Genomic DNA, 285,993 nt, shown 5'->3' with positions numbered 1-285,993 from the left:
GAGGACAGCTCCAGCAACAGCAGTAACAACAGCAGCAGCAGCAGCAGAGAGAATGGGCTGTCGCTGCAGACGAATAGACTGACACTGCAGGCGCCAGCTGCCCTGTCTGCGAGTCCCGTTGCGGTTTTGTCGCACGCGCTCAGCTGCACCCTGCTGCCTCGCACGACCTGCAAGGCATGCTTGACGCAGCAGTCAAACCCTCGCCACCACCAGCACCATCACCACGATCAGCGGCGACGTCAACAGCCGCAACCTCGCTTCGACTTTGCCAATCTGGCAGCGGCTGCGACGCGGGCGGACCCAGCTCCTTCACCACCTCTCACTCTTCCACCTCCTCCTCCTCCACATCATCATCATCATCCACCTGTGGACGTGCAGAAGCTGCAGCCCAGCATGGCGACACCGCCACTGGGCCCGCCGCTGAGGCCGGGCGGCTGCGGCGGCGGCGAGCGGCGGTGGCTCGGCGGGGCGGCCGCGGGGCCCCTCCCCTCGGCGCCTCCTGCCGCGGGGGCCGCTGGTGGTGGCCGCGCGGCCCCGGTGCCGGGGGGCCCTGCGAGCGCGTTCGGGCTGCTCAGCGCCTCCGTGTGCTGTTCCGCGTCGGCGATGTCGGCGTCGTCGTTGATGATGGCCCGGTCGGGGTCGGGGTCGGGGTCAACGGCCCACGCGGCGCGCGCCAAGAAGGAGTTCGTGTGCAAGTTCTGCGGCCGGAGGTTCACCAAGTCCTACAACCTGCTCATCCACGAGCGCACGCACACGGACGAGCGTCCCTACGTTTGCGAGGTGTGCCACAAGGCGTTCCGCCGCCAGGACCACCTGAGGGACCACAGGTGAGGGACGCAGCGAGCGAGCCAGCGGGCCCGCCCGCCCGCCCGCCAAATCACTTCTCTTCTTATCGCGTGCTTATTTCTCTGTTCGTTTATTGAGCGCGATTGATCGAGGAGTATCAAGACGATGGAAACATAAGAACAGGCCTTAGCCCATCCTGGCAAGAGAACAGGAGATTCATCTTCTTGGTTCTTTCGGTAAAGTCACGTAGACTTTACCGAAAGAACCAAGAAGATGAATCCCTGCAGTCACGAAAGCTTTAAATCGAAATAAAACAGGAGATGTTAAGATGTTAAAACACCAAACAGATACCGATCGCATGGCATAAAGTCTGCATCAGCCACACAATTATACATAAGAACAGGCTTTAGCCTGTTTAACGTATGTCATTAACAAAACACGGTATAATTGTGTGGCTGATGCAGTCTTGATGCCATGCGATCGGTATCTGTTTGGTGTTTTAACATCTTAACATTTCCTGTTCTATCGCCAGGATGGGCTAAAGCCTTTTCTTATGTTTTCATCGTCTTGATACTGGCAAAAAAAAGTCCCCATAGCTATAAATGGTTTAGACGGCTTGGGCGTGCAGGAGATGGTGGTTCCGGAAATTGTAAGATAATTTTTGTTTTAAATAGTACTCTGCATTAAGAATATTAATGGCACAGACGCGTACAAACATTATTTTTCTATATGGCATAATACGATTGTGTCAAACTAATTTGATATCTATTTTGTAGAAGAATATCGGTCGTGTTTGGTTAGTTGACGTTCCCCCTGCCCTGGCACCTCCGATTAGCACGGTTGGACTACGTACGGTGCGATAGAAGTTCAACAAACGTACACATACACAATGTGGATCAGCAACAACAAGAAACAAATGAGGTAATAATGGGTGCGGCTTTCCCCGGGTAAATAATTATTATAATAATTAATACATTTCCAAAATCAAAAACCTCACAAAGCGCTGAACAATGCAACGGGTCGTCTTTAATTGGTGACTATAACAAAGACAGCACGTAAAGAGATCGCGATCAGCTCATTGAAACACTCCTCACAGCCGCCAAGTTAAACATTTTCCTAACAGCCATGTGTGGAACAAATGTGCTCCTATTAAAAATAAAACTACGAATTCAAGTATTTTCTATATTACCATGTAAGGCTCACTGAGCTACAGAGTTCTTTATCAGAAGCGACCTGGTCACAAAACGAGAGCTCGACGAAGTTGGCTTATCACGTGGCAATTCATAGCAGCCAAATACTCTTACACGCACGCTGATTCTTAATGTGCGGGGGAAAACCCGGAGTACCCGGAGAAAAATCCCACGTGACCACGGGGAGAGAGACACCGCAAACTCCAAATAAAAACAATACACAGGAGGTGTCAGGGTTGGGATTGAACCCATGACCTCCCCTTTACCAGGCGTGGGAGTTTTCATCTCGCCACCGTGGCACCCTCAGCGACACGTGCTGTGTTTTGAAATTGCTGTCCAACAACAACACTCCCGGTGGTGTTGCTGAAGCAGTTTATATATTTTGACACGTGACACTTTTTGCTTTATTCATTGGCTGTGTCGGGTGGAGGAGGGGTTCATGACACAACCTTTTTTTTTACACGACGACCTATTTATTTAACTACTAAAACTATTTTATTTGTATTTTGCCAGGTAAGGCCCACTGAGCTATACGGCTCTATTTTTTCGGAAGCGACCTGGCCACAAATGATAGCTCAGTAAAGTGGCTAATTATTATTTGGTTCTTTCGGTTAAGTCACGTCTAAAGATAAAATAAAAAATTAAATTAAATAATAGAATACGACGTTTCGATTGCAACACAAGCAATCATCATCAGGTATAATGAAATAGCGACATAAAATCTAACCAGAAAACTATAGACAGACATATTAGCAGACAGATATCATCAAGATACATAGCGAGAGCAACACAGGTAACAGAGAGGGGTGATCGTCTCTGTGGGGTGGCCTTAAATAGACAGAGGGGGGGCGGAGGCAGAGAGAGGGAGGGGGGTTAGAGAAAAAATTAGCATATCAATGAGTGGTCAACAGACGTGGTGCTGCAAGTACGATGACACGGCAAGCAAGCCTGAAAATCAGGAGAAAGACACACTAAAATTAAATAACCTAGTAAAATATCGAAATGTAATGTAATACAACACAGAGGGTCGGTCAACACACAATTAACGCATAGCCTGGTTGATTACGTATTTCAAAGATTGCTAAGTTAGAATTTAAGTGTGAACATTCTAAAGAGGACACAGGCAGAGAAAACAAGTCGCCAGAGAGAGAGAAAAAAGATAAGCTTAAAACTTCCCCGTAGAAGTGGTTCAATCTTAATTTATTTTATCTTTAGACGTGACATAACCGAAAGAACCAAATAATAATTCCTGCAGTCACGAAAGTTCTAAAATTAAAAGTGGCTCATCACGTGGATATTTGTAGCAGCCAAATACTCTAAACGCAAGTTTCTAACCCCCCCCCTCCCCAAAAAACCGACGATGCATCAGACTCACTGCTCGTGTCTTGAGTTCTCAGCTGGGAAAACAAAATGAACTTGAGCCTTGAGAACGCGTCTCTTGTTGTTGTTGTTGTTGTCGTCGTCGTTGTTGTTGTTGTCGTTGTTGTGCTGACGGCTCCCACTACCCGGCAGGTACATCCACTCCAAGGAGAAGCCCTTCAAGTGCCAGGAGTGCGGCAAGGGCTTCTGCCAGTCGCGCACGCTCGCCGTGCACCGAACTCTCCACCTGCAGGTTCGCTCCGCACACCACCCGGATTGATCGATCCGTTCGGCAGACTTCAATTCATAATTGTTTTATATTTTTATATATATGTGTGTGTGTATTTGGTATACGTCCTATAATAGTAATAGGTTTTTACCCTTTCAACTGGTACAAAAACTGACACCTTTATACAAGGCATCATGTTTACAATAACCACAACACAAGCAGTCAAAATGCAAACAAAAAAGAAACAACTCTGATGATGATAATGATATGCACTGTCCTTGAAGTTGATTGGTCCACACCCGAGACAGCATTTCTTAGAGCCTAGTCTCCACTGGTGTTGGACCAGATGATGCCAAAAGGCGTACAACTCAAAGACAGCGCACTATCAGAGTATTGAGAGCTCGGGGTAAGCATTTACACTATGAGACCTCCTATACCAGTGGCAAAAATATAGTAATAGGTTTTTACCCTTTAAACTGGTACAAAAACTGACACCTTTATAATCTTTGTTGTCTTTTTTTATTTGTCGGTTTGTTGTCGATTGGGCGCCACCGTAACGAGATGTTAACAACCTCGCCTGGTATACAGGAGGTTCGTGGGTTCGATCCCGACCCTGACGCCTGCGGTATATTTAGAGTTTGCATGTTCTCCCCGTGGTCGCGTGGATTTTTCTCCGGGTCCTCCGATATTTCCCTTCACATTTAGAATCAACATCACCCGTTTGTAGTGTTTTGCTGCCTTACATTTCCACGCGATAAGCCACTTTGTTGAGCTATCATTTGAGGCCAGGACTGCTTGTGAAAAACAGCTGTATAGCTCAGTGGGCCCTACTTGGTGAAATAAAAATAGTTTAATTAATAGTTTTACCGTGATGTTGACCTTGCCATGTAGAGCTTGACCACGGATATGGTTGATTATTTTACTTTTTTTTATTTGTTGTCGTGACCATGTTTCTGTTACCACGTCCCCGTCGAAAATAAGCATGTATTGCCCAATGGTTTTTACCCTTGTCAGAACAAACCTGAACCTAAGCTCATGCACAGCACACATGCCGATGATGATGAGTATGATGACGGTAACGACGGCGATGATGATGACGATCCTGATGGTGATGCTAAAGAAGCTTCATTATGATGCGTATGATGATAGTCGTGATAATGATGCTGATGGCCATGCCAAAGATCCTAATGATATTGCTCATCGCGATGTCAATGATGATGATGTTAATGATTCTGATGATGTTGGTGATGATGGTGAACATAATACTCTTTGGTTCTTTCGGTAAAGTCACGTAGGTAGAATAATGAAAGAGTATGGATTCCTGCAGTCACGAAAGCTTCAAATCAAGATTGGTGAACATAATAGTCATGACTGTACCTATAATAACGCTGATGAAGATTCTCAGGATGATAATGAACGATACTTACGATGCGTAAGATGCTAATTGACGACGCTAGAGAAGGCAGTGATAATGCTGATCTTGATAGAAAAATATTCTGACGAAGATGCTCACGAGGCTAATGTTGAAAATGCTGATGATATTGATGATGATGGTGGGTCTCCGAACCTGACCCAAATCCCTTGCCCCTTCTCTCCCTGTCTGCGATGCCGCAGCCCTGACAACCCGGTGCCAGGCTAGGTGGCGCGGTGGCACGCGGGGGGGATGAGGGCTGACGGGGCTGCGAGGCTCGACGAGTCTGGGCATCGTGGAGCCACGTGGCTCCGAGCTGAGCAGAGCTACAAACTCCTCGCCGGGGTTTTCACTCTTAGTTGAGGCGTGCGGTTGGACTCCTTGATGACTGCAGTGCAGCGACATTGATGATGATGATGAAGAAAAAATAGTGCTATGCACCACCAGACCAGTTCCTCTGGGAAGAAGAACCAGTGCTATGCACCACCAGACCAGTCCCTCTGGGAAGAAGAACCAGTGCTATGCACCACCAGACCAGTCTCTCTGGGAAGAAGAACCAGTGCTATGCACCACCAGACCAGTCCCTCTGGAAAGAATAACCAGTGCTATGCACCACCAGACCAGTTCTCACGGGAAAGCTACGTGAGCTGCGTGAGCTCTTGCCACCTTGAAGCTAAAACAAAAAAATTCCAACTCGTGTCTTGGAAAAAAGAAGAGAGTATCTCTCAAGGCCGGAGGAGGGGAGAACTACTTGTAAATGCATCGTCTTGAGTGCTGTGGTGGTGATGTTGTTGTTATTGTTGATATTACGATGTGACTGACAAAAGCCCGAGACTTTTAGTGTCCGGAGAAGACCTACAGATGTCCCAGGAGAGCTGCTAAAACAAGTGGACGAACCTGGAATTGAACGGGACAGGTGGCAAGCATCGGTGCACGTACCCATCTGGTGGAGACAGTGCTGATGATGAACCACTCCCAGCACATTCCAGTTTCCTAGAGGGTCTCCGTGTGAGTCCGTGGATGTCCGTGAGACCTATGGGTATCTATTTGAGTCTATGGACCTCTGTGTGAGCCTGTAGGTCTCCGGTGCTGATGCTAAAGCCACTCACAGCACATTCCAGTTTCTAAGTGGGTCTCCATGTGAATCTCTGGGTATCTATGCGAGTATAGGTTTCCATGTTAGTCTATGGGTTCTAGATTTGAAGCTTTCTTGACTGCAAGGATTCATATTCTTAGGTTTTTTCGGTAAAGTCACGTAGGTAAAACATTAAAATTAATAAAAAAATAAAATAAAAAATAAATTAAAAAAATCACGACGTTTCGGAGGCAACACAAGCTTCCGTCTTCAGGTAATTAATTTTATTGTTTTACCTACGTGACTTTACCGAAAAAACCTAAGAATATAGTCTATGGGTATCTATGTGAATCGTAACGATCTCCTGTGTAAGCCTAGAGGTCTGCACTCCTGCTGCTGATGATGATGAAGCCACCGCCAGAGTATTTTAACGTCTCAATTAATCCACCTGCACGCGTTGTCATTGAGAGACTGGAAAACCCGGACTGGAGTTTTGTAGCCTCCTCAACCTGGAGCCACGACCTGGCACTGGTGTTACAGTGCGTGTGTGTGAGTGGGGGGCAGTGTGCATTTGACTGTGTGTGTGCGAGGAGTGTGTGTGGGTGTGCTGAGCTATGGTGTAGTGGTTAGCGCTGCGCTACGAACCCAGCGACCCGAGTTCAATTCCTGCTCCTGGCCAACACCAGTGACGATCATTTGAACCTGTCCCGGGCTTCCTCGAGGTTTACTCAGCCTCAAATGAGTACCTGGTGCCGTGTGTGTAAACATCATCATTTGGAAGACAAAGGTGGCCGGGTGCAGTGTTGGTCACCCACCCTTCCCTCGTGTGCCATAGGTGCTCAACAACAGCACTTGCCCCAACAGTCTGTTAAGGCTACATGGAGGGGGGAGGGGGGAATATTTGTCTTGAGTAAATGTGCATGATAATTACAGTCGATTGTGAAAATGTCCAAAGGGGATTATTGAAAAGAATAGTTGACCAAGGAAGAGAGAGCATGGTGCTCCCACAAAATTTGACGTATGCTTATTATTTTATAGAAGTGGGGGTGGGAGGGGTTTACTAAATGTCACAGCAATCGATTTCCATTCGTTTTTACAGGTAAAAAAAACCAAAAAAATCTCACTCCCGAGTAAACAGTGGAGAAATCCTCAACTCGCCCAGACAATAAAATGTGGAGGAGAAAACAAAGTGGTGAACAAAAAATCCACCTAGATCATCGGCAACAAAATTCACCGAGATTTTTTGACAAAAAATCCGCCGAGATCATCGACAAATTTTTCACCAAAATCTATTGACGAAAAAATTCACCGAGATCTATCGATAAAAAAATCCACCAAGATCTATCGACAAAAAATTAACCGAGATCTATCGATAAAAAAATTAACCGAGATCATCGACAAAAAATCCACCGAGATAATCGACAAAAAAATCACCAAAATTTATCGATAAAAAAATCCACCAAGATCTATTGACAAAAAAATCCGAGATCTGTCGACAAAAAAATTCACCGACATCTATTGCCAAAAAAAATTCACCGACATCTATTGCCAAAAAAAATCCACCAAATCACCAGCGCAGTGAAGGATTCGTGCGTGGGCAAAGCGATCTTCTGGCGACGGTGAAGCGTCTTTTACGATCCTGTGAGCTCCGAGTGGGTCGAGAGGAGTGAGACAACGAGTTATTCCAGGTGCTTGTGATTAGGGACGTGGGACATCGATGATGCTGCTCATGATAATGATGATGGTGGTGGTGGGCCAAGTGCAGTGGACTTCAACAGGGGACTTACGCACAGACACAGCACGATTTCGTTAAGCCCGCCCACTGCTTTTCTATGTCAGTACACGGGACTTTGTCCATTAGCGGCCCTCCTGTACAATACGTACGATGAACACCCTGGTAAGACTTGCAATGACTCCTATTCATTTCTCAACAATGTTGTGTTATATTCTTGGTTCTTTCGGTAAAGTCACGTAGAAGGGAAACAATAAAAGAATAAAAATATAAAACAATAAAATTCTCACGACGTTTCGACTGCAACACAAGCAATCATCATCAGGTGTGAAATCCACAGCAATAATAATTTTTTCAAATTTTTTTCTGTGGATTTCACACCTGATGATGATTGCTTGTGTTGCAGTCGAAACGTCGTGAGCATTTTATTGTTTTATATTTATATTATTTCATTATTTCCCTTTTACGTGATTTTACCGAAAGAACCAAGAATATGAATCCCTGCAGTCACGAAAGCTTTAAATCAAAATGTTGTGTTATTTACCCGACACCAACACTATTGCGCATATCAATGTGTGCCAATGTCGTGAACTCCATCCCCGCTGTTGTCTGCACGTTGGGACCATGGCGGGGTTTCGTCTTCGCCGTATAAACAAAACAAAAAAGGATTCATCAGCATCTCTCGCTGCCGTTGAGTGAACAGTGACCCTGCGACAAGACAGAGGCGACGTTCCTTAATCGTCGCCCCACTTGGGCCGTCCTTCAAGTGGGCGGACGGATGACAACACCGAAGGCCTCTGTTGATGCCGACTGTGCCACATCTGGGCTGCGTTTCATTGGTTGCGGCGGCACACGGAGCACCGAAGAAACGATGCGGCGGTTAGTGACGTCGAGCTATCAACCCGGCGGCCCGAGTTTGACGATTCCCGCTCAAGGCCAACACCGGTGACGATTTAACTTAACCCGACTCGGGCACTTTCCTCGGTCGACTCAGCCTCCAATGAGCACCCGGGTTGGTGTATAAACATTCAGCACTGGGGGAGACAAAGGCGACCAGGCGTGGTTGTTCGCAGCCCATCGCCTGCGTGCGCCATGCCGGCCTTCATCGGTGTTCAGTTCTCAGTTTCATTTATTAGGTGTAGCCCTGTGAGCCATTCGACTCTTGAATCGGGTGCAACCGCAGCAAACAAAAAAGCAAAAACATGAACAAGAAAACATCTTAAAGTGACTATGTGACTATGTGCAGTGGGATGCAAGTCAAACAACAACAACCACAAGGCAACTTAGATTAAGGCCATCAGTCTAACTCCGTACTACAACAAACAAACATGGCCAACAGCATTTGCCCCCAACAGTCCGTTAAGGCTTTGGGCGGGGAATCTTTGACGCAAGTCCACCAAAATTACTTTTAAGTGGAGCCTGCGATGTTCTCATGGCTGTGCGGCCGATCGGACGATGTTGCTGTGGGTCTCGTGCGTTGTCACGGTGGAGTTGGAGCTTGTTCGGCCATCTGACAAAAAAAAAATTTCATCGACATTGAGGGGGGTGGTCAAACTCTGTAAGGTGGTGGTGGTGGTAGGGGCGTTATTCTGAACGAACGAGAGAAGAATTAAAAAAAAACGTGTCCCGGAAAATACGACGTCGTGGGAGAGCGAGAAACAAGAGTGGGACATGTAAATAAGTCACGAAGGGAAGAGCAGTGGATGCTGGGAAATCGCCGCGCCTTGAAATCCGTGGAGTACGTTAACTATTGGAGCACGCGGCCGTGGTGGCAGCAACGTTGTTGACTGTGGCAATAAAGTTCTGTACATGTGCCGGATTATACAACGCGCCCCCTAAATGTTTTTTTTTTATATTACATAGGCGGGAGGGTGCGGGGGAGATGGGGGCGGGGTATAAGTGCGTCTTTAAATCCGTAAAAAAACTATAATTTGTTCTCGCGGTTGTCTGTAACGTGAAAGTGTACACGTGCGTTCTCTGACGAAACGACGACCCCCTTGAGATGAGACCCCTGCATTAATAAATAAACGCAAGAAACTTGAAACGCGTGTTGGTCACTGGAGGTTGTTTTGACCATACTTCCCCGCGCCGGACAGCGTAGCGTGGATTGGTAAAGCGAAACCCCCGATGCGAACATCACTCCCTGTGATCGCAACAGTTTACTTGTTTGATTTATTTCGTTGGGTTTTTCACACAGCTCCAATGAACTCGGCAACGAGCAAAAAATGCACCGCCTTGTGTCAGAGAAAAGGCCCCAGCAGATCATGTCGCAGAACTAGTAGAGGGTTCAGCGGTGGCGAGATGTAATTTCCCTCGCCTGGTATACAGGAGATCGTGGGTTCGATCCCGATCCCGACCCTGACGCCTGCTCTCTAAATTTCGATTTAAAGATTTCGTGACTGCAGGGATTCATCTTCTTGGTTCTTTCGGTAAAGTCACATAGAAAGGAAATAATAAAATAATAAAAATAAAAGATAATAAAATAATTCTTATCGACAGACCTGTTCTTCACCTGAGGACGGCTGCTTGCGTTGTGGCCGAAACGTCGTGAGAATTATTTTATTATGTTTTATTTTTATTATTTTATGATTTTCATTCTACGTGACTTTACCGAAAAAAGCCTGCTCTCTATTTGTGTCTTTGTTTATCGGGGGAACTGACCAATGGGAGCATGAGGCGCGAGCGCGAACGGTTTGAGACGCGCTTTCCCCGGCTAGTCCACACAGCTCGAGGCCATTCAGCCCATTCCAGCTCATGCCGTGCCCGTTCAGCTTCCTCTCTGCGGTCACACAGAAGCTGGCGTCACTGAGCTGGCGGTGGCTGGGCATTGCGGTCTGCGGGACGCAGCCAACGCAGCAGCAGCAGCAGCATCCTCGCCTGTCGGGGGAGCTCACTGATGACGCTATGTAACACAACTTTTATTCCTGGGTAGTAAGTGTTATTTCCTCATTGCTGATGCCTCAAAAGTACAGAAAATGGCTTTAATTCCCCACAAACTTTGCTTTTGTGACCAGGACAGTGATATTTAGAAGTTTACATATTTTAAATGAGAAAAAGGGGGGAATTTGTGTATTTTCGTTCATATAAAGTCAGAAAAAACCCAACATATGAATCAAAATTAACATGTATTTATACTAAAGTAATACAAAAATTACTACAAAAGATTTAGAAGTGAGTAGTTTTTTTTGGTTGTTCCTCCCCACAAAGAACTCGGTCCACTGTGGCCAGTCCCGCCTTGTGGTAGTGCACCTTGGTGTCTTAATCTTTTGTAGTAATTTTTGTATTACTTTAGTATAAATATATGTAATTTATTTTTATTAATTTGTTGTTTTTTACTGACGTTATGTGAACGAAAAGAAACAAATTCGCCCGTTTTCTCATAGAAAATTGGTCAATTTCAAAATATCACTTTAGGGGCTGCAACCCAGGGGCCTCTGCCAGCTAGAGGGCCTCCAGAGATGAAGTGAAAAGTTATTTCACTCGTGAATGCTGAATTTTATTTGTTGTTAGCCTTGCAAGAATAAATTTCATTTTTCTTTAGCTTTGTTTTCCTTTTGAAAATATTACTGGGGCCACTCACAAGACCTGTAGCCCAGGAGCCTACACAATCTTAATCCGGCCCTGAGTGTGACCATCAGAAGATCAACAGGCCAAATGCGCACATTTCCTTCATACATGAGACATTGAAGACACAAGCACCTGTCGTACGACTGTGCCCATGCAACCCAAACTACGGGACCTTGCAGTGCATCCACTGGAGTCTGCTCTCCTTCAACGGAGGAGGAGGAACGGCAACACGACACGAACTCTCTCTGTCTCTGCTGAAGCCTTCTCGTGGTGGTCAACAGTCCTCGACGTTGGCATCGAGCTCGTGAACATAGTTGCCGTATCTTCTTGGTTCTTTCGGTAAAGTCACGTAGAAGGGAAGTAATAAAATAATAAAAATAAAACATAATAAAATTATTTGTATTATTTTATTACTTCCCTTCTACGTGACTTTACCGAAAGAACCAAGAAGATGAATCCCTGCAGTCACGAAAGCTTTAAATCATAGTTGCCATATGCAATACAATAATCAGACCATCGACTTCATAAACAAATTTTTGTTGCAAATCTTGACTTAAAGCTTTCGTGACTGCAGGAATTCATATTGTAGTTTATTGTCATTTTTTGTTATTTTCTTTGAACCTCTCTACGTGACCTTACCGAAAGACCCAAGAATATTTACGTAGCAAGTTAACAACACATGTCTTTATTACTGCTTTTTGCGTGTGTTGGCTACGTACGGTGCGAAACAAGTTCAACGCACATCCATACATAAATTTGAAAATGTGGCCCGAACCTGGATTCAAACCCAGGCTCTCAGCACTGTCGGGCCCGGTGCTCCATCTAACACGGCATTTAGCCCCGCGAACAACTCCAGCCACCTTTGAGATCTCATCTTTCCCAGACGGATGTATCAATCCCATAACCTCGCGTCCCCGCCTCTCTTACGTCCCGTGCCCCCTGCGGGCTCCCCAACTTACAACCTCTGGACAGCCCCCCCCCCAGACCCCCACCCACCAGACTTCCCCCCCACCAAACCCCCTCGCCACCTCCCCTCCCCTCAAGCCTCGTGCTCCAAAAGTCCCAAAAAAGTCGGCGTGAGTGGAGTGGGAAATGTTTTCTCTGTCAGCGGAGACGAAAATATTTTTGCAGCGAAAGGCAAACTCCCGACTGTGAAGAAGCGTGGGCGTGCCGTGGTTGGGGCACGTGGCCCGGTGGTGGAGGGGGCAGTCATCACCACCACCACCACCATCATCGTCGTCGCCCATGATCAATCCACTGCTGGATGAAGGCATCACCAAGCAGCCACTTGCTCTCACGATGCTGCGATGTGTTCGTCCACCTGGTTACCTGGACACGTGCCGGTTCATTGCTCCATCTCCTCCCCGGAGGATGTCCGCCGAGGAGTTTAACAACAACACAAACATGAATCAGTTTGTTTGCCACGCGGCAAAGCATCTCATAGCAGGGTGTGTGGGAAAGTGCGCCTCCAGCTGTGTGAAGGATAACATCGCCACCCGAAGGGAATTTTCGGGTTAAGTTCAGTGAACGGGTCTCCTCCCTCGCTCTCACTCTCTCTATCTCTTCCTCGGCCCTTTTCTGACACAAGCGGAGTGGACTCACTAAGCGGAGATTTCTGAATGGATTCCTCACCTCGTGAAACGCGGCGCTGGGACAAACATCAAACCCACCCCCCCACCACCGCCACCACCGCCACCACTACCACCACTTGGAGACTGCAAAACAACAACAACTGGGCAACAACGAAAGGCAGTGTTTCAAGTCTCTCTCGTGTTTATTTCTTAATGCGGGGGAGGAGGAGGAGGAGGGGGGGGTCTTTAATCTCAAGGGTTTGTGGTTTGGCAAATAATGTTCGCTAAATATTACGGAGACAACTGTTGTATAATTGGAATAATCTGCCGGAGGTAGGGGGGGGTGGTGGTGGTAATATGACCAGAATTTTTTTGTGTTGAAACAAAAATAACCCCCCCCCCTCCACCCCCCCCCCCTCCCCAGAAAATAAATGTGTGCGCGGAACAAAAATAGGGAAATCGGAGAGCACTTTTACGCCCGTTCCATCGGGAGCTGCGCTGCGACGACCCGCGTCTGTTTTCTGAATCCGCGTGCATTCATTGCGCTCGGCTGGGACAACGAGGGGGGGGGGGGTGGGAGAGTAGGGGGAGGGGGCAAGTGGGGGCGAGGGGAGGCATTCGTTCGTACGTGGACTCGAGAGATGGGAGCGAGAGAGACGAGGAAGTGGTGAGTGGAAGGGGTGGAGGGGGGTGAGGGGGTTAGGAGCTGCAGGGGGCCGCGGGGGAAGGAGCGGGCAGGGATTTGGGAAAGAGGGGAGGCGGAGTGGGTAGGGGGGGGAGGAGAGCCGGATTTCCACTGCACGTCGCTGGCTCGGCGTTAATTAGCGAACAGGGACGGGGTGTGTGTAACGAGACTCAGCTGTTTACGATGCTCTCCGCGGGGGGGTTGCAGGTCGTGCAGTGGGAGGGAGGGAGCGGGCGGGAGAGAGGAGAGGTAGGGGAGAGAGGAACTGAGATCGGAGCGAGTTGGGGGTGGGGTGGGGGGAGACTGATCGCGAGGAAGGGACAGGCACCTGGTCAAGAGGAGACGGAGTGAGACGGGCCGGAGGGATGATGGAGGTGACAGACGGGGAGACGGAGGGACACTGAGAGACGGCGAGAGAGGTTGGAGAGCGACGAGAAGGTGTAGGGGGAGAGATTTTTGAGAGACGGGGAGAGTGGAGAGACAGATATGACGAGGTGGGAGAGATCGAGGGGGAGAGAGCGACTGGAAGAAGAGCGATGGGAGATAGAATGAGATGGGGAGATGGAGGATAAGAGCGAGACACGGGGAGATGGGGTGAACGAGAGACTGGGAGATGTAAGGAGAGAGTGAGAGACGGGAAGGTGGAGAAACAGAGAAAGGCAGGAAGATATCTGGGACAGGGCCCTATGTGTTGTAGAGCTAAACGGGGCATGAGCGGATGTGCCTGTGTGTCTGCGTCAGCCTGAAATGAGTACCTGGTGCGGTGTGTAAACATCAGCACTGGGGAGACAAAGGCGGCCGGGCGTGGTTGTCAGCCACCCAATCCCCTTCGTGTACCGTGCCGGCTTTTGGAGGTGCTCGCCCTCAGCACTTGCCCCAGCAGTCTGTTGAAGGCTACACGGGGGGATCCTTTGTCTTTGTGTGTGTCTGTATGCAGGTCACACGCGAAGAGATCCGCGCCAATTAGGAGGCTGCTGACCTCAGTGACCTCGTGTGGACTTAGAGGATTTGCTAAGAGAACACACAGGGCGCGTGCACGCGTGTGTGTGCGTGCGTCTCTGTGTGTGTGCGTCTCTGTGTGTGTGCGTCTCTGTGTGTGTGTGCGTGTGTGTGCGTGCGTGTGTGTCTCTGTGTGTGTGTGCGTCTCTGTGTGTGTGTGCGTGTGTGTGCGTGCGTCTGTGTGTGTGTGCGTCTCTGTGTGTGTGCGTCTCTGTGTGTGTGTGCGTGTGTGTGCGTGCGTGTGTGTCTCTGTGTGTGTGTGCGTCTCTGTGTGTGTGTGTCTCTGTGTGTGTGCGTGCGTCTCTGTGTGTGTGCGTGCGTCTCTGTGTGTGTGTGCGTGTGTGTGCGTGTGCGTCTCTGTGTGTGTGCGTGTGCGTCTCTGTGTGTGTGCATCTCTGTGTGTGCGTGTGCGTCTCTGTGTGTGTGTGTGCGTTTCTGTGTGTGTGTGTGCGTCTCTGTGTGTGTGTGCGTCTCTGTGTGTGTTCGTGCGTGTGCGTCTCTGTGTGTGTGCGTCTCTGTGTGTGTGCGTCTCTGTGTGTGTGCGTGTGCGTCTCTGTGTGTGTGCGTCTCTGTGTGTGCGTGTGCGTCTGTGTGTGTGTGCGTCTGTGTGTGTGCGTCTCTGTGTGTGTGTGCGTATCTGTGTGTGTGTTCGTGCGTGTGCGTCTCTGTGTGTGTGCGTCTCTGTGTGCGTGTGCGTCTCTGTGTGTGTGTTCGTGCGTGTGCGTCTCTGTGTGTGTGCGTGCGTGTGCGTTTGTGTGTGTGTACGTCTCTGTGTGTGTGCGTCTCTGTGTGTGTGCGTGCGTGTGCGTCTGTGTGTGTGTGTGCGTCTCTCTGTGTGTGTGCGTCTCTGTGTGCGTGTGCGTCTCTGTGTGTGTGTTCGTGTGTGTGCGTCTCTGTGTGTGTGCGTGCGTGTGCGTCTGTGTGTGTGTGTACGTCTCTGTGTGTGTGCGTCTCTGTGTGTGTGCGTGTGCGTCTGTGTGTGTGTGTGTCTCTCTGTGTGTGTGGTGGGGAGCGGTCGTGTTGCGGTTAGCGCTGCGCTGCGCCACGAACTCGGCGACCCGAGTTCGATAGCTGCTCACGGCCAACACCGGTGACGATTATTTGAACCGGTCCTGGACCTCTCCTTGGTCGACTCAGCCTCAAATGAGTACCTGGTGCAGTTTTTATAAACATCGCCACTGGGGAGACAAAGGTGGCCGGGCGTGGTGTTGTCCACCCACCCCCTCGTGTGCTGTGCCGGCCTTCATAGGTGCTCGCTAACAGCACTTGCCCCAACAGTCTGTTAAGGCTATACGGGGATCTTTGTCTTTTGTGTGTGTGTGTGTGTTGGCAACAGAGCGGTAGTGTAGCGGCCACGAACCCAGCGACCCGAGTTCTATACCCGCTCACGGGCAAACCCACAGTGATGAATAGCAGAACCGGTTCTGGGGCTCCCCTAGGTGGATCCAGCCTCAAATAAGTCCCTGGTGCAGTATGTGTTTATTGGCGCAATGGTTAGTGCACTGCGCTACGAATACGGCTACCCGAGCTATTTTCCCGCTCATGGCCCGCGGAAGTGACGATTCATTATCTGAACCGGTCCTGGACCTCCCCTCCAAGTCGAATCAGCCTCAAATAAGTACCTGGTGTGGTGTGTAAACATCACCACGAGGAAGACAAAGGCGGCTGGGTATGGCGCTGGCGTCCATCCCCTCGTGTGCCGTGCCGGCCTTAATAGGTGCTCGCTAACAGCCCTTGCCCAAACAGTCTGTTAAGGTTATACGGGGGGGGAGGCGTGTATTTGTGTTTCCGTGTGCGTCTGTGCATGCGTGCGTCTTTGAATCCGTGTGTCCATCTCTGTGGGGTGAGCAGTGGCGCAGTGGTTCGGGCACCGCACTCCGATGAGCCTCGCTCGTCTCGAACATCGGCGACGAATATCTGAACCGGACTCTGCTGGGCTTATCCGAGGCCTTCAACGAGTACCTCCCAAGGCTAGTAAAACATGAACATCGGGGAGACAAAACCGACCGGGCGAAGGCCCGCAGGGTGATGCAATGCTCGCGGCAGAGCTTAGGGGCACAAACACTGCACAGTTGCACACATTCCCTCGAGTGTGGCCGCTGCTGTTGATGACTCCGATGCCACCACCTGTACAGGTGAAAGTGCAAGGTAGTCGTGGCCGAGCGGTTAAGGCGATGGACTAGAAATCCATTGGGGCCTCCCCGCGCAGGTTCGAGTCCTGCCGACTACGCAAGTATTTTGTTTAATTCTGTTCCGTTTTTTTCAATTCTTCACGCACGTGCAGCATTGTCGGGAGATCAGTGATGATGAGACGAGCAGATGTGACGACCAATGGACGAGACTGGTGATGAAACGGCAGCAAAAAAGGAGCGAACACTGCTGAGAGGACGACCACTGATGAGAGCCGAGAGTGAGATGATTGGCAGCGAGAGACGGTGACAACTAAACGAATCCGTCATCCAGCAGTGGATAGATGTGGGATGATGATGTTTAAATAGTGAAATCTACCTCTCAGGCCTGCCTATGTGCTGTGAAGAAAGGTCATTGCCCGAAACGTTGCCTATGCAATAAATTTAAAGACAGTATTATTATCTGCTGGATGAATACCTCCCAAAGCTGTCGCGATTTCTCACGGTCGTGTGATGCCACAATTTTATCTCAGTCCTGCACGCGTCTCGGGCACGTCGTCACCGTTGGCTGGAATTCATTCACCAGTCTCACCCATCGGCCATCAAGACTTCTCACCACGAATATATTTCTTAACTACAATAGACGTCAATGTGGGTGTTACCTGCGCTAATTTATGTGCAAAAAATGTTGGAGGTAAAGAAGAAAGAACAATCGCGTAGTCGGCAGGATTCGAACCTGCGCGGGGAGACCCCAATGGATTTCTAGTCCATCGCCTTAACCGCTCGGCCACGACTACCTTGCACCTGCAACTTCACATGTGCGTAGCTGACCGCACACCGTGATGATGATGACAATCGTCATCCTGCACTGCCCTTTATCATCAATAGCCACGTTCTGTTATCAATCATTATCACAATCAGCTTCAGTAACAAGGGCATCGACATGCTTCATCGTGCAGTGAAAAGACAATGGTTGATGCTGATGAAAATGCTGATGATGTTGAAGACGGATACCGGATGATGAGGATGGAGGATTTAAAAAAACTTTGGCGATTGTAAATATGAACGAGGTGACTGATGAAGATCATGATGGACAATGGATGATGGATGATCAAGATGTACATTGGCGAGTGATGCAACTGATGAAGATATTACAGGTAGGGACAACAGGTTCCAAACTGCCCACCAGGGATTATTTGTCGGTCGTGTATATGTGGAGGGGAGGGTGGGGGGTGGGAGGGAGGAAGGGGCTGGGTGGGGAGGGGAGGTTTGGGAAGGGCTGGGTGAGGAGGGTAGAGCTGGGTGGAGAGGGGAGGGTTGGGAGGGGCTGGGTGGGGAAGGTGGGGAGGTGCTGGGTGGGGAGGGTGGGGAGGGGCTGGGTGGGGAGGGGCTGGGTGGGGAGGGTGGGGCTGGGTGGGGAGAGGCTGGTCACCCCTTGGTGCCCTTATAAAACTCAACGTTTAACCTACACACTAAATTATACACGACACGATACACTACACTTATATAGGTAGGAACAACAGGTTCCACACTGCCCACCAGGGATTATTTGTTTGTCTGTCGTGCACGAATGCGCTGTCCAACCAAGTTCCTACCTGCCCATTCCGAAGGAACGTGTTCATGAAATGATGGGAAATGCCTGCTGATACTGTTGCGATTGCTGCTGAGGCAAGATAGATTAATTGAACCATGTCGACATCATCATTATGAAGGACTCGTTTGTTTGTCAACGTCTCTCGCGGTCCATCATCTCACTCTCGCCTCTAGTAGGTGGTCGTCTTCTCAGCAGTGGTCGCTCCTGTCAGGGTGACGTCTCATCAAGAGTCTCGTCCATTGGCCGTTATCTCTGCTCATCTTTTCATCACGAATCTCTCTCGAATACTTAAAGTGCGATTAAGAAAAAACAAACTGAAAAGAAACAAAATTGTTGCGTAGTCGGCAGGATTCGAACCTGCGCGGGGAGACCCCAATGGATTTCTAGTCCATCGCCTTAACCGCTCGGCCACGACTACCTTGCACCTGTACAGGTGGAGGCCTTGCCGAGACTCGCGTGGCATCGGAGCCATCAACAGCAGCTGCCACAGCACGGGAAATGCGTGCAGCTGTGCAATTGATGATGAAGGACAATGCACGATGAAAATCGTGATCATCATCTTGGATGGAAAGTGCTTGAATTGTCACAGGTGTGCGGTCAGGTACGCTCGTGTGAAAGTGCAAGGTAGTCGTGGCCGAGCGGTTAAGGCGATGGACTAGAACTCCATTGGGGTCTCCTCGCGCAGGTTCGAATCCTGCCGACTACGACGTAATTATGCTGGTTTATTCCTTTCACCCTTTTTTATTCACACATGTTGGCGGAGAGATACGCAAATGGCCGTGTATTGTAGTCAATTGTCAAGAGATTTGTGATGAGAAGTAATGACGGCCGATGTCTGAGACTGGCGATGCAATTCCAGCCAATGGAGAGATCTCGCCCAACACGCGTACAGGACTGAGATGAAGTTGTTGGGTCACAGGAGCCTGAGAAATGGCGACCGCTGTCGGATGTATTTATCCAGCCGAGGATTTCACTGCATTAAACAAAATATTTTACCGTCGACGTTTTGGGCAATGCCCCTCTTCAATGCACAGATAGAGCCCAGAGAGGTTGATTGAACCATGTGCGCATCATCATCATCATCATGACGAACTCGTTTGGTTGTCACCGTCTCTCGCAGACCATCCTCTCACTCTCGCTTCTCATCAGTCGTCCCCTCAGGAGAGTTTAGCTCCTTTCAGGCTGCCATTTCATCACCAGTCTCGTCCATCGACCGTCCTTTCTTCTCATCTCATCATCACGGATTTCGTGCGCGAAGAAAATAAAAACTGAAATTAATTAAAAGCATCGCGTAGTCGGCAGGATTCGAACCTGCGCGGGGAGACCCCAATGGATTTCTAGTCCATCGCCTTAACCGCTCGGCCACGACTACCTTGCACCTGCAACTTCACATGGGCGTAACTGACCGCACACCTGTGTAAATTCAATCGCTATCCATCCATCCATGATGGAGGGTCGCAATCGGGTACCCGTACCCTACCCGATACCCGGCCGGGTACGGGTAGCCGGGTATCGGGTAGGGTACGGGTATCGGGGACCCGATTGCGACCTCTGCCAAGTGCTCGGCATTGGCAAACCACCCGGGGTTTAATGGAAAGCTGGAGCTGTGCGGGGCTGTGACTCCGTCAGTCCTGCTCCTACGGCTTCACACGAGCGTAGCTGACCGCACACCTGTGACAATTCAAGCACTTTCCACCCAAGACGATTATGACGATCGTCATCCTGGACAGTCCGTTATCATCAATAGCCACGTTCTGTCATCAAGCACTATCACAATCTGCTTCAGTAACAAGGGCATCGAAATGCTTCATCGCGCAGTGAAAAGACAATGGTTGATGTTGATGAAAATGTTGATGATGTTGAAGACGGATAACGGATGATGAGGATGGAGAAGTTAAACAAACTTTGGCGATTGTAAATGTGAACGAGGTGACTCATGAAGATCATGATGGGCAATGGAAATGGATGATCAAGATTTGCATTGGCGAGTGATGCAACTGATAAAGATATTACAGGTAGGGACAACAGGTTCCCCACTGCCCACAAGGGATTATTTTTCCGTCGTGCACGAATGCGCTGTCCAACCAAGTTCCTACCTGCCCACTCCAAAGGAAAGTGTTCCTGAAATTAGGGAAAATGCCTGCTGACACTGTTGCTGCTGAGGCGAGATAGATTAATTGAACCATGTAGACATCATCATCATGAAGGACTCGTTTTTTTGTCACCGTCTCTCGCGGTCCATCATCTCACTCTCGCCTCTCGTAGGTGGTCGTCCTCTCAGCAGTGGTCGCTCCTGTCAGCCTGACGTCTCATCACCAGTCTCGTCCATTGGCCGTCATCTCTGCTCATCTCTTCATCACGAATCTCTCTCGAATACTTAAAGTGCGATTAAGAAAAAACAAACTGAAAATAAATAAAATCGTTGCGTAGTCGGCAGGACTCGAACCTGCGCGGGGAGACCCCAATGGATTTCTAGTCCATCGCCTTAACCGCTCGGCCACGACTACCTTGCACCTGCAACTTCACACGTGCGTAGCTGACCGCACATCTGTGACAATTCCCGCGCTGTCCATCCGTGATGATGATGACGATCGTCATCCTGCACTGCCCTTTATCATCAATAGCCACGTTTTGTTATCAATCATTATCACAATCAGCGTCAGTAACAACGGCATCGACATGCTTCATTGTGCAGTGAAAAGACAACGGTTGATGTTGATTTAAATGCTGATGATGTTGAAGACGGATAACGGATGAGGATGATGAGGTTTGAGAAGTTAATCAAACTTTGGCGATAGTAAATATGAACGAGGTGATTGATGATGATCATAATGGACAATGGATGATCAAGATATACATTGGCGCGTGATGCAACTGATGAAGATAATCATAAAATGATGGAAAATGCCTGTTGATACTGTTGCTGCTGAGGCAATAGAGATTAATTGAACCATGTAGATTCTAGATTTAAAGCTTTCGTGACTGCAAGGATTCATACTCTGAGGTTTTTTAGGTAATGTCACGTAGGAAAAAAATAAAAAGAAAATTTACTAAAAGTAATAATAGAAATAAAAGAAAATAATAAATCACTATTATTGTCAGCCTGACGTCTTATCACCAGCCTCGTCCAGTGGCCGTCATCTCTGCTCATTATCACGAATTTGTCTTAAATATTTTAAGTGCGATAAAGAAATGACATACGGAAAATAATAACAATTATTGCGTAGTCGACAGGATTTGAACCTGCGCGGGGAAACCCCAATGGATTTCTAGTCCATCGCCTTAACCGCTCGGCCACGACTACCTTGCACCTGCACAGGTGGAGGCCTTGCCGAGACTCGCGTGGCATCGGGGCCATCAACAGCAGCTGCCACAGCACGGGGAATGCGTGCAGCTGTGCAGTCAGAGACCACTGTGGACCTCCACACTGTCACAGTCTACTTGACCTCCACAGTGTCAGAGCCCACTGGACCTCCACAGTGTTGATGCACTGACGAAGCCTGAGGATTGTGGTGATCCCCATCAGCCATTTTAAATAATTATCATCATCAACCTTTGTCTCTCATTAATCACCACCACCACCAGGAGCAGCATCACCAGACGTTTCATAATTGTCTTCATGAGTTGCAGCACTCGCCATTGCACATCTTTATCATCCATTATTCATTGTCCATTCTGATCATCAGTCATCTCGTTCATATTTACTATCGCCAGGGTTGATTAACTGCTCAATCCTCATCATCCTCATTCGTTATCCGTCTTCAACATCATCAGCATTATCATCAACAGCAACCATTGTCTTTTCACTGCGCGATGGAGGCTGCTGATGCTGTTGCTACTAAAGCTGATTATGATAATGATTGACAACAGAACGTGGCTATTGATGATAACGGACAGTCTAGAATGACAATCGTTATCACCATCATGGATGGATGGATAACGATTGAATTTCAACAGGGTGCGGTCAGTTACGCCCATGTGAAGTTACAGGTGCGCGGTAGTCGTGGCCGAGCGGTTAAGGCGATGGACTAGAAATCCATTGGGGTCTCCCCGCGCAGGTTCGAATCCTGCCGACTACGCAATTATATTAATTATTTTCAGTTTGTCTTTTCTTAATCGCACTTACAATATTCGTGAGAGATTCGTGATGATGAGATGACGGCCAACGGACGAGACTGTTGATGAGACGTCAGGCTGACAGGAGCGACCACTTCTGAGAAGACGACCACCTACGAGAAACGAGAGCGAGATGATGGACCGCGAGAGACGGTGACAAACGAGTCCTTCATGATGATGTCTACATGATTCAATTAATCTCTCTCGCCTCAGCAGCAATAGCAAGAGTATCAGCAGGCATTTTCCATTATTTCATGATTATCTTCATCAGTTGCATCACTCGCCAATGTACATATTGCTCATCCATTGTCCATTATGATCATAAACAGTCGCCTCGATTATATTTACGATCGCTAATGTTTGATTATCTTCTCAAACCTCATCAACCCTATCCGTTATTAGTCTTCAACATCATCAGCATTTCCATCAACATCAACGATTGTCTTTTCACTGCACGATGAAGCCTGTCGATGCCCTTGTTACTGAAGCTGATTGTGATAATGATTGATAACAGAACCTGACTATTGATAATGACGGACAGTGCAGGATGACGATCGTCATCATCATCACGGATGGACAGGGCGGGAATTGTCACAGGTGTGCGATCAGCTACGCACATGTGAAATGACAGGTGCAAGGTAGTCGTGGCCGAGCGGTTAAGGCGATGGACTAGAAATCCATTGGGGTCTCCCCGCGCAGGTTCGAGTCCTGCCGACTACGCAAAACTTTTGTTTTATTATTTTACCGTTTTTTTTTCTCTGAACGCACGTGCATCATTGTCGAGAGTCTCGTGATGATGAGATGAGGAGAGATGACGGCCGATGGACGAGACTGGCGATGAGACGGCAGCATAAAAAGGAGCGACCACTGGGACGACCACCATGCTTGGTCGTCCTCTCAGCAGTGGAGAGGGAGATGATTTTCTGCATAGAGAGGCCAGAGCAGTTGATTTAACCATCATCATGACGGAGTCGTTTGGTTGTCACGGTCTCTCACAGTCGATCATCTCACTCTCATCAGTCGTCGTCCTCTCAGGAGAGTTTCGCTCCTTTTAGGCTGCCACTTCATCACCAGTCTCGTCCATCGACCGTCATCTCTCCTCATCTCATCATCACGGATCTCGTGCGCGAAGAAAAGAATAACGGAAAATAATTAAAAACTTCGCGTAGTCGGCAGGATTCGAACCTGCGCGGGGAAACCCCAATGGATTTCTAGTCCATCGCCTTAACCGCTCGGCCACGACTACCTTGCACCTGCACAGGTGGAGGCTTTACCGAGACTCGCGTGGCATCGGAGCCATCAACAGCAGCTGCCACAGCACGGGGAATGCGTGCAGCTGTGCAGTGTCAGAGCCCACTGTGGACCTCCACACTGTCACAGTCTACTTGACCTCCACAGTATCAGAGCCCACTGTGGACCTCCACACGGTCATAGTCTACTTGACTTCCACAGTGTCAGAGCCCACTGGACCTCCACTAGTTCAGTCAACATCACCATTCACAAATGTTTATGACAATCATCGCCATCACCACAATTAGCAGCAGCAATTTGCCATCATCAGTCATTGTCGATCATCGTGAGCAGCGGCAACAACAGTAGCAACAATAGCCGTAGCCTTTGACTGCAGTCAGTTACGTCTTATCCACTGCTGGATGAAGGTTTACCCACCTGGGAATGTCCCGTGACCCTTTGCCAGCGAGACTGACTCCATCATTTTATTTCGTCTTAAAGCGCACCGAGCCTGGCACGAGTGTATATTTTTCTCTCAGCTTTTAAGGGTCACACTCTTTGATCAAGTACTTGATGATTGATGCGTATCGACTAGGTAAGGTCGCGTTCAAATTCAGCTCCAGATAACACATTTTCAATGGCCAAATGTATAAAGAGGGAATATTCGTGCCCAACAATTTTCATGACCAAAGTCAAAAATGAAAAAAATGAAAATAAATATATTATCCGTTACCGTCATAATCAACAGCAGCAGCAGCATCATCATGAGGAGATGTTATTCACCGTTAGATGAAGGCTGCTGATGCCGTTGCTGCTGCTCAAGCTGCTGATGATAAAGATTGATAACAGACCGTGGCTAATGATGACGAACAATGCACGATGTCGATCGTCATCATCATCACGGTTGGACAGTGCGTGAATTGTCACAGGTGTGCGGCCAGGAACGCTCGTGTGAAGGTGCCGTTGCAAGGTAGTCGTGGCCGAGCGGTTAAGGCGATGGACTAGAAATCCATTGGGGTCTCCCCGCGCAGGTTCGAATCCTGCCGACTACGTACGTTATTAACATTTTACAACGTCCACTTTGTTTTTTATTGACGTGGAGCATATTCCTCAAGCACGTGTGCGTATGTATGTGTGGGCAGTCTGCTCAAGGGCCATTGCCCGAAACGTCGCCTGATATATGGGTGTTTTTTCTTCTTCTTAGGTAGCGTAATTATTGACGAAGGCAGTATGCTGGGGTAACTTTTCCAAACGTTTGCATCGAACTAGGAACGCATTAGTTAGCCGAGAGATCGATTGCCTATCGATATCTGGCAGTTCGCCAGCATTGCTTCAAGCCAGCCTGGCTGATGAGACACTGCAATGTCGAAACCGGTTCAGAGTTGTGTTCGCTTTATTTTTTTTTTGTATTGAAGCAGGACTGACGGAGTCACAGCCCCGCACAGCTCCAGCTTTCCATTAAACCCCGGGTGGTTTGCCAATGCCGAGCACTTGGCAGAGGTCGCAATCGGGTCCCCGATACCCGTACCCTACCCGATACCCGGCTACCCGTACCCGGCCGGGTATCGGGTAGGGTACGGGTACCCGATTGCGACCCTCCATCATGGATGGATGGATAGCGATTGAATTTACACAGGTGTGCGGTCAGTTACGCCCATGTGAAGTTGCAGGTGCAAGGTAGTCGTGGCCGAGCGGTTAAGGCGATGGACTAGAAATCCATTGGGGTCTCCCCGCGCAGGTTCGAATCCTGCCGACTACGTGCATATTTTTAGTTTCCCCGATTGTTTATGAACGCACGTCCATACGTATGTTGAACTTCTTTCGCATCGTACGTAGCCCACCGTGCTATATTGTAACGCGGATTATGGCCAATTGACGAGCCTCGCGTGTGAATGCCGATTAACGCACGTCCGATTAGCGTGGTTGGCTACGTACGGAACGAAAGAAAGCCAGAAAACAACGTCAGAAGCTGTGATTGTCTCCTTGGTATTTGTGGATCGGGCATTGCGTCGTTATATTTTGTCTGGTCCGTTCTGGATGACCACAGTCGCCACGATAAAAATTATTATGAACAACCATGGTTGGTGGTATATCAACCGTGCATTTTTCCTGGATCAGCAGAAAGATGAATCATCAATGTTTCACGGAGATACAAAGGGCGCGCGTGTGTTAGTCTCCATAATAGAGGGGGGTTTTTCGGTTAGATCGCGTAAAATAAAAATGTGTCGTCAAACCCGCCACCACCCGACACAGCCAATTAGTAAGGTTTGCCACGTAAACAAAACATCCCAATTAGTTACGAGTTCAGCACACCGGTGTGTTGGTGAGTAAACCCACAACATTTACAATTCGAGAACGACGTTTCGCCGGTAATTACAAGCAGCCTCATTAGGCGACAGACAGAGTTGGTTTACTCTCCAACAAGCCGGTGTGCTGTCCTAGTTGGCCACGTTCTGTTGACGTGGCAAATCTTACTAATTGGCTGTGTCGGGTGGTGGCGGGTTTCACGACGCATTTATACATTTTGCGCGACCTAACACGCACGCAAAAAAAACTCTATTATGGATAATATTGGTCGCGAAAGCCGAATGCGTGCGCGGTATTCTAATCCGTACTAAATTCCCATGATACGTCGTTGCCGAAACGTCCGTAGCTGCTGCGTTGTCGCCGAGTGATCGAAGTGGACGCGTTCCAGGAGCAACGAAGCAGCGCCAAGCGACGCGCTTTGAAGAGACGCGGCCACGCGATGAGTGGGGGCGGGGGGGTGGGGGAGTGGGGTGGGGGAGGGAGGGGGGCGGGGGAGTGGGGGTGGGGGAGGGAGTGGGGGTGGGGGACGGAGGGGGGTGGGGGAGGGAGGGGGGAGAAGTCACCCAACCTCGTACTTAATTTGGAGCTTTCGTGACTGCAGGAATTTTGGTTCTTTCGGTAAAGTCACGTATCAAGAGAACATAATAAATTAAATACTAGCATACGACGTTTCGATTGCAACACAAGCAATCATCATCAGGTATAAATGAAATAGAAACACAAAGCTAGTATACTTAGAAATGTAATGTAATACAACAGAGAGTCGGATAACATAACAGTCAACACCCTACCTGGTTGATTACGTTCTTCCTGAGAATGCTAAATTTGAGAGAGAGATAAACACTGAACCAGAGACATATAGACACAGAGGCGTGGTTTCTCTGTGTGCCTATATACGTCTCTCTCTCTATGTATCTCTGTGATATCTGTCTCTACTTACATGTCTGTCTATGTGTCTCTGGTTCTGTGTTTTATCTCTCTCTCAAATTTAGCATTCTCAGGAAGAACGTAATCAACCAGGTAGGGTGTTGACTGTTATGTTATCCGACTCTCTGTTGTATTACATTACATTTCTAAATATACTAGATTTGTGTTTCTATTTCATTTATACCTGATGATGATTGCTTGTGTTGCAATCGAAACGTTGTATGCTAGTATTTAATTTATGATTTTCTCTTGATACGTCACTTTACCGAAAGAACCAAAGAGTAGTCACCCAACCTCCTCAGTGACCGCGCTCCACCACCGCCCACCTCGCCTCGTTCACTAATCTTCTCCGTCTTTACACGCTGCACACGCCCGATGATTGCTCAACACCGCCCGCAATGAGGTAGAGGGCGCGGGTTCACATTAAGAGGAGCAGACAATGTACACGGGCGTTGTTCGTGTTATATACGAAAAAAAAGTTTGGCTGGCTGGAGAGACGGTCGGTCGGACGGGCGGTTACGTCCAAAGAACGTGTGCGGGTTGCTAGCGTCTGTAAAACAAAATCAATTATGAATTAAACCTTCATATATGTACAGTATCTGTCGTCACATTAAAAAAAACGTATTCTGCACACAGCCCCATCGGCCCTACGGCAATGTGGAAGTTAATAATGTCAACAGCATCGATTCATTACAAGCAAACGTTTGGACCGGTTTCGCCGTGCGGTGTCTCATCAGCACAATGAGGCTTGCTTGACTCAATGCTGGTGAACTGCCCGGCGTTATGGGACAGGGACTCATCTCTTTAACACATGGGTTCTAGTTCGGCACAGGATTGTATCCAGGAATACATAGCGCACACTAATCGTTAGCGTCGTTTTGGAGAATATAGTATCGTGAGTTACACATTAAGGTAAGAGAGTTCGTGTGCGTTTTCTGTAAACGAGTGTGCCACGTCTGAGGATTAGCTCGGCTATCCATGGGCAGGAATTGAACCCAGCTGGCCAGAGATGTGACGCAGTGCACGCACGAACGTACACACAGTGAGAAAAACAAAGGGCTGCACAGATCCCATCGGGGTAAGGTCTGGCCGCGCATGAAAGTCAGCGATAGAGATTCCCCGTACAGCCTTGCGGACTGTGGGGACGTACTCAGAGTGTAAATGTTGTGGCTTGGCTCTCCAACACACTGGTGTGCTGTACTAGTGACGAATTGGCCACGTTCTGTTTACGCGACAAACCTTACTCGTAGGCTGTGTCGGGTGGTGGCAGGTTTTAACGACACATTCTATATTTACGCGATCTAACTCCCCCCCAAAAAGCTGTATTATGGGGACATGCTGTTAGCGAGCACCTGGCCACGGACACACGCACCTCTACGAAGGTGGGTGGATAAAACCACGCCCGGCTCCCTTTGTCTCCCCATTGGTGATGTTTACACACCGCACCAGGTACTCATTTGAGGCCGAGTCGACCTACACACACACACGTACTCTACATAGCCACATAAGCACACACTAAATCTTTATACAGTAGTTATACACACACACGCTGTACACAGGCACGCACTAACACACACTCGTCTGTTCAAACACTGAAACGAGTAGCTGGGGACCTGTGAAACAATGGCACAGAGACAATGCAGTGCCGGATTATCCCAGTAGTAAAAGTAGCTACTACATATGTAGTAGCTACAGGCCTCTCACTTTCAAGGGCCCCGCGCTAAATGCTTTCAAGCTATCAATTCCGGTTCAGTGATTCTGCACTTGCTTTATTACTATAGTACTATACCGCCTTCAACTTTTATGAATGACTGAGTGTTTAAGGTTAGCGATTTGTCGTATTATCTGGCTGTATAGCAAATAAAACAATAAAATTACTTTACTGTGCAAGTACAAAATTTGTGGTTTAATATTTACGTGTTTTTAACTTATTTAGAGCCCCTTTATAACATATGCTACAGGCCCCGCACTAGCTTAATCCGTCACTGTGTGAACCTAGCCTGACGTAAGTGCCGTGACGATGTCACCGCCACATTTACACTGAACGGCTTGATGCCGTTGTGTGTCTCTGTGGGTGGCGAGCGGTGGCGCAGCGGTTAGCACACTGCGCTCCGAACTCGGCGAACCAAGTTCGAACACCGCTCACGGCCAACAACGGTGACGATCAACTGAGCCGGTCCCTGGGCCTGTCTTACGTAGACTCAGCCTCCAAAAAAAAATGTGTCGATGGTTTCCGTGTGTAAATATCACCAGTGGGGAAACAAAGGCGGCCGGGTGTGGTTGTTGGCCACCCCCCCCCGTCGTGTGCCGTGTCGGCCTTCACCACGTGCTCGCTCAGCTGGATCGAGCGTGGTGCTCATAACGCCTCGAGTTTGCGGGTTCGATCCCCGTACCGGCCTTATTATTTTGTCGGTAAGGGTGGTGGCAGCGAAGTTGTGCACTGCGCCCCACCTAAGTTCGATTCCCACCCAAGACTAAAATCAGCGGCGAGCAGACGCGCAGAGAATCAAGGCGGTCCGTGCACAGGACCTGCCAAGCCTGACACCGATTTGAGGCTCCAAAAACTTCTCCGCAGCGCGCACGGCAAACTGAGTTTGAATGATCACTGCCCAGGGCCTTTCCCGGTGCAGTGACAGAGAAGCCTGGGCTATTTGTTACAATCAGTGACTGTTGGGGACGGGTGCTGTTGGTGAACTCGCGAGGTGACCAATACCACGCCCGGCCGCCTTTGTCTCCCTCGTCCCAATGTTTACACAACGTACAAGGTAACTAATTTGAGGCTGAGTCGACCTAAGGGGAGGCTCACGACTAATTCATGTGGGTCGTGGCGAACCGAACCAACATGTTACGTACTCACGAAGATAAAGATCTCCCGTATAGCCTAAATCTACTGTTGGGGCAAGTACCGTTAGCGAGCACCCACACGCACACATGCATTCATACGTTTATTCATATGCACGAATACATGCACACGTGGGTTCATAGCACACACGTGCGTGTGTGAACGCAAGCACACACATACAAACGCGTGTTCATAGCACACACGTGTGCACACACGTCTGCTATGAACACACGTGTGTGTGTGTGCACGCACGCAAGGACACACGCTGGCAATTAAACTTCAAGCTGATTAATAAAACACAAACGCTTGGGCAGCGGAGCTTTAGAAAAACAGAGAGAAGGAGGGGTGGCTCCTTCCCAAGTCTCAGGCCTCCTCAACTCAAACAGTGGCTGACGGACTTCCCGGCACGAGATCACAGAGGCGGCGGATCTCAGGAACACCAGCAAGCAGCCCTCCCCCCCACCCCCACCTAGTCCCCCCATCCTCCCCTTCCTCCCCCAACTAAAATCTCCGACGCCCCCCCCCATCCCCACCGTCGCCCCCACCAAGCCTCATCCCATAACACTCCACTCCCCATGCAATATCCCCTTCCCACTCGTTGCTGGAAGATGTTTCCAGCGCCGCGTCGAACGCGGACAAAAGCAGACGCTTTACCATCGGATACCCCCCGGCTCACCACCACTGATGCCCCGCATCTCCCCCATCTCCCCCGCCACCATTCAATCCCCCCCCCACCACCACCACCACTCCTCACTCCATAAAACATGATCCACACACGTGTGTGTGGATTATCAGGGGCATCCGGCATTGTCTATCCACTGCTAGATGGGGGAAACCCCACGACTTTTCCATCCCCACCCCACTCCCTCCCCCGGTGCGGTGCTGCCCACGGCTCGTCTCACTCATGCGCCGTGAGCTGATTCCGCCCGCTCCATCTCCACGGCGGTCGCTCCATCGCGAGGCGATCTCCCTCCTTCGCCTGCCATTCCGTCACCAAGAACAATTCGAAACTAAATTGAAACGCATTCGTCGATGGTACCGTTCTAGCCTTCGAAAGGGGAAAGCGAAGACCGTGTATAGTAGGCGACGGTGCTTCTGGATCGCACATTCCGTCACCAGTGTCACTCACCGGCCAAGATCCCGTCTGGAGATGCGTCCAGTCAAAACCAGTTTTTTTTTTATTGTGAATACGATGTCTCCGATTTGTGTTGGTTCTTTCTGATGCGTGTTCCTCTGCCGCTCAGTGTAATTTCAAGGATGCTTTTCTCTATGTTGCTTCGTGGACGTCGGTGCATGTGTGCTTTATTCATTTTAAAAGTTTAAAAAATTACCCGCGTAGTCGGCAGGATTCGAACCTGCGCGGGGACGACCCCAATGGATTTCAAGTCCATCGCCTTAACCGCTCGGCCACGACTACCTTGCGCGTGTACGTGCCTAGGCCGTGCCGTGACTCACGTGGCATCGGGGCCATCAACAGGCACAGCACAGGGAACGCGTGCAGCTGTGCAGTGTCCACTGAATGTCCAGAGTGTTGATGCACTGACGAAGTACGATTGTGGCGTTCTTCTTCAGCTATTGTCTTTCATTAATCACCAGCAGCCGGAGCAACAGTACCGTCAGACATCAGGGTCGTCAAATACGCCTGGAAGTATATGGACTGAACAGAGCCGAATTTCACACACCACAGAGGAATTCTAGGATGTAGAAACACAATCAATCAAAGCACACCCGTACTTGTAATCAGAAGCCATCTCCTCCCACATCACCGCCTCCTGCTTTCACACCTCTCCACCGCTACCACCACCACCACGATTCATCACAAAGACAAAGATTCCCCGTACAGCCTTAACGTACTGTTAGGGACTTTGTCTCCCCAGTGGTGATGTCTACATATGAGGCTGAGTCGACCACATCCACGACTCATCACCAGCAACACCACCACCACCATAGCCACTACTTCGCACATCCGCTCAAACCTACCACCACCGCTCACCATATCCATCACACCAACTCATCACATCCACTCGCACCAACCGCTACCAGCACCACTACTCGCACCTAGCACAACCAACACCACCAACAACAACAACAACGTAACACATCATCTCTCACCCACCACCACCGCCATATATCCTCTTCATCCACTCCCTCCTCTATCCAATTCCCGTGTTTCTTCCTCACCCTGGGTCAGTCATAGCCACCGCTTCCCCCCCCCCCACTCCAAAATCTGTTCTAAATCTGTTCTGGTTTCTTCTCTCTTTCGCATTTTATGGTCCCTTGTTTTAAATATCGCTGCGTGTTGGAGCACGACATCATCACTCCGAGGAGAGAACATTCCTGCCAATCTCCATCCCTGGGGGGTGGTGGGGAGGTAGCTTCTTTTTTTTGTTATTATTTTATTTCTCTCTCCCTCCCTCCTCTCCCCCCACCGCTCTCATCTTCCTTTTTTTCTGTGCGAGCGCTTAAACTTTGCCCAGTTTTTTTTTTGGATTACCGCGAATTAATTCTTACCAAATGTCACTTTTCTCAACTAGCCAGACATGAGTTCATGGGAAAATAGTCTGCGCGGAGTTGTTGTCAGACGTGCAGTTTTGGTTGGCGATTCGGTGCTAACGTCGCGAGATTTGTAACATTTCGACGCCCTTACATATGTAATAAACGACTGGACCACGATGTCTGGCTCAGTGTCCTTTATTCGGTTCGTGCTGTACACCCACACGGCTGTCTTTACTCTGTAGCTTCTCCACGGTGCTGACTCCAATGTCGGCCCGATCCACAACAGCAGCTCCGCTGCTGTTTCTCTCACACAGCCCCCCTTGGCTGTACTCGCTGCAACTCCTCTCCCTCCGCAGCTCTGACAGCCTCTTGCTGTCTCTCTCTCTCTCCGCAGCTCCTCCTGGCAGCCACACCGCTGCCTCTAACATGCAGCCCTCTCTCTCTCTCTCCGCAGCTCCTCCTGGCAGCCACACCGCTGCCTCTAACACGCAGCCCTTCTGGCTGTCTCCTCTGCAGCTGCACACCACTCCGCAGCTTCCTCTTATCTTCGGGGTTGGCTCCCGATGGCCGTCGGCGCCCCCCCTCTCCACACTCGCCCGCGTGGCCTCACTCTTTTCCGCTCACACCCCGACTGCCTTCCCCTTCCGGTTTACCCGCTTAAGGACCCGAACCTTCCACCCACGTCACATGACTCCACCCCCCGTGACGTCACATCCGGAAGGTCGCTTACGCCCGCATTACACCACCCTCCCCCGTAGAAAAATCCCAGCCGACCTCGGCTGACCAATAGCAAATCGTAATGCGGCGAACCGAGCTTCCCCCCCTAAAGGACACTAAGCATACAATGTAACAGCAAGAACAACAACAACAACGCAATTAACATCAACGAACGTACAAAAAGCATGCAATAAATACAACTGTAAGAAAAAAATAACAAGACAACAACAATCAACGAAACGTAAGCGATTTGGAACGTGTGCGGGTCGCCGGCCCGTCCCGGACGGTCGGCGGCCCACTCGCAGAACGGGAACGCGATGCAAGTCGAGGAATGACAGGGGGTAATCCCCCTGTCGCAGCTGGAAGTCCACCGCCGTCCCGTGTCTCTAAAGAGTTAGTCTTGGGCTTGTCCTGTGACCGTGCCCGCAGCTGGGTCGGAAGGGCTGCAGGGCTCGAAGGTCCCGCAGACCTGGCAGGCGTCCTCCGAGCAGGGCCCCTCGTCCCCCGCAATGTCACGGCCGGCCTGTCTGGAACAGGTACGACAGGCGCTCTAGCAAGATCAATGGACGCAGGCAGGGGAGAGTCAGCAGCAACAGACCCCGGCAAGGCAACATTGGGGGATGACGCATCATGTAAGGGAGCAACATATGGTTTCAAGCGCGACGTATGCACAACCCAGCGACGAGACCCAATCTGGACGCGTGCTGACTGTGGGTTGGGAACCGCAATGAGGCGTACGGGACCATGCCAGGGTTTGTGCAATTTCGGCGAGGTCCCCGGACGTACCTGCGGACAATGAAGCCAGGCTAGGTCCCCAACCTTCCAAGGGCACTCCCCCTCAGACCGTCGCGCATATCGCTCGTTCCGGGCCTGGGCTTTGGCCGTAGCCACGCGGGCATTCTCCCGCGCCTCCGTGACTCGGCGAACCGTGTCCTGAATGTATTCAGGAAGTGGTTTACGAGGTCCCTTCACCCCAGTTCCCAATTGCACATCCACCGGCGGCACGTTTTCCCGACCATACATAAGGTAAAACGGCGAATATCCTGTAGCCGCATGAGGCGTCATCCTGTACGCCGAAAGCACCCCGGGGATGTGCAGATCCCAATCTGATTGTTGTTCACTCACGGTATGGCAAAGCATGGCAGACAATGTCCTGTTCAGCCGTTCAACCATACCATCCGTCTGCGGATGGTATGGGGATGTCCGTACTTTCTTAGTCCCAAGGCCCGCGCACACTTCCGCCAACAATTTAGAAGAGAAATTCCTGCCCTGGTCCGTGAGGAGTCTCTCAGGCGCCCCCTTATCCATAATATACCCAAACAAAAAGGCGTCGGTAATGGCCGCGGCCGACTGATCGGGCAACGGCCAGGCCATCGGCCAACGGGAGAGGTACTCAACCCCTACCAGCAAATATTTATTACCCCTCGCCGATGGTGGAAAAGGTCCCAATATGTCCAGTGCCACCAATTCATTGACTCGAGACACCTGAATCGACTGGAGAGGCGGCACGTAAGGATGTTTCGGCGGCTTACGTCGTGCACACGCAGGGCACGCGCGCACGTGCCCTACGACATCTGTCGCCATGCCGTGCCAAAAATAATGACGTTGCAACGTCAACAAGGTCTTCTGCACCCCTAAATGTAAGAGAGTGTCACAATGGAGGGTTCTAATCAACTCGAATCGCAAGGACGTTGGTACCACCAGGCGCCAACGTTCCTGGAACCCCTCCCGCCACATAAGCAGACCATCTCGGAGAGCGGTTTGCGGCCCCACAGCCGTACTCGGACTCCCATTGTTCTTAGCAGACCGCTTCCGCAAGGACACCAATGACTCATCCATCATCTGTTCCCGGATCCAGACAGACCGCGGCAGATTCAAAACCCCGTCAGCCGGTCCCGGTTCCATCGGAGTGTCCGACTTCTCGACGGCCAACGTAAGCGGCTGAGGGGGGTTTGGAATCGGCGAACACCTATGCGTCCCCGACTCACATTTACAAGGGGCGCGCCGCGGTAATCTGGAAAGTGCGTCAGCGTTCGCATGGCGCACTCCCTTCCGATGTTGAATTTGGAAGGAAAATTCCTGTAGCGTGTCCAACCAACGTGCCAACTGTCCGGATGGCTGGTCAATTTTAAGGGCATATTGCAAGGCCGCATGATCCGTACGCACAATAAAAGAACGACCGTAGAGGTATGGTCGAAATTGCCGTAGGAAAAAAACAACCGCCAATAGTTCTCTGCGAGTGACACAGTAGCGGGTTTCCGCAGGAGACAAGACTCGGCTACCATACGCCACGACACGCTCTACACCCCCTTTAGACTGTGATAACACCGCCCCAATACCTGTGTCACTCGCGTCCGTATCAAGAATGAATGGGTGATCGAAATCGGGATAATCCAATGTTGGGGCCGTGGCCAATAGATCACGCAGACTCCGAAAGGCCGCCTCCTCCGGCTGTCCCCAAACAAACTTCCGTCCTTTACCCGTAAGGAGATGCAAGGGCCTCGCAATCGTCGCAAAACCCGGCACAAATCTTCGGTAATACGAGGCAAATCCCAAAAACCGCCGAACATCCCCCACGGTGGCCGGAGTCGGCCAATCCCGGACGCACGCCGTCTTTTCCGGATCCGTGGACACTCCCTCAGCACTCACAATGTGCCCCAAATAGCGGACGGACCGTTGCAGTAGGTGACATTTCTTTGGTTTGAATTTCAATTTGGCAGAACGCATCCTCGTGAACACTGTCTCCAGCCGCGTCAAATGTTCATCAAATGTGCGGCTGAAGACAATGATATCGTCCAAATATATAAGACATGTCTCCCACTGCAACCCCGTCAAAACGAGCTCCATCAATCTTTGAAATGTAGCAGGGGCCGCATTCAATCCCATCGGGAGACAGTTGAATTGAAATAACCCCTGCGGCGTACGGAATGCGGTTTTCTCCCGTGAGGACTCGTCAAGGGGAAGCTGCCAAAATCCCGAAGAGAGGTCCAGTGTGGAAAAGAACTTAGCCCCCGACAATGCATCGAGGGAGTCATCCATACGCGGCAGGGGGTACGCATCTGCCACCGATATCTTATTCAATTTGCGGAAATCAACACAAAATCGCAATTTGCCATCCTTCTTCTTAACCAAGACGACTGGAGCGCCCCATGGGCTGTTAGATGGCGATATAATGTCCGCAGCCAACATGTCTTCCACTGCCCCCCGTACGTGTTCTCGCTCCGCAGGACTCATCCGATGCGAATTTAATCGAATAGGGGCAGCATCGCCCGTCTCAATGTGATGGTAAAGCAACGAAGTGCGGCCCAAATCCAAATCATCGGAGCTGAACACATCGGAATATGTCAACAACAATTTACGCAGCGCACCACGTTGCTCCATGGACAGGGAAGAATTTTCGTCACATAAATGAGCAACCCAACGATCATCCGAACTCCTTGGCTCGGAAACCCCAGCAACAACTCCCCGGCTATGTGGACAATCATGGGTCGCAAACGCCGTAGTGGCATGTGCCACAACCTTACCGGCCGGGACACGGACGTTTTCTCCCCCCGCATTAAGCACCTGTAAAAACGGTAATTGATCCGGCCGGACGATGGTCTGTGCCCCCACTAACGCCAACCCGGTTGTTATCGCAGCGGACGGTGACAACAAGACCCCTACTGCTCCTAGCCGATCAGGCAGGGGCTTCCGATACCGCAAGGGTATAAGCATCTGTGTACCAGGTGGGATGTCCACAGATGCGATGGACAGCGCCTGCACTTGTACGGCCGAAGCAGGTCGCCCCCAGGGCGACGGCAGAAACGAGATTTGACGGCCCCCCGGCAGTTCAATACAATTCTCATTGATTTTGATCAAAATGGGCATCTTAGCCAAAAAATCGGTGCCTAACAAACAAGGAACCGCCAAAGATCTCGATATCAACACAACACCCGAGGCCGACACATCCCCAATAGATATCTTAGCATCCACCTGACCCACGATACCCATGCTACCCCCGTTGGCAGCGACGCACGACCCATAAACCGGACGCACAGCCCCCGGCGGGATGCCCAACAGATGAAAAATGACATCCGAAATAATAGTCGCAGACGCGCCGGAGTCGACCAAAATGCGTACGTCCACCCCTTGTATAGACCCCGGTACAGTGGACGAGCCCGTAGCGGCCGCGACGACTCTCCGTGCCAACTTGCGCCATTGCGTGACCGAGCGACAAGGCCCCGTCGAAGGGCATGCTTTAACCACAACGTTAGGATGGCGCAACGACGGTGATGGGTGAGGTGTAAAGCCTTGCCGAGTGTCTGGTGCGTGCCGACATGCCTGTTTCGGAGGATCTTTAGCCGACTTGACCGGTGCCGAGGCCTCCTGCTGCGGCGGAGCCGGGAAACGGGCCCAGCAGTCTCTGGCGTAGTGGCCCCTACGCCCGCAGCGGAAACATTCGGCCTCGTTGCGCCGAAGCGCAGGCCTCGCCTCCTGACGGCCCCGTTCTGGTAGCGCCGCGCGCGGTCTCGGCCCGCCGCGTCCCGTCCATGGAGCGGAGGCGGCCGTCAGTTGTTGAGGGCCCCGGTCATCCGGAACATAGACAGCCTGCGCAGGGTTCCACCCCAGCGCATCCCCTTCTTTGACGGGCCCCCCCGTCCACGCCGTCACTTGTTTCCAGCGACGGAGGTTGAATTGCGCATCGAGACACTTAGCAGCCGTCCGGGAAGTTAGCTTCTCATGCCCACACACAGGCATGGGGATCCCTAGATCCCGAGACAGCTCCAACATTTTCCCTAATATGAGAGGCTCGAGCAGGTCCTGTGGCGTCTCAGGATAAGCTGCCATGGCCAGCTCCAGCACCGCACCCCTGAACGCCACGGGCGACTCCTCTGGTGCTCGTTGTCGTTGAGCGAATCGCCGATGCGCATCATCTGGTGGCTCATAAGCATCGGCCATTTCTTGAAAAACACCACGTAAAGTTGCCTTCTTATCGGTCGTTATGGAACGGAAGAATCGGACAGATTCGTCGTCCAGGAGAGTCGGCAACACCTCCAAAGCCTCCGCATCGGTCCATCTTGCTGTGCGTACCGCCGCCAAGAAGCGGCAGGCGAACGCGCTCCAGTCCCCACCGACGGAAAATTCTTTAACCGTTGTAAGGTGGCGACTCCGACTCCTCTTCCCGCCGTCTTCCAATGGTGGTGGTTGTGATGGCAAATTCAAAATGGCGTCGGCCCGCGGCGTGGCCAAGATGGCGGTTTGGCGCCACGGAGCGCGCAAAATGGCGGCCTCTTGCCGCGTGGGCAATGGCGGCGGCAGGACAGGCAACGTGGCGGCCCGCGGAGCACCACTTGCATCATCCATCGTCCCTGGCACGACGAGATGGCATAGATGCGCCAGGACGTCCTTAAGTGCCTCCAGTTGTACCGCCATCGCTTGCCATCGTTGATCCGCGTCTGATGATGTCGACGGACCCGCCACCGCGCCAACATCCTCCACTCCCGTTCCCGTGGTCGCCTCAGCCGGGCTCTCCTCCACCACCCCAACAGGATCCGTGGTTGGAGGGAGTTCGTCGTCGTCGGACGAAGAAGCCGATGCAGGCGCCGGATTAACTTTCTTCCTCACTTGTTTCGACATGCCGTTGCACTTCCGACACCAGTGTAATAAACGACTGGACCACGATGTCTGGCTCAGTGTCCTTTATTCGGTTCGTGCTGTACACCCACACGGCTGTCTTTACTCTGTAGCTTCTCCACGGTGCTGACTCCAATGTCGGCCCGATCCACAACAGCAGCTCCGCTGCTGTTTCTCTCACACAGCCCCCCTTGGCTGTACTCGCTGCAACTCCTCTCCCTCCGCAGCTCTGACAGCCTCTTGCTGTCTCTCTCTCTCTCCGCAGCTCCTCCTGGCAGCCACACCGCTGCCTCTAACATGCAGCCCTCTCTCTCTCTCTCCGCAGCTCCTCCTGGCAGCCACACCGCTGCCTCTAACACGCAGCCCTTCTGGCTGTCTCCTCTGCAGCTGCACACCACTCCGCAGCTTCCTCTTATCTTCGGGGTTGGCTCCCGATGGCCGTCGGCGCCCCCCCTCTCCACACTCGCCCGCGTGGCCTCACTCTTTTCCGCTCACACCCCGACTGCCTTCCCCTTCCGGTTTACCCGCTTAAGGACCCGAACCTTCCACCCACGTCACATGACTCCACCCCCCGTGACGTCACATCCGGAAGGTCGCTTACGCCCGCATTACACATATGTGGCCCAAGGTTGTCCTTGTTGTTTCGCGCTGCCAGAAATTTCACGTATAAACTAAATTATAAAAATGTTTTATATTTCACCGGGTACGGCCCACTGAGCTATGCCTCTCTTTTTTCAGAAGCGACATGGCTATCACAAATGAAGTGGCTCATCACGTGGACATTAATAGTTGCCAAATACTCCAAACGAATGTCGATTCAAAATGCGAAGAGGAAAACCCGCCGGACGCGCAGAAAAATCTACGCGACCACGAGGAGAGAAACACACAACTATACAGCAGGCGTCAGGGATCGAACCCACGAACTCCTGCATACCAGGCAAGGTCGTTAACATCTTACTTCACTGCTGGATGGAGGCTTTACCCTAGCCATCGTATCTCACGATATGGCGATGCAACAGTATACGACGGGCTTCTGTGAAAAATAGCTTAATAGCTCATCGGATTCCTCCAGTAAAAATACATATACTAATTCTGATAATTCCATCGCTCCATCTCTCCACCCATCCCAGACGTGCTCTCGCAGCGTGTGCCATGCCTTTGGCTGCTGCTGCTACTCCATCACTGCTCTTGACAAATCGGTCACCGTCACCTTGTGACAACAAATCCCGTCCATGGCCACGTTCCATTTGTAGCAATCGATATCTCCAGCATCGAGGAGTGTTCTCTACTTCGCGTGCTTCTCCTCCTCCTTCTCTGTAATTCCAAGCATCCGCCGATCCATCTCTCTCTCTCCCTCCCTCCCTGTCTCTCTGCGCCCTTTCCAGATGTTTTGTTCCATCCTCTTTGTCAATGTCCACGTTTCCGATCCACTTGTCATCGCGGGTAATATGCAATGATTGGAAACGTTCTCGTTTAGGCGACGTTGTTGATACGTTGTTTGCAATGATTATAAAAACCGAATAGACATCACCATATACACAACACTGCGTATGCATCACATATACCATAGATACGCATCCATCTGTACGCGTCCATGTAATTAATGCATTTCCCTCTATACAAAACCCGATATACTCCGCATTCTTTTGTACACACCACCCTATGCACAGTCCCCCATACTAACTCCTATCGAGAAACATAATCCTCTATTCGTATCGATCACGTCACAATTCTCTATGAATTATGTTAACGATGCTGCTGCTGTGTTGGCAGCGGTGCACAAACACAATAAACAATGATCTCCATAGTTCGTCAATGGCAAACGATGCTAAATACATATTTTGAAAAAAAAAAAAACCGGTGACGTTCCGGGCAATGACCCTTCCTCACAGCACAATCGTGTACGGGAAATCGCATGCACACGTCAGCCTGCACACGCCCAATCGCCTTTACGAACTCCGACAATGCACATCGCACTGCGTGCACAGTCCCTCTTCACACAACACGTGTCTCTCCCCCGCCCCCCCCCCCGCACACTCCCTCTCTCTCTGCGTGTTTCCAGTTGACGTCTGAGTTCAAACTCCAACATGGAAATTAATCACAGATGTCTCTCGTGTTCGTGTGTGTGTGTGAAAAGGCCTTAAATAAATAAATAACGCTCGCTACGTTGGATAGAGGGGGGGGGGGGTACGAATTAAATCCGGTGGATCTGGAGTTTTCAGCATCGAGTCGTTGGACGTCGTGCACGGTCTCTGTTCTGGATGACCGCGGTCGCATACCCCTGGAGAGATTTTCATGTTCCATTTTGTGCATCGGGCATCATCCGCATCTGCTGCCACGGCTTGTGCAGTGGATGCGGCTTTGCGTGGACCACGAGCAGCTTCTCGGGAGATCAAACCCCCCCAGGGATATTTTGCTTTGGGTCTTTCACAAGGCAGAGTCCATGGCCCTGCTGCGCCAGTGGACCAGTCACTCACTCACACACACGACCTTCAAGATCACACATTGTGTCATGGACTATGACGAAGGACCATTGCCCGAAACGACGCCGATTATAAAGTTTTCCTCTGAAGGCAACGTGGTTATCGTGTTGCCCACGTGGCAACTTGATTTGATTGGCTCTGTCGGGTGGTGGAGGGTTTTAGTAAAAAAAAACAATTGACACGTTACACCTGCAAGATCAAACCCCCCCCACCACCCCCCAAAACACGAATTATGAATCAAAACCGGCTGGATAATATCGACCAGGAAGGCCGTTAGGCTGATTGACCCACACGTGTGTTTATTTTACTTCTGTGGTGAGATAACGGCGAGTGAATGTATTTAGGTCGCCGCATATATTTCCGCGAGAAGGCAGTGCTTGTGAAGCATGTGGCGAGTGTGGTTGTTGTGTAATTCGCGGTAACATGAATGATACGCAACCAAACCGGTGTCACTTATCCCGTGATTCCTTGCGTTCCGAAGTAGCTCCACGCACACGCTTGCCCGAATGAATGAATGAGGTGTGTCTGAGAGAGAGATCAAGACAGAGTTGTCTTTCATAGGGGCTCCCTAACATCACTTGCCACAACAGTCTGTTAAGGCTATAATAAACGCGATCTTTGTCTTTGAGAAAGAGAGAGAGAGAGAGGGAACGGTGGCGCAATGGTTAGCGCTATACGCTTACAAACCTTGATTCCCGGCCCATGGCTAATATCTGAAACGCTTCTGGGACTCCCCCCTAGGTCTACTTAACCTGAAATGAATGCCTGGCGCTTTATGTAAACACTGCTGTAGAAATAGATGCGGCGGAGGGGTGGGTCTGGCCACACCAATCTGCATCGCGCCCTTTCTGCGGCCGTCTGGAACGCTCTTCCCATATTAGGAAGCCACTTTCTCTCAGCACTTTTAAATCTAGATTGGAAACTAATGTTTTTTATAAATGCTTTCTTTTGTGTTTAGTTTGTTGTCGATTCTCCCCGAACACTCCGATTAGCGCGGTTGGTTACGTACGCCGCGAAAGAAGTTATACATACGTACATTACAATATCTCGTGCTCGCTAACAGCACTTGCCCCAGCAGTCTGTAAGGCTGCGAGTTGCAGAGGCCGGGGTTCGATCCTCAGGTGTAGAGTGAGACGGTGGGTGGTGGTGGGGGGTGTGAGCGCTGTGTGGTGGGGCATGGCGCGCGTGTGAGATCTGTCGGCAGGGTTTGATGAGGCTGAGCTGCACAAAGTTGGGGGTTTGGGTTCAACTCCAGGTCGGTTTGGTTGGAGCTCTACGGGGGAGGAATGGGGGGGGGGGCAGGAGAAGTGTGGGATGGGATGGGGGGGACTGTAAGGGTGTGGGTTGGGAGGTGGGGGGAGGGGAGGGCGGACGGGGGTGCTCGGAATTGCAGGAAATGTCAATTTTTGAGTTCCGACTGCACGGAGCGCTCCGATGCCTTTGATGGGAACAGTCACTCTCCCTCCATACATCCCTCCCCCACTCGCTCGCTCGCTCACACATTCAATCACTCCCCCCGCTCACTCACTCCCTCCCTCCCCACTTGCTCGCTCACTCTCCCACTCACTGGCTAGCTCAGTCACTCACTAACCCACTTCTGCTGATGGTGCTGGTGAATAATGATAGAAATAGGATGATGATTATAATTATGATGATAGACAATGGCTGATGGCGATCACCACAATCATCATGCTTCCTCAGTGCATCAACACTGTGAAGGTCCAGCGGGCTCTGACACTGCACAGCTGCACGCATTTCCCGTGCAGTGGCAGCTGCTGTTGATGGCTCCGATGCCACGCGAGTCTCGGCAAGACCTCCACCTGTACAGGTACAAGGTAGTCGTGGCCGAGCGGTTAAGGCGATGGACTAGAAATCCATTGGGGTCTCCCCGCGCAGGTTCGAATCCTGCCGACTACGCGATGCTTATAATATTTTTCCGTTTTTCTTTTCTTCGCGCACGAGATCATAATGATGAGATGAGGAGAGATGACGGTCGATGGACGAGACTGGTGATGAGATCGCAGCCTGAAAGTAGCGAAACTCTCCTGAGAGGACGACGACTGATGAGAGGTGAGAGTGAGATGATGGACTGCGAGAGACGGTGAAAACCAAACGAGCCCGTCATGATGATGAAGCGCACATGGTTCAATTAACCTCTCTGGCCTCTCTCTGTGCTGTGAAGAGGGTCATTGCCCGAAACGTCGAAGGTTAAATATGTTTTTTAATGCAGTGAAGTCTTCTGCTGGATAAATGCCTCTCAAAGCAGTCGCTCTTGTGACCCAACAACTCCATCTCAGTCCTGAAAGCGTCTCTGGCTGGAATTGCCATTTTCAGACATCGGCCGTCATGACCTCTCATCACAAATCTCTTGACAATTGACGACAATACACTGCCATTTGCCTATCTCTGCACTAGCATGTGTGAATAAAAAAGTGGCAAAAGTGGTAAAAGTGGTAAAAAAGGATAAACCCACGTAGTCGGCAGGACTCGAACCTGCGCGGGGAGACCCCAATGGATTTCTAGTCCATCGCCTTAACCGCTCGGCCACGACTACCTTGCACCTGTATAGGTGGAGGCCTTGCCGAGACTCGCGTGGCATCGGATCCATCAACAGCAGCTGCCACAGCACGGGGAATGCGTGCAGCTGTGCAGTGTCAGAGCCCACTGTGGACCTCCACACTGTCACAGTCTACTTGACCTCCACAGTGTTGATGCACTGAAGAACCATGATCATTGTGGTGATCGCCATCAGCCATTGTCTATCATCATTATTATCACCATCGACCTTTGTCTCTCATTAATCACCACAACCACCACCATCACGAGGACTAGCAAGAGTAGCACCAGACATTTTTTCCATCATTTCATGATTATCTTCATCAGTTGCAGCACTCGCCAATGTGCATCTTCATCATCCATTATCCATTGTCCATTCTGATCATCAGTCACCTCGTTCATATTTACTATCGCCAAGATTGATGGACTTCTTAATCCTCATCATCCTCATCCGTCATCAACATCATTAGCATAATCATCAACAGCAACCATTATATTTTAACGGCACGATGAATGCTGCTGATGCCGTTGCTACTGAAGCTGATTATGATGATTGACAACAGACCGTGGCTATTGATGATGACGGACAATGCACGATGACGATGGACATCAACGAGGATGTAAAGTTCGCGAATTAATTCACAGGTGTGTGGTCAGCTACGCACATGTGAAATCGCAGGTGCAAGGTAGTCGTGGCCGAGCGGTTAAGGCGATGGACTAGAAATCCATTGGGGTCTCCCCGCGCAGGTTCGAATCCTGCCGACTACGCAATAAGTGTTTTCCTTAACTCGAACATTTTTTGTTTACACGTAAATTATCCGGATGAGACTCTTGATGGAATTGCAGCCCAAGCAGAGAACGTGCCCGAGACGCGTGCCGGGGTGAGATGAAATTGTGGCATCACAAGATCATGAAGACGGACGACAGCTTTGGGAGGCGCTTATCCAGCAGACATTTTCACTGCAACATGTTCCTTCGGAGTGGGCAGGTAGGAACTTGGTTGGACAGCGCATTCGTGCACGACAGATAAATAATTCCTGGTGGGCAGTGTGGAACCTGTTGCTCCTACCTGTATAAGTGTAGTGGAGTGTGCCAGTAAAATATTGAGTTTTAAAAGGGCACCACGGGGTGACCAGCCCCTCCCCACCCAGCCTTACCCCTCTCACCTTCCACCCAGCCCCACCCTCCCCACCCAGCCCCTCCCCACCCTCCCTACCGTCCCCTCCCCACCTAGCCCCTCCCTCCACACCCAGCCCCTCCCCACCCTCCCCTCTCCACCCAGCCCCACCCCTCCCACCCCCAAACGAATCACCTTAAGGCTGGTAATGTTGAAAGAAACACGAGGCAAAAAGATCCGCTTTTTTATTTTCAAGGCTTCCATTTTATGAATGGAGCCACCCTCCCCCAGTTCCATTTTGTGAAAGCAACATCGCGCGTCTCCTCATTGGCCCGAGTCGCGGCGGTGCCCCCCCCCACCACTAACCCCCCCTTCTACAAACCCCAACCCACCGCTCCCATTGGTCGGCGCCCCCGAGCCAATGAGAGGGCTCTGGTGGGGCGGGGCTATGCACGACAGATAGACGGACAAATAATCCCTGGTGGGCTGTGTGGAACTGTTGTTCTTACCCGTATTAAACAATATTTAACAGGCGAAGTTTCCTGCAATGATCCTTCTGCATAGCACATAGAGAGGCCAGATAGGCAGATTGAGCCATTTATACATCATCATCCGTGATCTATCTACTGCTGGATAACGGACTAGTTTGGTTGACACCGTTTGGTGCAGACCATCATCTTACTCTCTGCTCTCATCAGCGGTCGCCTCTCTGGAGAGTTTTGCTCCTTTTATGCTGCCATCTCATTACCCGTCTCGTCCATCGTCCGTCATCTCTGCTCATCTCATCATCACGAGTCTCTCTGCAAATTCTGCACGTGCTTTCAGAAAAAAAGGGAGAATAAAGAGAACAAAATTATTGCGTAGTCGGCAGGATTCGAACCTGCGCGGGGAGACCCCAATGGATTTCTAGTCCATCGCCTTAACCGCTCGGCCACGACTACTTTGCATTTTCACCCGTGCGTTGCTGACCACACACCTGTGACAATTCGCGCACTGTCCATCCTCGTTGATGTCGATCGTCATTGTGCATTGTCCGTCATCATCAATAGCCACGGTCTGTTGTTAATCATTATCATAATCAGCTTCAGTAGCAACGACAGCAGCATTCATCGTGCCGTTAAAATATAACGGTCGCTGTTGATGAATATACTAATGATGTTGATGACGGATGAGGATGATGAGGATTAAGAAGTCCATCAAACTTGGCGATAGTGAATATGAACGAGGTGACTGATCATCATAATGGACAATGGATAATGGATGATACAGATGTACATTGGCGAGTGCTGCAACTGATGAAGATAATCATGAAATGATGGAAAAAATATCTGTTTATACTGTGGCTAGTCCTCCTGATGGTGGTGGTTGTGGTGATTAATGAGAGACAAAGGTCGATGGTGATAATTATGATGATAGACAATGGCTGATGGTGATCACCACAATCATCATGCTTCCTTAGTGCATCAACACTGTGTAGGTCCAGCGGGCTCTGACACTGCACAGCTGCACGCATTCCCCGTGCTGTGGCAGCTGCTGTTGATGGCTTCGATGCCACGCGAGTCTCGGCAAGGCCTCCACCTGTGCAGGTGCAAGGTACACAATATTTACACACCGCACCAAGTGGTCAATTGAGGCCGAATTGACCTAGGGGAGCCCTAGGACCGGTCCGGAGAATTGTCACTTGTGACCTATGCATCAGCACACGACTTGTCAATAGGACAATAGATTACCCCCCCCCCCCCGTTCCCCCGTGTACCCTTTTACCCGCACGTCCTGTTCGCACGGTTGGCTACGTATGGTGCGAAAGAAGTTCAACATACTCTTTGGCTCTTTCGGTAAAGTCACGTAGGTATAAAATAAAATAAATTAGAAAAATAAGTTCAACATACGCACATACAACAGACTTCCGGCGCGAGGGCTGTTTGCGAGCACCTGTTTGAAGCTGGTGCGGCGCACGAGGTATTGGTGTGGACTGTAACAGACGAATCACTCGACCATCGCTGCTTGCAAAATAAATAAAATTCAATGGCCCGTACGGGGATCGAACCCGCGACCTTGGCGTTATTAGCACCACGCTCTAACCAACTGAGCTAACCGGCCAGTTCCGTTTGCGAGCACGTGATGAAGGCCGACAAGGCACATCACGGGAGATGGGTAGCCAACAACCACACCCGGCCGCCTTTGTCTCCCCATTGGTGATATTTGGCGACTATAAATGTCCACGTGATAAGCCACTTCATTTGTGATAGCCAGGTCACTTCTGAAAAAAGAGCTACATAGTTCAGTGGGCCTTATCTGGTGAAATTAAAATAGTTAGCAGTGAGTGAATACGGGCCTCCCAGAGGCGCGTGGCAGCAATCGACATCCCTCAAGGTTCTGCGATGCCATGATCCACGTCATTCCTTTGGTTGTCCTCTCGGGTTTGTTCAACCACGGCACACTGTATACATTTTTTATAAGGCTGAGTCTACGTAAGACAGGCCCAGGGACCGGCTCAGATAATCGTCACCCTTGTTGGCTGTGAGCGGTGTTCGAACTTGGTTCGTCGAGTTCGGAGCGCAGTGCGCTAACCGCTGCGCCACCGCTCGCCACCCACAGAGACACACAACGGCATCAAACCGTTCAACGCAATGTGACGGTGACATCGTCACGGCACTTGCGCCAGGCTAGGTTCACAGTTTAGGCCGACATAAAGCGACGAAGGCTCGCTGACAAAAAGGTCACGGGACAAATCCCGGTGGGGAGACCTTCATCCAGCAGTGGATAGGGCGTGACTGACCATGGCTGTGGACAGCGGCTACTGTTTTTACTGTTGCTGCTGCTGCTCGCGATTATCGAGAATGGTTGTGGATGACGGTGGCAATTGGCTGCTGCTGCTGCTAATTCTGACGATGATTGTGATGAACATTGGCTAATGGTGATGTTGACTGGACAGCGCATCGACACTGGAGGTCTATTTGGGTTCTGACATTCCGCAGCTGCACGCATCGCCTGTGCTGCCGTCGATGGCTCCGATGCCACGTTGAGTCGCACCTGTGCAGGTACAAGGCTGTGGGGTAGTCGTGGCCGAGCGGTTAAGGCGATGGACTAGAAATCCATTGGGGTCTCCCCGCGCAGGTTCGAATCCTGCCGACTACGTGATATTATTTTTACTTTGCTTGAAATAAACCACACACGATGGACACTCAGAAGCGTGGAGAAAGGCACGCTTTAAATTGCACTGAGTTCCAGGCATCGGAGACATCGCATTGACAATCAAGAAACGCAACAGTTTGGAGCAGGCGATTCTTTTTGGGAAAATAAATCACGAGTTTATGAAACGCACATGTTGACAAAAATGTAGGACAGGCTTACAATAATAATCGTCGCATATTTATATACAAAATACGTTTTCTTCTCAATATAGAATACACGTAAGTGAATTTTAAATCTAACAATTAATCTAAAAGTATATTATTTGCGTAGTCGGCAGGATTCGAACCTGCGCAGGGAAACCCCAATGGATTTCTAGTTCATCGCCTTAACCGCTCGGCCACGACTACCTTGCACCTGCACAGGTGGAGGCCTTGCCGAGACTCGCGTGGCATCGGGGCCATCAACAGCAGCTGCCACTGCACGGGGAATGCGTGCAGCTGTGCAGTGTCAGAGCCCACTGTGGACCTCCACACTGTCACAGTCTACTTGACCTCCACAGTGTCAGAGCCCACTGGACCTCCACTAGTTCAGTCAACATCACCATTCACCAATGTTTATGACAATCATCGCCATCACCACAATTAGCAGCAGCAATTTGCCATCATCAGTCATTGTCGATCATCGTGAGCAGCGGCAACAACAGTAGCAACAGTAGCCGTAGCCTTTGACTGCAGTCAGTTACGTCTTATCCACTGCTGGATGAAGGTTTACCCACCTGGGAAAGTCCCCGTGACCCTTTGCCAGCGAGATTGACTCCATAAAAGCGCACCTAGCCTGGCACGAGTGTATTGAGTTTTTTGTAATTGGAAGCGCTCTTGTCGCGTGTTTTTCTCTCAGCTTTTAAGGGTCACACTCTTCGATCAAGTACCTGATGATTGATGCGTATCGACTAGGTAAGGTCGCGTTTAAATTAAGCACCAGATAACACATTTTAAATGGCCAAATGTACAAAGAGGGAATATTCGTGCCCAACAATTTTGGTGCCCAAAGTAAAAAATGAAAATAAATATATTATCCGTTACCGTCATAATCAACAGCAGCAGCATCATCATGAGCAGATGCTATTCACCGTTAGATTAAGGCTGGTGAGGCCGTTGCTGCTCGTCAAGCTGATTATGATAATGATTGATGACAGACCGTGGCTAATGATGATGATGACGGACAATGCACGATGTCGATCGTCATCATCATCACGTTTGGACAGTGCGTGAATTGTCACAGGTGTGCGGCCGCTGCTGCTAATTCTGACGATGATTGTGATGAACAGCCAGCACCATCCAGGCCTTGATAGGGTGCTGCTGCTCGTTTCCAACACTTGCCCCAACAGCCTGTTGAGGCCACATGGGGCGGAGGGGATCTTTGTCTTTGTGTTGAGAAAGTTGGGCGATTTTTACCCGAAGGTTGTGGCTAGTCTCCTAGCAACGCAATTCCCATTACTTGGATCAGCCCAGTCAAGCATTTTATTAGCGGGTAAATCTTTATCCTGAGATTATCAATGAAGACACGCAATGCTGGGTGGAGGGTGGGGGGTCATAGACGGGCAGCGGTTGTTATGGTGATGGTGGTGGTGGCAGCGGAGGACCTCCCCTGGGTCGACTCAGCCTCAAATGAGTACCCGCGCTACGATCCCGGCGACCCGAGTTCGATTCCCGCTCACGGCCACCACCACCAGTCAGGGTAGGGACGAATATCCCCTAGGTCGACCCAGCCTCAAATTAGTACCTGGTGCGGTGTGTAATCATCGCCACTGGGGAGACAAAGGCGGCCGGGCGTGGTGTTGGCCACCCACCCCCTCGCGTGCCGTGCCGGCATTCATAGGTGCTCGATAACAGCACAGGCTATATGGGGGATATTTGTCTTTGGTGGAGGCGGCGGCGGTGGTGGTGGTGGGGGAGTGATGATGCATCGGGAGTGGGAGTTGATTGTTTGTGGGAACCGCCGCCCATCCACCACCCACCGTGCCCCAACGCTGTCCCCTCTCATGCTCAATCCCATTAAATTATAGGGGAGGTGGGCCGAGGCAGCGGCGGGGGGGGGGGGGATCAAACGGGCCGTCTGTTAATGAGTTCTCAATTCGACTTCAATTTAGAAATATGCACACGGCTCTGACGCACGTAAGAATGTTGGTTCATGAATAACCACGAAGCGATGGGCAATGTATATAGGGCGAGCTTCCTGCACGTACTCTGAGTGAGACGAGACCATTGGCTCACCGTGTGAATCTGCGTGATTGTGGCCGGGGGGGGGAGGGAGCGGTAGTGTCGTGGTGAGCGCACGATCTTGAGCCTTTCCTCTCGGTCGACTCAGACTTGAAACGGGTACCGGGTGCGGTGAGTAAACATCGCCACTGGGGAGACAAAGGCGGCCGGGCGTGATGTTGTCCACCCATCCCCGGCCTTCATAGGTGCTTGCTAACAGCAGTTGTCCCAACAGTGTGTTATGGCTACACGGGGGATCTTTGTCTTTATTAACGTGTGTGTCTGTGTGTATGTTAATGGAACTGTGTGTGTCTGTGTGTATGTTAATGTCACCGTGTCTGTGTGTATGTGAATGTAACTGTGTGTGTCTGTGTGTATGTTAATGTAACTGTGTCTGTGTGTATGTTAATGTAAGTGCGTGTGTCTGTGTGTATGTTAATGTAACTGTGTGTGTTTGTGTGTATGTATGTTAATGTAAGTGTGTCTGTGTGTATGTTAATGTAACTCTGTCTGTGTGTATGTTAATGTAACTGTGTGTGTTTGTGTGTATGTATGTTAATGTAAGTGTTAATGTAACTCTGTCTGTGTGTATGTTAATGTAACTCTGTCTGTGTGTATGCTAATGTAACTCTGTCTGTGTGTATGTTAATGTCACTGTGTCTGTGTGTATGTTAATGTAACTGTGTGTGTCTGTGTGTATGTTAATGTAACTGTGTATGTTAATGTAAGTGTGTCTGTGTGAAAGCGCGCGTCTCTTTGAAGCCACGTGCCGCGCGTGTTGAACCCTTGACACGAGCCGCGCTCCTCGCGCCAACATCAACACTGCAGCAGACGAGAGCGGGAGAGGCAGGGAGAGAGAAGACAGGGAGAGAGAGAAAAAGAAGCAGTGAGAGATTGGGAGAGGCAGGGAGAGAGAGACAGAGAGAAAGAAACAAGAAAAAGAGAGGGAGAAGTAGGGAGAGATGAGGAGAGGCAGGCAGAGGCAGCGAGAGAGAGAAGGAGATGTAGGGAGAACGGGGAGAGGAAAGAGAAACACAAGGCGAGAAATGGCCACGTGCCTAGGTAGGCAGGTAGATTAATTTATTAATTGGTGGGTAATCAGGTGTCCAGTTGTGCAGTTAGGTGGGTGCGTATGGAGGTGATGTGGGGTCGCGGTGAGTAGAGAGGCATTAGGTAGTTAAGTGAATGATTAGATAGTTATGGGTAGGTAGATAGGTATGTAGTTAGGTGAATACGGTTCAGGTAGGCAAGCATTATATAGGTAGGCATATGTCTATGTTGAGGTACTAATGTTCATTTGTCACTCTCAGCTGTGAGCACTTTCCCAGCACTGACAACTGACGATGCCCAGACGAGGCGAGAGTTAGGGGAGAGTGAAGGGAGAGGCAGGAAAGAGGCGGGGGAGAGGCGGGGGAGAGTGAGGGGAGAGTGAGGGGAGAGTGAGGGGAGAGTGGGGGGAGAGTGGGGGGAGAGTGAGGGGAGAGTGGGGGGAGAGTGAGGGGAGAGTGGGGGGAGAGTGAGGGGAGAGTGAAGGGAGAGGCAGGGGAGAGGCAGGGGAGAGTGAGGGGAGAGGCAGGGGAGAGTGAGGGGAGAGTGAGGGGAGAGTAGGGGGAGAGTGAGGGGAGAGTGGGGGGAGAGTGAGGGGAGAGTGGGGGGAGAGTGAGGGGAGAGTGAAGGGAGAGGCAGGGGAGAGGCAGGGGAGAGTGAGGGGAGAGTGAGGGGAGAGGCAGGGGAGAGTGAGGGGAGAGTGAGGGGAGAGTGAGGGGAGAGTGGGGGGAGAGTGAGGGGAGAGTGAGGGGAGAGTGAGGGGAGAGTGAGGGGAGAGTGAAGGGAGAGGCAGGGGAGAGGCAGGGGAGAGTGAGGGGAGAGGCAGGGGAGAGTGAGGGGAGAGTGAGGGGAGAGGCAGAGGAGAGTGAGGGGATAGTGAGGGGAGAGTGGGGGGAGAGGCAGAGGAGAGGCGGGGGAGAGTGAGGGGAGAGTGAGGGGAGAGTGAGGGGAGAGTGGGGGGAGAGTGGGGGGAGAGTGGGGGGAGAGGAGGGGAGAGTGGGGGGAGAGTGGGGGGAGAGTGAGGGGAGAGTGGGGGGAGAGTGAGGGGAGAGTGAAGGGAGAGGCAGGGGAAAGGCAGGGGAGAGTGAGGGGAGAGGCAGGGGAGAGTGAGGGGAGAGTGAGAGGAGAGTGAGGGGAGAGTGAGGGGAGAGTGGGGGGAGAGGCAGGGGAGAGGCAGGGGAGAGTGAGGGGAGAGTGAAGGGAGAGGCAGGGGAGAGTTAGGGGAGAGTGAGGGGAGAGGGGGAGAGTGGGGGGAGAGCGGGGGGAGAGCGTGGGGAGAGTGAGGGGAGAGTGGGGGGAGAGTGGGGGGAGAGTGAGGGGAGAGTGGGGGGAGAGTGAGGGGAGAGTGGGGGGAGAGTGAGGGGAGAGTGAAGGGAGAGGCAGGGGAGAGTGAGGGGAGAGTGGGGGGAGAGGCAGGGGAGAGTGAAGGGAGAGTAGGGGGAGAGGCAGGGGAGAGTGAGGGAGAGTGAAGGGAGAGGCAGGGGAGTGTGAGGGGAGAGTGAGGGGAGAGTGGGGGGAGAGTGAAGGGAGAGGCAGGGGAGAGTGAGGGGAGAGTGAAGGTAGAGTGAGGGGAGAGGGAAGAGAGAGTGAGGGGAGAGGCAGGGGAGAGCGAGGGGGGAGAGCGGGGGGGGAGAGCGGGGGGGGAGAGCGGGGGGGGGGGGGGAGAGCAGGGGGGGGAGCGGGTGGGGAGAGAGCGGTGGGGGAGAGAGCGGGGGAGGAGAGAGCGGGGGGGGGAGAGCGGGGGGGGGGGGGGAGAGCGGGGGGGGGGGGGAGAGCGGGGGGGAGGAGAGCGGGGGGGGGAGAGCGGGGGGGGGGAAAGCGGGGGTGGAGAGCGGGGGGGGAGAGCGGGGGTGGAGAGCGGGGGGGGGAAAGCGGGGGGGGGGGGGAGAGCGGGGGGGGGGGGAGAGCGGGGGGGGGGGAGCGGGGGGGGGGGGGAGCGGGGGGGGGGGGGAGAGCGGGGGGGTGGAGAGCGGAGGGGGAGGGGAGTGAGGGGAGAGTGTGACCAACGCAGCCTGTTACGGCAAGCGCTTGTTTGCGAGCACCTATTAAGGGCCGATGCGGTGCACGAGGAGGTGATTTGGGAAACACCAACGCCTGCCGGCCGTCTTCGTCTTCCCGGTGACGACGTTCGACGGGGCAGGGGGATGCCTGGGACCAGTGCCGGATTAAACTAGTGCGGGGCCTGTAGCATTAGTTACAAAGGGGCCCTAAATAAAAAAAACACATACATTTTTAACTTGCATAGTAAAGTAATTGTATTTTTTCACTTGCGATACAACCAGATAATACGACAAATCGCTAACCTAAAACACCCAGTTGTTCATAAAAGTTGAAGGCGGTATAGTACTATGGCAATAGAGCAAGTGCAGAATCACTGAACCGGAATTGATAGCTTGAAAGCATTTAGCGCGGGGCCCTTGAAAGACCGGGGCCCGTAGCTACTACTACTACACGTGTAGTAGTAGTAGCTACTACTACACGTGTAGTAGTAGCTACTACTACAGCGGCGGCACGTGTAGTAGTAGCTACTACTACAGCGGCGGCACGTGTAGTAGTAGCAGCTACTACTACACGTGTAGCTACTTGTGCTACTAGGATCATCCGGCACCGTCTGGAGGACCCCGTGTGAGATACCAGCTGGGAAGCACTTTCCGAGGAGGTCAATGCCCAGGGTAACAACGTCGCCGTTCCCGCATGTGCGGGCGACGTTAAACATCCACAGCGGCGTCATTCGCCGGAGAAAGGCCCAAATCTGTGGGCCGGCGTCAGGCTCCGCATTTTGGCAAATTCGAAAATGACTCCGCAAATTGCTCAAATTTGGGGTGGGGGGATTATAGAGACGCACGGCAGCGGCAGTAATCATCGCCCCAACTGACAGCCAGGCTCATGCCCCCCCCCCCCGGGGCACTCTTAACACAAATTAGATCACCTTTGGTTTAAACACAAATAAACCGAAACTCGCCACTGATGTTGACCGTGGCCGCGAATGTGAACTCAGTGCGCGGAACCTTTATGTGCTGTGCTCCCAATTAACATGAGCAGTGGGGAGATAAAGGCGGCCGGGCGTAATGCACGGTTAAGTTACGTACGGTGCGAAAGAAGTTCAACATACTGCACATCAGAATCTGAATGTTTGTTTCTACTGGAGGAATCCGATGCGCTATAAAGCTCTTTTTCACAGATACATAACTGCATCGACATGCGCTACGATGGACTTAATAGGTGCTCGCTAACAGCATTTGGCCCACGAGTCTGCATGGCCACACACGCACAGTGACAAAGCGTGAGAAGTCGAGTGGTGAGGAAGATGATGATCGGATGTCAGTGAGGGTGGTGAGTGAACGAGTGAGGGTGGTGAGTGAACGAGTGAGGATGGTGAGGGGAGGGGTGAGGATGGTGAGTGTAGGGGTGGAGAGAATGATGGGAGAGGTGAGGGATGGTGAGTGGAGGGGTGAGGATGGTGAGTGTGAGGGTGGAAAAAATGATGGGAGAGGTGAGGGATGTTGAGTGGAGGGGTGAGGATGGTGAGTGTGAGGGTGGAAAGAATGATGGGAGAGGTGAGGGATGGTGAGTGGAGGGGTGAGGATAGTGAGTGTGGAACGAATGAGGGGAGGGGTGAGGATGGTGAGTCTGGGGGTGGAGAGAATGATGGGGGAGGTGAGGGATGATGAGTGTAGGGGTGGAGAGAATGATGGGAGAGGTGAGAGATGGTGAGGGGAGGGGTGAGGATGGTGAGTGTGAGGGTGGAAAGAATGATGGGAGGGGTGAGGATGGTGAGTGTAGGGGTGGAGAGAATGATGGGAGAGGTGAGGGATGGTGAGTGGAGGGGTGAGGATGGTGAGTGTGAGGGTGGAAACAATGATGGGAGGGGTGAGGATGGTGAGTGTAGGGGTGGAGAGAATGATGGGAGAGGTGAGGGATGGTGAGTGTGAGGGTGGAAAGAATCATGGGAGAGGTGAGGGATGGTGAGTGGAGGGGTGAGGATGGTGAGTCTGGGGGTGGAGAGAATGATGGGGGAGGTGAGGGGAGGGGTGAGCGTGATTACGACGTGGACATGGCGTGACTAAGTTAATGGTGAAGGAATTCCCTGGTCCCTCGAGATTCCCGTCGATTGTAGCGCGCGGACGAGAGGAGAGAGAGAGGTGAGAGAATAAACAGCGATCAGAGAGCAAGGGGGGGAGGGAGGTAGAGGTTAGTCGGGGGGGGGGAGAGAGTCAGGAGTGAGACAGCGCACACGTGAGACTCATTGAGGCAGACACGAGGCTGTAACGAGATTAATTAAAGCACAGACCACGCGGACGACTTGAAACAAAGGACACATGCTGGTGGCTGGCCATTCAGACAGCCTGAGACAGTGCAGGGAATTCCACATTTCTATGGCGGGAGGGGTGGGGGGGGGTCGAGTGTTGTTTGACTCCAAGAACAATCAGCCAGAAGTTCGTCAGAATTAGCCGAAACTCAGGAATCCAAGCAGCCTTTAAAAAAAAAACAAATAACGCCGTCATCTTGGCGCCATGGAGGTCGATCATTTTGAATCCAGATATTGTCACAATTACAGCACTTTGCGTTGCCCGTGTACTTGCGCGGGATGCACGGCCTGAGTGGAGGGTGGGGGTGGGGAGGGGGTGGGGAGGGGGTGGGGAGGGGGTGGGGAGGGGGTGGGGTGGGTGGCGACGGGGAGGCGTCACGTCGGCGCGACGCACGAACCCAACGCTGTGGGATGCGGGTGACGTCATCACGAAATATGTGCGTGGTGACGTCACCGCGCGCTCGCTGGCCAGCCAGCCAGCAAAACTTTTTTTAAAAAAAAGTTTGATCTTGCGATACGCGAGAACAGAGTCGAGGCTGATCTCTGTCTCTAAAAAAAACTTTTGTAAACTCCTGCTGCTGATGCATTTTTTGTGTTTCCCCTCACTCTCTCTATGTCGAAAACGAATAGAGACTGATGACGAGAGAGCGAGAGAATGAGAAAAAACGCGACAGTAGGAGGGGGAGAGGCAACAGGCAAGGGAGAGAGAGAGAGGGGAGAGAGCGGCAAATGGAGTGAAAACACAGCGAGCCCATTAAAGCCAAACCGTTTCTCGTAAGCGGCTGTTTCGCGCGTGACCCCTGGCGACCTCTGCCCGACACACAAGGTGTCTCGGGGTCACAGAGATCCTTAAAGAAAAAAAAAGCAGCTGAGGACGAAAATAGTGGCGGTAATTTGGAGCTGCTGAGGGTGTCTGTGGGGCGCGCGGGGGGGGGGGTGGTAGGGAACGGGGGTGGGGGGCACGGGGGGTGGATTGGTGGGGAGGGTGGAATCTGGAGTGTGTGGGGAGGCGTGAGTATAGTAGGGTGGTGATGGAGAAGAGGTGAGACGTGAGTGGGGTGGGTGGGTGAGACGTGGCTGGGGTGGGTGGGTGGGTGAGTCCCGCACCAGAGGCGATTCGCGTCCAGATGTATTACACGTGGACCCCGTAGCCTCCTGTCACGTGATATAATCCCTGGGTTTGATCTCCCACGAAGCTCATGGTCCACCCTAAACCGCATCCGTCACAAACAAACACAAAAAACCACCACGGCAGATGCGGACACCTGATGCACAAATTTGAAAATTGTAAAACTCTCCAGTAGTGCGCCGCGACCGTGGTCATCCAGAACAGAGACCGTGCACAACGTCGAGCGACGCGATGTCCGATTCACAAATACGAATGAAACATAGCAGCGACTAACGCGGTGGCCTGGGCTTGACCGATTGAATGTGAAACTGTCGTCTGCGTCTACACCATCAGCCGTATGAAGGAAGAAGAAGGAGGAGAATAAGAAGAAGACGCGACATTATGGATGCGCGGCGTGCCCAGGATATCTTCCGGAACAGCGTGCCGGGTTTGTTGTTCTGCCTGATATGAAGCAATGCCTCTACGTGTGTTGAACTTCTTTCGCACCGTACGTCGCCAACCGTGCTCATGGGAGGCGCTCTACTCACCGAAACACTGCTACCGTTTGGGCGCCAAGGTGACCGTCACTCTCGATTCGCAATCCTGAGGAAGCCGGTTCAATTTGATCACCCGGTGGATTAAACAATGGGGCGTGTTTCTCTATCCTCGCTCGCTCGCTCGCCACCGTCTACCCAGCAGCATGAATGGGTGCACTGCTGTTCGTGGGTCGGCTCCAAGCCGTCTGACGAGCGTGAAAGAGTAGGCCAAGGTACCCTTGTCCCAGAGAGAGTTTGTCGAGAGCTTCCTCGCTTGGAGGTCCTTCCACCAGCAGTGGCGTGGGGAGGCAATTGCAGGGCTGCATGACTTCTCGGCTCAGCAAAACAACCATTAGCGCGCTACCCAGTGGCGATGGTTTACACACCGCACCGGGTACCCATTTGGGGCTGAGTCGACCTAGGGGAGGCCCAGGACCGCTTCAGATATTCGCCACTTACCCTCAACGGGTGTTGGTGGCCGTGAGCGGGAATCGAACCCCGGGGGTTTCGCCGGGTTCGTGGCGCAGCGCTGCGAGACGAACGCTCCCCGTCAACCTCTCTCCACCTCCCCATCTCATTACCCACACCTCTCTGCACCCCCCACCCACCCCGCATTACACACCCCCCCCAACCCCCCACCCGCACTTCTCCTCGCTGCCCCATTGCAAATAAACACACGCGCCCGCTCGGCGTCATTAGCGAATTCCCGGCGCGTGTGTTGAGACGAACTGACGATTAGCACCCCGCGGCGTCAAACTCGGCCTGGATTGTTTGGGGCAAAACAATGTCTAGATTTACACGCGAGTGCGCGCGACATATGGGCTCCCGTAAATAATCTTAATTATTGCATTGGCGACTGTGCGTTTCAATGCCTCCCTGTGTGGCTCACGCGAACGCACGCGCTCGTGTGTGTGTGTGTGGCCTTCATAGGTGCTCGCTAACAGCACTTGCCCCAACAGTCTGTTAAGTCTATACGGTGGATCTTTGTATTTGTGTCTGTATATGTCTGCGTGTGTGTGTGTCTTTGTATGTGTTTGTCTGAGTGTGCATTTGCCCGTTTCTGGCTGTATCGGTGTTGTCTGTGTGGGGAGCGGAAGTGTTGTCGTTAGTGCAATGCGCTAGGAACCCGGCCATCTGAGTTCGATTCCCGCTAACGGCCAACACCAGTGACGATTTTCCGAACCGGTCCTGGGCCTCTGCCCGGTCTACAAAGGCGGCCGGGCGTGGTGCTGGCCACCCACCCCCTTGTGTGCCGTGCCGGCCTGCATAGGTGCTCGGTAACACCAGTTGCCCAACGGTCTGTTAATGTCTATACGGGAGATATTTGTCTTCGTGGCTTTGCATAACTGCAGTATTTGTGTGCGTACGTTTATTTGGAATTGGAAGTGGTTTGTAATCCAGCACTTTGGAGGCTCGGCTCGGTGGATCACACAAATGTTATGAAACTCCCTTCCCATGGGCACCGAGGTACCATACTCGCCAGGAGAAGGCAGTACAGCAAGTGGACTAATCGTCGTGTATCATAAACCCAACTCGTCATTTTTCATGTAAGTATGTTGCACTTTTTTTCCACAGTATGTATCCAAACTTGCTAAACGGAGGTGCAAAATTGGTTGAAAATTATTTGGCTGAAAACATCTTAAGAAGAAAACCCAATGCAGGACCCTCCTGAAACAGTGCTAGATACATATACATCCTTATTAATTATTATTAATTAGTATTATTTGAAGTTGAATCCGGGTTTCATCTGCCCGTGTTTTTAAATGGGGTCCTCTGGTGAGCTGGTGGTATCACTTCCCAACAAAGCTGAGTTCGATTCCCGGCATTGGCGAATCTGCGTACCGGGCGAGTGATATCTGAACCAGTCCTGGGCCACCCCCTCCTTCATTAACTCGCACTGAGCAGCGTGGAGAAGCATTGCCAAATAACCCCAATGAGCGGCGAAGAGCTGGAATTCGGGTGACAACAGCAACGGCAAATTAGTTCATGCATTGCGCTGTGAACTCAGCGACCTCAGTTCGATTCCCGACCATGGCTATAGCAGCAATGAATGGCAAGCGTGCAGTACTGTTTGTTTGTTAGAGTTGCATCCGACTCAAGAGCCGCATGGCTCACAGGGCTATGCCTAATAGATGAAACTTGAAAAACTTGAAACTGTATATGTGAACCAGTGCTGCATGGGCATCATCACGCGAACTTCGCAGCGACGTTGGGCTGGCCATCGAACAAAGACGGTCACCTGCATCGCGCGCTTTCGGATGCGCTTCTGCGGCCGTCTGGAACGCTCTTCCATCCGACATAAGGAAGCCACTGGGAGCTACGCACTTTTAAATCATCTCGATTGAAAACTCATTTCTTTTAAAACTGCTTTATTATCCTTAGTGTGGTGTCCTTCCCCATGCACCTCCGATTAGAACGGTTGGCTACGTACGGCGCGAAAGAAGTTCAACATATTATTGGTTCTTTCGGTAAAGTCACGTAGAACGGAAATAATAAAAATAAAATAAAAATTACATTATAAAATGCTGACGACGTTTCGGCCACAACGCAAACAGCCGAAACGTCGTGATAATTTATTATTGTTTTATTTTTTATTATGTCCCTTCTACGTGACTTTACCGAAAGAACCAAGAATATGAATCCCTGCAGTCACGAAAGCTTTAAATCGAAAGTTCAACATACGTACGAACCTCTCTCGTCCTTGCTAACCCAGACCCCAGCGTGGGGAGGCCTCGATACGATGCGGCGAGGCCCTCTCCATCCAGCGGTGGACTGACAACAAAGCTTTGTGGTGTTTTTTTGCCGGTGCCAATCCAGGTGCCGGTGACAAGTGAAACACCTTGGTGTGGCACTCCGGGCCCAAAGGGGCTCGTTGAATGTGAACCTCCGCGAGTTTTTCTCCCCCGGGAGAGAGTCGGGGGGGGGGGTCCTCAGAAGTCGCCGAGCAGCAATTCGCAGCCACGTGTGGCGCGCACGTGCGGGTTTTTTTTGGGGGGTGAGGGGGACAAAATTGGCGCACAGAGAGCGCCATTGCGTTCAAACGCGAAACAATATCGAGAATGTATTGAGTAACGGGAGGGTAAGGGAGGGGAGGGGGTGATGGGTGAGTGGGGAAGGGTGGTAGACTGTGGTGGTGGGGGGGGCTGTAGGAGTCACTAAATTGAGCGACCTCCGCTTTTGCAGTCGCTGTGACTGAAACGAGACACAAAGCAGAGGACCCCCCCCACTCCCCCCAACCAACCCCCCCCCCCCCGGGCCCCCTCCATCGCCGATCCCCACAATTTACTCCACGTCTCCTAATACCCCCCCCCCCGCACCACCATCACAGCCCACCGCGTTCGCGACATCCGCCACGCACACGCGGACCGGGGATGACTGGCGCACTCACAGAATCCGCGGTGTAGAAGTTGAGAGCCCGCTTGCTGTGCTGCCATCTCCTGGCCAAATCCTGAAGCTTCCGCGTGATCAAGCACCGTGAGAGACGGCGACGACTCGTATGTACTACGTATGTTGAACTTCGTTCGCACCGTACCTAGCCAACCGCGCTTATCGGAGGTGCGGGGGAAGGACAATAAACTGCAACACAAAAAGCAGTTCTAAGTAGTTTTCAATCTAGATTTAAAAGTGCATCTTAGCTCCAATGGCTTCCTAATATCGGAGGAATTGTGTTATAAAGGAGGTCTTCATTCAGCAGTGAATTGACCATGGCTTATGCTGCTGCTGTGAACGATTGCGAACTACACACAAAGTAGAAATACGTGATATACAGTTGAGTAGTTGCGCCCTTTATTAACCCCAGGCAAGTCTCCCGACGTTTCCAGACTTGTTCCGGATGGCCCTGCTGCTATACAGTGCGTGGTTTGGCCAATGCCACCAACGAATGTTTGGCAAAGTTAGTCGCTCCTGTCGCACTGGAACGTTCGGTGTGGCTACGTACAGTGCGAAAGAAATCCAACATACAAGGACTCATCTACTTACGAACGAGTTACGTTCCAGAGGTCTGTTCGTAAGTCGATTTGTTCAACTTTACTTCGTCGATTTTCAACGTGTTGTTAGGCATGTACACTGAACACGGGGAATGGCTTTAACAGTTGGAGAAAAAAACCTAAGAATATGGCTTTAACAGTTGGAGAATCTGCGGTAGATGCCACTGGTGATTCATGTTCTGCAGATGTAGATGCCACTGGTTCTCCATGTTCTCAAGATGTAGATGCCACTTGGTTCTTCACGTTCTGTAGATGTAGATGCCACTGGTTCTTCATGTTCTGCAGATGTAGATGCCACTGGTTCTTCACATTATGCAAGTGTCGGTGCCCCACCACCGCCATCTATTGCGCGGCGGTTGAACTTACGGTCCGAACAGGCAAACTGGACATACGGGGCAGGTTTGTGCGTATCTCTGAAAGTTCGTAAGTCGAATGTTCGTAAGTAGAGGAGTCCCTGTACGTACGTGGAAGGAAACGGCAGAACCGGGAGGGAAAGTGAAGGCGCGTGAAGGAAACTCGACGGTCTCCACAGATGGAGAGATTCAGGAATCTGCGTGCTTGGACTGCCATCTCCTGCCCACTGCGAAGCCCCGCAGTTGGGTTGGGAGCCTCACAAATCCCCCCTCGCGTCATCCACCAACCCCTATATTCCTCCAAAGTGCTGGATCATAGGCGAATACTCTGGGACTGAATAAAATTCGATTTCGTCAATCGACAAGTGTCCGTCATTTCTCACTTGCGTGAACGCGAATTTTCCTTCAAACCTAACGTTCATAAATCGAGGGATCCCTCCAGTTGCACCAGTCACTTCACCAGTCACTTCACCAGTCACTTCACCAGGAACGAGTCTCAAAACTCGCTTTTTTTCCGGAGGGTCTTGCCTGGTTTTTTTAGCAGTAGGGGGCGATGTTGATTTGGTAATTTCCAAGTGTGTATTTTTTTTATTGCAATGGGGGATGTGGTTTTGACCAATACCGGTCACAACTGTGATTTCCTTTTGTTTTTGCTATGGGAGGCAAACAGGAATAAACCCAGAAGAAACCCATGCAGAACAGCGAGAGAAGATACGTGCATTGCCGTTGTACTATTCGCTTTTTGGCGTCCTCTGGTCTGACATTGGTGGTGAGACAAGGCCACGCAGAAGGCTGCTGTCTCTGGTGTAGGCCAATCAGTTTCAAAGACAATGCCATCTATAATTATCAAAGCATTTTGTGTTTGTTTTGCCACAAGTGCATGTGGTTGATGCAGACTTGATTCTTTGCAACATCTCAACACCTCCTGTTTAATTGGCAGAAAGGGTAAAAGCTATTATTTTTCTTTCATACAAACGCCACGCAGAAAGGCGCCCAAGTTGGGTATTCGAACCCAGGACTTTCTTGCTCCAGTGTGACCACTGCGCCTCCCTCCACTGCTGGATGGCGCCCTCCCCACGCCGTCCATCTCCAGCCCACGAGCTGCTTGCATTGCTCCGTTGTTCAGTAGCCAGTTAAGCTGATTCATCGACTCATATTTAAAATCTACTTTTATTTCGTGGTCGACTACTCGAGCTGATGATGGTCCATAACGTCACCAAGCCCCGCCCCTCACCTCCCGTTCAGCGGCACAACGAGGGAATAGAGGCCAGGCTTCCCCCCCACTATTTTCATATTCGTCGAGTAATCGAAGCGATGATCGGTAGAGCCGCCTTTCGCTGACCGAACTTGTTGGCGACGCCGATACCCAGAAAATATGCCAACGTTGCACCAACGTTGGCATGGGGTTGGAAACGTTGAAGCAACCTTGGTCCAACGTTCCTCGCATGTTTACCGGGGTAGGTGGACGCACGCTGGCAGCCCACTCGTGGCCAACTTCCAACTCCGTCTGTCATTTCCCGAGACAATTTGTGCTGCAGGCAATTATGTTTGTCATCGTTCGTTCGGTTTTGCTCAGCATGTGACGAAGTTGTTTTGTGTTGTTTGTTCTCATTGCTATTAAGTTTGCAATACACGTTGGTTCTTTCGGTAAAGTCACGTAGAAAGGAAAAATAGATTAAATAATAGCATACGAAGTTTAGATTGCAACACAAGCCATCATCATCAGGTACAAGTGAAAGATAAAACAAACCTAGTAAACTTAGAAATATAATGCAATGCAACACAGAGAGTCGGCCAACACAACAGTCAACACCCCACCTGGTTGATTAAGGTTCTTACAAAGATTGCTAAATTTGAGAGAGAGTCAAAACACAGACACGGAGACACATAGACACATAGACAGACACACAAGCAGAGAGAGATAACACAGAGACACACAGACAGAAACACACAGAGAGAGACACAATAGTTAATGTTCCTCGTCGTGTGATGCCAGTTGTGTTTTTGTTGTGTGTTGTTGTTGTGTTGTTGTTGTGTGTGTTGTTGTGTGTGTTGTTGTGTGTGTTGTTGTGTGTTGTTGTTGCGTGCTCTCGTTGGTATTTGCTCTGCTTTTGGCATTTCGGCGACCCAAGGTTATCCCGTGCACATGGGACTTATCCACCCTGGTCTCGTGAGGCCTCACCTGGCTAGGCAAAATAAAGTTGAGCCTTGCTCGCGTCCTCCCCAACTCTGTACAGAGCCAAGACAAGTTGTCCTTTTGAGCATCATCTTGTGCCTTGCCCCACCAACCTGCCCATCCGGACTGTGTGTGCCCTCTCTGATTGCCCTTGGCGATGATCGCAATGCCCCTATCCATGCGCAGCTCCTTCTTTATGTATGTTGGCCATCCCGTTGCCGTCCGTCCCGATTATGCCTCGTAGCTTCCTCAATACACCCACTTCGAACGCTCTCAACTCACGCTCACCACTGTCATTTTTCCGAAGCGACCTGGCCACAAACGGTAGCCCGACGAAGTGGCTTATCACGTGGACATCTATAGCGGCCAAATACTCTCAGCGCATGTTTTCTAAACGTGGAAGGGAAAAACCGGAGGACCCGAAGAAAAATCCACGCGACCATTGGAAGAAGAAGAACCCACGACCTCCTGTATACCAGGTGAGGTAGTTAACATCTCGCCACCGCGGTACCACTTAAATGTACGGATAGCCCAGATATAACACAGTCGTAATACAACAGCAACTCAGCATGTCCGTCAATAACGCTGTGTGGCCTCAAATTTTTTAATAGGCGACGTTTCGGGCAATGGCCCTTTTTCGCAGAGCACACAGAGGCCAGAGAAGCAGAGTGAATAATAATAATAATACATGCTGTATCAAGTTGCTGTCCAACCTTGCTTTACTACCTTACTGATGATTATTGCCTATGGCATGACGAGGGAACCCCCCAGCGGCATTTGTTAAACAGACCGCACCCTGCTGATGAGTCGCCGAAAAGTTGAAACCGCTGAAGAGATTGCAGCTTCAATCAATTGCAGCTGTAGGCTATTGATCTGGAAGGTTGATGTGCTGATGGGCAACGCGTACTACTTACTGCTACGACTACCGATCTCAGGTCGCCCATCCAAGTACTAGCCAAGATCAACACCCTCTTAGCATTACGCGTGATTTGGTTATATGCCGGTGAATAACGAGCATCATTAACAATGACAGTAGTTTTGATTTAAAGTTTTCGTGACTGCAGGGATTCATATTCTTGGTTCTTTCGGTAAAGTCACGTAGAAGGGAAATAATAAATTAATATAAATATAAAACAATACAAATTCTCACGACGTTTCGACTGCAATACAAGCAATCATCATCAGGTGTGAAATCCACAGCAAAAAAAGTCGTGATAATTTTTATTGTTTTATATTAATATTATTTTATTATTTCCCTTCTACGTGACTCTACCGAAAGAACCAAGAATATAATGACAGTAGTGTCAGTGGCGTGGTGACGACATTATCCGCTCAGGCGGTGCGGCAATTGGTCAGGTGGAGCCTCAATATTTGATTTGTCTCGCACGGTCGCACTTAGGCTCCTCTTACCGAATCACATCATTGCACAAGCGTTTTGTTCTTTTACACTGTTGTTGAAAATCGTATCTCGTGGCGGTTGTCAAGGGGGCCCCAACTCGTAGCTTTGGTCAACAGGGGGGGGGGTGGGCGAGGCACCCCCTGCCCCCACGCGAGTTACCCTCTTTGCAGTGACAATACGGTAGTCAGCTTTTGTTCACTCGGCGTTGCTTTCAACCCGTGGTTCTTCACCTGGGGTGCGCGCACGCCCTGGGGGTGCAAGATGCCCTTTATGGGGGTGCGAGACGTGGCCATATCTTTTTTTTTTAGTAGGTAAATAATCGAAAAGACAAATTAAGCGCGGGCACGTAAGTTACAACATACTTTGCTTCATCAAACCCTGTGCATTCATTAACATTCTTGTACATGTATTTTTTTACGATTGAGAAACAAAGGGGGTGCAAGACTGCAGTCAAGGTTTAAGAACCACCGATCTATAAGAACTTTGTGCCACACTGGAAGTGGGAGCCACGCGACTCTCACGTGCTCGCGTGGGGCACGGGGAGAGTTTGTCGCGGTGGGTGGGGGGGGTGCAGGGATGAGGATGGGGAATCTGCCGGTGTTGGTTATCGTTGTGGGTCAAGGGGCGAGAGCGGGGGGGGGTTCAGCGGTGGAACTTCAGAAAAAAACAGGAAAACATGCACCCCCCCCCGACTCCAACTCCGCCCCCCCTACTCCAACTTCATCTAATCCCGACGATTACCACCCCCGAACACCACACACACGCGCACGGGAGAGCGCGTGTGATCACACAGCAAGCTTCAGGTGACCTCTTTAACTCGCTTAGCGATGAGTAGACAAAGTTACACGCACATACATCGGAATCAGCTATGAAGCTCTTTAATTTAGATTTTTTTACAAATGTCTAGGGGAGTCACATATGTCTCGTAGGGAGAGCATGGGGGGGGGCAGACAGTGTATAGTTGTAAAACAGATAATGTATGTGCATGTAAATGTGTTTCTGTGTGTGTACCGTTGCGGCCTTCATAGGTGCTCGCTAACAGCACTTGCCCAAAAAGTCGGTTAAGCCTATACGGTGGACCTTCGTCTTTGCGCGCGTGTGTGTGTGTGCGTATGTGTGTGTGCGTGTGTGTGTGCGTGTGTGTGTGTGCGCGTGTGTGTGTCGCCCTCCAGAATCACGGGGAGACCGAGGATCAACGCTCACAACAACGAGGGCGGAGCGAAGGGCGGATAAAATCGCAGCGAAGGTGGCACGGAAAGAGTAGCGAAGGTGGTGCATCTGTTGTAGCAGTCACCTCGAACACTTACATTGTACATTATATATATTTTTGGTTCGATCGCGTAAATATGAATGCGTCGTTAAACCCGCCACCAACCGGCATAATGAAATTCGTAAGGTTTGTCACGTAAACAGAACGTGCCAATTAGTTACTAGTACAGCAACACCGGTGTGTTGGAGAGGAAATCCACAACATTTACAATCTGTGTACGGTGTTTCGCTAGCATTTACAACTAGCATCATCAGGTGGGCAAGCCAGATTTCCCAAAGTTGTACTTAGATTGTAAATGTTGTGGATTTGCTCTCCAACACACCGGCGTGCTGTACTAGTAACGAATTGGCATGTCCCGTTGACGTGACAACCCTTACTAATTGGCTGTGTCGGGTGGTGGTGGGTTTAACGACACATTTATATTTACGTGATCTAACCTAAAAAAAAACCTGTATCATGGATGATATTGGTCGCTAAAGCCTGCGACGCGTTAAACTTCTATTGTAACCTCCAATAACATCTGGGGCTAGTCAGCGAAGGGGATCTGTTCCGTGACCCCCTACCAGCAAGCTAGACACTTCACGTGTTACGTATACTCAAAGTGCACCTAGCCTGGCACAAGAGCTGCGGTTAGTTTGCAAAAGGCGGTCAATGTTGTTGTGAAAGTTGAATCGTGGTCAAATCACAACTTGTAAACTACCTCGCCTGGTATGCAGGAGATCGTTGGTTCGATGCCGACCCTGACGCATGTTGTATATGCGGAGTTTGCGTGTCTCTCTCTCTCTCCTCGTGGTCGTGTGGCATTCTCTCGGGGTCCTCCGGGTTTCCCCTCCACAATTTAGAATCAACGTGCGTTTAGAGTATTCGTCTGCTGTAAATGTCCACTTGATGATAAGCCACTTCGTTGAGCTGTCATCTGTGGCCAGGTCGCTTCTGAAAAAGAGCTACTTAGCTCAGTGGGCCTTACCTGGGAAATTTTGTTACACTCTTCACGTGAATGACAATTTGGTACGTCGCGCCATTGATTCGTTCACGTGAGAAGTCAATGGATATCAACAACTACAGCATTCTCCGGATTATAAGACGCACATAACCCCCATCCCCCACACTGGATGGAGCTATACTTCACCACACTGGTGACCTATGGTACGGCTTAGTGAGAGAGAGGGGGGTTGGGGGAGAGGTGTGCCTGAGACTGCTTAAGATATCATTCGCCCATGGCGCGCAATCGAGCTGAGATGGTGCAGTCGTTCATGTGCTTTGTTTCACCATACTTCACCACTCTGGTCGCGGGCCGGTTGCTCGAACGCCGGGGGAGCGTTTGGGGAGGAAAAAAAAACACCCAGCGGATCGAATGATTTTAAATTTCTCATTTTGTTATTTGACTCCCGAAGGTGCCGCTTCCCTCGCCTGCGTCGCCAACCCCCCGACGCGAGATGTCCGGTAAGGGCTGCGCGCGTGCCGCGTGGGGAGCGGTGGCGCAGTGGTGAGCGCACTGCGCCGCGAACGGCAGCGGCGGCCGCTCAGAGCACACCATTAGCGAGGCGTGTCCCAAACCGCTCCGAGGCACCCGTTGAGGTCGACTCAATCGCCTTCTCTGCGTGCGAGTTTATTGTCCTTCTCAATGCGCCACTGACCAACCCACCCACCGCCCGCGCGCCTCCCGATTAGAGCGGTTTGGCCACGCACGGTGCGAAAGAAGTTCAGCAGAATGCACAGAAGCTACAGGAATCATAACGAGTAGTTTTAATACTTTACAAGTGGGCGGAAATCGGGGCAGCCGGAGAAAACCCGCGCGCGCGAGAGGGCAACACTCTACCCACCGTATGGATGGTAACAGATGGTGATAAGCCAACTTGCTGTACTGCCTTCTCGTCAAGGAAGAAGTGTTTTTAATATTAAACGTGCAATTTTTATTTGACCACGTAAGGCCCACCGAGCTATAAAGCTCTTTTTCAGGAGCGACCTGCAATGGGGAGACAAAGGCGGCCGGGCGTGCTGTTGGCTACCCACCCATGCGTCGTTGTGACATCACCGCAACTTAGTGCAGAACGGCGGTTGTTGTTGTTGTTTCTCTCTATGCGTGTTTGCCTGCACGCCTGTTGCACCTCTACCGATCGCGCAGTTGCACCGCCTGCACACTCGATAGAAGCTACGCCAGTGGCTCGCCGCCCCCATTGCTCGTCTGAGCAGTGAGACGGAGTGACCCGGACGAGGCCGCTCCGCTTGGCGCACGTGGCCTGTAATCCGGCGCTTTGGAGGCAGCGAGGGTTGGTGGTTCACCACAAAAAATGTTGCGAAACTCCCTTCGCGTGGGCGCCGAGGAGGTGCCCGTACCCCTGGCTCGCCAGGAGAAGGCGGCACAGCAACAAGCAAATGTGTTCCGTCTGTACGGGATCGAGTGTTCCCCCCTCGCACATGGCGTGGGTTTTCTCCAGGTGCTCCGGTTTCCTCCCGCATGCAAACACTCGTCATTCATTGGCCGATAATATCTTAATATATCGAGGACCGCAGAGCTTGGGAAATGGTTGGCTTTGGCTCACCGTGTGGCTGCCTTCCCGCTCGTCCGTGGTTCCTCCTCGCGCTTGTCTGTCGGTGTCTCCCTTTGAAAGTGCGTGCATGCTGTGCGGCCAGTTGCGATTAGAAATTGTTATTATTGTCATTAACATTAGAATGTGTTGTTAACCCTGACCTCTCGCAGGAGGAGAGAGCTCCATGGAGGAGTCCGACACCAAAGCCTTCGCCTACAACCAATTCGGTGAGTCGCGGTGCTGAGGTTCGACACCCATTACGCTGGGGACTGGAGTTGTGCTTACGGAAATTGAGTCATCTAGTTGTAATCGTAATAATAACAATTTCAACTCGTAACACCGTCGCCACCGCACGCTTTTTTTGCTCATCGCTCTCGGAAGAGAGAGAACGACTCAGAGGCGCTCAGAGGAGGAACCGCAAGACGAGCGGGAAGACAGCAGCCACGCGATTAGCCGACGCCAACAATTGCCCAAGCTCTGCGGTCCTCGATATACGAAGGGGTTATTGGACAATCAATAACGAGTGTTTACACGTGGGTAGGAAACTGCAGCTTTGTGTGCACGCATGACACATGCATGCACACAAATGCAAATGTCCCCCCATGTCGCCGTGCAGGTTGTTGGGGCAAGTGCTGTTAGTGAGCACCTACGACAGATTGTTTTCTGAAGAAGGGCGGTCGCTTGACACATCTAAATGTGTTCTCTGTGTGAGAGTAAAAAACCCGAGTTATTATGTTTAATTAATCTGCTCTGCTTTTCTATGAGTTCAATGAAGCAGCGAATGTTTACACTATCGTACGACCTGCACCAAATCAAGCTCTAGTCAGTGGAGTAGCTGCCGAGTGTGCAGGCGGTGCAGCTGCACAGGGGCTGGAGGAGCCCAAGCGCGGGGCTACGAAGAGGGGGGAGGGGGAGAAATGAGACAAGGGTCTCCGTGTCTCAGTCTCTCTCTGTCTCCATTTATTCGTGTCTCCATGTGCCAGTATGTCCGTGTCTCCATGTCTCAGTATATCTCCGTGTCTCAGTATCTCCACTTTTCAGTGTCTCAGTGTCTCCGTGTCTCAGTATCTCCATGTCTCATGTGTCTCCATGTCTCAGAGTTTCCCTGTCTTTTATGTTTCCCTGTCTCCGTGTCTCGGTGTCTCCATCTCTCCTGTGCCTCCATGTCTCATGTGCCTCCATGTATCATGTGTCTCCACGTCTCAGAGTCCCCTTGTCTCAGTGTCGTCTCCGTGTCCCCGTGTGTGTCCTCGTGTTTTCCCCGACAGGCATCTCGGAGCGTGCCACCGAGCACTTGTCTTCAGGAGGCCGCGTCTGCCCCGGGTGTCCCCTCCGTCTCACCGTGCTGATTCTCCTGGCTCTGAGCGGTGCCATCGTCGTCGCCATCGTGGGCAGCGATGTGGCCGGTGCGATTCTAGCCCCCATTCAAATTGGTCAAAAATGTCGTGGGATGCTGAGCCATATTAGCCCCCACCTTCTTCCACGCCCCCGCGCACCCTCTACTTGAGTTATTCTTTCCACGACCTTCACCTCCACACGTAAAAGTAGATAACACCCCGCTCGCGGTCCCAACTCGGTGGAGGCAGTGAGCCCAGCCTCCTCCCGCCTCGAAGTTCTGGAGCACGCCGGAGTTTGGGACTTGTATCCGCGGAGTTTTTGTACCCCCCCCCCTCCTCCTCCTTCCCCCCGACGTCAAGGTTGGTGCTCTGTATCGGGCTCCTGCTTATTGTGTTCGGCGGATGCTTTAACGCAGTTCGGTGCAGCGGATACACAAGGGAGATGATTAAGTAGTTTCATTAAATACGCGGGCATGTCGATGTTGTACGTGAGTGGACGTCAGCCCACGTAGCCGCAGAGCCACGTGACTAATGGCGGAGCCAGGATGATCAGGTAGGGGGGGCAACCCCTCCAGAAATGAAAAAGGATAGGAGTTGTTAGTAAGTAAGGAGTTGTTCGTAAGTAAGGACTTGTCCCTTGCTTCTTATTCGACGCGTGTGCGGCGATGGCGCAGCCATCGATCGAGTTGTCGAATTCGAACCGCGCTGTGTGATCGGCATCGCGCTCGCTGAAGGTGAATGCCTTCAGGGAAGTCGTGGACTGTAGACGCAACTGCGCACATTTCTGCGAGTCACTTAAAACTGCTTTGCCGTTACTTAATGCCAATTATAGACTCAGACTATTGTCATATCATCTTATAGAGTCCCTGGCACGCAATAATATGCTACACAGTGGCAGTGGGGGTCGCAAAATGCCGATTTATTATTAATAAACGCCAATGATCCGATCAAAATTAGGGATTTTGATCGGATCATTGGGGGGGGGGGCATCCTTCTAGGGGAAAGCGTGCAAAAGAAGCCCGGGGAGTTGCACGCTTAGAATGATGGGAGAGATCAAAAGGGAGGAAGGAGGTGGTCGAGACTAACTGCGGAGTAGCAGCCAAAGGAGGAGGGGGGGGGGGGAAATCACGCTCCGGAACCACAAAATGAACTGGCGTGCGAGATGGATTGTTACATCACACGACCGTGCGAAGATGACTACGGCTTGGGGATGTCTTCCTCCAGCAGTGGATTGATCGTGGCTGATTGATGATGATGGCGATGGTGACAGTGATACATTTGAACCACCCCAGTGCTGCAGGTGATTGGCTTCGTGGCGAGTGACGTCAGCGAGGAGCAGACGAAGCGGGAGAATCAGCTGAGCGACGTGGATTCACACGTGAAGAGCATCGGTGATGCAATGCATACACAATACATATGCACCGCATACACAACGCATACACAATGCACATGCAACGCATACACAACGCATACACAATGCATACACAACGCATACACAACACACATGCAACGCATACACAATGCATACACAATACACATGCAACGCATACACAACGCACACACAGTGCATACACAGCGCATACACAACGCATACACAATACACATGCAACGCATACACAATACATACACAACGCATACACACCACATACACAATACACATGCAACGCATACACAACGCATACACAACACACATGCAGCGCATACACAACGCATACACAATACACATGCAACGCATACACAATGCATACACAACGCAAACACAACACACATGAAACGCATACACAAACATATACACAACACATAAACAATAATACAAAATGCATATGCAACGTATGCACAATAACATACACAACACATTCCTAACGTATACACAACATATAGAAATGCATATACAGCACATACACAACCCATACACGACACATACGCAATACATACGCAACGCATACACAACGTACACATATACGCAACACCTTCTCCCTTGACGTCTTGCAATATGTATCTATTTGGAATTTGTTTTATTGCCTTAAAGAGGAAAGCCTATTCTTATTTTTGGATAAATTTGATACTGGCAAAAAAAAGGTCCCGTTGATATAACTGCACATCCCGAGATATTAATACAGTGGTACCCCAGAGATCGAACTTAATTCGTTCCAGAAGGCCATTCGAACACCGATTTGTTCGAACATCGAATTAATTTTCCCCATCAGAATGAATGTAAATGACATTAATTGGTTCCAGACACAAGAAATCTCTCATTATAAAACAGTTTTACACGAAGTTTACAGTAATTACACGAATAAAATCATACAAAAAAACAAGAAACACAATAAATAAATGGAATAAATGAATTAATATATGGAATAAATTAAATAAATGAACATTGAACTTCACTTTACCTGTGTAGGGGTTATTACGGGAGAAACGGCGGACGAGAAACACAGGGGTGTCTGCACTCACACACACGGGTGGTCACACCGACGTCCGCATCCGTTATCCCCCACGCCCCCGCCCCTCGGAGGGGATCCCTATAAAAGGCGGGGAGCCAGAGAGCTCGAGGCAGTTCGACACGAAGCTGACCAGTGAAGATCGAAGACTCGGAGATTAGGCCCTGGGACTCCCCTGTCTCGCTGCCCTTGTCAGGGCCGAGCTGGGTAAGCCAGCGGCGCGGCCCAAGAGCTCCCGGACCTCTGCCCTTGTCAGGGCAAGGCCGGCTTAGCTGGTGCCGAGATCTGTGCTTGCCAGGGCCAGATCAGTCAGCCTCCCGTAGCCCACTAGAGGAGGACTGGGGAACAGGACAGAGGGCTTAGTACTAGGGTGGGTTTCCCATAGTACGGGTGAAGGGGCCGTTACCCCTTCAACTATTGTGCCTGTCACTGAGTTAATAAACAGAGTGTGCCTCAACTCCGACCTCGTCTCCTCGAACTTACTACATCTGGCGTCAGATGTGGTCCAAGCATGGATACGAGACGGACGGCTCGTGCCCAAGACCCAGGAGAGGATGACGACGAGGGAGAGGCGGTGCAAGACGTCGCCGCCGACGTACCTGCACAACCGCTGCCGGCTCCAACACCTGCGGGATCGTCGGAGAGGCTCGGGACGTCGGCTGACGAGTTGGCGTTAGCCCACTCACGGCTGGCGGAGCTCCTATATGCAGCGGCTGCCATGCTGGAGCAGATAACTCGCCTGGGGCCGGGAGGAGCGACGTGGCGGGAAGATGCACAACGCCCGCCAGAAACTCCTGCCTTTGCGATGGGCAGGAGGCTTGACATTCCCGCCACGGGGACAGTAGGGGCCGAGGGAGGGGCCCCAGCTCGTCACGCGGGTGGCGGGGCCCAACCAGCGGGCGCCATGTCATCGGCGGGGGCAGGTCGCAGTCGCTGCCTATCAGGGGTTGCCACGTCACCACCAGCGGACGCCAGCACCGACCAAGCTGAAACCAGCGCGTCACTGACGGCGCGACCTCCATTAGGGGCCGCCATTGCTCATACTGTCCATGGACACGGTACGAGTGCTGCGAGAGGATCGGGGACGGAGCCGACATTTCAACAACGCCTGCCGGCCCTGCAGGTGTTCGTAGCAAGCGGCGGCGATTGGGGTGGGTTCCAGCGCCGGTTCCTCGCCCACCAAGAAATGGCTGGGTGGACGGACAACGAGGCGCTGTGTGCTCTCCCGGCGATGTTGGATGGCGACGCCCTGGGCACCCTCACCGCTGCACCCAAGTCGGCACGCTCCACGCTTCAGTCGGCGCTGCAGCTGCTGGCCACGGTTTATGGGCCGCCTTCCGATTGTCGCCAGCTCTTCTACGAGCGACGGCTAACAAGGCAGCTGTGAGACACACCGTGGCGGCGACCACTTCCGAATCTGAGGGGGCCTTCGCTGCCGACCGTTCTGCGGGATGGCGATCTGGCGAGCGACCGGCTCGGGACATACCGAGCCACCGAGAGCAGCCCAAGTCTTCGGGAGCGCTTGTCGCGTGCTACAATTGTGGCCTCCGGGGCCACGTGGCGTCGGGATGCCGGGCTCCTCGACAGCGCGGAGCAAGACCTGGGGCTGCGGACGGTCCTCTTCACAAGCCTTCGCAACATCCTCGGGCAAGTCGTGGCACCCCACATGTTCGGCCTGCATGCACACCCACTTCCCTCTCACATGGTCCGACACACGAGTCTCGGGGTTTGGGTGCTGGTGCGTCGGGTCGCGGCTTGTCGGGGAGGGCGCTCCAACCGGGCCAATGGTCCGAGTTGGCTCACCGGGTTGTAGCTGCGTCGGCGGGGTCGTCCGTTGTCACGGGGCATATTGACGGGGTGGAGGTACGGATACTGGTCGATACGGGAGCTTCGGCGACTATCATTTCGGATTTGATTTATAATATCCTGCCCATTCAGAGTCGCCCGTTGCTCCCTGTCGACATACCGTTTTACGCTGCGAACGGGGGCTCGTTAGGTATTATCGGCCAAATTCGAGCACAAATATCTATCGGGGACATTAAACTATCTGGCCCGGTGTTCGTCTCCTCCTCGCTGGCAATTCCGTGCCTGTTGGGGACAGACTTTTTGGCCAAATTGCCCATCAAAATTTTGATTGACCAGCGATGCATCGAGCTTCCATCGGGCCGACGTATAACGTTCCTGCCTTCCACCCCTGCCTTGCATACTGCCTGTGCAACGGTACAGGCGCTCGTTGCCCGAACGGTGCGCGTACCCCCGGGGGCACAGATGCTGGTGCCCCTGCGGTTGCGTCGACCATTCGCTAAAGGGGTCTCAGACCAGGGCATTATGCTGGGCCCGTCTAGGGCCGGGGTGAATGGGCCAGATTTGGTGACGGCCCAGACTATTGTTAAAGGGGATGTGGACCCGTTTATCGCGGTCCTAAATGTCGGAACACGGACGCCGGTGGTTTCGCAGGGAACCGTGTTCGCACATGCAGTTCCGGTACCTGCGGAAATGCCGATCATTGGCCAGGTGGCCACCGATTCTCAGTCGCGGCTGCCCTCAGACATTGACGAGGGTTGGCTCGAGGCGCTGTGTGCTGAGTCACCTGACCTGTCCGACTCACAACGTGCTAAATTGCGCACCCTTTTGCGGGAATTTTCCGACGTCTTTAGTAAACATAAATACGATATCGGATGTACCAATTTGCTGCGCCACCATATTAACACCGGTGACAACGCTCCTATCCGACAAAATCCTTTTCGGTTAAGTCCCGCCGAAAAGGATCATGTCAAATCGGCTGTAGATGACATGTTGATTTCTGACATCATTTCTCCCTCGACCAGCCCTTGGGGTGCACCCATAGTGTTGGTTAAAAAGCACGACGGGTCCCTAAGGTTCTGCGTTGATTTCCGGCGGTTAAATAAGATCTCGGTGGCCGATGCTTACCCGCTTCCTCGAATGGACGAATCGCTGGATGCCCTCGCGGGATCGCGATTCTTCTCCACTTTGGATTTACTCTCAGGATTTTGGCAACTTCCCTTGGACGACGAATCTAAGCCCAAAACAGCTTTCAGAACGCCGCACGGCCTCTTCCAATTCGATCGGTTACCCATGGGGCTCCACTCCGCTCCTGCGATGTTCCAGCGCCTGATGGAATTGGTTCTCGCTGGCTTGCAATGGGAGGTGTGTTTGATTTACCTGGACGACGTTATCGTATTCAGTAAGACATTCGAGGAACATCTTGATAGGCTTCGGGCCGTCTTTCTCAAAATGCACGCAGCTAATTTGAAATTCAAGCCACAAAAGTGCCATTTGCTGCGCGAATCTGTAAAATATTTGGGTCACATCGTCGGCCGGTCAGGCATCTCAACCGATCCCGCCAAAACGCGTTGTGTCAGCTCCTGGCCAACTCCCACCTCGGTGGGGGAGGTTAGAAGCTTCATCGGATTTGCTTCATATTACCGCCGGTTTGTCGCGGAGTTCACTTCCATCGCTAAGCCATTACATGCCTTAACGGCCAAAGGGGTTAAATTTCATTGGGGACTGGAGGAGGAGGCCGCTTTTAACTCTCTTCGGGACGCCCTGGTGGGGGCCCCGCCGTTAAGCTACCCCGATTTTTCTATACCCTTCAGGTTTGCCTCCCGTGCCGCGTCTATCATCTCACTTACAATAGGAGTACGTTGGCGTGCACCCATTGATCTCCCCGCCCTCTCCCTCCCCCCGTCCCCTCCCCCTCCTCTCTATATTTAAGGGACCGTCACAGAAACGACCATCTCTTTGTGCCGATTTGTGTCCTCTCTCTGTGTGCCGTTGTGATGTCTGTCTGCTTGTATGTCTGTCTATAGTTTTCTAGTTAGATTTTTGTTGCTCACACAGCCGATTTGTGTCCTCTCTCTGTGTGCCGTTGTGATGTCTATACCCTTCGTGCTCGACACGGACGCGAGCAACACCGGGATTGGAGGCGTGCTGTCACAAATTGTGGGTGGCGTGGAGCGCGTTGTGGCTTATGGTAGTAGAGTATTGTCTCCGGCCGAGCAGCGATACTGCGTCACCCGCCGCGAACTGTTGGCTATTGTTTTCTTTATCCAACAGTATTGGCCATATCTGTACGGCCGGCGTTTCACCGTCCGTACAGATCATGCGGCGTTGCAGTATGCCCTGCGTATTCACCAGCCATCGGGGCAGTTGTCCCGATGGCTGGAGATCATTCAGGATTTCGATTTCGAAACAACTTACCGTAAGGGGATTCGCCACACCAATGCCGATGCCCTGTCACGCCTGCCGGTCGCTTCTGATTGCACCTGTTTCTTGGGCTCGGGGCGTTGCAAATCGGCAAACGACGGCCACAATCCGGTCCTAGCAGCCGCCGTTGAGGCCCCTTCGGACGTTGACCCTATTGCGGTGGGAGGGAAGGATTCCCTATTGGGCTTGTCATGTGCGGAGTGGGGGCGCCTCCAATTGGAGGATGCTTCTCTCCTGGCGCTACGGCGTCGTGCGGAAGGATCCGCTCAGGGAAAGTCGGGCGTTGACTCATGGGGGTTGTGCCAGTGCCTTCTCATGCATTGGGACGGTACGATCCACCGCCACAGGCTGGTGGTGCCTTCCGCGTTGAGGGGTAGGGCTGTATGGGCCGCTCACGAGCGGCTCCTGCACCTGGGCACCCTCAAAACCCTTGCCATGCTCCAGCTTAATTTTTTTGGCCGGGCATGGCAAGGGATGTGGACGATCTCTTGCAATCTTGTACCCAGTGTGCTCAATGGAAGCCGCCGGCGAGGGGAGCCTGCCCACCGCTCCAGTATATTTCGGTTACCCGGGTTAATGAGCTTGTTGCCCTCGATATTTTGGGGCCGTTTCCCTCCACGCCGAGGGGTAATAAGTACCTGCTGGTTGGCGTCGAGTATTTCACGCGATGGACTATGGCTTGGCCCCTCGCCAACCAGTCAGCAGCGGCCGTTGCAGAGGCTTTTGTTCACGGCTATGTCCTTGACAAGGGCGCTCCGGAACGGTTGTTAACCAATCAGGGGAAGAATTTCTCTAGTACCCTTTTACACGAGGTGTGTGAGCTTCTGGGTACGAAGAAAATTCGTACTTCGCCTTACCACCCACAAACGGATGGGATGGTATAACGCCTGCATAGGACTCTTACGTCCATGCTATCACACCAGGTATCTGAGTCCCAAACCGACTGGGACCTTCAGATCCCTGGAGTCCTAGCAGCATACAGAATGGCTCCTCACGCGGCGACCGGATTCTCGCCGTTTTTTTTAATGTATGGCCGCGAAGTTGACCCGCCTGTCGCGACTCAGCTGACGTGTACCGCGCCGCACGCTAAATCTAAGTTGGCGGACCATGTTAAGTTTAACGTCCTCCGGTTGGCTGAGGCACGGGAGGCGGCCATGCAAAACTCTGCCTCGCGCCAGAAGCAAAATGAAAAGTTGCGATCACGCCGGTCACACATGCACGAATGGCACCCGGGTGACAGAGCGTGGCTGCACTGCCCCCAGGTGCCATTGGCCACCTCGTCTAAGTTGTTGAGGCCGTGAAGGGGCCCCGTGGAAATTGTGCAGGTTATGCGGCCACAATGTGTTCGCATTAAATGGGGGAAACGTCGGTGGTTTGTCCACCCTTCACGGTTGAAGCCGTTCTTTGCTCCACATGCTTCCTCTCATGACTATGGCCGAACATGTGGGGGGTCCACTGACTCTGGGAGGGCGGGGTCGCCGTCTGCCTCTGATCCGCTGCTAACTGTTCCATCTTCAGGGGCCCGAGGCCTGATGCCCTCTCTGCCGCCAGCCTCCTCCGAGGAGGTCGACGCTGGCTCGTCCAGGATGCCGGTGCGCCGCGCACCTGTACATTCACCACCTGCCGCCGACCCTACCGGGTTGGGCCTTTGTGACGGGCCCGCTGCACGGACACGCGCCAGGACGCGCCGGTTATTGTAAAGTGCTTTCCGCGCGCGTTCCGCTGCTCGTGGGCTCACTCACCTGTTTTTTTTCCTGTTGTGTGCATGGGGATGGGGAACCACGTTCTGTATATATGTTGCATTTTGGGAAAGTGGATACGTATAGGGGACCGTCGGTTGTTGATGTTGTTGTTGTTACACTTGTTCTTGTTATTGTTACGGTTACGAGGCACACGCGTGTTGACTGGGGTTAATCTTTATTCTTGGGGGTTGAGGGATTGTTGCAGCCGGGACGGCTGCGAGCTGTACAGGGGGGGGGTGATGTAGGGGTTATTACGGGAGAAACGGCGGACGAGAAACACAGGGGTGTCTGCACTCACACACACGGGTGGTCACACCGACGTCCGCATCCGTTATCCCCCACGCCCCCGCCCCTCGGAGGGGATCCCTATAAAAGGCGGGGAGCCAGAGAGCTCGAGGCAGTTCGACACGAAGCTGACCAGTGAAGATCGAAGACTCGGAGATTAGGCCCTGGGACTCCCCTGTCTCGCTGCCCTTGTCAGGGCCGAGCTGGGTAAGCCAGCGGCGCGGCCCAAGAGCTCCCGGACCTCTGCCCTTGTCAGGGCAAGGCCGGCTTAGCTGGTGCCGAGATCTGTGCTTGCCAGGGCCAGATCAGTCAGCCTCCCGTAGCCCACTAGAGGAGGACTGGGGAACAGGACAGAGGGCTTAGTACTAGGGTGGGTTTCCCATAGTACGGGTGAAGGGGCCGTTACCCCTTCAACTATTGTGCCTGTCACTGAGTTAATAAACAGTGTGCCTCAACTCCGACCTCGTCTCCTCGAACTTACTACACCTGTAGTAAGGAGAGTTGATGGCTTGAGTGGAAGGTGGTGAGGAGGAGGTGGTGGTGGTGTTATTGTTTGGAAGGGGAGTCCCCTTGGGCAAGCGTCATGCACGATGGCCATATGCGTCTCAGCAGTATAGCTTCTTTCAAGTCGCGATTGCCCGTTCGACCTCCGAATTTCGTTCGGTTTCCGGGGCAAAACATGTTCGGAAATATTGTTCGAACACCGATTTGTTCGAGGTCTGGTGCGTTCGATCTCCGAGGTTCTACTGTATTTTGATAGGTGCATTGATTTTGCGCTGTTCGCCTTTTGACGTTCTCTGGTGTGACACTGGTGAGACTCTGGTGTTAGTCAATTACTTTCAAAGACAATGCCATATATTTTCGAGGCATGTATTTGTTTTGACATGTTTTGCCATAAGCTCGTGCGATTGATGCAGACTTGATTCCTTGAAAAGGGTTTCTATTTCGTGTTCGAACGTCTTAACACCTCCTGTTTGATTGCCGGGAAGGGCAAAACTTATTCTTATTCTTTCATCAAGTTAAATGTTATTATTATGAAAACTATTCCTCCTTCCCGCCCGCCTGTCGTTCATCCGCCTGTTCACCCGTTTATTCACCCGCTCGTTCAACTGCCTGCTCATCCGCTCGTTCACCGCTCTTTCATCTGCCTGTTCACCTGCCTGTTCACCCGCTCGTTCACCCGCTCATTCACCCACCTTTTCACCCGCTCGTTCACCCACTTGTTCATCCGCTCGTGTACCTGCCAGTTCATCCGCTCGTTCACCCGCTCGTTCACCCGCTCGTTCATCTGCCTGTTCACTCGCTTTGTTCACCCGCTCGTTCACCCGCACGTTCATCTGCCTGTTCACTTGCTTTGTTCACCCGCTTGTGCACCCACTCGTTCACTCACCTGTTCACCCGCTCGTTCACCCACTCGTTCACCCACTTGTTCATCCACTCGTTCACCCACTCGTTCACCCGCTCGTTCACCCGCTCGTTCACCCACCTTTTCACTCGCTCGTTCACCCACTTGTTCATCCGCTCGTTTACCTGCCTGTTCATCCACTCGTTCACCCGTTCGTTCACCCGCCTGTTCACCCGCTCGTTAACCTGCCTGTTCACCCTCTCGTTCACCCGCCTATTCACCCACTCGTTCACCTGCCTGTTCACTCGCTTTGTTCACCCGTTCGTTCACCCACCTGTTCACCCGCTCATTCACCCACTTGTTCACCCATCTGTTTACGCGCCTGTTGACTCCCTGTTCACCCGCTCGTTCACCCGCTCGTCCTGCCGGTGCACAGAGGAGCACATGTCCTCGCGGCATGCGGCGTTGGAAGGCCTGGTCTCTAACAATCGCCTCGCCGTGCACTCCTTGGACACGCGCATCGGGGAACTGGAGAACTCCCTTCTGCAGAAAACGCAGCAACAGCTGCAGCAGCTGCAGCAGCAGATGCAACAGCAGCAACAGCTGCAGCAACAGCAGCAGCAGCAACAGCAGCAGGAGCAACAGCAGAAGCTTCAGCAGCAGCAGCAGGAGCAGCAACAGTTACAGCACCAGCAGCTGCAGGAGCAGCTGACGCAGCAGCTGACGCAGCGTCTGCAGCAGCTGCTGTCGGACCTGAAGCAGCTGCAGCAGCAGCAGCAGGCGGAGCTGGCGGATCGCGCGGAGCGGCAGGAGAACGCGACGGAGGCGCTCCGGGTTCGCGTCGGCGACCTCGAGACGGAGGCGCTGGCGGGGAAGGCGCGCGCCGACGCCGGCGACGCGCGCGCCACGCTCGAGCGCGAGGAACGCGAGAGGCGCGAGCGACGCGACAGGGACGAGAGGGAGGCGAGGGAGGGCAAGGAGAGGGAGGAGAGGGAGGCGAGGGAGAAAGCGGCGCGCGACCAGCAGGTGCGCCTGGGCACGCACGTGGAGCAGCTGGGCTCGAGCGTGGACGAGCTGAGGACGCGCCTGGAGGAGGTGGCGCTGCGGGCGCGCCAGGCGGCAGAGAACGCGAGCCGAGCGCTGCGCGACGTGGCGCTGAGCGGCGTGCGGCACGGCGAGGTGGTGCGCAACCTCACCTTGATCCCAGGTGCGCGACGACGCACACGGGGTGGCGCTCCACCCCCCCCGCCACCCGTAGAGGCAGAAGTCCGAGATGGAGCAGAAAATTGAACAGGAAAGTTTAGTAATAGGTTTTTACCCTTTCAACTGGTACAAAACTGACACCTTTATACAAGGCATCATGTTTGCAATAACCACAACACAAGCATTTATTGCAAACATGATGCCTTGTATAAAGGTGTCAGTTTTGTACCAGTTGAAAGGGTAAAAAGCTATTACTATATTTTGCCACTGGTAAATGAGGTCTCATAGAGTAGAGGAAAGTTTAGGTCCAGTGAAAGGTTTCAGTTTTATTTAGAGGCGGTAACGGCTGTTTTTTAGCTGAAATCGATACTCCTCCCTCTTCTTCTGCTACAATCCTTCGCAGTCGAGGATAATTGTCTCCCCGCAGAGTCTTATCTGTGTGCGTCCGGAGACGGGCCCGGCAGGGTGACGATGCGGGATCGACTCGCTCCGTAGCCGCAGCGCGGGCTTGTTCTCCGAGTGGGACGCGTGGTGGCCCCTGCGCTGTTGACTCGATGTTGTTGTTGTCATCGTAGAGATGGAGACAATCACAGTGGTGACAATGATAATAATGCTCGTGATCTTTTACGGAGGGAAGCTTCACCGAGGCTCCTTTTCACGAGGATACTGCACTGGGAGATTTGGCCAATTCCATTCATGAAGTGCAGGAGGAGGAAACTGGAGTGTCTGGAGAAAATACACGTGCGTAGGTCGCTTCGATCAAGTACGAACGTACTTGTTGGAAGGGGAGTCAGACAGAGGGAAACAGAGCCGTGCCCAGAGTATGGCGAGCCGGGGCGATGGCCCCGGGCCCCGCGCTTTGGGGGGGAAGGCCGCGCTTCAACGTCACGGTGCCAGTATAATTCTTCCGGTTTAGTTTAAAGGCGTCGGTTGTGATTTGCCCCGGGCCCTGGGGAGATATTTCCGCTTCGGCCCAAGTTATTGCAGCAATGTGAGAATATATATATTGTCCTAACAAATGTAAACAAAAGCACGGTGGAATAAATTGAGGGAATATTAACGAATCACGTGACTAATCCTTGACCATTATCAACCCTTCACAGGACCGCCAGGGATGCCCGGACCACGTGGTCAGATGGGGTTCCCTGGGGTCGTGGGACCAGCTGGACCCAAGGGGGACATTGGGGAACGCGGCGCGGTCGGAGTTCGAGGTCTACAGGGGCCCACAGGTCTCTCAGGCCCAGGGGGGCAAATGGGACTACGGGGTCAGATAGGCCGGCCGGGCAAGCAGGGGTCCGTGGGGGTCCCAGGTAAACCCGGGCCGCCGGGCCCTCCGGGGAAACCCGGCGAGCGGGGGCCAGTGGGGCCAATGGGGCCCCCCGGCCTCCCCGGCTCTCAGGGGTCACCACAGGGGCCACCGCTGGTGCCACTGGGGCCAGGGATGATGGAGAATCCCCTTCTGCAGAACATGAGTGCAAGCCTGGCACCAGGTGAGGTGTTGCCCTGTGGCGGGGTGGGTGCATTGCTTCATTTTTCTCAAAACAGTGTGGGGTTTGCCGGTAGACTGGGGGTATGTGGCACGTGACAGAATGTTAATGATTCGGTTTTTTTTGTCGTCGTCGTTGTTGCAAATAACTGGGAAGCAGCAACAGTAAGCGGGCAGTCAAATGCCCACTTTAAGGCCGGTGTCTGTGTCCACTTTGTGCCGCATAGGGACAGCTGCCGTAAGTGGGGGTGGGTCCCCTAAGCTTTAATAACAACAAAAAACCCTCTGTGCTCTGAGATGTTTGTTAAGTTTTGTTGTTGTTGTTGTGGCTGCCATCTCCATTGCGAGAGGTATACTGGACGTCGTGTGCCGGATGTGGAAAATATTTTCCATGCAGGTCGCTGGTCGACTGGCGTAGACGGCACGTGACATAACTGTTAGCAACAACAAGAAAAACGCAACGCAGCTAAGTTTTTCCCCGGGCTCAGTTGGAGCCAACAAACAAGTGGATATCATGTGGCGTGGGTTCTTGGGCTATGCCAGGGCGTTGGAGTCGCGTGCAGCTCTTTAGCTTCACCCCACAGCTGTCAACCCACGCGGTTTACCCCGTATTCTTGTACAGGGAAACTGAGTTTTCAGGTCCATACGGCGTACAGCCGTTTTGAATACGGTCAACATTTTTTACTGGTAGGAACCTCCTGGTTACACCAGCCCACAGGGGATTATTGTGTCCGTCCGTCGTGCAGGGAGGGGCTGGGTGGGGAGGGAGGGCCTGGGTGGGGAGGGGAGGGTGGGGAGGGGCTGGGTGGGGAGGGGCTGGGAGGGGAGGGGCTGGGTGGAGAGGGTGGGGCTGGGTGGGAGGTGGGAGAGGTGGGGCCGGCTTGTGCCCGCCCTCACAGTCGGGCATATTTGCGGAATACACCACGCCGCCGTTGACCCTGGCCATTGACTGAGCAACCCAACGTTCCTACCAGCTCCCTCCGCAGGAATGTGTTTTGTCAATTTGTTTGTGTTTCTCCCTTGTAATGGGACTTTGTAGGATGAACGTTCAGATGTATAAGGGCACGGGGTCACCAATAAGGTCTGAATTGGTCTGTAATAAGATAGGCACTGATAAGGGATTGACAGGTTTAGCTTCACCCTTGCCGCTCTTTGGCTGCACCCATTGCGGGCTGCCGTTAAAAAAAACATCTTAAACGTAATTTGACGTAAAGATAATTTCGTAAATACGTCAGGGAATGGGTCTTGGTGACAACAAAATGTACAACAGTCAAAATTGTTCTGTTAAAGAATACCCGAGGGGAGAAATAAACTATATAGAAGCAATCTTGATTTGAATCTTGATTATAGACGCACAATTATTCCACCACCCAAAGTTGTTTATTTGAGTCAGAATGTGTTTGTCATCTGCTGTTGCTGCTGTGTCTGTACAAGTCGCTCTCTCCGCGTGTGATGCGGGGACCGCTGGCGTAGAGGACGGGATGAGACAGAGTAAGAGAATGAGAGAGGCAAGATCATGGAGCGGCGTTCTTCATTGCAAGGCCCGTGGGCCACTAGCGGCCCCTGGTGGCCTTGTTTAGTGCAAAATAAAATTAAAGTTAATAAAAGTAATAATAGAAATAAAATAATAATTGTTGATTTATTATTTTGTGATTTATTATTTTAGTTTATTTCTATTATTACTTTTATTAATTTTATTTTTACCTACGTGACGAAAAAAACCTAAGAGTATGAATCGTTGCAGTCACGAAAGCTTCAAATCTAGAATTGTTTAGTGCAGCCCCCGACAGCACACAAATGGTGAAAACACCGCCATCGTCAGCTGAACACGTAGTAGGCTTTCGCAACTAATATTAGAGCGCTTTAATATATAAATGTGCCGTTAAACCCGCCATCACCGGACAAAGTCAATTAGTAAGGTTTGTCACGTAAACAAAACGTGGCCAAATCGTTACTAGTACAGAATACCGTATACCGGTGTGTTGGAGAGTAAGCCCACTACAACATTTACAATTCGAATACGACGTTTCGCCAGAAATTACAACGAGCATCATAAGGCAACACACAGAGTTGTAGAGAAATCCTCCTCTGTCGGTCTTGCATAGAGGCAGTAAATGTGATGTCATCACTTGTGAGCCAATCAGGTGCGAAGGCCAGGCAGTTAATGTATACATATCAATTACAATGGATATCCATTACGGGTTGGTTTGTCATCGCGATGTCAAACCCAATTGTTTAAAATGTGTGGTTGCCCTCATATTGACGCCTTATCAGCGAACGTGCCCTTCTCCCCCCCTCTGAAAATTAGCGAAAAACACTGCCGTGGAGGGATTCGTTTAGCGAATTGACTTATCGTCCGAGCTCAAGACAATGCGTTCAAGTTTCAAGTTTCATTTATTAGGTGTAACCCTGCGTGCCATGCGGCTCTTGAGTCGGGTGCAACCGCAACAGACAAAATATGAACAGAGAACATCTTAAAGCGACGACGCGCAACAGAAACATCTTGGATAAACCAGCAAATCTTCCAGAAAAAAAACACCATATTACAACGCTGTGTGCAATAATCCCAGTGTGCAAGTCAAACAATAACAACCATAAGACAATTTAGATGAAAGTTATCAGGCCAACTCCGCACTTCCGCACGAAACATGGCTTAACAGTATGTTTCCGAAATCACCAAAATAAAGCTATAAAAGCAATGTAATAACAGTAATCATAGGAACTGTGATTCAAATTTAACAATAAACGATATACATAACATGTACGACCAAACTTGCAGCCGTAGCTGGCAGCATGACACTCCCAGTGTATGATGTGTGAGTGAGTCAGTGGTAGTGTGAGTGAGTGTATGATATGTGAGTCAGCGTATGATGAGTGAGTGAGTCAGTGGTAGTGAGTGAGTGTATGATGTGTGAGTCAGCGTATGATGAGTGTGGTTGCCGTGGCTTTGTCCCAGGACTCAGCTGCCCTGACCGCTGGAAAATCTTCGGGGGTCACTGCTACCTGCTAACTTTGAGGAGGAAATCGTGGAACGATGCAAATTCCACCTGCCGGAACCTCGGAGGATACCTGGCCATCGTCACATCCATTGAGGAGAAGGTTATTCAACTCCATCACCATCATCTTCTTCAGCCATGATCAATTCATTGATGGATTAAGGCCTCCTCTCTCCATCACCATCGCATACATATCTGTGTGTATATGGTTCTGTGGTGTCACAATCCGTCCCACTCCTGCACGTAAACTGATTTAATCGTTCTGTGGTGGTCATGCTCTTTGAGTGCTGTCATTGTCAGCAGTCTTGTCCATCGGCCAAAATTCTTCTAGCAATCATCCATTATAGCAATCAACCATTCTAGCAATCATCATCCCTTCTAGAAATCATCCCGTCTAGAAATCATCCTGTCTAGCAATCATCCCTTCCAGCAATCATCTCATCTAGCAATCACCATCCCGTCTAGTAATCATCCCTTCTAGCAATCATCCCGTCTAGAAATCATCCCGTCTAGCAATCATCATTTGTTCTAGCAATCATCTCATCTAGCAATCACCATCCCGTCTAGAAATCATCCCGTCTAGCAATCATCCCGTCTAGCAATAATCCCTTCTAGCAATCATCATTTGTTCTAGCAATCATCTCATCTAGCAATCATTCCTTCTAGCAATAATCCCTTCCAACAGTCACCCTTTCTTAAAATCATCCCTTCTCCCAGCAATCCTCTCTAGCAATCATCCCTACTGGCAATCGGCATTACTGCTTATAAATTATTATAACCTGAATGTACCCGATTGTATTCGATCTTAAAGCTATGCAGGACTGAGTCTGGTTTGTATGCGGAAGGGTAACCAGCAGTGCATCCTCCAACTGTCCATGTATGTGTGTTTCTGTGGTGTTCATGTGTGTGTGTCTCTGATGTTCATGTGTGTGTCTTTATGATGTGCATGTGTGTATGTGTCTGTGGTGTTCATGTGTGTGTGTCTCTGTGATGTTCATGTGTGTGTGTGTCTGTGTCTGTGGTGTTCACGTGTGTGTCTGTGATGTTCATGTGTGTGTCTGTGATGTTCATGTGTGTGTATCTGTCATGTTCATGTGTGTGTGTCTGTGGTGTTCATGTGTGTGTGTCTGTGATGTTCATGTGTGTGTCTGTGAGGTTCATGTGTGTGTGTCTCTCTGTGATGGCCATGTGTGTGTGTGTTACTGTCTCTGATGTCCATGTCTGTATTTGTGTGTGTCTCTCTCTCTCTCTGATATCCATGTGTGTGTGTGTGTCTCCTCCATGCAGGACTGGCTAGCGTTTGTGGGGAAACGCCGATCATATTACCTGGGCCTGCACGACTCGGTGGTGGAGGGGCGCTGGGAATGGGTGGACGGATCTCCCGTGTCCGAGCCCACGTACGGGAAACGCAATTCATTGGCAGCGCCAACACAATTCAGTCAAACGCGACCCAGCGCAATGCAACGCAGCCACAGTGCAATAAACCACCGCGACCCAATGGAGCGTAGCCCAAATACAATGCGGCGTAATTCAACACAACGCAACGCAGCGCAATGCATTGCAGTGCGGCACATTGGAATTCAACGCGCGCAACCCAATGCGATGCGGTGCAACTCGATAGAATGCTACGCGATGCGACGCGATGCAATGCATTGCTGCGTAATCCGATGCTGCAATTCGACTTAATACAGGACAACACTATGCAATGTTACCATGCAAATATTAACAAATATTAACAACCCAATACTTTGCAACCCAATTTAGCGCAGACGAATGCAACGCAACATACTGCTACGCAACATAATGCAATGATACATTTCCACTTAAAGCTTTCGTGACTGCAGGGATTCATCTTCTTGGTTCTTTCGGTAAAGTCACGTAGAAGGGAAATAATAAAATAATAAAAATAAAACATAATAAAATACAATTCTTACGACGTTTCGGCCACAACGCAAGCAGCCGTCTTCAGGTGAAGAACATGGCTGTCGGAAAGACAGCGTCATTCGGATAATGCAATGATGAAAGTGATGTTGATGCTTATAGTAATAACAACACCGTTGCTGCCAGGGATTCATTTCTCACTGAATATTTCTGTTTGTTTGTCCTGGGCCGCTGCTAGACGACAGTCGGTGGCATGTGACTAGTCGCCACATCCATAGAGAGAGGCATATTGGATGTGGTGTGCTGGGGGTGGAAATAATCTTTGCGGGTCTTTGACCCAGACAAAACTCGGATAAAATGAATCGCCTGGCTGCCCGTGATAATGATTTTTACGTGAGCTGATAAGGCCGTTTTCCAAGGATGACTGACCACCTTCCAACCCCGATGTTCTCTCTCGACACGATCCCACATCCCTCCACCCCGTCCATCCCCAACCCCCCGTTGCGGTGAAGGTTTTGGCACGAGGGGCAGCCGGACAACTGGGCGCACGCGCTGGAGGGGCGCGAGGACTGTGGGGGGATGAAATACGACGGCGACTGGAATGACTACAGCTGCAGCGAGGCGCTCGGCTTCGTGTGCGAGCGGGAGCCCGAGAGCCTGGCCCCGACTCGCTCCCCGTGAACCTCTAACCCTGGACGTCGCCTCGTCACCGTCAACGTCTTTACCCCCCCCCCCCCACGTGACCATGTTTCCCGTCACGGTGTGACGTCGACGCTCTGCGGTGTGACGTCAATGCCTTGCGGTGTGACGCTGACGCTCTGCGGTGTGACGCTGAAGCACTCTTGGAAGCTGACCTCTCTACGCCCCCACTCCAATGACTGTGCTGTCATCTTCCAACGCAGCAGCATAGCTGCATTGCTGCTCCGTTCTTTCAGCAGCAGCATAACTGCTGCTGCGTTCTCTCAGCCATGTGTTCCTCTTCCTGTCGCTCAGTCTAGTTCCAAATACGCTCCTGTCCACGCTTCTTCACGCACTATTCAGTTCAGATTCCAAGTCGTTTGTTAGTGTCTGTTTTCCGGTCCATATGTCTGCACCGGAGCCCACAGGGCCAGGCAGGGCAAGGCGCCGGGTTACAATGGGGAGAGAAATCAAGACAGGGGGCTCCATTTCATGTCCTGAGCGAGGGCACCATGCCAACCCCATCACGCCACTGCCTCAATGATACTCTCTCTACGTGACTTATTTATCCCTACGACTCAATCACCACAATGCTCCATTACCACCATCATGCCATCACCATATCTCCAAATCACCTGATCTCCTGGTTTACCTTATCTTGCCGATGCCTATCTTATATCCTAGCCAACCCCGTTGCCTCCAAACGTCCAAGCGTGCACACACGTCAACTTATCCTCACGCTGTGGGACGCAGCATTCACGGGCCTGTCGTGTGAGCGTGTTGTTGTTTTTATTCGTTTACACCAGGGGTGTCCAAAATTTTTGCAAAGAGGGCCAAATTTGATAAAGTGAAGATGCCCGGGGGGCAATAGTGCCTTCTGACATTTTTAACCACAAAGGTTACGTGAAAATGCACACTGTTATAAAAAAAATAATTGCCACAATTACCTTCATTTTTCAAATGACAATGTAACCAAATATAAGCCACTCAGGCAGACGTGAACAACTCTAAAAACACAATTCTGCCTTTCATTCAGTCAGATAACATTGAACAAACTGTATAGAATACCTTAAATTTGCATGAGTTAAATATCTTTGCCTCGTGAACATTTTAAACAGGAGTTATAAGTAATGCAAGGTGGTATGAAATCTGACCGCGGGCCGTGATTGGCCCGCGGCCGAACTTTGGACATGCCTGGTTTACACAATCTCATAAGTGTCTTCGATCTAAAGTTCATTGAGATGATCATTTGTTCAAATGTAGCCACCGCTACAAATTAAAACGTGTACTGCGATCCTGATTTGTTTACGCACACGGGCCTAATCATTGCAATCGTAGCTTTAGGAGTGACGCCTCGTGTGACGAGACGTGACGACCGTCAGCATCTGATCGGCGGAGATCTCCTAGTGTCCTCCGCGCCGAGGAGATATCAAATCGCAGTGTGTTCAAATGGTTAAATAAAGTGCATTGCATTTCATGACGTGTGAATGTGTTTGTGATCATCACGCACTCCGGAGTATAGTTCTGCCACACGTATCTGCTTGCATAAGACACCTGAGGGACGTTTCCCTGTTGGCATGCAATACAAGTTGTATTTATATGGGGGCCTGAATTAAAACCGCGTCACATGACTCTGTTTGAAATGGTGGGACATGGGCACGGGGGAAAGGATGCAATGTTATCTTTTTTTAATACACAGAAAGAGGCAGTCACAGGCAGATGATGGCAGATGAGACACGGAAGGTCCTGAGTCTGGACTTGCCGATCAAGGGCAGGGAGTCGACAGCAGTGCTGGATTAAGCTAGTGTGGGGCCTGTAACATATGTTATTAAGGGGTCCTAAATAAAAAAAATATTAAATCACAAATGTTTTACTTGCATAGTAAACTAATTGTATTTTTTCATTTGCTATACAGCCAGGTAATATACAAATCGCGAACGTTAAACACCCAGTCGTTCATAAAAGCTGAAGGCAGTTTAGTACTATAGTAATAGAGCAAGTGCAGAATCACTGAACCGGAATTGATCGCTTGAAAGCATTTAGCGCGGGGCCCTTGAATGTGCGGGGCCTGTAGCATATGTAGCTTCTTTTTCTACTAAGGATAATCCGGCACTGGTCGACAGCACGGATGGCTCGGGGAAGGGATTTCCAGACTGCAAGGGCAGCGGAGATGAGAAGATCGATCGGGGAGCTTCAATAGAACACCTTTGTGAAGTACAGGGTGCGTGGAGGAGAGTAGAGTGAGGAGATAAGTAGGAGAGTGTGTGGAGGGGATTAGAGTGAGATGAGAGACAGGCGCGAGTGCACAGAGAATGTTGAAGACAGCAGTTCGTGCGATCTAGAAATTGACCTTGGGATCCAGTGGAAAGGTTGGGATCATTGGAGTTTTGGTGCGATGTGGTCTCGTTTACGAGCGTGGGTGAGTCGTCTGTCGAGGAGGTTGTTCATCAAGGGGAAGTCGTGGAGGAGAGAGTTGCACGAGTCAAGTCGGGATGTAGTGAAGGTGGTGAATGAGTGTCTCTGCCTCAGCTGGGTGGTGTAGTGAGAAAATAACAGACGTGGGAGGTGTTGCACAGATGGAGATATGAGGTTCTGTGGAGCCGAAGAATGCGCTGATTTAAGTAAATAAACTTGTTGAATCGTAATATATTCTTTGGTTCTTTCGGTACAGTCACGTAGGTAGAAAAAGAAAACAAAATAAAATGATATATCACTACGTTTTGATCGCAACACAAGCGGTCGTCCTCAGGCTGAAAAATTATCCAGCAGTGGAACTGCTGAACCAGCGAGAGAGCTGTTACAACAAGAGGTTATATATGTGGCGATGGGCAAGCAAGCGGGGTCAGTTGTGTTAATGGGGGAGATTAGGGAGAGAGAGATTAGGGAGAGAGATGAGCATGAATGAGCTTCCGTCGCCTGAGGACGACCCCTTGTGTTGCGATCGAAACGTCGTGATATGTTATTTTTTATTTTGTTTTATTTTCTACCTACGTGACTTTACCGAAAGAACCAAAGAGTAAGGATTCCTGCAGTCACGAAAGCTTCAAATCAAGATCGTAATATATTGCTGAGTCAGTCGCCGCGTGAGTAAAAAAAAACAACGCGTGTCGTACACCCTCCGCCACCAGACACGGCCAAATAAGTGAAGTTCCCACGTGAAGAGACGTGCCAAATTATTATTACTCCGGTACAGCGGTGTGTTTGGAGAGCAATTCGCACACTTTTCACAAATTGGCACGATTGTTGATAGCTTTTTTTTTTTGGCTGCGCCGGGTGTAGTAGGGTGTACGTCACATATTTATAATTTACTCACGTAGCGATATGACGAACAATCAATTGGGAATCATATCTGCCGCGAGAGCCTACATGTGGAATCTAAACAAAGTGAAACTGATATTCTTAGGTTTTTTCGGTAAAGTCACGTAGGTAAAAAATAATAACAATAGCTAACCTAAGAGAATGAATCCTTGCAGTCACGAAAGCTTCAAATGTAAAATTAATGCCCTATACGGGGAGGAATTTCACCTATCTGTTAAAGTTTTTAACAGACAACGAGACAATAAGTCACAGCAATTGTTATTATTATTTTTTTTTACCTATGTGACTTTACCGAAAAAACCTAAGAGTATGAAGCCTTGAAGTCACGAAAGCTTCAAATCTAGAATTAAAGTGAAACTCACATTTAAGAGGCCTTATCTAACCGGAGAGAGCACAACCAATTATCAGCTGGTTCAATTTGTAAACTTCCGTCAGCTGGTTTGCAAAGACTAAATTAGCCAGATGACTGCAAAAAAAGTTGTTTTTGTTGAACTTCCGTGAATTGTGATAAAGAGGAAAGATTAACTAGCAAGACGGGGTTTGTGTCACGTGTTGTTATGAAATGCAAGGGGTTTCTGACCATTACCACCCCAACCCACCCTTATTGTGCTCGGCTCGTACAGGCATCTCGTGTTCACCTCTGCCCTGAAAAAGGACCATTGCCCGAAACATCGCCTATTAGCCGGGCGGTGATGGCACTGCTTGCCCGTTATCCAGCACCGTCGGTGATTCGCACACAATGTTGTTAGAACTCCTTTATAGTGGGCACCGAGTAAGTGCTATTAACCCCGGCTCACCAGTCAAGATGTGAAAATCCCACTTGTGTCGTCTATATGGGATAGAGCTGGGGTCGGCAAACTGCCGCATGCGGCTCATCATGGAATGTTTCATGACGGTATTTATTAAGGCACCGTCTCGTATCCACAATGCATTGCGGCTCTTACAATATTGAGGTTTTTAAATCCTTTATATTAAGTTCACTTGCGCGCTTGCTTGCTTGCTTACGACCGTGCAAATCTTTCGGTCGTTTTTTAACCCACTTCCCGTGATCCAATCGAGCTGACATTTTCCACACAGACTCGTTGTGCGTGACAATTAATGTTCGTGAACATTTTTTTCAAAAATTTTACACTTTTTAGGACAAAAATATTATATTTAATTACCAATTGCTTAATGGTGCCATGCAATCATCCCATAGGTGGCAGCCATTTCAAGCCAGAGGACGAGAGGACTCTAGCCGCCACGCATATAAAGGATTTATAGTGAAAAACTTTGTTTTTACGGGTTATACTTGTTTTTGGTTTTGTTTGACCGAATTTCAAACCAATGGCACTTCTTGTTATTTCGCTTGCCGACCCCCGGTCTAGAGCGTTTCCCCCATGCACTCGTGGGTTTTCTCCAGCTGTTTTCCCACCACATGTAAACACCCATTAGTTTGTCAAGTAACATTCTAACATATAGAGAACCGCAGACCTTGGGCACTTGCTGGCACGGGTTCACGGCGTGGTTGCTGCCCTCTCTACCCTCGTCTGTGGTTCCTCCTCCTGCCGCCTCTGAGTCGTCCTCTCTTTACGAGTGTGAGGATCGAATGCCGTGCGGTGACAAGTTGATCATAATACTCGTAGGAACCTCCTGGTTCCACCAGCCCACAGGGGATTATTGTGTCCGTCCGTCCGTCGTGCATCCAAAAATGGGAGGGGTGGGACTGGGTGGAGAGGGGAGGGTGGGGAGGGAGGGGCTGGGTGGGGAGGGGAGGGTGGGGAGGGGCTGGGTGGGGAGGGTGGGCCTGGGTGGGGTGGGGATGGTGGGGAGGGGCTGGGTGGGGAGGGGCTGGGTGGGGAGGGTGGGGCTGGGTGGGGGGTGGGAGGGGTGGGGCTGGGTGGGGAGGGGCTGGTCACCTCGTGGTGCCCTTATAAAACTCAAAGTTTAACCTACTCACGCTGGCTTGTGCCCGCCCTCACAGTCGGGCATATTTGCGGAATACACCACGCCGCCGTTGACCCTGGCCATTGACCGAGCAACCCAACGTTCCTACCAGCTCCCTCCGCAGGAATGTGTTAATGATTATTGAATATTTTTTTGGACAGTGGTATTAACAAACGTGTTGAGTTTGTGTTTGCCTCCTGTCTCCGTGAGAATTGATCGCTTTAAAAGTTGCGAAGCACGGTGAGGAATTCCCACCCGCTGGCTCTGCAGGCCCTGTCGACAGGAGATGTGCAGCAATGCATCATGCTCGTTGGAGCGAGGAAATTACTTAGACTTTTATTTTTTATTTACTAAATACTATGCAGATTAAAACAAGTGTGGCTCGCTAACTTGCCGGCTAAAGAGTGTTTACTTAAAACAATGTGTATTGCTCTGGTGTATTTTGTTTCAGAGGTTCGCGGTTCCAATCCCAGCGGCCGCCCTGGATAATATTTCGGGTTACATTCAGGCTGTCGTGTATCGGCGTCACGGTCTAAAATTTATCCAAATCCCCCCCCAATATTATCCGGAATTTCCCCAAATTGAGATGACAAATGCATAGCAGCGAACATCGTCCCCCCCACTTACTGGCCGATTAATGCCTCCTTGCTGAACCAGGTTCTGGGTCGCACAGGGACAGCTGACACTGGGGGCGACCTAAGAATCGTTTGAGATGAGAATGAAGGGCACCTTTTGAGTTTTGTTGAGGCATTGAATCGCCATGTACTGCAGAGTACTGTAAAATGTGATACAGTATGTAACTTTGATCATTACCTGTGTAGTATCGATAGTTCAATGTTGATGTGCCATTCTATTGAGGGACTGCTGCTGTGTGGCGTTAACTTGGTCTGGTCTGGGTTTGTTCTGTCGTTGTTTTTGCTGCATTGCCCAGTATTGATTAATCAGACTTTTTAATTAATGCATTTAGTATGTATTTACGTCTTAACATTTAGTGAGTTGCTGACCATTTTCTCTATTTTGTACTCCTATCGTGTTGTTGTTTTGTTGTTGTTTGCTGTTTTTAATTGCCGAACCTGCCCATACTGGACATCTATTAAACAAGATTATCATTCTACATTTTTGTTGAAGCATCACAACCATAGTTACATTAGATAATTGTCAATGCTACATTACCAATGTAACATTACAAATGCAACATTACAAATGCTACATTACCAATCCTATCAATGCTACAATACCTATGTTCAATTACCAATGATACATTACCAATGCTACATTATTATCAATGCTATATTACCAACGTTACTAAATTATATTGAGTGTTGCATTATCAACGTTATATTATTAAACCACGCACTGTTTATACGAACTGCGAATTACAACCGTGACGTCACCAACCTCCCGTGATTCCGCGCGCGCTCCTCCTCAGTGCCGACTCAACATGGCGAGCCAGGGGTCAGGTTCGTGTCCCACCGGTTACAACTTTACACTTTGGTGGTGGTGGTTCTTGTTTATTTAAACGTTCGCCTTCCTCCAGGGTTTGCAGTCGTTCACGGAGGCGAGACCGGCGCTTCGCCTGCGGTCATTTAATCGCGGGCTGGCCGCGGGGTTTGGCCCTCGGTGATTTCGTGACCCGACATCCTGAGGCCTACACAGTGTCCTTGACTGCTGTGTGGGTTATTAGGCGCGATAAAGTCATTTGTTCGTGTAATTGACGTTCGTTTAAGTGATTTTCATCTTTATTTTTACCCCCTCCCGTGATCAAATCACCGGGATATTCTCCCCGACTCTTCAGTTCAATGCAGCTATGCGGGGGTTGACCCTGACTAGTTCTTCGATGGGTGGAATTTGCCATATACAGTACTGCATACCAGGTGTCATAGGCTGCGAGGGTTGCGCCGTGTTCTAGGCAGTGAGGCGGAAGAAGTTGTACTGCGTTGTGCTCGGGCGTCTATGCTCCCCGCCGTCGGCGACCGGTGTGGTGAAGTATGGCAAAATAAACCGCACGGCGTGGGGAGGCCCTCATCCAGCAGTGGATTGGCAAAACAATATTTGTACGTCTTCTTGGTTCTTTGGAAAGACAGCCCTGTTCTTCACCTGAGGACGGCTGCTTGCGTTGTGGCCGAAACGTCGTGAGAATTGTATTTAATGATGTGTTATTTTTATTATTTTATTAGTTCCATTCTACGTGACTTTACTGAAAGAACCAAGAAGATGAATCCCTGCAGTCACGAAAGCTTTAAATCGAAATATTTGTACGTGTGCGGTCTTTATTTTTTAACAAGCATGTACGGACAGCACATATATCGGTGTCGCGTCCGTAGATTTTCAATCGTCAGTAACGTAATCTCTGAATTGGCTGACAATGCATGCAGCTATATCGTGCATTGATGCATATTACGTATGTTTAATTAAAATATGATATGCAAATGAATATATTTAGACTATGGAAAGGAGACCCATCAACCTCGATACCCATTTTCAGGAGGTCGCTGTGTCTGGTTGCATTAGACGTCTGAGGTTAAAATTACCCCAAGGTTACGCCGATGTTAATGTCGACTACTCTACATCTAAATACCGATAAGTAAATCTTTAGCTTAACTAAACCCTAACAACAACAAAAACCCAGAATGTCTACATGTAAACTTTAACCCACACCCTTAACCCGAATTCTAAATCCTAAACTTATCCCTAACTCCTGGGTCATAATGAAAAACCGTTAAAGACTAACCCTAAACCCACATCACATCCTGAAACATGATTCCTAACTCGAAACCCCAATGCTAGCCTTAACCCTAATTCCTTAAGTATACATGGAAACTAAAGGAAGTGGTGTTCCTTAATGTCATTAAAATCTCAAGAAAGCTCTGCAATTGGACGAAAAACAACAATGATTGGATGAGAATATGAGACCATAGCGACACACGTTTCGATTCTTTCCATACATCTATGTTGACACAAGTCACTTTCTTTGGTTAATTAATGTTTTAACATTTGTATTTGTGAGAGGAAATTAGAGAGGCTGGATAAAATGCACCTATCCGCAAACTCTGTGAGCCACCGCCATTCCACATGACCTCTTGGTGAATGGATGTGATTGTTGATGGTGTGTGTATTTATATGCAAAGTGCACCTAGTCTGGCACAAGTGCTGTGGTGGCGTCCTCTCCACTTAGTGGAGGATGGCGGTTGTTATATACACGTGTTCATGTCTTGCAGTGACCGTCACTCGGAGGTTTTTCAATGTGTTCCGCAATTGGTACTACAATGCGGCTGGCTTCAGCAAGTATGGTAAGAACTCGCATCCTAATCTCCATACACATTACATACATACTTTGTAATATCACTCGAATCATTTGGTCAAAGTGATGCAACCAAAACGTTAATAAATACTGTCATGGCAAGATAATACTCAGAATTTAAATACAATATACTCATTTAAAAGTAAAGATTTGATTAATCACACCAAATGTTTGACCTTGAATTCTAACAATGATCATGCTTTTCACGAATTTGTGTCGTTAATGTGAAACATAGTGGTATGAATATATAAAATGTATCAGTATAAACATTTTCAACATACTGTATTTGAATCAGAATCCATAACTTTTTGCAGAATGTAATTATTGCGAGTGCAATTAATTGTAATCAATTATTTGATGGATAATTACATTCTATAAAAATCCATGCTTTAAGACCAAACCTAAAATCCATCGGTTTTGGTTACCATTGAATAATGATCGTTTCTTAGCTCACTCGACTGACATAGGCAGAGGAAAAAAGGGGGGAAGCTCTTGAACCTGGACTTAAACAGGGGCAGGGACTCCACAGCACAGATGGCAGGGGGAAGGGAGTTCTAGACTACGGGTGCAGCAGGGAATACTTTTCATGTTAAACTGTGAATGTTAGTTTTCATTCCCTATCATTTTTTTATCTCTTCAATTATTAGTTTGTTAAATAGTCTGAGATATTACACCAATCACGCTGACCGTGTGGACATTTGTCATCGTTGAGTCTCTCAAATAGTTTGTTGTTTTCACTGCTTTCCTCTCTTCCCAACCTCTATCATTAACGTTCCACCTCTTCCCCACGGCTTCTTTCCAGGGCTCATGTACGAGGACACGCTGCATGAGGATGACGTCGTCAAGGAGGCAATCCGGCGGCTGCCCGAGAACCTGTACAACGAGCGTGTGTTCCGCATGAAGCGTGCCCTCGACCTCTCGGTCAAGCACCAGATCCTTCCCAAGGACCAGTGGACAAAGATTGAAAATGTACGGGCAAGCAGCTGCCTTGCTGAGTGGGTGGCAGTAGACTGGTGGGGGGATGGAGAGGGTGGAGCTGAAATTTTTTTTGTCACTCATGGAGGTTGTTTGACCCTACTTCACCATTCTAGTCTGTGTGGGTTGGTGAAGGGGGTTGCCCAAGACAAGGTTCAGACATCACTTGCAACTGATGTTATTTGTGGCCGGGATTCAAACTCGGGTTACTGGGTTCATGGCTCAGTGCGCTAACCACAGCCATCGCTCCGGAAATTGGCCATGTGGCTCAGAGGTGTAGAGCCAGTGGCTCGCAATAAGGTTTCCAAGTTCAAATTCTGGTTGGGGTTGACTCAGCTCATCATCTGTGTTGAGGTCGATACAATTAGTACCTCTTTGTGGGGAAGTGGACAGATTTGGCACTGCCATGGGAAGGTCGAATTTCCACCACAGGCTCAAGGCTGAAAATAGATTCCTTTGAGCAGGAAATCACCGACTTTTTTGACCACTCTGGAGCTAAAGAGGACGAAGAAAAAATGCCTTTGCACGATGAGTTGGCATATCTTGAGATCAGTGCATCTGATTACAGTGATAGAGAGGATACAATTCATCATTTCATTGGTAAAATATTCTGATGCTCAAGATGAAAGCATAAATATCTCGTGTCTAACTCATGTATTATTTTCGAGTGATATGATGTTACATTTAGGCAAATGCAATGAATGAGAACATTTGAGACAAACTTCTGTCCAGCTGCATAAAACTAAAGTACAATAGAATGCAGTTTTGATTTATAAAGAATCTCATTATGACTGCATCTTAAGTCGCAGTTGATATTCCTGTTGAGCATTTACTTGATGATGTAATGTGGTGACATTGGCAGGCTGATGAGCCTTGTGAAGAAATACATCTCAACTATAAACGCAGTTAAAATACCACTGCTCAACAGAGTTCAAGGCTAAGTGTAGTTATTCACTGCCAGAATCTCGTCACAATTTGAGACACATTGATTAAATAATATGTTCTTATGTTGCTCTTGTTCATGGTACGTGTAGAATATGCATAATCTCTCGTTTGAGTATATTCTGCAAAGTAACTTACACAGTTCGATTTAAACATCTTGTTCATGTATGGCCCATTTTGTCAGTCCACTGCTTGATAAGAGCCTTCCCACGTGGCTTGTTGGATTGTTTGCAATATTTCACCATGCTGGTTGGTGAAAGCAGAGAGCATAGACGTTTATAATTGTACGGTACAATATTTTTCTGCTTTGCCCTCTGCTGAATTGTAGGACCTAAGATAAATACTTATGCTCATTTTGCTGCCCCACCCTCTATTCCCCTTGCAGGAAAAGGCTTACCTCTCCCCATACATCCAGGAGATTGAACGGGAGCTCAAGGAGAAGCATCTGTGGGAAAAAAAATGAGGGAGGCGGATGCAGCACGTGGGCAGCCAACTTCGCTGGCTATCTGCCTTAGAGTTTCTGTTTTTCCCTTCATCTATCATCTGCCCCTTCATCGCTCGCTATTCTCTTCTCCCCCCTTGTCACAGCTGTACATGCATTTTCCTGAGGTTGTACCTGACCTCCCTGTAATGACTTGTCGGTAAAATAAAGTATGATTCTACAATTAAAATATTGGTGTGAATCGTGGTTTAACTGACCTGAACGATACTGTGAATACATTTATTTCTAAGCAAAATGTGCACGGTTGGCTATGTGCGGTGCGAAAGAAGTTATACACACAACAGTAGCTTAAAACATTATCTTGGATAGCGTATGGTGGAGGTGGCATATGCTTTTTAATTGAGTGATGTGGACATGTGCAGCAATTAGACTTCTGACTGGCAGTGGTGGTCACCCATTGCGGGTCCTGAAGCAGACATTGAGTACCCCTATTTCAACTTAATCTAAGATGACAACGAGATGTAGACAAGACAAATGTAACGAGAAGAGATTCAGGTATAAAAATGTGTAATTGTTTATGATAATTGACTCATTATAGTGTTGATTTGAGCTTTTGCATCCTGTTTTGAGTCATCGATATCACGAAACAAACTTTACTGGATGGATACACCAGTCATCAGTTCGAGCGCATATCGGGTTTTCTACATAATCGGATTGTCTGCCACTTCAAATAAACGAAAAGGTAATTGGTAAAATATTTAAAGCAGGATTGGTGGATCGCAAATATTCGCAAATCGTCCAAATTTGCTGGGAGGCGATGTGTCCTGGAGATAACGGTACAGTCTATACATTGACTTAAACACTCCACGTTTTGTGTTAATTGTGATTGTGCACTGCTGTCAACAGCAAAATAAAATCATTTTGTATTTAAAAAAAACTTTAGATGCCAAATAACACTTAGAGAGTAAGTCCTAAACTGAAAGGGTCTTTTTCAAGTTCACGTAGTCTAAAGCATCTGCAGTATTGTCCAGCACCACGATAGGGCGTGTGAAAGGGCCTTCGTTGATAAAGGCTTGTAAATGTTTTGTAAATAAAGACTGGCAAGAAACGTATTTTTCTTTTTTAAGTATAAATCGCTTGCGTTGCGAAGACAACTATTAAAGCATTTGAGATTAAGGAAAATAATATACAAAAAAACTGTCGTAGTCGGCAGGATTCGAACCTGCGCGGGGAGACCCCAATGGATTTCTAGTCCATCGCCTTAACCGCTCGGCCACGACTACTCACGAGCTATTGTTAGAACCACGTGCATTACATAGTTAACAACGGCTATCGAATCACCACGTGTGTGTGGATGCCGTGAGATATTCCGTTTTAAACATTTGGCAGGCAGCGTGAAATCTTCCGTTAAACAAGGAACGCAAACCACGACTCGTACTAATAATTATCTTCACCATCTGAATTTGTTTATATATAAAAGGAAGTCCTTGAATGAATTAGCTAATTGTTTGCAGGGCTCAAGTTAATTCCTGAGAAAATACATTCTGGTTATAAAAAGTATCTTGAACCACACTAAAAATACAAAATGCTCATACTAAATATAGACAGTTCATACACGCGACTCGTACAGCAAAGACCTTATAGACTGCATTGTGGAATCCTGTTAACAGCTGGCCGGTTAGCTCAGTTGGTTAGAGCGTGGTGCTAATAACGCCAAGGTCGCGGGTTCGATCCCCGTACGGGCCACACTACTTTTACATTTTTTTCCGCCCCTTATACATTACTATAATCAACAGCATTTCTTTATAGTAACACTTTTTGATCATTGACACCACCGTAACAATGTCATCCGATATAATTCTCACAATAAAGATGTTCAAGTCTTTATTGTGAGAATTAGCAACGCTGTGGCGCCACCTTGTGCCCAGTGTCCGTAATTGCCCCCTGCGGGTTGGACTCGCCATCACTAATTAACGGACAATCAATTATTAAGCTCCTGGCTTCCGCCAAAAGAGGTACTCATTCGCACAGCGGTGCCTCTATCACGTATACACGCGACAATGTACATGCAGGTGTGTGTGTGAATATTAGTGTGTGTGTGTATCGGGCGCTCTGTACTGCACGTGCTTAGTCCATTCGTATCATAGTCGTACAGCTGGTATATTATGTGTACACGTGTGTGTACACGTGTGTGTGTTAACGTGTGTGTGTGGCCTTCATCGGTGATAACACTTGCCCCAACAGTCTGTGCAGGCTATACGGGGGATCTTGGTCTTTGTTTGTGCGTGTGTGTGTGTGTGTACACGCGTGTGTGTGTGTGTACACGCGTGTGTGTGTGTGTACACGCGTGTGTGTGTGTGTGTACACGCGTGTGTGTGTGTGGCTTGAAGCAATTGGGCTCCCGTATTTAACGAGAAGTCGTTCGTAAAAATGTGTCTCACCGTGTCACTGTCACCAGGCGGAAGTCCGGTCCGGGTGTGTGTGTGGTGTAAGTTACGGAGCTGTAGTCAACACACACGCACAGGCTACAGCAGTCATTCACTGTGGGTCTGTGAGGTTGTACCGGTGTGTGTGTGGTGTGAGTTACAGTGCTGTAGTCAACACACACGCACAGGCTACAGTCATTCACTGTGGGTCTGTGAGGTTGTACCAGTGTGTGCGTGGTGTAAGTTACGGAGCTGTAGTCAACACACACACACACAGCAGTCATTCACTGTGGGTCTGTGAGGTTGTACCGGTGTGTGCGTGGTGTAAGTTACGGAGCTGTAGTCAACACACACGCACAGGCTACAGCAGTCATTCACTGTGGGTCTGTGAGGTTGTACGGTGTGTGTGGTGTGAGTTACAGGACTGTAGTCAACACACACACAGCAGTCATTCACTGTGGGTCTGTGAGGTTGTTCTGTGTGTGTGGTGTAAGTTACAGGACTGTAGTCAACACAGGCTACAGTCATTCACTGTGGATCTGTGAGGTTGTACGGTGTGTGTGGTGTAAGTTACAGGACTGTAGTCAACACAGGCTACAGTCATTCACTGTGGATCTGTGAGGTCGTACGGTGTGTGTGGTGTGAGTTACAGTCCTGTGGTTCTGTAGTCAACACACACGCACAGGTTACAGTCATTCACTGTGGGTCTGTGAGGTTGTACGGTGTGTGTGTGGTGTGAGTTACAGGACTGTAGTCAACACACACACACAGCAGTCATTCACTGTGGGTCTGAGGTTGTACGGTGTGTGTGGTGTGAGTTACAGTCCTGTGGTTCTGTAGTCAACACACACGCACAGGTTACAGTCATTCACTGTGGGTCTGTGAGGTTGTACGGTGTGTGTGGTGTGAGTTACATGTCTGTAGTCAACACACGCGCTACAGTCATTCACTGTCGGTCTCTTTAGGTTGACCGGGCGAATCTTTGTGTGTGTGTAGCTATCCACAGCCGTTAAGGGAGACAAAGGCGGCCGGGCGTGGTTCTGGCCACCCCCTTCATCGTTTTGCTACTCGCTTACAGAAGGGGGTGGGGGGGGGAGGTATTTCGTGATTGTCCGTAAACACTCTCTTACAACTCAGACGAATAACCACGCGATTGTTTGCGAGCACCGATGATACGACGGAATGGTCGGTGTGGACAACACTACGCCCGACCGCCTTTGTCTCCCCCAGCGCTGATGTGTGTGTGGTTTTTGGCACCCCCCCTCCACCAGGTACGGGCACTCATCATTTCCTCGGGAGGGGTGAGAGATGTCTGCTCGACGGAGTTTGGGGCCATCCATTGAGTAGGTACGCAAAAATCTGTCGAAACTTAACCCACGCAGAAACGATCAAGGATACTCTTGTATAAGGGGCCGTCCATAAATGACGTCACGCACCTAGGGGGGCTGGGGGGGGTCAGAAATTTGTGACGATGTGTGACGAGAGGGGGGTGGTTGAGAAATGTGACGTCACATCAAAATACTGAATTTTGTACCGAATTGGAAAGAAATGGCTCTTCTTGTTATTTTGGTTGCCGACCCCTGGTATAGTACTATAGTAATAGGGCAAGTGCAGAATCACTGAACCGGAATTGATAGCTTGAAAGCATTTAGCGCGGGGCCCTTTAAAGTCCGGGGCCCGTAGCATATGTAGCTCTACTCTTTGGTTCTTTCAGTAAAGTCACGTAGCTACTTTTGCTACTCATGATAATCTGGCACTGCCGGTGTGGGTCGCAGGTTGGCAGCCCCTGGCCATGGAGGGGATGAAGGAGGGAGACCGGGCTCCCGGGAGACCCCCCGCGGTCTCGGGCAAGAGAGGCCGGCGGGCACCTGCCCCGGGCAGCGAGGAGCTGTGCTGCTGCGAGTTCGTGAACAGGCAAGGACAGACGACTCACTTGCTGGCGTGCTGCTGTGACTGCGAGGAGCTGGACTCCACCTGCGACAGGTGAACACACGCGCGTGTGTGTGTGTGTGCGTCTGAATACACCTGTGTGTGTGTGAGGTGTGTCTGTGGGAATACACCTGTGTGTGTGTGAGGTGTGTGTCTGAATACACCTGTGTGTGTGTGAGGTGTGTGTCCGTGTGAAGACACCTGTGAGTAAGGTGTGAGTGTGAGTGAATACACCAACATCAGTGACAATTATCTAAACCGGTCCTGGGCCTCCCCTAGGTCGACTCGGCCTCAAATGAGTGAGCCATACAAAATTATCAACTTAAAAATTAGCCTTGTTATATTTGGTCAAACATTTAATTAACTCACCCCTAATGCGATGGCTGGAACTGCTTCTCTTTGGTGAGGCGTGTGATGTTAGCTGGTATTGATGATGTTGCTACTCGCAACTGCTTTTCCAGGTTTGCTCCTAGTTTTATTGAATTTCGAGTCCCGCCTGCGGTTGCCTTGGCAGGGCCACACCAAATGGTTTTGCGGGCGTTCTACGGCCCGCGGGCCGGACGTTCCCCAACCCCTGGGCTAGGTGAACCCGAGAAGGGCACGTGACCAGGAGAGGATAAGGACGGGGGCCAGAAGGGGACCGAGGGGACACGTGACGTCAGGTCCCAGAACCTTCGGGGAAGATCCCGAAGGGGGCCTGGCCGAGGGCGGAGCAAGGCCACGCTCGGGGGATAAGGAGCTGGTCCTGTGAGCCGAGCGGGGCTGTTCTCTGGGATCAACCCGTCGTGCCACGCTCTTCGCTCTCCGGGCACGACATCGTGAACCAGGCAGCGCGTTAGCTGACCTGGTCCGATTATATAGTTAGCCCGTTAAGTGGTCAAGTAGTTTCGATTTAAAGCTTTCATGACTGCAGGGATTAATCTTCTTGGTTCTTTCGGTAAAGTCACGTAGAAGGGAAATAATAAAATAATAAAAATGCAATTATACAAAATAAATCGGACGCTGTCTTTCCGACAGCCCTGTTCTTCACCTGAGGACGGCTGCTTGCATTGTGGCCGGAACGTCGTGAGAATTATTTTATTATATGTTTTATTTTTATTATTTCCCTTCTACGTGACTTTACCGAAAGAACCAAGAAGATGGTCAAGTAGTTGCCCGTGGTGGTCACCACCCTATGTCGTTATCCCGCCAAGAGTGTATATAGTTACGTAGTTACCCTGTTGGGGTGTGTAATACACGTGTTGCCTCCAAGTTAGAAGTGTCTGCCTCCGTGGAACCCACTACAATAGTATCATATTTTATCGCCGTAACGCGATTATCCTTGCTAATGTTACGTATTTCATGAACTAAACAAACTGTAAAAGTTGTCAATAAATAACTGCGCTCCATTAAATCAGACTGTTGCTCAATGACGGAATGACGGTTAGATGTCACCGTTTGTGACGTGATTTTATTTGAATGTTGTGCAACTTGGTACACGGGCATTATCCAATGTTTGGGCTTGTAAAGTTGCAATGGTCAAACGATTTACGCCAATGCCTTTGCTGGACAAACTCCCGTTCAACGATTTTACCATGCAGCCTTTGGCACTTATCGTTACGATTCATCGTTGGTTGTTATTTTTTTTGGATCAGATCGTTGCGTGAGTATACCACGTGCCAGTGTGTTGTGTCGTAACGCCCCTCCACCACCCGATGCAGTCGAATAGACAAAGCTGTCACGTGAATAAACGCGTCAATGTACAATACCTGTCAACCCCTTATCAGTGCCTATCTTATTACAGACCAATTCAGACCTTATTGGTCACTCCGTGCCCCTTATGAATCTCAAATGTTCATCCTACAAAGTCCCATCACAAGAGAGAAACACAAACAAATAGACAAAATTCTGTTTGAATGCCCGTATTGAAACGGCTGGACGCCGTATGGACCTGCAAACTAAATTTTCCTGTACAAGAATACGGGTAAACTGTATAGGTTGACAGGTATGATGTACTATCTCTTCAGCACTATTATTCACATGATCGGACCCAACAGCAATCGATGATAACTTCGGTAATATAACTTTAAAACACCAAAACATGTGGAAAAAACGATACAATAAAAATGCAAAACACATTTACAAAGGGATGGCAAATGGATGTTACAATTATCGTCATAGTGTGTACATTTACATCATATATCGCAGACCCCCCCGTTGTTAGATTGTATATGCGCGTATGCTTGTGTATGTGTGTGTGAACACAGCGATGGGTGTATGCACCCGTGCTATACGGGGGATCTTTGTCTTTGTATCTAAATGGCAAGCGGGAGTGTAGCGGTTAGTACACTGCGCGATGAATCCCGCGTCCCTCTCGCCTACGCACCACAGCTGCTTCAGGTGCCAGGGCGTCGGCCTCGCCTCGCTGCATTCGCTGTGCGACGACATCACCGACCGGATCCGCGTGCCACGGTGGTGCCCGACGGCCGGCCGCTACAGCAACGCCACCGGCACCGGCACCGCCAGAGCGAACGGCGGCGCTCGCCGCCTGCTGACCCCGGCGGACGCGGCCTCCATCCCGCCGGTGCTGCTGCTCCCGGCCGCCCTGCGGGTCGCGGCGCTCCACCCGGCCGCCACCCTCGCCGCGGCGCTCGCGGCACCAGCGCTGCTGCTCGCCTACTTCCTCGCCACGCACCGCCGCCGTCGCCGCTCCCCCTTCTTCCTGCGTCTGGGCCTCGCCTCGCTGCTCTACCTCTACGCCGTGTTCTCCTGGGAGCTGTGGTGGCGGCGGGGGCGGACGTGGTTCCGAGACGCGACGGAGATGGCGATGACGAGCGGAGGAGGAGGAGGAATCGGCGACGGACAGTGGCTGTGCGTGACGGCCCTCTTCGCGGCCGTGCTGCTGCTGCTGCACTGCTCACGACGCGACCCGGGATACCTGGACCCCAGCGATGCCGAGGTGTGTGCTCACGATAGTTAATTATTTTTATCATTTTCTCTTTCAAACGGGGTTGGTTTCTAACCGAGGCGATGTGTTCGTGCGTACGTATACCCGGCGACCCAGGTTCGATTTACGCTCACGGCCAATGCCAGTGATGATTATCTGAACCGGTCCTGGGTCTTCCCCTAGGTCGACTCAGCCTCAAATGAGCACCTAATGCGGTGTATAAACATTGCCACTACGGAGACAAAGGCGGCCGGGTGTGGTGTTGGCCACTCACCCCCTCGTGTGCTGTGCCGGCCTTCATAGGTGCTCGCTAACAGCACTTGCCCCAACAGTCTGTTAAGGCGATACGGGGGATCTTTGTCTTCGTGTTTACGTGTATGCGTGCGTGTGCTCGTGTGTGTGTGTACGTGCGTGCATGTGCTCGTTCGTGTGTGTGTACGTGCGTTTGTGTACGTTGCCGTGTGTACGTGCGTGTGTGTGTGAATGTGGTGGAGTCCAGGAGGGGGCGGCTGGCTCTCCCGGTAGCGAGCGTCGTGCCTGTGAGGTGTGCGGCGCGAGGCGCCCTGCGCGGGCCGGGCATTGCCGCGTGTGCGATCGCTGCGTGCGGAGGTTCGACCACCACTGCGTCTGGTGAGAACCTCTCACCCTCTCAGCCTCTCACCAGCAGGGGGCCGCAAACTCGGACTTGGGTGCATCAGCTGGTGAGGCCCCCGTTGAGCCAAGCGGATCTGTTACCGGGATGGCCACAGCCCAAGAAAGACGGCAACGGTGGAAGTTACCGGACAGTGCAGGGAGGGAATGGGCCAACTCAACAAGAATAATTGATGCAAAACCCACACCAGAGCTTACTGCAAACAGGGTAAACAATAGGGTTAAATAAATAAACAAAACCGCCGTCAAAATATAATTTCACAGACGCGTGTAAATTAAACAGCCTCACACATTACAGAGCTTAGTTATAGCATTCATAGCAATAGCGGCAGAGGGAACAAACCCATGCCCATGGGCCAGATAGAGGCCATGACTTAATTTAATACGTCTCGTGGCCACGTGAGGCCCTACCACCTTCGACGTGGCCCACGAACGAAGCGGGGCGGCAGCCAGAACAGGCGCCAACAGTTTGCCCGAGCTCCGTGGCCCGACATTGGGATGTTTTGCCAACTCCAATTACGTGTGATCATACGCATGGGAGTGGAAACCGGAGCGCTCGGAAAAAAAAACCCAAGTGCGTTAGGGAACCAACACTATATTTTACCCCCCGTACAGGTGGAAACAGATGGAGATTAGTCAGTACTTTTGCTGTACCGCCTTGTGGCCAACCAGGGTAGGGCCCCTCCTCGCGGCCCACGTAAAGGGGAGTTGCACAACTTTTGTGCGGTGATCCACCAACCTTCGCTGCTGCCTCCAGAGCGCCGGATCAGCGGTAGCCACGTGCAGCAGCGTCGCCACCCACCGCCACTGCCACCGCCGCCACCTGCTGGCCGGCTAAATCGCCATTGATCAGACGTTGTGACGACCGTCTTTCCCAAGCGCAGGATCGACAGCTGCGTGGGCGAGGGAAACCACGTGTGCTTCGTGGCGCTGCTGGCGCTGTTCGTGGCGACGGTGTGCGTGGGGCTCGCGCTGGCGCTGCCGATCGTCTGCGCCGGTTCCCCGCTCGTGCTGGCGCTCGTCTACTGCCCGCATGCCTACGAGCGCGCCGAGTGAGTGCGCAAACTTCGTCATTATCATCGTCGTCGTCGTCATCAGCATCACCATCATCTCCATCATCATCGCCATCATCATCGTCATCATCATTGTCACCATCACCTTCATCATCGTCACCTTCATTGTGTGTTCCGCAGGGCCGTGCTGGTGTACGCTTGCGCCGTGCACACATGTTAACATAGCCGCCTTCATGCGCTGCGCTGTTGTACATGTGTGCGGGTGTACATATGTTCGTGTACCCCGTGTTCACGCACACGTTCACGTGTTCCGCAGGGATGCGCTGGTGTACGCGTGCGCCGTGTACGCGGCGCTGGCCGCCGTCTTCGTGTCGCTCCTCCTCTGCGTGCAGCTCTGGCACGTCGCCCGCAACGAGACGCAGCGCGAGGCCGCGCTGGCGGCGCGCGGGGGCCACCGCCACGGGGGCCACCGGAGCCACGACCGCGGGGTCGTGCGGAACTGCAGGGAGTTCTTGATGCTGGGGCGCGAGCGATCGCGAGGGAAGAGCGCGGCGGAGATCGTGTGACGGAATGGGTCGTTGAGCGAGCAAGCGAGTGAGCGGACGGGCGAATCGATTGATGGCTTGGCCAGTAACCGCGCCTCCCAAACTAAGGTGCTCTTAAGAAACCTAGGTTTCAGTGCAGTTGCTCTAGACTCCTAAAGCAACTATCACGAGAGTGTTGAAGTCACAGGAAACCACCAAGTTGAATACAGACACATGGACAAACACGAAGACGGACACACATACGAATCGGACACACAGACAAACACAGAGGAACACGTGAATAAGACAAAGACTCCCCAGCAAGTGCTGTTAGCAAGTAGCACCTATGAAGGCCGGCACGGCATACGAGGGGGTGGGTGGACAGAACCACGCCCGGCCGCTTTTTTTTCTCCCCAATGGCGATGTTTACACATCGCACCAGGCACTCATTTGAGGCTGAGTCGACCTAGGGTGAGCGTGAATCGAATTCGGGTCGCCGGGTTTGTTGCGAATCAGGAGATGACAGATTCCCCCTTGCTTGCATGAACGGGGATACACACTTAACTTGTTGACTTCATATTTTCTTTTTAAATCAAAGTTGTTTCTTGCCATTTTGTAGAGATTCCACATTTTAGAGTAAGGTGCCAGTCAACCCCTGACTTCCCAAAGGTTGTGGCACTCATTTTATCGACCCCGCAAGGGGAGATGGGCTAGCCAGAACTCTATTGGTTCCAAAAGAAAACACTATCGAGACCTGGCAGACACAACCATCGTGGAGATCCATGTGTTGATTGGTGTAATTGCAAGCGTGCAGTTAGTGTTGTTCGACATATTGGCTCCATCTGGAGTGTTATTCAGTTGAACCTTTTAGATTCAATGTGCTCTCCTTCGCAGGAATAACGTGACGAACACTTTTACAAACGCAAGCACTGTCCGCAGCTGATTAGAAAACGCATCTGCCAGAAAAGTGCACACCGGACAGAAACAATAATGATTTATTTTTTCAAAATCAGCTCAGGGTTCTCGTAAATCGCGTGGCTTCTGTGTGGCCACCCGCACTCTGAATCTCTCCCCTACCCCCAAATATTTGGGGGCTTTTTTTTTTATTCCTGTGATGTAAGTTGTCTCGGGTGAAATACTTTGGCTCTGCTTTGACAGTCGTCAGTGGAGTGCAGCCACAAATGTGCCTCACGGAGAGATTCTGAGCGACCAGTTTTCCCACCGGGGGACCAACGGTTCCACGTTTAAGCGTGCTGTACACAAATAACACATTTCCTTGAATGGTTTATTATTGTTTTCAAATTTACAAGCACACAGTGTGCGCACTTACATCGTAAAGTTGCGCGTGTTTCCAATTGTTATTTTTTTATCAGATTGATAGATGCAAAGACAAAGATCCCCCGGATAGCCTTGAACAGACTTTTAGGGCAAGTTACTGTTAGCAAGCGCCTCTGAATGCCGGCACGGCACACGAGGGGAGGTGGTGAGACCAGAACCACGCCCGGTCGCCTTTGTCTCCCTCGTGGCGATGTTCTCACATCCCACCAGGTACTCATTTAATGCCGAGTCGACCTAGGGGAGGCCCAGGTACGGTGCAGATAATCGTCACTGGTGTCGGCTGTGAGCGGGAATTGAAGCAGGGTCGCTGGGTTCGTAGCGCAGCGCTAGCTCAGCACGACACTACCGCTTCCCCTAAAAAAAACTCGATAGTGATATACCACACAGGGCAGGGGGAGCGTTGGTGCAGTAGTTCGCGCGCCGTTACATGAACCCGAGTGCAATTTCAGTTTGAGTTAAGAGCCCACGGCTGACGTCGGCGGCGAGTGTGTTGCCCAGAGCCAGTGTCATGTGCCCTTCCTTCGCTAACCGGCAACGATCATCATCGTGGTGAAGTATGGGCAAGCAACCCTCTGCCAATCCACCCCCCCCACCCCATTGCTTATGCGGTATTGGGGGTATGGAATGCCTTCATCCGGCAGTTGACAAAGTTGTTCAAGTTATTATTTATTGTACGAGCATGTTTATGATATTTGCTGTGCGTCACGCACGCTGTAGAATGATTATCTTGGTTCACTGTGATTTTTCCACGAATTATAATCATAAAAAATAAAGTCGTTGCTGTTTCATGGTGGTGTACGGTTACTTATTAGTGCTAGTTTTAACTGTGTTATTTAAGCACCTCTGTTGTTTCTAAGGCGTAACTTACAGCAAGGGTAAGGACAATAAACAATTTTCTTCTTGGTTCTTTCGGTAAAGTCACGTAGAAGGGAAATAATAAAAACAATGTTCGGGTTCTCACAATATTTTGTTAGCTCCTTTGTTATTCCACTGCTGGATGAGGCCTTCACGTGGATGAGGATCTGGGAGGGGAGGAGAGTGAACTGAGAGGTAGGAGAGAGTGCGTGGAGGGGAGTAGAGTGAGCTGAGAGGAGGAGAGAGTGCGTGGAGGGGAGTAGAGTGAGCTGAGAGGAGGAGAGAGTGCGTGGAGGGGAGTAGAGTGAGCTGAGAGGTAGGAGAGAGTGTGGGGAGTAGAGTGAGCTGAGAGGAGGAGAGAGTGCGTGGAGGGGAGTAGAGTGAGCTGAGAGGTAGGAGAGAGTGTGGGGAGTAGAGTGAGCTGAGAGGAGGAGAGAGTGCGTGGAGGGGAGTAGAGTGAGCTGAGAGGTAGGAGAGAGTGTGGGGAGTAGAGTGAGCTGAGAGGAGGAGAGAGTGCGTGGAGGGGAGTAGAGTGAGCTGAGAGGTAGGAGAGAGTGTGGGGAGTAGAGTGAGCTGAGAGGAGGAGAGAGTGCGTGGAGGGGAGTAGAGTGAGCTGAGAGGAGGAGAGAGTGCGTGGAGGGGAGTAGAGTGAGCTGAGAGGTATGAGAGTGCGTGGAGGGGAGTAGAGTGAGCTGAGAGGAGGAGAGAGTGCGTGGAGGGGAGTAGAGTGAGCTGAGAGGTATGAGAGAGTGTGGGGAGTAGAGTGAGCTGAGAGGAGGAGAGAGTGCGTGGAGTAGAGTGAGCTGAGAGGTAGGAGAGAGTGTGTGGAGTAGAGTGAGCTGAGAGGAGGAGAGAGTGCGTGGAGGGGAGTAGAGTGAGCTGAGAGGTAGGAGAGAGTGTGTGGAGTAGAGTGAGCTGAGAGGAGGAGAGAGTGCGTGGAGGGGAGTAGAGTGAGCTGAGAGGTAGGAGAGATTGCCTGGAGTAGAGTGAGCTGAGAGGAGGAGAGAGTGCGTGGAGTAGAGTGAGCTGAGAGGTAGGAGAGAGTGCGTGGAGGGGAGTAGAGTGAGCTGAGAGGAGAGAGTGCCTGGAGTAGAGTGAGCTGAGAGGTAGGAGAGTGCGTGGAGGGGAGTAGAGTGAGCTGAGAGGTAGGAGAGTGCGTGGAGGGGAGTAGAGTGAGCTGAGAGGAGAGAGTGCGTGGAGTAGAGTGAGCTGAGAGGTAGGAGAGAGTGCGTGGAGGGGAGGAGAGTGAGCTGAGAGCTAGGAGAGTGCGTGGAGGGGAGTAGAGTGAGCTGAGAGGTAGGAGAGTGCGTGGAGGGGAGTAGAGTGAGCTGAGAGGTAGGAGAGTGCGTGGAGGGGAGTAGAGTGAGCTGAGAGGTAGGAGAGTGCGTGGAGGGGAGTAGAGTGAGCTGAGAGGAGAGAGTGCGTGGAGTAGAGTGAGCTGAGAGGTAGGAGAGAGTGCGTGGAGGGGAGGAGAGTGAGCTGAGAGCTAGGAGAGTGCGTGGAGGGGAGTAGAGTGAGCTGAGAGGTAGGAGAGTGCGTGGAGGGGAGTAGAGTGAGCTGAGAGGTAGGAGAGTGCGTGGAGGGGAGTAGAGTGAGCTGAGAGGTAGGAGAGTGCGTGGAGGGGAGTAGAGTGAGCTGAGAGGAGAGAGTGCGTGGAGTAGAGTGAGCTGAGAGGTAGGAGAGAGTGCGTGGAGGGGAGGAGAGTGAGCTGAGAGCTAGGAGAGAGTGATGACTGTGAGATGTGATTGCTCGCTCATGGGTGCCCAATTTAAAATGTGAAAGTCAAAATTCGATCCATGCAGCCTCAGCAGCAGCAGCATTCAGGTAGCAGACACAACGTTTGGTAGGTAGCCTTGCATGAGGATAATCCGAGCGAAAATATGCACGTTACCTTACTCTTTGGTTCTTTCGGTAAAGTCACGTAGGTAGAAAAATAACAGATCACGACGTTTCGATCGCATCAGGTGGGACAACCACAGCAAGAAAAAACTGCTGAAGTAGGCGGTGGTTGTCCCACCTGATGACGATTGCTTGTGTTGCGATCGAAACGTCGTGATCTATTATTTTTCTACCTACGTGACTTTACCGAAAGAACCAAAGAGTATGGATTCCTGCAGTCACGAAAGCTTCAAATCAAGATCGCACTTGACCTTGTTTCGCAAGCGCGTGTACAGGTGAACACGGGACCACACCGAAGATAGTTCAAGAAGACGGTGGTAACGACGGCGCGGGCGGGGGGGGGGGATAGGAGATTGGAGGAAACCCAAAGGAGGTACATTTGATGGGAAACAAGGAGATGCTGAGAGGAGCTTGTGTAAGGTTACAGAAGGTCGGGGGTGAGGGGGGTAAATACGGAGCGTGGGCCTTGAACTCAGCACTCCGAGAGAAGAGAAGGCTGGTTGAAAAAAGAGGTCACAACGCGTGTGTTACTGAGTCCCCTAGGTCGGCTCAGCCTCAAATGAGTACCTGGTGCGGTGTGTCAACATCGCCACTAGGGAGACAAAGGCGGCCGGGCGTGGTGCTGGCCACCCACCCCCGCGTGTGTCGTGTAGGCCTTCATAGGCGCTCGCTAACAGCACTTGCCCCCACAGTCTTTTGAGGTTATAACGGGGGATCTTTGTCTTGTCTTTGTTACTGGAACAATGCAGTTTGCTTCGCGCGACTCCCACACGTATGCCAAGTCCACCATTGCTCCTGTAAACAGGTGGCAAGTGCGAAGTCCGCGTGCCTCACACCACCGTTGGGATTATAAATGCCAAAATAATTACGCTTACGTTGCTATTGTTTCAACAGTAATACGCCACTCTTGCGCCTGGAATTCATGGTAATTGATATGCCCCCCACCCCCGACCCCCCCGCTGTTGCTGATAACTCGGACTCACAGAGATGATGGGCACGATATGCATTCTGACCACACATGACCGGAGGAGCAATGCAATGCAGACACAGATGACCGATGCAATGTAGGATAATTGAAAAACACCTAATTTGCAAACGTAATTGCATTGCATATTCAAATGAGGAGGGTCCTTCGGTTTTTCACTCCACATTTAGAGGACTTGGCTGCTCTAAATGTCCACGTGACGATAAGCCAGGTCGCTTCTGGGAAAAAAATTAACTATATAGCTCAGTGGACCTTACCTGGTAACATAAAATAGTTTTAGTTGAATCGTTTTTTTTAAAATCAAGATTGGCAACTTTTGGACCATCAAACCCATAGACTCACACGTGGGCCACTATGTATTGTTTTTCGAATGATGCCACGGAACATTCTGACGTTCACTGTGAAGCAGACGGCGCTTCTCATCACGTGGACATGTTTTGCAGCCAAATACTCCAAACGCGTGTTTCTCAATGAAAAAAATAACCTGCGAATATACTCGGTTGAGAAAACACCTCGCAACACCGCTCATCCTACTGTACCTGTCTGTAAAACACAGCGCATTCTTTCGTGATAGCCTCGTGCTATGAATGGCGTGAGAACGAAATGTACCGAATAATTTTGATTTGGTCTATTTTGAGGTGTGCTCTCTCTCTCTCCACGTCTCACGCAGACACATTAAGGGACCTGTGTGTGTGTGTCTGTGTGTGTGTCTGTGTGTCGTCGGTGCTCGCTAACAGCACTTGCCCCAACACCCTGGTGAGGCTATATGGGGTATGTTTGTTTTTGTCGTTGCGTGTGGGGAGCGGTGGCGTAGCGGTTAGCGCTCTGCGCTACGAACCTGGCGAGCCGAGTTTGATTCCCACTCACGACCAACAACACCCAGTGACGATTATCTGCACCGGTCCTGGGCCTCTCTCAGGTCGACTCAGCCTTAAACGAGTACCTGGTGCGATGTGTAAACATCGCCACTGGGGAGACAAAGGCGGCCGGCCGTGGTGTCATTCTGCCTCCCCCCCCCCCGTACTCATGTGCCCTGTCGACCTTCATCGGTGCTCGTTAACAGTTACTTGCCCCGAAAGTCTGGTGGGGACACACGGGAGAGCTTTGTCGTGTGCGTGTGTCGCGTCTCAATGATCTCTCTCCCTCCGACTCCCTCTCGCTCTCTCTCTCACACACCTCGGGGCCAAGGCCGTAATTATAATATATATTGGTGGGGGGCACATCCCCCCTCTAATATTCAAATATGCTTAAAATGCCCCCCCCCCGATATATTGCTATAGAAAATAATTGCTCTGCGATGTAAATAAAAACAACAATTTGTTAAACCTTGGCCACAATATCTGGACTTGTCTTCATTAAAATCAATGCATAGATTTCTGTTCATATGATTGTGGTTATGGTTGTAATTTATTAATCCCTAATCTCTGCCATTACATACAATGAAACAAGAAATGCTTAAAAAAGTAAAAACAGAGCAATGTAATACAATAGACTATTATACATTATTGTAAAAAATAAAAAAATAAAAAGTCCATCCCATGTGTTAGTGATTTTTTTTAAATATTTTAGGCTGGAAATTAGTTTTCAAATTTCCATATTTTTCTGGGTTGGGACCCCCAGACACGCTATGGCTACGGCCTTGATCGAGGCTGCTGCTGCTGCTGTTTGCCCGAGGTTCCACCGCGCTCCGCGATCATTCGCCCCATAAACGCACTCGGAGAGCGGTTACGGCGCCCGGCCAATCGAGCCCACCCACCGCAGACATTACAAAATGATGAAAACCATCACGCACCGGAGCAAAGGTCCATTGCGACATTAATCGATATACATATGCAGGCGAGATGCACCCTGTCGTTCAATTATTACACCGCTGAGTGGTGGTGGTGGCTTCGTTTGTCGCGGTGGTGGTGGTGCACGTGTGTGCTCCACGCATCTCTTCTTCACAAGCAGGGTGGGTGGATCATGAAGAAACCAGCATCATCATGGACCTGAGACTGTGATTCCGCTGGGCGACTGTACATTTTGTTATTATTTAGAGGTGCCTATGAATGTCGTTGGAGTGGGAAAATCAAGAAGACACAATCAATAGACATACACGCAGAGAGGAACACAATACGTATGCACAGAGACACGATACACACGCAGACACGTGTGTGCAGAAATACAAACATACACGAAGACAAAGATCCCCCGCATAGCCTTAACAGACTGTTGGGGCCAGTGCTGTAAGTCAGCACACATATCAAACAAAGACAAACAAACACGACGGTCATGTATACATACAATGCACACACATAGGCACATACATAGATATACACACGGAGATAATCGTATGAACACAAATACACGTGCACAAAAACACACTTACATGCAAACTCCGAGACACACACACACGTACATATAGACACAAACGCATTGCCCACAAAGAACCACGCACGAACATACAAAGATCCCCCCGTGTAGCCTCAACATAATTTAGGAGCAAGTGCTGTTAGCGAGCACCTATGAAGGCGTCCACGAAGACACACACACATACAACCACACACGCACCAACAGCCAGTAGGTGAGGTTGACATTACCACAGCGCTTGTGCCAGGCTAGGTGCACACACACACGCGCTTTCAATGTTTGTGGATCGCGCCTGCAAGCTGGCTCAGCTGCCTTGGATCAGGAGCAAGCGACGCACGTTGGAGGCAGCAGCGCCACGTGACATGGTGAGTGGTCACTCGTGAACTGTGCTGGAGATCACGCCTAAAGGTCACCAGTGGCCCGCGGGCCTTATGATGAAGAACACAGGTCTATGGGTCTCGATGTCAGTCTATGAGTCTGAGGGGGGATCTAAAGCTCTCAAGGCGATTCCATGGGTCTCGATGTGAGTCTGTGGGTCTCTGTGAGTCTATTGTTCTGTGTTGAGTCTGTTGGTCTCGATGTGAGTCTGTGGGTCTCTATGTGAGTCGGTGGGTCTCAGGGTGAGCCTATGGGTCTCTCTGTGAGTCTATAGGTCTTAGAATAAGTCTATGGGTTTCAGGGTGAATTTACGGGTCTCTATGTGAGCATATTGTTCTTCTGAGCAAATGGGTTTCTTTGTGAGTCTATAGGTCTCAGAATAAGTCTATGGGTTTCAGGTCGAGTTTACGGGTCTCTATGTGAGTATATTGTTCTTCTGAGCAAATTGATTCCTTTGTGAGTCTATAGGTCTCAGGGCAAGTCTATGGGTTTCAGGGTGAGTCTATGGGTCTCAGGGTAAGTCTATGGGTTTCAGGGTGAGTCTATGGGTCTCTATGTGAGTCTATGAGTCTGAGGGCGGATCTATAGCTCTCAAGGTCTCTATGTGAGTCTGTGGGTCTCTATGTGAGTCTGTGGGTCTCAGTGTGAATCTATAGATGTCTTCTTCGTATGGCTGATGTTGACGAAGAGCAACGACTGTAATTGTACATTGTGGTGGTCTCAGATGATCGCGTCTGGAGTAGCGGATTGGTGCATCGCTGCTGTCATGGCGATTCGTCCTCCTTCATGTGTGTGCATCGGGCATTAAGTCGTCACGTGTTCCATGGTTCCGTTCTGAGCGGTGACCACGGTCTGCAGGATAAATCAATATTCTGATTCTGACCGGGGAGGTGTTGATTTTCCCATTGGCGCATCATCATCAGCATCAATTATCCGCATCTGCTGCTGCCATAGTTTGTGTGCGGAAGCGGTTTAGGGGTTGTGGCCCCAGAAGCTTCAGGGTTGAAGATCTTCTGCGTTGAGAATGACTACAAGATTATGAACGCCGGCGTCGTTATGGAGCATACAATGAACATAATGCATCGGCAACGTCTCCCATCATACACACCTGTTTCTTCGCATAAAATGAGTAATATGTAAAAAAAAATAAACACGCTTTTATTAAATGTACTAGTAATGGCGAACTCCACGACTCCAGGAAGTGGCCCCGAAGCTTGCCATAACGTAAGGGACCGTAGTGATTTACAGCCAACGTCAGTTGACCGTGGATAATTAGACCAAAGCCGAAACATAACATATGAAAAAAATGTTTAACAATATTAAAATATTTTATTTTTTATGATAGAATATAGTATTGTCATCAGTATGACACAAGTATACCAAGTTTGCAGTCGATACCACATTGGGAAGTGGGTTAAAATTGAGTTACAAGATTTATGGATACAACAACGACAACAACAGACAGAGCGAGTTAAATGAAGGCGTGTAATAAATGAAAGTGATTGTTGCACAACACATCGGTCGCAGCGCCCTTCTGCGAGTTCGCAATATCAGCAGCGTTCGCTTCAAGACGAGCAGAGTCAACGCTGCTGCTCAGCCGCCAGATGTCGCAGGCAACGGAACCCTTCCACTTGACAACATTGGCACCCAGTCGGACGCAAAATCGCATGTGCAGTGCACGCAATGATCATCAACGTCATTGTGGTGAATACAAAGAACTAAAATAAACAATCAGACTTGAGCAGATAATCACCAATTACAAGTGTGGGGGGGGGGGTTCTATTTGGAGGGGGGTTTCTATAGAGGGGGGGGGGGGGGGTGGAGAGGCGGTGGGGGTAGGGGTGGAAGAGGAGGCTGCGAGGAAGCAAGTCGTGTTATGGGAACCCCGGCGCTGTCGCCGAGGGGATGATGGGGATGCGAAGCGCGGACTTCGCTCAATGCGCGATGCTCAAAACGGGGTTCAATTCCCCCGGAGCTCGGGTTCATTCCGCATGGAGTTGAGTGAGTGTAGTGGATGATAATAGCACTTGCCCGGACAGCCTGTTCAGGCTATATGGGGGATCTTTGCCAATGGGTGCTCATGACGAGCGGAGACGATTGGTAAAAAGGGGAAAGTTTCGTTTCACTCTAAGAGACTACACATTCAATTCGTTTCACTCTAAGAGACTCCACATTCAATCCGTTTCACACTAAGAAACTACACATTCAATTCGTTTCACTCTAAGAGACTACACATTCAATCCGTTTCACTCTAAGAGACTACACATTCAATCCATTTCACTCTAAGAGACTACACATTCAATCCGTTTCACTCCAAGAGACTACACATTCAATTCGTTTCACTCTAAGAGACTACACATTCAATCCGTTTCACACTAAGAGACTACACATTCAATTCGTTTCACTCTAAGAGACTACACATTCAATCAGTTTCACTCTAAGAGACTACATATTCAATCCGTTTCACTCTAAGAGACTACACATTCAATCCGTTTCACACTAAGAGACTACACATTCAATCCGTTTCACTCTAAGAGACTACACATTCAATCCGTTTCACACTAAGAGACTACACATTCAATCCGTTACCAACCACCTTGAGCTGTTATGAAAGGCGTTTCATATAAAGCTGTACTCGGTATTATGTTTGGATCGTCTATTGACACGTAAGTCGGGAAGACACCATTGGGCTATAAGACTTTACTGCATGATGGGCTCTCATTCCAAATTCCAAACTCCACCGTTTGAAAAGTATCCGCGACGTAGATTGCGCAATGGAATAAGGTCGCGGCTGCTGCTCGCCACCGCACACACGGAGAGCAGTTCCAGAAGAGGTCTCGTCCGCGACCGCCTTTCGCGTGACCAAGTGGAGCGCATGACAGCCGAGTCTTGGCGCGTGACGAGTTGTCGTGCTGCGTGTTTTACGGGGCGAGGCGGCCCATGCAGAGTTCTTGATCGCAAGGCCCGCGGGTCACTGGCGGCCCCTGGTGGCCTTTAGTGCGGTTCCCGATAAGACACAAAGAGTGAAAACACCATCATCATCCTCGTGCTGATGTCAAACCCCCAATGGTGTCAAACGTGCGGCGGCCCTCACGTTGATGATGTCTCATCGGCGAAAGTGGCCCCCACCCCACCCCCCACTCCTGACACTGCAATGCGAACGCTTGGGAGCGAATGGCGCAATTCAACCTGTCACATCAGAAGGATGAGAAGTGTATTTTACACCGAGGAGTTAAAGCCCATTGAGCTAAGAAGATGTTTGTCAAGGGCGACTCGCCAGGCAGACAAGATCAAAGCGTTACGCAATTACAGATGTATAAACAAAAACAAGCTTAATAATAATACTACAATAATAACAATAATGATGTCGAATTGCATTCGCACGTGAACTGGAGTGATTTTTAATAATACTGTAGAGTCAGATTAAATGAGAGACAGAGAAGGCAGAACGGACAGGCCTGAAGACGAACCTATCGGTGGTGTTTCCAAATCGTCGAGGCTTTGAAAACCTTTGGTCCAAAAAGTGTGCGCGAAATCGTGGAACTATCCATCGACAATTAAATTGTGCGGTGAAGCTGCTTTGCCGGTGGGTGCACAAGCACAATGAACAACAACACCACCACGTTTTGTTTACGTGCAGTAGCGGTCGTGACGGCAATGGGTCAGGTAGGGGCCCCAATGTTTGATTCGCCTCGCACGGTCGCCACCCTATGAGGCTTCGTCTATCGCGGCTTCTCTTGCCTAAGGACATCACGGCAACGCTCACGGTCTCGAACATTGAACGCTGTAGGGGGCTCTCGCTCTTCGCAAAATGTAGCCGCCGCGGCTCCGTGTTACCCCTTTGCGATATTACGTTCACCGCACTGATTCGATTGGAACAAACTTTCTCGCTCGTTTCCACTGCGTAATCACGACTCACTGATTGTTCCCCAGCTCAACCCACGATACCTTCAACTCCCCATCATAACCGCCACGGCTACTGTTCCCCATTCATCGTCTCGTTATATGGCTATTGCTCGTTAACCCCACTCATTCAAAACGTTCATCATCATCATTAACCGTCATCGGTTTCGCTTTCACCGAATTCTCGCATCGTCACAGTTCCGCCCTCCATTGCTTCCTCTCATCTGTTTCATTCACCGCATCTCCACCATTATACATCCATAACGTACCGTTGTTAATTCTGTGTAAAGTGTCTTGGATATATAAATCATTTCAAGATAAGAGAGTACTTTCATAAAAAATATGTATATACAAATCATGTAAGCCGAGTTTTAAATCAGTTTTTGTTCTTTTACACTGTTGTTGAAAACAAATCTCATGACGTTTTTCAAGGGAGGCCCCAACGCGTGGCTTTTGCCACCAGGGATTGGGGAGAGGGGGGGGCAAGGCACCCCCTGCCCCCCCGCCCCTCGCTAGTTACCGCTACTGGTCACGTGACCATCGTGTCGGGTGGAGGTGGGTTCACGACGCATTTACATTTCCCCAAATCCAACACCGACAGAGCAACTGCGTTGTTACGAAGAGCACAGCACCTGTTGATGAATGCGGCGGGGACGTTGTGTGTTTACCTGTACGGGCGCTACAGGTGCTTCCATTCCCAAGGGGGCCGGTGCCAATTCGTCACGAGCTTAGAGGGCAGCGGAGGTTGTTGGGGAGCCGTGGGTGGTTGACCCATGATCGTATTGAGTGGTTTTATGACCTCTCTCTCTACCTCCTCAACATCAATGCCTATCCCATAGCGTGCGCTCTTTCTCTCTCGCGCCCTCATCACCCCCACACTCACCACCAATCATCTTACATTTCCATCCGTGTGTTCGAGTATTTGTCTGTGCATCTAAGTGCATATATATGTGACTGTGTATGCATGTATATGTAACTGTGTATGTATGTGACTTGTGCTGTCTGTGTGACTGTGTCTGTGTGACTGTGTATCCATGTGAATGTGTGTCTGTGTGACTGTGCATGCACTCTATGTGACTGTGTGTCTAAGTCACTGTGTATCTATGTGACTTGTGTCGTCTATGTTACTGTGTGTCTATGTGTCTATGTTATTGTGTGTCTATGTGTCTATGTGACTGTGTGTCTATGTGTCTATGTGACTGCGTGTCTATGTGTGTATGTGACTGTGTGTCTGTGTGTCTATGTGTCTATGTGACTGCGTGTCTATGTACCTTTGTGACTGAGTGTCCGTGGCCAAACATTTCCAAGCGGCACCCTCCTGAAATTCAGGTTCTGGGACTCATTTCGTTCAACGGATAATGTCTGACCTGAGGTCCAGATCAATCGGGTAACCTCATCGGGCGTCAGGTGAGTGAGTGGTGTTCGCCTTGCAAATCGCACTCGAGTGTGGAGACTGGGGACGGTGATGAGTCCCAGCGTGTAGCAGCACAGGGAATGGAGAGAGAGGCGACTATAAATTATAGATCACAGCAGTGGCGATCTTGTCTCACCCAAAATCACACCTCTCAAAGCATTTCATATCTCCCCCCGCCTCTCTCTCTCTCTCCATATTCACGCATCGTTTCTCTAATCACCACCCGAGCGCTCTCTCCACTCACGCATCTCTCTTCCCTCTCGCATCACACTCAAAAACACTCCGCTCTCGCTACCTCTACACTCACACCCCCTCTCGCCACAAAATCCCGTCTCGCTCTCTCTCTCCACTCACGTCTCCCTCTCTCCAAATGCACTCCCCTCTCTCTACACTCACGTCTCCCTCCCCATGCACCCCGCTCGCTTGATTTCTCTCGCTCTCTCCGCTCACGACTGCCTCTCTCCCCATGTACCCTGCTCTCGCGCTCTCTCTCTCGTTCCCGCCCCCCCCTCTCTCTCTCTTCACTCACGCCTCCCTCCCTAACTGCGTTTGTCTTCAATCCGAATCGGGCCGCCAGTCTCACGGTTGTGTGCATGCGTGTTCCCGTTTCAGAACATGACGGTGGAGATGGGCTGCTTCAGGTACTGTAAAGAAATCGCCATCGTCATGATCAACGGCATCATCATCACCATCATCGTCAGCAGCATCGGCATCAGCAGCATTAGGACCATTCCGAGCTTCGGCATTCGTACCCGTAGGATCATCGTCAACAGCAGCAGCAGCATTAATATTAGTGGGATCATCGTTCTCATTCGCAGCATTCGTATTGGCTTTAGTAGGATCATCAACAAACAGTAGTATTAATACTAATATGATTAGCATAATCAACCGCAGCAAAAGAAGTAGTATTGGCAGTATCAGCAGCAGCAGCAGCTGCATCGGTAATAGTAATAGTCGGGTAATCAGCAGCATCAACGATCGCATGAGTAAAAGTAGAATCATCATCATCAGCAGCAGCAGCGCATTATATTAATTAGCAGCAGCAATGACACCAGTAGTAGAATCATCAGCAGCAGTTGTAGCGGAAACATCAGCATCATCAATTATCATCAGCACCAACAGCAGCAGCAACGACTTTAGTATTACACACATCTTCAGTGTCATCATCATCAACTGCTGCATTATCAGGATCATCATCAACAACATTCTTCCATCATTTACAACAAATATCTATCTGGTTTTCAAATAATTAGACGTTAGTTTTGAGCATCGATGTCAGCTCTCTTCGCTGACCGAGTGGATAAGCATCAGCTGAGTATCAATGCCACTTGCTGCAATGTTAGCCGTCACTCATCGATACGATATCGCTGTCAGCCTTGAGATATCAGCATGAGCAGCTGTCCTGCATTGCTCATGCTCTCTGTTAATTCCTCGGTCTACGTGAGGTATGGTGTGTGTATATGTGTGCAGTATATACTTTGATACAGAATGGCAGTGGTTCTTCTTCTTAACCTGGGGTGCACGCTACACCCCCTGGGGGAGCGAGATGCCCTTTCTGGCGGTGCGAGACACGGCTAGATATATATTTTTAGAAGGTAAATCATCGAAACACAAATTAAGCACGGGCACATGAGTACAACTGCTTTGTTATTCTTGGTTCTTTCGGTAAAGTCACGTAGAAGGGAAATAATAAAATAATATTAATATAAAACAATAAAAATTCTCACGACGTTGTTCTTTCTGTGGATTTCACACCTGATGACGCTTGCTTGTGTTGCAGTCGAAACGTCGTGATAATTTTTGTTTAATATAAATATTATTTTATTATTTCCCTTCTACGTGACTTTACCGAAAGAACCAAGAATATGAATCCCTGCAGTCACGAAAGCTTTAAATAAAGATTTAACTGCTTTGTTGTTTCACCAAACCCTGTGTATTTATTAACATACGTTTTCTTTTACGATTTAGAACCTAAGGGGTGCGAGGCTGCAGTAAATGTTAAGAATCATTGCAGTATAGCACTATAAACAATGCAATGTGTGTATGAATTCATTGATGATAAATTGTGTGTAAGACGACGTCCCCCGAGGAGACGGAACGATGAAATAAGTTCACGTTGCAGGTGCTGGGTGGATTGTTACAATGCGTCGCGGGATCGTGGGAGGTCATAATCGTGCCTTAGGGAGGCAGTCATCCAGCAGTGGATAATTATGGTGGTGATGGAAAAATGTATGTCCAATGTTATGAACATACAGGACAACAAAAACACACGGAATGTCCCCAGACCTCGTCGGATCTCGGAAAATAATCAGAGCCGAGTCTCGTCTGTTGCTTGGATGGGTGACTGCCTGCGCATGCCAGGTGCTGTAGGTTCAGGGCTGCTCGTGGCCAGGAGGTAGCAGTGGAGCTATTGGTTCGGTCCACAGATTTGGTCAACACTGGACTGAGAGGCTGCGGATTGGAGCTGTCTGTGCCGAGGTTTGTGTTGTTATACCTCCTCGGATGTGCTGAGGGTTCTCCGGATACTCTGGCTTGCTTTGACAAAGCAAACAACTTAGTTTAACACGTGGTAGGCTTTCGCGACCAATATTATTCATAATAGAGGTTTTTGGGTGAGATCACGTAAGTATACATGTGTCGTAACCCTCCATCACCCAACGCAGCCAGGGAGGTTTGTCACGTAAACAACGCGCCAATTAGTGACTACTTCCGCCCACCGGTGTGTTGGAGAGTAAATCCACAACATTTACAATCTGAGTACGACGTTTCGCTGGCAATTACATCCAGCATCATCGGGCGATTGCTGATGATACTGGATGTAATTGTAAATATTGTGGGTTTTACTCTCCAACACACCGGTGGGCTGAAGTAGTAACTAATTGGCGCGTTGTGTACGTGACAAACCTTACTGGCTGTGTCGGGTGGTGGAGGGTTACGACACATTCATACTTACGCGATCTAACCCAAAAACCTCTATTACTAACAACTCAATGAGTGGAGTTTTTTTTTGCCAAACATTCCGATGTGGCAGGACCCTCCTGAAAAGGAGTCTTGAGACTCAGTGAGGTTTACCCGGATAAATACTGGACATCTGTGAAGACGAGCTTAATCGGTCATCGGATTCCTTCAGGGTAAATACATATTCTGATTCTGAAATACCATGAATTCATGATTGGTGATACTCTCCTGTCGTTTGATCAGGTCAGAACCGATCCAGAGATTGAAATTCTACATTCCCATGACTGGAGTTACTCTCCTTATCACAGCCAATCCTCATCACAACCAGGCCCCACAAGATGCGTGATATTTTTTAGCTACCACATGGTGCATGATCAGTGGATAAGATTAGATCTTGATCTTCACTGTAATACCCCGTGTGAAAACGCAACAGTACGGTAACGATGAATAATTACAATAACCATTACATTTGGTATTCGCACCACTCTAATAGGGCGAGGCTATCGCAAGTGGCGCTGCATTTCACCAGACGACTCTGGTCTTCCAGTAGGGGGCGGTGTCACTTTGCGTCGTCCCATTTGAGTAATTGGCGGCGTAATTTTTATCAATATTTGGTAAAAAAAATGTTGGACCACGACGCCGGCATGCACTGACGTCGGGGGATCTTTAGACACCCACCGTTCAGCGGACGGTGCGTGATATTTGTGTGGTTAATAGACACTCGCAGTTATAACCAGAGTGGCCCGGCTGATTCGAACCACGAACGCCTGCAGCAAGGGGCCGGAACACGCTACCGCTGAGCCACGTCTCAGCATTTGCATGTCGCTAAACTGCTGGGATAAGTGGCTTTTCGAATATAAATTGAGTTGGAAAAATCTATATTAATAATACTAATTTGGCTCAATTGTAGTGCAGCCTGCACTTCATAAAAAAAAGTCTAGGTGAGTGGATGTCTGATTTTAACAATGGGGATGCAATTTGAAACACGGCAAAAAAAAAAATTGAGTGTTCCGCCGTTGCCGATCATTGCTATAACGCGGTGGGCTCTCATGATATTGTTTTTTTCCGAGACTAAGGTGCTCTGCAAACCCTCTGGCTACCATCAAAGGTTTGTACACGAAGCCATTCAGATATACAAACACAGACATAATTTCAACCGTGATGATGGGTACAAACTTAGTAATCATTGGAAAGATGTTATTAACCATGCAAAAAAGATTTAACTACACATTTTTGGACCATCTTATCTGACAGGCACTATTTTACTTTACCGAGTGTTAACATCCCCAGCGTTTAACAGTACTCTCTTTATTGTCAGCCAACACTGGTATAAACATGGGCATTTTCGTTATTTTCTATCATGTGCATCAACAGGTGCTTGTGCACAGGCATGTCCACGTACACTTGCACCCAGTGCTCTCTTTTAGCCCCGCCCCCCTTCCAATACGTTATGGTTATCATGTGCAACAACAGTGACTTGCGCACAAACACTTACACGTCGACGCCTACGAGCACCTCATGCCCTCTTTTATCCCCCCTCCCGATACGTTCCATTCATTGGCTACTTACACGTCGACGCCTAGTACCTCGTGCCCTCTTTTAGCCCCGCCCCCCTCCCGATACGTTTCCATTCATTGGCTACCACATTCTGATAAGCTCCCCCCCCCTCTCCTCCCCCTTAACTTGTATTTAAGGGCTTGCATCTTGAATCCCTGCCTCACTTGATGCAGCAAATCTGGCTGTGACTGTCCCACCTGATGACGGAGACTTGTGTTGCCTCCGAAACGTCGTGATTTTTATTTTATTTTTTATTTTTATTAATTTTAATTTCATTTTTTTACCTACGTGACTTTACCGAAAGAACTAAGAGTATGAATGGGGATGCAATTTGGCATTCTTCTTCTGGTAAAACGCCCTTCCCCATGCCGTGTTGGTCAGCGGGGTTGATTGACCATACTTCACCACGCTGCTCAGTTTGGGTTAGTGAATGGGGGAGGGGGGATTGGTGGGTGGGGGGGTCACAAAAACCGGTTCAGATGTCACTTGCCACTGATGTGAGCCGTGGCCGAGAATCAAACTCAATTTGAATGAACGACTGCATCACCGACCGCTCTACCCCTTAGGGCAGGGGTCAGCAACCTACGGCTCCGGAGCCGCATGCGGCTCTTTACGGGCTGCTTCTTGACGATATGTACGTATGTACAGTATGTACTCAGGTGCATTGCGGCTCTTGAAATACTAAATTTTGTACCGAATTGGAAAGAAATGGCTCTTCTTGTTATTTTGGTTGCCGACCCCTGCCTTAGGGTATAAAAAAAAACAATCCTAATAAAACAAAGAAGTTGCATTTATTTATTAATCAAGCAAAGGCTCGCTCAATCTCAAGACTCCTGATAACAGGGTCCTGACACCATTTTTTTCTCCAATATGAGGATAAACCTCGCTATGCGGTACAAGAGGTACCACTCCACACAGATAGATTCAAGAATGCACTGCTGGGCCCACCGTCGTTTGGCCCTCCCTCGCAGATGTTCTACCTGCAGCACGTGTCGAGCTCTGGTGGGCATCCATACAAAGACAAAGATCCCACGTGTAGCCTCTCCAGGCTGTTGGGGCAAGTGCTGTTAGCATGCACTTCTTAAGACCGGCACGGCGCACGAACCCATTGTATGGGTCGCCCATACAAGGGTACGAACCACGGTCAACTCTGTTTACCAGCCACGCTCGGCTCTGATGTGGTCCGGGTGTTTTTTCTAGGGTCATTTGGTTGCATGAAAATCTTCCTGATGATAACTAATTATTTAGTGATGATGATGACGGCGACGATGCTGCTGCTGCTGAGTTGGCGGTGGTGCACGAGCACAATTAACAACAACAAGTGGACACGTTCGTCAATATCACTGTAGCCTTAAAAATAAACAAAAAAATATATAACAGAGAGGCCACGTTTGGGGCAATGGCCCTTCTTTACAGACCATAGCGAGGCGGTGAAGTGGGGCCATTTGCAGTGCATTGAAGACCCATTGCCCAAAACGTCGCCTATTATATAACGGATTCGTTTTAAGGCCACAGCGTTATTGACTTACATGTTTAGTTTTATATATATACTGTACACTATGTGCTTTCACACCATTATATTTCCCCCTCATTTCACTCATCCAGACCGGGACATACATACAAAGGCAAATATCCCCCGTATGGCCTTAACATACTTTTGATGGAAGTGCTGTTAGCAATCACCTTGGAAGGCCAGAACGGTGCACAAGGGGGTGGGTGGCCAGCACTACGCCCGGCCGCCTTTGTCTCCCGAGTGGCGATGTTTACACACCGCAGCAGGTACTAATTTGAGGCTGAGTCGCCCTAGGGGAGACCCGGGACCGGTTCAGATAATCGTTACTGGTGTTGGTGGCTGTGAGCAGGAATCAAACTCGGGTCGCTGGGTTCGTAGTGGAGCGTTCTAGCCACTGCGCTGCCGCTCCCCACATAAACACACAGAAACACAAACACATACATGGACACACGCTTATCATATATGGGAGTGTGTGCGCGTGTATGTAAGAAATGAGTGGGGAGCCGTGGCGCAATTGTTAGCGCACTGCGCTACGAACCCGGCGACCCGACTTCCATTCCCGGACACGATCAATTACAGTGGAGAATATTTAAACCGGTCTTTGGCCTCTCCTAGGTCGACTCAGCCTCAAACGAGTGGCCGGTGCGGTGTGTAAACATCGCCACTCGGGAGACAAAGGCGGCTGGCCAATAACCCTCCCCCTCGTGTGGCGTTCCGGCCTCCATAAGATGTTCGCTAACAGCACTTGCCCCAATAGTCTGTTAAGGCTATACGGGGGAGGGGAGGTCACTGTCTTTGTATTAAATGACTGCATTCATTTGGGACTGTGCATGAGAATGGAAGGCAAGTGTGTGGACTTGATTATTATTCTTTATTCCTCCTATTTTTAATCTCGAAACACAATGTACCGCGCGCGTGCGCGCTTAGCGGAGACACCCACACACACGGAACATAAATAAATAATCCCGAAACTCAGACCAATCGCGGAACGGGCTGGAGGGGTAGGGAAGGGTGGTAAGCTACTCTGGTGTCCCCAAACCTGACCCCCCAAAAAAAGGACCCGGTCAGGAATTCTTGTGTGTGTGTGTCGGTCCGATGTAACCATCCAGTCAACCCCGAGCAACACAGAGTCTTCCCAACTCACCTCGTTGTTCCCAACTCACCTTGTTGTGCACGCACCTTATGTAACAACCTAGGTTAATTATTGAGGATTTTTAGATCGAGCAATTGTGTATGAAATGGGTTTGGCTGTGCGTGGGGAGTGGTGGGGGGTGGGGGTCATGGAATTCTCAGAGGGATTTGGTCTCCTGTGTTAGAATCAGCACCGTTTGTGGCGATAGTTGAGGGTCAATGGGATGTGGGTGGGGGGGGGAAATTGCTGTTAAACAGAACCAATCGAGTCTGGCGGGGTAGATGGAATGTGTGAGTTCCTTGGTGTGCGGGGACTTGGTGGCCTAGTCGTGGTGTGTGTGTGTCAACCTGCCACTCACGGTAGCCGCTATGCCCTCAAGCAAATGAGTGTTCCATTCCTGGCCGTGACGCACACGACCATCGCCGTCATCACTACAGAGGCCTGGGCTTCCCCTAGGTTCGCTCAGCTTAAAATCTACAGTTTGTGTAAATGTGATTGAGAGGCGGGTTTTAACGACAGATTTTAATATTTACGCGATCTAACCCAAAGACCTCTATTCTGGATGAGATGTTGACTTTGGGGGGAGAATACTCGCCCTTTTGTTTGCGTTATAAACCGTGGCGACCAGAGTACGATTCCTGACCACGGCTATCAGTGACAAGTTGTATTTGGTTGGACCGGTCCTGGCTCTCCCCTACCACACTTCAGCATTAAATTCGTGCCTACTGTCGTGTCTGAATATATCAGCATTGGAGATATACAGGTGGCTGGGCGTGATGTTGTCCACACCCCCGTGCCAGCCTTCATGTGTGCTCACTAAGAGCACTTGTCCCAATAGTCTCAAAGGCTGAGCATGGGATTGTTGTCTTTTGCGTGTGCGTGTATGTGCACATGTATGTTATGCACACGTGCTTATGACCGGCTCCAGTTTAACAGCAGAGGTCTCACTCCGAATCAGTCGAGCGGCAATATCTTTTCATCGGCTGCGTAACGCTGTGTGGAAGCTACCTGGTCTGTCGCTCCGCACGAAGCTTCAGGTCTTCTCGGCCACAGTCATTCCCTCCCTTCTCTACGCTTGCGAAACGTGGACCCCCCTAATGGAGCATCTTCGCCGGTTGTAAACATTTAGGCTGGCCTGCCTACGATCCATCCTGGGTTTAACCAGGCTGGATTGTGTGAGGAGCCCGCATGCCCAGCCACCGCATGCCTAAACAGCTTTTGTTCGGCCGGATCGAGGGGGCTAAACGGGCGCGGCACGGGCTAGAGAAGAGATGGAGTGATGTGGTACAGGAGGACGTGGAGCTGAGTGGACTTGCCGATGACCGGTACCAGCGGTGTCAAGATCGGCCTCTGTAGAGGAGGCTCGTGAAGGACGCTACTGGGCAGTTGGAGGCAGTCGCCCTCCAACAACAACGGAGGGCGGAGGAGCGACGCTCACAACAACGAGCGGAGCGCCGGTGGCTAAAGCACAGCAAGTTGGCACAGTAGGGGGCACAGGTGGTGCATCAGCCAGTCATCTCGGCCATCTTGGTCAGTCGACCCGTGGCACCTGGGTCTGCCCCGTGACCTCCTGCCAGCGGGCGTTCGACACTTCACGTGGCCTCAAGGTGCACATGGCCTGGCACAAGCGTCGTGGTGACGTCACCGCCACTTAGTGGCGAATGGCGGTTGTTGTTGTTATGCACACGTGTGTGTGTGTGTGGAGAGCTGTAGTGTAGTGGTTAGCGTACACTGCTACGGACCCAGTGACCAAGGCCGCTCACAGCCAACACCACTGACGATTATCTGAACCAGTTCTAGGCCTCATCCTAGGTCGACTCAGTCTCAAATTAGTGCCTGGTGCGATGCGTAAACATCGCCACTGGGGAGACAAAGGCGGCCGGGCGTGACGCTAGCCACCTAGTGCACCGCTTTCGGCTTGATTTGCTAACAGCACTTGCCTCAAGAGTATGTCAAGGCTATACGGGGGATCTTTGTCTTTATATGTATGCACGTGTCCCGCTCTAGATGCGTGCAATGGGGGGTACAATACAAAGGTGTGAAAGTACATGCACTCGGGAGACAAAGGCAGGATGGTGTTGGCCACCCACTTCCTCGCGTGCCATGCTGGCCTACATCGGTGCTCGCTAACAGAACTTGCCCCAAAAGTCTGTTAAAGCTGAACGGGGGGTGGGGGGAGATCTTTGTCTTTGAAGATACGTTCATGTGTTTGTTTTTTCCATTGCAGGTCTCTGCGGGACCTGGAGCTGCGTCTATTGACGGCGACGAACGAGCTGGAGAAGGAGCGAGAGCAGCGGCAGGATCTGGAGACTCGACTCCAGTACTTAGGTGAATCCATCTAACTGCCAATCCATCCATCAAACCATTCATCCAACGACGAGCTCATTTACCCATCTATCAGCTAACTCATCCACCCCTCTATCCATCGTATCTATCATCCATCCGTCTGCCAAACCATCGATGAACTGCGTTGGATTTCACGTGCGTGTTGCATAAGCTCTCTGAGGAAGCTCCCAGATTCTGTTTCCTAGCCTTGCTTTCACGAAGAGGCTGCAAGGACGTGTTGGAGCGAAACGTCGGACACGTTGCCGTACAACGACGAAAGTATATCAGAGAGCCGAACCATCGATCCATCGATCCAATTATCTTACCATCATCTTCCCACGCACTCAATCCGATTGTTTTTTTTTTGCCATTCCATTAGCACCGCGGATTAATTAAAACCGAATTTAAACCACGACACATCTCCACACTCACTGCACACACCCACACACACACTGCACACACACCCACACACACTGCACACACACCCACACACACGCTATATATTGTTTTCTGTGCTGTAGAACAACAGCTCGAGAAGAAGGAGGCTGAGGTGGCGCAATTAAAGAGTGAGCGGTCACTGGAGGCAGCAGGTCTGTGCGTGTGTTTGCATATTCATGTTTTGCATGTATGTGAAGTACCGTTGATGACTCTGGGACACCGTTGGTGAGGCACACGTATTTATTCCGTACAAGTAGTCACAACTGTGGACATACAATACTAGAGGGGGTATCGGCCCCCTCACCCGGCTAGCTGGGAATACACTGCTAACTATCTCTGACCTACCTCCTAGTCCTCCACTAACGGGCTAGGGGAGGCTGTCTGGCCCGACACTGGTAAGTCGGGCTACGGTACCCGGAGTCCCAGAGCACTAGCTCTGGTTCTCGGGACCACGCCGCTGGCTCGGTCCTGCGCGGCCCTGACAAGGGCGGCGTCCCAGGGGAGTCCAGGGCTCTAGCTAGACGATCTTCGGTCTTCACTGGTTTAGCTTTAACATTCTGCCCCGAGCCCTCTGACACATCCCCCTTTATACTCCACCCCCGCTGAGGGGTGGGGCCCCGGGCTGCTTGGTGCGGACGTCGTTGAGAGCACTCCCCCCCCGTGCACTCACGTAGCCCCGCCCACTGTGTTTGTTTCCCATAAGCTGCCATGCATAACGGCTCTCTCTCTAACACCCCTACATATGTGTACGTATGGGGAGCGGTGGTGCAGTGATTAGCGTGCTGCACGACAGACCCGGCGACCCGAGTTCGACTCCCGCTTTTCGGCCAACACCAATGACGATCATCTGAACCGGTCCTGGGCCTCCCCTAGGTCGACTCAGTCTCAAACGAGTACCTGGTGCGTTGTGTAAAACGTCGCCACTGGTGAGAGAAAGGCGACCGGGCGTGGCGCTGACCACCCACCGCCTCTCGTGGCGTACCGGCCTTCGTAGGTTCTTGCTCGCAGCGCTTGCCTCAAAAGTCTGCCAAGTCTACACGGTGGTGGTGGTGGGTGAGTGGGTGAGGTTCTTTGTCTTTTGCGTCTCAGCGAGGAAATCGTGCGAGGTGGCTGGGTGTGACCGAGGTGGTCACGGCCGTCCCATCATGCGCGAGCCGCTGCCCGACAGCTGCTTCCTCCTCGCCAAGCGCGTGCCCAAGTCGCCCAGGTGCTCCGCACCACACACCATGGAGCTTTCCGGAAACCCGTGCCCACGTAGACAATCCCCGCGCCCCGATGACCCAACCACCACACGGAAGGACGCAAACCCGCAATGGGTGCCGTTTAAATCCACATCGTCCATCCGCGGCTGTGTCGACGAACTGGTGAAAGCCTGATAATTGTTTTTTTACCCTTCTGTCTGGCAACAAAACTGACACCTTTTTTTACAAGGAGTCATGTTTGCATAGACCACAATACCTGCAGCCATAATCCATAATGGACCAATCAACTTCAATGACAGTGTATATATTATCAGAGTTATGTATTTTGTTTGAATTATGGCTGCAGGTATTGTGGTCTATGCAAACATGACTCCTTGTAAAAAAAAAGGTATCAGTTTTGTTGCCAGATAGAAGGGAAAAAAAAACCAATTATCATATTTTTTACTGGCAAATGAGGTTCCAATGGTGAAAGCCTCTCAGATAAATAAAGAAATCATCGACGTCGTTTCTCCTCTGAAATCACGAGTGCCTTTTTTAGACGGAGCGCTGCCATTTAGGCTTTGAAGCTGTCTGGCACGTGCCCGACCTCTATTGGCTTAACATAGCCAGCTGCCACGATGCATTTGCGTGTCGTGATGTAGCCGCAGCTCCGTTTATTTTGAATTTCCCTGTGAGCCAAGCAGCTCTTAAATCGGGTTTAATCAACAAAGAACAACACCACCGCTTCTCTGACAAACGCAACAAGTCGCTGTAAAATAAATGAACCATAAACAATAACAGATAAGCGAATAAAAAAAGATATAGCGAATCATAATCGTAATATAAAAATATATTTAGTTTAAAAAAAAACCTTAATTATAGATTATTAGAAAATAGCACGCTTTTCTCATAAAAGGGTTGTAAGTTTACGCTGAGGAGAGGGGAGGAGGCGCCTCGGCCCCCCATGTGGTGACGTCATCCGTTAATTATATTGAAAGGTTTCTAGGGGGGGTGTCCATTTGGAGGACGTCACCTGCTCATGCATATTAATGAGGGGGGCTGGTCGATGTGGATTGACGTCACGAGCGTTAAGAACAGGCATTCCTGGGTGATTATAGAAGGTATTGGCATCTGGGCACGAATTCACATGAAAGTAGCCGTGATTTAAAGTGAGTCATCGACGACAATGACTGCAGACCACGTTCCGTGCCAATATTGTTCCACAGACGTTCATTTACTCCGTGCTTTCCCCCGTTAATTTGTAACGGAATTCTCTTAAGTTAGATGCGGCAGCTTTTTCAAGAAGATAAAAAAAAAACATTCTGGGGAACAGCTCCCACCCGTGATCGAGTACGAATGCCGCTAACATTGCAGAGGAGTTTCTCCGCGACCCTGACCCCTGACCTTGACCTCGATCTTGCCCCCGTGACCCCGAGCAGCACGGCACACCTGGTGGAGCAAGCGGTTCGCAGTAACGAGCTGCTCAAGCGCATGCAGCCCGGGCAGACGGTGCTGCTGGGAGACTGCATGTCCGAGACGACGCGGGCACGCGGAGAGACGATCATAGAGGAGGGAGATAGTGGCGAGAGCATGTACATCCTCATGAGTATGTATGTTGAATTTCTTTCGCGCCCTACGTAGCCAATTGTGCTAATTAGAAGTGCGTGGCGGAGCCGCGGATACTCTCCTGGCCTCTCTCGCCGTGTCGTCTCACCGTGTCTCCTCCACGTGCCACACGCTGTGTCGATCTTTGTGTGTAGCGTGTTTGTACGTGCGTGTCTCTGTGTTTATCTTTGTCTGTATCGAGAGTAGTAATACGAATTATCAGAAAAAAAACGTGGTTTGTAACTCGCGCACATCTCGCAAATTGGACCCGAGATCTCGGAGGCATGGAACCAGAGCTGAATGTCCCTCGTACCCGAGACTGGACTAGGTGAGGGCCTGAACAAGTGAAGCCCTGAACAGGTGAAACCCTGAACAGGTGAAACCCTGAACAGGTGAAACCCTGAACAAGTGAAACCCTGAACAGGTGAAAGCCTGAACAGGCGATATCCTAAACAGGTGTGACCCTGAACAGATCAGAGCTTGAGCAGGTGAGAGAGCCTGATCAGGTGAGAATGAACAGGTGATGAACCTTGAGCCGTCGCTTGAAGGTGGACGGTGTTTGCATGCTGCTGCTGCTGCTACGGGCGTGTGTGTGCAGCGCGAGAGAGTTCCAGATGGCTGCTGGCGCAGCTATGGGAAACAAAACAAAAAAAACACGCTGCTCAGCCAGGGGCGGTGCTGGGTCTGGGTACCACGAGCAGATTGTTGGGCGTTCTTCGCAGCACGTGGCGGTGTGCCGTGGTCAACGGAGTGAGAAGGGTGGATGGAGGGACCTTGAGAGAGGGCTCGGTGGAACACGATAGTGATCTTTTCACTGTATGCTTGATTTGACGGGGAGCCAGTGCAAGGTTTTTAGTGCGGCATGGGAAGCCACGTGGCTGTTCTTAATGTTCAGTAAACGTGAGTCTCTCTGTAAATGTCTACGTAAGGATTATTTGTCTGTCTCCGTACCTGTTACGATATGTATGGTACATATATATGCATGGTGTGTTTTTGTGCAGCCAATAGGGCACTGTGCCACGAACCCAGCGATCCCAGTTCGATTCCAGCTCACATCCAACATTGGTGCCGTCTATCTAAACCCATCCTGAGCTTCCCCTAGGACCACTCAGCCTTAAATGAGCACATGCTGCAAGTGTGTTAACATCAGCACTGGGGAGACAAATGCAGCTGGGCGTGGGTGTTGGCCACCCTACCCCTTCATGCGCCGTGTCGGCTTTCGTAGGTGCACACTAACGGGCCAGCACTTGCGCCCATAACAGGTCTGTCGAAGGTTACACGGGGGATCCCTGTCTTTGCGTAGAGGGCCTGCTGGACGTGTCCAAGCAGGGCAAGTCGCTCTGCACGCTGCAGCCCGGCGCTCTGTTCGGGGAGCTCGCCATCCTCTACGACTGCACCCGCACGGCCACCGTCAGGGGTAAGCGGCGGTCTCGCAGGGCCACGCCACGCCGGGTGCGGTGCAGTGCGAAGTGCCGTGCAGTGTATTGTGTGGTGCAGTGCTGAGTGGCGTGCAGTGTGGTGTAGTGCGGTGGAGTGCGGAGTGTGGTGCAGTGTGGTGCAGTGTGGTGCAGTGTGGTGTAGTGTGGTGCAGTGTGGTGTAGTGTGGTGTAGTGCGGAGTGCAGTGCAGAGTGCGGTGCAGTGTAGTGTGGTGCAGTGCTGGGTGGCGTGCAGTGTGGTGTAGTGTGGTGCAGTGTGGTGTAGTGTGATGTAGTGCGGAGTGCAGTGCAGAGTGTGGTGCAGTGTAGTGTGGTGCAGTGCTGGGTGGCGTGCAGTGTGGTGTAGTGTGGTGCAGTGTGGAGTGTTGTGCAGTGCGGAGTGCAGTGCAGAGTGCGGTGCAGTGTAGTGTGGTGCAGTGCTGGGTGGCGTGCAGTGTGGTGTAGTGTGGTGCAGTGTGGTGTAGTGTGGTGTAGTGCGGAGTGCAGTGCAGAGTGTGGTGCAGTGTAGTGTGGTGCAGTGCTGGGTGGCGTGCAGTGTGGTGTAGTGTGGTGCAGTGCGGAGTGTTGTGCAGTGCGGTGCAGTGCGGAGTGGCGTGCAGTGTGGTGTAGTGTTGTGCAGTGCGGAGTGGGGTGCAGTGCGGAGTGTGGTGGAGTGCAGTGGTGTGATATGACATCCGTGCCTCTGCGCCCCCCCCCCTGCCCCCATCTCAGCACTCACGGACGTGCGGCTGCTCTACCTGAGCCGCCACGCGTTCCGCTCCGTGCTCATGCGCGAGTCGCAGTTACGGAGGAAGCTCATCATCAAGTTTCTCAAGACGTGAGTTCCCCGCCCACCAGCCCTGTGTGGAGGAGCTGTAGCCCAGGGGATAGGACACCAGGTGACAGATGAACATGTAAAATCAAATCCCCGCTTTTGTATTCATAGAAGAAAAGAATCCGCTGCGGTGTCTCTCCGCCGCGCAGTGCCATTTTTAGCACGAGCCCTCTACGCGCGCTGCATCTTTAATGCTCGACAGAGTTCGTGTTAACAAAAAATAAGACGTTGAAATTAAGCCGCTTGCTCTTACCCACCAGTTCGCGTGGATCGTTAGTGGCCATGGATAACGTCGGTGGCATGTGTGTGCCTGTTTTGAGCCTCCCCTAGGTCGACTCAGCCTAAAATGCGTACTTGTTGCAGTGTGCAAAACATCAGCACTGGGGAGACAAAGGCCGCCGGGTGTGGTAGCTGGCCACACCACCCCTTGTACCTCCTTGTGCACTGATTGGACTGGCCTTTACAGGTGCTCGCTAACAGCTCTTGCCATATCAGTCTGTATAGGCTACACGGGAGATCTTTATGTGTGTACAGTTTGTGTGTATTTATGTGGATTAGGTGCATGTGTATCTGTTCTGCCCCCCCCCAAGGTAGACTCAGCCTTAAATGAATTAACATCGCCACTAGAGAGACAAAGGTGGCCGGGCATGGGGCTGGCCACCCACCCCCTCATGTGCCGTGGTGGCCTTCGTAGGTGCTCGCTAACAGCACTTGCCCCAACAGCCTGTTAAGGCTATATTGGGGGATGTTTGTCTTTGAATGTGTGTGTGTGTGTGTTTTCCTTTGCCTAGCGCAAAGACCCTGAAAAACCTTCCAGATGAACAACTTTCCAAAATGTTTGATTGCATGGAGGAGGTGAGATTATTTGCTGCCACAATCAGAAGCTACTGTGCTCTAATAAAAAAAAACAACGTATGCCATTTTTAACAACACACATTGTTATACGTCCAACATGCACTTTCCTGCCACGTGCTGTGGTGGTCATTGCAGATGCTGTGACAGTCTGCAGGATGCTTAAAAAAAATGTTAACACTTACATGGAACTATCGTTTATAATGGAAAAAAGAACGGATAAAACATGATAACAATTGTAATGTTAATTGCTTCAAAAAGTCAAAGAGTCTCCACTTGTTCGCCATCGTTGTCAACACGTGGCCTGGAATCTTCTCCAGGTGGTCTCCTGAGCCCGGAGGCACATTTCTCGTGGTATTGTTGCAAATTCTACGAAGTGTTAACATTGTTTTGAAGCACCCTGCATAATAGCCATTTTTTTTATCGGTGTTCTGATATTTGTATTCGAACACTGGGTTGGTGAATGACCGCACAAACGTCGCAAGACTCCATTCCTGTGGGCGTCGAGGAGGTTGCCGTACCCTGGCTCGCTAGGAGAAGGCGCGGTACAGCAAAGTGTGGACTCACACCATATGTCCCTTCTGTACGGGATCGAGCGTTGCCCCTTCGCACACGTGGGTTTTCTCCAGTTTTCCTCCACTTGTATAAACATGCGTTAAATTGCTAAAAACGTATTGATATATAAAGGACTGCAGAGCTTGGGTGATGCCTGGTTGCTACCTTACGGCTTGTCTTTAATTCCTCCACGATTGTGAGAGATGGTAATTTGCAAGAAAAATGCTGTATAAAACCACACGCTATTATTATAGCATAGTCTTGTCACGTTGGTATACAGTGCAATTAATTATAATGCCCTTGAGTTATCCACAAAAGCCTAATTTATTTCAAAAAAAATTTTCCTGGAGGGTCCTGCATTGTGATGTTTGCCCAATTCCAATAATGTGCATTTGGCTTCACGTGGGAGAGAGTGCCCGGTTACGACTTTAAACATGAGCGTGAGGGAGACAAAGACGGTCGGGCGTGGTGCTAACTGGACAACCCCGCTCGTGCGCAAGCTTCAATAGGTGCTCCGCTAACAACACGCAAAGTTCCACACGGACAAATTCAAGAATCCATTGCGGCCACTGTCACGTGCTGGATACCTCACAGCACAGGCCTCCAAACGCCTGGCTATTCCCAGGCAGACCCATCGGATACAGCTCTTCGACACAGCTCGGAATCAGCATATTTATTCATACTGGAGGAATCCAATGAGTTGTGAAGCTCTTTTTCAAATATGTCCAGTGAGGGCGGGTCAGAACGTTACAACAACAAACAACACGAAAAGACGACAGGAGGGCAAAGTGTGTATAGAAATAAAACTAGACTTGTTTTAATCTTAGCAGGTAAGGCCCACTGGGCTTTCAGCTTCTTGTTTCAGAAGTCACCGGCCACAAATGATAGCTCGACGACGTGGGTTGATTGTGTGGAAATTTAGAGCAGCAAAATAATCTATGAATATATACTCAGCCTGCCCTCGGCTGCAGCTCCTCCACACGCTGCTGGTGACCGGGGAACTCACAACACTGGGCGCGTTCAGTGCGATTCAGTTGCGGGTGAGTGTTTTTTTCTAAATTCACGGCCGTCGTGAGGCGGGGCAGAGAGAGGCCACGGGGCTGGAGGATTGAAGGTTCGACCCCCGTCGACGCTTGTTCTGTTCTGTCGGGCAGAGTGCGTTCGCGGACGGGGAGGCCATTGTGAACGAGGGCGAGGTGGGACACATCTTCTACGTCATCTTGCGTGGACAGGTGACTTGTGACCAGGGGGCACGGGGGAGGGGGGGGGGGTGCGAGGTGTGAGTGTGTTTGTCATGTCTTTGGGGTCCGTGTGTGTGTGGAGGGTCCGTGTGTATGTGGAGGGTACGTGTGTGTGTGGAGGGTACGTGTGTGTGTGGAGGGTACGTGTGTGTGTGGAGGGTACGTGTGTGTGTGTCTGGGTCTATGTGTATGGGGAGTCGTGGCGGACCCAATTCGATTCCCGCTCATCCTCAACACCGGTGATGATTGTCCGAATTGGTCCTGGGCTTCTCCTCGGTTGACTCAGCCTCAAATGAGTAACTGGTGCGATCTGTAAACATCGCCACTCAGGAGACAAAGGCGGCTGGGCGTGGTGTTGGCCACCCACCCCCTCGTGTGCCGTGCCGGCCCTCATAAGTGCTCGCAAATAACACTTTCCACGAAAGTCTGTTAAGGCTATACGGGGGATCTTTGTTTATGCCTACCTATTTGTATGTGGATAACGCAGAGCAAGCTCACAATTCGCGTCGTTCTCACTTCTCTACAGGGTAAATTTCCCAACAACAACAACGCAAATCTGGCAATTCCTCTGCGAACCTGTTGCGTGCCTCCTTTGCGTCGACTCAGCCTAAATTGACGGCTACGTGTGCGGCGTGTGTGTGACCAGGTGCGCGTGTCCCAGGAGGTGGAGGGGAGCCCGAGGTTGATTCGCGTGCTCGAGCCCGGTGATCATTTCGGAGAACTCGCCCTCATCCGGTACGCGCTCGTCCACCAGTGCTGACAACCTTGCGGCTCTGTCGCCAAAACACCTCTCGGGCCCTTCGGGCTTTCCCCGACGTTTTTCTTTGAGCGACAAGAAAAAACCCCTGGTGACTTTAGCTGCAGAGGGGTTTTTGTGCCACGGTGGCGAGACGTCATCTACCTCGACCTGGTATACAGGAGGTCGTGGGTTCGATCTCGACCCTGACGCCTGCTGTATATTTGGAGTTTGCATGTTCTGTCTCCCCTTGGATTTCCCTTGCATGGATTTCTCTCCGGGTCCTCTGGGTTTTCCTTCCACATTTAGAAACGTGCATTTAGAGTATATGACCGCGAAACATTTATACGCGATACGCCGCTTAGTTGAGCCATCATTTGTCGTTTTTAAATATTTGTGGGAGTAATTCCCGGTATGTATTGAGGGTCCTGATTTAATTTCCGATTTTCTTTTACTCATGCCACATTACGGGAAGGGGAGTTGAGTCAAGGATTGAATGTGGACGTCGGGGATGATGCGACTGCAGGGCGGAGATGAGGGAAGCGATGTCTGAACCATTTCTTACCTTGCTGATGTCGTCAAGGAGCATAAACCATCATGACTTGAACTCCGGTCATCCTCACAGCAGCGGCTTTTGGCTACTCATTGAACAAAGATGATAATCGACGTGGAGTGCGGAGGCCATCATCCAGCAGTGGATAGACAATGGTCTAATGAATTGTTATTGTTCGTATACCTGCGACTGGGGCGTGGCTCTGGTCACACCCACTCCCTTCGTGTGCCGTTTGCCGGGCCTTCTTAGGCGCTCGCTAACAGCACTTGCCCCAACAGTCTGTTAAGGCTATACGGGGGATCTTTGTCTTTGGCAGGAACATACGACGCACAGCAACCTGCACGGCAGTGGGAGCGGTCACGTGCCTCACGCTGCACAGCGAGTATGGATCCCAGCACCTTGCAGCGCTCTCCAAACCCCCACCCCCTCCGAACATTATCCATTAACGTGATCAATTTATACTCTCTGGTTCTTTCGGTAAAGTCACGTAGGTTTAAAATAAAATACCAAAAAATTATTATTAAAAATAAATTAAATTAAATCACGACGTTTCGGAAGCAACACAAGCGTCCGTCATCAGGTGGGAACACCACAGCAGCAACAAACTTGCTGTAGTTGGCAAAAGAGTTGCTTATGACAAGAGATAATATAAGATCAATTTACACGTAGCACGTGAGTACACAACATCAGCAGTCGCGTAGTGGCGACGTCATCATCCCAAGGGGAGTGCACTGATCGGTCAGGTGGGGCCCCCGAATATTGGATTTGTCTTTCACGGTCGCACCGAGCGACTATTGCAGGGGTCGGCAACCAAAATAACAAGAAGAGCCATTTCTTTCCAATTCGGTACAAAATTCAGTATTTCAAGAGCCGCAATGCATCTGAGTACGTACATATCGTCAAGAAGCAGCCCGTAAAGAGCCGCATGCGGCTCCGGAGCCGTAGGTTGCCGACCCCTGGAGTATTGGATATCGCGGCTCCTCCAGCAGAATCGCCATCATTACACTCACGGTCTCGAATATTTAACGCTGTAGTAGGGGCACTCCCTCCGTCTTCGCAAGATGTTATTTTTTTCTGTTACCCTCTGTTGGAAAACATATCTCAGGGGGGGGGTAACTTATAGCTTTGGACACAGGAGGGGGCAAGGCACCCCCCACGCTCGTTACCGTTACTGCGCAGCAGTTGCTCATCGGCGGCTCTCCTGGCTGGCAAACTCACGGGTCATGATGCTGGTTGTTGTAATGACCGGCGAAACGTCGTACTCAAATTGTAGACGTTGTGGGCTTACTCTCCGACACACCGGTGTGCCGAGCTAGTAACGAATTGGAAAGTTTTGCTTACGTGACAAACCTTGCCAATCAGGCTGTGTCGGGTGGTGGCGGGGTTTCACGACACATTTCTATTTATGCGATCTAACCCACAAAACCTCTTAACATGGATAATATTGGTCGCGAAAGCCCTACAACGTGTGAAAGAGACGGAACGCCCCCCTTTTTTAGGCCTTGTGCCACACAGGGACAGATCTGCTACTGGGGGCGCCCCTTTCGAATCGTGTTGAGATGAGATGCCAAGCGCTCTTGAGACGCCCCGGTGTAAAGCAGGGCGCTATACATTAAACACGAATCACGATCGTTGTGAAGTACTGTTAATGTGTGCGTGTGCGGGAAAGCGGTAGTGTAGCGCTGCGCTACGAACCTGGTGACCCGAATTTGATTCCCGCTCACGGCCAACATCAGTGACGATTATCTGAACCGGTCCTGGATCTCCCCTAGGTCGACTCAGCCTCAAATGAGTACCTGGTGCGTGCATAAAAACATCGTTACTAGGGAGACAAAGGCGGCTGTACGTGGTGCTGGTCACCCACCCACTCGTGTGCCGTTCTGGCTTTCATCGCTGTTCGCTAACAGCACTTGCCCCAACAGTCTTTAAAGGTTATACGAGGATCTTTGTATTTGTATGTATACGTAGCTGTGTGTATGCGCTCGCGTGTTTGTTTACAGAGTGTTCGCAGAGACAATCCCCTTGGAACAAATCGAACTCCCAACTGAGTAAGTGCCGTGGCATTAACACAATTCCTCCCACGTATATTCATATCCTCATGTACACACCACATGCATACGCACACTATATAAACAATCCACACACTATCCATCAATCAGCTTTCTGGAAACATGTACAGCCTTCGCTGGATGGGGGGGGGGGGTCTCTCCAACACTTGTGCGGGTCGTTTTCAGTTTCAGTTTCATTTATGAGGTATAACCCTGTGAGCTATGCGGCTCTTGACTCGGGTGCAACCGCAACAAACTTAAGCATGAACAAGAAACATCTTAAAGTGACTACACGCAACAGAAAAATCCAGGAAAAAACAGCAAGGGTTACTTGACCATACTTCACCGCACCGGCCAGTGCACGTGGTTCGGTGCTGGTGGAGAGCAACGTCCTTGGACTATAGAAGGACAGAGCAGCAGTAGACACCGCTGAGCCGCCACCGCTGAGACCCCGAGTTCGAATCCGGGTTTCTGTCGCCCGTGATGAAACTGAGTTCTCAAGTGTAGCAAGTTGATGCTGTCAATCCGGTCACCAACGACTGCACAAGCAAATCACATGAATTCGCTTTGTTAAATGACATAATTAGGCTTAATTGCCATGATGTTACGATCATTTTCTCTGCGGCGTGTAGTTCTTTGATATTTATCTAACAACGCTGCACTGTGATGCACTGTCTTGCTGTGAGAGTTTAAGCCCACTTCACCACCCTGGCCTGCAACACTCCGGTAGTCCCAAGGCCTTCTCCCATCCATGTGCTACTAACCAGGCTAAAAAGAAACCTGCTTAGCTTCCACAAGATTTGATGTGATCGGGCGCGCCAACGGGTTCTGTTGACAGACTCGGAGAGGTGACACGGAGTGTCTTGTTGTGCCCCTTAGGCTGGATTGCTTCACTCAGCCTGCGGTGGCGAACAGCGTGGCTACGTAGGTGACTACACCTTCGACGATTACACCCCCCCCCCACACCATAATTAATGACAACAAAGTACGTAAGGATGTGACTTATTTATCCCTGGGTAAATAAAATAAAACTGAACCTTTTTTTATTTTGCCAGGTAAGGCCCATTGAGCTATATAGTTATTTTTCATAAGTGACCTGGCCACATATGATAGCTCAACAAAGTGACTTTTCGTGTGGAAATGTAAAGCACCCAAATACTCTAAACGCGTGTTTCTAAATGTGGAGGGGAAAAACGGGAGGGCACGGAGAAAAAAATCCACACGACCACAGAGAGAACCTGCAAACTCCAAATATACAGGCGTCGGGCTCGGAATGGAACCCACGACCTCCTGCATACCAGGCGAGGGAGTTAACATCTCGCCACCGTGGTGAGATTTTAACATCCCGACTTGTGATGGCGATGACATTGTACGAGTGGTGATGAGATTGTACGAGTCAGCTGTCTAGTGACGCACAGCTGTAATCCAGCACTGTGGAAGCAAGGGTTGGTGGATCGCGACAATGTTGTAACACTCCCTTTTCCCGTGGGCGTCTAGGAGGTACCCATACCCTGGCTCGCCAGGAGGAGGCGGTACAATGAATATGTGGACTCCCACCTGTTCCATCTGCACGTGATAGAGTGTTGCCCCCTCACATGCGTGCGTCTTCTCCGGGCGCTCCAGTTTCCTCCCACGGGTGAAAAACACTCATTAAATGGCCGATGACACCTTCATATATGAAGGTCCGCAGAGCTCGGGCGACGACGGAGATGCGACGGCACGAGCGGCATTGGCCCACCAGCGTCCTTGGCCACGGTCACCCCCCAACGACCTCTCGTCCCCCAGGGTCAGCAGGGAGCGGCTCGTGGCCAGCGACACAGAGGAGGAGGAGGCGGCCGCTGCCGTGTGCTGCCTCTCGCACCTGGAGCCCGTGCGCTACGCCGACACGGACGAGCCCGTGACCCTGGGGGTCGGCGCGTTCGGCCGAGTAGACATGGTGAGGCGAAAAAGCCATCGCAACAGAGTTGGTGACGCTCGACGCATTCGTCACGAACATCAGCAGTAACGTTTCTTTCAGAATCGTTATTTATCCGGGAAGGATCCGATGTGCCGTGAAGCTGTTTTTCATGGATGTTCAGTCGTGTGGCCTTGATAGAGGGTAAAAGTGTTTAATAGGCGACGTTTCAGGAAATGGTCATTCACTAGAGCACATCAGCCAGAGAGGTAGAGGCCCATGGGCTGTGAATAAGGGCCATTTCTCGAAATGTCTATACTTTTCGGTGTTATTGACGAATGTGTTGAGGGTTTAAAAAAATGTTTTTGTTATTTGGGCTCATGGACCACTGCAAACGCAGCAGCAGCAGCGGCATCACCAAATAATATTGAAATACATTTTTATTTAAATAGAAACACCGTATTAAACTGAAACTGTTCAACTAAAACTATACTATAAACTATTCTTATTTTATCAGGGAAGGCCCACTGAGTCGTATAGCTCTTTTTCAGAAGCGACATGGCCATAAATAATTGCTCAACGTAGTGTAATTTATCGCAGTCAGATAATCTAGATGCACGTTTCTAAATGTGGAGGGAAAAACCGGAGGATCCGGAGAAAAATCCATGCAACCACGGGGAAAACATGCAAACTCCAAATATGCAGGCGTCAGGGTCAGGATTGAAACTATGACCACCTCCATACCAGGCGAGGTAGTTAACATCTCGCTACCACGGCGCCCCTTGGCCCTGTTGGGTGGAGGAGGTCTATACGACACACACACACACACACCACTGGCATCTTACTCGCGAGTGAATCGGGACCCGATCTGACACGCGGTCACGGCCGCCCCGGCATGGCGCAGGTTTGCTGCGGAAGCACCGTTTTCGCCCTCAAGAAGATCGGCAAGGCCAACGTCGTGCAGCTGCACCAGGAGGAGCACGTGCGCGCCGAGCGGCACATCCTCGCCGAGGCCCGGTCCCCCTTCATCGTCAGGTGCGTGGACTTCTTCCTCGTCCAGTGTCGTCGACGTCCAGCGTATAACGACGCAACACCTGGTCCACAAACGCGAAGGGCACGTCGCGGCGATACCACTCCGCTTGCTCCTGACTCGGTCGTCTGGCTTGACCGCCTGAATGTGAAATTGTAGTTGTCGCTGTGTGTCTACATCAGCGGTTGTGGCCGAAACGTCGTGAGAATAATTTTATTATGTTTTATTTTTATTATTTTATTACTTCCCTTCTACGTGACTTTACCGAAAGAACCAAGAAGAAGAAGAAGAACGTAATCATCAAAATCATCATCATCGTCGTCATTATATTCGGAATCGTATTTATAGCTGCTATCATCAGACTAATGAAAAGCGATCGTTAATGATATTAAAAGAGCCCCGGATGAGGTTTTTGCGCGATGTCATTTATAGCCCTCGGGCCGGTGCAGAAATTGGTACCAACCTAAGCTAGAAAAACTTTAGTCGTATCGATTTCTTTCCTGTAAATGGCGAATACGAGTGAAAGATTTTAGAAATAATTCATTCATTTAAAGTGGTTGGTTTTCGCATAATTCGCTGTTATTGGCCGCATCATTAAGGAATTGGAGCACGCTAAAGTTACACCATCTCAGGTGATACCGATGAGTGAAGTATATCTCATCTGTGTTCATGTGTGTCTGTTTATGTAAACCTCCGATGAGCACGGTTGGCTATGTATGGTGCGAAAGAAGTTCAACATACATGCATGCATGCGTCTGCAAAATAGCAGGGTGGAGTGGGAGGCCTATGCAGGCCTTTTTAATCCCTGAGCTCACACCGTTGCTTGTCTGCTGAGCTGCAGTAACCAGCTGATCATGGTGGCTGATGACCTTACTCCTGCTAGCACCAGGGCAACGTAGGCCTTTTAACTCACGTACTAGGGTTAGAGGTGAACGTGCGGTGAAAGGTCTGATTGTTAATGTGTAATGTATACCCGTTGAGTTAGCATTCAAGACGTTTATCTATACCACTAGTGACTTAGCAGGCATTGTTGCAGACAATACGCTTGATTTACGTAGAGCCTTACACATATCTGCAATGTTCGAGTGAATTAGGATTGTTACAATTTATAATTTTTTGCATTCAAATCAAATCACGTGACTCTTATATGAATCTGGTCACCGGTTTGTGCACGTCTAGAAATGTTTTACATTTTTAACCAAAGAAAGGAAGGGATCTGGTTCAGGTCAGTCTAATGTCTATGAGTCCCATAGATATAACTGCTCAATCCGAGATATGAATGCCGTGATATTACATTACCTTTGTGCTGTTCGCCTTTTTGGAGTTCTCTGGTCTAACACTGGCAGTTGAGACAAGGCCAGAAAGGAGGATGTCTCTGGTGTAGGCCGATCAGCTCCAAGGACAACGCATACATTATCAAAGCATGGTCGTTTGCATTGTCCTTGTACTGTTCACACTTTGGCGTTCTCTGGTTTAACACTGGTGGGACAAGGCCGTAAAGGAGGCTGTCTCTGGTGTAGGCCAATCAGTTCCAAGGACAATCCTTCCATTATTATCAAAGCATGTTAGTTTGCAAGCATGATGTGTGGTTAGTGCAGACCTCATACAGTGCAATAGGTGTCTATTTAGTCATTGAACTTTCAATGAATAAGTTGCCGGTTAGATTCAATCTCCCTGCGCTGCGGTGAAAACAATGGGGCAAGTTTCTCGAAACAGAAAACCACGAGGTTCAAATAATGCACAAAACCGTGTGAAATAATATTCGGCCTTTGCGTTATGAGGTTATTATATTATTATTTTTTATGAATTAAATCATGTTTACCATCTGTATTCTTATTAGCGCTATTACCGATACCCCAGTGAAGCCCTCATATATTGCTCGTATGAAAGAAGTAACACTATCGGAAACGCATCCCCATATTTATATATAATGGTACAACGACCCCTTTTAGCTCTGATTGGGTTAGCATTCAATGTCTCCAGGAACGCATCTTGAGTGCTAAGCGAGGTCTGCCTGTACATGGAAAACCCATTAGCAGTTCCTGAAGCAATGCATTGTGGTCCTCTTGGGTCACGATCATAAACAATTTGAGCAAATCCTCACCCCCTACTAATCCTCATCCCCTACAAATCCTCATCATCCCATACAAATCCTCAACCCCTACAAAGCCTCACCCCCAACAAATCCTCACCCCTACAAATCGTCACCCCTACACATCCTCACCTCCGACATTGTCCGCAGGCTCTACCGCGTGTTCAGGGACACAAAGTTCGTGTATTTTCTGCTGGAGATGTGCGAGGGAGGGGAGCTTTGGAGCAAGCTGCGTGATGCGTAAGTACACCAACATCATCATCATCCACATCATAATCACCATTGTAATCATCATCAGCAGCAGTAGCGACACTGTGAGCGTTTGTGTACATGCCCGCGTGTGTGTGTGTGGAGCGGGAGTGAAGCGGTCAGCGCGCTGCAATACGAACCTGGCGACCCCAGTTCGATTCCTGCTCACGGCCAACACCGGTGACGATTATCTGAACCGGTCCTGGGCCTCCCCTAGGTCGACTCAGCCTCAAATGAGTACCTGGTGTGGTGTGTAAACGCAACAAAATGCGGCCGTGCGTGGCTTGCTGATAACGCACATGCCGGCTTGTTTTAGAGGAGCGCTCGCTACAACAGCACTTGCCCTGTGCGTGGCGGGGGAACCTTTGCCTTTGCCTGTGCACAGGGGGAAGTTCGACGAGACGACGGCCGTGTTCTGCTGCGCGTGCGTGGTGGAGGCATTCGACTACCTGCACACGCGCGGCATCATCTACCGCGACCTCAAGCCCGAGAACCTCATGCTGGACCGATATGGATACATCAAGCTCGTAACAGCTTTCACACACACACAAAGACCCCCCGTGTAGACTTAACAAACTGTTGGGGCAAGTGCTGATAGCGAGCAGCTATGAAGGCCGGCACGGCACACGAGGGGGTGGGTGGCCAGCACCTTTGTCTCCCTAGTGGCGATGTTTACACACCGCACCAGGTACTCGTTTTGAGGCTGAGTCGACCTAGAGGGGGCCCAGGACCGGTTCAGATAATCGTTGTTGGTGTTGGTCGTGAGAAGGAATGGAGCTCGGGTCGCCGGGTTCGTAGCGCAGCACGCTAACCGCGACACTACCGCTCCCCACTACATACAAAGACAAAGATCCCTAGAATAGCCTTAACAGACCGTTGGGGCAAGTGCTGCTAGCGAGCATGGCACACGAGGCGGATGGGTGGCCAGCAACCACGTCCGGCCGCCTTCCTGGCAAATACGAACCCGGTGACCTTTGGAAGAACGTTAATCAACCAGGTAGGATGTTGACTATTGTGTTAGCCGACTCTCTGGGTTGTATTGCATGGTATTTCTAAGTTTGCTATGTTTGTTTTCTCATTCATTCGTACTTGATGATGGTGACTTTACCGAAAGAACCAAAGAGTAATTCCTGCAGTCACGAAAGCTTCGAATCTTGGTGTTAAGATGTTCAAGCACAAAATAGTTACCTATCGCAAGGCATCAAGGCTGCATTAACAACACACACGTGCTGCAAGAACATGCAAACAAACTCGATGCCTTGCAATAGTTATCTTAGGTTGGTGTTTGCGCATCTTAACGTCTGTTTTATTGCCAGGAAGGGTCAATCCTTTTCTTATTTTATTCAAGCGCAATTATAGCAATAATTATGAAGGTAAGAATCCCTCTTCACGAATCAATCGCCTGATTTCAGCTGGTATCCGTGGACCCTTTGGGGACACCGTCCCGCTCAAAGGAAAGAAAAGGAGGCAGACTTTAAAGGGAAACATGGGAACCCATTCCAGAGTAACCACATCCATGATACAGGATTTCTTGGGTTAGATCGCGTAAATATAAATGCGTCATTAAACAACTACATTTAACCAACCTCACCTGGCACCAGAGATCCTCGAGCCCCAGCGTGTCCAGGACACACGCCTTGTGACAACCTCCACCCAGGGGTGCAACAATCTATTTCAACGGGATGGCTACGCAAGATACCACTGTGGGCACCCCCCCTCCTTTCTCTTGACTCACTTTGACTGAAATAGCTACGGATGGTTTTTAACCCCGTATATACAACAATATGTAGGCTACAACTATATATTTTAGTCGCACCGTGTATATTGGATATTGGGTAGAGGAAGCCAGTCTCACGGTGACAGCATCAATACAACAGGTGTAAAGGTACAATACGCGCAATTAAGTGATCGTGCGTCTTGCTTTCAGGCGTGTGTCAGCAAAGAAGCCTGGTGGTCTTCAGTAACAAACACCAGCACTAGCGCTGCTATATTTTTACGCTCGATAGAAATGCATAAAATGAATGTGTCGCCCCTTCTCGCCCTCGCCCCGCCCTCCCCCCAGGGAGATTTTGGCTTTGCGAAGGAGCTGCCGCGGGGAGAGAAGACCTACTCGTTCTGCGGGACTCCCGAATACCTGGCGCCCGAGGTTCTGCGCAACGAAGGTCACGACTTCGGGGTCGACTTGTGGGGGCTGGGAATCCTCGCCTACGAGCTGCTCACGGGATCGTGAGTGCGCTCACGCAGAGATATAGACAAAGATCCCCACCCCCAAACGTCCCACCGCTCCGCCGCCACATGGCCTTTAACAGACTGTTGGGGCAAGTGCTGTTAGCGAATACTGAATGAAGGCCGGCACGGTACACGAAGGGGATTGGGTGGCTAACAACCACGCCCGGCCCGCCTTTGTCTTCCCGAGTGCTGATATTGTACACACAGAGCAGCAGGTGCTCATTTAAGGCTGAGTCGACCTGGAGGAGAGGCCTAGGACCGATTCAGATATTCGCCACTGTTATTGGTCGTGGATGGGAATCGGCACTCAAGTTGGTATGGCTCTGAGCGCGGTGCCCTAACCACTGCGCCAAATCCAGGGTGCTTTTGAACATGCGTTGCTGCAACGTTTGCCCAAATTTAGACTTTTTAAGTAGAACATTTAAATATTAATTAACAACTTCGCGGTGCCATCATCATGAGTATCGGAAAAAATCATCATCATCCTCAGCCACAACATATTTCTTCAGCTGGAGCATCATCACGAAGAATAACAGCACATTGCTACGTGAAGATTCGCACGCTCATCATCACCATCATTATCGCCGTCGTCGTGTTTGTTATTGGTCCGTATTGTCGTGTCTTCTTCACGTTGCCTGCCCCCCCCCCTGCTCAGCCCCCCGTTCACGAGCATGGACCCCAACCGGATCTACAGCAAGATCCTGGAGGGCAACGTGATGTATCCCCTCTACGTGGGGGACAGCGCGCGCTCCTTCGTCCACAGGATGTGCAGGTGAGCGGCACCAATCAGCACCGGCAGCGCTAATCCAGCATGGCAAACACGCGGCCAGGAGCCACAGCTACCGCACGCGGCCACTACGTTTGGTCATCCCACACGGCTGCCGCACGTGGTTCACGGCGCACGGCCCAACTACACGCACCACACACGGCTACCCCACAAAGTTGTTTTTTCTTCTTCATTTATTTATAACCTGCTTTTTGTGTTTAGTTTGTTGTCCTTCCCCCGCACCTGTGATTGGCATGGTTGGCTACGTACGGTGCGAAAAAAGTTCAACATACATACATACAACTACCACACATGGTTACCACCTGCAGCTACCACACGGTTACCATACACTGCTACCACACATTATTACCACACACAGCCAGTATACACAGTGACTCCATACAGCTAATTTCACATACCACACACATAATTGTCACACACACCAACCACACAAACTTATCACACACACACACCTGTCATACACACTTACCACACTCACCCTTCATACACACTGATCACATACATACAGACACCCCCATCATACGCACTTACCACACACACACACCTGTATGGCCTCCTACTCCGCAGACCCACCACAAACCCCGCTACGCATACTGCCCTGGTGTGCGGTGGTGTGCCTGCCTGCGTAACGTGATGTGCGGTGGTGTGCCTGCCTGCGTCACGTGGTGTGCCTGACTGCGTCACGTGGTGTGTGTTTGTTGTGTGCACACAACAGACCACGTCCTGGGCAGCGGCTGGGCAACGGCAAGAATGGGCTGGCGAGCGTGCGCAACCACAGGTTGATGCGCAGAGACACTCGCAGAGACACCGTCAGTTCCAAGCGTACGGTTTTCCAGCTAACGCTACTTTCGGGCGAGCCATCGAACAAAGACGGTCGCCGCATCACGCGCCTTCAGATGCGCTTGTGCGGCCGTCTGGAATGCTCCTCCGATATTAGGATGCCACTGGAGTTGTGCGCTTTTTAATCATCTCGATTGAACACTCATTGCTTTACAACTGCTTTTTTGTGTTTAGTTTGTTGCCCTTCCCTCGCACCTTTCGATAAGCACGGTTGGCTACGTATGGTGCGAAAAAAGTTCTAAATACATACAGATTCGATTCACGGTCTACAAATATATTTTTACAGTATGATGTCAAATTTCAGCATATGACGATTATCGCTATATAGGTTTCCCATAATTGTTCTTGCATTTCACATTTTTATTGTGTTTTTGCGGTAATTTGCTGAACTCCCTGTACGCACGAAAAATAATCATTTAAAAAATTCCTCAAATGCACCTTCGCTCAACCCGATTAAACCACGAGTCTTCGAATCACTGCAACTTTAGAATCTGTCACTCTCATAACTCACGTGGTGAAAGTGACACGGGTTTCAAACTGTTACAATTTAAATGGTGACGTCCTATAATTGCCATGGCGTCACCCAGTAAACATGGAACCGTTGACCCAACGTCGGGTCAACCACATGCCAACGTTGACTCAATTACTGAGCAATTACTGCAGAATCTATATATATTTAAAGGCATAAATGTGTACTGGATAAGGGCGATTTAATTACAACTTGCAGAGTTATTTCATGAATCATTTATCATCAAATAAAATAAAAACGTAGAAGAAATCTGAAGTGAGCAATGGTCATTACGATGCAACAATATTTTGCAAAACGGACGACGCGATTATCGTGGCTAGTATATCACGTGATTTGTCGTTGTATCGCCACATCGCGGCAAACCCTCGTTCAGACACGCGCACATTATGCAAACACACATGCACAGACAACGATCCCCCATGTAACCATTCACAAAATGTTGGGGTAAATGCTGTTAGCGAGCACCCGTGACGGCCGGCATGGCCAACGAGGGGGGTGTGTGGCCAACCACCACGCCCGGCCGTCTTTGTCTCCCAGTGCTGATGTGTACACGCTGCACCAGGTACTCATTTGAGGCGGAGTCGACCTAAGAGAAGCCCGGGGACACGCTGATGTCACTCACCACTGAAGTTAGCCGTGGCCATGCGCACATAGGTTTCGCTGCTGGCCCCGTCATCACAAAAATAACATCCTGATCTCGACTCCCTCCCTGTCCTCCCCCCTTGTGCTCTGCGTCTCAGTTGGTTCCGAAACATGGACTGGAGGAAGCTGCAGTCGTGTCAGATCGAGGCGCCCACCGCTCGACTCATCCGGAAGGTGAGCACCCAGGACCCCCAGGCAGGACCCTGCCGAGAGCGAGGCTTAAGCCTCGGTGAGGATTTCGCGACTAACGATAGTGGGCTGAGAGGAGGTGGTGCCATCGTTCTGATGCTGGTGATGGCGTTGATAATGATGGGAGTGAAGATATTATTGCTGTTGATGATTGCGCTGCTGCCGCTGTTACTGCTGCTGCTGGTACAATATAACGATGACTATGTTAATACTTCCGCTGCGGTTGCTGCTGACGACGATGATGACAACAATGATTGTGTACACGGTGAGGATGATATTGTTTAGAGTCCCTTACCCTGCCACGTGGTTGATGAGGGCGCCTCTTTATATTTTTATGAATCGCGCCTACAAACTGCCCTGTGTTTTTGCACTGATCCCATGATATGTTGAACTTCTTTCGCACCGTACGTCACCCACCGTGCCAATCGCACCTCCATTGAGTGAAGGCTCCGCCCACTCATGCATATGCAAATGAGCATGAACCTCGTTAAACTGCACACACTAAAAAGATACATCCGCTCAAAACAACACCAACAGGAACACAAAGCATCTGCAGATGCTGACAGTTAATTTTGACTTGTGTTGTGTTTTAAAGCAACAATAAGGCGAAGTAGATTTTTCTGTGTCAGCTCATTAGGTTCATGATGGGACCCAATGCTGAGCCGTGCCAGCATGGGGCCATTACGGGTTTGGTGATTTTCCACTGGACATTTGTTGTGCTGATCCAGAAGATTAATAAATATTACATCCGGTGGGCTGGATCGTTGGGACTCTGAAGTAACGAATATTCGAACCGGTCCTAGGCCTCCACTAGGTCGACTCAGCCTCAAAAGAGTACCTGGTGCGGTGTGTAAACATCGCCACTGGGGAGACAAAGGCGGCCAGGCGTGGTGCTGGCCACCCACCCCCTCTCTATTTTGTGTGAATGTGTATATGTGTGTGTGTGTTTGTTACATCTCCAACACGCATCTGCAGTTAAAAAACATATTTTACACGTGCGTTGGCTTAGCTCAATGCGTGCCTTGGCATGGCTCAGATGTGCCAGTGGAAAATGGATAAATTACAGCAGCACCTTACACATCACTGTTTATGTCTATTGAGTATGCGGATCGCGCATTTGTCAATTGTGGTTATTTTCAAGAACGTAACCCCCGCGCGATGGGCAAGGGTTTTCTGTATTGACGAAATGTTAACTACCTCGCCTGGTATACAGGAGGTCGTAGATTTGATCGTGACCCTGACGCCTGCTGTATATTTGGAGTTTGCATGTTCTCCCTGTGGTTGCGTGGACTTTTCTCCAGGTCCTCCGGTTTCTCTCTCCACATTTAGAATCAACATCAGGCGTTTAGAGCATTTGGCTGCGAAACATTTCCACGTGATGAGCCACTTTGTTGAGCTATGATTTGTGGCCAGGTCGCTTCTGAAAAAATAGCTTATATAACAGCTCAGTGGGCCTTACCTGCTAAAATAAAAAAAAGTTCATAGTTTAATTTAGTTTAATATCTGTGATCTCAGCACTGCCACTGTCAAGCGTTGATGTCGTTGCAGGGTTCCCCATACGTCAACTTTGACCGCCTGCCCCGCGACCCGCAGGAGCCACCAGACGAACTCTCCGGATGGGACATCGACCTGTGCACTTAAGACGATACACATCTCCACGCGTGCGTCCGTGCGTGTCTGTGTACATGGCGCAGTGGTTAGCGCACCGTGCTAAGAAAAAACGGCGACCCGAGTTCGATTCCCACTCATGGCCAACATTGGTGAAGAATATCGGAACTGGTCCTGGGCCTCCCCTAAGTCGACTCAGCCTTAGATGAGTACCCGGCGTGTGTAAATAGCACCGCTGGAGAGACAAAGGCAGCTGGGCGTGGTGCTGGCCACCCACCCTGTGGTGTGCCGTTATCAATCTTAATAGGTGCTCATATAAAGCACTTGCTCTAACAGTCTGTTAGAGACTACTGGGATCTGTCTTTTTACAAATGTGCAAGTGTATATGTGTATGATTGTATCTGTATGTGTCTCCTAGTATGCCTGTGTATATCGGGGAGACAAAGGTCAAAGGTTGCCGGGAGTAGTGCTGGCCACCCATGCCCTCGTGTGCCGTGCCGGCCTTCATAGGTGCTCGCTAGCAGCACTTGCCTCAGCAGTCTGTTAAGGCTATACGGAGGGGGAGGGGCCTTTGTCTTTGTGTATGCATGCGTATATCTTAGTGTGTGCTCGGGAAACGGTGGTGCAGTGGTTCGTACACTGCACCACGGAACCAAGACACCCGAGTTAAGTTCCGAGCCATGATCACCATCAATGGCGAGTAGTAAACAACTGTTCTCGGCCTCCCCTAAGTCGACTCAGCCTTAATTGTATACCCGTTGTCTTATCTGTATATATCGGCACTGGGGGAGACAAAAGCGGATAGGCGTGGTGTTGTCCACATCGCCCCCTCGCGTCCACTGCCAGCCTAAACAGGTGCTCAACAGCACTTGCCTCAACAATCTAGAAGCTGTACGAGGGATCTTTTGTTCTTAGTCCTACAGAGAAAATGAGCGTTGACAAATATGGAACCGTTAGATTTTCGTTTGTGGAGAATATTAACGGAAGAGATCAGAAGACGATTGTTTCTTTCACACGTCTCTCTGCGTAGAACATACAATTTTGAAATAAAACTAAAATATTTCTTTGTAAAATGCACGAGGCCCCAAGGCCTTCTGGGAGAGCGTCATTTTTCTGTAGCATTGATTCGGCACAAGCAAAACTCACTCCCCTGTGCAGAATTAGTGTTTTTATGGTTTAAATTGTGTACACAGGTGACGTACATAATGGTAGGTTTAGTATATTCATAGAATGTTGACGCGTTAACAATGTGAACGGTACAGTTATTTCACACAAGTTGGTCTTATTATGATTGAGAATGTGACACTTCAACACAGCGCTGCAAATAAATATGATTGATGGTATTAGAGTTTTCAAGAGTAAAAAATATATCTTCACAAAGCATGTTTTTTGGAATCAGTTGCGGATGTGTGTGGAGTGTGTGTGTGTGGAGTGTGTGTGTGTGTGGAGTGTGTGTGTGTGGAGTGTGTGTGTGTGTGGAGTGTGTGTGTGTGTAGCATGCATGTGTGTGAAGAATGCGTGTTTGGAGTGTGTGTGTAGCATGCATGAGTGTGTGGTGTGTGTGTGTAGCATGCATGAGTGTGTGAAGCAAGCATGAGTGTGTGTAGCATGTATGAGTGTGTGGAGTGTGTGTGTGTGGGGCATGCATGAGTGTGTGACGCAAGCATGAGTGTGTGTAGCATGCATGAGTGTGTGGAGTGTGTGTGTGTGGGGCATGCATGAGTGTGTGACGCAAGCATGAGTGTGTGTAGCATGCATGAGTGTGTGGAGTGTGTGTGTGTGGGGCATGCATGAGTGTGTGACGCAAGCATGAGTGTGTGTAGCATGCATGAGTGTGTGGAGTGTGTGTGTGTGGGGCATGCATGAGTGTGTGACGCAAGCATGAGTGTGTGTAGCATGCATGAGTGTGTGGAGTGTGTGTGTGTGGGGCATGCATGAGTGTGTGACGCAAGCATGAGTGTGTGTAGCATGCATGAGTGTGTGGAGTATGTGTGTGTAGCGTGCATGAATGTGTAAAGCAAGCATGAGTGTGTGAACCTTCGCGTGTGTGAAGCTCGGCCACAGTCAACCTCCCCCGCCCCCTTTCCCTACGCTTGCGAAGCGTGTAGCCCCTTCAGAAGAACGTTTTGCACCAGTTTGAAACGTTTGGGCTGGTAGCGCTGGAGCAGTGGTTCTCAAAGTGCGGTCCTTGTACTACAACCGGTGGTGGTCCACGATGCTCCTCCAGGTGGTCAGTGAAGCAAACGCAGGTTGAGCCGGACAATAAACGCCTTTTGTTTCAGACATGAATTCATATTTTACTTATGATATTTAATAATACAAAAATTAAGTTAGGTAAACTGCCCTGATTGAACCTCCCTAAACGCTGATATCTAAATGCTTCCGCCTCTCGAAAAAAAAACTTACAGCTGCGTTTAAAAAATATAAAGGATGTTCCGGGTTATATTAATACATTTGCATTCCTGGTATTTAGAGACGTGAATGCTTTTTGTCACCAGGCATAGGGGGGCTGGGTGGTCCGCGGAAATGTTTGCATCGGCTGAGTGTTTCCTCGGGCCAAAAAAAGTCGCGAAACACCGGGCAAGAGGATAGTTGGCGAGTGTGGTTAGTAGTTTAGAGTACAGTATTTGGCTGCTATAAATTTCCGCATGATAAGCCACTTCGTTGGGCAATCATTTGGGATCGTTTTTTAGGAACGATTGTGTGTATGTATTACAGATCCTGGTAAAATGTTCGTAAAAATAAATGTTTACCCACGGGACACCACGGGAAGGGGAGTAGAGGTCGAGGATTGAATGTGGACGTCGGGGATGATGAGAGGGCAGGGAGGACATGGGGGAAGCGATGTCGGAGCCAATTCTGGCCCAGTCCACTTCACTGATCCGCACGGACCAGCGTGGCGAAGTATGGTCAAACGAAACCTCATAACCAACGTGGCGTAGGGAGGCCATCATCCAGCAAAGAGCTATAAAGCTCAGTGGGCCTTACCTGGTAAAATCAAAAAAGTTTTGAATAGTTTAGAGCAGTGGTTCCTAACCTGGGGTGCACTCGACCCCTTGGGGGTGCGAGATGCCCTTTCTGTGGGTGCGAGACATGGCCAGATGTTCTTAGAAGGTAAAAAATCGAAACACAAACCTACGTATTTAGTAACATAACCCATTTTTTACAATTGAGAACCAAAGGGGTGTAAGGCTGCACTAAAGGTTATGAGCACCACTGGTTTCGAGGTAGCGCTAGTCTACGATTGGCTAGTGGCCTCTTCATTATTGTTGCTCGCGGCGCCACCCGCACCTCAAAGCAGCAACAGCAGCAGCGGCAGCATCATCACGTGTGGCCGGGTTCCCTGGCCTCCGTGGGCGCACGCAGCAGCGCCCCTGTCCGCAGGCGTCGTGGGTTTGGCGGCGCAGGGGGAGCAGTCGTAGGATCGGCAGGGATCTCGGGAATTCGCTGCTCGGGAAAGGACTCGAACCCGAACTGCGGAGGTATGCAGACAATGGGGGAGACAAGAGAACAGCAGCATCCCGATGGCCCCAGATCGTATTCGGTCTGGGGCCATCGGGATGCTAATTACAAAGCCCTGCTGCAGTCTAGTCTCAGGGACCCCCCCCAGTGGCAGTTATCCCTGTGCAAAACGATGTTTACGCTGGTGTTCTTGACTAATTTTCAGAGGGGGGGGGGGGGGCACTTTTTGCCGATAAGACATCAGTATGAGGGCAGCCACACATTTGAAACGGTTGGGAGTTTGACCGCACGACGGGGTGTTTTGACATTTGCGTATTATCAGGGGTTGCACTAAAGGCCACCGTGCCTTGCAATGAACACTAGTTTACGCAGTAAAACTCTATCGCGTCCAGATCGGGGGGGCGGAAAGATTGCTTAGTGTACCTCCAGGTGGCAGGAGGGTGGTCCAGTCGTCGCCCGAGTGGGGCGCTGGTAATTTTCACTGTGAGACAAGAAATGTTTGAAAGTTGAGTTAAGAGGCCATGAGCTTAAACTCCTGACAGATTTCGTCTTCCGGAAAAAGCTCACGAAATGTCATTGATTTAATCAACTCGTGTGAACGATGCTCGCGTCGTCTCCTTGCGTAATCGTTTCATTTTGTTTCCTAAATACGTCAGTCGTGTAGGCAGAGAGACACTTGTTCTGCTGATCACAGAGGAAGACAACAACGTTCCATGCATCTGTAGTGACACAGCGCCGACTGCTGGCCAGCAGCAGCAACTGCGGTGGAGAGAGCACACACCGTTGAACATATACACGGGTGTGCCGGCAGGGCGGAGGAACTGGGGCAAGGGTCATGGTAGACTTCATTGGGAGGCCCCTGGTGGGTTCGAGAAGGGAGGCGCGGCTAGGGCGGAGCCAGGCTGCGCCGAGGGGAATATAAGCAGCGGAGAGCGAGAGCTCCGGGCTGCTGCTTCTGGGAGTGGACTTGTCGCGTCGTCGCTGTCATCGTCGCTGTCGCCTTCGCCCGATCATTGCGCAGCCGGACAGTAGTTGGCTGTCTCGGTCGACGCCGTCGGTGCAACACAGACAGGGTTGTGTCTAGGCCAGGCTGTACGGCAGCGTGGTCGAGATAGAGCAGGCCGCAGTTGGTGTGGACGGATAAATAGAGACAGTGCCTCCTCCAACTACCTCGTCTCCGACTGAGTGTGTGCGCCGCACACCAAAAACACACACGCCGGGAGGAAGGACACTCCGCATCTGTAAGAAGGAACAAGGAGGCTCAACACATGGGGAAGGGCTCTCTTTATATGCCACGTGCAGCTCCCAGTCTCGGCCGTCATCTTGCCCCCCCCACCACCTCTCTCCCTGGCCCCTCCTCTAAACTAATCCCTGCTGTGTCTCCTCACCTCCTTCTGACATGTTCCCACTCCCCGTCCATCGATGTTGACAGCTCTGTTATTGTAGTGCCACCGCAACGGAGCAACTCCGCCGGCGCTGCCATCCCCTCGCACCCCTTCACACGAACGCACGCACACCCCCACTAAACACACACACGCACCCACGTAAGGTCTCGTGGGGGGGTCATCTGGTACCATGGGTTTTTACTCAAGGGGCCTCTGGTGGGGATGTCCCACGGTTTCCCATTGCTAGGAGATTGGCCGACCCCCCCCAGGCCAAATTGCATTGCGGCCCCCGTGAATTGGCTTAAAATTGTATGGGCACGACGAAGCTCACCGGCCTAACCGCAATGCGACACTCACAGCATGGGGAAGGGGCCGGGGGGGGGGATATTACGCGGGCAGCGCAGACGAGGAGGTGGGAGGGAAATTCCTGGACCCACTGCAGATGTGTATTCCGCAGGACGGCCACCCCGATAAAACCGGTTGAGTCCGGGATGGGGAGGACGGGTGCGTAGACAATGGATCGAGGTGTAATGGGAAGCAACGCTCCAGGTAGGGGCGAGGCATCGGTTTAAAATCGGTAGGCGCCCGATTGGCCGCGCAGGATAACACCACGTGACCCTGGATCTTTGGATTCCGAGGGCTTAAAAGGAGGGGGCGGAAAAACGTTAAGCAGTTCTCCTCCAGCCGTTCAGCCGCCCGGTTCGACTCCCAGCCGCTCACAGCGTCCGAGAGACGCTAGCGAGTGCTGCTACGACTCGACCCCAGGCAGAGACCTCTCAAATCCTTGTTTCTCCGACTCCCACAGCATCCGTGGGACACCGTGCGTGTATCTGCGAGGTGAGAAGTAGAGTGGGGGTACACCTAGAGATTGAATAGGGATAGGCTAGGCGCTGCTCGTAGAATATTTACTCCGGGAGTGCACAGGGTTTTCTTTAGACGCGCCATTAATAAAGTTCAGTTCAGAAGATCGGTGTAGTGTGATTTATGTGTGTATGGGTGAACTTCGGCGTGGTCTTTGATTTTTGAGTAGAGCGACTGCGTGCGGGGTGCGTGAGAGAGCGAGCGCGGGGTTGCAGGGTGTCGGCGCGGGGTTGGTGTGAGGTGCGCCTCTATTACCATCTATACGACCGTCATTGTTTACGCGGGTTTTCGTTCGAGGGTGTAGAAAACGCGCACCTGCTGTGCCGCGTGAGTGATTAAGGTGGGGGTCGGGGTGTGCTAAATCCACTCCTTGCCATTTACACATAGATTACCATCTCTACGACTGCGACGGTTTGCGAGTGATTTGAGAGTGCGCGTGAGATGCATTTACTGCAGCACACAGAGTCGGCGTCGTTTACGCACGCTTTACGCAGCGCGTTTACACAGTAGAAAGCCTTAACGGCGAGACGTGCACCCAGGGTCCTGCCGCAGGTCATCTCCTTCTTTTCGTGTAGCATCAGTAGTGGTACCCCGCGGATTAAGGCTTATCCGGGGGGGGGGGGGGATGCATATTCATACAGCCGCCGTTTATTTTCAGTTTACATTAGCATTGCGGGCACGCGGGTTATGGCTTAGCCACGAGGAGGGGGGAGCGGCGCGTGCATATACTATTTTTAGCGCTAGCCGTGGACGTGCGCCTGCACCGGCACGCGCATGCACGCAGCCACCTCCGCATTAGTGGTGGTGTACATGGGAGTGTGTGGGATAACTCCGGGCGGTGGTGAGCTAGACACTTAGCCATGTCCCTCAAAGAGGGCGCTGATGCAGGGGGGGGGGGTGATCACCCGATCGGCGGGGGCCTGGCGGGAAGTGGCCGAGGAATAGGGGGGAGTGGAGGGGGTGGACGTCGCACCTCGCCTGCTCACGGGGAGGTGGGCGTCAGCCCCCACACTATCTTATGCTATTTTGCTTATGACACCCTTACATCTAGGTCTAATGATGTAGATGCTCACCCCGAGCCCTCATTACTTTGATAGTGCATTGTCTTTGAGCTGTACGCCTTTTGGCGTTTTCTGGTCGAGCACCAATTGGGTCAAGGCTCATAAGAAATCCGTCCCTTGGTGTGGACCAATCAGTTTCAAAGACAATGCATATATTATCAGTATTTTCTTGCATTTGACTGCAAGTATTGTGGTTAATGCAGACATGAATCCTCGTAAAAAGGTTTCAGTTTTGTTGCCAGAAAAAAGGGGAAAACCCCTATTATAGTTTTGTACTGGCAAAGGAGGTCTAATGATGTAGATGCTCACCCCGAGCCCTCATTACTTTGATAGTGCATTGGCTTTGAGCTGTACGCCTTTTGGCGTCCTCTGGTCGAGCATCAATTGGGTCGAGACTCAAAATAAAGCTGTCCCTTGGTGTGGACCAAACAGTTTCAAAGACATGCATATATTATCGTGTGCTTTTTATTTGCATTTGACTGCAAGTATTATGGTTAATGCAGACATGAATCCATGTAAAAAGGTTTCAGTTTTGTTGCCAGAAAAAAGGGGAAAAACCCTATTATTATATTTTGGTACTGGCAAAGGAGGTCTAATGATGAAGCCCTCTGATGTTGACGTGTAGAACACCAACACCTTTTCTGCCAGAAAAATCTACAGAAATGAGCTATTTACATTTGGGCCAGGGTGAAGCTCAATACCTCCCAGAAATAAGAAAAGTAGAATTAACAGTTTGCACAAATATTTTCTGTGAAAGGATGAAGAGCAACGAACCTTGGACGAATAGCTGCTGCTTGCATATGGCGACATTTTTAAGAGCAGAATGAAGTTAGGAAGGAGTGCTGGTGAAGTAATAGGACAGAGAAAAGGTTTAAAAAGATACAATGATGGAGTGGAGAAGTGGCTACAAGCTGTTTCACTAGCAGATGTAGTGGCAAATGGAGCATCAAGTATGGACAAAAAATAACGAGGGCTGCCAGTGGTGGAGTTGTGTTTGGCACTAGATATGGCCGGGAGGGACAGCAGTAGAATACACAGCAGAACTGCCATCTTTAAAATAACAAAGATCCACAACAGTTAAACACACAAGTGAAAACGTACAGGTCGGCCGAGCGCGAGTAATGTCTTGCCGCACTCGTCGCACATGTACAGCTTCTCGCCCGTGTGCTTGAGTTTGTGGTGGCGATCAGCTCCAGGTCACGAAGTTGACTAGTCATTCAAGTTATTGTTTTTTGTAAGCACACCTTTGTGCATTGCTATTTCTCTACGCTAGCGTGCATGTGACCTAACACTTCACTCTTTTTTTCTCTCAATGAGCATCTTCGTGTACAGGGAAATAACCTGATCAAGCAGGTGAAGGGTAAAAACCTCAAGGAGCGGGTCAAGACGGTCGAGGGCTTCCTGCAGAAGCTTCGGCTCCTTGCTAACGGAGAGCGTTTCTGAGCAAACCAGGCAACAGTTACGGCAGACCAAGGAGCAGCAGCTCAGGCAGGCCCAGGAAGCAGCAGTTCAGGCAGACCCAGGGAACAGCAGCTCAGGTAGACCCATGGAGCAGCTCAGGCAGACCCATGGAGCAGCTCAGGCAGCCACGGGGAGCAGCAGCTCAGGCAGGCCCAGGAAGCAGCAGTTCAGGCAGACGCAGGGAGCAGCAGCTCAGGTAGACCCGGGGAGCAGCAGCTCAGGCAGACCCGGGGAGCAGCAGCTCAGGTAGACCCCGGGAGCAGCAGCTCAGACGTACATTGCGGTATGGGATTGCTATTCGCATGATGACGCTCTATAAAAAATACTGCATGTGATAGCCACAGATCTTATGAGCTGTTATTTAAGAGTCATAATGTCTTGTTCCTTCATATCCAAGTTGAGTGTAATCATGTTACCTTGTTGGTTTACCCCATGAAGGCCGAGAGCATATTATATGCTATACGCCAACACAGTAGTGATTTGAGGAAGATCTCATCAGGCTTTCGAAAGCTTCCTGTCGTGGCGGCATGAGCCGGCAATTGCAGGACTGCACCTTTACCTCTGCAACATTTATGAACAGCTGTAACCACGATAACATGACAGATAATTAATCCCCAAATTACATTTAACAAAATCACTTATAGATTAAGGGGTGACTTATAATCTGCAATTTATGGATATCAGTAAAAATTGTTAAGTTATTAAACACCTTCTATGAGTAAACACATTTAAAGTTTATACATTTAGGCCTACTAATCTGGTACTAGGCGAAGCCTGCGGCAAGATAATTGATCCTCAATTAGTTTTTAAAATACTTATAGATTAAGGTGACCTCTGTAAAATTGTTAAGTTATTAAATACCTTAGATGGGGAACTAAATTAAAGTTAAAATACTTAGGCCTGAGGCCTACTAATCTGTTATTGGACGAAGTCTGCAGCGTGAGAATTAATCCTCAAATTAGTTAAAAATGCACTAACAGATTTAGGGGTGACTGAAGATCTGCCATCTAACAATCTCTGTGATTGTTAAGTTATTAAACACCTTAGTTGAGTAACCAAATTAAAGTTTAAACCGTTAGGCCTAAGGCTTGAGGCCTACTAACCTGTTTCTAGGCAAAGCCTGACTCCTCAATTACGTTTAATTTACTTATAGATTAAGAATGTTCCATGAGAACATTTATTGATTACCGGAGTGTTGATGATGGGTTATGGTGTTGGTGATGAATGGTAATCATGATGGGTGGTGAAGATGGAGTGTGTAATATTGCAATTAACATGAACACATACACATTTGTCATTAATAACTAAATAAACATAATTACCATCCAATATTTTCCAACTATTTGTAGTTGGGGGACTGGAAGGCGCTGTAGGTGGTGAAGTGAAGTATGCAGTGGTATTGGAGAAGGTGGTGGAGGTGAAGTAGGTGGTGGAGGTGAAGGTGGTGTAGGCGATGTAAATAACGTGGTGTAATTGGTGGAGTAGGAGGTGGATGTTGTTTATGGAGGAGCACGTGGTGTACGTGATGAAGGGAGCAGGTGGTGGAGAAGGTGGTGTACGTAGCGGGCATCCACATCGATGAACAGAGCTTCAGGCGACGAGCAGAGCGGTCCGCATCAGATGCAGGAGGAGCACCGGCAGAAGTGTGGTGAGAGCGACATTCATCCCGGAAGCACTTCCCTTCGTCGTGGAGGTGGTTGTGTTGGTGGAGGGTGTGCTGCAAGGTTGAACTGTGGGGTCCGCGGGGAGCTTGGGGATCATTTCGACGGATATGAGGGAAAACTGCAAGTGCACACACAAACACAGCAGCAGGGATGGAAAATCGAGCAAAGGATGAGCGACGTGCCATGCCTTAAACATTTATTGATGGGAGTGGTGTTGGTATGAGTGGTGCGGGTCGGATGGTCGGACTGGTGAAGCAATGTGGAGTAATGTGGATGAGGTATGCAATTTGAGTGATGGAGTGGTGTGAGAAGTTTGGTGCTGAATGGAAGAGTGATGGATTGGTGACGAGAAGCTGGAGTGCATAGTTGAGCGGCGGGGTGGAATTGATCATCAGTTGTGTCACGTTTTCAGGGGTTGAGCGGTGAAAACTAGGAAGAATGCACGGACCGTGCAACACTCTTCCACATGCATTTATCCTCAAAACCATTTCATTGGTGATGACGTTTCGTTTCAAGCCGCATAATGGGATGACGTCACAAAGCGTTAGGAGCGTGACGTCGCGATGATGATTTCACGTGTAGTGACGCCATCGGGTAGTGGGAGCAGATACAAAATGTAGCCATTAGGAGGAGGTGTTGGGGAAGAGCGGGCTTGGGGAAGGGTAGGAAAGGGGGGAAACTCATGTTCCACTTTGTTTGATACGGAATTATATTTATTTATACTGGAATTCGATGAGCTATAAAGCTCTTTTTCACATATGAAACTTATGGCGGGACCCCAGGGTTCCATAAGCCCCCGGCTCTCGCATAAACTGCATTGCCGACGTAATTTTGTCTATACTCTTTGGTTTTTTCGGTAAAGTCACGTAGGTAAAACAATCAATAAAATAAATGAAAACAACTAAATTAAATCACGACGTTTCGGAGGCAACACAAGCTTCCTTCATCAGGTGTAAAATAGGCACAGCAAAATAACTGCAGCGAGAGTTATTTGTGATGAGACATTGTTATATAGGGAAAGAGGAGGGGGAGCAGCAAAGGAGGACAGGCGCAGGATGGGAGGGGGGTTGGGGTGTGGGTGGAGCCAGGAAGGTGAAGGTGGTACTACACGACGGAGCCACGGACGGGGGAGGGGGGACGCAGAGCGGGGGAGAGTAGCGGTTGCTGATCATTGTTACAACGCTGTGAGTGATCATGATATTGTTTTCTCCGATATCAAGGTACTCTGCAAGCCGTCTGGATACCACCAAAGATGTGTCCATGAGGCCTTACAGATATACAAACATAGACATAACTTAAACCGAGAAGATGGATTTACATTGAGCAATCATTGGAAAGATGTGATTAACCATGTTAAACCTCAACCGCTACTCTCCCCGCTCTGCGTCCCCCCTCCCCCATCCGTGGCTCCGTCGTGTAGTACTACCTTCACCTTCCTGGCTCCATCCACCCCCAACCCCCCCCCCCATCCTGCGCCCGTCCTCCTTGGCTCCTCCCCCGCCTCTTTACCCTATATAACAATGTCTCATCACAAATAACTTTCGCTATTTATTTTGCTGTGCCTTTTTTACACCTGATGAAGGAAGCTTGTGTTACCTCCGAAACGTCGTGATTTAATTTAGTTGTTTTAATTTATTTTATTGATTGTTTACCTACGTGACTTTACCAAAAAAACCAAAGAGTATAAATCCTTGCAGTCACGAAAGCTTCAAATCTAGAAGTAATTTTGTCTGTTGAAGGCGAATGATACGGCGATCTATTCCTCTTGAAGAGCTCTACACGATGCGTTAATCAAAGTTGTGTATCTTCTGGGCATTCATCCTCGCTGCGCTTGGACGACATGACAACAGAATGATCCGCGCCAGGTGGGTCGCGGCATTTATGTGCGCGGTGAGACGGAGTCGCCAAAAATCAATTAATTACGATTTTGACTTCCGTTTATTCGGGACCCCGGGGTCCCGCCATAAGGTTCATTTGTCCAGTAGATGGTGGTGGTGGTAAACTTGTCCACTCATCTCAACCAGCCACGTGATGCGGAAGGAGACGAGAACACAGCGCAGAATAACATGTCGTCCTCAAATGTTTTTTTTTAGCCGGCCAGAGTGGGGGAGAGGGACAGGAGGGGGCCAGATACACATTTACGTTCCCACATACATAATGCAGCAACGTAACGACAGTTTAAACCAGTGGTTTCTTAACCTGGGGTGCACGCACCACCTGGGAGGTGCCAGATGCCCTTTTCTGGGGGTGCGAGAAATGGCCACATTTTTTTGTTCGAAGGTAAATAATCGAAAACACAAATTAAGCACTTAAGTTCATCAAGCCCAATGTATTTATTAACATTCTAATTTTTTTTTACGATTGAGAACCAAAGGGGATGCAAGGCTGCAGTAAAGGTTTAAGAACCACTGATCGAGATGCTCACGCCCCCCCACACCCCCAGTCTTCTCACCCCCGACCCATACTCACTTCGTTTCCGGAGGAGACGTACTGCTCTGAGTTACGAGCGGCACTCTCCACTTGGCGAACCAGCTGCTCGGTCGAGGGGATGACGTCATAGAGGTAAAATAAAATACTTACGATGAACGCTTGTGGGCTGGTGATGAAAAACGCCAATTGCCTGTGCAAAGTTTTGGTCAAGGAGAGGTGCCCAATGAGGCATGTTAGGCTGTTATTCGTTTGTAATCGTCTTAAATCTTTATGCAAGTGTAGTCTTCGCGTGTCTTATTTTTTGGAAGAGGTAAGCGATTATATCAACTGTCTATCCATATCTCCTCCTCAGCCATGAGCCTAAATTGCCATATTAACGCTAACAATAAGACTCCCCCAGAACCACATTAACAACCATGGTTTATGGTTGGGAGGGAATGATGGGATTTTCGCTGGCCGTGTTTTTTTAATCACCGGGATCGTACTTTAAGTTGTCATCTCTTCAAGTTTCCTCTAGGGATGGGAGGGATAAATACATCTTTCCCAAACTTGACAACTTGGCAACCCGAGTCCCATTTCCTATCCGTGGTTAACATCAGTGGCGTATATGTAACCTGGTCTTGGGCCTCTCCTGTGTCATCTCAGCCTCATACGAATACTTGGTGAGGTGCGTAATTAGTACTGGGGAGACAAATGAGGCCGCGTGATCCTGGCCACATCCCACACTCGCCCCGTGCGGTGTATGTGCCTATCATAATCGCACCGTTATAGCAACAATGGCTATCATGAAGGCGCCACAGTTGTGCCCCGAAAGATGCGCGGGAAATTTCACGTCGTTGAGTGCTACCACGAGAACTGGCTGGCGGTGGGAAAAAATCTCGTGGACAGTGGCCGGGTAATGAGTTCCACGTCGAAGGGCCGGACATCGCCAAAGTGCGGCGACCAGGTCGGTGAGCGGGTGGGTGGGTGGGTGGCCGAGCCTTATAGGCAACACAATCTTACGGGGTCCGTGCACCAGATGTCCCTTTCGGTGCGTGGGACGATCGGCTTACGGTGTGCTGCCGACCACAGTTGACGGCCATTGGCACAGGCATAGACTGGGTACCACGTTGCGTCTCGGCTAGATAGGGCAGTGCGTATTGGTGCTAACACTGGAGCAGTACAACATAGACGGGGCACGTACAGCTTGTAGTCTCAATCCGGCTTGCCGGACCGTCAGCCAGTGCAGCGTGCCATTGAGTGTCACTGTGATGTGATCTGTTTCTTTGCGGTGGACTGCAGCACTGTGTCCGGCGTTAACAGATGCTCAGAAACAACACTTTCTGGGCTATTACGGGAATACAGTCTGTTCTCCTATAACTCGTAGTTTTCGTCACACGAATTGGATATAACGCGATTAACGTATTAGGGATTGCATTGCATATAACGTGATCGAGTGAACAGAATTATGCCACACGAGTAGAAATAAGCGGTTGTACGGCTGCCTCGGCGTAGCATCATGCAAGGCGGGATGCTGCTGGATGCTTCTAGACTGCTACCCACACGCCTCAGTCTTTGTTCAGCCTGGGTACGTATCTCACGTGTTTTCGCGGACTGTGCTCTACCCGATATTATTCATTATAACGCAATTTTTCCATAAAGCGGTGTTCTTCAGGAACGCATTATAGGACAGACTGTACTTTGTTTTTTCAAGTGCGGGTGTGTTTCTGTTGGTGTGTGTTTGCACTCACAAATACAAAGTGAATCCCATCACTGGAGGTACAGCAGTTATGTCGTACATGCTGCGACAAAGTCCAATGTTCACTTTGGGGTAGTAGAATAGAAAGGAGAGGCACATTTCATTCATCGTGCTCAGTCCACCCTGTGACGGGAGGGGCAAGGAGGGAGATGTTGAGTGGAGGAACAATACATTACAATTTGCATGAATAAAGCATCTCAATGCTAGCACATCTCCGCATGTAATTGGTCGCGTTAAGGCGCCGCGGTGGCGAGATGTTAACTACCTCGCCTGGTATGCAGGAGATCGTGGGTGCGATCCAGACCCTGACGCCTGTATATTTGGAGTTTGCACGTCTCCCCGTGTTCGTGTGGATTTTCCCTCCACATTTAGAAACATGTATTCAAACTATTTGGCTGCTATAAATGTACACATGATACACCTGATAAAATAAAACATTGTTTAGTTCAGTATGAGTCCATGAAATTTGTTTTTGAAGGCAGATTGCGAGGTTAAGGATTGGGGTAAGGAGGTGATGGTGACGATAATGTTGATGTTTTTCAATAGAAAGGAGTATAACCTGGGTTTGTCTGCAAATTCATCCGTCTGCTTTTTCAAGTGGATAAATGCATGGATTATTGCATATAATGGGATCTGCCAATAGCACCTCCCCATATGAGTGTGGATAAAAGGCATTGCCCTAACAAGGAACCAATGTTTACACCATTGGAACCTCATTTGCCAGTCTCGGGTGTGGACCAATCAACTTCAAGGACAGTGCATACATTATCAGAGTTATGTTTTTTGTTTCCATTATGACTGCAGGTATTGTGGTCTATGCAAACATGACTACTTGTAAAAAAAGGTGTCAGTTTTGTTGCCAGATAGAAGGGTAAAAAACCAATTATCAAGGAACCAATGATTAAGATTGCGTTCCAGGGGGAAAGAAAACACACGCTTGGGGGAAACACATTTGGGGGGGGGGGGGACATTCTGACACCAGCACTGCTGATATTCTGGTTTTAACCCGAGGGAACCATGAATAAATAATAAAACATTGAGTGTTCAAGTTTAGCAAGTTGATCTCAATTTGGTTACTGAACAATGCAATTACAATAACTTTAGTTTATTACTTTAATCAGGGGTATATTTTAGGCATCTAAGGATTAAACATTGTGGGTTTATTGCCATGTGGCAAACACTCTTTGCAGGGCATATAAAAGTGTGCCACATTATTAGTATTAAGACGTAGTGGAGGAATCTGTTAAAGTAGTTATCTGGCATAATCTTCTCGGGCCATTCTCTGATACGAGGTGGTGCACTGCTCACTGGAAGGATAAAGATGTCGATTTGGTATAGGGTGCTTAATATGCCATGGCATCTCAAAGCACCTTTTTAGTGAACAAAAAAAAACCATAGAGAGATGAACCGACCTATAACTTATGAGAGTTTGTGAATGGAAACGTCTTTCCTTCGTGACACGATGCCAATAGCACGATTGCAATAACACTGTCGAGAGCGACCGGTTTTAAATAAATTGTTGATAATGTCATCCCTGAAGGTCGTTTACAAAACGTTCGATGTGCTCATACTCAACTGCATTTTACAGCCTTTGCTACATTTAAATTCTGGACTACGGCCACCCCATGCTGTCAGGCATGGAGGTTGTTTGACCATACTTCACCACACTGGTCATTGCAGTGTTGTCAAAAGGGGACCCTAGGACCGGTTTAGACACCGCTCGACTGTGGAACGTGGACCCTAGGAGGAAGGAAGGAGCAGTTGAACACGGGCAGCTGATACGCGATTTCCTCTTAAGCTTGCTGAGAATGAACTGTCGAGGATAGGGTGATTAACAGTCTTATGGCAGACATACATGGTAAGAAAATAACCTTGACAGGGTAAAAGATCTCACCAAGATTAGACGGGTGCAGTGACACGAGGCGGATGGAGGAAAGCAATTGAACCGAGATGCTTCTTTGAGTTGTGGAGGAGAGAAGACCAAAAAGGCAGGGCAAAGAAAAGAGTAGAACGAACAGTACTGGAGAGCGTTGGAGAATGAGAGACAATGGGAAGGCATGGAGAGGTGTCTCAAAACCAGCTCAGGAAATGCCTGGACACAGAGACGATTTATTTTTTTTACATTTGCGTCGTAATCTTGGATGTTGGTGTCGCTGTATGAATGCTGCAATGGGTCTCTGTGTGGCGGTGTCGACTGCTTCAGTTAAAATATTACCGTTTCATTGTTTCAATGTTATTTTTCAGTTTTTTATTTACTTTCATTCTGAAATAAAGGGCTGAATATAATTCTACATCTTTGTGAAGCATCATGAGAGGTAGATGCTAAGTATATTAAAATTGTTATTCTATGATGATTTCATGTTGTTGGTCACAGCGAGTTTTATCCGAGTGCTCATGCCAGTAACGTACGAAGGTGGTCACGTTGCGGGTTGTGGTCCTGTAGGTGCACTCCGTGACCAGCTGGTCTCCCTGAATCATCACACAGACAGCGCAGTTGAGATGTCAGAACACAATCCGAATCTCTGTTTAGACTGGAGGAGGTGGAATCCGAAGAGCGATGAAGCTCTTTTTCACAGGTGTCCTAGTCGGGGGCGAGGGTCAGCAAGTTACAACAACAAACAAGACGAGAAACGATGGGAGTGCAAAATAGAGAAAAGGTAAGCAGGTCACTAAAAGTACAAATGACAAAACCACATCATTTCCTGCCGATTTTTCAGCGCTAAATTGCAAGCTTGGGGCAACGGTGAGAAAACAGCAGCACAGCAAGCGATCGCCCCGTCATCATCGCACGTGAGATGCTGTCGTGGAGAATGTGAATTAATCGGAGGGTCTTTCTATTGTCCACTACATTTAATGGATAACAATACATGCACCAAATGTATTCAATATTTTATTTATCAACAGTTAAGTAGTTTTTCGTGTTCGATGGACTGTGGATTAGTTCTCATCTCCTGTTTACAACCCTGAGCTCTTTGTGAATATTTCACATTCCTCTGGTGGGATTGTGTCTGTCTACAGGACAGCTGTTTGAGTTCCCACAAATTTGAACTTATTTTTACACGCTTTATTTTAACTCACTCTGTTGTTGTTGTAGTTGTTGTCGTTGTTGTATCCTCAAATCTAGTAACTCAATTTTAACCAACTTCCCAATGTGGTATCGACTGCAAACTTGGTATACTTATGTCATACTGATGACAATATTAAAATCTATCATAAAAATATTTATTTTTAAACATTATTTTTTATATGTTATGTTTCGGCTTGGGTCTAATTGTCCACGCTCAATTGACGTTAGCTGTAAATCACCACGGTCCCTTACGTTATGGCAAGCTTCGGGGCCACTTCCTGGAGTCGTGGAGTTCTGCCATTACTAGTACATTTCATAAAAGCGTGTTTAAAAAAAGTTTTTTCAAAGTTTTTAAAAATATTACTTATTTTAAATGACCCCTGTTCGGAATTTGAACTCGCAATAATAATAATAATATCCCGGTTGCGTGTCAAACTCTCCGGTCACTGTGGTGCTCCACTGGATTACGATTTATTTACCCAGGAAGACCTCACCGAGTCTCAAAACTGCTTCTGAAGAGTCCATCTCCATTGAAACATTTGTCCAATTATTTTTTAAGGAGAATTCCACGTGTGGAAGAAAACCCATGAGTCTGGAGATGGTTACATTCCAGCATCCGCACGGACAGGTGCGGACGCTGTTCTATCTAAACTTTAGGTTGAACTTAAACTAAACTTGTTTTATATTAGCAGATAAGGCCCCCTGAGCTATAAAGCTGTTTTATAGAAGCGACCTGGTCACAAATGATAGGTCAACGAAGTGGCTTATCGCGTGGAAATGTATAACAACCAAACACTCTAAGCGCATTTAAAGGTGTGACGGTCGGGATCGAACCCACAACCTCCTGTATACCAAGTCAGATAGTTAAAACCTCACCACCATGGCGCCCTGCTTCGAACAAGAAATACGCAAAAAATCGCAGAAAACAATCTCCTTTTCCAAAACGCAGGTTTTATGTTTTAAGATGGTGTGACCTGACCTGGAAAGTGGGCCAAGATACAGGGTGCTTCAAAAAAATGTTAACACTTCCGAGAATTTGCAACAATACCACAAGAAATGTGCCTCGGGGCTCTGGAGACCAGCTGGAGAAGATTCCAGGCGTGTATTGACAATGATGGCGAACAAGTGGAGACTCTTTGCCTTTTTGAAGCTATTAAGATACATTTGTTAGCATGTTACAGTGTATTATCCGTTCTTTGCCATTAAAAACGATAGTCCCATATAAGTGATAACACTTTTTTTAAGCACCCTGTATTATGGAAAGAACTAACAGCTCGGCAAAAAATGTCTCACTTTCACAAATACAGACATCCACCAAATTCCAGAGGGTGTGCCTATTCTGACAAGGCACGAGAGACAGTGGGGATTGCATGTCATTGATCATCAAACCATTGCGGCAGATGAGCAACCAGTGCGGACACAGCCCCAGGAGTGAGAAAGCGTCAAAGCCACACCCAAAGCTGGTAGTTGGATAACAAAATATCCCCCAAGGTGTGTGCATAAACATGCTGCATGGCAGCAGGGAAAAACTCTCTTCTGGATGCAAACGCAGCCCATCGCGCCGAGAACGTGAACGTACAATGTGCGGGCATTTGTCAGCGCTCACCGGCAGAACGGCCGTCAGATTGTTGAGGTAGCGTGTCTCCTGCAATCCAAAGTCGTAGCCCATGTCACGACCAAGGTTTCCAACCTGGTTGCCGTTCCTTTTTCACACACGCACACAAATAGACATGCACAAACATCAGCTGGCGTCATTTACCACTTGAGTGGCGGTGACGTCACCACAGAGATTGTACCAGGCGTGTGAAAGGCTTGCTGCTGGCAGGAAGTCACGCGATAGACCCAGGTGTTGACCGACAGATTCCTGGAAGATGCACCACATGTGCCCCGCACTGCCTGCCAACTTGCTGCATTTTAGCCGCTCGTTGCAAGCATCACTCCTCCACCCCCCGATTCTGGAGGGTGTTGTATGTGTCGGGTTATGAAATTTTGATAAAAATAATAAAAATGAATAATTTTCCGAAAATTGCGCAAATCGCATTAATTATGTTAATGTGTGTATTAACATGCATAAATTATGATGGTGTGAGTAATTATATGCATAAATTATGATAATCGCGGAGATAAGCGTAGTAATTTATGCGGATGCTTGCGGTTATGTTAATGTGTGCAGTTGTGATAATTAGGCTTAGCTTCGTTTATCCAGAGTTATATCAATCAGGATAACACGATTATCGTCGATTAAACGTTTACCGATTATCTTAGTGTGTGTTTTGATATTTTAGGTCTCCATTTTCATATCTCATCGCAGGATACAGTTATCAAGAATAAGATAGTTTTGCATGGACTTGGAAAGAAGCACTCGAACAGTTGGTGATAAGCAATTTTAATTCTAAACAAGCACATGACACTCTCTTATGCGAAAGCAGGTATACGTCAATAAATTCATGGACAAGATTATGCAGTAACGAAATTGAATGACTAAAAATACTTCTTCATTGGCGTGATTATGCAGTTAACGAAAATGAATGACTGAAACATTTCTTATTCATGTAACTCGATGGCAGCAACTGCTTTGCACGATCAGTTGATATTGAACGCACCACCTCGAAATGGCAACCCTTTCTGAAACGCAATGACAATTTTCTTATTCGTGTGCGTGCTGTGTGTGCGTTGTCCCCTCGTAATATTAATTGTGTCGTTAGCTTGTGTGGTGTAGGAGGATACAACCAGCGGCCAGAAGTTCTCTGGGTTGGGCGTGGCCGCTGCTGCTCCCTCGCTCAGCGTGTCGCTCGGCTTGTGCGCTCTCTCTCCCTCCACTGCTAGATGACGAGTTGGCACGACGCTCGGTGACGCCCGGTGACGTCCGAGTCGTGCTGCTCTTGCGCTCTCTCTCTCTCCACTGCTGGATGACGAGTTGGCACGACGCTCGGTGACGCCCGGTGACGTCCGAGTCGTGTTGCTCTTGCGCTCTCTCTCTCTCCACTGCTGGATGACGAGTTGGTACGACGCTCGGTGACGCCCGGTGACGTCCGAGTCGTGCTGCTCTTGCGCTCTCTCTCTCTCCACTGCTGGATGACGAGTTGGCACGACGCTCGGTGACGCCCGGTTGTTGTATGTGTCGGGTTATGAAATTTTGATGAAAATAATAAAAATTAATAATTTTCCGAAAAATGCGCAAATCGCATTAATTATGTTAATGTGTGTATTGCTATGCATAAATTATGATGGTGTGAGTAATTATATGCATAAATTATGATAATGCGTGTAATGATATGCATAAATTATGATAATCGCTGAGATAATCGTAGTAATTTATGCGGATGCTTGCGTGTATGTTAATGTGTGAAGTTATGATAATTAGGCTCAGCTTCGTTTATCCAGAGTTATCAATCAGGATAACACGATTATCATCGATTAAACGTTTACCGATTATCTTAGTGTGTGTTATGATATTTAAGTCACCAGTTCAGATCTCATCACAGGATACAGTTATCAAAAATAAAATAGTTTTGCATGGACTTGGAAAGAAGCACTCTAACAGTTGGTGTTAAGCAATTTTATTCTAACAAGCATGTGACATTCTATCATGCAGGTCAAACATGCGTCAATAATTCATGAATAACCAAACTCTTATGCATTTGCGATACTATGCATTCGATTAATATGAATAACTAAAATCCTTATGCAATTACGAGACTATGCATTTGACTAAAATGAATGAATAAACACTTATGCATTGGCGAAACTATGCATTTAACTAAATTGAATAACTCAAACCTCTTATGCATTTAACTATATTATGCATTCGACTAATATGAATAACTAATATTCTTATGCAATTACGAGACTATGCATTTGACTAAAATGAATGAATAAACACTTATGCATTTGCGAGAACAACTCAAAACTCTTATGCATTTAACGAACTCAATGACTAAAAACCCTCCTAACAACCAGGCATCTCATTAGTTCGTTTTGGTATCGATCACAATCGGCGACTTGCCGAGTTTGAAACCAAGCATGACACACTTCATTTTGCGGTAAGAAAAAGCACTTATTGTATCCCAGAGGCGAAAGTATATGTCAATAGATTCGTCGGCAAGTATAATATCCTTTTAACGGATTGTTTGATATAATGGTGGGGGAGGGCGTGTGTGTGTGGCGAGCGGATCTGGCTCTGTTTTAATTAATTCTTCGGCGAGATTCTCTGACAAAGAAAACTGGTTTGACAAGATTTTCTCTCTTTGTGCACGGTCGATTCGTAATGAGGATTTCGGGAGGTTGAGTTTGCCTCGACGAGTCTATTGATCGCCTATGTGATGAGCGGAATGAGGGAAAGGCACGGAAAACGACCTCACTCTTATAACCGATGGACTCTTAATCACTCGATGGGCCACGATTCCTCATGGCCAGCTAATGGTTCATGTGGTTGATAATCAGTCTTCTGATAATTGACTAGGGTTGATACGATGGTAAGGGTGAACTAGATAGGATAGTCTCACAGGTGAGTGGGGCGTCGATGCGTGCTTGTGTGTGGGTCTATTGGTGGGGGAAGTTGTGGGTACGAACGACTTTCGGAGAAGGGCCCTCTTTGTCGCGGTTGCGGTGATCAGCTGCTGCAGACTCCGCCCTCGGCTGACCCCGTACGATGATTGTCGGCGCGGCCGCGCTCGTTTGCGTGGTCAGGCGATGCACCTCGGCGTGGTGGCACGGCAAGGGAGCTGGGCTCGTACACTCGTGTGCGGCAGGCGATGCACCTCGGCGTGGTGGCACGGCAAGGGAGCTGGGCTCGTACACTCGTGTGCGGCAGGCGATGCACCTCGGCGTGGTGGCACGGCAAGGGAGCTGGGCTCGTACACTCGTGTGCGGCAGGCGATGCACCTCGGCGTGGTGACACGGCAAGGGGGTTGAGTCTCGTGTACTCGTTTGGGTCAGGCGATGCGCCTCGGCACCCCGCGAACCTCGTCCTTCTGGATGACGAAACGTTTCTTCGTTGGCGGCGACGAGAAGAGTTGGAGCCGAAGCCCTGGAGATCTGTGATGGGGCCAGAGGCCCTGACGATCTGTCTTGAATGGATTTTCCTTCGGTTTATATTGAGAAAATCCACTCCGTTTCCCGAGTTGTTCAAGGTCTGTCATAAAACCTTCCTGTGGGTGGGACCATCTGCATCCGTGTGTGTGTGTGTCGTGTGCGTGTCCGTCCGTGTGTTTCGCGTGCGTGTTTGTCCGTGTGTTTATTAGCTTTGAAGACACAGCTGTGTGTCGTTCTGGAAGGGGGGGGGGGTGGGGGCCTCGTGACGGCGCCACCGAAGTTATCCATTAGCCAGACCTATGATTCGCGTCGAGTTATATATATATATAAAATAAATATTCGAATTCATGTTTTTGTTACTGAATAATATTTGTCGCGTTAAGCGAGCTTAATTATTCCCTCCCTTGCTCGGGATCATATCTTTTGTCTCACACAGCTTAAGTTGTTTTGGTTTGGAAGTTGAAATGCGACTTATTTCCATTATGCCCCAGTTATGCCGAAACCGTGTTCCCGATGTTTCATCGTGACCCGATCTCTCATGGAAATGTTATTTCCTTGCGTGTGCAATTTTTGCTGTCCGTGTTGTGGGAAGACAAAGACGGTTGTTTCCACGGTGGAAGCACCCGGCGCATGCGTTTATTTATTTATTTCCGAGAGCGTGTTAATTTCCTTTGTTAAGAATATAATTATATATTCCTCCGTGGTGCCCGGCCCTGCACGGCTTTTTCCGAGAGGGTGTCATTCCAACCCCCCGCCTGCCATTCCCCCCCTCCCTTGTTCCTCCTGTGTGAAATTCGGGGAGTTTTTATGATCTTGATTACCCTTCTTTCATGCCCTCTTTCCTTTGAAATGAGGTGTGCGCACATCTGTGGGAGTGTGGGGGCGTGTCCGTTCTCACGTTGCCCCGTGTCTATTAAAAAAAACGATATTTTATATGTTGGCAGAATAATTCAAAAAAAAAATTAACAAATAATATTTAAAAATAAATAAAAAGGGGGCGTATACACAACACGGTGACGTCCGAGTCGTGCTGCTCTTGCGCTCTCTCTCTCCACTGCTGGATGACGAGTTGGCACGACGCTCGGTGACGCCCGGTGACGTCCGAGTCGTGCTGCTCTTGCACTCTCTCTCTCCCCACTGCTGGATGACGAGTCGGTTTTGGTTGATGCTGGTTGATCTGGGTGTGTATTAGACACACGGCGCATTCAACAGCGCTGTCCTTCTCCTCACAGCCGTTTGACCAGGCTTTCTCCACTGCTTCGCGCTCTCTGCTTTGCTCGCTTGGTCGACGCTTGGCGATCTCCGCCCTTTTACAGGTTGATTGCTTGTCGTCGCTCGTCACTCTCTCTGCTCCGTGCTTCCCTTGTTCGTGCAGCTGCCAGCTTCACTCGCACTTAACTTCGTTCTGCGAGAAGCGACACCTGCTATTGGCATCGGTGTTTCGTTTCCTCACGACGCTCCGCCAGCCGGAGCACGGCTGAAACCCAGCCCCGACCCAGGTTGAACTCAGATTTCTGCGACTCGAACGACTCCTCCTCGTTCCATCACTTCTCGAGGCACAACCGCCCCAGCTCTCTTGCGAGCCCCGTCGCAACACCGCGTCGCAAGCCGAGTTGCGAGACTGAGCACGACTCAACCCAGACTGCTCTCAGACTGTCACTTTAACGACGTCTCGTCGTCCCATCTCTCCTTGAGGCACGACTGCCACACCTCTCTTGCGAGCCCCGTCGCAACACCGCGTCGCAAGCCGAGTTGCGAGACTGAGCACGACTCAACCCAGACTGCCTGTTCGCTGTGTGCGCCCGTGCCTAACTCAAAACGTGACTCCCCTCTACGCATTCCTTGCGAGCGGGCAACAAAAACACAAACAGAGCGAGAAGAAGCAGACATCCCCGCGTCCCCTCCTCGCGACCTTCCTAACCCTCCAAGTATTCATGGGTCATCTGTTTGTGCTGCGGGGAGACAAAGGCGGCCGTGTTTAACTCAAGCGTGAGCACCCTCTCGTCTCTCCGCGTCTCTTGCGAGAGAAAACAAACCATGTCAGCACAAACCCCCCCCCCGTCCCTTGTGACCTTTTTACTCCCTCTTTGCTTGTCAGGCCCTGCTGGAAGACAAAGGTGGCTGAGGAGATGTTTGCAATACATTTATGTGGTGCTGTGTGTTACATTTATTCTTGAATTATATTTATGAGTTCCTTCGGTCTTGGTATCGGGGTTATCATTCGTCTATGTTTAATGAATATTCGTCATGATCCTCGTCACATTATTATTTTGGGCTTCGCCAAGTTTAGTTCTCCAGAGATTGGTGTTTTTATTCTGAGTTAATTTTTTTTATGTCCTGAGGTTAAGTGTACTATGCACTTAAGCTTTCTGGAATTCGTACTCTTTAGTTTTTCGGAAGGTCGTGTAGATAGGAAACATATACTTCTAAATAATATGTATGCGGTGAATATAAGGGAATTACTAATAATAAAATTATTGTTTGTTGGTTAATTATCTATGTTATGTTTCTACTTTTCGGTAAGGAAAACGTTAAGAAATCGCGAGTTTCAACCGTTGTTTGCTCTGCACCTTATCTGTACATCTCCAGATGTCTTTGGGAGGTTAGTCCATACATCTTTTGTCCATCTGGATGTCTATGACCTCTCTGTCACCGACTTCTTACCAGTTTAATGGCCGTTTCACAGATTCCTGGTGTGTTTGTAGTGGGTTGTTTTCATTATTTAATTAAAAGGTATATATAGATATAATAAAAAGAGAAATAGTTTTTTTTTCTTAATTATTCTTAATATTAATAACGGAAAACAGGGCATAGATTCAACAATCTGCCCTTTTAAAAATTTTCAGTGGTCGATTCGGCCACTGGCGAATTTTTAAACAAAGTAAATGCCCTGTTTTTTTTCGTTATAAATCCATCAGCCGCCCTCACTCTCGGCGGTTATTTCTTACGACGCGCGTGCACGTATTACAGTCTTGATATGGTTACATTTGAATTGAGCAAAGAAAATTAAACAAACGTTAAACATCGATATTGCGTTACATCGGTTCTCATACATCATAACTCCGACGAATATTCATTTTTGTTTTTGCTTAACATGGTTACATTTGAATTGAGCAAAGAAAATTAAACAAACGTTAAACATCGATATTGCGTTACATCGGTTCTCATACATCATAAATTCGACGAATATTCATTTTTGTTTTTGCTTAACATGATTACATTTGAATTAAGCAAAGAAAATAACAACACGTTAAACATCGATATCACCAGTTACATGGTTCTCATACATCATAACTCCGACGGATATTAATTTTTTTGTTTTTGTTAAATCCTGGGAAACGCTAGGTAGCGGTTTCGAACGCATTTTTGCGTTATTTTCCTCCTGTTACATCCTTGCAATCTTTTTACCAAGTTCCGAGTGTCTGGTTTACCACTTATCACTTTGATCATTCGATCACGGTTTTCCGGTTCGTTTTTGTAATTTCCCCTCTCACTCTCTCGCGTCGTGGGAGTGTGTGGTGTAAAATTGTGCTGCACATAATCTGTTAGATGCTTTTCGATACTTTTGATTGTTTTCCAGAAGATCCTGGCATTTCCATGTGATTCCAGGAGAGTGGAGGAAAAGTATGCATTTTTTGCATGCCGTATTTTTTTGACGCATCTATTCCTTAAAATCCTGTATTCTAGCCAGTCATGGACCAAATTACTTTTCTGAGCACATGCCCAAGCCTTGTCCCTAGTTTTCATGAGCTTAGTAATCAAGGGATCAAACCATGGTGGGCGGTTGCCTTTAGTTTTAAATCTAACCAACGGAGCATGTTTGTTAATAATTTGGAGAAACGTGTACCTGAAGGTCTCCCAAGCCGTAGTCAGGTTGGGGATATCACAGACCTTGTCAATATCCGAGTGAAGCACATCATTAGTAAATGCCTGAATGCTGAAGTGTCTCATGGAGTGCTTCTCAACCAATTTAGGGGGGGCTTTGGGTCTGGCTGATGATCTCACCCCAAATATGAAGGAGTGATCACTAAGGTTATTACCCAGAACACCAGTCAGTGCGAAATTGTGAGGGGCATTTGTGAATAGGACGTCAAGCAGAGATGACTGTCCCGGGTTTTTTAGGTTGGTTCTTGTGGGGACATTTATTAATTGAAATAGGTTAAATTCATCTGCAAGATTTGTGGCCACGGCCGGCGGGTTTAGCCAATTCCAATTGAGATCACCCATTAAAATGATTTCACCTTTAGGAAGGCCCCCAAGAAGCTCCCTCAGTGCGTTCCCAGCTTCAACATCCTTACCACTAGGCGGTCTATAGCAGCACACTACCAATATCTGTTGATTTTTAGGGAGAGTGATTCTGAGAGCCAGACCTTCAAAGCAATATTTATTTAACAAGGAATGAGCTGGTGAACATGCAATAGTACTACGAACATATATGGCAATTCGACCTTCTTTAGACCCTCGGTCAAGTTGAAAAAGGTTGTAGTTGTCCATCGTAATCTGCAAGTCATTGACGGCCGGAGTGAGAAATGTTTCTGTAAGGCAGAAAATGTCCGGGTCCAGATTTGCCACTTCTAGTTTTAGTTGACTTAATTTAATCACAAGCCCTCTGATGTTGACGTGTAGAACACCAACACCTTTACTGCCAGAAAAATCTACAGAATTAAATGAGTTCTTTACATTTGGGCCAGGGTGAAGCTCAATACCTCCCAGAAATAAGAAAAGTAGAATTAATAGTTTGCACAAGTATTTTCTGTGAAAGGACGAAGAGCGACGAACCTTGGACGAATAGCAGCTGCTTACGTATGGTGACATTTTTAAGAGCAGAATGAAGTTAGGAAGGAGTGCTGGTGAAGTAATAGGACAGAGATAGGGTTTAAAAGGATACAATGATGGAGTGTAGAAGTGGCTATAAGCTGTTTCACTAGCAGGTGTAGCGGCAAATGGAGCATCAACTATGGACGAGAAATAACGAGGGCTGCCAGTGGTGGAGTTGTGTTTGGCACTAGATATGGCCGGGAGGGACAGCAGTAAAATACACAGCAGAACTGCCATCTTTAAAATAACAAAGAACCACAACAGTTAAACACACACGTGAAAACGTACAGGTAGGCCGAGCGCGAGTAATGTCTTTCCGCACTCGTCGCACATGTACGGCTTCTCGCCCGTTTGACGAGCGCCCTCCACATAGTCCTCGACGTAGGCCTCGACGTAGACCCCGACGTAGGCCTCGACGTAGGCCCCCACGTAGGCCTCGACGTAGGCCTCGACGTAGGCCCCCACGTAGGCCCCGACGTAGGCCTCGACGTAGGCCTCGACGTAGGCCCCGACGTAGACCCCGACGTAAGCCCCGAAGTAGGCCTCGACGTTGGCCTCGACGTAGGCTTCAAAGTAGGCCTCGACGTAGGCCCCGAAGTAGGCCTCGACGTAGGCCTCTACGTAGGCCTCGATGTAGGCCTCGACGTAGGCCTAGAAGTAAGCCTCGACGTAGGCCTCGAAGTAGGTCTCGACGTAGGCCCCGACGTAGGCCCCGGCGTAGGCCTCGAGGCAGGCCTCGACGTAGGCCTCGAAGTAGGCCCCGACGCAGGCCCCGACGTAGGCCCCAACGTAGGCCTCGACGTAGGCCTGGGCTGGGGGGGGTGGGTAGCCAGGCTGGCTACCACACTAACTAACTACCACATTAACTACCACATTAACTACAACAATAACCACAACACTAACTACCACACTAACCACAACAACCACACTGACAATCACCACACTACCACACCAACCACCACACTACTACACTAACTCCCACACTAACTACCACACCAACCACAACACCACCACACTAACTACCACACTAACACCACACTAACTACCACACCAACTACCACACTAACTACCACACTAACGAATACACTAACTCCCACACTAACTAGACTAACTACTACACTAACTACCACACTAACAAGCAGCACTCTTCTCTACTCTCGCCAGCCACACAGCGCGTAGGTAAAATAAATAAGTAATATATTTTTTTTCCTACGTGACTTTACCGAAAGATCCCGTACACCCATGTAGACCCACAGACTCACGCAAGAGACCCATAGACTCGCATATAATGTACTGTAGACTCAAAACAACTTGCATGAAACCCATGGACAACTGACACGGAAGTGCATAAGTCCAGGGAGCCAGGGACTGGGTTTCCCATACAATGTTCCCACCACCGCCTCTTACGAAGAGCACGGCGAAGCCAAGTCTCTGCCAGCCTCCTCCGTGAGCTTCCATCCAAAAAACGAGAAGTGGATAGATTGCATAAGGCAACATCGGGCAACGGTGAAAGTTGTCCATCGCCATCTATGATCAATACCCTGCTAGCGATGGCCATCTTCTCACGGTCATTTGATGCAGGAATCCATCGAGCACCTGCACGCAAGCCGATGTCAGCTCTCCATGTCTCTGGCGGAGGTTTTTCCTGCCGTGTTGTCTTCTCTGGCTGCCACTCCGATGGCATATGACAGAAGGGGCAACAGAAGGTTAATGTCCAATTCCTGAATTTCATCAACCCTGAAGTGTTTTTTGAAATTATGGCTACCTCTCACTTTATACGGGGGTTGTGTTCTTGAAATATGGCGTGTAACTCAAAATCCCGCAAATTAAACTTAATTTTCCCTTTAGAAATAAAGGAAATGGACGGAGTTAGGCAGATCACGCTGTCGAACCTCATTCTTACGTCTACATATTTCACTGTTTACACTACATATTATATTTACAATACTACCATGTGTTAAAGATAGTAACAGTCTATTTGAAGCAAAAAATGTAAGTTAAACGAAAAGATGATTGAGTGTGGCGAACTGGGGCTGGTGGAGGGGAGGAGTGGAGAGTGGTGGGGTCACAGGAGAGAGAGGTTCATCTTCATCATGTAATAACTGACTTCGTCAGGCACTGCTGGTCTCCGTTGGTCTTTTATTTAGTTTCTTTCTCCGCACCCCGCTGGTCCTGACCGCGGACCAGCGTCTCCTCGCGCGCGCCCCGCATGCGCTCCCTCGTCGGCTCCTTTCCTCGCACCCCGCTGGTCCTGACAGCAGACCAACATCTCCTCGCGCGCGCCCCGCACGCGCTCTCCCGTCAGTCGCTCCGCTCCTCCCCGCTCCGCACACCGCTGGCCGACGGTGTGCCGAAGCCCCATAAGCCACGTGGTTGATGGCGAGGCGGCTACCTAAAGTGGTCCCGCTTCTTCACTCCAACAACTGACCCGGATCCCTTCCCGGCTCTCACCTATATCCTCTTTACCACGTGACCCTGACTCCTCGCCTTCCGGGTCGTAAGATCCAGCCTTCCCATACTGCCCTGCTGGCTCCACCTCCATTCACCTCGCTTCCAATTGGACCCGAGGTGAACGACGGCCTCTCCCACACGCCCCCCATACTGGGCTCCGCCCCCCAATACCCCGGGCCGTGTGATTGGGCCAGAGCCCAGCAGCGAACCCCGTTTACGCTCGCATTACATGACCCCCCCCCCCCCTGATGTAAAAGACCAGCCGTCCCGGCTGAAACAGGATAAAATAATGCGAGCGACGGCAACACATTCAGGAATCACAACCGACACAATGGAGAGCACAAAACGACGAACACAATCAACAAAAGGGAAGGGGTTAGGATCCGGTACGGAACACCGGCCCATCCTCCATGCAACAAGCAAGAAAAAATTAAGGAATGGAAGGCAATGCACAACAACGTAACCGACACGCAAGAATGGCAGACGCGCATAAATCAGGAATGCGGTGTCTTAGAGCGTGTCCGTGTTGGTGGTCCATCCGCCTGGCTCAAGTCCAACTTCAGAGAACAACTGGCAGAGCAGGAGTGACGAACAGGCGCTCCACTCCCCCTTCAAGTCCACATCCGGTTAGCACAACCGGTGACACCCAGTGTGGCAGGCGCCGAAGATCTGTGACAAGGAGAACCCAACCCCCTGAGGCACAGCACCACGAAACGCACATCAGCATGTCGTACACGACAGCCACCCGGCCCCAGGGTAGTGGAGATGATCGTAATCCGCCCGGCGTAAGGAGAAAACCAAATAAAATACACAAAAATCGACGCGTTGGATGCACAACCAACACCCCGAAGCGAACTGAAGTCACACCCTGACACGGCATGGATGGCAGGGTATCACACCGCCCTACTACCATACCACCCTGCTGGTGGCGATAGGGCAAAGACCGATAAACCAACACCCATAGACACATACCCCTTAACATGCTGGACGACCTTCTACGCCCCGGCCCGAGACGTCGCCCTTCAGCCCGACCCCTATACCCGGCCAGAAGTCGCACCTGGGGGATGCCCCAGTATCTACATTTTAAATAAAAAATATAATTTGCACGTGACAACAAACATTTTCCTGCTCTTGCCCATCAGCAGTCCTCCCTTGAGGACCAGCACAGACATCTCACGTACACAGAATCTACCCACTGTCACTCTCAACATAGCCCCCGGCTGCACACCCTCGCGTGGAGAGAGCAACGCTCCCCAGCGGCAACATTTAACTTGCCTTCGCATCACCATGGTCGTCCAACCACAGCAACGTCCACTGGCCATCCACTCGGCCAGTGCAATTTCGGGGACGAGATAATGGCACATCGCAACGACTCAGCCACGCTCCATCCCATACTATCCCATCACCAATGGACACACCCCAGCATCTTATAGTCTGACGCTTTACAGACAAGGGAAGGTTCGTCCCTTGGCAAGGCCAGACCCCATCAACCCCCATGGGGCAATGTTCCATAGCCAATATCTTGACGATATGGAGTCGCACTCCACAACATGCATTCCGAACAACTTAGGCTTACTATCACCAATAGGCTGAACCCGCTGTCCAGCATGTGTCCTCACTGCCGTCCTAGCAATCACCCCGGACCCGTCGCATTCCGCTAACCTAGGCCATATTCCATTCGCTTGAACCCCCACAATATCCATATCCCCGAATAGGATCTGTAGGACTAGTTCCCCTATACATTCAATACTGTTATAACCCAGAGCGGAACAAGTCCGTGGCCCTTCCCGCTGGACGACCCGCAAGGGGAATCCCTGCCCCATGCTAGCCAGGTCTCACCGTTCACTGCAACGTAACGGAAACCCTACTCCTGAATTCCGTGAGCCTCCGGCCCACCAGGTTAAACAGTCTGCCATCGCACGACGGAACCCCGACTCCCCGAGCCATATGAGCACACGGCCCATTAGTTTGAGACATACCACGGAGTGTCTCGCCTCCGGGCTGTCAGGTCAGCCATCGGCCATAGCCCGATGTGACCACAACTCGTGCATCACCCACTCAACAATGGCAGGCGTATACTGGTGAAATCCGTGCCCCAGAATAGAACACAGCCAGCATCTCGGTCCCAAAATGCTGGTGCAATGACACGCCCCCCCTTAGTCAGACACGGGCCACTATGCTCCTGTTACCCCAATGGGCGCCAGCATTGCGCACAACACGCAATGCACGCACACAAGTTAGAGCGCAACACGAGAGTCAAGGGATGAGATCCATAACCGCATCTCCGCGCTCAACGTGTATACGCAAAATGGCGGCGGCACGCGCGAAGTGCCCCACCGAGGTTTCCCGCGCGCGCTCAAAATGGCGGCCCCATGCCCCAAGCGCATCCCCGCGATTTCCCGCGCTAGCCAAATGGCGGCCCAACGTGCGACCAATTCGGCAGCTTTTCTCGTGCGTGCACCCCAGCTGCCCCTTGCTGGGGGTCACAACACATCCCCTGTCACGTGTTAACAACCCCCAACGATACGACGCATCGCCGCTGCGCACAGCAGTCGTATCGGGGGAATTTTTAACCCATTCTTTGACCAAGACACATTGCTCATACACACCAACTCGCAATGCAACCCCTGGCCGCACGCAATCAACGGAGAGAGCGACGCCACTTGGCGGAAATTTACGGCCCCACGCACCCTTGACGGCAGAGCCACTAAACAACGCCCTCATCCCTCAACAATCGCAATTTCATATGAACACACATGCAATCTCGTGTGCACGTACACCCATACAACCAAAAATTAGGGTCCCCCAACGAATTGACCAATTTCCGCACAGGTACGCACAACTAATAACAATCCCGAAACCCAATGGTCAGAACAATGCACCGCACTCCGTATCCGTACAGAAAGACAGTTTATACAGTACGTGCAGTCAGCATAACGCGATCACAAGCAGCAAAGTTCCATACAGGTCATACATTATAAACAATCGCAAGCAGAGCTGCAGGCAAACAACACACCGTTAACCCTGTCGTACCTTGCAGCAAAAAAAAAAAAATCATCAAAAAAAAACACGTTGCACACGGCAACCCACGGGATGGTAACGGGCTCGGGACACTCGACGCAACCGAATTAATAATTAACTTCGCCATCAAGATAACATCCCCATGCCGCAACGCATAAACACTTTTGACACAGAGCAAACACAAGCAGACAGCGCGTCCATCCTCACACACACACACAGCCCGAACCACGCTCCGCAATCTCGAGCCATAACAACGCAATCGCAACCCGGCGCACGCAGATGGGTGAGGTGTGTGTTAGGGCCGGGTGCGTATCGTCATAACTCGCCGGGGGTTGCGAGCAGAGGACGGCAGGGTGGTGACTTGAGACGCCTTGAATAACTCTGAGGGTGAGCGCGGCGTCCTCTCACGCCTGCTCCAGGGTCTCGCACACGAGGCAGGGCGGGGGTGCTCCCGCCCAGGCAGCAGCAGCAGCGTCGGCGTCCTCTCCTTGCGGCTCCTTCCCGCAAAACAGCTGCTCAGCAGCAAGATGCACACCACGCGGCGCCTCCGAGATGGCAGCGCCCGGCCGCCTCTCTGCCGCGATGTTCAAGATAGCGGCGGCCCGCCACGTGGTCGCTGGAGGACGTGTGCTGGCGGCCGTCTTCCCAGCACGCCCGATGTCCTTCACTGGCGCGGAAGACACATCAGCCGTGGTTGCAATAACCAGGACCACGGAGCCTGGGGTCAGCCGGTTCTGGGTTGCCGCCTCTTCGTCGTCGGAAGACGTAACAAGTGGGTTATGCTTTTTCAAGTGCCCGGCCATCTTCCTTGATGTTATTTTGGCTTGAAAAAGTCCACTTCTGACTTCGTCAGGCACTGCTAGTCTCTGTTGGTCTTTTATTTAGTTTCTTTCTCCGCACCCCGCTGGTCCTTACCGCGGACCAGCGTCTCCTCGCGCGCGCCCCGCACGCGCTCCCTCGTCGGCTCCTCTCCTCGCACCCCGCTGGTCCTGACAGTGAACCAGCGTCTCCTCGCACGCACCCCGCGCGCGCTCCTCCGTCAGCTTCTTCTCGCACGTGCTCTCCCGTCAGTCGCTCCGCTCCTCCCCGCTCCGCACACCGCTGGCCGACGGTGTGCCGAAGCCCCATCAGCCACGTGGTTGATGGCGCGGCGGCTACCTAAAGTGGTCCCGCTTCTTCACTCCAACAACTGACCCGGATCCCTTCTGGGCTCCTACCTATATCCTCTTTACCATGTGACCCTGACTCCTCGCCTTCCGGAACGTCAGATCCGGCCTTCCCATACTGCCCTGCTGGCTCCACCTCCATTAACCTCGCTTCCAATTGGACCCGGGGTGAACAACGGACCCTCCCACACGCCCCCCATACTGGGCTCCGCCCCCCAATACCCCGGGCCGTGTGATTGGGCCAGAGCCCAGCAGCGAACCCCGTTTACGCTCGCATTACAATCAGATGACGATGGTGGAGATGACGTCAATCGTGATAGCTTTCCGCTGCTCCTTGGATATGGAGCTCGACGTTTACCGGACATATTGGTGGTCGAATGTGTGCACAAGGCAAATTTCACGTGGACAAATCGTCGGACGCATGAGAAGGAGATGCGGATGCTGCCCGCACTTGTGGTTGTCGCACTGCACCTCAAGCAGCATCGCTACTGAACTTTGTAGCCTAACGATTGGCTCGCAGCGCATTTCCGTACATCGTGGCCAATGCACTGGAGCGCATAATAATAGTGCGAACGTAAAAAAAATAAAAGTGTAAATTAATATAACGCGCCACATCAAAATCACGTTATGCAGATGCGCGTAAAAGGCGAGGCGACTGTATAGCCAATAGAACGTCCAACTTTTCACTGAAAAAGGTAAACCATACCATTCACAAGGGCCTCTGGCCTTGTCATCGACTCGGACATACCTGAAGTGCCGCACTTGAATCGCTATACCAGCCAGGTGGGAATGGAGCATAGTGGCGAATACGTTCATGGTTCCTGACACTTGCCCCTGAAACACCACACACGACGATCGCTAGTGGTCAAGTTTCTTAATTTCATTTTAAGAAAATTGTTTCAGTGGTTATTGGTAACAGCATTAAAAAAAAGGCAAACATTTTGTTCATGCGTACCCCCGTAATAGGACATCTATGGTATTAAGATGCCCCTATCTCGGACAAATTGCAAATATTATTGAGCTGTTGAGAGAAGATGATTATACAGAAAGGTCAGGTCAATAACTCCCCCCACAGCTGCATCGCACGGTCAACATTTAATTTAATGTTAAGTTTCTAGTGGGTTCACAAGCGACAGAGACGGTGTAGTCGAGGCACACTGTTTATTTCAACTTGCTCCTAATACAGGGCAATAAACACAACACTTGAAGGGGTAACGGCCCCTTCACCCGTACTGAGCTGGGATACACCCCTAGCACTATTCCCAACTGGTCTGCTCCCAGGTCCTCCGCTAAGGGTGCTAGGGGAGGCTATCTGATCCGGCCCTGGTTAAGCACGGATCACGGCACCCAGCCAACAGACCCGGCTCTTAGAAGAGCATTGGCTCTGAGGCTCTAGGGCCGCACCATTGGCTTTCCCTGCTCGGTCCTGAGAAGGACGGCGAGTCAGGGGAGTTCCAGGGCCTATCTGCCGGTCTTCGGTCTTCACTGGTTAAGCTTCCAACACCGAACCACGAGCCCTCTCGCTCCCCGCCTTTTATACCAATTTGTCACCGAGGGGTGGGGCTGTGGGGGATCCCAGCGTCTACCCACAGCCCCCCAGAGTCAACCGTTGCGGACGTGGATGTAGACACCCCTGTGTGTGGATGTAGACACCCCTGTGTGTTTGTCCGTTTCCCCTCCCTTAACACCCCTACATGTTTTTGAGTCAGCTGGTCAGGATTGGGCAAAACCTAGCCCACATTTCACCCAGGAAACTGGAGAGCAGCACAGACTAAATGTTACTAACCTAACATTAGAACTAACAACAACATATTTACGAATCACGGTTAATAGACAAACAAAAATATATACGACGAAAAATAAGAATAAAAATAATATATTTTTCAATGGCTTGCCTAAATATTAAGGCCTTCACAGACTGCATTCCGCAGGGCGATGGCAAGATGGCAGATCGGGTTACACATCGTGTGGCTCTGGGAGTTGCATAAGTTGATAAGATGTAAGAGATTAACATAAGAAACAAAAAATATTTATAAAAAAAGGGGGAGATTGTAAGATCATGAGAATAAAAATACACTAATTGAATATAAAAAATAGAGGGGATCTGAATTTGGAGCAGCTGGTACAGGGTGATGACAACACCTGAATTCTCCAAATGAAATATTTTATCCATCCTGCATTTAATGAAGCTATAAGTAAAAATGGTGTTGGGTAGTGGAGAGACGTGACGGGAGGTGGGTCAAATGCAAATGTCAGGCAGGAAGGACTCTTGTTGTGCACTTGCTATACAAGGTCACTTCCGATTGTTTATACATACGGAAATGTCACAGAGGTGAGTCTGTGGGTCGCTATTGTCACTGTTTGAAAATCTTTGTGAGTCTCTGGATCTCTATGCATACCTGTCAACCTATACGGTTTATATTCTTTGGTTCTTTCGGTAAAGTCACGCAGATAGCAAATAATAGCGCTGAGCGGCGTGCGGCGCAGTCCAAGTGTGTCAGCAGCATGGGCGGGGCAGCCAATGCTTAGAGTCGCGGCATCTCTTCAGAAATGTGAGTGACTCGATCAGATGAGCTTTTTGTCTTGGAGTTTGTTAAAAGATCTTATGGTTATGTAGTAAGCATTGGCTGCCCCGCCCATGCTGCTGACACACTTGGACTGCGCCGCTCGCCGCTCAGCGCTGGCTCCACGGCTTTTGTGCCCCGCCCACTCACAGCTTTGGCTGTGAGTGGGCGGGGCAGTTGCAGTTGGAGACTTGCCCCCCCCCCCCCTTTTTTCTTCGCCTGATGACGAGCGCTTGTGTTGCGATCAAAACTTCGTGAGTTTTTTAAAATTATTATTTTAAAATTATTTGATTATGTCCTATCTACGTGACTTTACTGAAAGAACCAAATAATATTAATTCCTGCATTAACGAAAGTTTTAAGTCAAAATCTACACGGTTAACCTGCATTTTTTCACAGGGAATTTCAGTTTTCAGGTCCATATGGCGTACAGCCGTTTCAATACGGGCAAAAACATTTTTTGCCCATTTGTTTGTGTTTCTCCCTTGTGATGGAACTTTGTAGGATGAACGTTGAGATTTATAAAGTCACGGGGTAACCAATTAAGTGTGAAGTGGTCTGTAATAAGTAGGATAAGGGGTTGACAGGTATGTGCATGTATGGTAACACTGGCTTCTCAGTCCTATCAGAGCTGCATGCCACAGCAGCCTTGGGTGCCCAGTTAACATGCATTGGTGGGCTAACGTTCCATGATGTTTACTGGGTGGATGCCTGGGAGGGCATTTACTGGGAACAGCCATTGACATCACTCTGACCGGGTGTCTTTAAGTCACCGCGACAAAGGCAGGTGGGGGGGGGGGGGCATGGTTTTTGCAGTGGTGCAAAGCAAATAAAGGTGGCTGCAGATAACTCCGTGGTTCCTGTTTCCATGTTGTTGGTTGTAGTGGTCGGGATGTTGAAGTATGCCCAGGATTTAGTTAACTTCATCATATGCCCGTCTCAGAACCACTCCTTAAAGTATTGGATGATTATGTCATTGTTCACCAAATTAAAATTTAGACATAATGGTGTTTGGTTAGAAAAACATCCTTCAAATGTGCAAGCGTTGTTGGCTGGTATCTAAGTTGAAAATTATTTGGTTCGTTACGTATGTCGTTCCTGATATTGAACAACAATGACCAGATCGGCCACTGAATGGCACGTGGCATTCGTCTTCCCTATCTTGCAAAGTGAGGTTATTTTCTTTAATTCCGAAATTACCATGGCACACCTGGGACTTTGGTGGCACACCTGGGACTTTTGCCGTGGCACAACGGTTGTTGCGATGGACTGATCTATAGAACAACAATGACTGTTATCCGCGATGAAGTTCATGAGGTTAGTCGTGGTGGTGGTAATGGTAGGGGTCTGGGAGGAGGGAGTACCGGTTAGTTGCCCACGCTGGCACCTAGCCCAGTACCTGCAAGGTGTCGTTGGAGTTGGCGGTGACGAAGCTGCCAGTGTTGCAGATCCCATAGCTCTTGAAGCTCGTTGCCTTCGGGGGGATGAAGTGGTATTTGTTTGGTAAAATGCCAGTCTCCAGTATCCCGGTGTCGTACTTGCGCAGGTTAGGTGTGTAGTACAAGCGAAGTCCTGAGCTGTCCCTCACACCTGTGTGTGTGTGCGTGTGTGCAACACCAGTAACGATTATCTGAACCAATTCTGGGCCTCCCCCAGGTCAACTTAACCTCAAATGAGTACCTGGTGCAGTGTGTAAACATTTCCGCTTAGGAGACAAAGGCGGTTGGGTGTGGTCCTGGCCACGCACCCCCTCGTGTATCTTGCCGGCCTTTATTGGTGCTCACAAACAGCCCTTGCCCCAACAGTCTGTTAAGGCTCTTCTGGGGATATTTGTCTTTGTTGTGTGTGGTTGATGTGATGCATGTATCCATGTGTGCAAGTATGTTTTTGTACAAGTGTAGTGGTGATACGCGCTGGGTGTATATGTCGTGTGCCAGCGCGTATGTACGGGTGTGTGTGTGGTGACGCGCGCTGACGGGGAGGAGCAGGCGTCAGTGCGCGGGTGGGGGTAGTGCTGCTGATTGGCTGTGTGCCGGTGACGCGCCCAGAGGGAGTGATCGGGTAGCAGCGCGGTGTGATTGGTCGGGGAGTGGAAACACGCGCTGAGCGGAACCGGATCGTAGGGATAGCGCGTGGGGATTGGGTAACTGAGGAGCGGTGCCGACGTTGAGGTCCGCATCCGCTCCGTCTCCCGGGAAGAAGGGGTATATAAGGTGATGCACAGAGGAGCAGGGGCAGAAGTGGAACCATCTAAGAATGAAGACGAAGGTGCAGAGATAGAGCCCGGAGAGGAGAGTAATGGAGAGTAGAGGAGAGTAAGGTATAAGTGTGTAGCCAGCGAGAGAGAACGGTCTACACGAGCTGAGTAATGTATAGTGTGTAGCCAGCGAGAGAGAACGGTCTACACGAGCTGAGTAATGTATAGTGTGTAGCCAGCGAGAGAGAACGGTCTACACGAGCTGAGTAATGTATAGTGTGTAGCCAGCGAGAGAGAACGGTCTACACGAGCTGAGTAATGTATAGTGTGTAGCCAGCGAGAGAGAACGGTCTACACGAGCTGAGTAATGTATAGTGTGTAGCCAGCGAGAGAGAACGGTCTACACGAGCTGAGTAATGTATAGTGTGTAGCCAGCGAGAGAGAACGGTCTACACGAGCCGAGTATGCATACGGTGTAGCCAGCGAGAGAGGAAGGTCTACACGAGCCGAGTATGCATACGGTGTAGCCAGAGAGAGAGATGCAAAGTCTACACGAGGCGAGTGGAGAGTGTAGCAGAGGCGCAGAGTCTACACGAGGCGAGAGAGGAGTGTAGCCGAGGCGCGGAGTCTACACGAGGCACAGAGAGCCGGCAGCACAGAATCCAGAGTCAAGAGAAGCGCATTGTGAAGAAGAGAGGCCACGCGTTGTATTGTTACAAGTCAAGATTTAATAAAAGAAGTGTGTTCCCGTCAAGGAGTTTCCTGCCGTCATTTTCCAATACTTCACAAGTGTAATGCGAGCATAAACGGGGTGGTTGTTGGCCTCCGCGATATTCACGCGGGCCGGAGCATTGGGGGGCGGAGCCTGGTCGGCGGAGCATGTGGGAGGAGCCACCGCTCATCTCGGCTCCAATGGGAGACGAGGTGAACGGGGGGTGGTGAGGGAGGTCACGTGATGGGATAGGATATAAGGGGAGAGCCGGAAGAGAACGGGAGCGGAGACGGAGCGAGAATAGGGGGGAGCCACGCTGAGCAGGACGGGAGCAGCGGCGCCATCTGCTACGTGGCGTGTGGTCGACGGGGCTAGCGGGGTGTGAGAGCTAGCCGAGTGTGCGGGGCACACGGGGCTAGTGAGTGACTAGCGGAGTGTGCGGGGCACACGGAGTGAACGGTGTGGCTAGCGAAGTGTGCGGGGCACACGGAGTGAACGGTGTGGCTAGCGGAGTGTGCGGGGCACACGGAGCGAGCGGTGTGGCTGGCGGTGCGCGAGTGTGCGGGGCACACGGAAAGACGGGAGCGAAGGCGGTGCGGGTCCGGACGAGGACCAGCGGGGTGAGAACGAAGAACCTAAATAAACGACACAACGGAGACCAAGAAAGCCTGACAGAGTCGTTTATTACACAAGTATGCATTTGTATATATATATATTTGTGCATCTCAAGATTCCATATATAAAAGATATGCAAAGGGACAATGTGGGGATGAGGGTTTTAATTTATAATGCGAAGAAGTAATTCAACAGAGGAGCGTTTTGGAGGTTTTGGGGTATCCATGTTGGAAATATTGTAACGTTTCTCATTTACGTGCGAGTTCACCGAAGCAGAATTTTGATGACGTTATCATCCACACAGGCATGCACGAAGACACATAAGTACGTCTCGTCAAGAGACGAGTGGTACGGCTGCCTCATGTCTTCTTGGGGTCACCGCTGTACGTTTCTCCCCATGAGGTGCCATGCTCAAATGTCGGAATGTTCCGATTTGGCTGGGAGGACAGGAGACGTGAGTTACTCACCAGACGCCATTTGTGGGTTGTTGTAGTGTATCTCCAGCATCACGTCTTTTGGGTCTGCGTCCAAGCCCAGCGAGTATCCGGCATAAGCGGGGTAGTCGAACGTCTGGAGAATATCGTTACGGTCATCCACACGATCAGCAGCGGCGGCCGCAGCACCAATGTCAGCAGAAGCAATATCAGCGTTATAATGATGAACATCGGTGTAAACAATTGAACCCACCCCCTTGTCCTGCTACCACTTGTAATTGGTTACATTAAGTAATGAGACTTCAGGGATACAAATAGATAAAATCATACATTTTTTTCTTGCAACGATTATGATTTTGATGATATTGGCGATTTATGGACTGATTTATTAGGGATGTAAAAATTCATTAGTGTATCGATTAGCATTGATTTTAAGGATACGTGTGTTGAATTGAGCATGTAAGAATCCACATTTTTGTTGTTCTATTTATGAAAATAATATGCTGTTCAATTCTTTCTAAGGAAGCTGTACAAATGAGACAAAATATAAATACCAGAAACAAGATGGTAAAACATTCAAAAAAATATATATATATTATTTGATCAAATTGTAGCCCTGAATTGTTTCTGTCAGTATATGCGCCTTTTTATGAATAAAAAGACCATGTAAATAAATGTGTATACTGAATCTCCACGCAAAAGTGAAATGTTTTGGAGTCAATCGGCGTGTAGTCCTTCCTATATGTCAACGTCTGATTTCCACTTTTCGCTCGCCCGCCCTGTTCTCTGTGCAAATGGCAACTCATTGAATAATCTCAAAAACAAGACCAAATCTAGGTTCACCATCAGGTGTCCCCCGCCCGCCGTCCCCCCTCCCAGGTCTCATTGGTATTTGGCTTTCAGTGGCTTGAGTACGGCTGGTTGATATGCGTGGGGTTGTCATTGCTCTTCCCCCTGTATTTCCTTACATTTCACTTTCCTTTTTCGACACTATCTGTGTTTCTCTTGTGTTATTTCAGCACTTTGAGATGTTGTGGCATTTAATTGCTCGAGACGCACGTCTTAATCCTAGCCATAGCAAGTTCAAGATTGCAAGTAAATATGGATAAAGGTAATAATTATTTCTGTCTTATCAGTTAAAAGAGTTAAAGGGTTGATAGTCATCGTGATAATGAGGATGATCATCATCACGCATTGGTGTACACCTGTGCTCACCTCTCCGCCCACAGCCCATGCAGCCAGCACACTTAAGCACCTGGCGCTGGGGTGATTGGTTTCACCCATCGACGAGTAGCATTGAAAGGTTGTATTCATGTAGGACATATTCACGTTGGTCTCGCACACGTACACGATCATGTGGTGCACGAAATGCGTGTTCCCGGCCTGCACCAGCGGCTGCACCTGTGAACGAGAACACACAGACTCGAGAAGCCATCCCTGCATGGGTTGTTGTTTTTGTTGGCAGTTTACGTCTGGACTTGTTTGCTGGAGAGTTGTTAGCAGGGGTGGCGCAATGGTTACAACTAGTGCCACGCAGCAAGAAGGGCTTGGGTTCGATTCTCGACTCGGGCGCCTCTCTGTGTGGAGTTTGTATGATGTGTCGTATCAGCACACACCACTCGTTTACTAATGGACTCTTGTCACACGTGCACAGCAGTACACGGCAGTGTTTTATCGGGACAACCGCTCTGTCTGCAGCGGTAAGAGCAACCTCATTGATCGCGTTGCCTATGTAGACTCACTTGTAATGAATCGCATGTATAAGTGTCCACTCTGTAGCATATAGGAACCTAAAAACACATTTTGCAAAGCTACGAGTAACTAGGTGCGTTTTATCATTCTTTAACAGAAGGAAATGGTGGACCGAGAAATTCAGCTATGGTGTTGTGACGTGGGTTATGTGTCTGATTACTATTGCAGATGTAGTGATATGGAATCGGTCACTACGGCATGTAGCGCTGGCTGCTGGCAAACAGGAGCTCGGCTGCCATGGCAACCAGAGGTCGCAAACGGGTTTTGATTCCTTACCCGTACCCGGCCGCACCAGGGTCGCAAACGGGTACCTGTACCCGGCCGTACCCGTACCCTACCTGTATCCGGCCGGGTACGGGTAGGGTACAGGTATCGGGTACCTGATTGTGACCTCTGGGATGAAGCCATGTTGCAGGTGCGGGTGGGTTGATTCTAGGAACTTGAATTGTGAGAAGAGACAAGACGTTGGGAAATGAGTGACAAACAGTTACTCACCAGTGACTCACGGCCTACCCGTACCCGTACCCGGCCGCACCAGGGTCGCAAACGGGTACCCGTACCCGTACCCGGCTGGGTACGGGTAGCCGGGTATCGGGTAGGGTACCCGGTTGCGACTTCTGATGGCAACCCTGTCCGCCAGAGGTATGGGGGTAGGCAGGAGGATGGGATGTGGGGAGAAGGGGGCGGACGGGGTACGGGAGAAGCCCCGGAACCTTCAAGGGGGTTCTAGAAGGGGGGCGTAGCCAAGGGAGTGCGAGGCTGTGTTGGGGGGATATAAGGGGGACTCCGGGGAAGACTCGGGGTCATTGTTGGAGTGGACCCCTGGAACCCGTCGAAGTCAAGTCCCGTCAAGTCTCGTCAAGTAAAGTCCCGCCAAGTAAAGTCTCGTCAAGTCTTCTTTATCGACACATCGTCTTACCCTAGTCTCAGCGTTGTGGGTCAGGCAGCCCGTTGTTGTCCTGACCTTACTATAGTATTCTCAGCGCCGGCGAATGCTATAAATAAACACAGTGCCTCCTAATATAGTGTCTCTCCAGTCTGTTACTACACAGCTACTAAATTTACCCTTCTTAAGAGGACTTGAAATTAAGTTTTGCCGTTTCACAAACCCCTGGTGTTCAGCTGTTGTGGAGTCGCCCACCATCTCCGGAGTATAGAACACAATGTGGAGTCTCTTACTCATCTGCTGCTGCACTCTGATGTTGTAGGAGAAAACATTTATTAAAAAGTCGATTTAATTAAGTATAACGTGTTGTCTATATTTATTTAAAGTTGCGCATTTTGATGTGACGTCACATTTCTCAACCCCCCCCCCCCTCGTCACACATCGTCACAAATGTCTGACCCCCCCCAGGTGCGTGACGTCATTTATGGACGGCCCATTACGTGCAGCGCCGTACATTTAGTCTGCAGTATGGTGATTACACGAAGTGACTTTATTCAACACAGCAGCTTATTCTCTTGTATAGCTATTCAGTGCTAATGTAGGTGCCTGGTCCATCCAGGACCTATTGTGGAGTTTCATGTTATTTAAAACAATGTTATGATGCTGTAGTGTTCGTTGTATTGATATTCCAAGTATTAGCAGATGCTGTATTTTGTGCTGTGTTTTTCCATCGGTTTTACCTCATTAAATACGTCGGAGTTGGATGTTCACCCTGGCTCTGAAAGTTTATTGAATGCGAGGTTGACTACTCGGATAGTTGTACAACGCAGCACACAGCGAGACCGAGACAATCGGTTTACACGGGGCCAGCTGGATATCTTTGATCATAATCTTTACGTAGACTGGAGCGGTGAACTCGGCCTGAAATTAGTACCTTGGTGCGGTGTGTAAACATAGCCACTCGGGAGTCAAAGAGGGCCGGAGGTGGTGCTGGCCACCCACCCCATTCATAGGTGCTCGCTAACAGCACTTGCCCCAACGGTCTCTTAAAGGCTATACAGGGGATCTTTGTCTTTGTGTGTGTAGGGAACCCTACCTTTACGATATGATGTTTCTTGGTCAGGTTGGGTAATTGCATAACATTGCACACGTAGTATGTTTCATCTGGAAGTATCAGGAACTGAAAGCACAAACACGTACTTTAAGACAACAACAAAAAACTCAACACATTGTCAATTACACATTCGTTTATACACAATTAAATTACTAAAGAGATAGCGCATTGTATTAAGAAATTAAATTGCCATTGATCAAGCAGGGATGATGAGGGGCGACACGGTGGTGAGATGTTAACTACCTCGCCTGGTATAAAAGAGGTCGGTTCGATCATGACGTTAAAACCTGTATATTTATATTTGGAGTTTGCATTTTTCTCCGGGTCCTCTGGTTTTCCCCTTCACATTTATAAAACGTGTTTAGAGTATTTGGCTCCTACCAAATTTCCATGTGATAATCCACTTAGTTGAGCTATCATTTTTGATTCTGAAAAATAGCTATCTAGCTCAGGGGGCATTACCTGCTAAAATAAAAAATATATTTAAGTAGTTTTATGATCGTGGGTTGAGATTACCCAGACCAACGATCGGCTGCGATGTGGTCAACAGATGGCAGTACCGCCAGTGGAGTTTGTGAATCTGCTTGCGTGGTTCTGTTCTATCATTCCCTCGTGCATGGATTTTCTCCAATTCGATACCATGTCAACAACAAAAAACGGTCATTAAATACGAATCGCGAAAGGCCTTTCCATGGAGGCAAATATGTTAATCGAAAGGTTAAATGTTATGGCAAAACACACCATTATAGCGAACTGGAAAGAGCATTCTCCCCCAACACTGCAGGAATGGGCCAATAAACCACCAAACATGGAAAGCCCTTCACTACCTCTCCTCCAGTGGGCATTGATTATTAAGAGCATTCATTGGAGCATGAAGGCACTCCCCCCCTTCTCCCCTTTTGTTTCTTCGCCGACAGGGGTATTATTAGAGATTATGAAGACACTAGGTCAGTGGCGGCTCCTGCAAAATCTCTCCGGGGGGCAAATGTCTGGATGATTTATAAGGATAAGGTCCACCCATGCAAAGGATAAATTAACAGCTTAAGCATGTAAAGGCAACTTCACTTCTTTAATATTAATGAAAAATAAAGTGACTCTTACAATACATCTTGTTTGTTTCTATACTCACTATTAATACAATCCACTCAAGTTTATTTTATTAAAGATTCCACTAGGTGGCGACAAATAAAATTGTTGACTGAAACGTGCTTACGTATGATGACATAAGCACGTTAGTGCGAGCCCTCCCGGAAGCCATAGAGAATGCATTGCAGCGCCCCCCGTTCGAAAAAAAACATCTTTGAATGTAAGTCTATGGGAACACTCTGGGCGATTCTCAGCCGGAGTGAAATCGCCCAAAAAGAGGCGGTACTCCACAGAACGTGACATGACGCTGATTGGACTATATCCAGAGGCACAGTGACGGCTAGCGTGACTCTGTGGTTGAATGACATTGGTGGTGCGTCGCCCAATCGCCCTAATGAAGAAACCGCCCCTGCACTAGGTGGGTTGTCGAGTTTATTTAAACATTTTTATTCAAAACATACGGTTTAGACAGGTTTCCATTGCACTTTAATCTGCAATGTGTGTTGTGGTGGTGGTGTAAACCCCATTTAATATTCGCTGTGTTGTGTACCCGAATCATCTTGTTAATAGGAAAATAAATGGATATATCACAGCACTGTCACACGAATGTTGTCATCTTCCTGCTGGGACACCACTGTGGTGAGATAAATTCACTCGCACGGGTTTTTTTCTACGCACTTTAATTGAACTTGCCGTGTTGTCTGTTTATATTCTTTAGAATCTTTGACGCTTCATATATCTTCGGATCGACGAAGCCTAATGAGCTGACATTTTCTACACAGACTTTGCCTCCTCACGTGACAATTCAATATTTCATTTAAAAAAAACAATCCAGGTCCTGCCTATAATGATCCTATTCGTATTAACTATATTTTACTCATTATTAGTTCTGTATTTGACTATTTAATAATCCTATATTTTACAAATTAATAATCCTAAATTTGACTAATTAATAATGCTACATTTGACTAATTAATGCTACATTTTACCAATTAATAATCCTACATTTTACTAATGAATAATCCTACACCCCCCCGACACCTTTTGAAATCACGAATGTTCTCGCCCACCCACGACTGCAAACGTCTGAATCTTCGCTTAAAGCTTTCGTGACTGCAGAAATTCATATTTTTTGCAAGCGAAAAGCAGACCGCGACGTGATATCCATTACATTGATGCGTGTGCAATTTGTAAGGGCGCAGTGACACAACATTTCATTTTAAGGCTATAATCCCTTGACGTCCTTTTTTTATTACACGCTTTCTATTAACTCACTCTATTGTCGTCGCCATATCCTCAAATCTTGTAACTCAATTTTAGTTTAACACGTAGGCTTTCGCGACCAATATTGTTCATAATCAACGATTTTTGGGTTTAGATCGCGTTATTTATAAATGTGTCGTAACCCTCCACCACCCGACACGGCCAATCAGTAAAAAAAAGTGTCACGTTGACAAAAGAAAAAATAGTTCACTGCTTTATCCCACCGGTGTGTTGAAGCGTGGAACCACAACATTTACAATTTGAGTACGACGTTTCGCTGGTAATTGCATCCAGCATCATCGGGCAATTCGCCAGAATGGTGAGGCTCTGCTGTGTCTCCCGTTCTTATATAGAGCAGCAGCAGGGTGACGTCATCATTAACTCATTAACTCATCAGGTGCAAAGATTTGAGGGGGGGGGTTATTGTAATTATATACTTGATTAGTAATAAGGCTATTGTTACGATGCGAGTTGTAGATTAGTAATCATTTGGAATGTGTTCTATTGTGATTATGCTACATTAATAATCAGTTAGTGCTTGTCTCCCTTATAAGGAGACAAGCACTAACTGATTATTAATGTAGCATAATCACAATAGAACACATTCCAAATGATTACTAATCTACAACTCGCATCGTAACAATAGCCTTATTACTAATCAAGTATATAATTACAATAACCCCCCCCCTCAAATCTTTGCACCTGATGAGTTAATGAGTTAATGATGACGTCACCCTGCTGCTGCTCTATATAAGAACGGGAGACACAGCAGAGCCTCACCATTCTGGCGAATTGCCCGATGATGCTGGATGCAATTACCAGCGAAACGTCGTACTCAAATTGTAAATGTTGTGGTTCCACGCTTCAACACACCGGTGGGCTAAAGCAGTGAACTATTTTTTCTTTTGTCAACGTGACACTTTTTTTACTGATTGGCCGTGTCGGGTGGTGGAGGGTTACGACACATTTATAAATAACGCGATCTAAACCCAAAAATCGTTGATTATGAACTCAATTTTAACCCACTTCCCAATGTGGTATCGACTGCAAACTTGGTATACTTATGTCATACTGATGACAATACTATATTCTATCATTAAAAAATTAAAACCATATTTTGTTATGTTATGTTTCGGCTTGGGTCTAATTGTATTGGTTTAGCCATGTTTGTTTGTTGTAGTACAGAGTTAGACTGATGGCCTTAATCCAAGTTGTCTTGTGGTTGTTGTTGTTTGACTTGCATTCCACTGTAATTTTTGCACACAGCGTTGGTGTACGGTATTTTTTCTGCAATATTTTGCTGTCTTTTCTTGGATTTTCTGTTTGCACTTAGTCACATATTCACTTTAAGATGTTTTTTGTTCATGTTTTAGTTTTTTGTTTGTTGCGGTTGCACCCGATTCAAGAGCCGAATGGCTCACAGGGCTATACCTAATAAATGAACTTGAACTTGTCCACGGTCAACTGACGTTGGCTGTAAATCACCACGGCCCCTTACGTTATGGCAAGCTTCGGGGCCACTTCCTGGAGTCGTGGAGTTCTGCCATTACTCGTACGGTACATTTCATTAAAGCGTGTTTAAAAAAAAGTATTTTTTATTATCTTACTTATTACTTCTATGTCTCAATAGCGTTAAGGAGATAGTGTAACATGAGGTTTCTGCCTTTGTAATGAGGGTTGTAAGTTGACGCCGAGGAGGGGGGAGGAGGCGCCTCGCCCCCCATGTGGAGTGACGTCATCCGCTAATTATTATTAATGGCGGGGGTGTCCATTAGGAGGACGTCACCTTATAATGATGATTAATGAGGGGGGCTGTTTGATGTGGAGGGACGTCACCTGCTCATGATTATTAATGGGGGATGGTGCTCCATGTGGAGTGACGTCACCTGCTAATGAGGGGGGGGGGTCCATGTGGAGGACTAACCTGTTCATGAATATTAATGAGGGGGGCTGGTCGATGTGGAATGACGTCACGAGCGTTAAGGACATTCCTGGGTGATTTAGGAGGTATTAGAATTTCGGCAGCGTACGGCCGCCTTATTCCAAGCTGCAGAGAGGGCGTCTCAGTGCACTGCGCCATGCACACCAGCCCACTGATGTCCCCATGTATACAGTAGTCATTTCTAGTCAGTAGATACTACTGTAGTCAGTAGATACTACTGACTTGTATGTAGGTTGTGTAGGCATATATAGTCAGTAGATACTACTATAGTCAGTAGATACTACTGACTATTGTATGTAGGTTGTGTAGGTATATATAGTCAGTAGATACTACTGACTATTGTATGTAGGTTGTGTAGGTATATATAGTCAGTAGATACTACTGTAGTCAGTAGATATTACTGACTTGTATGTAGGTTGTGTAGGCATATATAGTCAGTAGATACTACTGACTATTGTATGTAGGTTGTGTAGGCATATATAGTCAGTAGATATTACTGACTTGTATGTAGGTTGTGTAGGCATATATAGTCAGTAGATACTAGCGACTATTGTATGTAGGTTTTGTAGGCATATATAGTCAGTAGATACTAGTGACTTGTATATAGGTATATGCCTACAGACTACATTTCTTTTTGGGGGGGTGAAATTTTTGTTTGGGGGTCGACAATTTTTGGAAACCTGTTGGATAAACTTGTTACCCTCACATCTGGGGGGTGGGGCACACTTTCTTCAACTTTTTTTTGATTCAGGCCTTATGAAAGGCTCTTATAATTTAGTTGACGGACAAACGGAACGCCGGGCTTTCATAATACTGTAGAATAATTTGAATCAATTCAACAATTTTGCGTGTTTTTTGGGGGAGAAATACACATTTTTTGAGTAGTTGTTAGTGTCTGATTGTCGATAACAATTGCTAAAAATCATGGGTTAATTATTATGTTCATTGAAAACATTTTCCTGACGAAGACACGCTTCATGAACTAGTGAATAAATAAAATAAGTAGAACTTTGCTAGCAGCCAACCAATGATCAATGAGTATGACGGTGAGCTTGTTGCACAACTGGCTCAGTTTAACTCGCACAGACGCACTAATGACTAATGTGTCAAGTCATTGCGGAAATTTTCATTTGGAATGTAAAAACCATTGCACAACGCATTTTTTGTTCACATGCGACGCCGCGTGACAGCGTCTCAACCTTGCAGTTATTGTGCGCACGTGTTATGAGACACTGTTAAAGGCATTTACGCTTATTATCTGATTGTGAAAAGTTAAAAAAATGTCGCACCTAATTTGCATGAAAAGTATTTGGATGTAGCTTCCCCAAAGTTTTGGAACCACCTCTAGTTTTGTCTCTTGGTATTTCCAGCCTGCTGTCTCTTCTCTGTGCTCATTTAAACTGACGATTCACACCACTGATGTCCTCTACCCCCCCCCCCCCCATGTGTGCAGGTTCCACTGACTCTATTGTATGTAGGGTGTATAGGCATATATAGTCAATATACTAGTGACGTGTATGTAGGTTGTGTAGGTATATATAGTCAGTCAATACTACTGACTAATGTATATAGGGTGTGTAGGTATATGCCTACAGACTACATTTCTTTTTGGGGGGGTGAAATTTTTGTTTGGGGGGCGACATTTTTTGGAAACCTGTTGGATAAACTTTTTACCCTCACATCTGGGGGGTGGGGCCCACTTTCTTCAACTTTTTGATTCAGGCCTTCTGAAAGGCTCTCATAATTTAGTTGACGGACAAACGGAACGCCGGGCTTTTATAATACTTTAGAATAATTTGAATCAATTAGTCAACAATTTTGCGTGTTTTTTGGGGGAGAAATACACATTTTTTGAGTAGTTGTTAGTGTCTGATTGTCGATAACAATTGCTAAAAATCATAGGTTCATTATTATATTCATTGAAAACATTTTCCTGACGAAGACACGCTTCATGAACTAGTGAATAAATAAGTACAACTTTGCTAGCAGCCAACCAATGATCAATGCGTATGACGGTGAACTTGTTGCACAACTGGCTCAGTTTAACTCGCACAGACGCACGAATGTGTCAAGTCATTGCGAAAATCTTCATTTGGAATGTGAAAACCATTGCACAACGCATTTTTTGTTCACATGCGACGCCGCGTGACAGCGTACTTTGCAGTTATTGTGTGCACGTGTTATGAGACACTGTTAAAGGCATTTACGCTTATTATCTGATTGTGAAAAGTTCAAAAAAAATTCGCACCTAATTTGCATGAAAAGTATTTGAATGTATCTGCCCCAAAGTTTTGGAACCATTACTTTTTTTTGGTATCTGTATTGGTGGAATGCCTTGGTGTGGTCGCCCTCTGAAAAAGGGGAGCTTCTTTTTTCAATCGGCTTCACTCGGGAAATACACTTCTCATTCTGATAAAACTAAACTAAAACTAAACAAAAATTTCTACCAGGTAAGGCCCACTGAGCTATATAGTTATTTTTCAGAAGCGACCACAGACGATAGCTCAACGAAGTAGATTTTTACCTGGAAATGTAAAACAGCCAAATACTTTAAACGCATGACTCTGTCGAGGGGAAAACTATAGGACCCGGGGAAAAGTCCACGCAACCACGGGCAGAAGATGCAAACTCAAAATATATCACGGAATGGCGCGCACGCCTGCGATGCGGTTGTGTGTACTTTTAAATCTGCCAGGGTTTAGTGGGACAAGCAGGGAACATCGTACGTGACAGCCCCAAACACAGTCGGTGTAATGGCAGTACAGCAAGGAGGTTGTCAATGCAATCTACTGAACAAACATTGGAGTGTCAATCCTGCCCCTGAAGGATCTGATTCCCGACCAGTTGACCACAACAATCCAATGCAACCGGATTAGACGGGGGCCCGTCGGAGTTACACAAGATGCATCCGACGCCAATATATATTTTATCACAATCATCGTCATCATCCGTAATTCACCATCAATCCACACAAGTGCAGGCTGCCCGTTGCCTCACCTGGCTCTGCACCGCATCGAACGTGGAGTAGTTCTGTGGCAGGGGCTGCTCGGTAGGAAATCCCTGCCTCAGGAGCTGGATGCTCTTGGAGCCCCGCGTGTCCGTGCTGTGGTATGGGACGTCGGGCATGTTCTCGCTCTTCGGTTTGTCTGTGCCGTAGGCCCAAATCAGGCGCACCGTGTCCTCCTGTGTGTCAGCCGTGCGTGCGCGCATTGTGTCGGAGTAGCATGGGGAGCCGTGGTGTCGCGGTTAAGCGCTACGAAACGCCGGCGGCACGAGTTAAACTTGTCACCCACCAGTTACGATTATCTAAACCGGTCATGGGGCCCTCCTCTGGGTTGACTCAGCCTTAAATGAGCACCTGGTGCGGTGCGTAAACTTTGCCACTGGGGGAGAAAAAGCCGTCCGGGCGTTATGTTGGCCACCCACCCCCTCGTGTGCCGTTCCAGCCTTCAGAGGTGCTCGCTCACAGCACTTGCCCCAACAGTCTATTAAGATTATGCTGGGGGATCTTTGTCTTTGTGTGCATGCACACATATGTGTGTGTGTGTACACGTGCCCAGCAAAACAACCCCCTACCACCTCGTGGTGCCGGACGGGCAACGCTGTCGTGGGCAATGCCTTGGGGGTAGGGCCAATTCAGATTGTCCTTTCCCCTCATGGCGTTTGTAGCCGCCACAGCGGCCAAATGGGGCTCTGGATAGGTGCGAGGGGCTGGTAACCCCTCCACCTTGAATTAACTACCACTAAACTACGAGGTAAATATTTATTAAGTTTGTTTCAGTTTCATTTATTAGGTGTAGCCCTGTGAGCCATTCGGCTCTTGAATCGGGTGCAATCGCAACAAACAAAAAACATAAACATGAACAATAAAACATCTTAAATGACTATGCGCAAACAGAAAAATCCAGGAAAAAACAGCAAAATATTCCAGAAAAAGCACCGTACACCAAAGCTGTGTGCAAAAATCCCAGTGGGATGCAAGTCAAACAACAACAAGCACAAGACAACTTAGATTAAAGCCATCAGTCCCGGGGGGACAGGCATCTATGACGTCTCCTGGCCAAACCCCATTTGGCAGAGCCAGGAGACTGAATCCTTACCCTCGGGGCTCCTCCAGAAGCATCAAAAAACCACTGTGTATGGCCACGTGGAATGTTCGAACGCTCACTGCGGAGGAGAGTCTGCCACTCCTCTGTCGGGAGCTGGACTGGTACCGCCTTGATTTCTGTGGTATTCAGGAGGTCCGGTGGACCGACTCTGGCTCCTGCCACCATGAGGGGTGGACAGTCCTCTACTCGGTGCAGAAGACTGACAAACAACAGGATGTGGCTCTTCTTTTGAATAAAATAATGAAGTGGGCGTGGGTGAGTGGTGGTGAGGTGTGGGAAGCTGTTAACCCCAGGCTAATTTGGGCTCGCCTTCCCATCAACCAGAGGCGAGGAGTGGTGGTTACTTTTGCCCCCACTGAACACGAACATCCGTGGAGGGATGCAGGCAAGGCCGATGAGTTAGATGCCTTCTACGACGTCCTGTAGCAGGTGCTGGCTAAAGTGGCCCCTCGGGATAGAGTCATCTTGTTGGGTGACTTCAATGCATGAGTTGGTCATGATGCTGGCACCTGGTTTGGAGTAATTGGAAGGCATGGGCCGGATCAGCTCAATAACAACGATAGGAGGCTGCTAGATTTTTGTGCAAGCCATGGGCATCGGCGCATCCACACCACATCATGGATGCATGCCGGGTCCAAGCAAGAACATCTGCTGGACTACGTAGTGACAGAACAGCGGATGCGGACCCATGTCCTTGACACCAGGACCGACCGTGGAGCTGATCTTCCCACTGACCATCGACTTGTCATTTGTAAGATGCGCCTGCCATTCTTCCACTCCGGTGGTGGGTGTACACCCAGGACCCCATTCAAACCCTTAGTGGTATGGTCTCAGCTAGCTGATGAAAGTTGCAAGCGAGAATTTCATCATCGCTTGTGGCTGGGGTTGGCATCGTCCCCGACTCCTCCTGATGTCGAGGGGACATGGGTGAGGTTTAGGACTGTGGCTCATGCAGCTGCAATTGCTGCTTTGGGTACATGGTCCAGACCTCCCCAGAGACCCTGGCTGACAGAGGAGGCGTTCAAGCTGGCTGAGAAAAAGCGATAGGCCCACTCTCATAGGCTACAGCATCCCACGTCAGAGAATGAGAAGGCTTACCGCAGCCTTCACTCGGAGGTTTGGAGAGCCGTGAGGCGCTGCAAGGATGGGTGGTGGTTGCGGGTTGCTGAGGAGATGGAGTCTGCCTCAGTGGCCCGCAATCACAAATCGTTCTTTAACTCCATCAAAAAAGTAACCTGTAGCACCACACCTATTACCATCTGTCGGGGAAAGAACGGTGATCCAATCTCCGACCCCCTGTTTGCAGATTAGCTGAGCATTTCTGTGAGGTCCTGGGGGAGGGGAAATCCCTCACCCAGGAAAACAACGTGGGACAAAGTGGGGATTACCCTGCCGTTGCTGCGGTGCCTCAAATATTGGAAGAAGTCACCCGCTGTGAGTGGCTGGCTGAGGTGCCATCTGTGGAGGAAGTACTGAGGACGATCCAGAGTCTGAGACCAGGAAAGGCACCGGCAGAGATGATCTCCCAAGCGAAATGCTGAGGGAGGGTGGCATTTGTGCACAGACTGTCCTACATGACATCATAACAACAGTCTGGACCACTGGACGTGTTCTGCAGGATTGGAAAGATGCCCTGGTGGTCCCCCTCTTTAAGAAGGGGGACCGCACAGACTGTAACAACCTCAGGGGCATCTCACTCATCAGTGTGCCGGTAAAGGTCTTGGCAAGGATTATTCAACATCGCCTTGCTTGGCACACTAAAGAGAGGCTTGCGGAGCCCGAATGTGGTTTCAGGAAAGGACGGGCCTGCACAGATGCCATATTTTCTGTCCGTCTGCTACAGCAGAGGTATAGGGAATAGGGAAGACCTACAGCTCTGCTTAATTGACCTGGTGAGGCCTACAATACCATCAGTAGGCCTGGGCTCTGGGTTGTTCTTTGTGCTTTCGGAGTCCCTGACCCTCTGCTCACGATCATTAAGCACCTTCATGATGGTGAGCGGGCCCGGGTAAAACTACGTGGCCGGGAGTCAGAGCCTTTCCCTGCACACCTTGGGGTGCGACAGGGATGTCCTCTGGCTCCCACATTATTTAACATCTATTTTGACCGCGTAGTTCGTGAAGCCTTAAATAGCTGTACTGGGGGAATTTCCATTTGGTACAGATATATTGGGAGGCTGATCGACGCCCGGGTTTCGATCAAGGGATGGCTCCCTATTGGTCAACCACGTTATGTATGCCGATGATTTGGTAATAGCTGCTCATTCAGAAGAGGAGTTGGAGACGCTGCTGCTGAGACTGGAGCGTGCCACTAAGAGGTGGGGCCCTACCATCAGCCCCACCAAAACTAAGCACCTGCCTGGGTATTTTGTACCATCGGACACTCCACCCCCACAACTCCCAATCGGTGATGGGGCAGTAGCGGAGAGAGTGGAGAGTTTCCCATTCCTGGGCAGTGTGCTTATGCCCGGCTCCTGTTTAACAGCAGAGGTCTCACTCCGAATCAGTCGAGCGGCAATATCTTTTCATCAGTTGCGTAACGCTGTGTGGAAGCTACCTGGTCTGTTGCTCCGCACGAAGCTTCAGGTCTTCTCGGCCACAGTCATTCCCTCCCTTGTCTACGCTTGCGAAACGTGGATACCCCTAATGGAGCATCTTTGCCGGTTGTAAACATTTAGGCTGGCCTACCTACGATTCCTCCTGGATTTAACCAGGCTGGATTGTGTGAGGAGCTCACAAATCCTTAAAAGATCTGGGCAAAGTCCCATCGGTGAGCTCCTCCGGCAGGCAAGGCTGTGTTGGCTGGGTCATGTAGCCCGCATGCCCAGCCACCGCATGCCTAAACAGCTTTTGTTCGGCCGGATCGAGGGGGCTAAACGGACGCGGCACTGGCTAGAGAATAGATGGAGTAATGTGATACAGGAGGACGTGGAGCTGAGTGGACTTGCCGATGACTGGCACCAGCGGTGTCAAGATCGGCCTCTGTGGAGGAGGCTCGTGAAGGACGCTACTGGGCATTTGGAGGCAGTCGCCCTCCAACAACAACGGAGGGCGGAGGAGCGACGCTCACAACAACGAGCGGAGCGCCGGGTGGCTTAAGCACAGCAAGTTGGTACAGTAGGGGGCACAGGTGGTGCATTAGCCAGTCGTCTCAGTCAGTTGACCCGTGGCATCTGCGTCTGCCCCGTGACCTCGTGCCAGCGGGCGTTCGACACCTCACATGGCCTCAAGGTGCACTTAGCCTGGCACAAGCGTCGTGGTGACGTCACCGCCAATTAGTGGCGAATGGCGGTTGTTGTACACGTGTGTTTGTGTGTACAGGTGTGTATTTGTGTGTACACTTGTGTGTGTGTACACGTGTGTGTATGCACGTGTGTGTATACTCGTGTTTGTGTGTACACATGTGTGTGTGTGTGCAACACGCACGGTGATGTCCCTGTCGTTGGCGTCGCACGTGAGCAGCGCGCGCACCACGCGCATGACCGTGTGGGTGCCGTTCTCGCTGAGCCCCACGAGTTTGTAGTCCTGACTTGCGTCCCGCACCAGCTTCCGCTCCCCCTCGATGTGTGCGTCCTGATCGCCCGAGAAGGGGGGGAGAAGGAGGTGAAGATGGCAGGGACAAGGATTCGAAATTAGGACGAGATGATATTTAATGCTTAACACCCCTAATAATACTTTAAAGCATGTTTGCCAGGTTCGTGGGAGTAGGGTTGAGAAATACAGACTCACACACGTGTACACATGTCTACACACACACACAAATACCCCCCTTATACCCTTAACAGACTGTTGGGGCAAGTGCTGTTAGCGAGCACCTAAGAAGGCCGGCACGGCACACGAGAGGGTGGGTGGCCAACACCACGCCCGGCCGCCTTTGTCTCCCCAGTGGTGATGTTTACACTCCACACCAGGTACTCATTTGAGGCTTATTCGACCTAGAGGAGGCCCATGAACGGTTCACGTGATCGTCATTGGTGTCGTCCATGCGCAGGAATCGAACTCGGGTCCCCGGGTTCATAGCGCAGTGCGCAAACTCCTATACTACCGCTCCCTACACACACACACGTGTACATACACATCTATACCAGCAGTATCGCAATCATGATGTGATACATATGTTGGTGACTATAATAATTACGAAGGTGATTGTGACGATGATAATGCTGATTATAATGATGATGGATGTGTGATCTTGATAACGATCATGATGATTTTTGTTATATATATTTTAAAAATCAACATCGCGACAATCACTGAGCATAAATCATGCATGGTGCTCAATGATTTTAGTGATTGCGTCCTGACACCGTGACCAAAAATCGAAGCCACATCGTTGCCTGTCACTCACCACGAGGTGGGTAGCGGCTGCGCTGTCCACCCATCCGATCACCACGTCAGAGCCGGCCATCATCCCCGTGGAGCTCAGACCCAGCCCGACCCAGCCCCGGGTGCGAACCCGAGCTTCCAGTACGATCTGGTCGCTGTCGAACTCCCACGAGATGTCGAAGTCGCCAGGAGCCAGAACCGCGCTCAACGTGAGATTGGTCGTGGCGTTCAAAGCACAGGACACCTTCATCACCCCCACCACCAACATCATCACCACCACCACCGGTGCCATCATCTTCACTGACATCGTCAACACGTGGTGATGCACTGCCAGTGAAGAAGGACGTGAGGCATTTATAAGATCGGGGGCGGTGGTAGCGGAGACAGACGAGGAAGTTGGGGTCACGGAGGACTAGGGGCGGTTACATATTTGGTGTTCAAACGCACGCCAGAAGGTCATGTACATTTAGTTGGGTATAGTATTGCGGAACAATTGCTGAAATCCAAATGCATTTAAATGCATAGATAACATATGTATAGCATATGTGACCTGGGTGCGTGACTTCAAAAGTACAGTTTACACGTTCGTTTCATTCAACCGATTGCAACACTAAATTTTACGTGGGTTTTTTTTTCACGTGAGAGAAAGCACACGTTATTGTAGAAGGTGAAACGGTTCACCCTGTGTCCATTTAAACGCCGCGATGGCACGCGTGCCTTGTAATCCAGCACGGTGGAGTGGAAGGTTGGTGGACCGCACGAATATGTCATGGTCACCTTTCTATGTAATTTTTTTTCAGGTTCATTTATTTGGTATAGCCCTGTGAGCCATTCGGCTCTTGAATCGGGTGCAACCGCAACAAACAAAAACATGAACAAGAAACATCTTAAAGTGACCACGCGCAAACAGAACAATCCGCGCAAACAGAAAAAAAAATGTCATGGCCGTGGGTGCCACTGTGGCGACGAACCTGCTATACTACCGCTACCTACACACACGCCTGGTATACAGGAGGTCGGGGGTTCGATTTCCGATCCTGACGCCCTGTATATTCGGAGTTTGCATGTTCTCTCTCCTCTTCTCCGTGACATCCGTTTACCCTCCACATTTATAATTAACATGCGTTTAGAGTATTTGGCTGCTGTACATTTCCATAAGATACGCCACTTTGTTGAGCTATAATTTGTGGCCAGGTCGCTTCTGAAAGAGAGTTATGTAGTCCAGTGGGCCTTACCTGGTAAATTAAAATAGTAAATAGTTTATGAAGCAGCTAATAGAAGATTGGATACACAAAGCACGTGCTCCCTCAGGCACATTGATATGTTTCTTTTCTTGATTTTAAACTTTTCCAAAAATCACTCAAACGCATCGTAAATTCGCAATTCTGGATATATGCCCGGCAGTGCGTGTCTCGGGCTCGCCGGTGTGATGTACAAAAAGTCGCGTGGACGAGGTTGAGTCACTTCGTGTCCATCTCTCAAATTTCATTCTCGCGTGGTTCCCATTGGTGTTCACGGAGGAGCTCGTGCCCCTGGAGAATTCCGCACAGCAAGAAATGTCGACTGCGCAAGTGTCCGCGTGCAATCCCTGCGCCTCGGCGGAGAAGAGCCTGAGACACTGTCTAACATTCCCGAAAAATAACTTGATCGCCGATCCTACAGGAAAAACCTCCCAGTCTCAAATTCCCTCCTTCAACAACAACAACAAATTGTATGTTTCGAACTGCATAAGAAGATTGCACGCGAGATGAGGCTGTCTCCTGCACTGACGGACAATTAGGAATAGAGGGCAGTGTCATTGTTGTCACGATCTCAAATAACGCACCCACACAGGAATGTCACTGCCCAACTTCGATAAGCAGGGCGGTGGTGGCTATTCTGCACGTGGCTTGTAATCCAACACCCGGGACGCAGTGATGGGTCGGTGAATCGCTGCACAAATGTTGCGAAACTCCCTTCCAGTGGGCGTCAAGGTGGTGCAATAATAGTATGGCTCGGCCAGAAGAAGGCAGTACAGCAAGTTGACTGATCGCAATCTATTTCCGGGATGTAGATTTGTTGTCCCCTCTTACACGTGTGGGGGTTTTTTTTTCCGGGTGCTCCGGTTGTCCTCGCACATGTAAATAACTGCCATACATTGGCTGAAAACATATTTAAATATAGGGGAAACGCAGAACTTGGGCAATTGTTGGCCCCACCGGTTCATTGGGTGGTTGCTGCCCTTCCCGCTGGCCTGTGGTTCCTCCTCCTCGTGCTTCCTGGGTCATTCTCCCTCTTCGGCAGTGAGCGAATACCGTGCGGCAGGTGACAAGTTGAAATTAGTTTTTTTTGTATCTGTATATGAGTAGAAGGTAAAGTCCGCCCGTCGATGTAAAAAGCGTATTCCTGCGCATGTGCACAAAGGGGTGGCCCCGTGTCATATGGAGATAAAGGCAAACGGACGTGGTGCTGGCCACCCACCCCCACGTCCGTTAAGACTACACGAGGGATCTTTACCTTTGTTACTTCGTTTGGCTGCCAGTCTGTCGTCCAGTCTCGACCACCGCCTGCCCAAACCCACGTAATTTTTGAACCAGTCAAAACGAGATATCTAATTTGCGTAAGTTATGCAACGCCATGTCTCCCCCCATTCCGGCCTTCCCCCCTTCTCGTCTAATTCCAAGCCATTACGCCCCGAAGCTTGTTTTCTTACTATTCTGATTTTTTTTTCGGCCCAATTTGTGTCCTTGTATAGTTTCTGAATCAGCTCATCGCAGGTGGGACACACAAACCACGTGCTGCCTCAGGCACATTGGTATGTTGCTCTTCGTGATTTACAGATTTTCAAACATCAACTGCAATTCATTATTCTGGTATCTGCCAGCTGTGTCTTTGTATCTTCTTGGTTCTTTCGGTAAAGTCACGTAGAAGGGAAGTAATACAATAATAAAAATATGTTTTATTTTTATTATTTTATTACTTCCCTTCTACGTGACTTTACCGAAAGAACCAAGAAGATGAATCCCTGCAGTCACGAAAGCTTTAAATCGAAAAATGTGTCTTTGTAGTTGTGCAGTCCCTGAAAGAGATATCTTCTTCTTCAGGTATTTATCGAGCTTCCTGCGTGATGTGCAAATATCATGTGGAGGAGGTTGAGTCACGTTATGCCCATCTCTCATATTACACTCTCGCGTGTTTAAAACGTATGATTTTCACACAAAGTTGTAAAACTCCATATTTTATTTGTTTAACTGTTTTTTTTATTTTACCAGATAATGACCCACTGAGCAATATAGCTCTTTAAAAAAATCGACCTGGCCACAAATGATAGCTCATCGAAGTTTCTTATCATGTGGACATTTATAGCAGCAAAATACTCGAAATGCACGTTGACTCTTAATGTGGAGGGAAAACCCGGAGGACTCGGGAGACAAATCCACACCACTACGGGGAGAGACACGTGAACTCCAAATATACAGGCGTCATGGTGGGGATTGAACCACGACCTCCTGTATACCTCGCGAGTTCAATCTCTCCACCGTGGTGCCCATGTCGAGATGGAGCCATACCCTGGCTCTCCGGGAAAGGCCGTGCAGCGAAAATGTGGACTCATCCAGTTCCGTCTGTATGTTTTATGCAAGCGCTCATTAAATAGGTTGAAAACATCTTAACATAGAGAACTGCAGAGCTTGGGGGGGGGGGTTGTCACTGGCTCACCACCAGGCTACCTTTCCCATTTGCTTCTGTTTCCTCCTGGACGTCTCGGAAGTCGTTCTCTCTTGCCGCGGAGAGTGGGCGAATCGTGAACGGCGCGTTGCAAATTGAAGTGATCATTGGTATATTCATTGCTGGACGCTCATTGGGCGGTGACATCACGTAGTTGCGACCGATGCGCTGAAGATTCCATGGACATGGAAAACGTTTTTCTTGCAGCGCACGGGCTGCTATAGCACCCCCCTCCTCCAACCTCGCTTTAAACTAAAGGAAAACGCTCTTACAGCTCAGGCAATCCAGTAAGCAGCATTTATTTAACGAGCTACAGCCTACTGATGAGTCTCAGAGACGTTAAAACCGGTCCACGGATTGTCTGTTAAAACAACTGGTGCTAACATCAACACTGACCCCACACGGCCCATTTTTTAGTAACATTCCACGTATATTGTATAGTTCACCATCAACAGCACAGCACATGGAAGTTGGACTATTCTACGTGTTGGACACAATACAGGCCTCGGTGCTTCGAAGTGACAAAACGGCCACACAGCAATGTTTAGTTGGTGGTATGGATGAGGCTTAAGAGCAATTGTACAATACGAGGCACATATTTGTGTGTGTGTGTTCTTAAATATATGCGATACCAGGTGCTTGTCAGCTTACAAAATTTTTTGGGCACCCTTTTCCCATTTGCTTAGTCACAGATCGCTCTAGCCAGTAGGAGCAGCATAAGAGTGGCGAGCAGAGGGGTAGTCGGCGAGGCGGCGGTGGCGGCGGGCAGGCTGCCGTTTCTCCCGCACTTATTGTGGACGCAGGGAGGAAGCGTGGGATCAGCGGGGATTCCTGGGATGATTCCATTGTAGATGAAGTTGACGGAAGACTGTTTGGTGAAACACGCGCACGCAGATTTAGGGGAGGAGGATATCACACGCGGGGAACGCCACGCAATGCACATCGTGTGTCACGTCTTCACCCGATTGCCGAGCCCTTGTCCCATCCAATCAGAGCCCATCACAGATTCACCCGATGTAAAGCCCACTGCCTCGTGATGAAGAACACTTTCCTCTTTTTTTGCTTTACCCGTCGAACAAAGACGGTGGTCACCACATCGTGCGGCGCTTTCGGATGCGCTTCTGCGGCCGTCTGGAACGCTCTTCCCTCCCAATATTAGGACGCTACTGGAGCTATGCACCTTTAAATCTAGACTGAAAACTCATTTCTTCACAACTGCTTGTTGTGTTAGTTTGTTGTCTTTCCCCCCGCATCTCCAATGAGCACGGTTGGCCACGTATGGTGCAAAATAAGTTCAATAAACAGACATTGCCTCAGCTGACAGGGAACCATCCGACTCCGATTGAGAACTCGTATGTCATACAAGTTAAAATTTCCGTTTCATTCGGTTCAGAATTTCTGACTCAATCTGTCTATCTCATCCAACACAAACCACTGTCTCCTAAGATTGTTAACTCTTTCATCTGATGCAGAACCCTCATCTCATCCACCACACAACCCCTATCCATCGCAGAACCCCTTCCACGTATTGAATTACTTGATAAATATAACACCTCATCTCTTCTGATGGAGAAACTCAATCTTATCCGAGACAGAATGTGAATGTAAATAATGCAAATGGAATTTGTGGTGCCATGATCGCGGAGCAACTCCGCAAGCACCGCGATTGTCCACTACCCCCCACCCCGAGCACACGCACACACGCAGCACTTGCACCCACATAGTGTCCTGGCGGGGGATTGCCTGGCACATCGGGTTTTAATCCGAAGGACCCCTGGAAGGGAAGTCTCGCGGTTTCCCGGTGCCAGGAGATTGGCCGACCCTCGCAAGACAGGTTACATTGCGATGCCCCTAAAATTGGTTTAAACTTGTACGGGGGCAGAAAGAAAAGGTTCTATGGGCCAACCGCAATGAGTTACTCACAACATTGGGGGGAAGATGGAGGGCGGAATATTAAGCAAGAAAAACGTAAGCCAGGTGCCTTTCCAGACAATGGGCAATGAAGGACAATGGGTGGCTGGCGACCGCCACCGCGGATCAGAGGAAGGACGCGGTAACAGGTAAGCGCATAATTGGCTGCGCGGTGCGACGTCACCCTGGGCCTTTGAAGTTTAAGGGATAAAAAGAGTGGCCCAGGATGATTTTGGTCTCTTATCTTCAACCTATGGGCCGTCAAGACCCATCCCCTGCCATCCTGCCTCCTTAAGCCGCTCACAGCATCCGTGTGATGCCAGTGAGTGCTGCTACGAGGCAGTGATAGGTAAAGTTTTTTCGCGTCCTTCTCCCTCCGACTTTCACAGTGTCTGTGCGACGCCGTGAGTACAGCTTCGAGGTACGTGGTAGGACGTTTGAGTGACTGGGTTCGTAGGCAGAGTTAGGCCAAGTGCTTCTCGCAAAATATTCCCCCCAGGTAGTGGGTATTTGCGCCGTTAATAAGCTTTAGTACAGAGTATCGGTGCAGTGTGTGGAACCTCGGCGTGGTGTTGGTAATTTGAGTGTGTGTGCGAGGCACGCGTGTATTAAAACAAAAACGGCCGCCGACGCTCACGCGTCCGTGCAGCCGTGCTGCGCACATATTAGGGCGTGTGCAGAGTAACCCCGTGCGGCGGTGAGCCATCTCTGTAGCCATGTCCCTCAGAGAGAGCGCCAGCACGGGGGGCCGATCACCCGGTCGGCGGGGGCCCGGCGGGGGCCCGGTGGGAGCCGATCGACGTGGTGGAGGAGGGAGTGGAGGGAGCGGACGTCACGCCCCACCTGCCCAGCGAGGGCAGTGGGGAAGACATCAGCCCCCACACATTCGTCTCTATTGCAGCCTTGGGGCAAATTCCACATTCCTCGCACCACCCCCCTACCCCATGGACGGTCCTGGTTATATAAGAATTGCTGAGTCCTCACCATGTGCTCTTGTATGATGAGTTGTTGGGACGTGAGCGCCGTTCTCTCCGCGTCCCTGGTCCTCTCTGCAGTCCAGTTGATTTCGTTAAACACCATGAACAGGTAACTCCCCGCGTCCTTTGGCGGGGAGGTGATAACGTAGGGGTACATTCTGCGCAACGCATAGGGGCACTGATTAAATCGGCCATTCGGTCCCCCTGCCGTGAGTCAGTGGAATGCAATACACAAGAGAAAAATCCCCCCCCCCCACCCCCCACGGATGGCCTTAACAGACTGTTGGGGCAAGTGCTATTAATAATACTCTTACCTTCATTTTATATAGCATCACTCATGCTAATGTGGTAGGTTCCAGGAGACTTGGACGACGTAGTTGGAGGCACACTTATTTATTAAGCACAAAGTACATAACAGGCCGAGATGTACAACACTCGAAGGGGTATCGGCCCCTTCACCCGTCTAACTGGGAGATCAACACTCTATGTCACAGCTAGCCTACTCCTAGGTCCTCTACTACCGGGCTAGGGGAGGCTAGCTAACCCAGCCCTGGTTAAGCTGGGATTACGGCACCCTGAGTCCCCAGACCGGCTCTTACAAGAGCATCGGCTCTGGGCTCTTGGGGCTACGCCACTGGCTTGCCCTGGTCGGTCCTGAGAAGGACAGTGATCCAGGGGAGTCCCAGGGCCTATCTAGCAGGTCTTCTTGCTTCTCTGGTTAAGGCTGAACACTGAACCCCGAGCCCTCTGGCTCACCGCCTTATATAGCAACTCCCCCACTGAGGGGTGGGGCCGTGGGGGATCGCAGCTCCGTGTCAGCCCCCCAGGCTCAACGGTGCGGACGTGGATGTAAGCACCTCACGGCGTATGGGCATAACCACGCCCAGTGTGTTTGTTTGCCCTCCGTAACACCTCTATACTAATAGCATCCAATAACTCTGTACATTGATTGTATATACGGACCAAATCCCACAAACAGCCGCTTACCAAGCAAATCAAAATTCTACTGCAAAGCAAACTCAAAATTAATAAACAATAAAACATGTTAACTCCCTCGTCTGGTATACAAAAGGTCGTGGGTTTAATCCCGACCGTGATGCCTGCTGTATATTTGGAGTTTGCATGTTCTCCCCATGGTCCCGTGGATTTTTCTCCGAGTCCTCTGTTTTTTCCCCTCCACATTTAGAGTCAACATTCATTTAGAGTAAATTTTCACGCGATAAGCCACTTCGTTGAGCTATCATTTGTGGCCAGGTTGCTTTGAAAAAAGAGCTACATAGCTCAGTGAGCCTTAACTCGTGAAATAAATTTAGTTTAGTATTTCAGGCCCAGCAGAAAATCACGACAAGGAACTCCTTGCCATATTTTAGAAGTGACGAAATTAGTGACAGAAGAAGCCCGGGGTCAAGCGAGCCAAAAGTTCGAGTGGCCAAGCTGGTTTCGGCAGCCGGTGACGCCGCCGGCAGGGGCGTACTGTTGTACGCAGGTGACTTCTCAGCCACAGAATACTCATCGCCGATGAGCCAGCGGGCAGCAAGGTGCGCAAACAACGGCCGCGCGGGTAGCTCCCCCCCCCCCCCCCGAGGAAAGGCGCGTGGAGAGGGTTGAAGAGGATGTGGGTGGCCAGCACCACGCCCGGCCGCCTTTGTCTCCCCAGTGGCGATGTTTGCACACAGCAGCAGGTACTCATTTGAGGCTGAGTCGACCTAGGGGAGGCCCAGGACTAGTGCAGATATTCGTCACCGATGTTGGTGGTGAGCGGGAATCGAACTCTCGCGCTAAAATTTACACTACCGCTCCCCACACGCACACACAAGCACACGCAATGGTTTCGCGGTTCGAATTCGGAAGGCCGCCCTGATTAATGCGGCTTGTGTATTAGCCGTATAATACGTAAAAAAATCCCGTGACGTCGTTCATAAAAGCGTGGACAGTTCATCGCAGATATCTGCAACAACAAAAATACCTGCAAATGACGCAACTGGGGATCATAGTTCACATTGTTTGCCACCACCGCTCCCCAAGAAACAAGAAAATAAAAAAACGCATTACTCACATGCGCATGCAAGCACGCAAAATCCGCTCCCGGCAGCCGAGACACTCACCCGGTGGTGGTGTATCCGAGCAGGGCGGCCATGCTCGGCACGTCGGACATGCTGAGGCACGAGGACACGTTCACCTTGGGGTAGTAGTGCAGGAAGGCGAGACACATTTCATCCTCGGTGGTCATACCACCCTGTGTGTGGGGGGGGGGGGGGTTGCAAAGTGGTTAGGATTGAACCCCCACGAGTGGAGTAACCCACGGGGCTCTTTGTGAACCCACTGCTAGGTGAAGTCATCCCCCATGCCGCGCCAGTTATTGGGGGTCGTTTGACTGTACCCACTGCACCACGTCGGTCCGCGCGGGCAGCTGAAGGTGGGACGCTCGAAATCAGTTCAGAATATTGCTTGCCACCGCCGTTGGCCATGGCCGGGTTCATAGTAAAGGGTGCTAACCACTCTGTACCACCTCTCCAGCCCAAAATGTGTGTCATGTGTGTATGTACGTTGAACTTCTTTTGCACCGCACGTGGCCAGTCGTGCTAATCGTGGAAGCTGATCCACTGAGACTCTTCAAGAAACACCTCGATGAAATTCTAGAATAGATCTGGGACTCGCAACCGAACGAGCTGCAGGGACCAAATTGCTCCCTCGTTTGTAGTCTTGCTGTATACAGGCAGTCCCCGGGTTACGGAAGGGTTAGGTTCCCGAGAACGATCCGTAACCCGAATTTTCCATATGTCGGAAACTGAACAATTTCCCCCCCAAAATCAAAGTTAAATTCCATTTACCTTAATCCTAGTGAAGCTCGAGCGAGGCGTAAGGCAGCTGCCCACCTGACGCCTCCTCACTCCACACCTCCTCACTCGGCCACCTTACGCCTCCTCACTCCACGTTATTCATCCACAACCTCACCGCGCTGCAATACCCGCGCTTATGTAACTAACGCAAACATTTACGCGTATTAAATTTGTGTTACATGATTAATGGGAGCATTCCCGTAAGGTCGGGTTTCCGTAAGTCGGGTCTTCCGCAACCCGGGGACTGTCTGTACTTGTATAGCGTGTCAGTCACCGACTGGGTACTTGTATAGCATGTCAGTCACCGACTGGCCAGCTCATGTTGTATACCAGAGTGGTCTTGTTGCGATTCGTCGTTCTATACACGCACTCCACGACAATCTTGTCACCCTGTGCGCAACACAGACACACCACCACAACAAAAAACAACAAGAGCAACAACAACAGCTGACATTTGTCACTCTGTGCCACTTTGTTGGGCATGGTGTAATTTTAAGTCACGTGGAGTGGTAACGGTTCACTTGCGGAAGGTCGGGGAACTTATAACTGGAAGTTGCACAAACTCCACTTTCCAATGTGTGTTCCCGATTTGCATTTTACGATTAACGAAATTGTTTTAAATATATATATTACCAGGTAAGGCCCACTGAGCAATATAGCTCTTTTTCAGAAGCACATTGTCCACAATGATAGCTCAACAAAGTGGTTTAGCATGTGGAATTTTATAGCAGCAAAATACCCTAAACGCATGTTTCTAAATGTGGAGGGGGAAACCGGAGGACCCGGAGAAAAATGCACGTGACCATGGGAAGAGAGAGAGACACGCAAACTCCAAATATAAAGGCGTCAGGGTTAGGATTGAACCTACGACCTGCTGTATACCATGCGAGATAGTTAACATCTCGCCACCGTGTCACCTCTAAGTCATCCTCTCCAAGAGCGAGCGAGTGCAGGGCAGCAGCAAGCGGGTTTCAATGTTCTCATAATTGTGTAGTGTTGTAAAGGACGGACAAATAAACTTATTTATGGCACACACAGTTTATTGTTTTAATTACACAGTCCCTAACACACAAGGGGTATACGGTCCCCTTACCCGTTAACCTGAGGAGGTACAGCCTCCGACCCTGCACAGCTCACACTCACACTTCACTCCTATTCTAAGGAGCTACAGCCTCCGGACTTGCCGGCTATCTAATCTCCCCGCTAGCCTAGCGTCCTCCGGCTGGGACCTAGGGGAGGCACACTGACCCGCCGCTGACCCGGCGGGTCCCCGACCTCTGGTCGCTCAAGACCTTCGCCCTCACAAGGGCGGGAAGGCTGGGAGCCAGGGTCCTATCCAGGACCTATCTCCCCTGACCACTGGTTACATTGAGCCCCAGCCCTGACAAGGGCTGGAAGGCTTGGTCCAGGGTCCTAGCTGTCTTTGGCCGACTTCGGTCTTCGTGTAGCAGAACTGGCCTCGAGTCCTCTGGCTCCCCGCCTTTTATAGGAATCCTCTCCGAGGGGTGGGGCTTTGGGGGATCACAGCGCCCCCATGGCCCCCCAGGGTTAACCGATGCGGACGTGGATGTAGACACCCGTGTGTGGGTGCAGACACCCTTGTGTTTCTTGTCCGCCTTTCTCCCCGTAACAACCCCTACAATTGTGCAGCCTCTCGATGCATTAACCGCTGCGCCACCACTCCCCAGCACCTCCTACACACATCCACACAACCAGGTAATGCAGACGGGAGGCAGGGATCTCACGGGCAGCACGGTCACGATCTTCTTGAGGTGCCGCGTCTCCTGGAAGTTGAAGTCGTAGTTCGGCTCCCGACCGACGTCCCCGATCTGAGTGCCGTTTCTGCACGAAATGGAACGAGGCCGAGTTAGTGCAGCGTCCGTCGTTTTTTCGCGACGCTCACTGCGGTTTTGTTGGGGGTGCGAATAAATGGCCATCGGTTGATTGAAATTCAGCAACTTTAATGCAGAAACAATCACGTGGGTTATTTACCAGGAGAGTGATTTTTAACCCGCATGCTTTCACAAACAATGTTATGATTCACGATTGATTTATGGGTCACACCACCTACTTTAAGGCCCGACCCTGGAGGACATTTTTTGATTTCTGACAACTGCCCGCTGGTTGTAACAATGTGAGTACGACGTTTCGCAAATAATTACAACTAGCATCATCACACGACAGCTAGAAACAGGATTTGTCCACAAATCTGTCTGTCGCCTGATGATTCTAGTTGTAATTACTGGCGAAACGTCGTACTCAGATTGTAAATGTTGTGGATTTACTCTCCAACACACCGGTGTGCTGTACCAGTAACGAATTGGCGCGTTTTGTTTACGTGACAGACCTCACTAATTGGCTGTGCCGGGTGGTGGCGGGTTTAACGACGCATTTATATTTATGCGATCCCACCCCAAATAAAAACCTGTACCGTGCACACAACAACACACCTGAAGTGGCGTGCCTGCAGCGAGATACCAGCCAGGTGTGAGTGCAGCAACGAGGCGAACACCTGCATCTCGCCGTCCTGTACGACAGGGAGGACACTCGCATTGTACCCATGGGTTGTGAGAAGCTAACCCTTGATTGGACGGAAAATGTGGCAGTGGTGCGGATAGCCAGAGGGGGAAGTGGGGGGGGTGAAATTATAGATTGTGGTGCAGCACCGGAGAAGAAGCGTCCAAACCATTAAGCGAGATTTGAACAGAGGAAAGACCTCAGCGGTGCGGATGGCCAAGGAGATGGAATTATATAGATGGGGGGGGGGGGGGGAGGTTGAAGGGGACTGCAGCGGAGAAGAATCGAGCTCACATTTTGCCGAGGCTAACCGAGGGGTTTGACAGCTCTTCGGTTTCTGGAGCGGATGGAACAGGGAAGGTGGAGAGGGAAGAGGAAAGGTCGCGGTGGAGCAGGGGGCCGAACAGAACACTCGGTTCATGCGTCATTTGCCTACCACCTGCGTTTCCCCGCTGCGGTTGAGAGTGGAAAAGGAGTTGGTGTCACAGATGCCGTACGTGGCGAAGGAATCAGAGTTGGGGGGAATGAAGTGGAACGGAGACACGAAGATCCCGGCCATCAGGAGTCCCGCGTCGAAGCGACGCAGCTGGGCCGTGTAGTGGAAACGGAGGCCGGAGCTGTCTTCATTGCCTGCGGTTGCCACAGGAGCGGTAGTAGTGTAGCGGTTAGCATGCTACGCTGCGAACCCGGCGACCCGAGTTCGATTAATTACCGCTTACGGCCATCACCAGTGACCATTATCTGAACCGGTCCTGGGCCTCCCCTAGGTGTGGCGTGTTTTGCCACGAGGGAGACAAAGGCGGCCGGGCGTGGTTGCTGGCCACCCACCCCCTCGTGTGCCGTGTCGGCCTTCATAAGTGCTGCTCGCTAACAGCTCCTGCTCAAAAAGTATGTTGAGGAAGGCTATACGGGGGAAGGGGGATCTTTGTGTGCATGTGCTTGCGTGTAATACGCAGTTTTTTCCCCCGCACTGTGTTTACTGGCTTGGTGGTCCGAGTTCAATTCCAGTCCACATCTAACATCAGCGAAGATAATTCTCTGAAACACTCCTCGGCCTCTCCGAGGTCGGCTCCGCCTTCAATGAAAACCAGTGTTGGAATGCAGCCGAATGCTAGAGCTGGTCACACCACCGATCCTCCCCGTGCACTGTACCTGCCATCATATTTGTGCTCGCGAACAGCACATTCTCCAACGGGAACATGTTAAATGCTATATGGGGAAGATTTCGTTGTGATTTGTCCCTTGGATCAGTCAATTTCGTTGTAATTGTCCCTTGGATCAGTCGCCTATTCATCCCAGCGCGGTGCACTGTGGGTCTCTTGAATCGGCAACGATGCGCTGACAATATCAGAAGTGAAAGTGTGAACCCCAAAAATGGCAAGGCCACAGGTGGTAATGAGGTAGGCAGAGGCAACCTAACCGCATGCACTTGGGCAGTGTTTCTCAAATTTAGTTTGGCCCGCGGACCACCCAGCCCCCCCCCCCCACGCCTGATGACAAAACACATTCACCTCTCTAAATAGATTCTTATACTGGTAGGAACGAAGTGGACCAGCCTACAATAGATTATATCGTCCGTCCATCTGTCCGACCGTCCGTCCGACCGTGTAGCAACATCGCCCCCTACTGCAAACACTTGGCATGACCCTACAAAAACTTTTAGACTCAGTGACGCTTTCCCGGCTAAACAAGTGTAACATTCCCTTATAATTCCCTCAGATAGCTTTTAATTAAAACATTTAAATTAATGAGGCTTTCCTGGCTAAACAAGTGTAACATTCCCTTATAATTCCCTGAGATGGCTTTTAATTAAAACTTTTAAATTTAAATTTTACTCACAGCACCCTAAAGCCTACAGCTAGGCCTAAAGCCTCGAACTACACCTATCACTCTCCCTTCGTATCGTACCCCCGCATGTGTGCAAGGGAGTTAATGTTTAACAATGTTACATTCCCTGATGCTTTTAAATATAAAAATTTAAATTTAAAGCTTTTACATAAATAATAAAAACATTTAATTTTAAAATTAACTCACGGCGGCCTAAAGCCTACAGCTAGGCCTAAAGCCTAGAACTAGGCCTCACACTCTCCCTTCGTATCGTCCGATTCGGTGTAGCAACATCGCCCCCTACTGCAAACACTTGGCAGGACCCTACAAAAACCTTTAGACTCAGTGGGGTTTTCCTGGCTAAACAAGTGTAATAATACATGATGTTTATATTCTTTGGTTATTCGTTCCTACCAGCCCACCCCGCAGGGTCCTGTTTCCAAGAAAATAATGTCTTTTTTTAAATACAGCTATGCATTCTTTTTTTCTCTGGGGGGGCAGGGGGGCATTTAGATGTTTGTGTTAGGGTAGTTTAATCATGGTAGTTTACCTAACTTCATTTTTTATAAGTAAAATATAAATAAATTTCCGAAACAAAAGGTAACATACATTGTCCGGATTAAGCTGCGTTTGCATCACAGCCACTGCGGACCACCTGGAGGAGCATCACGGACCACCACCACCGGTGGTACTGGGAACCCACACTTTGAGAGCCACTGCGCTAGAACATGCGCTTTAGGTTGAGCTGACCTAGAGGACGCCCAACCCAGTTGTGGGAGAGTGGCGAGTCTCCGTACCTGTCAACCCGCTGGGGTTGTTGTAATGTATCTCCAGGAGAACGAAGCGGGGATCTCCAGGCATCCCGAGTGAATAGCCAGCCGCTGGGGGGTATTCGAATGTCTGTGGTCCACGTACACACAACAACCGCCATTCGCCACTGAGTGGCGGTGACATCACCACGGCGCTTGTGCCAGGCTATGTACACGTTAAGGCCACGTTAAGTGTCGAACGCCCGCTGACAGGAGGTGACGGGACAAACTCAGGTGCCATGGGTCGACTTACCGAGACGACTGGCCGATGCACCACCTGTGCCCCCTACTGTGCCAACCTGCCGTGTTTTAGCCACCCGGCGCTCCGCTCGTTGTTCTAAGCGTCGCTCCTCTGCCCTCTGTTATTGCTGGAGGGAAACTGCCTCCAACTGCCCAGTAGCGTCCTTCACGAGCCTCCTCCAAAGAAGCCGATCTTGACACCGCTGGTACCAGTCATCGGCAAGTCCATTCAGCTCCACATCTTCTTGTACCACATCACTCCATCTCTTCTCTAGCCCATGCCACGCCCATTTAGCCCCCTCACTCCGGCCGAACAAAAGCTGTTAAGCATGCGGTGGCTGGGAATGAGGGCTACATGACCCAGCCAACGCAGCCTTGCCTGCCGGAGGAGCTCATCGATCGGACTTTGTCCAGATCTTGTCCAGATCTTTGAAGGATTTGTGAGCTCCTCACAACAATCCAGCATGGTTAAACCCAGGATGGATCCTAGGCAGGCAGGCACGCATACACACACATACACCCACTACGGTTGTCACGAGTGGCATAACTAACAACATTATTAGCTCAGAGGGTGCGGCAATTGGTCAGTTGGAGGCCCCAATATTGTATTTGTCTCGCACGGGGCCCGACGTCCACTCCACCGCCCTCGCTAGGCAGGTGGGGCGCGACGTCCGCCCGTTCTGCTCCCTCCTCCACCTCGTCGGTTGGCTCCCGCGGGTACCTGCCGACCGAGTGATCAGGGCCCCCGCGATAGCGCCCTATCTGAGGGACATACTCGTGCTGCTGGCTCGTAGCCACACGGAGTTGAACCACACACCCGTGCACACTACAGCTATCGCTGACGCAGGGGTGGTACGAGCGCGCTCGCACCTGCGGCCGATTATCTTTGAACGCACGCACACGCTGTGGCTCCGCGTTCACTCTCGCCGCGCGTTCCCCCACGCAATCGCTCCACACAGAAATCACAGACACCACGCCTATGCTCTGTACTAACTTTCAATTCTCGGCGCAAACCCCGCACTACCCGGGGAGAATATTTTGCGAGAAGAGCCTAGCCTACTGCTGCCAAAATTCCAAGATACTCAAACGCCCGACCACGTACCTCGTAGCTGTACTCACGGCATCGCACGGATGCTGTGAGAGTCGGAGAGAGGAGGACGAAAAAAACTGTGCCTACCACTGCCTCGTGGCAGCACTCGCTGGCGTCACACGGATGCTGCGAGCGGTTCGAGAAGGCAGGACGGCAGGGAGTGGGTCTTGGTGGCCGAGAGGTTGAAACAAGATCCCCTTTGAATGGCCCCAGGCTCCACTTCTATCCTCCTGACTTTAAAAGCACGGGGTCGCGTTGTACCGCATGGCCAATCGTGCGCCTACCTGTGATTACCGCCTATTTTTTCCCCTCACATGGAGCGCTGCGGCGTGTGCTTCTGCGACCCATTGTCTGTCTGTCCGTACTCATTAATTTGTTACTCACCCTTGTTAATCCGGAATGACGCCCAGCTGACGAATACACACCCTGCGATTGTGTATTTGCTATGGGGGTCTGGGGAGGTCGTGGCATTGAGATCCCCTGATCTCATGGTCTGCCCTTCTTGCTTAATATTCCATCCGAGCCCCTCCAGATGTCATGCATGACTCATTGCGGCTGGCCTGGTGAACCTTTTTGCGCCCATACAATATTAAGCCAAATCAGGGGCACCACAATGTAACCTGTCCTGGGAGGGTCGACCAATCTCCTGGCACTGGGAAACCGTGGGACTTTCCTCCTAGAGACCCTTCGGATTAAAACCCGTTGTGCCAGTAAATCCCCTATCATATTTTTTTACTGGCAAATGAGGTACCAATGGTGTAAATGCTTACCCCGAGCTCTCATGCTCTGATGGTGCATTGTCTTTGAGTTGTGCGCCTTTTGGCGTCATCTGGTCTAACCCATGTGAGGCTAGGCTCTAAGGAAAGCTGTCTTGGGTGTGGACCAATCAACTTCAAGGACAGTGCATACATTATCAGAGTTATGTTTTTTGTTTGCATTTTGACTGCAGGTATTGTGGTCTATGCAAACATGACTCCTCGTAAAAAAGGTGTCAGTTTTGTTGCCAGATAAAAGGGTAAAAAAACAATTATCAGTCAATCCCCTGCCAGGACTCTACGTGTGTGCGCTGCGTGTGTGCGCTACGTGTGTGTACTACGTGTGTGCGCTACGTGTGTGTGCTACGTGTGTGCGCTGCGTGTGTGTGCTCAGTGTGGGGGCCAGGGGGGATCGCGGCGCTTGCAGAGTTGCTTCGAAGCCGTGGCACCACATCTCTACATCGCGGCTCCTCTCATTATGCTCACAGTCGAACATTTTAAACATCTCATGGTGGTTGTCAATGTAACCCCACAATTCGTAGCTTTGACCACCCGGGCGGGAGGAGGGGGGACAAAGCACCCCTACCCCCCACGCGAGTCACGCTACTGGCTGCCACCAGTACGGCGGTGTTGTGTAGAGGTCCATTTACGGATATTACTGCACAGCTTTGATAGACCGACAACGGCTGCGATGTACGTATACCCAAGTTTAGTCTGTGTGGACAAAGTGGCAACTCTAGCACATTGACACACGTTTGGTATATACAAACACACACAAAGACAAATATCGCCCGTATAGCCTTAACAGATTGTTGGAGCAAGTGCTGTTAGTGTGCACGAAGGCCAGCACGTCACACGACGGGGTGGGTGGGTGGCTAGAGTCGACTTAGGGGAACCCCAGGATCTGTTCAGATAATCGGCACTGGTGTTGGCCGTGAGCTCGGGTTGCCGGGTTCGTTGCGCATCGCGCTAACCATTGCGCCACCGCTCCCCCCACACACACAGAGGGTTACCACGTACCCCGCCGCCAATGGCCCATGCGGCGAGCACGGAGGTGCAGGTGGAGAAGGAGTTGGCTTCTTGGGCGACGTAACACTGCTGCGTGACCCCCACGTGGGACGCGTTCACGGTGTCCGGGCACACGTACACGACCATGTGGTGGACCAATGCCTCGCTGCCTGGGTCGATGATCGGCTCAACCTACACGTACACACACGGTCATCGTCGTCATCGCCGCTGTCGTCATCCAGAACAGGCAGTACAACAACACCATAACGACGCGATTTCCCCTAATCCACAAAATACGAAGGAGACATCATGGCGATGCCACTCCGCTGCTCCTGACTCGGTTATCTGGGCTTGATTGCGCTCTGCGCCTGCATCAGCGATTCGTGAGAAGAATAAGATCATTGTCGCCACCGTCATCAACATTGTCATCTCGGGATTATAACGTATATGTTGACGAGGGCATCCCCGCGTCACCACTACGCTTAACCACACGGGGTTGATAGAGTGCTGGTTTCCTGATGGAGGTGGGGAGCATAGGCGTGGGAGCATTGAATAAGTGAAGAGCAGTACAAGAATGGGTTTTGCTGTGTTGCCCTCCAAAGGACGTGTGGGTTTCTAGTACTGTATATTCTGAAACGAATATACTGTAGTCAAATCACAATAGCAATCACGTATGTAATGTTACATTCACTAGATCCGTTGCAGTTTTAATTTTCCTGAAATAATGTTACACGGAACAATATTTCTGTTAGTATTGCTCCGATCAAACACAGGCTGCATGTAACACTGGGGCATTAAAGTTAATTTAGCAGAGGATTAAGGGTTGGCAATTATGAATTCATTATCACGATGATACAAATCATCTGGCGATGCTGCAGCTTTGGCTGTGGTGCATTAACACACAAAACAGTAATAAAAACAAATATTCATCAAGAAGACCGTAGCGCTAAAATAAAAACATGGTCGTCTACGTTTCAGACAGTGGCCCTTCTTCCTTATTCAATCACTGTCACTAAAAAAACCTCAACAATGGCTCAGTTTTTCTACGGTGTGTGGGACAGTGCTCTCTGTTTCCTTGCAAGCCACGAGCCGGGTGCTGGGAAATGTCACCGCCACCTTCAGGACGAGCAAGCGGGACACCTGCTCTGCTCCTGTCTCACCTCGACGAGGTGATGCTTCTTGCTCAGGTTCGGGAGGGAGAAGATCTTGCACGCGTAGAACGTAGAGGCGGGAGGGATCGGGAACTTTCAACAGAAGAGGAGCATCACTTTGTAATTATGATCATCATTGTAATCAATTTTAATCGTCACATGATGGCGCACATCTTTAGATGCTGAACAGTACCTTTAAATACGGCCTGAACAGGCTTTTGGGGTAAGTTCTGTTAGCGAACACCTATGAAGGCAAACACTGCACACGAGGGGTGGGTGGTTGCCAGCACCACGCCCGGCCGCCTTTGTCTCCCCAGTGGTGATGTTTACACACCGCACCAGGTACTCATTTGAGACTTAGTCGACCTAAGGGAGGCCCAGAACCGGGTTGAGATAATCGTCACTGGTATTAGCCGTGAGCAGGAATCGAACTTGGGCTGCCGGGTTCGTAGCACAGCGTAGCACGAACCGCTACCCCCCCCACCAACACATTGACTGACATTGCGTGGGAAGGCCATCATCATGCCGTAGTATATTCATAAATGATACAATGTAATAATTCATTATCAGCATTGTGTGGCGGGTGTACCTTGTCCTGCACGATGTCGAACGTGGACCGGTCTTGGGGCAGCTCTGGCTGGGAGCGTGGCCTGGAACTCAACAGCTGAAGGCTCTTCGTGCCCCGATCCATCGGGCCGTGGTAGGAAATCTCCGCCTCGCTCTTCGGATCGTCATCCTCACAGGCCCAGATCAGGCGCATCGTGTCCTCCTGCCGCAGATGGCTTTCTGTTAGAGGTCAAAAGGTCAAAGAAGTCCTCGCTGCCAGTGCCACTGATGCACCTCCGATTCGCACGGTTGGCTGCGTACGGCGCTAAATAAGTTCAACATACATACTAAAACGTTGGTATTAATGGCGTGTGTACATGTGTACAGGTGTGTGAGTCCGTCAACTCAGCCTCAAATGAGTACCTGGTACGGTGTGTAAACATCGCCACTAGGGAGACAAAGGCGGCTGGGCGTGGTACTGGCCACCACTCACTCCCTCGTGTGCAGTGTCTGCCTTCATAGGTGCTCGCTAACAGAACTTACCTCAAAAGTTTGCAAAGGCTATACGGGGGATATTTGTCTTTGTGGCTATGTGTACACCCATTTCTACGTGTACACGCGTGTCTATGTGTCCACGTGTGTGTCTATGTGTACACAAGTGTACACGTGTGTGTATGTACACGTGTCTCTGTGTATGCGTGTGTATATGTGTGCACGTGTGCGTGTGCACACCTGCGCGTGTGTACACGTGTATACACGTGTGAACAAGTGTGTTTGTACACGTGTTTTTGCGTGTCCACGTTTGTGTGTGTACACGTGTGTGTGTGTACACGTGTGTGTACACGTGTGTGTGTGCAATACGCACAGTGATGTCCCTGTCGTTGGGGTCGCACGTGCGCAGCGCGCGCACCACGCGCATGACCGTGTAGGTGCCGTTCTCGCTGAGCCGCACGAGTTTGTAGTCCTGGCTCGCGTCCCGCACCGGGCTCCGCTCCCCCTCGACGTGTCCGTCCTGACCGCGCAGCCGCAGCCCGGGACACACGGGTTCAAGAGGGGACCAGCGTTAGAGATACGGAGAGCAGCAGCGCATTCAATGGTAAGACAATGACCCCACTTTCTTTGTTAGCCATCCTTGTTAGTGAGCGCCCATTGAGGTTACCCGGAGCACGCAAGGCTTAGAGTGCAGGGAGCTCATTGCGTCTGATCCGTCATTGAATTAGAACTTTGGCTAATCATGCGTCGAAGAATCGTAGCTTTTCTCCTCCGAACCAAATAATAATTCTGTCCGGAACAGTCGCGACTGCTGTACAATCCACGCATTATGCTAAGATTAGGGAACTGCGGTCAAGAGCTGTGCCAGAGCGTTTCGATCCTATCCGACACTGCTCCATAAGATGCAACATAAAGCACAATCAGGTTCGGTTGAGTGCTGCTCATACGCTCACACATTTATGTCATCCCATAGGGTCTACCCGTATTATTGTATTGGGAAATTGAGTCATTCCTTGCCAGTATCAAAGTATAAATAAAACATTTGTTCAAACACCATACAGAGACCTTTTGCGAGGAATCATGTATGCATTAACCACACAGTACCTGTGATGAACACGCAAACACAAACATGCGCTGGTAATGCAGGCATTGTCTTTGAAACGGATTGGTTTACACCAGAGACAGCCTTCTGTAGGACATAGTCTCAACTAGTGTTAGACCAGAGAACGCCAAAAAGCGAAAATGGTGTTTGGACATTTTAACACCTCATCATTAGACCTCCTTTGCCAGTACCAAAATATAATAATAGGGGTATTCCCCTTTTTTCTGGCAACAAAACTGAAACCTGTTTACAAGGATTCATGTCTGCATTAACCACAATACGTGCAGTCAAAATGAAAACAAAAAACACACTCTGATAATATATACATTGTCCTTGAAACTGATTGGTCCACAACAGAGACAGGAGGTCTAATGATGTAGATGCTTACCCCGAGCCCTCATTACTTTGATAGTGCATTGTCTTTGAGCTGTACGCATTTTGGCGTCATCTGGTCGAGCACCAATTGAGACGAGGCTCAAAAGAAAGCTTTCTCTGGTGTGGACCAATCAGTTTCAAGAACAATGCATATATTATCAGTGTGTTTTTGTTTGCATTTTGACTGCAAGTATTGTGGTTAATGGAGACATGAATCCTTGTAAAAAGGTTTCAGTTTTGTTGCAGAACAAAGGGGAAAACCCCTATTATTATATTTTAAAACCTGTTTTATTGCTATAAAGGGTAAATCCTATTCTTATACAGGGAAATTGGATTTTCAGGTCCATACGCCGTAAGCCGTTTCAATACGGGAAATTTATTTTGACTATTTGTGATTCTCCCTTGTGATGGAACTTTGCAGGATGAACGTAGAAATGTTTTAGGGCACGGGATGATAAATACGGTCTAAATTCGTCTGCAATAAGGTAGGGCGCTGATAAGGGGGTTGACAGGTACGGTCACGGATTCACTCCTGTCTCTCCCTCTCACCATCGTGCAGTCACTTCCGTGTCACTCTTTTATCGCGACTACTGCTACGGTTGTTCTTCTCATGAATGATCAGAGATATCAAGGTGTTTCCTCTCACCCGTACTACGTCCTTACATCGTTCGGCATTGGAACTCCATCTCAACGCATCTTACCCCCCCCCTCCCCAATACCTACAATAAATAACAATACACTATCTTCTTGGTTCTTTCGGTAAAGTCACGTAGAAGGGAAGTAATAAAATAATAAAAATAAAACATAATAAAATAATTCTCACGACGTTTCGGCCACAACACAAGCAGCCGTCCTCAGGTGAAGACCAGGTCTGTCGAGGCGACAGCGTCTAAATGAAACACCACCACGCCTGGAGCGTCTATTTAAGCTGGGTTGGAAGGGGGGAAAATGCGCCTTTACCGAAAGAACCAAGAAGATGAATCCCTGCAGTCACGAAAGCTTTAAATCGAAACAATACAATAGTTTAACACATAGGCTTCGCGACCAATATTATTCATAATAAATGTAAATGTTGTGGATTCACTCTCCAACACACCGGTGGGCTAAAGTAGTGAACTATTTGTCTTTTATCAACGTGACACTCTTTTACTGATTGGCCGTGTCGGGTGGTGGAGGGTTACGACACATTTATAAATAACGCGATCTAACCCAACAAAAACTTGTATTATGAACAATGCAATAATAATCGAAAGTGATCTGTCATTCCACTGTTAGATGAAGACCTCCGCCTGCCACGTCCGTCTTGGGGTTGTTTGACCACACTTCACCAAGCTGGTCAGTTGCAGGTGAAGCCCAGTACCGGTTCAGATATCATTCGACACCAATATTAGCCGTGGCCCGGAATCAATCTCAATTCGTCAGTCTGGTTCATAGAGCGCAGAGTTCTTCATTGCACCGGGGCCACTGGCGGCCCCGGGTGGCCTTGAGTGCGTCCACCGACACAATACACACAAAGAGTGAAAACACCACCGCCTTCATCATCATCATCGTGCTGCTGTCAAACCCCCAATGGTGTCAAACGTGCGGCGGCCCTCACACTGACGATGTCTCATCGGCGAAAGTGGCCCCCCCCTCTTCTGGAAATGAGTGAAAAACACCGATATCTTAGTGCTAATCTGATAACCACTGCACCACTGCGCCCCCCAAACGTCCAGCTCGCTCCGTGGTATCCGAGTGAGGGACCGCGCTGCCTGCCGCCTGCCACTCACCACGAGGTGGGTAGCGGCTGCGCTGTCCACCCACCCGATCACCACGTCAGAGCCGGCCATCTTCCCCGTGGAGCTCAGCCCCAGGCCGACCCAGCCCCGGGTGCGAACCCGAGCCTCCAGAACGATCTGGTCGCTGTCGAACGCCCACGAGAGGTGGAATTTGTCTGGAGATAATTCGACGGTGAACGGGAGGTCGGCGTCAGGATTCAGAGCACACGGGGAGTCCGGGCCACGCAAAGTAGTCTCGCTGCTTCCCATCACCATCATCGACATCATCACCATCACCGCAATTGTCCTCTTCATTGTGCCCGCTTCTCTGTGTCTCCAACGTCTCGCTGTGCCTCCCTGCACGGTACAGATACACTCGTTTTTGAATGAATTCGTGAAGCAAGCACTGGTGATCCATGTTGGTGTGTGACATTATTTGACACTGAGTACTTATTAAAAACAAACACACGCACAAAGGTGCTCCCCCCCCCGAAGATAAATTAACAGGTGAATGGTCGGAGTTGCGTTCATCGTCCTGCGATGACAATTCCACATTCCAATGGAAAATCAATTTATGTGACGGCCACTGTTGAGTTCCCACAAAACGGTAGCTATTTTATCGACCTCGGATGGTTCAATGGCAGAGTCGACCCCCGGTAAGAAATGCGCAGTGCCTCCCTGGTATGTTTGGTTTTAAATTGTACTTCACAACGTTTGCAGAAAACCATTTCTGAACAAGTGAACATGTAAACGTGTAAACAAAGAGCGAATAAAGTTCAGAAATAAATATTATTGTGAGATCCGGTGATCACCCAATTAGGTTACCTTAAAAGGTAAAACAATCTATAATAGGCAACGTCTCGGGCAATGGACCTTCATAGTACGTGCATCGTTTATCTGCTATAAAGAAGGAACATTGCCCGAAACGTCACTTAAAATATAATTTTCCGTATAAGGCCACATTACAGCGTTACTGACAGACGTGTTGAGTGTGTTGGTGCTGTTGTTGCTAACTCTGCTTGTGTACCACTGCCAACGCAGCAGCAGCACCAACTCGTTTGTCACATTCGGGCTTGTAAAGTTCTCCTCCATAATACAGGTTGGTTGGGGGTTAAATCGCGTAAATATGTGTCGTTAATCCCGCCACCACCCGACACAGCCAATTAGTAAGGTTTGTCATGTAAACAGAACGTCCCAATTCGTTACTAGTGCAGCACACCGGTGTGTTGGAGAGTACATCCACAACATTTACAATCTGAGTACGACGTTTCGCCAGAAATTACAACTAGCATCATCAGGCGACAGACAGATTTGTGGAAAAATCCTGTTTCTAGCTGTCGTCTGATGATGCTAGTTGTAATTATTTGCGAAACGTCGTACTCAGATTACAAATGTTGTGGTTTTGCTCTCCAACACGCCGGTGTGCTGTACTAGTAACGAATTGGCATGTTCTGTTAACATGACAAACCTTACTAATTGGCTGTGTCGGGTGGTGGCGGGTCTAACGACAAATTATAATTTACGCGATCTAACCCCATAAAAACACAGTATTATGGATGATATTGGTCGCGAAAGCCGACATGTTAAGCTGACTGAACACTCCATTTTTCAAAACCACACAGAGCTCGCACTTGCATCTGCGCTGGCGATTCGCCCGTGCGTATCTTACTTAAGAACACATAAGGACGCGATGTCACGATCCACAAATACGACGGAGATATTGAAGCAAAACCACTCCGCTACTGCCCCTGACGCGGTTATGTGGGCTTGCCCACCTGAATGTCAAATTGTAGTTGTCGCTCTGCGTCTACATCAGCCGTACAAACACTTAATGTAATCACAAGCGTCGCTCTGGGGGAAATAAGGAACAGATTAAATCAAACAATAATACCGTTCTATTCATTAACTTTGTTCCATAACGTGTTGTTGTAAGAAGTGCGAGACCGGTCGAACACGGGAACGCACCTGCTTCAACCAGTGGAGGAGTGAAAGGTGGACGCAAGATGCGGTTGATTATATCTGCAGCTTGGTGGGTGGATGTGATGGGGCGTGGGTGCGTCGGGTTGGTTGACCTTGATGGGGGGTGGGGTGGGGTGAGGAGCGGCTTGGAGAAGGTGAGAGGCTGAAAGGATTAATTAATGAATCGAACGAGTAAGGGAATAAATGAGCGGGTGAATGAGTTGCTGGCTTGGTGGAGAGATGGGCGAGTGACGTTGCGGGTTGGTTGAGTGAGTGAGCGAGATTCTCGGTGGGTGGCTGAGTGAGTGTGTTTATGGGAGAGTAGATCAATGAGTGAGCTTCTGAGCGGACCAGTTTGTTTCTGGGATGGGTAGATGGATGAATTTCTGGGTGGGTGGATGAGTTGGTAAGTTGTTGTTTTGGAGGGATAGATAAATAAGTGAATGGGAGAGTGCGCGAGCGATTATTGAGCGAGTACGACGTTGAATTCGTCCAATGAGCGAGTGAATTCCAGATTTGAATGAGTCGTCCACGAGCGGGCAAGTGAGCGATTTAATTCACGAGCAAGGGAGTGAATGAATGACCGAATATGGCGAGTGCGTGATTAATAATTCACTCACAATTTAACGAGTGCGTGCGTGAGCGATTGAACAACTTCGCTCGCGTTTGCTCGAGTGTGAGTGGATGAGTCACTAAGCGAGTAACTCAATTTCTGAGTGTGCGTGTGTGTGCGAGGACTGTGTATGCTGATTGGTGCGTAGCGATGAACGATAGGACAACGGTGAGCGCGCTGAGCTACGAACCCCGGCCACCTGAGTTCGATTCTCGCTCACGACCAACACGATTGTCTGAATCGGTCTTGGGGTTCCCCTAGGTCGACTCAGCCTCAAATGAGTACCTGGTGTGGTGTGAAAGCATCGTTGCTGTGGGGAGACAAAGGCAGTCGGGCGTGGTGCCGGCCACCCGTCCCCTCGTGGACCGTTCCAGCCTTCATAGGTGTATCCTAACAGCACTTGCACTAAGAGTCGGTTAAGCCTATACGGGGGATCTTTGTCTTTGTATAGCGACATTCCGCATGCTGAACACAGGGAAAACTTTCAAAATACTCAAGACCACCACACCAATAACTCCTCTCACTTTACCTACGTAGGCTTTCACGACCATTATGATTCATACTTCGTTTCTTTTCGGGTTATACCGTGTGATAGGCATAATGCAAATCATTCACTTTAACCCTCACCACCCGACTTAGCCAATCAGACCAAGTTGCACGTCATGGGCAAATATGCCAATTGATTGGGTTTATGAACAAATATATTTGGTCAATTTACATATTTTAATTACTGTTGCCATAGTGCAGGGGTCGGCAACCTTTCGAAGGAAGAAAATGAAGAAGACGAAGAGACATTTTGTTTAGTTTTTGTCTTTGACCAAATTAGTTCGAGAGCCGCATCACACGCAGAGAGAAAGAGCGACTTGTACACAAACATGGCGGCAGGTATACAGCAGGTCTGACTTAAATAAACAAAATAGGTGATGGAATAAACCTCGTCTATTTCGTCCCCCCCCCCCCTTAGTTGTTCTTTAACAATACAGTTGGACTGTCGTACATTTTGTTGTCACCAAGACATTCCACATTTCTCTGCCATATTTCATCAATTGCATTTTTTTTGTCCTAACCATCTCACAGCAACTCCTCTCCCGCGGCCCACCCTGGCTCCTTCCCCCCTTAACCAGTATATATAAGGTCGGGTCTCTTGGGACTTCTCTTTACTTGATAAAGCAATTGTGCTGTGACGGTTCCACCTGAAGACGGAAGCTTGTGTTGCCTCCGAAACGTCGTGATTTATTATTTTATTTGTAATATTTTTATTTTATTTTTTTACCTATGTGACTTTACCGAAAAAACCTAAGAGTATGAATTATTGCAGTCACGAAAGCTTCAAATCTAGAATTTTGTTCATTTGTTTTTAAACAGCTCCCCGCAAGGGGGCATCCAAAGAGCCGCATGCGTCTCCGGAGCCGCAGGCTGCTGACCCCTGCCATAGTGTGACGGTAAACGCCCTCTGCTCCGTATGCGAGGCTCCCAGAGTCATATGGCAGCAATGAGTAAGTGATGCCTGTACTGGACTGATGAGTCCGATCAAAGGGCAAAACGCTCTAAAGATGTGTCTTTGTTCCACTGCCGGCCCGTCTCGTTGGTCATCGTTAATATTTTCATTTGGTGGTTTGAAAAACGGCAGAATGGCCGCACGTACAGTTCTTTTTGCGCTGGTGGTCTGTATAAGGCTGGGCGCTTTGTCCACGCGCAATGCAATACGCTTCCTCGCGCTTGCTGTGACGTCCGCCTGTCAGCGTCACGGTCAAAACACAGCAACCAGGGCAGTCGTGGCGGCTGCCTTAGGCCAATTCTCCTCGAAAATCAAGACGCGAGCTGTAACACAATGAGAAGCTGTGATTTATTTTTTAAAGACACCAAACCCAGCGATCGTGACCACACTGCATGTGCTGCTCTCGTTGTACCGTGCCTGCCACGTGCCATTATCACACCGCATGAGTCATTTGCACAGAGTCGTGTTTTAGGCCAAATTGATAGTAAAAAAAATACATGGCCATATTTTGTCATCCTCATTAGGAATCATCAGCGTCGTAAAGCCAACATTGTCTGGTGCTGATTTGTGCTTTAGGGGTTCTTAGTAAACCCAACACTGCCATCACAATCCAATGATGAGCGTACTCAGATTGTAAATATTGTGGATTTGCTCTCCCTACACACCGGTGTGCTGTACTAGTGTAATGCGAGCGTAAATGGGGTTGCTGCTGGACTCTGGCCAAATCACACGACCCGGGGTATTGGGGGCGGAGCCCGGTATGGGGGGCATGTGAGAGGGGCCGCCGTTCACCTCGGCTCCAATGGGAAGCGAGGTGAATGGAGGTGGAGCCAGCAGGGCAGTATGGGAAGGCCGGATCTGACGATCTGGGAGGGAGGAGTCAGGGTCACGTGGGAGAGAGGTTATAGAGGGGAGCCCGGAAGAGATCGAAGCCAGTTGATGGAATGAAGAAGCGGGACCACGTTGGGTGGCCGCCGCGCCATCAGCCACGTGGCTGATGGGGCTTCGGCACACCGTCGGCCAGCGGTGTGCGGAGCGGGAGAAGGAGCTGACAGAGGAGCGTGCGGGGCACGCGAGAGGAGCGTGCGTGGCACGCGAGAGGAGCGTGCGGGGCACGCGAGAGGAGCGTGCGGGGCACGCGAGAGGAGTGAGAGGAGATGCTGGTCCCTTGTCAGGACCAGCGGGGTGTGAGGACGAGTGGAGGAGCTGAGGAGGAAGCGCGTGCGCGACGACGCTGGTCCGTGGAGGAGACCAGTGGGGTGCGGAGAAGAACCTGAATAAAAGACAAGCGGAGACCAGCAGTGCCTGACGGAGTCTTTTATTACACTAGTAACGAATTGGCATGTTTTGTTTACGTGACAAACCTTACTAATTGGCTGTGTCGGTTGGTGGCGAGTTTAACGACACATTTATATATTTACGCGATCTATCCCAAAAAAACCTATATGACAAATTATTCATAATTGCTTTATTGCGGGCTATACCCTGTCAAGACAACTAAACATGAAGACAATAAGCGCTGTCCACTACTCAACATATTAGCACGTTTGGCTACGTGCGGTGCTAAAGAAGTTCAACATACATACGAAAGCCAAACAAATGAAGTTGTCACGTGGGCTAATGTGGCTAATTGAGTCAGTTTTTTGTACCGTTTACTTTCCGACACAAAAACGACGCACACATTTTGCTTGCTTTTCAACATAACCGGCTTTTTTTCTTCTGAAAACCGTACTCGATTGGCACATTGTCTCCGAGGTGACGACTTGCTTTGTGGGACGACTTGCTTTTTGTGTGGCTGTGCCGGGCGTCGGAGGGTGTAGCAGCTCGAATTGGCGTTACACCTGCACGGTCTACCCCGGGTGGCAGTGCCGGATGATCCTAGTAGCAAAAGTCGCTACACATATAGTAGCTACTACATATGTAGTAGTTACATATGTAGTAGCTACGGGCCCCACACTTTCAAGGGCCCCGCGCTAAATGATTCCAAGCTATAAATTCCGGTTCAGCGATTCTGCACTTGCTCTATTACTATAGTACTATACCGCCTTCAAATTTTACGAACGACTGCGTGTTTAAGGTTAGCGATTTGTCATATTATCTGTCTGTATTGCAAATGAAAAAATACAATAACTTTACTATGCAAGGAAAAAAATGTGTGTTTTAATATTTACTTGTTTTTATTTTATTTCGGGTCCCTTTATAACATATGCTACAGGCCCCGCACTAGCTTCATCCGTTTTCAAATTTGTAAAAAATAAATTGTCATTTAACAGAAAGATTGTTTATAAAATATGGCTGGGAATGAGTCTATGGAATGTCCTGGTGACAACAAAATGTACAACAGTCCAACTGTAATTTTAAAGAATAACTAAATGGGGGGGAGGGGGGGACATATTCCATCACCTATTTTGCCTATTTAAGTCAGAAATTGTTTATTATTATAATAGAGGTTTTTTGGGTTAGATCGCAAAACAGGCGGACTTTTCCACAAATTTGGCTGTCGCCTGATGAAGCTATTTGTAATTACTGACGAGGCGTCTTACTCAGATTGTAAATGTTGTTGCTTGGCTCTCTAACACACCGGTGTGCTGTACTAGTGACGAATTGGCCACGTTCTGTTTTACGTGACAAACCTTACTAGTTGGCTGTGTTGGGTGGTGGCGTGTTTAACAACACATTTATATATTTACTCGATCTCACCCAAAAAAAAACTCTTTCATGGATGATTTTGGTTGCGAAAGCCTACGTATTTAACATAAATAGTTTGTCATCTGCTGTACACCTGCTGCCGCTGTGTTTGCGTATGTGTACATGTAGGTGTGCGTGTGATATGGCTCCCTAGCTATTTTGGTGAAAGACAAATCTAATGGCTTTTCCTCTACTTCTTCCGTGAAAGTTTTTGCCGATCCCCCGGTCGAACCCATAAGAAACCAATCGTCATAAGTTAAAGCGTTGTTCGTTAAAGTCTACACGTACCACATGTCAATGCATTGTCAAGGTTTAGACGTTGCAACTCGATTCAAGAACCGCTTTTTTAGTTTGTTTACATGAACATTGATGTGCGTGTATCCGACCCGAGTGGCTGGGCGATGCGCGCGAACCGCATTGCACACAACATATACAGACAGCACAGGAATAAGTGAACCTCGCCAAGATCTTGTTGCTCACCTACAAAACAGTGGAGGGGCACTACAGCCAGCACCTGTCTACGGGGACGTACTTGCATCTCCCCTTCGTGCTCCACCTCGCAATCTGCGTTCCACACTGATTCCGATCTTCCTCTGCATCCCTAGAACGAAACTTCGCTCCGAGGGTTGACTGCCATGAGGGCTCCCCCTTTCCTTCCCTCCGCCCCTCCCCTCTCTACCCCCTCTACAGCCCCCACACACCCCCATCTGTAGAGCGCCCTCGTTCCCCTTCAGCCGTATCCGCGAGATCTCACGCCTCGTGCTGCGTCACTTTGTCGAGCACTTGACCTAATCTCTTTAATCCTCATGTAATCTTCTTGTGCTGGTTAAACACTTTTAATTTGTGTTCGTTGAATTATGAAGTGTTGTAATTTACACTCGCGCAGCACCGCGTGATCTTTCAATGAAAGGTGCTGTACACAATATTTTATGATTATAATTGTAATTGGAAAAACATGGGATTCTGGAGCGTGAGAACCACCACGACGCATCTCTTTACACGCACACAAAAGCACACTTCACAAAACATTGCGTGATTTTACCTGCAACCTTTTTTACACGGCTTTTGTAATTCTACATTATTCTTTTTTGGGGGAGGGTGGGATTGGTGACGAACAACTAAACAAATAACCTGATGGGTAACGCGAGTGGTCCGGCACCACCCTGCGACTCCCGTTTCAATTCAAGACGACGCAACCGTTTGCATCTATTCCCACCGGAGCGAGCTCCTCATATTTCCATAGGCGCGGTACAAAAAGCAAGTTTTTAAAACAATCAAGGCGGGGGGAGTTACAAAAACCACGGCGTCAAAACGACCGCGGCCTTCTCTCAAGACTCGTCACCCTGTTTCGCCTGCAGCTCTAATAGCTTCCCATTTATGACCAGTGGACTCCCGACTACCTTGCAGTATTAATATTGTCGACTCAATTCGTGCATGGCGCACTTCTTCTTACTCTTAGGTTTTTTTCGGTAAAGTCACGTAGGTAACAAAAAAATCACGACGTTTCGGAGGCAACACAAGTCTCCAACTTCAGGTGGGACCGTCACAGCTAAATTTACTGTATCAAGTGAAGAGAAATCCAAAAGACAAGATCTTCTTCTTGCGTACGGCTGATAATATAGACGCAGAGTAACATCTACAATTTCACATTGAGGTGGTCAAACCCAGATAACCGCGTCAGGAGCAGCAGAGTGTATCATCGCAGTGATGTGTGGTGACATGGAGCACCGATATCCCTGGATTAATTGCACTTTATAAATGTCAATTATTACGAAGTTCCTTCCAGGCAGCGATTTATCGAAAATGCGGAGTGCATAGTTAACACTGAGCTCCTGGGCGCTAATCATTGTAGAGCGAGTAACAACTTTCTGTCATGGGGTAGATCGCGTAAATATGCATGTGTCGTCGTTAAACCCAAAATTACCCTGCACAGCAAATTAGTAAACACAACATGCCAATTCGTTACTAGTACAGCACACTGGTGAGTTGGAGAGCAAATCCACATTTACAAATCTGAGTACGACGTTTCGCCAGTAATTACAACTAGCTTCATCGGGCGACAGCCATATTACAACTAGCGCCTGATGAAGCTAGTTGTAATTACTGGCGAAACGTCATACTCAGATTTGTAAATGTGGATTTGCTATCCAACTCACCAGTGTGCTGTACTAGTAACGCATTGGCATGATTGTAAATGTTGTGCATTTAATCTTCAACAAACAGGTGTGCTGTACTAGTGTAGGGGTGTTGCGGGAGGGGAAGCGGACAAACACAGGGGTGTCTACACCCACACACAGGGGTGTCTACATCCACGTCCGCAACGGTTAACCCTGGGGGGCTGTGGGTGGTCGCTGGGATCCCCCATAGCCCCACTCCTCGGGGGAAATTGGTATAAAAGGCGGGGAGCCAGAGGGCTCGTGGTTCGAGTGTGAAGCTTTAACCAGCGAAGACTGAAGACCGGCAGATAGGCCCTGGAACTCCCCTGGCTCGCTGTCCTTCTCAGGGCCGGGCAGGGCAAGCCAGTGGCGCGGCCCTTTGAGCCTCAGGACCGATGTTCTTGTAAGAGCCGGTCTGGTCGGCTGGGTACCGGGATCCGTGCTTAACCAAGGCCGGATCAGATAGCCTCCCCTAGCACTCTTAGCGGAGGACTGGGAGTAGATCAGTCGGGGATAGTGCTAGGGGTGCATTCCTGTTGAGTACGGGTGAAGGGGCCGTTACCCCTTCAAGTGTTGTATCTTGCCCAAATATTTAAATAAACGTTGTGCCTCAACTACGTCGTCCGTGTCACGAGTGAACCCACTACACTAGTAACGAATTTGCAAGTTCTGTTTACGTGACAAATCTTACTAATTGGCTGCGTAGGTTGGTGGCGGGTTTAATGACACTTTTATATTTACGCGATCTAACAACAAAAAAACCCTGTATTATGGATGATATTGGTCGCGAAAGCATGCGACGTGTTAATAAACTTCCTGTCAGATGTGTGGGGCCCACAAGGAAACATTGGCGACGTTCAGCAGCGTAACGAGCCATGGGGGCCGAGGGTGCCTTGGTTCCCCCTGGTGGCCAAAGTTACGAGTTGGGGCCCCCTTAACCACCACGAGATATGTTTTGAACAAGTGTAAAAGAACAAAACGCTTTTTTAAAAACACGGTTTAAGTTTACGTGTCATGCAAATGATTTCGTTTACGTTCTACGTTTCATTTAAATTTAACTACAGCGGTAACATTTTGCGGCCGTGCGAGACAAATTAATGATGCGACCCCGACCTGACCTCACCCCCTGCGCTGATGATGTCATCACTACGCTTATTGGCGACGTTTGGTGATATGAGCAGTGTTGGTTATCATTATACCCCATGACCTTGACTGACCATACACACCAAACAAATATCCCGACAACGAAAAAATCTCAAAATTTCCCATTCTGTCACTGAGACATTACATCTGTGGGGGCTGACGCCCACCTCTCCACTCCCCGTGAGTGGTCGGGGCGCGACGTCCACCCCCTCCACTTCCTCTTCCTCCTCGGCCACTTCTCGACGGGCCCCGCCTATCGGGTGATCGGAGTCCGTGTACCCGCATCTGCTGCCACGGTTCGTGCGGATGCGGCGGAGGCTCTTGGCTCCCTCCGCTCTTTTGAAGTTGTTGAAGCGTGTAAGAGTAAAACAGTTAAAACTGGTTTAAGAGTGTTTGTGCTGTCATTATTTGTTTGAAAATGGGATAACAAGGGCCTCGTGACGACTGCCTGTCATCTCAGTCGACCCATAACGCCTTGGGTCTGTCCCGTGACGTCCTGCCAGCAGCGGCGAGCTTTCGTGATAGCCTCGAGGTGCACCTAGTCTGGCAAAAGCACCGTGGTGACATCGAGTTGGATATACTGTACAGCCCATACTGTCGAATGCTTCCTCACTGCAATTCACGGTTTGTGGCGATCTGCGGAGATTCAAGATAGGGGTAATTTCTTCCAGCATTAGCCCAGCATTCATCCTGCAACTTAAGAAAATAATGTGCGGTATGATAACAAGCAAAAAAAAACAGCACATATTGCCCAACGCTGTTCTTACCAGGCATCGCGCGCTTTCAGGTCCGCTTCTGCGGCCGTCTGGAACGCTCTTCCTTCCGATATTAGGAAGCCACTGGAGCTACGTGCTTTAAAATCTAGATTGAAAACTAATTTCTTTCCAACTACTTTTTGTGTTGAGTTTGTTGTCTTTCCTCCGCACCTCCGATTAGCACGGTCGGCTACGTTCGGTGTGAAATAAGTTCCACATAGATACAGCACACAGAGCTCCAACACACAGAGTGCTCTTGCAGGGTGGGATGAGCGCGTTTCGTGGAAAGACCCGTCTGGAACGCTCTTCCTTCCGACATCAGGAAGCCACTGGAGCTGTGTGCTTTTTTATCTAGATTGAAAACTCACTTCTTTGAAACAGCTTTTTGTGTTTAGTTTGTTCTTCCTCCGCACCTCCGTTCAGCACGGTTGGTTACGTAAGGTGCGAAAGGTCCACATACATACATCACACAGAGTTCCAACAGAGTGCTCCTGCAGTGTGACAAAGGCGGCGGTGGCTCCAATAACAGAAATGGGAGCTTGCGACTGCTTTGAATCCGTCGTCAGTGGCTGCATGCTGAAACGTGTGCGTGCATGCGTGCGCAGCAACTCAACGGGTGTCAAATTTGTAAATGACGAGAAAAACACCGCCAAAAACGAGGTAATGCAGCAGAATGTGTTTCCTGATGACAAAAAGTAAAAAAAAAAGATCCAGTTTGCTCTGTCAAAGCGGCATAACATAGAATTTATTATCAGTGGCAAATACGAATGCGTCTCCCGTGCTGTGCCGAAAACTGTAAATATAGAACTCAAAGGCACTTTTTGGCTCTTGTTACATGTTGGCCACCCCTACTTTATCCTATACAAACCGAAAACATCTGGCTGTCGCCTGATGAAGCTATTTGTAATTACTGGCGAAACGTGTAGATGTTGTGGCTTTGCTCCCCAACACACCAGTGTACTGTACTAATAACGAATTGGCATCTTATGGTTACGTGACACACCTTACTGATTTGCTGTCTCGGGTGGTGGCGGGCTTACCGACACATTTATATATTTACGCGATCTAACCCAAAAAAAGTCGGTATAATGGATATTGGTCGCGGAAGCCTACGTGTTAAACGGGACAGTCGTCCACATTTCTGCTCTACTGCCTTCTCCTGGCCAGCCAGGATATGCACCTCCTCGGCGCCCACAGAAAAGCAGTTTCAAAACATGTGTGTGATCCACCAACCCTCGCCTCCACAGTTCTGGATTAAAGATTTATAAAAAAAATTGTATCCATTAAATGTGCACCTTATTAAAGTCACTTTTATTTCGTTATTTTTTAACACATTTTAATGGCGTGTTTTAAATTCTAACAATATGTTTAAAAGTGGAAATCATTATATAGCGGACATTGTCTACATTGCTTCGGCAGTACTAACAAGCACATTACACAGACTCTCCCCGATTTACACCCATATGCAGCGATAAATGTCGATCACCGTTAAACAAGCGTAAAGATTGCATCAAAAAAATGTATGTCATCGGCATGCACTACCTTGGGCAAATTCAGGCACCGCTCAAATTTCGGGAGACTGAATTTTCAGACCTGAAATTTCAGGTCAGTGCATGATAAAAGTCAGCTAACAACATCTCAACGTGTCAGGCAATCGGATGGTGAAGCCGACTCAGTGATGACTGAAGTCGTGCGGGTGATTGACGTAGGTGGCAAGGCAAAGCAAATTAAGTGATGCGGGGTGGATGGCGGCAAAGTAGGGGGTGGTAGACTGCGGGAGACGGTGGACATCAGCGCTAATGGAGGATCTCCTCGTTCCCCCTTCAGACGACGCGCAGAGCGGTCCCCATCAGGTGCAGGAGGATCACCAGCAGGATTGTGGTGATGGCGGCATTCATCCCGGGTGCGCTTCCCTTCAGCGTCGTAGCCTTGGTGGTGGCGGTGGCGGCGGTGGTAGTGGTGGTGGCAATGCAAGGTGCAGTTGTGGGATCCACGGGAATCTCGGGAATTTGGTCGTAAAATATACTGCTATTGGCCTGCACTCACACACCCACAGAGATGTGCATACACCCACGGGGATAAGGGATCTGCGGAGAGCCAAAAGTGTGCGAGTGCTGATGCGGCGGTGAAAGTCGGTGTGGTGGCATCGGTGGCGAGGGGTGGAGGAGGGTGTAAGCGGCAAGTGATGGAATGGCGGGTGGAGTTGGGACTATGCGGATGGAGTGGAGAGAGGGTATACTCACGAGCTCTATGATGGTGATTTCTTGAGGCGTGGTGTAGGCAGTGCGTTCAACAGTGCGGATTAGCTGCTCGGTCCAGTTTACGCTGTCGTAAATTGAGTTGATGGTTTGACCATTGTACGCAGGGTTCAGGATGTTATATGGGAATTTTCTGTGTAAAACGGGGATAAAAGAGACGGGAAATGAGTTATTAAATGAACATAAATATCTCCAAAACAATCGCTGGCAGCTTCATTGATCATAGAGGCTGATAAGGGCATGTTTAAGCGACAGGCTGTTAGAGAGCCATGATCGTGGCACTATATCGGTTCACTATCAATTACTAATAATTTATGTTAATGAAGGGCAGCCACGATCCCAGCAACCTGGGGTTCGATTGCATGCCCTGAATCGCATCTGTGCCTCCCCTGCCTAACGAGACGTAAACCTTAAATGAGTAGACCTACTCGATTGGGGTGTGTACAACACTGGGGGGGGGGAACTTAAGGAAACTTGACATTGGTTCATTATTGGGGTTTTTGGATTATGTCCTGTACAGTATGTATAACTTTTTTCGCACCGTACGTAGCCAACGGTGCTATTTGGACGCGCGCGGGGGAAGGACAGCAAACTAAACCCATAAAGCAGTTTTAAAATGTTTTTTTTTACGTGTCGTAAACCCTCCTCCCCCCGACAGAGCCAACTACGAATAGTGTCACGTGATTCAAACGTGCCAAATTTGTTACCGCTTCAGCGCCACCCGTGTGCGTGTCGGGGAAGTAATTTGACGGCATTTAGATGGGTCCATGACAGATGGTAATCGATGCTTCCCACCGTTTGCACATCATTTGCTGTGGTGGCCACAATATTCGCTCGGCCAACAGCACTCGTCTGCAGGGCCAAGCGAGGGAAGGGCACGCACGCGCGCACTTACGTAGACACGTTGTATCCCAGCAACAGACCTATGGTCGTCACGTTGTAGACGCTGCGACAGATCCCGACGTTCACTTTGGGGTAGTAGTAGAAAAAGGAGAGGCACATCTCATCCATTGTGCCCAGTCCTCCCTGACAACGGGAGGGCCGGAGGGGAAAGGAGGAGTGAGGAGACATACAATCGGAATATGTATTTATACGGGAGGAATCCGATGAGCTGTAAAGCTCTTTTTCACAGATGTCCAGTAGGGGAGGGTGAGAACGTTACAACAACACCCAACGCACACACAAACAGCATACAGTCGAGGAGAGCGATGCAGGTTAAGGCCGCCGCCTCTATGAATACAGGCAGACATATACATATGCATAGAACGATAGAGATGGGTGCAAGTGATGTGTGGATCATAAAATAATGGGGTGAGTTGGTAAGAGGGAGGTTAGGGAAGTAAGGGAATGCGGGGCAGCAGACTTCAGTACCGTGAAGCTTGGAATAGAGTAACAGGGTTAACATGAATTGGTCAGGAGAAAAGGAAAGTGTTAATCCCGGATTTGAATCGGGGTATGGAACCACCAGGGTAGATCCGACGAGGGAAGGAGTTCCGAACTGCAGGATCAGCAGCAGTGGAGCGACTTATAAATAGAGCAGAGGTTAACCCGGAGGGCTTTAACTTGAGCGGCGTAATGATTCGTCGAGTAAAAACATGGACAGTCGCGCTCACGGTGCGTGAGAATCGATCCTTGACGACTCGCGATAACTTACAGCGGTGGTGGTGTTACGGCCGGTGGTGTTGTAGATGCACTCGGTGATGATCTGGTCTCCCTGGAACAAGTGGACCAAACAGAGCACACTTGAGAAGGTGGCCGGCGAGAAGCCACGAGAGGAGGTCAGAGCGCTGATCTTATGAATAAACCGACTCCTCACCTGCTGCTATAAATGTACCTGTGATAAGCCACTTCGTTGAGCTATCATTTGTGGGCAGGTCGCTTCTGAAAAAGAATAGCTCAGTGGGCTTTCAAATAATAAGTTTGGTTTAAATGTATTGATTTACTTTTAGTGAATTGCTTACCTTTCCTATACTTTGCACTCCTATCGTTGTTTGTTTTTTGTAGTTTGTTGTTGTAACTTTCTGACCCGCCCCTACTGGACATCTGTGAAAAAGAGCTTGATGGCTCATCGGATTTCTCCAGGATAAATAAAGATTCAGATTTTTTGTTGTGCTACTGCAGCAAGTTTGAGGACTGTTACCATCGTAACTGCAATCACATCACTGGAGTATGCCTACTATGTGAACTTTAAATGTTATATTTTTACTGAGGCTTCTAACTCATGTCTGACAGCGCGGCCTTGGTATGTAAGATGCGAGATGAGTGGAGCCCTTTGACTTTTGATTTACGTCTCTCTTTAGCAGATTAATGTATGAATCCGCTCTCCCAGAATGTTCACCTCGGCCGCCCTCGATTTCCCAAAGCAGGTGTTACCAGTTGTGTGTGAAGTGACTCGCACTACACGACGCAGCGTGCTTCGGAACTCAGCCCAATAAATCTGACGCGCAATGGCCGAGGTCTTGGTGTATATAAACCGCACCACGCACTCCTCTCCCCACCCCCCCTCAATGTTTATCCTTTCGCGGGCGCTGTTGCCGAGACGGCGAGCGAGCGCTGCGCAGGTCTTGTCGGCGGCTCACGGGCAGAACGGACGTCAGCTTGTTGAGGTAGCGCGTCTCCTGGAAGTCAAAGTCGTAGCCCATGTCCCGACCAAGGTTTCCGATCTGCGTGCCGTTCCTTTATGAAACACACATACAGAGGAGAGAGGCTCAACACTGGTTCAAATATTCGCCACTGTTATTGGTCGTGAGCGGGAGTCGAACTCGGGGCTCTGGGTTCATAACGCAGTGCGCTAACAACCGCCATTCGCAACTAAGTGGCGGTGACGTCACCATGACGCTTGTCCCAGGCTATGTGCACGTTAAGGCCACGTGAAGTGTCGAACGCCCGCGGGCAAGAGGTCACGGGGCAGACGCAGGTGCCAAGGGTTGACTGACTGAGATGACTGGCTGATGCACCACCTGTGCCCCCTACTGTGCAAACTTGCTGTGCTTTAGCTACCCGGCGCTCCGCTCGTTATTGTGAGTGTCGCTCCTCCCCCCTCCGTTGTTGTTGGAGGGCTACTGCCTCGAACTGCCCAGGAGCGTCCTTCACGAGCCTCCTCCACAGAGGCCGATCTTGACACCGCTGATACCAGTCATCGGCAAGTCCACTCAGCTCCACATCCTCCTGTACCACATCACTCCATCTCTTCTCTAGCCCGTGCCGCGCCCGTTTAGCCCCCTCGATCTGGCCAAACAAAAGCTGTTTAGGCATGCGGTGACTGGGCATGCGGGCTACGTGACCCAGCTAACACATCCTTGCCTGCCGGAGGAGCTCACCGATGGGACTTTGTCCAGATCTTTCAAGGATATGTGAGCTCCTCACGCAATCCAGCCTGGTTAAACCCAGGATGGATCGTAGGCAGGCCAGCCTAAATGTTTCTAACCAGCGAAGATGTTCCATTAGGGGGGTCCACGTTTCGCAAACGTAGAGAAGGGAGGGAATGACCGTGGCCGAGAAGACCTAAAGCAGAGCGACAGACCAGGTAGCTTCCACACAGCGTTACGCAACCGATGAAAATATAATGCCGCTCGACTGATTCGAAGTGAGACCTCTGCTGTCAAACCGGAGCCGGTCATGAGCATACTGCCCAGGTAAGATGAAACTTTCCACACTCTCCACAACTGCCCCATCACCAATTGGGAGTTGTGGGGGTGGAGTGTGCGATGGTACAAAATACCCAGGCAGGTGCTTAGTTTTGGTGGGGCTGATGGTAAGTCCCCACCTATTAGTGGCAAGCTCCAGGTTCAGCAGCAGTGCCTCCAACTCCTCCTCTGAGTGAGCAGCAATTACCAGATCATCGTTGAGCATGATTGAGCAATAGGGAGCCATCCCTTGACCACACTCGGGGATCGATCAGCCTCCCATTGTATCTATACCAGATGGAAATTCCTCCAGTACAGCTTCACGAACTACGTGGTCAAAATAAATGTTAAATAATGTGGGAGCCAGAGGACATCCCTGTCGCACCCCAAAGTGTACAGGGAATGGCTCTGACTCCCAGCCACCTAGTTTTACCTGGGCCCACTCACCATCACGAAGGTCCTTAATGATTGTGAGCAGCGGGTCAGAGACTCCAAAAGCACGAAGAACAATCCAGAGCCCAGGCCTACTGATGGTATGATAGGCCTTGACCAGGTCAATAAAGCAGAGATGTAGGTCTTGTTGGAATTCCCTACACCTCTGCTGTAGCAGACGGACAGACAATATGTCATCTGTGCACTGTTCTTTCCCATAATGATGGTATAGGTGTGGCGCTGCAGGTTACTTTGCGATTTATGATCAAGGGCCATGAAGGCAGACTCCATCTCCTCAGCAACCTGCGACCACCAACCATCCTTGCAGCACCTCATGGCTCTCCGATACTCTGAGCGAAGGCTGCGGTAAGCCTCCTCATTTTCTGATGTGGGATGCGGTAGACGATGAGAGTGGGCCTGTCGCTTTTTCTCAGCCAGCCTGAACACCTCCTCTGTCAGCCAGGGTCTCTGAGGAGGTCTTGACCGTGTACCCAAAGCAGCCATTGCAGCTGCATGAGCCACAGTTCTAAACCTTGCCCATTTCCCCTCGACATCAGGAGGAGTGGGGGACGATGCCAACCCCAGCTGCAAGCGATGATTACATTCTTGCTTGCAACTTTCATCAGCTAACTGAGACCATGCCACTATGGGTTTGAATGGGGTCCTGGGTGTACACCCACCACGGCAGTGGAAGAATGGCAGGTGCATCTTACAGATGACAAGTCGATGGTCAGTGGGCAGATCAGCTCCACGGTAGGTCCTGGTGTCAAGGACATGGGCCCGCATCCGCTGTTCCGTCACTATGTAGTCCAGCAGATGTTCTTGCTTGGACCCGGCATGCATCCATGATGTTGTGTGGAAGCGCTGATTCCGGAACAGCGTGTTGGTGATTACAAGCCCATGGGCTACACAAACATCTAGCAGCCTCCTACCGTTGTTATTGAGCTGATCTGGCCCATGTCTTCCAATCACTCCAGACCAGGTGCTAGCATCATGACCAACTCGGGCATTGAAGTCACACAACAAGTTGACTCTATCCCGAGGGGCCACTTCAGCCAGCACCTGTGACAGGAGGTCATAGAATGCATCTGACTCATCGGCCTTGCTTGCATCCCTCCACGGATGTTCGTCTTCGGTGGGGGCATAAGTAACCACGACCACCACTCCTCACCTCTGGTTGATGGGAAGGTGAGCCCCAAGTAGCCTGGGGCTTACAGCTTCCCACACCTCACCGCCATGCTCCCACGCCCCCTTCATTCTTTTGTTCATAAGAAGAGCCACTCCCTGTTGTTTGGCAGTCTTCTGTCCCGAGTCAAGGACTGTCCACCCCTCATGGTGGCAGGAGCCAGTGCCGGTCCACCAGACCTCCTGAATACCACAGAGATCCAAGCGGTACCGGTCTAGCTCCCGACAGAAGAGTGGCAGCCTCTCCTCCGCAGTGAGCGTGCAAACATTCAACGTGGTCATCCGTAGTGGCTTTTTATTGTTTCTGGAGGAGCCCCGAGGGTAAGGATTCAGTCTCCTGGCTTCGCCAAATAGGGTTTGGTCAGGAGACGTCATAGACGCCTGTCCCCCCGGGGCCTCCGGCACAAGCTTAAATTTTTTTTTACATGGTAGTTTAGTGGTAGTTTATTGAAGGTGGAGGGGTTACCAGCCCCTCACAGCCGTCCAGAGCCCCCATTTCGCTGCTGTGGTGGTTAAAAACGCCATGAAGTGAAAGGCCAATATAAATTGGCCATCCCCCCAATTTCGATTGGCCTTTCCCTGCTGCACTACCGCACACACACACAAATAAGCACATGTGTGCATGCAGACAATAAAAAGGTACCCCGTTCGGCTTTGTAGCAATTACTGCTATGCTTGGAGTCACGCGCAGTTCTTGGGTGGAGGGGACAAATATGCAAACGAGTTTTGCAGCATGTAGCACGAAAAACGCGCTTCTGGATGCAAAATCTCAGGCGGCACGTGCATCCTGGTGTTTGCTGTGTTTTAATAGTATGGTACTCTACTATACCTGAAGTGTCGGGCTTGAACCGAGATGCCAGCCAGGTGGGTGTGGAGAAACGTGGCGAAAACATTGATAGTGCCATTCACCTGGCCCTAAACACACAACGGTAACAATGATGATGCATCGCGTGTACAAAGCGCCTTTCTACAGGGTACTCAAAGCACCGAACATCACAAACATAGCACAGCACACGGTTTTATGTTTCTTTTTTAAATGTGTTGTTTATATAGTATTTTACGGAGTATTTTAAATGTTGTTTATATCGTGTCTTATGTATTTTAACTATTTTGTGTTTATACTGCATAGTATTTCAATCAACATTCCATGTGTGACATGTCATTTATTTACATGTAAATTGTGTGTGTAAGAGAGAGACATGGTGAGTGAAATAGATAAGGGAGTGAGATGACACTAAGAAGCCGAAATACCGACTGGGGACAAGGACGAAGACACGCCTTGTACCACTACTGCAGTACTACAGTACCAGTACTACAGTACCAGTACTACAGCACCAGTACTATAGCACCAGTACTACAGTACCAGTCCTACAGCACCATCTCCCAGCATTACCAAACAATTCTGCCAACACCCAAGCCGCTCAGAAGAGTAGTCCGTCACACGCTAGACTCTCGTTATAGCGATTAGTCCATCACATGCTAGACCAGGGGTCCTCAAACTACGGCCCGCGGGCCACATGCGGCCCGCCGAGGACATTTATCCGGCCCGCCGGGTGTTTTTGTCGCCGCTGCCTGTCTGTTACTTTTTTTCTACATGAGAAGGACGGTCATTGGTGGAAGAGGGAGAGGGGGCGGAGTTCCCCCCAATCAGACTGCATTGATGGGCAGTGCAGTCTGTATGTCTCTGTGTGGGCAAAGTTATTGCTGGTATATTGTTTTTGTAGCGCTGTATATATATTGGTATTTTACTAATAGCAATTTTGACTCCCTAGGAAACAATGATGTCAAGAAAGAGAAAATTTACTCGGAGTGTAGGATATTCAAAGAACAGTGGACTTATGATTACTTTTTCATGCAGTACAAGGAAAGAGCTGTGTGTCTGATATGCCAGAATATAGTGTCTGTGTTCAAAGAATACAATTTACGTCGACACTATGAAACTCAACATAAAGATAAATATGATTGTTTGGTCGGAGAAGTGAGAAAAGATAAAATATTTCAACTGAAAAATACATTAACAACTCAGCAAAATACTTTTGTGAAGCAGAAGCAGCTAAATATTTCATCACTACGAGCAAGTTTTCAAGTTACCAAGCTAATAGCGTGCACTGGCAGACCATTCGTGGAGGGAGAATTTGTTAAAGAATGCCTTCTTTCTGTTGCCAAAGAGATGTGTCCAGAGAAGGCCGATTTATTTAGTACAGTGAGTCTTTCAGGACCTACAATTACACGGAGGATTGAAGAAATGGGAGACAATTTGCATCAGCATTTGCAAAACTCCACAAAAAAACTTTCCTATTTTTCCTTGGCACTCGACGAAAGCAATGATGTTCGTGATTCTGCACAACTTCTAATTTTTATTCGTGGGACGAATGACTATTTCAAAGTCACAGAAGAGCTTGCTGCACTGCAAAGCATCAAAGGAACAACTACAGGAGAGTATATCTTTCGATTTAAAGCTTTCGTGACTGCAGGGATTCATCTTCTTGGTTCCTTTGGTAAAGTCACATAGAAGGGAAGTAATACAATAATAAAAGTAAAACATAATAAAATAATTCTCACGACGTTTCGGCCACAACGCAAGCAGCCGTCCTCAGGTGAAAACCAGGTCTGTTGGGGAGACAGCGTCTGAATGAAACAGCACACGAGCTTGGAGCATATATAAGCTGGGTTGGAAGCAGGGGAAAGAGCGCCTTGACAAAATAATTTGCATATCAAGAGGAATGTAGCATATTTATGGGAAATGCAGGAATGTGATTAGTACTACATATGCCCGTGCTACATATGCCCGTGCTGCATATATAGTACTAATAACATTCCTGCATTTCCCATAAATATGCTAAATTCCTCTTGATATGCAAATTCTTTTGTCAAGGCGCTCTTTCCCCCGTTTCCAACCCAGCTTATATATGCTCCAAACTCGTGTGCTGTTTCATTCAGACGCTGTCTCCCCGACAGACCTGGTTTTCACCTGAGGACGGCTGCTTGCGTTGTGGCCAAAACGTCGTGAGAATTATTTTATTATGTTTTATTTTTATTATTTTATTACTTTCCTTCTACGTGACTTTACCGAAAGAACCAAGAAGAGAGGATATCTATGAAAAGGTTTGCCAAAATGTGAATGGTTTGGAGCTGAACTGGGCTAAACTAGCCAGTGTGACAACTGATGGTGCTCCTAGCATGGTGGGGTCTAAGAAAGGAGTAATTGCTCGCATTAACCAAGAGATGGACAAACATAACCATTCTCATCCAATAGCCATACACTGCCTCATCCACCAACAAGCGCTGTGTAGTAAATCACTGAAGTGGGACTGTTATGAAATTTGTGGTATCTTGTGTTAACTTCATTAGAGCTCATGCACTAAACCACAGACAATTTCAGGAATTTCTGTCTGAGCTAAATGTTGACTATGAAGATGTTCTGTATCACACAGATGTCCGTTGCCTGAGTCGAGGGAGAGTTTTGAAACGTTTCTATGACTTACTTCCACAGATTACAGCTTTTCTGCTTTAAAAAAAACAAAGAAGTACCAGAGCTCAATGATGCAGAATGGAAATTGCACCTTGCCTTTCTGACAGATGTAACAGAGCTACTCAACAGTTTCAATGTGCAACTTCAAGGAAAGGGGAAGCTCATCTGTGATATGCAATCACATGTCAAAGCATTTGAAGTAAAATTAGGCCTCCTCATCAAACAAGTGAAGGAGGAAAACTTCTGCCATCTCCCTACAACTCAAAATCTGTTAGCGGAAAAACCATTGGTTGCATTCCCAAACAGAACATGTGTGGATTCACTGGAAAAATTGCAAAAGGAGTTCCAATTTGGATTTAAAGAGCTTTATCTCCATGAACAGGACATACAGCTTTTCCGTAACCCATTTTCTATTGACATTGAAAATGTGGATACAATTTACCAAATGGAACTGGCTGAACTGCAGAATTGTGACTCTCTGAAAGACGCATTCAAGTCAAGCAGCCTTCATAATTTATATGCATCTCTCTTCTCTGAGACATATCCTCATCTCAGGAACCATGCACTCAAAATGGCAACCATCTTTGGCAGCACTTATGTCTGTGAACAGACTTTTTCCAGAATGAAACATTTGAAATCTCCAACCAGATCTAGACTAACGGATGCACACTTGCATCACTTGTTACGACTAGCAGTGACAAATATGGAACCGGACATTGACCATCTCATTAGCCAAAAGCAGGCCCATAGTTCCCATTGAAATACTGGCAAGTTTGTTGATTTAACTTTACTTGTTCTTCATTTTAAATATTGTATTTGTTCCCGTTTTGTTTCTTCACTTCAAAATAAGATATATGCAGTGTGCATAGGAATTTGTTCATAGTTTTTTTTTACTATAGTCCGGCCCTCCAACGGTCTGAGGGACAGTGAACTGCCCCCCTGTTTAAAAAGTTTGAGGACCCCTGTGCTAGACTATCGTTATAGCGAGTAGTCCATCCTACACTAGACTCTCGTTATAGCGAGTAGTCCATCACATGCTAGACTCTCGTTATAGCGAGTAGTCCGTCACATGCTAGACTCTCGTTATAGTGAGTAGTCCGTCACATGCTAGACTCTCGTTATAGCGAGTAGTCCATCACGCGCTAGACTCTCGTTATAGCGAGTAGTCCTTCACACGCTAGACTCGCGCTATAGCGAGTAGTCGAAATGAAGGGTTAAGTGAGGGTCAGTTGTCCGGGGTTAAGGCTCGAACCTAACCGCGAGCACCTGCAGGGTTGAGTTGGCGTTGCTGGTGTAAAAGGTCTTGGTGTTGCAGATCCCGTAGCTCGTGAAGCGCGCCGTGTTCGGAGGGACGAAGTGCTGCCAGTAGGCGAAAATGCCGGTCTCCAGCAACCCGGCGTCGTAGGTGCGAAGCTCGGGTGTGTAGTAGAAACGGAATCCGGAGCTGTCGGAAACACCTGTGCGTGCATGCGTGCGTGTGCGTGTTTGCGTGTGGGGAAATGTGCGGTAGTGCAATGGTTAGCGCACCGTGCTAGGAACCTGACGACCCGAGTTCAATTCCCGCTCACGGCCACCAACACCAGTGACGATTATCTGAAACGGTCATGGGCCTCCCCTAGGCTGACTCAGCCTCAAATGAGTACCTGGTGTGGAGTGTAAACATCATCACCAATGGGGAGACAAAGGTGGCCGGGCATGGCGCTCGCCACACCACCTCCTTCATGTGCCGTGCCGGCTTTAATATGTGCTCGATAACAGCACTTGCCCCATCGGTCTGTTAAAGGTTATATGGGGGATCTTTGTCTTGTTTCTTTATCTGAATTAAGTTTGTATATGCCCATATACATATGTTTGCTTGTAAGTATAAGTGTAATATAACATGTGGGATTTAGAAGCCAATATTACGATTTGTAACCCGATATTTGGACTAGGTCACGTAAAGATTTGACCAAATCTGTGTCGTGAGAACCCTCCGCCACCTGACATGACATGGCCAGGAAGGCCGACTAGGGGGTTTCACAGAGGGCCTTGGTGGCACGGGAGAGGATAGGACGCGCCTGATAAAGCCCTTTGAGATCCTGAAGTATTAAGTACCCCCTGGCACATTGCCACATTATCCTGGTTGAGAACCACTAAGAAATTTGTATCCACTTAAATCTAATTCTTAGTTATCGCATGCCAACTATGCTCACTGCGTAATTGTAACTTTATTCGCTATACTCAGTTGTATTCATCGGTAAATATAACTTTACTTGAAACCAACTTTTGTACTCAAATAAGTCACTCACCGGACACGAGGCCTGCGTTGTCGTAGTGCATCTGCAGCAGCAAGAATTGTGGGTCTTCGTCCAAGCCCAGCGAGAAACCAGCGTTTGCGGGATAGTCAAATGTCTGTAGCACATCACCATCATGATAATCATTATCATCATCATCAAATGTGTTGTCATGATCATCAGCAGCACCTTCATCATCACCATCACCATCCTTATTTCTGCATGTTTTTAGTTTGTCTACATATTCGTTATCATAATTGTTATCACTGCCCTCATCAAAATTAACAGTCGCATCATCATCATCAGTAACAGAATCATAAAGAGATACCAGTATCGTCATTTGTCGTCATCACTAGAAGCAAGCAGTTGCATTATCATCATCAGCTTTAGAATCATCAGCAACAGCATTATTAAAGGCATCATTAATCATCATCTTCATCACTAATTTCACAGATGGCCTCACCTCTCCACCCACAGCCCATGCTGCCATCACGGTCTTACACGTGGCGAAGGGATGAGTCGAGTTAAACTTGTAGCACTCTGCTTGGCTGCCCACGTAGGATACGTTCAACGTGTTCAAGCACACGTACACCAGAAGGTGGTGTACGTACCGCTCATTGCCGGCCTGTATCACCGGCTTAACCTGCAGATGAGCACATTGGACATGGTTATGCTTGCCTTTCTGGAGCAGCAAGTGGTCTGGCAAACAACCCCCACCTATACGTGGTGCCGGATAGAAAAAAACCGTGGCGTGTTGTGGGCAATGCCACGGGCTGATTACCCTCGTGGCATGCTCACATCCACCATAATGGCTCTGGTCTGGTGAGGGGACCTGGTAACCCCTCTACTTTAAATACTTTTACCGTTAGAAGCAATTGTTCCGGCTGAACTGGTACCACCTGGATCTCTGTGTATTACGGGAGGCCCAGTGTAACTGGTTTTGGTCCCCGTTAACACGAGCTACGCACAGTCCTCTACTCAGAGCGGGATGAAATCTAACGAGAGGGAGTAAGTAGCTCTTATGAATACAAACATGAAATCGGGCCTGAGAGTGGTGGCGGTGGGGTGTGGGAGGCCTTAAATCCAAAGCTTTTATGGGCTCGCCTCACTATCAACAGGGGGTAAAGAATGGTGGTGGTTCACCATGCTCCCACCGAACTTGGACATCCGTGCTAATCGGAGGTGTGGGGGAAGAACAACAAACTCAACACAAAAAAGCACTTGGAAAGTAACAAAAGTTTTCATCAAACACTCCGACAAGCAAAGGTCATGGTGTTGGCATTTATCTTTTGCGGTGGTGGTTCTGACTTCCAGGGCTGGATCATGGTCCCGTGGGGCCCCTGGGCACATATCTGTTGGAGGCCCCACGCCACCCCGCTTTCCTATATTGGTGTCTTTCTTGCCTTCCCCCTCGCAAGATCATCCACTAGGTCGTCAAAATCTAGCTGTCTGACAAGGTCTGACTCTATTGACATAAGTGACAATGAGCTGAGACGTGTTTGGCACATGCTACTCCGCAGCTCATTTTTTATTCTGCCTAAAAGGAAAAATGTCTGCTCACCCTGGCAGTTTGTCACTGGCAAAGTTAGAAAAATCCGAAGTGCCACGAAAACATTGGGGAACACTGACCGCAGATTAAGTGCCTGCAACGTCTCAAGCAATTTAGTTGGGTACTTCTCACCCTCAGAGTCAGACATGAAAGACTTGAATTGGATGAGTTCGTTGCCAAAGTTCACGTCCAAGTCTGATGGATATGCAGCAGAGAGTGCATGTACCTTTTCCACTATGACATCACTATTAGACACCTGATCTGACATAAACAGAACTCCAAAGAAACTGGTCAAATGCTTATAAGCGTCCAAACGATGTTCAAGGCATGCCACGAGTTTATCAATGATCACATAAAATGTTTCTATTTTGAACTTCTCCGTCCCCTCAAGTGTCACACCTGGCTCTGAGCTCTCATCTGCAAATGTTTTGTGTTTCCTCTTTCTCTGAAGATCATGCTTATATGACTGTCACATATAAGGCTGCCCTTTCAAAAACCTCAAACTGGTCTCGCTGTCCCACCACAAAATCCCTCAACGAAGACAAAGCTGTGCTGCTACAGGGATGGCAATGTCACTTTTCTGTAGGTGCATGCTTGTAGTGTGGAACCAGTCAAGTATGACATCCCAGAAATGTGCAATGAACACCATATCTAAAGTGTCCAATTTAGCACATAGTCCACCATCCTCAATTCGAGTATCTCTTTTCTCATTATCATCATTGCACATACCACCCAAGGTCTCTCTAATGTGGGTGTAGTTTCTCCACAGTGCCTTGGTTGACTCTGCCCAAGCACTCTACCGAGTACTGGACAGCGATTTTAATGTAAGTCTGACCCCATCTGTGTGTGTATGAAGAACAAAATGTGTACAGTGACTGCCACATGTAAAAAAACTCGTCAGCCTCTGGGCCACTGCCGTCTAAGGTGTTAACACCAACTAAGTTAAGTGAATGCACTGCGCAAGGCACATACTCTATCAGAGGTTTTTTTTGTTTCAGGTGGGTCTGTAGGCCATTGTATTTTCCTGACATGTTGCTTGCATTGTCATATGACTGACCTCTATAGTTTGAGAGATCCAACCCAAGGCCCTCCACCATCAAAGTCACACAGTCTGCTAAACTTTTACCAGTGTGGCTCTCAATTTGCTCAGAGCCCAGGAATCGCTCCACCACATTCTTGCTGCTGTTAACAAACCCGAATATGAACGTCAGTTGGTCCACATGTGACAAGTCTGGAGTGGAGTTAACAGTTATTGAAAAATATTTGGCATCCCGAATCTCATCTGCTATTGTTTGGCGAGTTTTCTTACCCATTAGCTCAATGAGTTCTTCACATATTGTTGATGACAGATAGGACACTGTGCCTCTTCCTTTTCCACCAAACCTTTTAATATGTTCAGCTAAGAATGGGTCAAACTGTGATAGCAATTCTAAGATTCCAATGAAATTACCATTATGGGTTGACCCAAACCGTTCATCATTTCCCCTAAACGCAATCCTCTTTCACCCAAGAACTTGATCACTGCTACAACTATTGTCAAAATATCCCTCCAGTATATCGCATATCTCAATACGTATTAAATAATAATTGAATGACTATATATTAATAATTACAACACCCTTCAAATACTTTTGTTGGAAAATACAATCAAGTGGTAGTATTTTATAGTCTACTTGTACCTAAAGGCAGCTTTGAGTGGATAAAAAAAAATAGAATAGCACATATAAGAAAATAATCCTAACCCTTTAAACGGCTGTTAGAAAATAACCCTTAGGAGGGATTGTTGAAATAACCTTTAAAAGCCTTTAAAAAGGCTGTTGCTTTAGAAAAAGATGAAAAAAGTCTCTGAATAAATTACTGTGGCATACCAAGCAAAAAAATGCTTATATACCTGCCTGACACAGAGAATTATGTTGCTTGAAATTCAAAGGATAACTCTATTTTTCATTGGCTGAACAACCAATAAAGGTTTTTGATAAGTCAGTGAAATTACTTGGTGGAGACTTTGCACATAGGCCACACCCCATCGATGGGGAGGGGAAAAAACCTCGTAAGAGCTGTCGACAATTTGCATGCCAACATTAGCATTATCTACTTCCGTGGATCTAAAAACCAGACGGTCTATGGAACACATTAATGGGGTTTTCCTTCATCTTTAAATATGGATTGGGTCTCTTATATATGCGTTAGTGTATGGAAAAATATAGCTTTTGGCATATTTTTTTTTATGTTTCACAAAACCGCAGTGTATTTTTAATAACGGCTAAGCTTTCAACAAACGACGAGCCTCGGTCTCACTATCTGGCTTTTTAGCGCAGCTAATTTGGTTTTAAGGGCAGCTAGCTGACCAAAATGGCAGCTAGCTAACTCATTTCTGTTAACAAGCTGAATCACACGGGCAGCTAGCTAGGGAAAATGGGCAGCTAACTCAAATAAAGGGATAGCTAGTTACGGAAAGTCAAATAACGAACGGCTTGCCATAATAGGATGCCCTTCTAACTGTCCTCTTATGCAGAATGAACTGACTTGTTGGTGAATATTGTATCATGTCACAGCATATTGCAGCGTGCCAACCAGTGGCTCAGTTGTACAGAAGCACTGTACTCTCTGAGAGGCTCTCGTTTTAAGCATGCACTGTATGTACCAAGAGGCCCAGGTGTTACGCTCGATGTATGCATCGAGGGGCCTGGGGGCCCTAGTGGTCAACTCACGCTTTAAGCACCGAGGCGCCTCACATTGTAATCGCTACGGGGCCCGGGGGCCCTAGTGGTCAGCTCATGCTTTAAGCGCGGAGGGGCCCAGGGACCCTCACACTGTAGATGCCGAGGGGCCTAGGGGCCCTAGTGGTCAGCTCACTCTTTAAACGTCAAGGGGACTCGGGGCCCTCACACTGTAAGCGCTGAGGGGCCCGGGCGCCCTAGTTGTCAGCTTACGTTCTAAACACCAAGGGGACTCGGGGCCCTCACACTGTAAGCACTTAGGGGTCTGGGGGGCCCTAATGGTGAGCTCACATTTTAAACACCAAGGGGCCCGGGGCCCCTCACATTGTAGGCACCGAGGGTCTGAGGGGCCCTTGTGGTTAACTCACGATAAAAGCACCCAGGGGCCTAGTAGTCAGTTTGCGCTGTGCGCACTGAGGGCCCTGGCGTTCAACTTCCTTCGGAAGTCGTGGGCCATGCACCGCGCGCGGTCTGAGGCTTGGAGGCCCCCTGGCAGTCCGAGACCCCAGGGCACTGGCTCCACTGGCCCGGTCCATAATCCAGCCTTGCTGACTTCAGCTCGTTAACAGCAATTGCCCCAACACTTGTTGGAGCAAGTGTTAGAGACTACATATTTGAGAACTCGGGTATTTTTTGTCAACATGTATGTATTCAAACACACCTTGATAAGATGATGTTTCTTGTCCAGCTTTGGCAATTGGAACAGTTTGCACGAGTAGTACGTTGCGAGAGTCGGTATGATGAACTGTAACGGACAACAAACAAAATTACAATAAGCAGGGGGCTGAGAATATGAACATTCATAACATCAGCAAGTTGGGGCACAGCGACCTTTTAACAAACGAAATAAACATTATTTGGTGATGCTGTTGCTGCTGCGTTGGCAGCGGTGCCCAAGCACAATGGGGAAAAAACAACTCAACAATTTCAACAACATCGGTGCGGTATTAAAAGGGGAAAAAAACATAATAGGCGACGTTTCGTGCAATGGCCCTTCTTCATTGCACATGACGAACTAGACGTTTTAACTGCAGCAAAGAAATCGTAATCTCCATCCGTCATGATCTATCCACTCTTATATGAAAGCCTCTCCCGTGTCAATAGTTCCACCATTCATCACCCTCCTTCATGTGAGCTGATTTCATCGCTGCCAGCTCCTTGTGTGTTCGCTGCTTTGGCTGCTATTGTCACCTGTCGTCTTGTCTATCAGTCACGATCCTTGCGAGCAAGATAAACCCGTATTTATTTGAAATGTAATATCACCTCAAAACATTGTGCACTAAAATAAAATGCAATGAAATCATGTTTAAGCAGTGCCAGATCATCCTAGTAGCAAAAGTAGCTACATATGTACTTTTTGGTTATTTCGGTAAAGTCACGTAGGTAGAAAATGATAGATCACGACGTTTCGATCGCAACACAAACAATCGTGAAGAGTTTGGAAAACATTTAGATTTTTTTTATTAGGGCAGCAGGTACTGGGGAGGACCATTGTACATTATTCGGAATATTGGATAATTCGGCAAGGCCAGAGTCCCATATATGTCGAATTAACAAGGGTTTACTATATATCAGGGACGTGCGGTCAGGGGAGGCACAGGAGGCAGAGCCTCACCTGTCATACTCCAATGAAGAAGGGCTGTTACGAAAAGGTAATAATAAAATAAATATTACGAAATATCATTTATATATGATTTCAATCATTTTTTCTAGTCAAAATCGCCAAATCTTCGGAGCTTCGCTGCAAATACAGGAAGAGACAAGAGGTGAGGCAGCGACGAGCTCAGCCTCCCCTCTGATTGCGCAACCCCTCAGTAACTGGGTGGAGCGCGGGCAATAAGCGTGTGCCTGTTACTATCTCTCTGTATGTCACCAATGTAATGTTTGTAGATCCCTTCATTACATGTGCTCGCCTTCCATAGTCCAGGTAACTTATTTCACGTATGTGTTTAAAGATATTTAGGTCTCGTCATAAAACTGCAATGAAAAAACACCAGGGGAGGCAGCTATCATATCTGCCTCACCGAGCGGGGCGTGTCAGACACGCCTCCCTTGGTGAAGACACGCCCCTCCTCAGTAAGGCAGCTATCACTTCTGTCTCACTGAGGGGGACGTGTCTTGAGCCCACGTAATTGACGCTCGCTTGCCCTCCACGTGAGCCAGCTCTAGCAACAAAATTCCAGCGGCTGCAAAAATGGAAAACGTTATATCTAACCTTAATTTTTTTTAAATCACAATTGGACTTTAAATCAAAACAGGGAGTGATAAACAATGGAAGACCAATGCCTGATCTTAAGGACCTACTTCAAACGAAGGGACAGAAAATAACACGATCGTTTCAAATGGACTGGTACCAACGAAAAGACTGGCTGTGTGACTGTCCTACGAAGAATCGCCTCTACTGCTTCCCTGCCTTCTGTTCTCCACTACCGACAACGTTGGGACTAACGCGGGATTTTGTGACTTGAAAAATCTACCAAGGAGCCTCAACAAACATGAAAAATCAACAACTCACATTCAAAGTCAAATTGCTTTAAAAACTTTTGGAGCTTCAAGGTGTTGTAGCTATGCCCTGTTTTCCGTTATTAATATTAAGAATAGTTAAGAAAAAATAATATTTTTTTTCTATATATATATTTTTTTTAAATTAAACAATGAAAACAACTCACTTCTCCTGACAAGCACACCAGGAATCCAGGAAACATGGAGGGCGGTTAAAATGTTGAGAATTCGGTCACAAAGAGGTCATAGACATCCAGATGGACAAAAGATGTATGGACTAGCCTCCCAAGACATCACAGCTAAGGTGCAGAGTAAATAACGGTTGCAACTCGCGTTTTCTTAACGTTTTCCTTACCGAAAAGTAGAAACTTAACAAAGATAATTAACCAACAAACAATAATATTTTTACTATTATTATATGTTTCCTACCTACACGACCTTCCAAAAAAAACTAAAGAGTACGAATTCCAGAAAGCTTAAGTGGAAACATAGTACACTTAACCTCAGGACATAAAAATATAACTCAGAATAAACACCAATCTCTGGGAATGATAACCCCGATACTAAGACCGAAGGAACTCATAAAATATAATTCAAGAATAAATGTAACACACAGGACCACATAAATGTATTGCAAACATCTCCTCAGCCACCTTTGTCTTCCAGCGGGGCCTGGCAAACAAGGAGGGAGCAAAAAGGTCACAGGGGGGAATCGGTGCCTGACATTCCAAAAAGACATCTGTTTTTTTTGTTTGTTTCTCTCGCAAGGAATGCCAGAGAGGGGAGTCACGTTTTGAGTTAGGCACAGCACACAGTCTGGGTTGAGTCAGTCCGAGTCGAGCTCAGCGTTGCGACGGGGCACGCAAGGGAGCTGTGGCAGTCGTGCCTCGAGAAGAGATGGGACGACGAGACATCGTTAAAGTGGCAGCCTGAGAGCAGTCTGGGTCGAGTCGTGCTCAGTCTCGCAACTCGGCTTGCGACGCAGCGTTGCGACAGGGCTCGCAAGAGAGCTGGGGCAAGTCGTGCCTCGAGAAGAGATGGGACGACGAGACTTCGTTAAAGTGACAGTCTGAGAGCAGTCTGTCCGAGGCGCTCGGTCTCGCAACTCGACTTGCGACGCAGCGTTGCGACGGGGGCTCGCAAGAGAGCTGGGGCTGAGTTGCAGCCGTGCTCCGGCTGGCGGAGCGTCGTGAGGAAACGAAACACCGATGCCGATAGCAGGTGTCGCTTCTCGCAGAACGAAGTTAAGTGCGAGTGAAGCTGGCAGCTGCACGAACAAGGGAAGCACGGAGCAGAGAGAGTGACGAGTGACGACAAGCAATCAACCTGTAAAAGGGCGGAGATCGCCAAGCGTCGACCAAGCGTGCAAAGGAGAAAGCGCGAAGCAGTGGAGAAAGCCTGGTCAAACGGCTGGGAGGGAGAGGACAGCGCCATCGAATGCGCCGTGTGCCTGAGGGCACACCGACCAACGACCAGTGTGAACACACAAGACGTCCAGAGCGACGGCGAGCATCGTGCCGACTCAACAATCAATCGAGCAGTGGAGAAGCCGGGGGCTGCCACCAAGAAAGCGCGAGCGCCACCGTGCGACACCCAGTGCCACCGAGCGACACCGAGCGACACCCAGCGCCACCGAGCGACACGAGCGACCAAGCATCTTCAAGGACAGCATCATGCCAACTCGTCATCCAGCAGTGGAGGGAAAGAGAGAGCGCATAAGCAGAGACACGCAGGGGCTCGCGGCGGCCACGCCCAACCCAGAGAAAACTTCTGGCCGCTGTTTGTATCCTCCTACACCACACAAGCTAACGACACAATTAATATTACGAGGGGACAACGCACACACAGCACGCACACGAATAAGACTTTAAAAAAAATAATATTGTCTTTGCGTTTCAAAAAGGGTTGCCATTTCGAGGTGGTGCGTTCAATATCAACTGATCGTGCAAAGCAGTTGCTGCCGTCGAGTTACATGAATAAAAAATGTTTAGTCATTCATATTAGGTAATCGCATAATATCGTAAATGCATAAGAGTTTATTCATTCATTTTAGTCAAATGCATAATCTCGTAATTGCATAAGAATTTTAGTTATTCATATTAATCGAATGCATAGTATCGCAAATGCATAAGAGTTTGGTTACTCATGAATTATTGACGCATGTTTGACCTGCATGATAGAATGTCACATGCTTGTTAGAATAAATTGCTTCATACCAACTGTTCGAGTGCTTCTTTCCAAGTCCATGCAAAACTATCTTATTCTTGATAACTGTATCCTGTGATGAGATCTGAACTGGTGACCTAAAATAATATAAACACACTAAGATATTTGGTAAACGTTTAATCGATGATAATCGTGTTATCCTGATTGATATAACTCTGGATAAACGAAGCTAAGCCTAATTACCACAACTGCTCACATTAACATCATCGCAAGCATCCGCATAAATTACTACGATTATCTCAGCAATTATCATAATTTATGCATATAATCACATGCATTATCGTAATTTATGCATGTTAATACGCACATTAACATAATTAATGCGATTTGCGCATTTCTCGGAAAAATTATTATTTTTTATTATTTTCATCAAAATTTCATAACCCGACACATACAACAAAGGATAGGTCTGGTTTTAAATGAACAGCGGAGATTAAATATTAGCATCCACAATGCTAAGGTAAAGGAAAAACGTGAGGTTTTAAAAGACCTTATTAATGCGACCTGCTTCCTAGCCAAACAGCAATTAGCATTTCGTGGTAACGATGAGAGTGCAAGCTCTTCTAATCGTGGCAACTATGTGGAGCTATTACATGCTTTTGCTGAGAAAGATTAAAAATTAGCTAGACATTTGGAGACATCCACTGTGTTTTCTGGCTTATCAAACAGAATGCAGAATGATTTAATCGAACCAGTCGGTGATGTAATTAGAAATAATATCAAAGAGGAGATTAATGCAGCTCCATTTGTTGCAGTCGAAGTAGACAAGGCAACGGATGTCACAAAAAAGCCCAGGTTTCTGTAATTTTGTGTTATGTGGCTAAAAGTGAGGTGACTTGTGAGGTGAGGGAGGCGTTCTTGGGATTTGATTATGTCAGTGATGACAGACAAGCACCGGTTATTGCTGATTATGTTTTGGGAGTGTTGGGGAAATACAATTGCGTTGAAAATCTGTCAGCTCAGACTTATGATGGAGCCTCTGTGATGGCATCAGATCTTAATGAGGTGCAGGCCAAGATTAAACAAAAGGTACCTGAAGCCACGTTTACCCATTGTTATGCACACAAATTGAACCTGGTGCTCTCGCATTCAGAAAAATGTATGCCTGAGTGTAAAAGTTTTTTAAAACAGTTGAGGGACTTGCGACGTTTTTCAACAAGTCGACCAAGCGCACCCACCTACTGGACGATGTTGTGAAGCGACGTTTACCAAGAGCAGCGCCCACGAGATGGAGCTCAAATTCTAGACTAGTTCAGATGATCAGCATGTACCAATCTGATCTGCGTGCTGTGTTCCGGATTATGAGCGAAAATCCCGATGTTTGGGACAATGACACCCTGATGATGGCCGCTGGATAGGATCTCTGGCTGTCAAAAGCATCAGCCTGCTTCTTCATAATGGCATATGAGGGCATTTTCAATTAAACCGATGCACTCTTTCGTGTGCTTGTAGAATAAAGACATGGACATTGAATTCTGCGTGCGTGAATCCGCGAAACAATGGGAGTTGTGGAATTCCGGAGACAAGAGTTTGACAGTTTCTATGATCGATTCGAGCAGAAATGCGTCACACTTGGCCTGACAGACAATGCCCGAAGTAAGAGGAAAATAATGTTTTATAACATTCTGGAAAATATCAGTGTTCAAATGAAAGCTAAGTTTGATCATTTCAGTGAGCTAACTTTCCTTGGTTTGGTTTATTGCACATTTTATGAAATCTCTAAACATTTCGATGACACCAAACTGCAGAGCCTATCAAAATATGCAAGGTACTTTGACTTTGTTAGCCTAAAGGCTGACCTTATCGGATTGTATAGTTCACAAATGGTGAGGAACGAATACAAATCACCCGGACAGCTCCTCAGCTTTTTGGCCCGAGGCGACAAAGTTACTCCAGCTGGTGCTCACTATACCAGCTACAACAGCGTCCATTGAAAGGTCGTTCTCTGCTTTGAAACGACTCAAAACATACAGTCGGAATCGGACTGACCAAGGACGACTTTCATCCCTGGGAATCATCTCTATTGAGACGGAGAGCCTTTTAAAACTAAAAGAGAATAAAGTGGACTTCTACAACAAAGTCACTGAGATATTTGTCCTGAAGGATAGGCGAATGGACTTCATTTACAAGTAAAGGTATGACCATGCAATATATTTTTTTCATTTGTGTTGAATGAGTATGAATAGTGGAACTGCATTCGGCTATAAAACGTGAATCGAATACGTAACTTACCTGTATGCGTGTGTTGTAAAGAATGCTGATATGAAATATGAAACATACGGCCGCCTAACCAAAAGTCATTGTGCAACCTGCAAATTGAATGGTGAATTTAAGCTACCTCTATCAAGTTCATATGTGTGTACATCTGGCTCTGATACTAGCCAGTGCCTCCCCAACCATTGACCTCTGCTGTATATACTGGTTCTCAGAGTCTATACCTATGGTTCACCAAATTTTGCAAGTGCAAGAAACTTTTTCTAGAAAGAAACTAAGCCTACATTTAAACTAGCATGTAACAAATATTATACTATTTTACATTGGAAACTCATCGGTCAGCTTTATAGCATTCTAAGTTGATTGTAGAGAAGCAGTGGAGGCAAGTTTAGAGTATAGTAGTACAGTGCTGTATGTAGAGACTGCCGTTAGCGCCATTTACTCGGCAGAATCTCGAAGCTCCCGATAACAACAGATCTACGCGAAGCGCACGGCTCTCGGAATTGTTTCTGGATAAGTGAAGGAAGATTGGTTTTGCCGTGTGTTACAGATGCAGGTTAATACAACGTTCCGGATGGTAGAGTGTCGGATAACGGAGCATTTCCTGTTGAGACGAGGATTATGTACAAGGCGCGGTTCGTCCACTAGGGGCGTTGGGGCGCTGCCCCACCAATCAGCGGAAGATGAGAAATGTTATTTCTAATAAATAAAAATTCTATAAATTGTTGTGTTGTGTTTACATTTTTTAAAATTATTATGTCAACGTGATTTGCCTAATGAAAATAACACTTTAAATTATTCACATGAGAAACCGGTGCAACACCACAGTCTGATTTGTGCCTCGGGGAGGTTTGTGTAGGTGGGTGTACAATGGTATGTGGCTGTTATTGTACAGTATGCAGTGTCTTTGATGCCTCGGCTCATTTGTTGAGTCGTGTCAGCTGATCTTTATCTTTAGGCTTTTGGCAGTGTCAAATGGGTTGTGTCGTGTGGACCTGAGGGTCATGGAAACAGCATTTGAGTGCTTTGTTGTTTTGTTTCGTATTGTTTATGAATGCCTACTGTTGGTAGAAAAGACAATTATATCACGTTCAAGGGAAGGCCAATAACATGACGAGGTTTTTCTTAATTAGAACACCATTTCCACTAGGTGGAAATGTCACGAACCGCCACTGATTCTGGATCAGCTGCTGTCGATGTTGGGAACTACAGCTCTCCAGCTGCCTGCAGGCTTTTGTTTCTGATGGGACAAGAGTTCCTCGTGGCAGGCCCACTTACTCGATTTCTTAAACTAAACTATGTTTTATTTTACCAGGTAAGGCTTACTGAACTATATCGCTTCATTTCAGAACGACCTGGCCACAAATGATAGCTCAACGAAGTGGCTTATCATGTGAACATTTATAGTAGCCACATACTATAAACACATGTTACTAAATATGGAGGGAAAACCCAGAGGACTCGTAAAAAAAATCCATGCGACCAAATATACAGGCGTCAAGATTGTAATCGAACCCACGACCTCCTGCATAGCAGGCGAGGTATTTAACATCTCCTAGCCACTGTGGCATCCAGGGATGAGGACAAGTCCACACGACGTGTATTTCGGAGCTACTGGATTAAGGAACGAGACAAATTCGTCCATGTTGGGATGAAAGCCTTGGGACTGATAGACCAAGTTCATAGCTTTTCAAGTTGACTGTAGTTGAGGAATTATACGGTTTCGATGTCACTTGTTGCTCTCTGATGGGCATCGAATACCAGAGTAATCGTTACTGGCAATCGTCGCCACACTATTCCTTAATTGTAAAAAAAAGGATGTTTTTCAAATCGTACAAAATCGGAACATTGTACCCTCGACTGAGAAACTGGGATTGAAACTTCCAATCAGATCACATGCAGAGGTCACATGACTACCCGAGGTTGCAAGCTATAGACCAATCATTTTTTACTAACACACTTTAAACCAAAATATCTGGTTTGATTGGGTAGACAGAACTCCAGCTGTGTATGCAAATTCCACTATTAAGTTTGTATAGTTGCTGAAAAAGAGATGCAATACCATTAGCGATTGCCGGTAATAGTTGCCTTGAAGTTACCTCAGTTTGAAGGCATTTAGTCAAGCAATGAACGTTTGACATCACCTGACCTTGGGACTGGCTTCATCTCGATCTATCTCATTCTCTCAGCAGTCGCTGAGTCGGCATAGTGTAACATGCAATATGACTCAAACTTGCACCCACTGGAACATTTTAGAACATTTTTCTACGATCATCTATTTGTGGCGCACATCAAAAGTGCCACACATTTTTTTGGTCTTTTTTTTATTCTTTCAAGTCTAACCGTGTGTCTAGCTGGAAGCATTGCTAAGTTCAAATTCATTATTTCTGAATTTTGAATGCGCTGTGAACAGTAGACTTGAGTGGGCGAGTTATAATGACAGAGAGTGGCAGCCAAAGGAGGCGATGTGTCCCATGGGGGGCATTTCCCATGGAGATGGTGCGAATAATTCAGCTCCTTTTACAGGTGTTAGGTGGATTTATCAACAACTCAGAGCTCACCTGTCCACCTATTCAGGACACATTGCTAGGAGGGCAATTTATAAGCCCTTTATGAGATGTTGGCTATAGTCTGTGGTCTATAGACTAGACAGGCAGTGACTTAATCACACAGCAAGTCAACAAGCTACAAAGTCACGCGGTCTGTACAGACATCACTCCTGCCTTTTTCCCAGACGACGTCCAATACTAAGCAGTCAAAGAAAACCTCTATTATGGATACTAATTAGTCTCATTGGTGCCCAAAATATATAATCTGACATTCAGTCTCCTTCAACATATATCAGTCTCTTCCAGTAAAACAAATGCAGTGCAATTATTTCTTACACGACCCCATCGGCCGCACGGCCTTCTGGGAGTGCGTAATTTCAGCAGCGTTCATTCAAGACAAGCAAAACACAAACTCTGCACCAGTCTCGGCACACAGCGTCTCGCCGGCAGAGTCAGGCCTGCTCATTTGTACACAGGTGCAGCAGATGCAGTCATTGCCAGGTTTAGGCATAAGCTAAGTAAGCTATAGCTTAGGGCCTCACATTATGAGGAGGGGTCTCTAAATACGACAGCAACAAAAACACACAATACGAGGTTCAAAGTTTGACATAATCGGTAGAAAATAAAGGCGATCGGGAAAGAAAAGAAACCCTCAAGAACGGTCATTATCATTCTGATATGACAAAAATATACAGGCATTCCTCAATGAAGCCTCTTAAGCTCGATACAGCTTAGGGCCCCAGCAATATCATAATCCGGCCCTTCAAATAATGCTCGTCTCAGTGTTCCTCTTTCCATTGCCGCTGCTTGCAAAATTAACTCGCTGCAATGTTTTGTCAGAAGTAGACAAGAATCCCAGGAACACCGATTAACAAGCGCTGGAATTTCAGTAATGGGTGTATGTTGAACTTCTTTCGCACCATACGTAGCCAACCGTGTTAATCGGAGATGCAGGGGAAGGATAACAAACTAAACACAAAAATCAGATTTAAAGAAATTAGTTTTCAATGTAGATTTCAAAGTGCAAACCTCCAGTTCCTTCTCAATATCGGAAGAGCATTCCAGACGGCCGCAGAAGCGCATCTGAAAGCGAGCGATGCAGTGACCGCATTTGTCTGTGACTCGATGATACATGGGGACATGACTGTGATTCACTGCTTAGCAGACTGGAGTTGGTAGATCACACTGATCGTCGTGGACCGTGAAACTCCCAACCATGCCGGGCTTGCGAAGTGACACTTAGCAATACAGCTAGTGGGTTCCAGACCCATGCGTGTGGATTTTGAACATTATCTGCCTCTACATGTGGTTTTACGTGTTCACTGTGGATTCCTACGCGTATGTTTACGCCTTTATTTAATCAATCCACTTCTCAAAAAAATGTCGAAATTATGTTGCTGACCATAGCCTTCTACGGATACTTAGCACCTTCTGAAAATGCCTGTGTTTAATGGACAGAAGATGTTTGTATTGAGTAATCGTATTCGTAGAATAATGATAGCCATCGTTATTACCATCACTTATTTTATTTAGCGCGCTTGTCTGAGACCGGGACACGAGGTAGAGTCGGATCTCGCAGAATTCGGTCACCACGGGTTTAATCATCAGCTTCCCATGAAAAAGAGGGGGGGTACTGACGGGGGGCGGGGGGGACCGGGGGGTTGGGGAACTACATGAACGTTCAATCCATTGCCCCCAAAGTAATGAAGCAACACCATCATCGTTATCATCCAATCAATGACAGGGCACCAGACACGTGACCGCTGCTGCCACCTTCACCTTGTCCCGCCGTCATCACCACCACCACCACCGCCGTCATCAATGACTGCACAAAAGTGACTCTTACTGTCACGTCACCTTGTCGTTCACTACGTCGAACGTGGAGTAGTTTTGGGGCAGGGGCTGCTCCATGGGAGATCCGCTGCTCAGCAGCTGGACGCTCTTGGAGCCCCGCGTGGCCGCGCCGTGTTGCATGATCTGAGTCTCGTTCGCTGGGTCCACGGCGCTGTAGGCCCAGAGCAGGCGCACCGTGTCCTCCTGTCGGGTAGAGACACGGATGGGTGTGGTGACGCGGGGACACATGCGATAATGAGACTTGCGATCTGAAAAAATCCATGAAAAAAACATGGAGGGAATCATCGAAGAAATTCCTGAGAAATGTTAACAGAAAAATCTCCATAATACAGATTAGCTCGCGTAACTATAAATATGTCGTTAAACCCACCACCACCCGACACAGCCAATTAGTAAGGGTTGTCACGTAAACAGAACATGCCAATGCGTTACTAGTACAGCACACCGGTGTGTTGGAGAGCAAATCCACAACATTTACGATCTGAGTACGACCTCGGATGAGTGAGAAAAATCTTACTAATATGACCTCGAAATTCCCACTGCCCTCTAGACGTTTCCGCGTGTTTAGATACGCCAGCAGGGAAAGCTATGTTGTAGTGGCATTCAGAAAGATAAGTGCTGTGGCCTCCATTGTGGTGGTTCAACACAGTATGAATGAGACAATACAGTCTGGTAGATCCGAGTCCTCAATCAATGGGTGACGTTCACGTGCACAGAGTAATAATCGTAGTGGCGATAGAAGAGTGATAACGAGGCGACTGACCGCCAGTGAACGATCAAGTGAACGAAGTGAAAAACACTCAGACACAAGGCTCCACATTAATTCCTCTACTCCTGGCTACTTCGCCTATCTTATCTCCCACAACACTCCCACCATCCCCATTACCTTCATGTCCTCTGCCTTATATAGGGCATCAGCAGTGGGTGCAGATGGCTGCTATAGGTATCAGCAATCATGTACGTAGGCGAAGGTTTAAGATAGCATCATTACTGGCTGAATGTGTCATGTAGCCCGCATGGCCAACTACATCGTGCTCAACCAAGCAGGTTCTGTCTGGCCGGATAGTGGGGGCTACGCGGGCGGGCACAGGCTAGACGGAAGATTGGCTGGTGTACGTGGTGCAAAAGAGGTCCTGGAACTGATTGAACTTACCGACCACTGCTATCAGCGGAAAAAGATCGGTCTCGGTGGAGAAAGCTCGTGAAGGATGCTACTGGGAAGTTAAAGGCAGTCGCCCTCCTACAACTGCGGAGGGCGGAGGAAGGACGCTCACAACAACGAGCGGAATCGCCGGGCAAATAAAACGCAGCCAGTTGGCACGGTGGAGAGCACAGCTTGTGCATCTTACAGTCATCTCAGGCAGTCAACCCCTAACACCTGGGTCTGTCTCGTGACCTCCTGTCTGCAGCGAGTATTCCACCCTTCTCGTGGCCACAAAGTGCACCTAGCCTGACACAAGCACCAAGCTGAAATCATCGCCACTTAGTGTTGAGCTTTTAGTAGCGAATATACGGCTGCCGTTGTGTTTCGGTGCCTATTTGTACACTTGTGTCTATAAATGCACGCATGTGTTTATGTATAAGGGTGGGCATGTCTGTCTTATGGTACACGTATGGATGTGCGTACGCACGAACATACACACGTGTGTGTATGCACGTGTGTACAAGTGTGTGTACTCGTGTATCTTTTTGTCTATGTGGTGCTCGCCAACCGCACTTGCCCCTACAGTCTGTTAATGCTATATGGGGAATCTTTGTCTTTATACTCGTGTGTGTGTGCACGTGTGTGTACACGTGTGTGTGAGTGCAACACGCACGGTGATGTCCCTGTCATTGACGTCGCACGTGCGCAGCGCGCGCACTACCCGCATGACCGTGTGGGTGTCGTTCTGGCTGAGCCGCACGAGTTTGTAGTCCTGGCTCGCGTCCGGCACCAGGTTCCGCACCCCCTCGATGTGTGCGTCCTGGCCGCACAGCAGCAGGCAAGCGGGGGGAGGAGGTGAAGAGGGCATCAGGTTTGTGGGAGCAGAATGACAAACTCAGAAGAGGTGATCTCTAATGCATAACACTCCTGATAATACGTAAAAGCAAGTTTTAATTCGACCCTGGGAAAATGCGTTAACCATTTTATGCATTTGACCCCAGTTTTATAACGTCTAGTTTTTGCAAAGCGTCTTCGTCACCATCATCAACACCAGAATTGATTTGAACGTCAACAACTGCAACACTGCCACAAACATCATCGTCACTCGTTGGTGATGATCGTCACTCGTTGGTGATGATGATGGCGACAACAAGGGATTATCATGGCTAGTGGTGGTCATCAAGGTAAATACGATCGTGTCCTGACACCGCGGCCATGCAGGGATCGAACCCAGCCGACTGGTCTCTCCGAGTGAGGATCGCGTCGTCTGCTACTCACCACGAGATGGGTAGCGGCTGCGCTGTCCACCCACCCGACCACCACATCAGAGCCGGCCATCCTTCCCGTGGAGCTCAGCCCCAGGCCGATCCAGCCCAGGGTGCGAACCTGAGCCTCCAGAACGATCTGCTCTTTGTCGAACGCCCACGAGACGTTGAAGTTGCCGGATGCCAGAACCACGCTGAACGGGAGATTGCCCGTGACATTCAAAGCACAGGACACCTTCATCACCCCCGTGATCATCATCACCATCATCACAACCGCCGGTGCCATCATCTTCACCGACATCGTCCACACGTGGCGAAGCAGAGGTCAACAGATTGGGTGACAGACGCGGCGCTGCCAGTGAACACGGAGGACGCGAGGTCTTTATAAGAGAGGGGACCGTGGCAGCCGAGACAGACGAGGAAGGTGGGGAGATGCGAAAAAATTGGTATTTAAATGCGTGCCAGCAGATCCTGTGACTTAGACCCCCCCCCCCCCGCTGCATCGCTGGTGCATGTTTTAGTAAGAAATGTTCTTTTCCGACAATGCGAGCGTGTGCTATTTTAACCCCGATGACAAGTGACAGATTGTGGGCTTTTACATTCTTGCCAGCACATGATGAGGTGGGCTGACCTTAAAACTAATGGCTGGGCACGCCAATGCCCATTGCAACAAATACAAAGATCCCCGTATAGCTTTACAGACGTTTGAGGCATGTGGTGTTAGCGAACATGTATAAAGGCGGGCACGGCACACAAGTGGTGATGTTTACACATTGCACCAGGTACTCATTTGAGGCTGAGTCGACTTAGCAGAGGCCCAGGAACGGTGCAAATATGTTATTGGTCGTGAGCGGGAATCGAACTCGGGTCGCCGAAGTCATAGCGCAGCATGTACATGACTCTAAAATTAGAGCACATCAAGTAGATATCTGGCTTATATGGTGTGTTCATGTTATCCCCTTGTATGTGTCGCTTTCTCCGGAGACTCCGGCTTTCTCCCGCATGTTCTAATCAAAAAAGGATTTTGTTTTTCAAAATCAGAATCTTTATTGAGACTGGATAAATCCGATGAGCTATGAAGCTCTTTTTCACAGATGTCCAGTATCATAGATGTCCAGAACTGGTTATATACTTAAAGGAAGACCCTCCAGACTTAGCTACTATATTCTAGCATGTGGTAGCAATATGTTCAGGAGCCAAATGCTATTATCGAGGTCTGCTAGATACGACAGAGCTTCAGAAGAGAGTCCGTGTAGCTTTGTGATTCCTCCTCCGTTGAAGGATTGCAGACTGCAGTGGTCCATAGTTTGGATTGCATGGCAACAGTCGCACTCCTATGGCTGGTCTTTAATTTTCCATTCATGACGATGTCCGAAACGGCCTGTTATTGTTCAGATGCGGTTGATGGTTATATAACACCAGTATCTTCGAGGAATGTCAGAGCCAATATGATTGGCTCTGACATAAAGCCTGTCTTCGCCAGGTAAAAGTTTTCAATAATTATAATAATTAACCTGATATGATTTTTTAAAATCTACGATCAGACACTAACTACTCTAAAATAAATAAAAAATTGTTGACGACTTGATTCAATTCCTTATTTTTAAATACGTAACCGCTCAATTTAAAAGTCCGTTCTTATTTGTATTAGAAAAAAACAAACATTTATGAATTTCATACTCTATGAGGGGAAACACCTATCTTTTTGCCGTTTTCGAATTATTCAGATTTGAACATCATAAATTAGTATGTTTCGTTGAAACCGCTTGAATCCGAAATATCTCAAAAAAAATAAAAGATAAAACAATGGTTCTCGCTTTAATTGATTTGCAGTCGGTTTCTGAATGGCACTCACAAACATGTTTATGGGGCACTTAAAATCGAGATTTAGGGGCCTTAAAATGAAAATTCTCGGATTTTCAGATGTTCCCATTGTTGGTGTCCTGAAAGCTACCTATGTACCAAATTAGAGCTTTATACCTTGTCGGGAAGTACCATAGAGGTTTTGGTGACATACAGATCAATGACTTTATTTATTTATATATGTTTTTGGTCTCGAATGGGTTAATTCTGGACCGTACTCCATTTTCAGTCCACACAGGAAGTGGCTCCTTACCATTTAGTCCACACCGGAAGTGACTCTATTTCACCCAGTCCACACACGAAGTGACTCCATTACACTTAGTCCATACAGGAAGTGACTGAATTTCACTCAGTCCACGCAGGAAGAGACTCCATTTCACCTAGTCCACACAAGAAGTGGCCCCATTTCACCCACTCCACGCAGGAAGTAACTCCATTTCACCCAGTCCACGCAGGAAATGACTCAATTTCACCCACTCCACACAGGAAGCGACTCCGTTTCACCCAGTCCACGCAGCAAGTGACTCCATTTCACCCAGTCCACGCAGGAAGTGACTCCATTTCACCCAGTCCACGCAGGAAATGAGGCCCTGCCTGGTTGCATATCCTTATATGGCTGTCCCACAAAAACAAAGCACCTGTCTAGGTATGTTACGTCATGAATCACTCCACTCATGATTGATGGAGCAGCTGTGGAGAGAGAAGAAACCTGGGCATTGTGCTTTTGGCCAGCTCCGGTTGGGCTGCAGAAGTCTCACTCCGAGTCAGTTGAAAGGCATTCCTTTTTCATCTGCTGCCTAATGCTGTCTGGACACTCTCTGGTTTATTGTTCCATATAAAGCTCTGGGTAATCTCATAAGCACTGCTTCCCCCCTATGTTCCGTTTGGAATTGATAAAAGCTACCATACTGCCTCTACTTGATTACTGTGACATCGTGTATAAATCAGCCCCAAGTACTGTACTGAAGAAGCTTGACTCAATTTATCACTCAGCCTTAAGATTTGCATTGAACTGCCCATATAGGACTCACCACTGTGATCTCTACATTGGGTCAAACTTAACATCTCTTAATGTTCGACAGCTTGTGCACCAGATCTTATTTATTTACGATGTACTTACAAAAAAATCCGTAGACTACCTGCTGGATCTCCTCTCTGTTTCAAAGAACAAATTTGACCTAAGGTCTTCGCTCATTTACCAGCTTCACATTCCCTATTGCCGTACAAATACTGGAGGAAGGGCCTTTGCTATTGATGCCCCAAGGGTCTGGAATGTTATTGCCAATAAACTGCAACTTGAATCACTACCTATGAGATCTTCACTTAAAACTGCTCTAGAGGAGTTGTATACCCCTAGCTGCCACTGCTATTCAGTGGCCTAAAATAAAATAAAATTATTCTCTCCGGATGACCGCTGCAAAGTATTAATTGTTTTTTGATTTAGTGTGCTGATCTTAAAGGTGCATTGAAAAATTTGATACTCCGACCGATGCTCCTGATGTTGTGGAGTGACTCATGCAGCCACCTATGGCTGCAAGGTTTGGTGGTACATGTTGTTTATGTTGTTTATTGTGAAAATTCGGTCACAGTTCCTATGATCACTGTTACATTGCTTTTATGGCTTTAGTTTGGTGATTTCGAAAAGTTTTTTGGTTTGGCCATGTTTGTTTGTTGTAGTACGGAGTTAGACTGATGGCCGTAATCTAAGTTGTCTTATGGTTTTTGTTGTTTGACTTGCATCCTACTGGGATTTTTTTGTCTGAAATTTTTGCTGTTTTTTCCCCCTGGATTTTCAGTTTCCACATAGTCACATAGTCACTTTAAGATGTTGTCTTGTTCATGTTTTTGTTTTTTGTTTGTTGCAGTTGCACCCGATTCAAGAGCCGAATGGCTCACAGGGCTATCTAACCTATATAATTCATTTTTTGTCTGTCTGTCTGTCTGTCCATCTGCGTACGCTCCCTTGCGGGGGATGTAGCTCTCGGACCGTGGGGTTCGCCGAGATTAAATTTTGCAGGTGGGCACGCCCCCGGCCCCGCGGTAAACTTAGGAATTTCCGATTTTTCGTCTCTAAACTTTAAATCGGACCGATTATCGATTTAGTGCGATTTCTCTTTATTTAGTTATTTAATTCTTTATTTATTTATTTACTATTGCCGACCGGCGCAGGCCACGGCGGTTGCCCCTGGCAACGGGTAGCAACGCCTTCGCTGCGGGGTGGACGCCATTTTTAATTCCCGTTAAAAATATGCGCACGCATTAACATGCGACTGAGGTAAATTCATCAAAGTTTCACGTCCTCTTCACTCCCCCCCCCCACCCCAATGTGTGCAATTACTATTATAGGGTCGGTAGATAATAAAATTATAGCGATTAGACAGTATTATTGTAGCGCGGCGGGGGGGGGGGGTAACGGCCCCAGTACCCAGCCTCAGCCGGATGGGCAATCTAGGCGAGGCCGGAGGCTCTGGACGGTACTAGGCCTCGACATGCAATTCTGTCAGGCGACGACTTTGTGGTATAAACTCGATATACCCAGCGTTGCCTGGGGAGAAAATACATTTAAAATCTTCTGAAAACTTTAAAACATTACATACCAATGAAAATACAACTGTGTAATTACTTTTAAACCCGACGCGCCAAGAATCGATTGTCTGAATCGCGCAAAGGAATCGAAGGTTGTAGATTCCTTTAGAATCGGACGATTCCCGTTTACTATAAGTTGGCTATAGTCGATATAAACTGCTACGAACGGGAAATATCCGGCGTTGACCGGGGCAAAAATGTAATTAAAAACTTCTGAAAACATTAAAACATAACATACCAATGAAAAAAAAACTCTGTCATTCAAAATGTAAACCCCCAACATGCCAGGAATCGATTCTTTGAATCGCGCAAAGGACTAATCGAAGGTTGTAGATTACTTTAGGATCGCCCTTAACATTTCCGACACACATATTCACACATTTAGCTTTTACATTTAACATACAAAACATCAGCATGTACTGCTGTCATCAGTGGTAAGAGTGAGTGGTGAGGGTGAGTGACGGTTGTGAGAGGTGATTAGTGAGTGGTGAGGGTGAGTGGTGAGGGTTAGTGGTGAGAATGAGTGGTGAGGGTGAGTGTTGAGCGTGAGTGGTGAGGGTGAGTGGTGATTGTTGAGGGTGTGATTGGTGAGGATGAGTGGTGAGTAGTCAGGGTGAGTGGTGAGGGTGAGTGGTGAGCGGTGAGGGTGAGTGTTGAGGGTGAGTGGTGAGTAGTGAGGGTGAGTGGTGAGCGTGACTGGTGAGTGGTGAGGGTGAGTGGTGAGGGAGAGTGGTGAGGGAGAATGGTGAGGGAGAGTGGTGAGGGAGAGTGGTGAGGGTGAATGGTGAGGGTGAGTGGTGAGGGTGAATGGTGAGGGTGAGTGGTGAGGGTGAGTAGTGAGTGGTGAGGGTGAGTGGTGAGGGTGAGTGGTGATTGGTGAGGGTGAGTGGTGAGGGTGAGTGGGGAGGGTGAGTGGCAGTTGTGAGTGGTGATTAGTGAGGGGTGAGTGGTGAGGGTGAGCGTGAGTGGTGAGGGTGAGGTTGAGTGGTGAGCGGTGAGGGTGAGCAGTGAGGGTGAGTGGTGATTGGTGAGGGTGTGATTGGTGAGGATGAGTGGTGAGGGTGAGTAGTGAGGGTCAGTGGTTGTTGTGAGGGTGAGTGGTGAGGGTGAGTAATGAGGGTGAGTGGTAAGAGTGAGTGGTGAGGGTGAGTGACGGTTGTGAGAGGTGATTAGTGAGTGGTGAGGGTGAGTGGTGAGGGTTAGTGTTGAGCGTGAGTGGTGAGGGTGAGTGGTGATTGTTGAGGGTGTGATTGGTGATGATGAGTGGTGAGTAGTGAGGGTGAGTGGTGAAGGTGAGTGGTGAGGGTGAGTGGCGGTTGTGAGTGGTGATTAGTGAGGGGTGAGTGGTGAGGGTGAGCTTGAGTGGTAAGTGGTGAGGGTGAGGGTGAGTGGTGAGGGTGAGCAGTGAGGGTGAGCATTGAGGGTGAGTGGTGATTGGTGAGGGTGTGATTGGTGAGGATGAGTGGTGAGTGATCAGGGTGAGTGGTGAGGGTGAGTGTTGAGGGTGAGTGGTGAGTAGTGAGGGTGAGTGGTGAGCGTGACTGGTGAGTGGTGAGGGAGAGTGGTGAGGGAGAGTGGTGAGGGTGAATGGTGAGTGGTGAGTGGTGAGGGTGAGTGGCAAGTGGTGAGGGTTAGTGGTGATTGGTGAGGGTGTGATTGGTGAGGATGAGTGGTGAGTGGTGAGTAGTGAGGGTGAGTGGTTGTTGTGAGGTTGAGTGGTTGTTGTGAGGTGAGTGGTGAGTGGTGAGAGTGGTGAGGGTGAGTGGTGAGGGTGAGTGGTGAGTGGTGAGTGTGAGTGGCGGTTATGAGTGGTGATTAGTGAGGGGTAAGTGGTGAGGGTGAGCGTGAGTGGTGAGTGGTGAGGGTGAGCAGTGCGGGTGAGTGGTGATTGGTGATTGGTGAGGGTGTGATTGGTGAGGATGAGTGGTGAGTGGTCAGGGTGAGTGGTGAGGGTGAGTGGTGAGCGGTGAGGGTGAGTGGTTGTTGTGAGGGTGATTGGTGAGGATGAGTGGTGAGGGTGAGTGGCGGTTGTGAGTGGTGATGGGTGAGTGGTGAGCGGTGAGGGGTGAGTGGTGAGCGTGAGTGGTGAGGGTGAGTGGTGAGGGTGAGTGGTGAGGGTGAGTGCTGAGTTGTGAGGGTGGGTGGTGAGAGAGTGGTTAGTCTTGAGGGTGAGTGGTGAGGTTGAGTGGTGAGGGTTAGTGGAGAGTGGTGAGTGGTGATTGGTCAGTGGTGATTGGTGAGAATGAATGGTGAGTAGTGAGGGTGAGGTTGAGTGGTGAGGGTGAGTGGTGGTTGTGACGGTGAGTGGTGAGGGAGAGTGGTGAGGGAGAGTGGTGAGGGAGAGTGGTGAGGGAGAGTGGTGAGGGTTAGTGGTGAGAGTTAGTGGTGAGGGTGAGTGGTGAGGGTGAGTGGTGATTGGTGAGGGTGAGTGGTGAGGGTGAGTGGTGAGGGTGAGTGGTGAGGGAGATTGGTGAGGGAGATTGTTGAGTGGTGAGTTGTGAGGGTGAATGGTGAATAGTGAGTGGGAGTGGTGAGTGGTGAGGATGAGTGGTAAGGGTGAGTTGTGAGTGGTGAATGGTGAGGGTGAATGATGAGTACAGTCAATATGCACTGTTGTAATCATAGCAGGTACCACCACCACAGTATGTACTGCTCTCATCAGAGCAGGTACCACCACCACAGTATGTACTGCTGTCATCATAGCAGGTACCACCACAGTATGTACTGCTGTCGTCATAGCAGGTGCCACCACACTCGGTATGTACTGCTGTTATACCAGGTACCACCACCACAATATGTACTCCTCTCATCATAGCAGATACCACCACAGCAGTATGCACTGCTGTAATCATAGCAGGTTCCACCACAATATGCACTGCTGTCATCATAACAGGTACCAACACAGCAGTATGCACTGCTGTAATCATAGCAGGTACCACCAGTCACTATGCACTGCTATAATCAGAGCAGGTACCACCAGTCAGTATGCACTGCTGTAGTGATAGCAGGTACGACCTCAGTCGGTATACACTGCTGTAGTGATAGTAGATACTGCTATCGAGTTGGTAGATACCGCTATAGTAAATACTAAAACAGTCAGTATATACCACTACAGTCAGTCAATACTGCTACAGTCAGTATATACTACTATACAGTCAGTACATACTACCACGGTGAGTAGCTACTAGAGTCAGTAGATACTATTATAGAGTGAGTAGATACTGCTATAGATTTTGTAGTTACTACTATAGTCAGTGGATACAACTATAGAGTCAGCAGATACTATACAGTTAGTCGTTACGAGTATATAGTCGGTAGATACTACTGTAGGCCCAGTAAATACCAGAGGTGGGACAAAGTCATTGTTATGCAAGTCCAAGTCGAGTCGCAAGTCATCAAATTCATGACTCGAGTCTGACTCGAGTCCAAGTCACATGACTCGAGTCCACATCTCATAGGTGGGACAAAGTCATTGTTATGCAAGTCCAAGTCGAGTCGCAAGTCATCAAATTCATGACTCGAGTCTGACTCGAGTCCAAGTCACATGACTCGAGTCCACACCTCTGGTAAATACTACTATGGTCAGTAGTTATTACAGTCACTAAATACTACTACACAGTCAGTAGCTACTACTGGCTCAGTAGATACTACGGTACAGTCAGTAGATACTACTACAGAGTCAATAGATACCACTTCCTCTGTTGTATGTAAGGTGTTGTTAGTATATATACCTACGAGGGGTAAAGATATGTTTGAGGGGGGGAGACCACAATTTTCGGAAACCTTTTGACATCAACTATTTACCCCACACTTTCTACAACTTTTTGGACTTGTGAAAGCCTCTTATATATTTGTTGGTGGAGACATGTACAAACAGCCAACCGGGCTTTGACAATACCTTAGTATCTGTGTATATATATGTAAGGTTTTTAAGAAATATATTTTTCACCCGGGCAAAGCCGGGTACTTCCGCTAGTACCTAATAAATGAACTTGAACTTGAAAATATGAAATGAACTTGATCTCAGCCACAGTTATGCTCTCCCTTCTCTTTGCTTGCGAAACGTGGACCCCTTTGTTGAACATTTGTGCCAGTTTAAAAATTCAGGCTGGGGAGTGGAGTACTGCTCTGTGAGACATGTGTCGCGTGTATATAATTTCTTTCCTCTAGTATGTTAGTCATCGTCCCCCTTACCCTTTAACCCCCTTCAACAGGCCCCGTCTCATCGAACTCAGGGTGCCGTTTGCAGAATTTCTGTTCCCCCCTTCGTTTGGTGATTGGCGCTTTGTAATGAGCTCGCGTTGAGTTGAAATAAAAAGAATAAAGGATCAATAATTCAGCCTGGCCTGACCCGACTGGATTGTGTGAAGAGCTCACAGAACGTTAAAAGATCTGAACAGTCCTATCAGTGTGCTTCTGTGGCAGGCGAGGCTGTGTTGGCTGGGTAATAGAGCCTGCATGCCCATGGGCCACTGCATGCCCAAGCCGCTTCTGTTTGGCCAGATAGAGGGGGTTAAATGGACGCAGCACAGGCTAGAGAAGAAATGGACTAATATGGTACAGAAGGATGTGTCGTTAATTGGACTTGCCGATGACTGGTACCAGGGGCGTTATAATCAGCCTTTGTGGTAGATGGTTATGAAGGTACTACTGGGCAGTTGGAAGCAGCTCCATTCCAACAACAGTGGAAGGCAGAGGAGCAACGGTCACATAAATGGGTGGAGTGCCAGGGCGCTGAAACTTAGCAAGTTG

At 49.2% G+C, this 285,993-nt stretch overlaps 8 protein-coding genes and 22 non-coding genes across 38 annotated transcripts; 15 read left to right on the top strand and 15 right to left on the bottom strand.

Moving 5' to 3' along the window:
- Nucleotides 1–483: 483 nt before the first annotated feature.
- Nucleotides 484–5,383, top strand: LOC144731606 (uncharacterized). The gene is made up of 3 exons (XM_078612793.1): nucleotides 484–827; nucleotides 3,489–3,588; nucleotides 5,179–5,383. The coding sequence occupies exons 1-3, from the start codon at nucleotides 604–606 to the stop codon at nucleotides 5,182–5,184; spliced, it is 330 nt and encodes a 109-aa protein (XP_078468919.1). The 5' UTR covers nucleotides 484–603; the 3' UTR covers nucleotides 5,185–5,383.
- An 11,369-nt stretch (nucleotides 5,384–16,752) lies between these two features.
- On the top strand, nucleotides 16,753–16,834 carry TRNAS-AGA (transfer RNA serine (anticodon AGA)). Its single transcript has one exon. It is a non-coding gene; the product is annotated as a tRNA-Ser (tRNA).
- Nucleotides 16,835–17,448: 614 nt separating this feature from the next.
- TRNAS-AGA (transfer RNA serine (anticodon AGA)) lies at nucleotides 17,449–17,530 on the bottom strand. The gene has a single exon. It is a non-coding gene; the product is annotated as a tRNA-Ser (tRNA).
- Nucleotides 17,531–18,663: 1,133 nt separating this feature from the next.
- TRNAS-AGA (transfer RNA serine (anticodon AGA)) lies at nucleotides 18,664–18,745 on the bottom strand. Its single transcript has one exon. It is a non-coding gene; the product is annotated as a tRNA-Ser (tRNA).
- Nucleotides 18,746–18,951: 206 nt separating this feature from the next.
- Nucleotides 18,952–19,033, top strand: TRNAS-AGA (transfer RNA serine (anticodon AGA)). Its single transcript has one exon. It is a non-coding gene; the product is annotated as a tRNA-Ser (tRNA).
- A 584-nt stretch (nucleotides 19,034–19,617) lies between these two features.
- TRNAS-AGA (transfer RNA serine (anticodon AGA)) lies at nucleotides 19,618–19,699 on the bottom strand. The gene has a single exon. It is a non-coding gene; the product is annotated as a tRNA-Ser (tRNA).
- Nucleotides 19,700–20,752: 1,053 nt separating this feature from the next.
- TRNAS-AGA (transfer RNA serine (anticodon AGA)) lies at nucleotides 20,753–20,834 on the bottom strand. Its single transcript has one exon. It is a non-coding gene; the product is annotated as a tRNA-Ser (tRNA).
- A 715-nt stretch (nucleotides 20,835–21,549) lies between these two features.
- On the bottom strand, nucleotides 21,550–21,631 carry TRNAS-AGA (transfer RNA serine (anticodon AGA)). Its single transcript has one exon. It is a non-coding gene; the product is annotated as a tRNA-Ser (tRNA).
- Nucleotides 21,632–22,324: 693 nt separating this feature from the next.
- TRNAS-AGA (transfer RNA serine (anticodon AGA)) lies at nucleotides 22,325–22,406 on the top strand. The gene has a single exon. It is a non-coding gene; the product is annotated as a tRNA-Ser (tRNA).
- A 675-nt stretch (nucleotides 22,407–23,081) lies between these two features.
- Nucleotides 23,082–23,163, top strand: TRNAS-AGA (transfer RNA serine (anticodon AGA)). The gene has a single exon. It is a non-coding gene; the product is annotated as a tRNA-Ser (tRNA).
- A 444-nt stretch (nucleotides 23,164–23,607) lies between these two features.
- Nucleotides 23,608–23,689, bottom strand: TRNAS-AGA (transfer RNA serine (anticodon AGA)). Its single transcript has one exon. It is a non-coding gene; the product is annotated as a tRNA-Ser (tRNA).
- Nucleotides 23,690–24,643: 954 nt separating this feature from the next.
- On the top strand, nucleotides 24,644–24,725 carry TRNAS-AGA (transfer RNA serine (anticodon AGA)). The gene has a single exon. It is a non-coding gene; the product is annotated as a tRNA-Ser (tRNA).
- Nucleotides 24,726–25,350: 625 nt separating this feature from the next.
- On the top strand, nucleotides 25,351–25,432 carry TRNAS-AGA (transfer RNA serine (anticodon AGA)). Its single transcript has one exon. It is a non-coding gene; the product is annotated as a tRNA-Ser (tRNA).
- Nucleotides 25,433–31,083: 5,651 nt separating this feature from the next.
- TRNAS-UGA (transfer RNA serine (anticodon UGA)) lies at nucleotides 31,084–31,166 on the bottom strand. The gene has a single exon. It is a non-coding gene; the product is annotated as a tRNA-Ser (tRNA).
- Nucleotides 31,167–42,893: 11,727 nt separating this feature from the next.
- TRNAS-AGA (transfer RNA serine (anticodon AGA)) lies at nucleotides 42,894–42,975 on the top strand. The gene has a single exon. It is a non-coding gene; the product is annotated as a tRNA-Ser (tRNA).
- Nucleotides 42,976–43,530: 555 nt separating this feature from the next.
- Nucleotides 43,531–43,612, bottom strand: TRNAS-AGA (transfer RNA serine (anticodon AGA)). Its single transcript has one exon. It is a non-coding gene; the product is annotated as a tRNA-Ser (tRNA).
- A 688-nt stretch (nucleotides 43,613–44,300) lies between these two features.
- TRNAS-AGA (transfer RNA serine (anticodon AGA)) lies at nucleotides 44,301–44,382 on the top strand. The gene has a single exon. It is a non-coding gene; the product is annotated as a tRNA-Ser (tRNA).
- Nucleotides 44,383–45,590: 1,208 nt separating this feature from the next.
- On the bottom strand, nucleotides 45,591–45,672 carry TRNAS-AGA (transfer RNA serine (anticodon AGA)). The gene has a single exon. It is a non-coding gene; the product is annotated as a tRNA-Ser (tRNA).
- A 1,085-nt stretch (nucleotides 45,673–46,757) lies between these two features.
- TRNAI-AAU (transfer RNA isoleucine (anticodon AAU)) lies at nucleotides 46,758–46,831 on the bottom strand. Its single transcript has one exon. It is a non-coding gene; the product is annotated as a tRNA-Ile (tRNA).
- A 956-nt stretch (nucleotides 46,832–47,787) lies between these two features.
- TRNAS-AGA (transfer RNA serine (anticodon AGA)) lies at nucleotides 47,788–47,869 on the top strand. The gene has a single exon. It is a non-coding gene; the product is annotated as a tRNA-Ser (tRNA).
- A 322-nt stretch (nucleotides 47,870–48,191) lies between these two features.
- Nucleotides 48,192–48,273, bottom strand: TRNAS-AGA (transfer RNA serine (anticodon AGA)). Its single transcript has one exon. It is a non-coding gene; the product is annotated as a tRNA-Ser (tRNA).
- A 17,499-nt stretch (nucleotides 48,274–65,772) lies between these two features.
- On the top strand, nucleotides 65,773–89,940 carry LOC144724324 (uncharacterized). The gene is made up of 11 exons (XM_078603357.1): nucleotides 65,773–65,841; nucleotides 66,211–66,307; nucleotides 67,703–67,751; nucleotides 69,010–69,066; nucleotides 70,108–70,245; nucleotides 71,469–71,567; nucleotides 80,656–81,426; nucleotides 82,526–82,912; nucleotides 85,865–86,007; nucleotides 87,192–87,301; nucleotides 88,298–89,940. Exons 3-11 carry the CDS (start codon nucleotides 67,745–67,747, stop codon nucleotides 88,464–88,466), a joined length of 1,881 nt encoding a protein of 626 aa, XP_078459483.1. The 5' UTR covers nucleotides 65,773–65,841; nucleotides 66,211–66,307; nucleotides 67,703–67,744; the 3' UTR covers nucleotides 88,467–89,940.
- A 5,128-nt stretch (nucleotides 89,941–95,068) lies between these two features.
- On the top strand, nucleotides 95,069–99,596 carry LOC144731591 (cytochrome b-c1 complex subunit 7-like). Its single transcript, XM_078612767.1, has 4 exons — nucleotides 95,069–95,167; nucleotides 96,926–96,997; nucleotides 97,811–97,977; nucleotides 99,311–99,596. Exons 1-4 carry the CDS (start codon nucleotides 95,149–95,151, stop codon nucleotides 99,386–99,388), a joined length of 336 nt encoding a protein of 111 aa, XP_078468893.1. The 5' UTR covers nucleotides 95,069–95,148; the 3' UTR covers nucleotides 99,389–99,596.
- A 972-nt stretch (nucleotides 99,597–100,568) lies between these two features.
- Nucleotides 100,569–100,650, bottom strand: TRNAS-AGA (transfer RNA serine (anticodon AGA)). The gene has a single exon. It is a non-coding gene; the product is annotated as a tRNA-Ser (tRNA).
- A 389-nt stretch (nucleotides 100,651–101,039) lies between these two features.
- On the top strand, nucleotides 101,040–101,113 carry TRNAI-AAU (transfer RNA isoleucine (anticodon AAU)). The gene has a single exon. It is a non-coding gene; the product is annotated as a tRNA-Ile (tRNA).
- Nucleotides 101,114–101,373: 260 nt separating this feature from the next.
- Nucleotides 101,374–110,962, top strand: LOC144731549 (palmitoyltransferase ZDHHC23-like). Of its 9 annotated transcripts, none has more exons than XM_078612737.1 (7): nucleotides 101,374–101,439; nucleotides 103,065–103,136; nucleotides 103,569–103,776; nucleotides 106,093–106,660; nucleotides 107,148–107,278; nucleotides 108,184–108,351; nucleotides 108,629–110,962. In XM_078612737.1, the coding sequence occupies exons 3-7, from the start codon at nucleotides 103,586–103,588 to the stop codon at nucleotides 108,876–108,878; spliced, it is 1,308 nt and encodes a 435-aa protein (XP_078468863.1). In that variant the 5' UTR covers nucleotides 101,374–101,439; nucleotides 103,065–103,136; nucleotides 103,569–103,585; the 3' UTR covers nucleotides 108,879–110,962. The 9 variants fall into 9 exon arrangements, with proteins under 9 accessions (XP_078468863.1, XP_078468853.1, XP_078468881.1 ...); XM_078612727.1 differs by having other exon boundaries at nucleotides 101,375–101,439; nucleotides 103,065–103,140; XM_078612693.1 differs by lacking the exon at nucleotides 101,374–101,439 and adding an exon at nucleotides 101,686–101,945.
- An 11,452-nt stretch (nucleotides 110,963–122,414) lies between these two features.
- LOC144731542 (cGMP-dependent protein kinase 1-like) lies at nucleotides 122,415–156,371 on the top strand. Its single transcript, XM_078612671.1, has 22 exons — nucleotides 122,415–122,598; nucleotides 131,345–131,445; nucleotides 131,964–132,032; nucleotides 132,970–133,087; nucleotides 134,501–134,667; nucleotides 135,970–136,083; nucleotides 136,815–136,920; nucleotides 137,709–137,772; nucleotides 139,479–139,556; nucleotides 140,212–140,300; nucleotides 141,171–141,236; nucleotides 142,855–142,902; nucleotides 143,782–143,826; nucleotides 144,688–144,838; nucleotides 145,701–145,831; nucleotides 148,069–148,158; nucleotides 148,553–148,694; nucleotides 150,230–150,393; nucleotides 151,052–151,168; nucleotides 151,899–151,961; nucleotides 153,293–153,368; nucleotides 154,932–156,371. The coding sequence occupies exons 1-22, from the start codon at nucleotides 122,573–122,575 to the stop codon at nucleotides 155,022–155,024; spliced, it is 2,118 nt and encodes a 705-aa protein (XP_078468797.1). The 5' UTR covers nucleotides 122,415–122,572; the 3' UTR covers nucleotides 155,025–156,371.
- Nucleotides 156,372–162,209: 5,838 nt separating this feature from the next.
- LOC144731532 (putative DBH-like monooxygenase protein 2) lies at nucleotides 162,210–211,958 on the bottom strand. Its single transcript, XM_078612661.1, has 13 exons — nucleotides 211,632–211,958; nucleotides 210,710–210,856; nucleotides 206,173–206,358; nucleotides 198,867–198,950; nucleotides 196,348–196,533; nucleotides 195,166–195,268; nucleotides 192,574–192,764; nucleotides 189,359–189,444; nucleotides 173,727–173,823; nucleotides 171,463–171,522; nucleotides 169,046–169,176; nucleotides 167,355–167,505; nucleotides 162,210–165,003 (listed from the first exon to the last, which is right to left on the bottom strand). Exons 1-13 carry the CDS (start codon nucleotides 211,914–211,916, stop codon nucleotides 164,812–164,814), a joined length of 1,899 nt encoding a protein of 632 aa, XP_078468787.1. The 5' UTR covers nucleotides 211,917–211,958; the 3' UTR covers nucleotides 162,210–164,811.
- Nucleotides 211,959–215,597: 3,639 nt separating this feature from the next.
- On the bottom strand, nucleotides 215,598–236,348 carry LOC144724322 (putative DBH-like monooxygenase protein 2). Its single transcript, XM_078603343.1, has 14 exons — nucleotides 236,343–236,348; nucleotides 234,724–235,068; nucleotides 231,851–231,997; nucleotides 231,029–231,208; nucleotides 230,449–230,532; nucleotides 229,301–229,480; nucleotides 226,184–226,286; nucleotides 223,996–224,189; nucleotides 223,493–223,569; nucleotides 222,788–222,884; nucleotides 221,373–221,432; nucleotides 220,308–220,438; nucleotides 218,210–218,360; nucleotides 215,598–216,182 (listed from the first exon to the last, which is right to left on the bottom strand). Exons 1-14 carry the CDS (start codon nucleotides 236,346–236,348, stop codon nucleotides 215,997–215,999), a joined length of 1,941 nt encoding a protein of 646 aa, XP_078459469.1. The 3' UTR covers nucleotides 215,598–215,996.
- Nucleotides 236,349–246,246: 9,898 nt separating this feature from the next.
- On the bottom strand, nucleotides 246,247–277,216 carry LOC144731525 (DBH-like monooxygenase protein 1 homolog). Its single transcript, XM_078612649.1, has 13 exons — nucleotides 276,806–277,216; nucleotides 276,201–276,347; nucleotides 274,387–274,566; nucleotides 263,700–263,783; nucleotides 259,233–259,412; nucleotides 258,785–258,887; nucleotides 257,763–257,953; nucleotides 253,854–253,939; nucleotides 250,361–250,457; nucleotides 249,436–249,495; nucleotides 248,677–248,807; nucleotides 247,767–247,914; nucleotides 246,247–247,559 (listed from the first exon to the last, which is right to left on the bottom strand). The coding sequence occupies exons 1-13, from the start codon at nucleotides 277,091–277,093 to the stop codon at nucleotides 247,347–247,349; spliced, it is 1,908 nt and encodes a 635-aa protein (XP_078468775.1). The 5' UTR covers nucleotides 277,094–277,216; the 3' UTR covers nucleotides 246,247–247,346.
- Nucleotides 277,217–285,993: the final 8,777 nt, after the last annotated feature.

Source organism: Lampetra planeri, chromosome 2, assembly GCF_965212315.1.
Source record: "Lampetra planeri chromosome 2, kcLamPlan1.2.h2, whole genome shotgun sequence".
Lineage (NCBI taxonomy): Eukaryota > Metazoa > Chordata > Hyperoartia > Petromyzontiformes > Petromyzontidae > Lampetra > Lampetra planeri.
Note: the sequence above shows the minus strand (reverse complement) of the source record. Positions and strands in the feature narration are given on the sequence as shown.

Coding starts and splice junctions, on each gene's coding strand:
- LOC144731532 (XM_078612661.1), bottom strand. CDS start 211,916: ATGTCAGTGAAGATGATGGCACCGGTGGTGGTGGTGATGATGTTGGTG. Junction 210,857..211,631: donor CAGCCGCTACCCACCTCGTG/GTGAGTGACAGG, acceptor TCGGGCGATCAG/GACGCACACATCGAGGGGGA. Junction 198,951..206,172: donor TCGATGCGGTGCAGAGCCAG/GTGAGGCAACGG, acceptor TTGTGCTTTCAG/TTCCTGATACTTCCAGATGA.
- LOC144731606 (XM_078612793.1), top strand. CDS start 604: ATGTCGGCGTCGTCGTTGATGATGGCCCGGTCGGGGTCGGGGTCGGGG. Junction 828..3,488: donor GACCACCTGAGGGACCACAG/GTGAGGGACGCA, acceptor ACTACCCGGCAG/GTACATCCACTCCAAGGAGA.
- LOC144731591 (XM_078612767.1), top strand. Junction 96,998..97,810: donor GGCTGGCTTCAGCAAGTATG/GTAAGAACTCGC, acceptor GCTTCTTTCCAG/GGCTCATGTACGAGGACACG. Junction 97,978..99,310: donor AGTGGACAAAGATTGAAAAT/GTACGGGCAAGC, acceptor TTCCCCTTGCAG/GAAAAGGCTTACCTCTCCCC.
- LOC144724324 (XM_078603357.1), top strand. Junction 69,067..70,107: donor CTTCGCCTACAACCAATTCG/GTGAGTCGCGGT, acceptor TTTCCCCGACAG/GCATCTCGGAGCGTGCCACC. Junction 71,568..80,655: donor TTCACACGTGAAGAGCATCG/GTGATGCAATGC, acceptor GCCGGTGCACAG/AGGAGCACATGTCCTCGCGG.
- LOC144731542 (XM_078612671.1), top strand. CDS start 122,573: ATGACGGTGGAGATGGGCTGCTTCAG. Junction 122,599..131,344: donor GTGGAGATGGGCTGCTTCAG/GTACTGTAAAGA, acceptor TTTCCATTGCAG/GTCTCTGCGGGACCTGGAGC. Junction 141,237..142,854: donor TGCCTCACGCTGCACAGCGA/GTATGGATCCCA, acceptor GTTTGTTTACAG/AGTGTTCGCAGAGACAATCC.
- LOC144724322 (XM_078603343.1), bottom strand. Junction 222,885..223,492: donor CTGCAGGCACGCCACTTCAG/GTGTGTTGTTGT, acceptor CATTTCGTGCAG/AAACGGCACTCAGATCGGGG. Junction 221,433..222,787: donor AGATCGTGACCGTGCTGCCC/GTGAGATCCCTG, acceptor TGTTGCGCACAG/GGTGACAAGATTGTCGTGGA.
- LOC144731549 (XM_078612685.1), top strand. CDS start 101,798: ATGTGTCTCACCGTGTCACTGTCACCAGGCGGAAGTCCGGTCCGGGTG. Junction 103,137..103,568: donor AGTTTGGGGCCATCCATTGA/GTAGGTACGCAA, acceptor TGTGGGTCGCAG/GTTGGCAGCCCCTGGCCATG. Junction 107,279..108,183: donor TTCGACCACCACTGCGTCTG/GTGAGAACCTCT, acceptor TCCCAAGCGCAG/GATCGACAGCTGCGTGGGCG.
- LOC144731525 (XM_078612649.1), bottom strand. CDS start 277,093: ATGTCGGTGAAGATGATGGCACCGGCGGTTGTGATGATGGTGATGATG. Junction 250,458..253,853: donor GTTCAAGCCCGACACTTCAG/GTATAGTAGAGT, acceptor TGTTTCATAAAG/GAACGGCACGCAGATCGGAA. Junction 248,808..249,435: donor GCCGTAACACCACCACCGCT/GTAAGTTATCGC, acceptor TCCCGTTGTCAG/GGAGGACTGGGCACAATGGA.